At 45.3% G+C, this 288,358-nt stretch overlaps 2 protein-coding genes across 18 annotated transcripts; one reads left to right on the top strand and one right to left on the bottom strand.

Annotated features, from left to right (window-relative positions):
- Positions 1–62,649: 62,649 nt before the first annotated feature.
- Positions 62,650–163,116, bottom strand: NPHP4 (nephrocystin 4). 12 transcript variants are annotated; one of them, XM_050931754.1, is made up of 31 exons: positions 163,047–163,116; positions 160,332–160,414; positions 157,919–158,109; positions 155,452–155,604; positions 148,356–148,528; positions 146,983–147,047; positions 143,482–143,637; positions 131,849–131,985; positions 129,095–129,276; positions 128,125–128,251; positions 118,128–118,310; positions 115,734–115,872; positions 97,430–97,491; positions 95,710–95,838; positions 94,935–95,098; positions 94,486–94,677; positions 93,590–93,777; positions 91,786–91,946; positions 88,210–88,390; positions 81,225–81,353; positions 77,120–77,328; positions 76,706–76,932; positions 75,856–76,044; positions 74,312–74,399; positions 73,036–73,192; positions 72,747–72,832; positions 71,405–71,490; positions 70,309–70,480; positions 66,721–66,900; positions 64,111–64,254; positions 62,650–63,305 (listed from the first exon to the last, which is right to left on the bottom strand). In XM_050931754.1, the coding sequence occupies exons 3-31, from the start codon at positions 158,087–158,089 to the stop codon at positions 63,165–63,167; spliced, it is 4,371 nt and encodes a 1,456-aa protein (XP_050787711.1). In that variant the 5' UTR covers positions 158,090–158,109; positions 160,332–160,414; positions 163,047–163,116; the 3' UTR covers positions 62,650–63,164. The 12 variants fall into 12 exon arrangements, with proteins under 12 accessions (XP_050787711.1, XP_050787716.1, XP_050787715.1 ...); XM_050931759.1 differs by lacking the exon at positions 163,047–163,116 and adding an exon at positions 162,859–163,030 and having other exon boundaries at positions 97,430–97,488; XM_050931758.1 differs by lacking the exon at positions 163,047–163,116 and adding an exon at positions 162,859–163,029 and having other exon boundaries at positions 74,312–74,395; positions 75,855–76,044.
- Positions 163,117–163,236: 120 nt separating this feature from the next.
- On the top strand, positions 163,237–282,184 carry KCNAB2 (potassium voltage-gated channel subfamily A regulatory beta subunit 2). Of its 6 annotated transcripts, none has more exons than XM_050931785.1 (16): positions 163,237–163,371; positions 216,106–216,225; positions 216,901–216,942; positions 253,016–253,059; positions 256,054–256,091; positions 257,554–257,633; positions 263,878–263,922; positions 266,878–266,922; positions 267,008–267,051; positions 267,994–268,080; positions 273,818–273,903; positions 275,182–275,302; positions 277,894–277,988; positions 278,893–279,013; positions 279,780–279,868; positions 280,710–282,184. In XM_050931785.1, exons 2-16 carry the CDS (start codon positions 216,149–216,151, stop codon positions 280,797–280,799), a joined length of 1,104 nt encoding a protein of 367 aa, XP_050787742.1. In that variant the 5' UTR covers positions 163,237–163,371; positions 216,106–216,148; the 3' UTR covers positions 280,800–282,184. The 6 variants fall into 6 exon arrangements, with proteins under 6 accessions (XP_050787742.1, XP_050787740.1, XP_050787743.1 ...); XM_050931783.1 differs by lacking the exon at positions 163,237–163,371 and adding an exon at positions 165,117–165,281; XM_050931784.1 differs by lacking the exon at positions 163,237–163,371 and adding an exon at positions 194,087–194,505.
- Positions 282,185–288,358: the final 6,174 nt, after the last annotated feature.

Raw genomic sequence — 288,358 nt, 5'->3', positions numbered from 1 at the left:
CTAGGACAAAAAGTAAGTTTTCTGAGATCTGAAAAATTCTAAGTCCTATTGAAATTCAATGAGATTTAGGTTCCTGAACTGCTTAGGAACATCCAAAAATGGTACCTCTAGTCTGTTTCCCCATCTCTAATTAAAAAGTTAAATGTTAAGTGTAGCCACTTAGAAAAGATACTAAAGATAAATATGTAGAATAGCAGTGAGCCTAACTTCCAAATGAATGTCCAGGTTCCATTTCCGACTGAGGACTGCACCCCAGTGCCCTTGAGTAGCATATATCCAAGGGCCAAAGAGCAGAGTCTGTGTAACGCAAACACCCATAATTCTTTCTGCCCAGTCGCTTCTCTGTACAGCAGGAACGAGCTAATCAAAGAGCTGTATAACCCCCCAGGGAAGAGCTCTTTCAGTTGACATGGGTTTCTTTGTCATCTTGGTAAATGAGTTTAAACTACTCTTAATTTTTACAGCAGTTAATTGCTTTTTGTAACTTCCACCTGATGACTAGAAGCTGATGTAAACCTATGCAACTCCCTCCATTACACTAACAGGAGCAGATCCTGCCATCGGATCCACACAGGTCGCCCCTTGTACTTGTGTGAGTCACAGATTTCAATGGGACCCTGCACAGCCATAAAGCTCTGACGGCACAGGTAAGATTGCAAGATCTGAGCCCAGGTGAATATCTTGCTGATGCAACAAACAGTTGTTAAACCAATGTGCCAGATGGCATTTGAGATTGCATGTGTCTATACTATCCACCTATCTACCTAGGTACGTGTAAGCCCCATCACTATTGTATCTGAGTGCCACAGATATACTTAGAGGAAACTGTGAATCAGTTAAGAAGTGGCATGAGAGTGGATAGGAAAATTCTCCTTAGAAAATAAAGACAGATGTTCTTGTGAAAATGGAAAATGAAGCCTCTTTAAGAGCTGCTGCCTTCCCATCCCTCAGTGAGCCTGTCTGGCAAAGGAGACACTAGATAATTTTCATCCTTTCTAGCTTCTCTTCTAAGTTTGTACTTTACAGGATCCTGCATTCCCTCTCCATCCAGCTCACCCAGTAGCTATTATTACTATTTGTGGCTGAGATTGGGGATCCATTCTGCTGGGTTTGTGCAGACACATGGCAAGAGACAGCCCCTGCCCCAAAGAGCTTACAATCTAAATACACAAGACAGATCAAGAGTTGGAGAAAGGAAGAGTTATGTTTCCCATTCTTACAGACAGGAAACTGAGGCGCAGAGAGACGAAACCACTTATCCAAGGTCACACATGGAGCTTCTGGCAGGGCTGGGAATAAAACCCAGGGGTCCTGGGTCCCAGTCCCATCTCTTAACCAAAAAGCATCCAGCTTTTCTAATTTGCCAAGGATCTGCAGCACAAACCTTCCTTGTGCTGGTAATTCTCAGCATAGTCAGCAGGAACATCCTGGGGCCCCAGCGCAGGGGATGGTGGGTTCCTCACGTGGACTCAGAATGGCCTCAACACCAAGGTCCTGTTTCACCTCTCACGTTGGCATAAATCAGAAGTAACTGCACAGAGGTCAGTTGAGTGACATTGGGGCAGAACTGGCACAAGTTTCCTCTGAGGGAAAAATCAAACTAGAGACTCGGACGTTGATTCTCAAAGGGCAGTTACTCAACCTGGTCAGACAGTGATTGGAAACTAAAAGAGTTCTTGCAGCTGGCTGTTTGATGGGCCCTATTCAAAAGTGACCTCCAAGTGAATACCCAGAAAGCTCTGATCTATCCCTGGACTGGATGTTGTTAGCCAGTAAGAGAAGGCGGCTCATTGAGAGGATTCTCTCTAACCACCAGACTGACAGAAGAAGCCAGATGCAGTTAGCCATCTTGGCTGTTTCCATGTTTTGCATCGAGAAGAGGTCATTACACCTGTATTGGTTCCTTTTCCTAAAAGTAAAGCCTCTGATACGTCTTTGTTAATCATTGGTGTCTTTGGTACAGCCTGGATCCTGTCCCATGTTAAATACCAGTGCATGGGCTGAATTATTAATGATCATCCTCCCCCTTGGAGAGGGAGTAAGGGATGAAATCTTAGTGCCGTGTATACTATTCCAGATCTGTGTGCAGCTCCCATAGGTCATGTTGGGATCCTGTCATGTGTACCAAGGTCAGCATGCATAAACACTTAGAAATTATTCTCCTATTAGTGTTAATCTGCTGCTCACAGAAATTTTCCAGTTCCAGAAAGACAAGGGAAGTATTATTTTAGAAGCCAAGATAACTGTCACTTTTTGTGTAGGAAGCTAAAATTACAATTCTGTTTTTGTTGTGCTGTTTGAATAGCATAAAATTAACAATAGCTTCATATCCCACACAAGCTTTCCCCTCTCAGGCAGGGTAATTTAAAGAATGTTCAGCCTGAAGCAATACAAGGGTTGGGAAGAGAGCGTGGGGGCATTTTAATGTGATTATTTTTAAGTATTTAAAAATACCTTTGTAAAGTGCATTTAATTCTCATGAAAAGTGTCTGAATGACAGCCCCTGAAAACTGAAGTTTTCTGCATTTTCAGAGAAAATAGGAAACGCACCAGACGCAGCAATGCAAGCAGCGCACGCACATATGGACAGCCTCCTGGCCAGTGTGATTAGACTCTTCCCTGCAGGGCATTTACTAACATTGCTGCACACACCTTCTTTCATTTCTCTGTGCTCCAAAGCTCCATGGCACTGCATTCAAAAGTTGCATTTCCTTAGTTTCCATAAACGACAGTATTTCCTTATCTGAGCAGGAAAGTCTGTGTTTCAATGCTTATGTAAGATAATCATGCTCAGGGCATATTAAACATCTCCATATTAAGAGAGGGGATTGCACAGCCTTATTTAGAAGAGAGGAAGAAATACCTCTGTGAAACCCAAGCAGAATGATTTCAAGGTTAGACCCTCACTCCTTGTCCATGAATAACCTTATAACTCAATTAATGATAGTTCAGGTTAACATTAGCCACAACAGAGTGATTATTCTTAATATTATGTGGGCGGCATGTTCTCACAGCACAGAAAAAACCAAAACCAAAACCGAGAAACCCACACAGCTCACTTCACACAATGCAACACATCACAGAATAACTGGATGAGTCACTGCATGGCCATTGTTGTGTGACTGAGTGAGGAAAAAGAAGATGCCTCAGGAATGTAGAATGAATAAATGAAAAGGGGAGAGAGAGAGAGCTGTAATGCTCGGGCTCTTCTGGAGTTTGGAGATGCTTTTGGTTTATTTATATAGTATCAGAACAGTTTCCACTTCCTCCTAAGTGCTCAGGCTCCAACATGGGCCTTCAGAGGGAAATTGCTCTAATGATTAGTTCATATGATTCAGAAGTTCAGACGTACTGGATTCTGGCTAGATAAGCTCATAAAATTTCAAATGCTTTCCATCCATGACCCTTAGAATTGGAAAATTGGTCTGGAAATGGTGACAGAACAGCATTGTCTTTCAAGATTTTCTCTTCTTCCAGCTTTCAGTCAGGACAGATTATTCCAGACACAGCTTGGCTGATGGTATTTCAGTGCTCTTGCTTTTGGCCTCTGAAGGACCCAAGAGTTATGGAGTTGTTATGAGGAAATTAAAGACAGGGGAAAACTTCTTCAAACCTTGAGTGCAGATCTTCTTGAGGCTGAGTTTAGCATTACGTTGCCCACGTAGGACTCTCACATTAGGCGACATTGAGAGGTGAGATGACATCTTTGCTAGTGAAAGCAGAAGCTCAATGGAAAATAGAATAGTAAAACCTCATTATCAAATGGAATTTCTTCTTTGCAAAAGGGGCCTCTTCAAACATTAAGTAACCAACATACAATAGTTGTTTTCTGTCATGTGTTTCCTTTCTGCTTGATTACAATCACTACCCTCTTGAAATAACATATTTCATTTTCATTGGAACATCAACATTGGTTTGCAAGAGCCAATAAAGCAAGTGGGAAAAGATAAAAGTGAATCAAACACAACATATGGTACCACAATGAAAGTGCCAACAGTGCAGTTTGGAGATCAGCTTTCCTGCATGAAAGTGCTAACATGCTTATTGTTTGCATTGCAGAAAAAGGGGTTCAATACTGTCATTTCCTATCCCACAAAAGTCTATATCTTTTTTTTTTAAAATCACTGAATCTTTTGAAGCATTTATAAGGTGCTATTAGTAACATTTCCTTAGGGTGCCGATGAAGTCTATGTCTCAACAGAGCTTTGCCTTTGTGTCCCAATCCTACCATTCAGCACCTTTTAATGCGACAAGGAACATTTAGTACTAGCTTTCTTTACTTTAAGTCCTATAACAACAGGAAAGACTGCAACAATAAACTTTCTTTATGTGGTGTAGTTCATACAAACTGTGTCACAAAATGCTTTAGTGTTAAAAATTCTAAAGGCGTATGTGATTACAGAATTACAGGCAAACAGCTGTGAAACCATGTCTTCTGGTGAAAAATACAATTAAAGCCTTCACTCAGACAACGAAGAACAGTCGCTGCTCTGAACAGCTTATGGCATAAAAGACAGACTGACAGTCAAAGGGTAGGAGGAAACGGCATGACACAAGGAGGAACCAACATGACACGAGTCAAGTGGTCAAAGGATTTATTGACCTTGTTCTGTTCTGTTCTGTTCAGTTAGGGTTCTTATACAACTCTGCTCACTGCAGTATTTGAATACCTTCCAGAAGTGCATTACTCAATCTGACTTGCATTTGATGTGAGATTCTTTAGCATTTTATTTCCAAGGGCAAAATTAGGTGTTTGCTGTGCAAAAAAAATAAATAAAAAAAAAAGTGCTTTGTACTTGGAACAAAACGTGGGGAGGTTTGAAGTGGTTCTTAGATTTTGTGGGAGTTCGTTCCACAGCCTTGAACCAGACCCAGTGAAAGCTCTGTCTCCTGCTGTAGCACATAGGGGCAGGGGAGTATCGCTTTAAATAGCTGTGAGCCTTCTAGTGGTGCTCCCCAGGCCCTATGCTATAGAAGGTAGTAAAGGGACCTCTACATAGCAGCTGAACAACTGCAGCTGGCCTGGGCCAGCTGACTCAGGCTCATGGGATTCAGGTTGTGGGGTTGGAAAATTGCTGTGTAGACATTAAGTATCAGAGGGGTAGCCATGTTAGTCTGGATCTGTAAAAAGTGACGGAGAGTCCTGTGCCACCTTATAGACTAACAGATGTATTGAAGCATAAGCTTTCATAGGTGAATACCCATTTAGTGGAAGTTTCCAGAGGCAGGTATAAATATGCAGGCAACAATCAGTCTAGAGATAACTCTTTGTCGCTTTGTGTCGACATTGGGACTCTGCCAGCGGGGAGGCTCCCAGAGCCCAGGCTCCAGTCCGAGCCCACGCTTCTATACAGCAATTTTTAGCCCCACAAGCCCAAGTCAGCTGACTTGGGCCAGCTGTGGCCTTGTCGCAAGTCTTTTATTCCAATATAGACACACCCTAAGGCACCACAAACCAATCAGAGAAGCATGTGTAAGAAGCTAGGCCTGATGTTCTATGTACAGTTAGTAAACACAATTATTTGGGACCCAGCTGTATGTGTGGTTTCTTCCTATTCTTGTCATTGTCTATAGATCAAAAGACACAACAGCTGCAACAATGAGCTTTAACTTTGTTGATGTTCTAATTAGACCCAGTTAAAAATAAGGGGAGAAATCATAGCAATTTCATCAAACTTTTTCCTGTTACATTTTCTTGGGTTTTTGTTTTGGATAAAATTTGAAATCTCAATTAAAAAATTCATCAAAATTTTGAAAAATGGTGATCAACGCTAAAGGCTACGTGACTTGCCTGGTTTCCCAAAATAATTCACTGACAGAGATTGGAATTACCAAAAAGCAATGGAGAGAATGTTCTGCTTGTCTGGGAACACTGCTCTTACCCACTATCGCAAGGTCCTGAATATGAAATGTATCCAAAATTCTCTATTATTATCATCATAGCAGTGGGCTGCAAATAAACATCTGAACACCCTAACATTTGGGAGAGTTTGGATTGGGGTCTGATCTTTGGGGAACTGACTCTCATTACACTTCACTTTGCACTTCTCAGGCAGTGTAAATTGCATGTGACATGCAGCATGGGTGTAAATGACATTTTTACCTCCTTTAAGCTGTCAGGTCTTAGTGTAAACGAGAATCGGCCACCATAACTTCAGACCATCTCGTTATAAAACATTCTGTTGGGGAAAGGACTGCACGTGATGATATTCTAATCCACACTTGGGATCCTCACAAAGGCAGGGATAGGAGCTCTGCTAATCACAACAAAAATAACACTGCATGTATCAGGAACAATCATGGCAGCATCAGTAAATCAGCCTGAATTAACCCTTTGTCTCAGCAGCATCAAATCTATAAGTTAGGGCAGTGGTCCCCAACCTTTTTGTGGCCAGCAGCACATTCATGTTTTCAGAAGAGTGTGGTGGGCGCCAACAATTTTTCAAGGCTTATTTTGTATTTGTACATTAAATAATACGAAAAAACATCACATTTAATATTCTTCCCACTCTGGGTTGAAATAATACGTATGTTGTCTCTTATTTGAACCACTCATTTTGGAGCAAAATGTTAAAAAAACAATAAATTGCAAAGCACAAGAAAACAGCAGTATCAGTGCAGGAAGAATGCTCACATACAGGGCTGTCTCCAGACACCAGTGGAGCAAGCAGGTGCCTGTGTCAGCACACGCTACGGGGCAGCATTCGGTCCATTCTGCAGAGGTGGAGTGGTTTTTTGGTTTTTTTTGGCGGCAGTTCTGGGCAGTGCAGGGAGAAGCCTGAGAGAAGCTGCGCAGCCTGCAAGCCCAGAGTTCTCTGTCCCCAGCAGGCGGGGGGCCCTGGCATCTCTCCCCTGCTGGGCACTAGGCGGGCCCTGTGCCTGCCGGAGACAGAGAACACCGGCGCCTGCAGCCCTGGAGTTCTCTGTGCCCAGCAGGTGGGGGGCCCTGGCATCTCTCCCCTGCTGGGCACTAGGCGGGCCCCGTGCCTGCTGGAGACAGAGAATACCAGCGCCTGTAGCCCTGGGGTTCTCCGTGCCCAGCAGGCACAGGGCCGTGGCTTCTCTGCAGCCCCGGAGTTCTCTGTGCCCGACAGGTGCGGGGTCACGACTTCTCTTCTTGAAGCCAGAGAGAAGCTGCAGCCCCGCACCTGCCGGGAACAGAGAGCACCGGCGCCCGCAGCCCTGGAGTTCTCTGTCCTCGGCAACCGCAGGGGCCGTGGCTTCTTTCCCCTGCTGAGCACTAGGCAGGTGCACATAAATGCCCCGGCGGGCGCCATGGCACCCGCGGGCACCGCGTTGGGGACCACTGAGTTAGGGTGCGAGCAGCTTCCCCACGTAGGAAAAATACCAGGGAGAGGAGGATCTAAGAAGCATCCATTTCAAGGCATGAATAATCCAGTCTGATCCTCCAGATTTTCTCCCAACATCTGTTCCGGTAACAGAAACCAATATAATCAACAGAGACAGTTCTTGCAGGCAGCAAAATCCAAACTGATAAACAGTTCATCTTCCAGCCTTCTCTGGGGTGCAGTAAAGGAGCTGAGAGTTAAACACTTTCATTCAGCAGTAGCAATATTCTTTAAATAAATGCAATCTGAGCAGCATCTCCTGTGGAGATCTCTGGGACTCTGACCAGCACAAGAGCACATTCAGTGGGGTGCTTTCATAGAATCTTCTTTAATTCCAGCCACCCCTTTTTGTCATCATTTGTTGTTTGGGCAAACCCACCATTAACAAAAACGTAACTTCAGTGCAGAGGACATGGAGGTGAAAAGCAAAATTAATACAGTGAAAAGGGAAGGTGTGCATTGGCTCAGTGGACTCATGGTTACAGGTCTGCCTAGCATAAGGAACAGGTGGGGTTCCTGAACCTGTTATCTTAACGTTTTAGCCCACTCCCAGTGTAGACTTGCTGAAGAGGCATAAGAAGAAGCTGTCCTATCAACTCATCATAAACCAGCAGGGGCTGGAAATCTCATGAGAGAACCAAATCTAGTGAGATCTTCAGACTAAACAAGACTGATGAAGCATCTCAAAGTTCTGACCACTACCTAGCGTGAGGCCCTGCTCCTCTTGAGTGTCACTCATTACAGCAGCGGGGGAGCAAACCCATGGAGATGATTGAAAAAGGAGGTGCCACCACTGGCACATCTGGGGTGTTGTCCCAGACCTAACAATTATACTAATCCCAGCTATCTGCACCATGCAGAGCTGCCTACTTAACACCAAAGCGCTTCTGTCTCCCATAAGAATTACTGAGGGAGCAACTGCTCCAAGGATATAAACCATGCAGCACATTTTTTTTTATGAGGGGACTCCTAAGTAACAGCCTAGTTTCAGCTTGATGCTCACAATTCAGTGACTGGCGCAGCAGAAGACTAAGGGTCATTTTCAAAAGGACCGTTCATCATTCAGTACGTATGCAGCTATGGAAGACTTGCAGGTCCCTTGATAACATTAAGACCCAGAACATCAATTGGGACGGCTGTTCAGAAGCAACCACTCAAACAAATCTCTTTGTGGGTTCAGACAACTTTGAAGAATGTTTCTCCACTCTTTTTTTCATTCCTGTGTGTATCTCTGCTAAGACCAGATGCAAAAGAGCCCGAACACTATGGACAAGAATCTCCTCGTGGTATTTCACCCCACACGGCAGAGGCCTGGAGAAGCAGCCATATCTTGGATTGTTTATCCTGACCCTTTTGAGAGGCACATTGTGAGGGCCTCCATCCGGCCTTCTGGCCCCAGCTTAGAGGCATTCACACCCTGACCCTCCCTGCCCAAGGAAAATCGACTCCATCCAGGTGACCACCAAGACAGTCCTCCAGGGGCCTAGAAGGCCCAGGAGGATATACTGACCAATGAAGAAGCAGCAGGCCAGTGAAGAAGGCTTACCTACCTGTTTACGTTCCTTCGGGCTAATGCAGAACCCAGATCCAGTCCAGGGCTTTGTAACTAATCTCTTGCATTTGAAGGGGTTTTTTTGCCTCTTTGTTTAAAGGCACAGACAGCTACATCCTACACTGCTATTTTTCACGCCAAGCTTACGGCACAAGCTACTCTGCCCCAACCTGTCACCTGAGCTTTGCAGACTAAGGTGGGGAGCACCTGCAGAACCATACATGGCCTTGAAGGAGGCACTGCAGAGCAGCCCCGCCCGACACCCACACCCACTGCTAATGAATTATTATCAAAGACTAGGATGAGACTAAAAGATCAATGCGGGGGAGGCACTCGCTTGGAGCAATGTTAAGCATTGCTGCTCAGCTGAATTCAGTGCTGCCAGCAAGCACTGCTCCTCTGCAGACATCCTTGGTCTTTCTTGGCCGCCATCCAGTTGTCACAAAGGAGGTCTGCACATCAGTAAAGCAGCAGCAAGGACTGAGATTCAAATATCTCCACTCAGACAGGTATTAAATTAGATGAAATTCTCCTTCTCTGGGAGAGAAATCTCTTGCCCACTGCTCTCTCTTCCTTTCTGCTGGGAGTAATTACATTTTGTTGTGATTTAATGGAGTAATCCAACAGCACCACCCTCAGCTATCAGGGTGGAAGTGACTTTCCCTATTTCCCCTGGCACACATTGGGTGGCTATAATACAGATGCCTACAGCAGCCCTGTACTGTGTTCTCTCCCAGAAGAGAGGATGATGAAGTTGCAGCTAAGCTGGTGCAATGGTTTCTAGCCCTGAACTGGAGGCGGTTCTGTTGGCTTGCAAGACTCCCCATGGTTCATGCATAAGGGGTTCATGCTGATGCCTACACTTCCATATCATGACTCACCTGCCGCTGTGAGTGCCCGACATGCAGGAGGCAGAGCCTGTAATCTCCGGTGTGGAAGGCGGGCACTGCTTGGAGACGTATTGCTCCTGAACATCAGGTGATCGGCTGGCTGCCACTTGTGTGTATTTATAACCCATTGATCACTGCGTGTTACTCATTCTGTCTGTGCCCAGTCCACAGCAGATGTGAGTCTGTTACTGTCACCAGCTAGATCATTCCAGCTGTAGAGGACTGAGTTTTGCTCTGGAGTCACTAGTGTTGGCCAGGCTGGCATATTCACCTTGTGCCTGTACTGTCTGGAATATGATAGACCTGCTGAAGCGCTTAGCTGGCTGGGCAGCTAACACCTGGGTTGGAATTGCTGCTCAATTTTCTGGTGCCAACTATTCATGTGTGTGTTGAGCATTCAATATTCCAGCACTTTGTTACTTCCAGAGTGAGACCCTGACCTAGATCAGGGGCTTTACAATATGCAGCGGGCGTGGGCAGGGAAGTGCCATATTCAGAGACCTTTCGCTAGCAGGCATTAGGCAAGCAGAGAAGATGTGAGCAAGGAGACAGACCTAGCTGGCTGGCTTCAATAATCAGGCAGTTCAAGGGCATGTCCTGGGTTTACACCTAGGCACAGGTGAAGGTGGCACAGATGAGACAGAACTCAGCCATCAACAACATGTCAGTCTGAACTGGAGCCTTTGGATCTTTGCACCTTAAGTTGAGTCACCCCTCTTCTTAGTTTTGCTGCTCAGTGTTTGGGACACCAGACCAGCATGCTGTGTCCAGCAAATCAGGAAGAAAATTTCCCCAATGGATAAGCATACATTACATGCTCATTAAAGCCACGAGATCATGTACAATAAACCCTATTAATGAGTTCCTGCAGCTACATCATGGACTTTACCAACACTGTCAATATCTTTTTTCCATCATTCTTCTTTGAGAGTGGATAAATGTACGTTAATCCCTTCCCATCCCCTTCTGCCTGCAGCAATTCTCCTGCCTAGTCTCTGCTCTGCAGTATGCTGCTGACTGCCTCTTGAGAGTTCACGTGAAACCTTCCATTCCTCTTCAACCTGTGCGAAAACTCTAAATAATGCAAAGGAGATAACCGCCTGTTTTAATTGGAGCTGCAAGTTCACCATCCATATAGGGCGGCCTGGCTTTTCTCGATATCTCTTTGGTTTCTGTGGCATCAATCACCTTACTATCTAAATACCAACAATACTATCACCCTGCCAAACACATTAACCATCAAGAACAGCACTTGCCTCTAAGTGGCTTGGTTTCTGGGTGCCCAACTTAAGATATGTAGGGCCTTATTTTTCAGAGCTGCTGAGAACCTCCCCCCCGCCCCGCCAGCTTGCTTTTTCACCACCTAAAAAAATTAACAGGCCTCCAGGGGGCTCAAATTACTGCATCTTTGATCATCTTTATACATCAGTGTGGGTTCATGTAATGGTGGCAGCCTGACTTGGAGAGAATTCAGGTGGCTGCATGCCTTCATAGCTACCAATTAATAGCAATTAACCCTCATTCTTCTCGGAATGAGCTGCAACAAGCAAGGAGCCCGGCACATTGAAGACAAGACAGAACTCTTTCGGAGGGGACTCTTCATCGAGGAATGACATCGCCAGATGCAATCACCCAAAGACGGGCTGGTGACACATTATACTAATAGCCTATTCATTACTGTTTTGTCATCATGTTTACTTCATTATAATTTACACAAGTGTGTAAATAGACAATACTGTACATAGAAACAACATCTCTGAATACAGATGAAACAAGATAAACTTAAAATATAAATCAATACAGGTGACTTTAAATTTTATTAAAATATGTAGAATTTGTTTGACCCACACGAGGTTGCGCACCACTGATGTCAAGAATACACTTCCGCATTAGAACACTTCTGTTCCTACCAAAAAACATGGATGGACTGAACACAGCCTCTGTGGGGAAGAAACTCAGCTTTTTGTCACTAAAGTGGCACAGGACAAAGGATGTGCTGGCCGCCCTTCCCGCAGCCCCCATTGTCCTGGAGCGGTGAACCACGGCCAGTGGGAGCCGCGATCGGCTGAACCTGCAGATGCGGCAGGTAAACAAATCGGCCTGGCCCGCCAGGATCTTTCCCTGAACAAGCAGCAGCCCTAGTTTGAGAACCACTGTTCTAGAGGCACTTCCCCATTCTCCTTCCTGGTGTAGAAAATGCATGACACAATATATTTAAATTGAGGGCAGCAGTCCAATCTGAAATCCTTATATACTGCAATGACATCAGCAGAGTTACACAAGGGCTAAATTTGGTGCAGTGTATGACAGATCAATGACTCACATCAGGACAGAATCCTCTTTATTGTAAGGGGCAAATAAATAGACTGATAAACTTCAGATTTTGCAGCCAATGAATTCAATGAATATATTGAGGCAAAATGATTATCTGTGTTTCTCTGAAATATTAATTCTAGCTTCCCTTTGTGCAGGTCTGATTCCAGACAATACTTCCTGTGGACACAGCATATTTGCACTGCATACTCAAGTCCAATTTTAGAAGATTTGTCCAGTTCTCATGCTGACACTCATGATGTGTGTGCCAAGTGAAATGTAAATGCAAGACACCGTTGCTCTTTTCCTCCAGTCCCTGGTGATGTACTAGTCTATGCTAACCCAGATTTATACAAACCTCTTCCATCTGCAAACTCTGGGCTGTAAATCCCATAGGAAATACGCTCGAACCCAGACCCCAGAAATGCAAAGATGCGTGAAAATAGAAAATGGAAATGTTGTGACCTTCCCATAAAGGTTGGCTTGAGCACTGATTAAAGATTCAAAGGGTTTCTTATTTCCTCCCCAGTCAATTTGCCAGCCTGTAGCATGACCCCTTAAAATTAGCATAACTGACAAGTCACTCTGGGGTGTGCAGTTCACAACCCCCAAGCCATGTCAAGGCTAAGAGACTGGGAGAACCACATGGAAGAAAAGGATGAGTTGTCACAAAGCACTGAAATAACAGCAGGAAAAAGAAGTCATTTGCAAAGTTTTTCTGAGCATATATTCTTTACATGCTATGTGGAGAGGTCTCAAAAAATTTCAAGCCATTAGCAGTTTGGTTCACCGTCATAATCACTCATCTGTCATATCATCTATTACAGACTTCTGTGCATCTGCTGCCCTCAGTGTGCAAATTCTGGAGGGGGTGAGTGAATGGCTGGGAAGTAGCACCTGTACATCGTATCCCATTAGAGAAGCCCCCGCTAAGGAAAAGAGGCATTCACCTGCTTGCTCTGTGAGGAATCCACCGTCTGTCCAGCCTCATTGAAAACCGAGCATTATCTAGCTCACACACTCTGATTTAATTCACATGCTCGGTTCCAAATGGATGTAACTATCCAAGGGCAAACAGCCCATTTTGCTCGAAACACAGAGTTGGAGCTGGGTGTTTGCAATGAGGAATGCTAACCAATTTTCAAGCAATTATAAACTAGACCAAATGTAGCCCAGTTTCCCACAAACGACAAAACCCTGATTATTGGCACAGAGTAAGTGAAGCATAAACCTACCAGCTTGCTGCAGTATGGTGGGGCTTCTCTTTTATAGACAGTCTGGGGATTATGGATGAAGATGAGACCTGTGACTTAGCTGGCCTCATATACTTGCCATCATAACACCTACATAGGTTAGCAACCTGGATTTCTTTTGCCTTGTTCCTCTCAACGGGACAGTTCTAATTTCTCCTACTCCCCATGTACCTCTGCCAAAGTCAACCCAGGTATAAGCCAGGGCAGGGTTTGATCCAGTGACCTTAGCTGTACATGCTCCTACTTTATTTAAAGAAAAATTAGAGGATGTTCTATTAAGATGCAATGCATTCATGGATACCAGCTAATAATGTTGCACTTTTCTTTATAACAGGGCACCATGCTCATCCCTTTCCTGTCAGCAAGAAGGAATTTCAACACTGGCTATCTTGAACAGAATGTACACTGCTGCAGTTCCCAAATTGGTCATCTGAAACTTGGGTTTTATACTAGAAAACTGCAGACTCCCGCTATATACCAAAGTCATTAAGTCAGCATCAGATCTATCTGGCAACAGTTCAATGGCTGGTGTGAAATTCTATGGCAAGGGGAAGGCAACCTCTGGCACGCATGCCAAAGGCAGCACGCGAGCTGATTTTCAGTGGCACTTAACAGTGCCCGGGTCCTGGCCACCAGTCCGGGGGGCTCTGCATTTTGATTTAATTTTGAATGAAGCTTCTTAAACATTTTAAAAACCTTATTCACTTTACATACAACAATAGTTTAGTGACCAGTATATATTATAGACCAGGGGAGGCAACCTCTGGCACGCAGTTCACCAGGGTAAGCACCCTAGTGGGCCGGGCCAATTTGTTTACCTGCCACATTGGCAGGTTCAGTGGATCACGGCTCCCACTGGCCACGGATCGCTGCTCCAGGCCAGTGGGGTGGCGGGAAGTGCAGTAGGCTGAGGGATATGTTGGCCGTGGTTTCCTGCCGCCCTCATTGGCCTGGAGCGGTGAACAGCAGCCAGTGGGAGCCTCAGTCCGCTGAACCTGTGGACGCGGCAGGTAAACAAACTGGTCCGGCCCGCCAAGGTGCTTACCCTGGCGAGCCATGTGCCAGAGGTTGCCAACTCCTGTTATAGAAAGAGATCTTCTAAAAATGTTACAATGTATTACTGGTACGTGACACCTTAAATTAGAGTGAATAAATGAAGACTCAGCACACCACTTCTGAAAGGCTGCCGACACCTGTTCTATAGTATTACTAGTCAGTACCTGTGACCGCCTCATAACTAGTATGGAAAAAAAACTAGGAATTCACTCAGCCTCCATGAATTTTATCCACTTTTAGAGCAGAACTTGAGCCTCCATGAAAGTTCTGGAAAATACAGTTAATATTTTACCTCAGTTGTTTGCTTTGTTTCTGCACTTGTGGGTTCCAGCCTGAAATACTAAAGTTGAATGTGAAATCACACAGGATACTTCGTCCTCTTGAGAGTCCCGTCCGACAGTTGCAGGCTCAGATTCTGGAGAATGTGGATTAAGCATCTTGTCTTCTGCCGGTTTATTCAAATGAAACATGCGTGACAGGTTGGAACCCCCACCAGCCGGGATGCCACCTGATGTGCTGGGATCTCCCTGAGCCCACCCATTCCACTAGCCTGGGCTTCTTCACCCTGTTTGTGCTGTGCCAGGCCCTCAAGCCTTCTTTAGCACACACACACACAGATAAGGCCACACCCAGCTGCAGACACAAAGTGAAATCAACTGTGTGTGGGAAGACTTAGCTAGGAGAATGGCCAGCACTCACAGGCACTCCTCCTTTGGGGTATAAATCCAAAATAATATTGTCTTGTGCTGTACAGAAAGATCTGCACAGCGCAAGCTCATAAAAATTTGCCCTCTCCGTCAATGTGGAGAGAGATATGCACAGTTTTCTCACACACACACACACACACATACACACACACACACACACACACACACACACTATGAATTGCATAAACTGGGTTCTGAAATAAACAAGAAATAAGTTTATTAACTACAAAAGGTAAATTTTACGTGATTATAAGGGATAGCAAACAGATCAAAGCAGATTACTGAGCAAATAAAATAAAACACACAAACTAGGCTTAATACACTCAAGAAACAAGTTACAAAATGTTATTTCTCACCCTCAATGTTGTTTTAGGCAAGTTGCAGAGTTTCTGTAGCTTAGAGTTCCAGTGATTTCTCTTTACAGACTGGACCTCATCTCAGCCTGGACTCAACCCTGCCTTTCCCGCCAGGTGTTTTTAGCAGTCTCCCTTCCTGGTACTGGACAATACCTTAACTTGCCAGTACTTCTCCACTATCGGGAGATGGGGATCAAACAAAGGATTCCCTACAGCGGAAAAGTACCAGAAAGTTAAGGTATTGTCCAGTACCAGGTGACACAGTCACCTGACCCTGCTGTGTCAATGCAGCATCTCAGTAAACTTCTCAGGAAGGAGTGAGATTAACATTTTCAAAGTTCTGTTGTTCTCCTTAATGGCTCATCCAGGCTCCCAAGTGAAAACACAGTTGTAATTATTACATAGTTAATATTCCTAACTCCAGATATAGAAATGATACCTGCTTACAATTTGGATAAACACATTCAGCAAATCATAATCTTTCCAATGATATTTCACATGATCAATCTTTCATAAAATGTATCTTAGTTATGCCATATTCATATCATAATATCTCCAAGAAGAATGTGGGGTCTAACATCACAACATGAACTCTGAATCTCTGGAGATTCGCATGTTAATCTTAGTCCAATGTCTCGTGTAATTATCCACATCACAAAATACAGCATCATCTCTGATGGTCTTGTCAGGCTCTCGCAGCAGGCAGCCACACAGTTTGGAGGCTGAAGCTTCCGTGTCAGTGATGATGATATAAGAGGAAGGATGCTCTTGTTAAAGAACTGGTCTGGGACTTGGCTTTAGTTCTTGGATCTGCAGCAAAATTCCTTGTGTTATCTTGGGCAAGTCATCTAATCTCTCCGGGCTTCAATTCCCTACCTATAAAACAATTATAATAGCCTTTCTATTCCCCCATCCTTTGTCTTTTTAGATTGTAAAATCTTCAGGGCATGGGCTGTCCGTTGCTGTGTGAATGTACGATACCTGGCACAACAGGCCTCGATCTAGGTTAAGCCTGTAGGTCCTACTACAATATTGCCTGTCTTTTGCCTGAGCCATTAGCCAGTATTTGAGGCCTTCCCAGGTTGTTTCCATTAGGGGGAGAAATTGATGATACTCAGGTATTTTTGTGGGGAAATCCTGCTTTTTACGGAGAAAGTACAAACTGTCCTGTTCCTGAACATAGTAGAAGCAAATAGGAGGCAAGTTCCTAGGTCACAATTTCCAAGCCAATCTTTCGAGGGAGACCTGTACCCTAAAGAGTTCTATCTCTCTGATTCTTCCCAGGACCATGCTCATAACTGTTTCTCTCACTTATTGGTGTCTTTCTGCATCTCACAAACACAGCAGCAACCAATAAATCCTCATCTCCAAATTTTCCATAATCCCTAGGAAACCCTTCAGCCCACATGGCTTAGCTTGTGATCAACCATGCCATGAAGCCCAGTGCCTTGGATGGTGGCTTCCCATAGTTTCCAGTTATCGCTACATAAATGGGCATTTAAATGCTCCTTCCACTTAGCCAGAACAAAAGTTGGTTAGCACACCCATCAGCTTAAACTAGGTCTGTCATTGTCTATACATCAGAGCTCAATTGGATGGCAGCCAGTAACACCTTCCAGCAGAACAATAATGATAATTATAATGGGGCACAATAGAGGAAGCTTGCACAGCTGCTGTCAATCTGTTTTGAGGCTAAATGAAAGACTTAATATTTAAAAAATGTTTTGAATACAGCACACGTTACTAGCTTATCAGGAATCATTTTATCAGTGACTTAACTTATGCAAAACACAAGACCATTGCTCACCTTGCAGGGAAATTGATACTAGTGACTGAGCTGTAATATCTACCAATGGCAGCAGTCAATATTAGCGAAGAAATGGACATCAGTCAAATACTCTCAGATCCCTAAGGGCACCACTGAACTTGGGCTGAGTTTGAAATCTCTACAGCATGATGCCACCATCCATTCTACTTTCTACCATGCATCAGTGAACAGAATTTTTAAACCTCTTCATTTTTTCCATGACTGCCACAGCATTATACACCACTCAGGAGCAGGCAGAAATTCATGAGCCAATGCAATATTGATAGAACATACCATTTCCATTCCAGTCCAGGCAGGACCAGCACAGTGATATTTCTTGGGAAAGGAAAACTTTTTAAATCAAAACACCTCAAATTTTACATGCATATGAATGTTACACCTCACTCACAGAAGGCACGAGTGACAAAAAAGAAGCCCATAGTTCTGCAGCTGAACATTAATTTCCCACCTACATCTTATTTCCTTTATCGTGGCTGAAGTTTGTGCAGTCACGACCCTGTAGCAGTGCTGTTTCGTAGAAGAAGGTATATATGGGAGCTATTGCTCAAACTGGCAGCAAAACTGTTCTTAGTGATTCCGGACTCTTCCAGAAAGTTGTGCTGCTGCTTCCTCACCTTGATCCCCTCTAACACCCATTTCATCTGAACTCAGCCTGACACCAAAGGTTTTCTAGATGTGGTTTGCAGAACTTCCAGCAGTCAGAAATGAAGACAAAAAAAAACACGACTGAGGAGGGTGGGGAAATTACAGTTTTATTATTTCTCTAAGCAAAACTATCTGGGAGCAAAAAAAGTCAAATAAGATGAGTACTCTTTAGAGGCAAGGGAGAACCAAACATACTATTATATTTATTAAGGCTCAACTGCTAATGTGCTGGAACACAGGGTTCATGCACTGGGCTCCTGGGATTGAGGGTATAGAAGATGCCAGCAGAACATTTATTAGGTGAGTTGAAGAAAGTTTAAGATACTCCCAGTGCTTTTTAACAGCAAAGGAACTACTGCACAGTTCCCCAGAAATGTCTCTGTCCATTTTGATGAGCGTTAATAAAAGGCACAATGGTCAGCAGAATTATTAAAGTCCTGGAAAAAAATTCCAAATCTTCCCTTCTCCAGCACATTTCAGTTATGAGAGGTGAGCTGAGATTTCAGGGTGAATTAATTCTTTCATTACTAAAATCCAATTTTCCTCCTGACACGAATGAAATGGAAAGAGAATAATAAGTTGCATGTTAAGCACAGAGTGATATGACTTTAGTGTCTTTAACAGGGACAACTTCATTAACAAGCCTGAACAAAATAAAGAGTACAATTGTTCCTTCCAAACCATTACCCCAAAGTACATGGAAGTTAATGGCAGATACTGCTCATTCATTTTCTTATCAAGTGCTGCAGGGATCTCCACATTTGAACAGATGTGGCGTTTCCTGGGGTTAGGGCCATGCCACTGTTCAGACTCCAAAGATTTTTAAAGAGGAGGAGAGCGATTATTTAGGCCACGAATGAAAGGCTTTGAACTAGCATCTCAGCTTATGAAAAGCATGTGAAAATGATCTGGTAATGACCTGACGTTTATATACTGCTTGTTAATGTAGGCTCTCATATACCATCATGATGACTGTAGTATAAATGATTGATTTCATCTAGATGGATCCCAGAGCCCTTTACAAAGAGTTTACTAACCATGTACAAACTAGACATTGCCAAACCTGTGTTACGTAGCCACTCCATGAAACAGCAAATGCCAATCACTTCATGGTGCTAGCTCGGCCAAAGATTGGATAACAGCTGGAAACCACTGTTATACTTCAAACTGATCGCTGAAACAAAGCCTTGCCCACTGGAGGTGGTTCTCAATGCACATTTCATTGTAGTATATATTGTAGTCCGTCGCTGATGATGATGATTGGTGCAGTTCTCAGAGTTGTGAGAGAACCTGTGCAGGAAATTTTTGAGCGAGAAAGCCCTTGCACAGGGCAGTGCCACTCTTTCAGCTGTGGAAGCCAAATTCCAGCAGCATGAGGAATCGTTACGGCTGAGGACTTCCTTAGCCTCAGTGGGCGACCAGGACGTCTTCCGTGCCTTGTCGTGCTCTCCATTCCCCACAGCACATTGCTGAACCGCCTTCATGGCCGTTGAATTGCAAATTTGATTTCCTCTACCCAGTCCACTGGAACAGTCCTCGCATGCTAGAGAAAGGCAGTTTCCCTATCTCGCCAAGAGCTCTCGTCACTTGGTTTAGCCCACTCGTCAAAGCGGTTTCATGCTCTGTGGCCACTGTCACATGCAAGCAGCTTCTTGGAGCCACAGGTGAGAGCTGGGTGTGAGGGGGACCAAAGTGGATGAGCTACTCCCAAAGGAGCATGACGTGTTCCTCCAACAGAGGTTCCTCCCTAGTTCCCCATAAACCCCACTTAACTGTATGCAGGAATTAAATGAGGTTGCTTCTATAGTGGGATGCATAGCAACATGCCACAACATTTTAGTGCCATTTGGGGGTCAATTCTATAAGGTGCTGATCACTCTGATCTGCTCCAGCCAAGCACTTAAGTATGTATTGAGAGACTTTGCTGGGTCAGGTCCTAAATCTCTAAAGCAAACACATGCAATTCTTACTATGATTCATCATAAATAATCCTTTGTAGTTTTAACAATGCCTTGCAGTTTTTATAGTGCCTTCCATCCAGGGATCTGAAAAGCACTGAATGCTTCTTGAGCAACTAATGCTGCTCCAACACTTCTTCTATTGAAGCTATTCCATATTCACAACTTTGCCCTGTTGTCTAGCCCTGTTGAGCAGCAAACCCTCCGTTCCCTGCCTCATGCTTCCACAGTGACTTGCTTTTCAAAAATGCTGCTCATTGGTGTCTACAAAATGTTGCTTTTAAACATGATTCTAATTGAACTGCATTTCTGTTTAAGTTCAAAAGAAGTTAATTGTTTAATTAACACTAATGTAGAGAAAACAAAGTAATAGGCACCAACAGGGGATATAAAGGCACCAGTAAAAGTTTATTACATAGGAAGTGTGGCTCTTAGGCTGACTGTGTTCTCAGCTGGAAAAGGTAACTTGGTTTCCTGATACGTTTCCACGGTGCTGAATGACTGTATAGCAAATAGAAAAACGCAAAAGGTCAGCTAGACCTTCTGAGGAGAACTTGGACTTGGCTACACAGTACAATGAGGCCAGACCTCAAGGAGTTTGTCTGGCAATTTATTAATGGAGTTAATGCAGCTGAACATACAACAAGCATCCAAGAGACAATGCACCTTCCTAACTGCAGACTGCCCCAGCCTGGTAGAGAGCAAGGGCAGCCATAATAGGGATTGTCCTTGTCTTGCTAAAAGAAGCAAGAAAATTATCCATATTTTTACCCCGGGTGTTTCTCTGGCTCAGTAACTGCAACAATTTTCTTAATGGTGTAAAGTGCCCATGCAGCTAATGAGAAAAACGCACCAATTTACGATGATGATAGTGACAGTGATGATGGCTATTTGTACTGTGGTAAAGTCTAATCAGGACCCTGTTGCGCTAAGTGCTGTGCAAACACAGAAGAAAATGCTGGTCCCTGCCACCAAATCTTCCTAAATCTCCATATCTTCAGCTAATGTAAAGCAAGGACAGCAAGAGCTGCAGACAGCAATGATGACAAACCAAGAATGTCATGAGATTATTCTCAGGTGAATCAAGTATTCCCTACATACTGCTCACTTGGTGAGGGGAATCAATATCTAGATGGTTATCACGCTCCCCTCTGTCATAGTTTGGCCAGGCTAATAAATATATTGCTCTTTCAGGGTGAACTACATCCTTCTGCAGAGGGCCCGGGAATCACATAAGTCTTCAGAACAGGTATTGTGCCGCCATCTGCTGATAGATGAGTTTTAGCTTCTATTTTTTCAGCCCTTTAACCATTTTCATGGCTCTTCTTTGAGTCAATGTCAGTCTGTTGTAGTCTTTCTGGTATCAATAAGCAGGCTGTTTCAGTACCACTCACCAGCTGCATGGCTTGTTTATGGTTTGGGTCTGGATTTGGTTGCCTTATTATAGGTGCCTGATTTTATTTCAACATACAAGGCTCATTTAACAGGCAAACCAATTCTCAAAATAATTAGAAGATGCCGCCTCATGATCCTGACCTTTGAGCACTTCATGTCTTCCATTTTAATGTTCTGCACATTAGGGACCCAGAAGTAGAGCTGGGTAAAAATTTCCAGACGGTTTATGTGCTGAAAAATGCAGTGTTGGGTTGACTGAGACGATTTGTGAATTTGACACATGACAATTCATACCAGCAGGGGATCTGGCTGCAGCTAAATTTGCATAGCCAGTGTCTGGCATGCCATGGCTGTGGGATACAGAAAGATCCACCACATGGACACTGAAATCAATGCAGAGAGAAGTGCAAACCAGTGAAAAATCAGGATGAAAGAGACTGAAAAGGTGATGGTCACTATGCACGCCAAGTGATTATATACTCAGTAGATACCATTCACATTAATATGTAATAACTTTCCGTTGGTCACATACAATGAAACCTGTCATAGAGACAGACCTGAATTAGGCGATTTCCTGCCAGAAGAGACCACTTCAAAGTATCCCCAAATCTACTGAACACAATTTTGCTCTGCCTTTTTTAAATGAATCCCCCAAGTAACAGTTTTTGGCAGTCCCTTGGGTGCTCATTTAAGATAGATTTCATTATATATATTTAAATTATGAAATTACCTTGTTTTCTGTATTGTCATATGCATGTACAAAGCTTTTTTATACAGCTTTTATAATAAATATACATGGAACATGATACGTCCATGTGATTAGGGACTAAGCTGAGTCCATCATACTCTCGTCTATTTGTCTGGAAACAGATATGAAGCCAAGTCCTTAAAGATGATTTTCCATTTTATTCTATTTCCTCCTCAAACCCTCACACACGTGAATGTACAGACATGAACGCACACATGTGAGCCAACACATCTCTCTCTGCCTTTGACACTGGGAGCTGAAGCACACATACCTGTAGATTTGTAGAGCTGCCAAGTCCTTATCCAAGCACAGCTGAGAACAAGGTGAATGATAAAAGCACAGTTTCATTTTCTCTTTCCCTTGTAGCACTAGATTGTTGGGAACAGCTGGTGCCATTGTGTCTGAGGCAAGTTGCTGTTTTATTTATCTCCTGTGCATGTTGAAATCACAGCACTTCTCATTTAGAGGCTGGAAGGGATATCCCTATCAGGGTTTTCCTTTGTTTAGGGCTGATACAACTGGGAAGATATCCAAGAGTCTGCTTTTGTTCATCCAAAGCCAGTTGGCTTCCTGGAACAGCTGGTGCAGAACCCCTACAAGAATTAAATTAAGAAATGTGTGGAATCTTTTTCTCCCTCTTGCCTCACAGTGTGATTAGATTTTACAGGAAAATGGGAAATGATGATGTGTCAATTAGTGACAAATCCTGAGCAGAGCAACTCAGTGACAGAACGATGACGCTAAACAGAGGAATCCTTGGCTGAGTGATCCATGCCTGTGAATGGAGCATTAGTGGTCATTATCCAGCACAAAGCAATGTGGAAAGATGTTTTTGTCACTACTCATGGCAATTACAAACTCAATATTTTCAATGGAAGACTTTGCAGCACCCAGAAGCATGAAAATTAACTGGCATTAGTGAGATCCTTCCTACATCTTCCTTAAAAAACAAGACAATGGCAACCCTTCTCATTCACTACCGCCTTCTTAAGTACCGCTCTGGTGCCATTGCACCCAGTGGCATTACAGTTTTGGACACACATCCATGGGAATAGCTGTGCTGTTATCCCTGTGTTAATTTCCTTGATGATCAGAATAACCTTGCAGGGACAGGCCAAAGGAAATGCAATTGGGTTGCTCAAGAAATCCATCAGGTTGACAGTGATCTTTAACTAGAAAAAATCTGGTCTCCAAAACTTGGTAATTTCAGTCCTGTACTCTTGATCCTGTACTGCAAACCCTTCATTCCTGTTTCCTACTCCAACATAAGCAAAAGGACAGCGTTCATGTTGGGCCTCATTAGCATCAACACACCTCAGGGTTAATTAGGAAAGGGCTCCAGGCACTGCTTAACAGCTAAAGGAATGAATAGACCAACACGTTAATTGGCAATAATTGCAAGCGTTAATAACTATAGAAAACCCGCTGTTTGGTGCCAGCTCCTCCAGCATACAGAGGTTAAATGGTGAATGAGAAGGCAGACACTCTGCATTCATCTTTGCCAGGAGTGAGGTAACAATCTCTAATCAGACTGGCCAGCCTGTCCTATGGTTTTATCACATGGAACCAGATTCAATTTCCACATAGGCAGAGGAACAAGTCGCAGCTCAGAAGTGGAATTGATAGGTGCCCAGAGCAAGCCCACCCAGGCTCCTTAGCTGCAGAGAGATCTCTGCAATGATGTGTGGTGAGAAAAGGGGGAATTAAACAGAGTCTGCAGCAGAGGAGCTTCGTCATCTCCTCTGTTAGTGCAATGGTGCACACACTTCCTTAGCCAGGACTGCATCGGTGTATCTATTACAAACCCCTGGAGTTGAGCAAAATATTATTCACCATGTTTTCCCTTGAGAATCTTCCCTGTTCTCACAGGTTCATGAAACTTCTGCCAGGTGGCCTAGAAGAGAGTAGCCATGCATGAGAGAGAGAGAGAGAGAGAGAGAGAGAGAGAGACTTTACCCTCACACAATGCTTTACAAACACGATTTACTCAGGTCATTTACATCTCGACCCGTTGGATTACAGGGTGAAAGGAAGCAAGGGGGGATGGCCAGGGAATGTGCACACACGTGTCTGCATGCACAGCACTGTGTTCATGGAAGACGGCTGGCATGTGGCTGTATAGCACATCCTGGGCATTCACTAACAGAACAATTGCCATCTCCACTGCAGCTTGGCAAGCAGAATGGTTACTCTCACACTGAACAGAGATACACAGTCTATTGGCTCAAAAATTCACTGAATTGAATACTTTAATGGCTGAAAGTGGAGGGGGAAATTCCTGGGAATGCCGCAGAGGCAAGTGCTCTTACTTGTGGAGTACCTACTGCAATGTCTTCTCTCCTGGTCTCTTGCTATGCAGAGGGGCCCCACAAGCCTAGACACCACTTAGCCCTAAGGGTTCAAGTGGGACTTTGGTGTTATCTGCTGCCCTGTGCTGTACCAGTGGTGAAGATGGTGAATCCACCCTATGCTAGCCTGCTTTCTCCCACTTATTTAAGGTGAAAGAAATCTTCCATTCCATCTTCTCTGCCTGGTGAGACAGACTAGCCTTTGCCGTCACCTTTGGGCAACTATAAAGCTGGACCTGGTTATCAGCACTTCAGATCTTTAGCCAATAGAAACAGATGTCCTCATCTCTGCTAACAAGGTCATGGACATAGGGCTGGCTTTCCAGCAACAGGGGGGTTGGATTCCGAGGCCTCCTGCTGGCTTCAAGTTCTCACTGCTCTGCCCAGTCCATTGGCCAGCAGGCTCCAGTGCCACAACTCGACACAATCATATCCTCCTGCTTGTCTCTTGCTTTTGGAACACATTTCAATAACAACCCCTTGCAAAAGGCCCTCCTCTCGTGTCCTTCACCAGTAGGTAGCAGAGCTGAGGTGTCTAGCAGTTCCCCAGTCCCAAAGCTCCAGCGTATGCAGTGGCACCACAAATGCACATTAGACTATGTCTCCATTCATGCTAGTGCTGCATTTTAGACCTTTCTATGAAGGACAAAAATCAGCTCGTCCTTATTTCTAGAGATGTCTGTGTAAGTTCCAGAACTATTCTTTTCGGGGGTATTAATCCTTTCAGGAACTACTAGTGGCACCCTAGAGTTGCAAGTAGCAGAACTGGCAAAAAATAAATAAATCTCCAGTTGGTGAATCTCCAAAGCAGACACCCCCAGTGCCCTTTTAGTGCCCTCTCATTGTCAGGCCTTTCTTTGCTCCCCATACTCAGTTTCCCTGGTCTGCTTGAAGTGCTTGGTGGAGGGGTTTTTTGGTAGAGTTTTTGTTTCTTGGTTTGTTTTGTTTTTGTGCATAGAGTTAAATATAAAGGCATATGTAAATAATTCAATAATCTCATTACACCTTCATCTACAACAAAACCATTAGTATTGTAATAACCTTAGTCCCAGTTTTGGACCTTAGCGTCCAAAATATGGGGGTTAGCATGAAAACCTCCAAGCTTAGCCACCAGCCTGGACCTGGTACCTGCTGCCACCACCCAAAAAATTAGAGTGTTTTGGGGCACTCTGGTCCCTCTGAAAAACCTTCCCTGGGGACCCCAAGACCCAAATCCCTTGAGTCTCACAACAAAGGGAAATAATCCTTTTTCCCTTCCCCCCTCCAGGTGCTCCTGGAGAGATACACAGACACAAGTTCTGTGAAACTACACAGAGAGACTCCCCCTCTCTGTTCCCAATCCTGAAAACAAAAAGTACTTTCCTATTCCCCCAGAGGGAATGCAAAGTCAGGCTAGCAATCCAACACACAGATCTCCCCTTGATTTCTTCCTCCCACCAATTCCCTGGTGAGTACAGACTCAATTTCCCTGAAGTAAAGAAAACTCCAACAGGTCTTAAAAGAAAGCTTTATATAAAAAGAAAGAAAAATACATCCAAATGTGCTCTCTGTATTAAGATGATACAACACAGGGTCAATTGCTTAAAAGAATATTGAATAAACAGCCTTATTCAAAAAGAAGAATACAAATCAAAGCACTCCAGCACTTATATTCATGCAAATACCAAAGAAAAGAAACCATATAACTTACTATCTGATCTCTTTGTCCATACACTTAGAAACAGAAGACTAGAAAAAAGAAACTACTTCTCCAAAGCTCAGAGAAAGCAGGCAGCCAGAAAACAAAGACAAAGACACTCAATTCCCTCCACCCAAAGTTGAAAAAATCCGGTTTCCTGATTGGTCCTCTGGTCAGGTGCTTCAGGTGAAAGAGACATTAACCCTTAGCTATCTGTTTATGACAAGTATTAATCTAATTCACAATGGAGGCAGATCAGAACAATTCCATCATTGCAGGAATGCATCTTCCTGCAGAACATTTTGAGACAAAGCTTTATGCCATTAGATGGTGAAGAATTATACTCACTATAAACATAGGCTTTCTTAATTAGAATTGTGAATTATATTTATTATATAATCAGGTGCACTCTCCTGAACTTACTTTCTTAGAGTCTCTGCCGGAGAAAGACTTGGTCTCTCCAGCCCCACTGGGCATTATGGAGGAAAAGTTAAAATGGCATTCCATGCTGTTTGCTGAGGGATTTAAGAGAGAAGAATGGTAGGTTGTCTACAGAAAAGGTCTTAAAGGTAGATCTAAGGGGACAGAGCCACATTCCATTCAGTTTCACCCAAGTGCTGCCAGCTAGAAAAGGGAAAATTGAATGAAGATCAAACACTGATCTCACCCTCAGGACCAACACGGAGTGCCCGAGAATGGAATTCTAAGTTAGCAGGATTAGTACCATGTGCTTGCCAGTGGGTAATGAGAACTGTTGGTCAAGGTGCCATAGAAAAGGTGTGATCCAGTGATCATTGAAGTGACATGCAGTTTAAGACAAGGTGAAAATGGTGCAATATGACAATCCACCATCTCCCTGCATGACGCTAATGAGACTTTTGCCAGAATATTAGCGAAGGGCACAAACACTGATGTGCTCTCTCACATGGATCAGAGAATTTCCCAACATGACCCAGCGGTGAGTATCTGGAAAATCTTCCTGGAACTTTTTGACCCTGCTCCTCATGATGGGATGTTTAGAGAGAAGCTTCATTCAAAGCCTGTTCTAAACTCCTTCCATATGCTAAGTGGAATGTCCCAACTCCCCTTCTGTACCCCAGCTGGGAGCTATTTATCAGGCAGCTTTCCTCCTTCTAGATCCATGTTATTGTTTAACATGGATATTACATCAAATCCAGGGGCCCCATGGTGCTAGGCAATATATGAAGACACAATGACAGCCATGAAGACTTCTTAGCATGGGATGCTCCTAGCATGTTACAAATAAAAAATGTGTCTCTTTACAGGTCAAAACGTTCCTGACAAACCTGCAGCATCATTATCGATTCCTATAATGGAGACCAGGCTATTGTACAGTAAGCTTTTATAAGCAGCAGAATAGACCCACAAGGCCAGTGTAAATGCACCAGGTATATTTTTACAGTAGAATTAAAGGTCTCTTTTCTAGCTAGTTCAGCCAAAGTTCTAAGGGAATCAGCATTCCAACAATAACCTGGTTTTTGGCTGGGTCTCCAAATGGCATTGTTGCCTCGGAAAAGGCTTTGATAAGAATTCCATCACTTTTCTTGAACTGAGGATGCTTTTCTCCCATACACAACATTATGTATAGAGAGATTAGAGTACTTCAAAGCATATTCCCTCCAGAATAACAGCTTAGAAAACTATTACATCAACATTAAAGAGATTTTGCTTTCTCAACAGATTCCTAGAGGACAATGCCACACCAGTCTCAAATGTGTAAGAACTCTTTACATCTGCATAAGCCAGGAGTAGACATTCTGCAATGTTCACGGGGGTTTTCTTGGGGTGAGGAGTGTTAGTTAAAACCATGTGCACACTAGGGCTTTTGGGCATATTCTTTCCATCATTGATAATCCATTGCATCTCCACCACCGGAAACCTCCGAGAGAGAGGGGGAGAGAGAGAGTACACGAGGCTCCTGTGACCGCCAGCATTTTTAACACACTCATTTTTAGAGGAGTATTACAGTTACAGGTGTGCCTAGAGGCCTCAAGCGAGGATCACAGATCTAGTGTGTGAGGTAGTAAGCTAGGCAGTATCAGTTTTCTGCTCTGAAGTGCTTCCAATGCAGGGGTTACTTTACTGATAGCTTAGTGCCCTCCCTCCAGTTAAGGAAAATTAGCATATTTTTGCTAAAAAGCAGAACACTCTGTATAAACCCAATGAGATGTAGAATCCAGTGGAATTTGCTTCTGCAATCACCAGCATGTCGTAGATCCTGATATCATATGTTGGAAATGTCATTCTCGGGACCAGCACAAGAGATGCATTGCCTCAAAATGCAGCTGACGCTGTACCAGCTCCAGGAATGACTGTTCTCCAGTGTGTAGGGTTACATTACTGAACGAAACCACTGCACACACATTCATTCTGCAGTAATGATCCTTTTCAGACAGCAAGATTTATAGCTTGTCGTTGGCTATAAATCTAGATGCTGAGCTTTGTTGCCCATTAATTGGCATATGTATTTATAAAAAATCTAATTAAAGCTGTCACATTATCACATTATGTATCTTGCATTATACACCACTGATGCGCTGCACACATAATAAAGCAAATGACTGTTGTCTGATCATTCAGTCGCTGATTGTGAACAGAAAATGTGAAAAGCTTCAAGAATGTATTAACTTGTTCTCCTCTGGCAGGTTACTCAGCTGAGCCCATACATGGCTTGCGAATCAGTTTGTGCCACACTTCCCTAAAGAAATGGTATCATAAAATGGAAGGGAAATGAGAAGCAGATTGCACCATACTGGGAGTCTTCACACCAGTGACATCCCAAAGAGCATTACCAAGCCCCATGTTCGGTATTGGACATACGGCAAGCCATGTAGGCCAATACCCAGCCACTGCAGCTCAGCCACAGTGCATAGGCTTTACAGAACATTTCATTGAGAGAGGGGGATGTCATGGTAAGAATGACATCATCCCAGAATCCTTACCATGACAACAACATAATGTCATAGCAAGGCCACTGGGTCTCTTTCACCACCATTCCCTTCTTGCTTTGAAAATGCCCCACGGGCTCCCAATCTCTCTGGACAGGCAGGGTAGACGTGAACAAAGGAGCTCAATTTCACATCTCAGCTGGAGTATGGCAGACTTGCCAATGTCTGCAGTGGGTCCGAGCCCAGGGGATGGCTCAGAGCTGGAAGGGATTGCCTCGTGTCCTCACTGTTCACTGAAATGTTACCGCGGTGCCTACATACTTCTTAATTACATGAAGAGGCTGTGGCTAAAAAGACTTGAGTGTTTCAGACAAATTTGCTAAACAGAAATAATCACCTCTCTGCTGTAGCATCACTTCATCTATAAACCTGCGACTCTCCTAATTCAGTGTCAGAGCCCCCCGACCTAAACCCTCAGCACAATTTGTTTCACACGTAACAGTATCTCCATGGCAGAGATGGTCCCTGACTGGAGCCAGCAGCATCTTTTCTGGGGGAGAGACCCGACAGAGGTAATACGCTACTGTCTGTTTAGTGAATGGGAAGGTAAAAGTGTTCATCATAAACCAGCTTAGGCGAGAAACTGGTGAACTGTGGAAACCCCCAATTAAAGAGAGAAAACAATCTGGGCAGCAAGCAAGTCAGGGGACTGCCAAGAGCCACAGCAGACAAATGTGCCACTTCACCCACTTGAATCCATGTTCAGGTTGATTGTTTGTCTCTGTGCCTCAGAGTGCGCTTAGCTACTCTGAACAAATGGGAAAGCATCACTCAAGCAATAGACACTCTGCAAATGGCCAGCTCCCCAATTCAGGCGTGGAAATTGTACCTTTCTAGCTATCATTTACCGATGTGCATCTCCTCCAGGAGACTGGGTGCCCACCAGCCTCTGCAGACAAAACCAACTATCCAAAACGGAGATGTGCCTGTTTAGAAGCCAGCTGGACACTCATGTGAAAAATGTCCTTCTCCATGATGCAAAGTTCGGTGAAGCAAAGCAGAAGGGAGCAGGGCAGCATGTCATGCTGAGGTCTGACCTCTGTGATCCATCTATTTGACAAGGCAGACAAATTCCAGTTCAGCTGCCATCCCTAACTATGATGGAAAGACAATTCCTCAGATGTCATGGCTATGCACTGGCAAGGGAAAAGAGACAGCACTCAATTATCACTTCTTCCATCTAGCCAGACTTGTGCGTTGGCTAGACTGGCTGACGATAGTCCCACAAATACAGTCTCAGTGGCGACAGCAATGACACTTTCCAGGCCAGCTATTTTGGTGGTTCAAATCCAGGAACTCAGGATTTGCCTGATGCAAAGCTTACAGAAATCAATGGAAAGACTGTCACTGTCTTTGCCTTTGACTTCAGTGGGCTTTCGATCAGACCAGAGCCCTTCCCTGGGACTCCAGGTGCTGTTTGCCGACTTGCAATGATAGCCCCGAAAGGGACTTTCTTTTGTGCCCTGAGCAGACCTGTCAGATTGCAGCTTTATCCCCATTTGTGCTTGGTCCACACACACCAGTGTATAATGTGTTGTTAAACGCCATGTGTCAGATCTCTTCACTATATCTGCAAGTGGGCACTTGGAAATTATAGCTCCAGATTGCACTCAATCACAATGCGACTGCTGAGCTACCAGTTTAACTGAAATCCCTAAGTGAGCTTTTACATTCCTACCAGCAAATAATTGACTTACGGCTAGAAAGGTGTGATATCCAATATACCTTTGGAGATTCCTGGCATGGCGTGGCTGTGAATAACGCACCGGCTCATTCATAATCCATAAGCAATATTATATGAAAATATAATGAAAATTATTCAGCAAATCTACTTTAATAGCCCAATTTAGGAGCCTCTCTGTCCTGTAGACGACAGAATAATTTAAAAAATATTAGCTGTCACATCCAATCAGTTTGAGGGAGCAAGAAGAACTCAGCCCTTGACTTACTGAGGGCTACTAATTCATCCAGCTAATATGCCGTAAAAAGCAGTGACTCTGCTTTGATTTGGACATAAATCTTTTGAGGTCAGAGGCTGGTTTTAGGCTGTTTGCAGGGAATTCCACACACTGCTCTCAGATAGCTCCCTTCCCAAGCTTGATCCCAGACAGCAACCTAGTATTACCCCCCTTCTTCATGGGCTTGGAGGGAAGGGGGGCACCATTTATCTTCCCATGCCCCATAACCTCCAACATGTCTGCCTCTCAGCTAGAAGAGCTCCTCTTCCCAAAGCAGCGTCTGTTCCCCAACTTCACAGGCTCCATCTGCTGCAGACAAAGGTGAAAATCTTTCACCTTCAATAACCAGTGTCTGTCTCCATGTGTTTTAACATCGCTGGGCCTGTAAGGAGAGTACAATCAAAAGAGAACCTGCACTGCATGATGGGGCACCTGGTTAGGGGAGGGGTGATCTGGGAAATAGGTTATGAATTCTGGTTGATATTGTGAAGTTATTATGCAATTTCTGTATCATAGACTCATAGAATATCAGAGTTGGAAGGGACCTCAGGAGGTATCTAGTCCAATTCCCTGCTCAAAGCAGGACCAACCCCAACAAAATCATCCCATCCAGGGCTTTGTCAAGCCTGACCTTAAAAACCTCTAAGGAAGGAGATTCCACCACCTCCCTAGGGAACCCATTCCAGTGCTTCACCACCCTTCTAGTGAAAAAGTTTTTCCTAATATCCAACCTAAACCTCCCCCACTGCAACTTGAGACCATTGCTCCTTGTTCTGTCATCTGCCACCACTGAGAACAGTCTAGATCCATCCCCTTTGGAACCCCCTTCCAGGTAGTTGAAAACAGCTATCAAATCCCCCCTCATTCTTCTCTTCTGCAAACTAAACAATCCCAGTTCCCTCAGCCTCTCCTCATAAGTCATATGCTCCAGCCCCCTAATCATTTTTGTTGCCCTCTGCTGAACTCTTTCCAATTTTTTCACATCCTTCTTGTAGTGTGGGGTCCAAAATGGGACACAGCACTCCAGATGAGGCATCACCGATGTTGAATTGAGGGGAATGATCAAGTCCCTCAATCTGCTGGCAATGCCTCTACTTATACAGCCCAAAATGCCATTGGCCTTCTTGGCAACAAGGGCACACTGTTGACTCATATCCAGCTTCTCGTCCACGGTAACCCCTAGATCCTTTTCTGCAGAACTGCTACCTAGCCATTCGGTCCCTAGTCTGTAGCAGTGCATGGGATTCTTTGGTCTTAAGTGCAGGACTCTTCACTTGTCCTTGATGAATCTCATCAGATTTCTTTTGGCCAAGTCCTCTAATTTGTCTAGGTCCCTCTGTATCCTATCCCTACCCTCCAGTGTATCTACCACTCCTCCCATCTCCAGCCGTTGGGGATTTTTGTTGCTGGCAGTCACTGATGGGCCACATACCATCATATGCAGTCCCATCATACCATCCTTTCCATAAACTTAACAAGCTCAGCCTTGAAGCCAGTTAGGTGTTTTGCCCCCACTGCTCCCCTTGGGAGGCTGTTCCAGAACTTCACTCCTCACATGGTTAGAAACTTTTGTCTTATTTCGAGCCTAAACTTATTGATGGCCAGTTTATAGCCATTTGTTCTTGTGTCCACTTTGGTGCTTAACTTAAATAACTCTTCTCTAGCCCCAGTATTTAGCCCTCTGATGTATTTATATAAAACAATCTTATCTCCCTTCAGCCTTCTTTTGGTTTGGCTAAACAAGCCAAGCTCTTTGACTCTCCTCTCCTAAAGTAGGTTTTCCATTCCTCTGATCATCCTAGTAGCCCTTCTCTGCACTTGTTCAAGTTTGAATGCATCTTCCTAAAACATAGGAGACCAGAATTACACACAGTATTCCAGATGAGGTCTGACCAATGCCTTGTATAATGGTACTAACTCTTCCCTGTCTCTGCTTGAAATATCTCACCTGATGCACCCCAGGACCATGTTAGCCTTTTTCAGGGCCACATCACATTGACAGCTCATAGTCATCTTGCGATCAACCAATATGTCCAGGTCTTTCTCCTCCTCTGTCATTCCCAACTGATAAGTCCCAAGCTTATAGCAAAAATTCTTGTTGTTAGTCCCTAAATGCAGGATCTTGCACTTTGCTATTCTATATCATCCCATTTTTCGTACTCCAGTTTACAACGTCAGCTAGATCTTCTTGTCTGATAGTCTGGTCATCCTCCATGTCCCCCAAAGAAGTAAACTGTGAACTCAGAACAGCAGAGTTGTGAGAGAAAGTATGTTTATGCTATAGAAAGTGTCAGCACAGAGTCCAGGGAAGGGGCAGTTGGACCCAAGTGGTTACAGTTCTCAGGAGGGAAAGGTGCGGATCCTCGACCTGGTTGCCTAAAGTTTGGCTAGAGGCCCCAAGATAAGGTACAGTGCATTGGGTTCCAGTCAGACTCAGGGGATTCAGTGGCTAGAGCTCCTCACAGCAGTCCAGTGAGTGACCTGGAGGGTGTACACAAGTGGATCTGTGACAACGGGTTCTTGGGAACACTAGGATGGGCTATGAAGATATTTGTGACATGACCTGGAGTGCTAAACATTGGCCAACATACACACTACAGCCCATGCATGCTGACCTCGGAAAAGCCTGAGGCAAATTGCTGAAGGACTCAGTGAGCCTGCCCTCCCCCAGACAGGCTGCAGGGCACTGGGGAGTCCCCCACTTGGGCCCCAGCTAGCATGGCCAACAGAGATAGTAGCCTCAGGGGGAGGAGTGTGTCTCAACAAGGCCCTGGTCCCAGCTCAACATGCTTGCACGGCTGTGCCGTAAAGAGCATAGGCCTGGGCTCTCGAACAAATGTACTAAGAGGTGCTGCTGAATGCACAGCCCAGGAACCTTGGAGACACTAGGCATTTCAAAGACATACCGTCTTCTGATGCCATTGCTTGGGCATTGCACCTTGTCCCTGTTCTGGACATGGGTCCCTCTCAGAGGAGACATCATCATGGCCCAGGTATGTGAGTTCTCAAGGCACATCAGCTCAAGAGACTGTGTCATAAATGTAAGCAGAGGCAGGCTAAGCTCTACCCTGACATCTGGTGGAAAGAATTTCAGAGAGTGTATTTGCATAGACACGCCTACCCTATCCCAGACTGCTGAGCTGTGGGACTGCTCGGTGACAAATGACTCACCCTCAGTTGGGTGGTACTTGCTAGACAAGGGACATGGGTTCCAAACCCAGTGAATTGAGAGAGGCTGGGGACAGGTATCTGTGCCTGGTGGTGCAGTCTCCTTGTGGAGCCAGAAGCACCAGTTCCACCCCCTCCTCTCTCCACTGTGGAATGTCAGAGTTGACTTTTTTATTCCCTCAAGAATCTAAATACAGGTTACTGAGCTGAATTCACTTTGGGCTAATGGTGCACTAGCACTGGGGCTCCCCTACTAAGAACTGAGATCACTAAGAGTTGAAATCACTAAAGAGATGAAATTACTGAGCTGAGAGCACTGAGTATTGTGCTAACTAGTGGGGGAGCCTGAAGATATGCTGTGGAACAGAGCGGCTGGCGGAGTGGAGCAGTTGTGGGGACGGATGGAGCGGATCACGGGCCAGCTGGTGGCAGTGGAGCGGCGGGCAGAGCGGAGTAGCTGTGGGACGGGTGGAGCGGCCCACAGAGTGAGCAGAGCCGAGCAGTTTGCAGGGAGAACTGGAGCAGCTCATGGAGCAGAGCAGCTGGTGGAGCGGAGCAGTTTCTGAGGACGGCTGGAGGAGCAGAGTGGAGCGGCTGGTGAAGCGGAGCAGTTCATGGAGAAGGCGAAAGCAGAACCCACGGAGAGGCAGGTCAGTTGGCCCTGGACCACGTAAGGTGCCCCTTTCTACCCAGGCTGGGGGGAGGGACCTCTACAGATAAACTCTCGAACTCTGGGGTGGCATTGACCAGAGACTTTTGGGTTGTTGGACTTTGGGGTGATTGGACTTAAAACCCTAAGGGGAAAAAGGACAGTGCCAAACGTACTTGGAGGTGGGTTTTTGTTTACGGTTTGTGTTATAACCCTGTTTGTGGTGTTTCTCCAATGGGATGCCGCATTGATTCCTTCCTTTATTAAAAAGATTTTGCCACACTCAGACTCCGTGCTTGCGAGAGGGGAAGTATTGCCTCCTAGAGGCGCCCAGGGGGGTGTGATATGTGGGTATCCCAGGTCACTGGGTGGGGGCTCGAGCCGGTTATGTATTGTGTTACTGAAACGGAACCCCTGGATACTGAACCCGGCCCTTGTTGCTGCCAACTCAGAGGGGCAGAAGGGTTACATAAAGTTTGTTAATTAAAGCTTTGGCTTCTGGCTCGAGCCAGCTGTGTATTTTCGGAGTGCCATAAAGCTAGCTGGTTGCTGCTGAAAGTTCCGAAGGTCTCAACTGCCCACTAGGACATCACTTGTGGAGCGTTGTTGGACATTTCCTAGTGCTCCTATGTTAGACATTTTCCTAAGGAAAAGAGATGGAGCTCTAGCTAACCATCACAAGAATAAAATCCTAGCGAGGAGTCTGTTGCCAAGGCTGATCCATCCATCTCACTTTAAAGGGAATATAAAGACATACCGTAATACGCCAGCGCCCTACCCAGGAGGCACAGTGTTCTTCCATGCATGTAGGTTTTTGTTTCCCTGAGCATCTGTCTCCGAATGTCCTCGCTGGGCTGGGTTTGTATCCATCTGCCCTGAGATGTTTTGTTCCAGGTAAGGATGGGTAGTGGGCTCCTAACATCTGCCTCATGTTCACGGAAATGATCTGAGATATTGCAGACAGCAGGCAGCAAGATTCTCATGCAGATGGACAGAACCCACAACAGCACACATTTGGCGCTTGGTGTGTCTGCCAAGCTGGGATGGAGAGAATGTCCAATTAGCTTTCTTTGCAGAACCTCCTTGAAAGAAAGCTTCAGACACTGAGAATCAACCTATTTCATGTTCGAATCCATAGTGTGCCATTAACATGAAAAAAAGGCCACACCACCAAAGTCAAATAAGGTATAAAAATAAAGTATTTATGGCTCATATGTTTCTAAAGATTTCTGGTATCATTTTGGGCTGCTTTCCTCATTCAGATCCAGAAAGCTAGCTATTTCTTGACAGGACAGAGACGGAAACTTGTTCCTCATACTGGTGTTAACTGGTAATACTGCGAGGAGAAATTCCTTCTCTCTCCAGCCTGGTGACCACTTTGTGACTAGTAGCATGAGGATTGCTATCCTGTGACAGATTGACTACTCTGAGCTGAGAAATCCCGTTCAAAATTCATGGCTGTAAGAAAATGTGCAGAGACACTGTGAGCCTAAGTGCCCCACAATGCCGGCTGACAAGGGGTTCACTGTTGTGTAACAGCAACTCCTCACAGGCCTGGCACACTCGCTACACCTAGCACATTGCTTTCAGAGTATTTAGCCATATAGACGATCACGTGGAGGCTTAAATGGAAGCCAGCATCACAGCTCTTCCAAATAGTGTTGTAAAACGTATGTACGGATGGTATCTAAAGAGCTGCATATATGTACTAAAATACGTTTGAAAATCTGTCACCAAAGAGGAAAAACAGGTGTCTTCAAGATGTTTAGTGCTGTCAAATGTAAACGAAGCATTGAAAGCCAACACAATGGACTGCTCATTTACCTACAGCATCAGCAGGAGAGGGTAACACCAGAAAAAACAAGCCTTGAAGGTTAGGCTTGACCAAGGGCTCTCAAACTTCATTGCATCACGCCCCCCCTTCTGATAAAAATTACTACCACAGGAGGGGGGACCTGAGCCTGCCCTAACCCTGTCCCCCGGGGGGGGGGAGCCAAAGTCCCTCTGCCCCAGGCGGGGGGGGAGTGAAGGCTAAGGGCTTCAACCCCAGACGGGGCCTATAACCTGAGCCTTACCGCCCAGCCCCTTGGCCCCAGCCCCGCCCCCAGCAAGTCTAATCCAGCCCTAACGACTCCATTAAAACAGGGTGGTGACTCACTTTGGGGTCCTGACTCACAGTTTCAGAACCTCTGGGCTTGACTATGTACTAAGACAATGACCTCTAGGGGGAGGGGTGTGGGGAAGCAAAGAAGACCCCCATTTATTTTGTACCTGAGGCTGTAAATGGACAGCACATTTACATTAATGAAAAAAGGATGCTAAGCAGGCTAGGCTGAAAGGCTGCCAAACACATTTGGAGCGATGTAAGCGTCTTTAGACAGCTGGTTACCCTGGTAAAGCTACGGTAAGTCTCTAGGAATCAAGTCATAGGAGCTGAGCCTGAAGGAAATCAAACAGACTGATATGTATGCCATTCCTCTGGGGCCAGCTGCCCTGGTATTTCTGTGAGTGTTCAGGCTGCAAACTACCAGAGAACACTTCAGAGGGGCTCGAGGACTAGGATGCAACAAACATTAATCTGCAAAGCCAAGAAAGGGCTGGCATAGCCCAGAGGAGCGTAGCAGACTGGCAGTGTCAGGGAGCTGACAACCAGTTAAACACAACCAAGTCTCTCTCTTGCTGGAGGCGGGGGCGTAACAAGAGGTTCACAGTCCTGAGTGCCCTGAAAACTGTCGCGACACCACAATCTGGTGTCAAAAAAATTCTGTCAGAAGCTACTGACTTTGGGAATGGGGATTAGAGAACATTAAACTTGTTTGCAAGGTGGCTGGTGCAGGGAAAGCAGAGAATTACAGATGGTAATTAAAAGGCCTTTTGAAATAACATTCAGTGAGAGACTCAAGAGGGAAACCAAACCTATTTGCTGAGAAAATCTAACACCAGACTGTTGAGTGACACTGAAACCCCCAATGAGTAATGTGGTGGGGCCAAGACGCTTTCCCAAGTATGGAACGTGAGACACTTCAATGTCACTCTGCCAATGGCAAAGATAATCCAGGTCTCTTCAGGACAGCCTGAGGGCATGATTCCAAGGAAGAGAGGGGTTATGGAGAGATGGTGTCAGTTGGATAGCCAAGCTGATGGACAATACATTACAAACTCCTAGATTCTATGGGTCAGAGTTAAGGTGATGGTGTTAGGATGCAATATATATTCCTTTATATGTGGTAAGCATCATCATCTCTTTGTTTGTTACCCAGACACTGTAAGATTTATTATTCCCTTAACTAATCATCTCCAAGGCCAGCTCCAGGCCCCAGCATGCCAAGCACGTGCTTGGGGCTGCATGACGCGGGGGGTGCTCTGCCGGTTGCTGGGAGGGTGGCAGGCGGCTCCGGTGGACCTCCCACAGGCATGCCTGCGGAGAGGTCTGCTGGTCCCCCGGCTCCGGTGGAGCATCCGCAGGCACGCCTGTGGGAGGTCCACCGGAGCCGCGGGACCGACGAGCGGCAGAGCGCCCCCTGCGGCGTGCTGCCGTGCTTGGGGTGGCGAAATGACTAGATCCGGCCCTGCTACCAAGATTGCGGTACATTTGATACCTTGAACTCTGCAGCTCTATTGGTCACTGATGCCTTCAAGTCTCTTCAAAGGAAGACAAAATGCAGACTAACTAAAATGCACCAAAGGCCAGCAAACTGGACAGGTAAAGAGCTGTCATTTCTCCCCATGATGCCATGGGTGAATCAAGTGGGACAAACCCTGCTGCCAATTTAAAATCAAACATTTAAATGAAAGAACGTTTAGTTACTGCAGCTTCTTTGGTGGAGAGAGCTCCCCACTTCTAGATAGCTCATAAATTACACAATCTGGAGACTAACCAGAGACAAGCAGAAAGATGTGACATTGATGCATGAGATGCAGGTTACAGGAATTGATGCTATCTCCCCTTCTTGATTTTGCAAAAGGAAAATCATTAGATGCTATTACTAATGTTGGAAAAACTTCTATCCCTGCAAGGCAAATTGGCCTGTGTACTTGCCATGGTTTCCTTCTCTCTCTCAGGGCCAGAGCAGCCATGCTTAGCAGCCAAACAAGGAAAAGGCAGGGTTTGAGGGATGTTGTTTGAACCAGTTCAAATAAAATCTACCAGCTGGTCACTTGGGCACAGCATTGGGGTGGACTGACCCTGATAGGGGAGAATAAGGGCAGTAATTTCAAACACAAAGTTATTGGTGCTGGGGCTTCCCTGCACGGACTGCATAAGACTGAGCCAATGTCCAGACGTTGCTTTAAAACATAAGGTCAAGCAGAGAGCAAGGGAAGCAGGGAAAGCCCTAAGGTATAAATCTGCAGCTCTGTGGGAGGAGGCAAAAGGGACCCTAAATAATCTACTTTCCTTCCCACTGGGGCATGGCAGGGGCCAAACCTCCTGCCCTGCCCTTCCCCAGCAGACTCATTAATCTCTCTCTAAATGGTCTCAGTGCCACTAGATGGGACAGAGCACCACACCCAGGAGTGTGTGGGTTACACCTGGACCTGTTTCATGTTCCCCTTGCTGTAGCTCTGCAGGCATACCTATGCACCCTTTGCAGTCATGCAAGCCAGCTCCTGCACCCCCAATACCATGGAGCCAACCTGACTTGGGATCTCCCTAGGATTGCAAGTCCTTCAGCTGGACTCTCAAAGCCATGCGTAGGTGCAGGAACGGCAGTGACTCACCATGGAGCGTCTGCAGGGAGACAGTCACTGCAGCTCACACACGCCCCACAGCCCTGTAGAGACTAGTCTGCTGGCATTACTTTGGGAACTGGGCCGCTCGCAGGCAGATAAGCCCTGAGTGCTGCTGCTTGGCTTGTTTCAGCGTCCAGGCTGCCATATTTACTGCAATCCTGGTAATGAGGAATGGCTTTTGAAAAGCCTCTTCAGCTGCCCCAAAGGATCTCTTCTTAACGCCAGCAAGCTGCTTCTGCATCACTGGTACTCCGACAAGCAAGCTGCCCTTCTCCTGCCTGTCCTCCACTTTTCCAGGCCCCGCTGTGCTTTCCATCAGCAGCACTGGCGTGAGACACATGCTTGAGAAGGACTCTCTGCCTGGCACAGAGAGGGACATGATGCCCCAACAAGAAGGCAGTCCAAACTCCCGGAGCAGCACTGTTAACTCCTTCAAACTCCCCACTCCTCAGGAGGGTGCTGTGCAGCCCTGAGTGCCCAGCCTCAGTCATTCAAGAGCAGCCTCTCTGTGGGGCCTCACCTCTCGGACAGTGAGAAGGGGCATCCTGCATTCCCCACGAGGCTGAATGGACCCAGAGTCTCTCTCAGTGAGCCACAAACAAAGTCTTCTCCTGCTGGGTCAGAGGCAAGAGGCCCATCTGCTGTCAGTTCCTCCGTAACCGAAGTGCCAATGGGGAGGGGAGCTCAACACGCTTTTTGCAACTTCTCAAGAACTTTCTATTTACAGAGTCACTGTCAAACGTAAGTAAAATGCTGCCCATTTACAGACAAGCGTTACACTAGGCTGACAAAATGAAACATTCCATGATGACAACGTACAGCTGTCCTTGGACATTCCAGCCACAGGGGTGGTTATCCAAAGCAAGGCTGTGGCCCTGCCACATCTCTGGTTGTCTACTGCAGTCCCACTGACAACATTTTTCCTAGCCCTGCTTTGCCTGTTATTAACGCACACACTGAGACTATTTTCCAAGAAACAAAGTCCTGTGTGACTCTCCGCTAGCACAGAACATGAGAAATACAAATGACTGTGCAGTGGCAAGCAGCAGAACCCAACATTATCCTTCGGCTTAAAGGCACTGTCAGCTTTTCAATGTCAACTGACTCAATCGGAAAGTCAAATCTCAAGCTCCTGGTGAGGAGCAGACTGGAAAATGCTCTTGAAGGACAAAACTCCTCTTACACCTGTCCAACACAGCGTATTTTTTTATGTTATTAAACAGATGTGCATGTGGGACAGATAAGATCCTTGAGGTCTGATGTGGGCTCAAGGGTGGAGAGAGTTGAGTGTCAGGTTGAGGACAAAATCCTGATTAAGAATATCTATATCTATCTATCTATCTATCTATATATATATATATATATAAAATAATATGTGTGAGAGGGACTGACTTAGGTACTACTTTGACACTGAGATGATAAAAGAAATATAACTAGATTTAATTAAAACCTGCAATAGTTACCAGTCAGGAAAGCTTAAATTCCACACCCTCACCAATGCAGCAGAAACATCATTTCTGCAAGGCAAATCTCCTCTAGGCTGCTGTGATGTAACGAGGCCCTCACTCGCTATATTACTGTGGTAAATGGAAAGAGGAAATGGGGACACGGCAGTGTGGTTTGTTTGGGGTATTTTGAAATTAGTTCTGTGATCGTCATCCTTTTCTCTGGCTTTGCCCCAGACGAGAACTCTGCTCCCAGGTGATAGTAGATGTAGTGACAAATGTACTGCTGCTCTAATTAAGATATCAGTCTGCAGTGTTGTGATGATAAGGGTCAGAACTGATAACACCACTTTGAAGGTGAATAAATGATGTTGCTTTCTGATCCTTGTGATTTAAATGCTAAATAATATTGCCTTTTTTTTTTTTTTTTTTTTGCAAAAGTGCCGTTCTAGGTTTAGAGGTTTACACATCCCTGAGATTCTCTTTCACTGTTTTGATCTGCTTAATAAGCAAGCTTATGCTGGAATTAGTTGGACTAACTAATAAACCATCATAAGAACATTAAGAGTGGCTATTCTGGCTCAGACCAAAGGTCCATCTAGCCCAGTATCCGATCTTCCAATGGTGACCAGTGCCAGATGTTTCAGAGGGAATGAACAGAGCAGAGCAATTATTGCATGATCCATCCCATGTCATCCAATCCCAGCTTCTGGTCTCATGCAAGATGATCAGGAAGCAAGGTGTTTAATCAGTACATCATCTTGGCCCCCCCTCTCCATTAATGAAATGGCCCACACATGCTACCAAAACCAACAGGCTGAGATAAATCTAGAGACTTTTTTTATCGTTATAGTGACAGTTATTTGTCATTGCAGGTTAGGTTAATGGCGAATGCAAAGCACAGAAGTCTAGCTGGTTATCAACAGCAGGCAGAGGATTCTATACTTTTGACATAAAACATTTATGATGGGAAGTGACCTCTTAGCTGAAACACAGATGTCAATAAAACATGCTCCCTGAACCAAAAGTCCAACCAAAAAATGCAATATATAAAAAGCACACAGTAATTTGTAATGTTCAGTGCTCACTCAGGCTTCATGTCAAAGGGGATGAAACTAAGCCAAAGAAAATGGCCACTGAGTGTCAGGAGATATGTCTTGGCAGTGACCTAACACTGCAATTAAACACCCACAGCTGGCGCGTCAGCTGACTTGGACTCATAGGGCTTGGGCTATGGGGCTAATTCCCTAGCCTCTGTTAATCAGAGGATGGAGATGGATGGCAGGAGAGAGATCACTTGATCATTGCCTGTTAGCTTCACTCCCTCTGGGGCACCTGGCATTGGCCACTGTCGGTAGACAGGATACTGGGCTGGATGGACCTTTGGTCTGACCCAGTACAGCCATTTCTTATGTTCTTAATTGTGGGGTAGATGTTCAGGCTTGGGCTAGAGCCTGGGCTCCGGGACCCTCCCACCTCATGGGATCCTCTCCTAGTGCTCTGGCAGTAGGGATGAATGCTGACCGTACTCTTGGCAGGCACTGGCTTTCCATCAGGGCCGCATCTAGAGCTGTGAAAGTTTCATGAGGCCTGGGGTAGGGTTTTGGTATGATCCTGGGCTTTGAGAAGCTTGAGGCTAGGCCCAAAATCTGCCACCAAGCAGCAGAACAGGGATTTCCCTTTAATCCAGTGCACTCTGGTCTGAAAAATGGAGAGGCAGCATAAGGGATGAGAGGTCTCCAATTGCATCAGAAGGTTGGGGAAAAGTAGGCCATCTGTCATCATAAGATACCTGACATGGAAGCTGCCCAAAATAATCAGACACCCCTTAATGATATCAGGAGGCTGTCAGCCCACTCTGGAAGACCCCCGTTAATGTCAGGTAAGGTACTCATAGCAGGATGGGGGAAGAGGCCCTGGCTAAATGCAGACTCTAGGTGAGTGGCGTCATAATGAAACAGGTGAAACTTTCCAGATTCCTCTGGTTTGTCCAAGTTTGGGGCTTGATTTTTTTGTTTTGTTCAAATCAAGATGAAACTTGAGACTGAGAAAAGGGCTGCAAAACTGAATAAAAGCTACCAAATATTATCTGGAACCCTGGCAAACATACCCCAACAGGTTTCACACAGGCCTAGTCATTAGCATGATCAACATCCCATGTGCACTTCTCTGTGCATCAAATGGCTTATATAATCCAAGTCCTCGTGATAGCTTTGTCAGTACCCAAGAGAGGCTGGCGCATCAGCTCTTACCCATCTGACCATTTAATTTATACACAAACTTTAATTAAATTAACCTTGGCCTATTAAGGTTTTGCTGAGCAGGCAGGTTCCCAGCCCTTGTTTATTCTATGTTGTTTGTGAAATGAAACAACCGCTTGCTACTCCTACTAGATAAAGCTTAGAGGCCCATTTGAAACAGAGGATTGTGAAAGTTGTAATCCTACCCATCCCCCACATCTTCTCCCTCCTCCCCTAGGAAACAAGGCTGCTTACAGATAAATAATTACTTATCTGTATGTATTTACTGGTCATCCGTATGCACAAAAATGAAGACAGTAATTCACGTTTTATCTCTCACTGTTTGTAAACAGTTGCTGTAAATACAGCAGGCAGCCTTTTTAATCAAGAGTATTTATGCTAAAACAAATATAAGACCACATGTTAAGCAAGTTCACACTTAACCAAAATGTACAGGTAATGTAACTTGCCCAGGTGATCCAGATACTAAAAACTCCAAAAGAGCTGCCAGAAAATCTAATAGCAAGGTATTATCCCACAGAGCCATTGCTGTAAATCTTTACCTAAAACAAAACTGTATGCTGAAATAAATGTTTAAATCAGGTTATTGATGAATTTGAAACAGACTTCTTTTTCCTAGTTAGATCAGTAAAAGCATCTCCGTAAGAACCTGCTGGAATAGTGGGTGTCTTGTGCACGTGTACAGGAGCATTAGCATCTGAGATGTACGCCATCAGCCTCTTTGCATCAATTGCCTTCACTCAGGCACATGTGCATACACGGGTGTTTCTGTCTTTCCAAACAGTGGACTCTGGCTTTTCACCACGGTGCTATCTAACCTGATCAGGCTATGTCCATTGGGGAAAGTATCCCTTTTCTAGCTTCCAGTCTCGCTTCCATGATTAAACTGCTGCATTCCATGGACCTAAACTCTTTCAGAGCAAAGGCTTCACTTGATTAAGGCACTTAAGCAAGTTCCTAACTGTATCATCTTAGCCCTGTTGAACTCAAAGACATGGCTCGCTTGTTTGAAGCATGTGATGGATCAGGGCTGAAATGCTGAACTCTATAGTAATTTCTTCACAAATAAGAACTCCCGCTCATCCAGCTGAGAACAAGTCTCATCATCATAGTGCAGAAAATGCCTGCAGCAGCCAGTGGTCTACCTACACTAAGGCGCCTTGTTCTGCTAACACCAATGCAGCTGAACTTGTGGTAGCAATGGTGGGCACCCCAGAGAAGTGCAGTGTTCTGCTGCTTCCCTTGGATCAGATCTCTGAGGTGAGCATTAGTCCCTGTGCTCTTTGCACTGAGGAAGACGCAGTCTCAGCCAACATTTTACAGACTTGCAAGTGGTTTCAAACCCCCTTAGAAGGACGCTGGGATGGAATGCAGGCTCCAGATGGATAGCAGCACTATCTGCTGACTCTGAATTAACAAGGGTCCAGTGTAATTAAGTGAAAACACAGATCATAAAATACTGGCCTGCACTTAAATATAATAATTAAACTGTTTGGTGTAGGGGATACCATGCATAAAATCATTCTGCTAACTCAAACTTCAGGCAGATTCTCATCACCCAGATAGAGCTAGGAATAGACCAAGGTCCAGTCCATCTAGATTTTTAAATAGCTTTCAAAGCATTGCAGCTAAAACAAAACCCGGTAATGATAATCTTACTGGGGGAAAGCAAAAAAGTATCCATGTCCACTAACGCTATTGCTCTGGACCAACATTCTGGGCTTAACAGACACTTTAGCTGAGGTGAATCACTTTAGTTAAAGATGAAGATGCACCTTTAACTGACCAAGCTGTCCCTTGACCTCTGCTGTCTTTGGTAGAAAGCATTCCTCTTGGACACGAAAGCAAATCTCAATCCATGCCTCTTCCTGACAGATTGAATATAAATTTGCACAATGTCTCATGTTCTTTTAAATTCTTCCATAGAACCATTTAGGTCTAACAGTAACTCTGGGCTACTATGCCCACCTCCTTCCTTGTCCAATTCTTCCCATAGACTGTAGGGACAATGATTTGTGAAAGAAGGCTGAAGTGGTTCGGGCGTATCTGAGAAAACTATGTTCCTACACAAGCCCTTGATTGGCTAGCTCCTGGTGAAGGACAGAAAAGAGGAGGACAGCAGATGACTTATAAGAAAACCACTGAGAAAGATGCCACTGTCATGGAAACAGACTACCACAGTGCATAAACATGCCGTTAGACAGATGGAGGTGGAATGACCGAGTTGCCTCGTGTCACAAGGCAAGAGAGCGTCTACTAAATAGAAATATAATTCTGTGCAATGGCCAGTAGAGCTTGACCAAACACCTAACAGTCATTTAACAAAAAAATTGAAAATTTTGAACATTTTTCTATTTTCAAATGCTCAAAACTGCACCTTTTAAAAAAAAATCACAAAAAGATTGGAAACGTTCTCAAAATGGGTTTTAGGAAACAAACAAAAATACTACAAACTTCTTGAGATCATACTGAATAATATTTTCAATAAACAATTGAAAAATACTGAAAAGCAACATTTTGAGAGGGAGAGAAGTGAAAAAAATTCAACAATGTTGATGATCTTTTTCCCAAAAAATATTTGTTTTTAGAAAGGACCATTTTTGGTGGAAAAAAAGTTTTATTTGACGTATCTTGACCGGTTCCATAGTCCAGTTCCTTAGATAATTCCTTAGACATTACCAGGCATGCTAGAGTACAGAGGAGAGTAGCTGGGGAAAACCATTTTAGTGTTGAATGTTCCATGCCATAATGGAAAGGAAATTTCCATCCAAAACAAGAGAGAAGGAGCATCCCCCTGACTAATGACTCAGGCCAAGCCTGTCTCTCAGATGAGTGGCCCAAACTCATGTGATAATTCCTTCGTTCCCAGCCTTACCCGCAAGGTTAGAGGTTGACAATAACACATCTACAGGCACTTCAGCCTCGATTAGAGGGAGCCTAATGGTACGGCCATTGAACAGTGGTGTTACAAAACTGCTGTACACTATGTGGCCTCTTCTGGGCTTTTAACAGGAGACACAGGAAGTGCTTTTCTCTCGAATGCCATTCCTACCCAAAGCACTGGCCTAAGGAAAGAGTCCGAGAGCACTTTGGGAGGCAGGCTGTGTTTTGTAAAGCAGCATGTGCTTTTCTGGTGTGAATGATGTACTTAGCAGCAGTGATTATAATAATTATTAATCATTATTATTTTACATAATTACAAGTGCGCGGGAGCAGTGATAGTTGTTAATATCAGAGGGGCATGTGAAGCTTAATATGTGTTTATAAAGTTGTTCGAGAGCCTCAGACTGACGATGCCACATCAGTGTACAGTAGTTTTGCAATACCTCTATACAATGGGTATGGAGGCAGATATGGCAGCTGTTCTGACTCAGCAGTGGAGGGCCACTGACTGGCCCCCGTTCTGCTGGTCTCGCTCCTTCCTCCTTTAAAAAAGTGCCTTGGGATGTTTGACCTTCCATGTGGCCACCTGCTGGAGCTAAACAAAAGAGACCTTAGTTTCATGTCTTTTCCGGGAGATGTAACATAATGATAATAATCTCCATTCATCTCTTTTTCTAAGCTATAGTTAAGGAAAATTAGTTCCACTTCCAAGACCTTTAAGAAAGAGAAGATATTCTCCAGTATCACCCTAAACTTATTCAAATCAAGAGCTTCGAGGTGGTTGAGAATATTCCTGCCACTTAAATCACAGGATTATCTTGACCTGCCAGTCTGGGGAAGATATTGAGTGGGAATCTAACCCCAACTACTTTCACAGCAATAACATAAGTCCGATAAAGACTAAAAATGGGAATGCTTCTTAAGTGACAGGCAGGTGTAGAACTCTGCCCCATGGGTGCTATTACCACAAGCATCAAATGTTGGCAGAATTTGTACTTTCATTTGGCTCCCTGATGGGTTCACTGGCTGCGCCTGCAATGCACTTCCTCCTCCTTCCCCCAAACATTATCCACATGACAGACCAGGGTATATGTGAGCACACACTTTAAAGACTGTATCATAATGCGTACTCACAAGGGGGGCAAAGTAAAGTAGACAGGCAGTGTTAATTCTGGCATTTCCTAACTTTTGAGAGCTTGACTTTGTAATCTTAATGTTCTTTTAACAGTTTTGGGTGTGGCTGTGTTATGTATGCAGCTAGTGCAGGCACAGATGATGTCTAAATTACACAGATACACAGGCCTGATTCTCTCTCTCACAGCAGTGAAGTCAGAACTACTTGGGATAGAAATATGAATGGACCTGTACTAATGTAGGTGAGGCCAGGATCAGCATATATATGAACATTTCTAACATAGTGCAACATCTTCAGCAATGCATTGCCCCCTCGGAGGATGAAACAGAAGCTGTGACATCCTTCTCAGCTGCTTGTCTCTCTTTGGTGCATTTATATATGACCCTTCATGTTGCTTTTGCACAGCTTCTGTGCAACTAATTGTGCTGATGTTGGTCTCACATTAATTGGTATTCCAAAGGGGCTCCATAAAATGATTTTACTTGTACCTCCATAAAAATCAGCTTACCTCCAAAGAAAAACATTCTAATTATGAAAAAAATTCATAATCCTGTGTCTAATGGGGAGGCATCTGCTGAAAAAGTCTCTGGATAATTACTGGGAGGTTGTGTGGGAGAGAGAAACAGAGAGAGAGAGAGAGAATTGGCTATGGGAGTAAAATCTGGAAAACATTAGAGAAGGGCTGGTAGAAAGTCTAATGACTGTAATCATCTGACACATTTGGAGAAGGTTTCTGCACTGACAGAACATTAGACGAGTTCCATTAAAACAGTGGTTTATTGCAGCCTCCAAAAACGCTCCCTTTGCAATCCCAATACCAGACTTCAATTAGCTAATGTCGCCAGTGATTCCAATAGCTTTCTATGAAACATTGAAGTTTCTTAACTACTGCGTCAGATTTTGCTGAGGGAATAAGTTCTTTGAAAAGGAGCAAGTTAACTATAAATCTGCCTATATTGGGCCTATATTGTCATACTGAAGCATTACTCGGCAGGAGTGTACTTACCGAATGGAGAGAGAGAGAATATGTATGTGTCTCTCATTTAGGTCCGGTCAACATCTAAAACCTAGGTCAGTCTGATTATGTCAGACTCAGTTTGTTAGTGGCAATACAAGGCAATAGAGGTGAAGGGGCAACGGAATTACAATATACCGCACCAAAAAACAAAACACGCTCTGCGACTTATGGCTTTTGTGTTTGTTACAGCCCCTGCACAGCTGCTGGACGCAAAGTTATCACAATGGAAATGGAGCTAAAACCGAACTACTAATGCCCTGGGGAATCAAAGTGGTGGAACGAGAAGCCATTGAACGTATCATTTCTAGGGAGGATACTCTCTAATGATTGGATTCCAACTCCCCTGGCAGGATGCTTTTGCATCAGCATGCTGAGATTTAGAACAGCAAATGCTTCCCAACATCTACATTCCTCACCAGCTTAATGCAGGCACTCAATGACACCAGTCAGCATTTCTGTACAGGAAATGAGGGGGTATAATGAGTGAAGGCTTCTTCATTATCCAAATTGTTGATTTTGTTGCTACCTGTGCTGGCAGCCCACTGAGATGGAAAATCCATCTCCTGGCCATTGCAGCGGAATAACAGGGGCACCCTTTAAAATGCTGCCTTTTTTGTTCAGTTTTGCAATTACATTTCACTGCTCGTCATTCTCATTGGTTCAGAGAAGCCCTGTGTCCACTCAGGAAATATGGCTATGGAGCATTGGCTAATAGACCAGCCCTGCCCCGGGAGGTCAGCATTTGGCTACAGCCTGCTAAGCACGGAAGGCAGTTTCCAAGTGGAGCTCTGTGATGGATTCTACCCATGCCCCTCTTCTGTCACCCTGCACAGGAAAAACCGAAGAGCATTGTTATCTGAAACATACATTATTCTTGTTCTGAGAAAGAGACCGTGAAACTGTTAATGTGGCTAAACTTATTCCAGAAGTGATCTCTTCCTTGGCCCTCACTCCTCCATTTTTACAGGATACTTTTCCTTTGCCTTGGTTAATCTGCTAGTTAGGCAGTGTGAGTAATAAGAGACTTAGCAGAATAAACTAAGAGTGTTGGTTTTGTAACATAACCCCAGGTGTTTCGCTGTGAGCCCTTCCACTCATTATTCTGAGTTGCTGAGTACACACACCACTTTCTGCCCACTGAACTCTAGATCGAAAGGACAGCTTTCCTTACTGACGCTTCTCCCCTAGCCCCGAAGATCTATGTGCATCCTGTAAACCTACAGTCCTTGCTAGCAAGAGGACCCTCGTCCTCCTACAGAGTGCAACACCACAGCTCCCTGAGTCACCAGGCCTGATCCTGCACCTTAACATTCAATAGGAGTTTTGCCGTTGGCATCAGTCATAGCCCTGAATACAGAGGGGAGTGCAATTCCTGAGGTCATTCCCAAACCTTGGTATCCTCTACAACAGCCCTAGTGAGGTTGGATGGTGGGTGGGCTGGTCTTGTGGCCAGTTTTCCTTCACTTGTTCGCTCACATCTCCAGGCAGAGTTCCTCTAGGTGGTGGCCACTAGCTCTTGGACTCCTTCATGGAGCAGCGGGTGTGTCCGCCTCCAGAATCCTGATTTAAAGACACCCACATCCTGTCTCTGTATCATCAGAACAGATCAGCTAAGTTTAAAATGTCTACCACAGTCTAAGCTCCCAATGAGCTCCTTTGGGTAATTTGGAATGGTCACTATCAGACTTTGCAGGCTTTTATTTTGCTCCCTGCATAAAAACCTTTACTGGACAAACTCCTCCAGGCCTATCGCAGCTTGGCAGTAAGGAGTTATTTTTTTCTGGAAAGTGATTTGAGCAATCCCCAAATGCCAAGAGACTAGACCTGAGCTGAAGGTGTGAAAGCTGGTTGGGCTGGCAAGTTCAGGGCCAGGGCCTGGCTTTTTTGTAGCAGTCTGGCTCACCAATCAGAGAGAGAGAAAATGGAGTCTTTGTTAGAATTTTCAATCACTTTGGGATGGGGGTTTAAAGAATGATAAGGTTGCCCTTCTATAAGAACCTTTCACTGAAGGATCTGAAAGTGCTTTAAATACATGAAAGATTGAAACCACACAGCATCCTTATAAGAGTTAAGCATTATTATATCCATTTTACATATGGTAAACTGAGTCACAGAGTTGGTGTAACTTGCTTAAGATGACAGAGCCAGGGCTAGAACCCAGAAGTCCTGTCTTCCACCCACCTACTGTGATCACTATAGTAATTCTTTCCCTGTCTTCCTTGTCCTCAGGATGTGGCCGGGGCGGTGGGGGGAGGGGTTCCCCCTCAATGAATCTTCCTCTCCAGTAAAACTTGCCTGTGAATTCCCAGTATTTATGTATCAAAGCCAAATGCAAGTTTCTGTTGCAAGAAGAGAATGATAAATCAAAATCCTGCCACACTCTTGCAATCAGCAGAATGGGGTTTCAGCTATTTCCCTCTAAACCATTAGTGCAAATGGTGTGCTCATAAAATTAGGTAGCGCTTGTTGTTTTTGAGTACTAATGACCTGGAATTAACAGAAATAACCACGGTATAAACTGGTAATTAATGTTCTCTTTATTCTTCTGCTAACGAGATGAAAACATATTGAGAAAGGATCGTCATTTCTCAGCCCCAAATATGACACTGTTAGCACCATTGTAATGTTCCTCTAATTACCCAGAACTCAGCCAGACTGATTGGCTCAGAATGAAACAGCATTCCGCCATTTCTGCAGCTTCCTAGCTGGAAAGGAGTGGGACCATTTGGCAAGTTACTGGATTGAGTAGGAATTTGAGGGAATATGAAGTAGAAACATCAGAGTTATTCTACCAGGAAAAAGCGGTGGTCCCTCTAATGCAGATGCAGTAGCTTGTCTCTGGAATTCCAAAATTCCCAATAACGAACTGGGTCAGTTGTGCTATACAATTTTTAACACTATTTGGGCCCAGATAACCCAGCCATGACCGAGGCCCCATTGTGCTGGGGGTGCTGCACAGAGGACTATTCAAGACAGTCCCAGTCCTGAAAGATTTTACAATTGAATATTAAGGACTGGGATGCAGAAGACTGAACATTAGAATTTCTTCCTGACTGTGGTAGGAAAACACTAAGGCCTGGCTTGTGACAGTCACTTGTAGAGCTGCAGATGTTAACAGTTATTAAATCATTGTTACACTGCTGATATCAGTAGTGCCTACGGATCTCAGGACATGCCACTGTATAAACAACTTGGACAGAGCAGAAGAAGAGCTGTGTGTAGCTCAAAAGCTTGTCTCTTTCCCCAAACAGAAGTTGGTCCATTAAAAGATATTACCTCACCCACTTTGTCTCTCAGACTCAGAAATTCTTGTCCTTATAAAGAGCAGATAAAAGGGAACTTCTAACTTCTTTACACTGTGTGAAGCTGCAGCATAAATCCCCACATGCTGATTGTGGTAGCTTTGTTGATTACATACTGTATTATTGTGATGTTTATTTGGAATGCTCTAAAAATCCTTTGGCTGCCCAGACTTTGGAAATCTCATGACATTATTAAGCTCATGGCTCCTGTTAGTTCAATCTGGCCAAATTCCCTTCACCCACTCTCCGAACACAAGCCATCTTTTGGAGGCTGAAGAAATTTTTATTATTTTTTTCCTGACAATTGGCCGTCATGGCAAAGAAGGGGGGAGGTGATTTTGTGCCTGAAAATGTACACGGTCATGGCAATTATGCAAGGCTGCATCTTGGTAATTCAGTGCGGGCCCACTGCACAGTTCATTGACAAGAAGAAACCAGGCCCTGTGAGAGTAGGAATGCCAGCATTGTTATGAGAAAGTTACATACAGTACTGTGAAACCCAGGGACATGCCAGGGGAAGGATCAGAGCAGGAAGGAAGATGTGATTTGCCAGGCCAGTGGGGAAAACATCAATGTTTCTCTCCCTAAAACCTGCCTAGGAACCTAGAACAACAGGTGATTCTATAAACAGGTGGAAGGTAGCAGCCAGGGGTGAGCTGTGTGCCTTGCACATAATGTTACCAGTTGTGGCTCTCTCTCCATTTCATCAGAAACCCAAGCAGTTTATTCTCCTCGTCATGACAATCAAAATATGCACTTCTGTGCATATTTCAAACTTTGCTTCCTCCTGAAACTAAGGACAATGGAAGTATCCACTTCCCAATGTGTGAGACACCTTGCGTGAAGAATCTCAGATTAACTGAGGTTGAAATCCACATCCCCCATGATAAACCTGCAATGCTGGAATTCAGGTTTCAAGATACTGCTACTAAACTCTTACACAGGATCCTGGCCATAATTATACCAAAAGAACCCCACAGGGGGGAAGACAAGAATAGCGGCCTCTTTTCCTATGCAGAGCAGTTCATTGTCTCCTATGACTTAACTGGGGTCCAGGGATATGTTTGAAAATACTAGGAGGTAAACTAGCTAGAAATAACTTGCTGGGTGACCTGCCGAAAGAGAGATGTTCTGTGAATCAAACTTCCTGATATCACAAGAAATCCAGACCAACTAGCTTTCACCCCAGATTAGGAAATGTACACTTCTGTTTTATAAACAGATATGTCTCTCTAAGTGTAGACAATCTGTATCTTTCAAGATAATTTCCTTTGTTCTGTAGTAATCTCTGAAAGTGAAATGAAAGTTATTAGATATAATCAAAGAATGTACACGCTATTCCCACTAAAAGTAAAGGACAAAGACCCCAGTAGTGAACTAACATGACAATTTTAAGAAGGAATTCAATCAAGGAAGAGCTAATGTTAAAGAATTTGGTTTGAAGGACTCTATGAGGACCCTACATCAGAAGCTAAGAAAGGAAATACTGGAAAAGAACTCCCTGTACCAGAGAATGGAGCTGTTTGCATGATGTATCAAGAAACTGAAAACCCACATCTCAATCTTAATCCAAGAGAGGGGTTAATTAAGCAATGGAGTTCAAAAGCTAGAGGCTACAGTTGAAAAGTCAAAAGGAATTGCTAGAAAGCCTAAACTTTCAGCTACAAGCTGAGTGGCAAAAGAGAAGAGCCAATATGGAATGCCAAGAAAAAGAACAAAAAGATCAAATGTAAAGATTCAGACAGGAACCTACAGGGATATTAGGATCCTGGAAGAAAGGGCGAACTAGGATGAAGATCTCTGAAAGTCAACTTCATCGCACAAATGTGGGAAAAGCTCAGAAAATCTGAGATATGAAGGCGACAGACTATGAGAATCAGTAGCCACACGACCTACCCTCTCCGACAGAGTAAGAGACAGAATTGAATAGACTCCAGGACCCATTTAGCTGTCAGCCACTGACACTCTAAGCTCTTCCTCCTTCCAACCTGGCCAGCACTGCCTGGGAACCATGTTGGTACCTGTGACACAGAGGACCCTTGGCAAAGGTCCTCTGTTCTTTGCAAACAACTCTCACCTCACACCTGACAAACTCACTACACCAACCATGTCTTGCAGGATATTTATCCATAAAGAATAATATGTAAGAAAGCTACATGAAAGCTCATAACTTGTTAAGATTCATAATCATTGCAAGATACATGTACCGGTAACATTTAAATAATAGTAAAACTATATTGAAAGTATGTTTTATGGTCTTAATGTAGAAGTTAGCCACAAGGGGATAATAAGGCTTTGTCTACACTATGAGGGTTTTAGCGACATGGCTGTGCTGCTAAAAGGCGCGCAGTGTAGCTGCTGTTTGACAGTGGGAGAGAGCTCCCCTGCCAACAAAAAAACTTCCACCCCCAACGAGAAGCAGCAGCGTTGTCAGCCAGAGAGTGCTCCTGTCGACAAAGCACTGTACACCCTGGCGCTTTTTGTCAGTCAAACTTTTGTCTTTCAGGGGCATGTGTGTTTAACATCCCTGAACGACAAAAGTTTTGCCAACGAAGTTCCCGTGTAGACAATGCCTACGTCTGGGTGATGGCCCGTTCCATCAGGAGGAGTTATTGCCCTGCCCTGGTGCACTGGGGATGGAATGCAAGGCTCCGTCCTCCAGCCTTGCTCCACCCCAAGACTTTCAACAGAAAACCATATGAGACAACTGCAAACAATCAAAACCACTTGGAGGTAAGAAAGGAACGTTACAAGAGGCAGAGAATGGCCCTGCCTATGAATAAAGACAAAAGGACTATTTTAGTATAACACAGAATGGGAAAAGGCACTCCATATCCTGTCACCGAGGAGATGTCTTGGGGAGCAGGAATGCTCTCATGAAATAGTGGTTCCTGGGAAGCCAGCCAGCTCTGCAACAGACTGAACTTTGATGGGGGAGGGAGGGAGGATGAGGAGGAACCTCTTCTAATAGATAAGAAAGGGAACTATTAATAGGAAAACCAGATTTGTGTTTTATCATTTTGTTTTATATTGTAACCATTTATTTCCACTATTTTCTTGTTTCTAGTTAACTCCTATTCTTTCTTAAATAAATCTACTTTGGTTTTAATAGAAGTGCTCACAGGTGCTGTGTGGTTTTAGAGGAGTGGTGGTTTAAGGTACAACTAGTAAAACCGGGGCACATGGCTCCCTAGGTGGCAGAGGATCTGGGATTTCTGTGAGTAGCCAGTGGCAGGGACTGGCTATCATAGGGGAATGTTTCAAAGGGACTTGGGGACTGGGCTGCATCTGTTGATAGCCTGCAAGGCAAAGACAGGGCTGGCATGGCCCAGAGGAGAGTGGCTGATGGGCGGGCAGCATCGGGGCTGGCACCCAGCTACCACAAACAAGCCCCCCACCGCCCTCGCTGGAGACAGGCAGATGACTCAGGTGAGTTGGCTGCCCTGAGAACTGTCCCAGCACCTGCTTGTTCTTTCATATGTCTAGAGCCAGGGGGCAAACCTCAAATACATGGGTGGGTTTGTTTGGTCCCAGCGACTTCCCCCACCCTCCTGAGACTCTGTATTGACTTTCCCCACTGGCCTTTGTACAGTGCAAACTCCTGCTCACAGGCAGGGGACTGAAGCTCCTTTCTAATTCCGTTCCCTTCCGTCTCTGAGCTGAAAGGGGCGCTTGGACAGCATGAAGACACGCAGCTTTTTCCACTAAAAGCTGCCTCTGCCCTTGACTCGGGGCCTTGCACCTTACAGAGAAACACATTACTCCAGAGCACTGTTGTTTCAAGGCTGATTATTCACAATGAACCCCAAGTCACACCTCAGTTAGGGGATGACTGACAAGCAGAGGTTTGCTTTTTTTATCCACAGCCTTCCGCCAGATGTGCTTCCCATCCATCAGCGGTGACAGAGCTGTATGACGCTGTGCGCAATCCCAGGGACCATTCTGAGAGCTGAAAAGCAACAAGTCCCTTTTACCGAACCGAGACAAAGGAAGGGGCACAGCCAGGTTTGTGCCCCTCATCAGTGTCTGCTCTCCTGTGACCTAATGGCATGTGCGTTTCTATGCAGTTGTCAAGGTAGTATAGACAGAAGGTAAATACCCCCGGGCTTGTAGCTCTCTGCAGTCGTACAGTTTAGCACAAATGTTTGCTGTTGTACAGGGTTTTTTCACCCTTTGATTTTCAATGAAACAAGTGCGCCCACTCCAGGATGGAATAATACACAAAATGCAACACACACACACACACGCACGCACGCACACACACACTAGTGAAGTTCTGGAGGACATCAAGCAAATCCACCAGGTACCGCACAAAGTCCATCATAGGGCCTGGTCCTTTGATTCCGAACCAAGAAAGGCCATGGCAAAGTTGCTGACTGCAGGTCACCCTGTAAAGTGCTTTGAAATGAACAGGCCTAAACAAACGGTAAGCAGAGGAAGGACAGTCAGGAGAGTCAGTTTCATTTTCCCCCACGTTACAGATTGGGAGATCAGGACCAGCGGTTTGCCCAAGGCAGCACAGAGGTAGAACTAGCATCCTGGACTCCTGATCCCAAGCCCTTTGCCTTAGCCACAAGGCCATCCTTAACTAGGGAAGGGATTTCAGTGTAGAGAGGATGGAGCTGTTGTAAATGAGAGGAAAACACCATTTAAAATTAAAATATTTTCAAATACCTCTACAATGTCTAAACAGGGGCAACCACAGGACTAATCCTAATCACAGAGACATCAAAGAGTCGGATCCGCTACTTCCCAGCTTTCACTTTGCTCCATTTAGCTAAAAATGGCATTTTATTAAAAGGGAGAGGGGGAAGGCTGATGAAAATGATAACGTTAACTTTGAAAGATGGGCTGCCTTTGTCTGCCGTAAGAATGCCACAGCTTAAAGCATCTTATCTGGGGAAGATTCAAGTGCTGTGTCTGCATTCAGCCTGACATGAATGCAGCGGGAGCTTTCAAATGCAAATTGCAGACTCACTTTAGAGACTACAATGTGAAATGAGGCTCCACACAAAGGAGAGGAGAAACATTTAAAATGTAAAAAAAAAAAAAAAAAAAAAAAAAACAATAATATAGCAAACACTGTGGACCTCATTCCTCTCCACACCTGTGCTCCTTTAACCAGCTCAGCAAAGAGAGGAATTGACTGCGCTTCCTTGAAAGGAGTGAGAGTTCTTGGCTAAAGCATCCCCCAGCAATGGGAGTGACTGTAGCCTGGACTGGCCGAGTGTAGCTACTTCAATGGCATGTGAGGGTCCACTTTTCCCTTCTTCCAAAGGGGAGCCTTTCCCGTGCCTCATTCTGCCATAGCCCCTGAATATTTGACCTGCAGTCCCCACCCCCACTATTCCAATCATAGCTATTGCTCTGTAATTAACTTAGTGTTCATGAAAAGTTCCCAGAGATTTCTCCTATGACAAATGGATATAAGCCCCCAAGAACTGTCCAGGGCCAAAGGAACTATTTCCTTGCCCCTTACTGAACCTGCTGAAGATTGTGCTACACAACAGTGATTAGTGTCAGATTTCTATCCCAATCGGTACACCGCTGCTCTAGAAACACACAGGTAGGATTACTGGGACCCTTCAGGCTACATCCCCTAGGTAGAACCGAGCAATTGTTGTCTTTAAACTGCTGTTCCATAGTTGCTTTTCTTTGGAAGGTCCATGCAGGGTACAGAAGGAGGTTTATTGTGCTCTTAAGAAAGAATGCAGGAGTTTTTCCAGTCACTGGCTTGAATTATGATATATGCTCCAAATTCTGTTCTCACATACAGTGGTGTGACTTTGGAGTTACCCATTGCAGCTAAGGCCCTGTCTTGCTATAACGTAGCTCATTGGGTTGTGATTATGTTGTCTTATGTAAGAGGCAGCTTGCTTTTCTGGGCCAATGGAACAGATCTGAGGAGTTTGCTGCTGTGAACCCTTGAGGTCCAAAACAAAAACTGAAATCACTGTCTATGACACTACAGCCTCAGAAAAGAAAGAGGTGCATAGTTAAGATGTGCTTGGCAATCTGGATTTCTAGCAAGAGGAGCCCAGAAAGTCAACAAGATAAGGGATTTGCTTTTCATGAGGCTAATCAAGGCAGCAAATTAGCACTGTTCAGTACTGTACAGTGAAACATATCAAGGAGCAGGCTTAATCAAATCCATTGTGGATTGTGTGTAACAGGTAGAACTGCCAAAGGGGTTTCTGTCGGGGTGAAAATATAAAAGTTTGAAAATTACAGGCTGACAGGTTTGGAAGCAATTAAGGTAATAGGAGGAAAAGTGCTATCCATGAGGGAGGATTAGGGTGAAAAATGTTGGTGCTGCATACAGAATGTTCCCAAATGCTGCTGTTCCGGTGAGGTATTTCGGGACCAGCTCTGACAGATTTTTAGATATTAGTGTCCTCTGCAGATGTGGCAGGTGTTCAGATCTGTGAAAATTCTCAACTTTCTTATCACACTGTATTGCAGAAAGTACAGAAGCTCTGCACTGCAGAACCATTGTGCCTCAGTTTCCCTGTAAAAATGGAGACAGTAATACTGACCTATAACAGAGTGGATTATAGGGCTGAATGTTTGCAATTCCATATGCCTTGCATTTGAAGATCTAAAAGTGCTTTACAAAGTATTATTGTCCTGGACCAGAAATCTACAAGGAAGAATGTTTGTGGTGTATTTTTAAGCTGTACAAAACCAGAAAGCACAGCAAATCTGGCAAAAAGCTCTTCCTGCATGCTTGAAAATTTATCTAAAACTTCCCAGAAATGAGGATGCTTGTTTGAAGTCTACTCAGTATCACCCATTAACACACAATAATCCACATCTAGAGCTGATTGGGAAAATGCAGGCAAATTTTGCAAAAACTTTTCATAATTTTTCACAGAAATAATCATCAATTATGCCCCCAAATGGAAACAGCAACCAGATTTTCATCCACTGTGGCCTGTACAAATATAATTTGTTTGTTTGTTTTTGTTTAAATCCTGCTAAAAGTAATGTGGAATCTTTTTCACAGGCCTGCTTGGACAGTCCTCCAGAATGAATTAGACCTAATGCAAAGAGAATTCAGATCTTCTGCTCACAATGGGTTGTTGAAAACCTCTGCCTGTGGTTTTTCTATATACTGTCTGTCCTTCACAGTTCTGTATTCCGTTTGTCCTTCATGTTTCCCCCCACTGTGCTGTCTGCATGCAGCATTCACACAGCACGGCCAGTGCAGTATCTCCTGGCAACTAGGCATTCATTCTTAATTAATTTCCATTGACAATAAGAATAGATGATCATATCCGTGCAGGTTTTGTTACAACACCAGCCAGCGCTGCCCTACTGGAAACAGTTAAGAGAGTATTTTGTCTGGTTTCCTACTAAAGATGGCTGATAATGTGAAGAACAGTGACAAGACCTGCAACAGCAGTTTCTTCCATAGATTCACAGAGTTTAATGCCAGAAGAGACTCATTAAATCATCTAGTTTGGCCTCCTGTATATCATGGGATTAAATTTCACCGTTACCCCTGTATTGAACCCAATAATTTGTGTTTGACTAAAGCAAATCTTCCAGAAAGGCACCCAGTCTTTATTTGGAGACATCAAGAGATGTGCCTGTTTATTTACCACTTCTCTTGGTACTTGTCCAATGGCATTAATACACAGTTATCCCATCACCTCTCCATCTTCTTTTTAGATGTTAAACAGATCGAGCTCTTTCAGGGTATGGCTACACTTGAAATTTCAAAGCGCTGCCGTGGCAGCGCTTTGAAGTGTGATTGTAGTCGGAGCACCAGCACTGGGAGAGAGCTCTCCCAGCGCTGCACGTAAACCACATCCCTTACGGGTGTAGCTTGTAGCGCTGGGAGCCGCGCTCCCAGCGCTGCAGAACTGATTACACTGAGGCTTTACAGCGCTGTATCTTGCAGCGCTCAGGGGGGTGTTTTTTCACACCCCTGAGCGCGAAAGTTGCAGCGCTGTAAAGTGCCAGTGTAGCCATGGCCTAAGTCTCTAACAGTAACTATTTTCTCCAACACTCGAATCATTTTTGCAGCTCTTCACTGCACCCTCTCCAATTTCTCAACATCTTTTTCACAATGTGGACACCAGAATAGGGCTCAGCATTCCAGTATCGCCTTCCCGCTCCTGCTCGCTATCCTCCTGTTCATACATCCAAGGATCACGTTAGCCCTTGTGCCACAGCATCGCACTGATAGCTCGTGTTCAGTTGTTTGTCTGCAATGACTTCTAAATCCCTTTTGGAGTAACTGCTTTCCAGGATACAGTCCCCAATCTGTAGGTGTGGCCTGTACTCCTTGTTCTAGATGTGTACCTTTGCACTTGGCTGTATCCAAATCCATTTTAATTGAATGGGCCTAGGTTAGTCTACGTTTTGAAGTCTATCAGTTAGCCAGTTCTTAACCCACTTACTGTGTGCTCTATTAACGTTGTATGTGCTTATTTTATGCCCTGTGTGGTCCCCACCAGGCCCAATGACTTTACCAAGTGCAGGGAAGGTTGTCAGATCCCAAAGCAAAGCTGAGACTTATGCCTTATGGAAAATGCTCCTGTTAGAAGGTAAGAGATTCAGCCAAGCACAAACGGAGAAAACAATCCGTTCTTGCCCTTTGGGTGTCTCTGCTCCTGGATACTCAGTCTTTCCCATGCCTCACTTTGGCTTGGGCATGGGGGGAGGGTTGATCGAAAGTATGGGTGAGACACGCCCTGCATGAATGACTCTTTCGTGCTGCAACGTGGCACCAGTGATTAGGGCAGTGCCACAGGCTCACCTTGCTCCTTGTCGGTCCAAGCAGGATTCGGCACCAGCTCCCAGGCTCCAGCCAGTCAAATGCCCTTTCCCCCCCCCACCCTCCCTCAAGGCAACGCCTTCCTCAGACCCACTTGGGAGCTGAGACTTGCGAGGTTGCCATTTCTGGCCTGGCATCAAGAGAAATGGGATTCGGAGCCTGATCTGCCCAGTCGGCCTTGCCACCCGCCTTTCGATGCAATCTGCTTTGTACTTTCTCTGTTCCCATTTCGGTGCCCTTCGCAGAGCACTAGCTCTGCTGCCGGCTCACTGCTGGCAAGAGTGGACCCTAGAGCCTGATTTACACTTACACTGTGGTTTCTCAGTGCTTGGTTACACAGCTGGTTTCAAATTGAAGACAGAAAACATGGTGGCAGCCTAAAAATATAGAAGAGAACTTTGTTCCTTCCTCTTCCCAGTGGTTTTCCTGAGATTGCAGCACACCCCTCCCCAGACCCTTTGCTCTAGGGTCATACTCCACTATGTTATTATTTGTTGTTATTGGTATTGGGGGAGCCCCCAGGAGCCCCAGTCAATGAAGTGCACCCCACTATGCCCAGCGCTCTACAAACACAGTCCCTGCCCCAAAATTATGTATCTGCATCGGGTATTTACACAGCACTAATCCCCATACCCCACCGAGATATCATCTCCTGCTGTACGTGGCTATGGCCCTATATGGTAGGTAGAATGCAGCAAACAGAGCCCAGCCCAAAGATCTTGTGATTCGTTAGTATGAGGCCCCATAAATGTGCAAGGTGTCCCATCAAAAGGTCAAGAGACAGTCCTTATCAAACAGCATATAATCTAGAGCCTTGAGCCTGCTCTCATGGCGAAGTAACTCCAGTGAGTTCACCAGGGCTACTCCTGATTCACACCGGTATAACTTGAAGCCAGGTCTACACTACAGACCTAAATTGGTATAACGACGTTGCTCAGAGATATGAAAAATCCACATCCGTGAGCGATGTAGTTAAACCGACCTAAGCCCCCATGTAGACATTGCTATGGCGACAGACCTTCTTCCACAGCGATAGCTACCGCCTCTCGTGGAGGTGGATTAACTGTGCTGATGGGGGAAGCTCTCCTATCAGCATAGGAGCATATTCACGCAGCATACCTGCACCGGAGGAGCTGCGCTATTGTAGCGCTGTACATGAAGACAAGCCCTAAGATGAGAATAAGGCCTAGGTTAGGTATGTATATGGCGGGGAGATATGGCCTTCGGCAAGGTGTGGCACCTGCCTGATGCTATGTTGACCAATGGGGATGAGGGAGCATGAATCGTTGGCATAGACTCCAGAGGCAAAAGGCAACACAATACTGGAGAGTAGCAGCCTATAACATGGAGGGGCGCATGGTCTTCACAATCTCCCCAGATACTGCCCCGTCACATGCCTGAGTGTTCTGATGGGACAATCTCAGCAGGTGAAAAGGCAGTTCCTCCTCATGGCCTCCCTGCTGAGACTGCCAGCAAGGGGTCTACCTGTGAGGCTGGCATATGTGCACTGGGAAATGCACTGAGACTACCTACTCGTTTCACATAAGCCACTGCAAATTCATCACTCACTTGTCTACCACTTCCTCGCCTGCGGCTGAGCCAGTGCCCTAGAGGCAATCTTCTCCATTTTCAACCCTCTCAGTTAACTCCCTTTGACTTGATTTTTAATATGAAACAGAGTTAGCCCAATTCGATCCCTTGACCTGTGTCCATAATTAATCTCTTTATTCCTACGTGTACTGTATCGCCTGATTCATGCTTTCCAGCTCCCATCTTTGCCTTAGATCTGCAAGGGTCCCCTACCCTGAAACCAATACCAGATTTGGATGCTGCGTGCTCAGAGATTAAATGAAATTCCAGTGTCAGACAATTTTGACATCTCTAGTACTCACCTTTAGAAGAGATTATCTTCTGTCAATTCAAACAATGCATGAGCTCTGAGCTGACTGAGTGATTTGAAATCACGCAGAACCTGCTGAGCCTTTCTAGTCTCCGGGACAGTTCATAGAAATGCAGGTGATGGGCTGGATTGTGGAGAGCTTCTGATCTCTCATTTAAAAGGATTAGCAAGAGGAAGGACAACCCAGATGCTTGCACCAGCATGCAATGGGGAGCTACTGGCAAACAGAAGCCTTGTAACAGAAAACTCTATGCTGCACTCCGTGGATTCTGTACAACAATTTAGATGAACTGGAATGAGTAAAGTACCATCAAATTGTCATCTTTGAGTACAAAATTCAGTTAAAACAAAATACTTTAAACACACATATTCTGGAAATGCAGCTTTTTAAGATCTGTTAAAAAAGAATTAAAAAAATAAAAATCCAAACAAGCTCACGGCCCAGCAAAGCATAACAGAAGTAGTGACAATCGTCTGGACCATGGTATATGGTATAAATATATAGGGATTAATTTACCATTTTAAGTAGAACAAATATGGCTATGTTACATCATTGGAGGTCATGTCAGTGTGCCAAGAATTCAGTCAGACAATAAATCATAGTGACTTGGCCATGGCTTGATTAGATAGTGGCAAACTGCAAAGAGGAAGGAAACACATCCTGCCAGCATGTGGGCTAGGTTCACAGAGCAGCTCAATCGGTTTTCTGTCTACAAATAAACCTGGTCAAGGAAATTCAGAAACAGACAATCTATGGAGGGAAAAGTCTCTAAAGCTGATAATAACAACAGGACTACGTCTCATGGTAGGTGGAGTAAGATGAAAGCTTCGACAGATGCTCCAGGAACACGTCGCTCTACTGGCCCTTAGGCAAACCCTCCTCTTTATTGATAGGCAACCTTCACACAGAAGGTTTCTTCATTCTTGTCTTCATGGTCATTGATATAAATCAGAATCTCCTCCTCCCCGGTGCTCTGGCTTGGTGCAAACCGCAAGCCAATTGTGTACATCTCCCCTCCTCCAATCTGCAAAAAGTGAAATGACAGTGCTAAACATCTCCATTCTCCCTACACCAGCATGGCTCGCATTAGCACACACATATGCATTCGGTACCAAGTTGCAAGAGGGGTCTGTTGGCTGACAAAACAGGCAAGGGAGGTGTGCTCGACAGTAACACATAACATGTGATTTCTACCTGGTCCCGGTGTCAGACATCCCAACCCACTGAGTTCAGACAGCACCACCCTTCCCTAGCAAACTCTTACAGAGCACAAAAGAAGTCTAAAGTTTTCAAACTGCATGAAGCTTATTCATAGACTCATAGACTTTAAGGTCAGAAGGGACCATTATGATTATCTAGTCCGACCTCCTGCACAACGCAGGCCACAGAATCTCACCCACCCCCTCCTGTAACAACTCCCTAACCTATGTCTGAGTTACTGAAGTCCTCAAATTGTGGTTTGAAGACCTCAAGCTGCAGAGAATCCTCCAGCAAGTGACTCATCTATTTCCAGTCTCCCTGAGCAAATGGTGCCATTTCGCTGTGAGTGGAACATGCATTCTAGGATTCATGGTAAAAACCAAATGATGGACCCCACAACAGACCACGACATGCAGAAAAACATTCTTGGAGTGATTTTCAAATGTGTTTACCTCCCAGAATTCCTACTGAAGTCAATAGGTGCAACGTCTCTGAAAGTTAAGTTAGCCACTGGGCACTGGAGAAAATCATTAACTTTGGAAAACCTTTGAGGATTGAAAACCAGAAAGACAAGCAGGCCTACTGCAAGGGTTTCTGAGCTTCTCCCACCACTCTGTTTGGTTTGCTACCTCAAAGGAATCCTCCTTGAACTGCAGCAGGTCAGCTCGGTTGGTATGCAGGAAGTACATCCTCCTGGAGGGATATGGGTTCGTGTATGTGATCCGCTTGTTGGAGCCTTTCCCTCCGCCAGCAGGGAGTGTTATTTCAAATGCCTGCGGTTACATATAAGAAATCACAGCATTGTCATTTCAGTTCTGACATAGGCCAAGTCTGCAGTAAAAGCACAACTGTTTCCCATATAGTGTAGTAAACACCCACAGGAAGATTCCCTTTATTCTGGAGTCACTACCAAAATGTTCAGTAAATTTGCAGAGGGTCAGAACCCAGCACTGAGTTATTAGAACATGGAAACGAAGTGATTATGACCCAATCATAGACCCTGTTCAGGCCATTTATGGAAGGAATAACAGAGATGTCTTCTGTTCTTGCTGCCAGGCGTAGGGACTAGAAGATCCGAAAGGAGCTATCCAGTCCCCACTATCTATCGTTCTAAGGCTAACCGTGGATTCAAATCTCCTAGGACCATGTTCAAAGGAACACGGGGCAAGTGGGTCCAAAGTACTCAAGACTGGCCCGAATCTTCTCCCTCCAAAGCCAATGGTCGAACCCTTATTAGGCCAAGGCTCAGTGTTTTTGAAAATCCCTTTCAAAATGTTTTGACCAGAAACTTTTAGGGGTGTCTTCAGGCTATCATGATCAGCCCCTTCTCTCCTCACTACACACTCCATGGTTACGGTGTCAGTGCTGGTTGCAATGCCTCATGTCTACTCATTAGTGCTGGTCAGAGGAACCTTTCTTCCTCACTGGAGCCTTTGTAGGCTATTCCCAACGGGTGTGCTGGAGAGGGCCCACTTAAATCTAACCTGAAACCCTTTATTGATGGCTAAAGTGCTGCAGAGGCCTTGCACAGGGGAACCTTCCATTCACTGTGAATACATTAGCTCCCTCACATCCCCCTGCTTCCCTCTCAGCTCCCAGGCAGTGCCCCCAGCCTGAATTCTGCAGCGAGTCTTTTGTATATACAGGCTTGTTAGCCTGAATGTCAAAGGGACTCAGCTGGGATCACGGTCAGGCTCCTTCGCCAGCTAGCTAATTTATTTCCATTAGGACAACCACGGTGCTAATTCCCATCACACGGCATACAGGAGTGGTTCTGTCGTTAGGAGGGAAGTGTAGCAGTGCTGTAATGTTGTGCTTAACTTCTCCCAATATGGAGTATTTCAGGGAAACATTTAAAACTGAACAATAGTTAAATGGGAAATCCAATTTACCACTTTGGCCCGAAATCCCAGAGCAGACTGGAGTCAGTGCTAATAGGAAATACCCCTGCTGTGACTGACTTTCAGAACGGGGGCTCTACGGGTGGAGCTACCCTCAAAACAGAGGCCGAACATGATTTTCTGATGGTATTCAGTGGGATTGTTCACAGGCTGAAAGTTAAGCACATGCATAAGTGCATCCTAGATCCAGGTCACAGTGCGTAGCACAATGTAACCCATAGCATGCACCAGGTTCCATCAAAATCTTCTATGATCTATTCCGAATACAAGAGCTACTCACATCTGTTACCACAGACACACATGCCACTAAAGCCCTGATTCTGGAAAGCACTTGAAGGCGTGCATAAAGTCCTGCTGACTTCAGTGGCAGTTAAGCACGTGCTTTCCTGAATAGGCATGGATTTCTGCTTCGGTGCTTTCCTGACCTGGGGCCTGTATACATAAAATTGGGAGAAGGAGTAGTATTTATGTACAAAGGGAAAAACCACTAGTGCTTCCTCTGGTTATACCCAGGACCATATCTAAAGCAGCTGTCCAGATATAGTAATACAAAGTTATTATTATAGTTCCTATGGCAATCTGAGTGTATACGGCATGTGAAGGCAATTACTTTGGGGCTAGTTGCTGTTAAAATATTACTAATTTAAGGTGATTAACTCAAAGAATAAAGTGGTTTTGTCACTATCTGTTCCAGATGTTTAGGAATCAGTTTTATGATCCTATAATCTATTCCTGGTGAAGGGAAGAGTTTTTGAAGGTTGAAGAGACTGCAAAGAAAGAAGAACATTGTCCAGAGAAGAAGAATAAAAATCAAAATGTTCTGCACACATTCTGCAGTTCTAACGACACGGGACAATAGTCTTGCCCGTTCTTGTACAATGAATGATTTAGAAGTTTTTCATACGCAATGCAAGGGACTGATTTCTGACAAGAAGTGGTGGCTAAAGGCTATGGTGAAGGGTGACAGAGATAGACAGCCGCAGTAAATAGATAGCTATGGACAGTAGTGGCTGTTCCAATATAACTAGTCAGCTCGCTTTGCACTCGGGGAAGTTTCATCTTTGGCAAGTAAGATTTAACTAGCAGCTAACAGCCCATGCTGTCGCACAGGGTAATTTGTAGAGTCAACATGGCTGAGAACTTAAAAATTTGATGGTAACAGACCACGAATCCCAGTGATGACTGAACCAGGCAACATTCTAAACCAAAAGAGCTCTCAGCCAGGCTTGTAGCTGTTTCCATCACTTCACACTGACTCAACAGACATTCTAGGCTTACGAGTGACACACAGACAGAGTGACCTGCCTGGAATGTTGTTACATGGGTGCACCCAGGTACCTTAGAAATGACAGGCTGTCGGCAGGAAACACACACCAGCCAGGACGAAACAAGCTGGTGGTACTCCACATCCACCAGATTGAGGTAAACAAATCTGTTGCCAGCTTTCTGAGGCCTCACACCGATATGTAGGTCCTGCATCCCGTTCGGAGGAAGAATAAACACGCCTTTGGGATCCACCTGCAGGAAGCGAGTAAAATGGAAACAGGCAGGAATGCCCACCACTTAGTGCAGCAACCAAGCCGTAGGAACACAAATTCTACACATGCCGATAGGGTCTCTCTGCCTCTCAGGAAAGACAATGAAAAGGTTTAATTAAAAGCAGCAAAGAATCCTGTGGCACCTTATAGACTAACAGACGTTTTGGAGCATGAGCTTTCGTGGGTGAATACCCACTTCCTCAGATGCATGTATTCACCCACGAAAGCTCATGCTCCAAAACGTCTGTTAGTCTATAAGGTGCCACAGGATTCTTTGCTGCTTTTACAGATCCAGACTAACACGGCTATCCCTCTGATACTTGACAAGGTTTAATTAGAATCCCCAAATGATGCATCTCTCTGGTCGTGGAAATTAGGTCTCAGTCTGGTACATTCCAGCTCAAAATGTTTTATATTAAAAATGCAAGAAAATCAGAATTGTCTAAATGAAAATGAAAGATGGTATCAGTGATGGTCGAAGTTATCAGCACTGTTAATATAACATGTTATTGGGATAGTCTCAGCATAAGAGACAGTGAAGGAGAAATTAACCCAAACTTTTACATGTGCTATAAAAGATCTTTTTAGAGGCACCAACCTGGTGTCCATTGATCAAGTCAGAAGGGAAGCTATCTACTGTACCTTCTAGATTCCAGTTTGGAATATAAATTAGCCACTGATCAAATGTTGAGAAATGTGTGTTTCTGAGAAGGAAATTAAAGCTGGCTGCATTAATAAACTAGGCTCTAACTTCATTGTAAAATCTCTGTCTGTGTTGCACATTCAGAGTCTGTCTGCAGAGGAACTTTGCTTAGCAGAATGAATTTCAATAACAAAAATGTAGTTAGCAACATCTAGAGTGCTCATCTCTGCTAGAAATGTTAACCCTGTTACTGCCCTGTGGATGCCTGATGCAGGATCAAAAAAATGCTACCAATAGAGTGCTATACATTGAAGGTATGCTTGAGGCATGAGATGTATTTGGTTTTGTTGAGTTATGTACTTTAATGTTACAGCCATCATTTTTATTTTACACATACACGGCAAAGACAGTTCTGGCAATTTGTGTTTTACTTACAAATTCTTTTCTGAGAGCTCTATCAATATAATATCGACCACCAGAATACCATCTGATTAGCTAGAAGGAAAGGGCAGGTTATTTGTATAGCTGGAACTTTCTGCTTGAGGTGGAAAAGATGCTTTGAAATATCAGAGTAACAGATACTTTCATTTTAGGTGCCAAACAAATTTATGAATCAGATAAACGACCCATGTGACATCACACAGCAAACAAGGAGAGGAGGGGAGTTAATCTCCTGAGAGAGGCCCCAGAGCCTTATCTGGCAGGGTCTAATGCTTTCCTCAACTGCTGACAAGCTCAGCTTCTCCACATTAGCATGGTATTCACACTCCGAAAAGGAAGATGCTTATCAACCTGCTCTAGGAAGGCGAGTCTGGAGCTTGTCCTTAGAGTTCAATGAAAACCATTTGCTAAATCTGCTTCACTTAGCACAGGCACAAGTCGTGAGATCGAGGCCCACATTTTCAAAATTCTGTGTGCCTCTGTCACTTGGTTGGTCAGTTTTTTATACTCACAGAGCCTGATTTTCTGAGCTGGCAAGCACCCCAATTTCCAGCTGACAGCAGGGCAAGTTACGGGTGTTCAACACCTCTTAAAATCAGGTTGTAGGGGTTTCCAGCTGGCTAGCTAAAAGTTGGAACAGTCACAATTAGTGGACGCTTTGATAATTTGGTCCTTAACTAATAACATTGATGGAGCAAAGCTCAAAGAGTGTCAAGAAGGTTTGGAAGAGGCCAGTCTAAAGGCAAAGCGGCATCTATGTAAAATCTGAACAGAGTTTGATGTGCATGGTCACAGCGTGGCTGGCCCCTGTGCAGAAGGCCTAGCTCCCCTCTGCCGGGGCAGGAGTCCCCATCTGTCTGATGAAGAGGGCAGGAGGCCAGCACGTGGGTGCTAATAAAGGTCAGGAAGAGGCCCAGTGAGTCAGAGCAGACTGGTTCAGTCAGGGGCAGGTTACACCAGAGGAGTGCCTAGAAGGAAGCAGAAGGTGATTCCTAAAAACGGCAGGAGAACAGCAAGTGGTGTTTGCTGGCTCGTGTGTCCCCAAGCCAGAAAGCCAGGGCTGGACGGCTACGGAGGGCTGAAAGCACCAGGAGGAGCAGCAGGAGATAGCTGCAGACTCTAAGCTGAAGAGCTGGAGCCAGGTGCCACAGAGCACTGAAGGCAAAGGAGCAGCAAAAGGGCTTACCCACTGACATCTCCAGGGCCAGAACTGGACCCAGAGCAACCATGAGATGATCAGGGGGAATGAGGGGAGCTCCCCTGACAAGAATGTTCCCAGGAGAGAGGCTGTGGGGGTTCCCACTGGGAGAAGAGGGTTTGCACTCTAGGTGGATGGGTGGCTGTCCTGGTACAAGGACAGGAGAGGGCTGCCCAGGAGATCTGGGATGTGGTGAGGGACACCGGGGCTGTATGTTACATTTACTGGTTGGACTATGTTGAGGGAAATCTGGACTATGGCTGTGGAACTTTTGTAATGATTTATGTACATGGGACTTTTGTAATAAATGAACCCAACAAGAGCTATATTTACGGTAAGAAAGACTGTTTGGATTGTTTTGGAGGACTCTGAAAAGGGAAACTGAGGCAGACCAGGCCATGGTCTGCCACAGGAGGATGCTCCAGGCAGGGGCTACCTTCTCACACATGCTTCCCTGCAATGTATTACAGTTTTAATTACCAATTCGGCCAACTACAGCCCAGCCCCTACGTCACAAGAAGCTAATACAGAATTCAAGATGTACAACTCCCAACCATAATTCAGGTCACTGCAGTGAAAGCCGCCCATTGTGGTGACTGAGCTCGCTCTGGATGCCGCCAAGGAGATTTATCTCCACGTTCTGCCTCAGTGAGGACAACATTTAAACACGGATTTCTTTATTTCCTAATTTATGGAGTGGCAATGGAGTTTGTGTGTCTTTTATTATTTACATTTATAATTATGACTAAATGAATTCTAAAGAAATTATTAGTCTTCAGATAGTCTCATTAATTCAGATAATTTGGCCTCTGGGGTTCTGTACCAATGGTCCTACACATGACGCCTTTAATCAAAAGATAATTATAATGAAGACTTTATGGCAGTAAATTGTTCATAATTCCTAATGGGATGGGTTTAATATTGGAGGGTTATTTTCACTGGGACTGTCAATGTAAGTCCATTCATAATTATAATTGTGAAGGATTTCACTAATTTTCAACTCACCCCTAACTACAGTCTCTTCCAAATGAAAAGTTTCTCTTTGTGGTGGGGAAGGAAGAGAGGAATTGGCAGCAAGCACTGCTGAGTCCAATGGCAGAGCCTACCTTCAGCTCCTGTGTATGCGAGGTGTAAGCTCTCACTTTCCTGATCGTTTGGGTGCCCCGGAGAACCAAGGAAAGGCGGGTCAGCTGGCCAGTTATGCAGCTAACGTCCACACGTTGCAGCGAGTGAAGGTAAAATTGCCAGATCTGAATGGGAGCAGCAAGCCAGGCGTCCCTGGAGCAGAAAGAAGAGGTGCCTGTCATGACTGTGCCAAAGGAAAAGGTGACACTGGCTCAGGAGGCATTTCCAAAATGAATGAAAACATACAACTGCAGATGGGAAGGAGGAAATTGTGCTTCCAGTTCCGAAGCATGTGCACATGCACTCACATACACCTTGGAAAAGGCACAGGAATTCCAGAGAAGACATGTTTGGCTGAGATATGTGAATCGACTTCATTCCCAGGCAACCTTATGCAGGGTGAAATTTTCGAAAGCACCTGGCTGTTTCTGGAGTTTAAGTCCAGTTGAAAGTCAAGCTGAGCTGCTGCCCCAAGGCTCAGACAGGCCCAGAGGATACGCAGGGTGCACACCCCGCAGTGATCAGAGGGGGGATGGAGTGAGTCTTCTCCCCACCTGGATGCTCACTCCTCCAACCTGTACAAGGCAACACCACAGAGCTCAACTGGGGGAAATAATTCATTAAGTGAGACAAGATGAATTTGTCTAAAGCAACTAAATAAAAAGCAGACAGCCAGAGGGAGCTGCTGTTATTTCATCTCACCTCAGCCCTCATTCAGAGCTCAAGGGGACATCAGCTGCCAAAGACACAGATCATTGTAATGAACAGTTTCTCAGAAAGTGGGCTTTCTCGCTCGGGGTATGCATTCAGTCCTCATTACATGTGCGTGTGTTTTATATTGTCTCTTGTACAAAAATCTTCAGAACCCTCTTAACATTTTCCACCCTAGTCCGGGTTTTGCAAGCAGACATATCTCTAGAGAATCATACGGATCTTCTTGTAGATCTTTGCTTGTCAGAAAAATAAGTCATGCACTGGAACCAGTGTCCTAGGAATGTTCCATGTGCATTTCCTCATCTGCTTTGACAAGGTTTCTGGAGAATTCTCACTCTTCTACTTTTGGATTCTCCTACTTACGTGTAAATAGCAACAAAGAATGTTTTGATCTGTGGGCTTGGTCCTCCAGCTACTTTTAAGAACACATCCTGTGGCTCCCCAGGACCCTGAGTACAGAAATCAGAAGGCAGCATTAGAATAGTTAATCGAGAGATCAAACCAGCTAATGAGGACCCTAGGGGTTCCTTTTCCCTTTATTTTAACCCCCTACCACTTCACGTCCACAAGCAGAGGGTTCCAGAACCTAGCTAAACTACCCTATTCAATTATTATACAGTTTGGCTTCTTCCAACATTTTTAATTACAAACGAGGATACAAATGGCTCTTGCATTCCAGGTCTGTTTCAGTAATTAGATTTTGCAGAATTTTCCCCAAGTTTTCTAAAAAGCCATAATCCAATTACCATGCTAGCAGATTTCTGCAATGGCAATTAACAAGCACCTTCATTATCATCCGCATTTATGTGTGAGTTTGTTTTTCATTTAAATCCTAACCGGCTGAAAATAAAACCCAGGAAACTTGGAATCAGAGCTAAAAATTCCAACACAGAGCACATCATGAGCTGCTTTTCTATGCAGCTCCCTCTGATGGCCTGATCCAAAGCCCATTGACAGTCAGTGACAGCCTGTCATTAACCTCTGTGGGCTTTGGATCAGGCCCTGAAAGCATCTCAGTTATGAAGTAGATACACTGACTATCAATGGGCTTTGGATCAGGCCATCACAGGGAGATGCAGGAGATCAAGCAACACTTGTATGATGGAGAAATATCATCGCCTGAAAAGAAAGGGATCAGAAGTTCGATCGATCTGTTTATTTATTGATTAATTGATCGTGTGGCCCTCCTCCTTGCAGTATCCGAGTCTTGGGTACTTGGATGCTATCTTGGAATGTGACACAAAGAGCAGCACCACAATCCAGTTGAGGTTTTGCGGTCTATTCAGTCAGGACACATTTTTATCTCTTTCCTTATTGGTCGTTTCAGAACCTCTGATTTCTGAAGAATTTATCTGTGGCACCTAGCTGGAGAGATGGTGTTTGCATAAGTGGCAGTTTCCACCAGCATTTCAAATCTGGCCTTTCTTCACATGAGCAATGCAGGGCAACATGACGAATTATGGTATAAACTGTGGTATTAAACACAAGCTGCAAATATGATGAGAGCAAGCTAGAGAAGTTCTGTTCCTTTTTAACAGGGGAGTGAGGCAGTCACAACCTAGTAACACCCAATAGTCTATCATTACAGATCAATGACCATTGGTGCACAGTATCTCTGCTTTAGATAAAGCGATCAATAGAATAGAGATGGTGAATGTAAAGGATATACTCCATTGGATTTCCGCTTGATTTTTGTAAGTAGTACCATTTTTTTTGTTTCGCAAATGATGTTGGGATCACTGCAGCGGACATACATCTCCGGTTCCCCACCTGGCATTCCTGCTGGGGCACCTGGGGGAAAGAGCATACGATGACCATTCTCCCTGTTGTTAGGCATGGGCCCATCTCCTGCCCTTGTTAGCAGGAAGGCCTTCAAGCTGGCAAATCTCTAAGCATGTATCTCTTTAAAACCTACAACCCTGCAAAACAAAACATGGAAACACAAGCAGACACAGTATTTGCATGCCAGTTCTCAGCTGGATGCAGACAGTTACCTGGCAGGGTGTACCATGGAGGTAACCGTATGGACTTCTTCAAGAAGGTGAGCTCCGGGTGATAGAATCGGAATGTCTGATCCACCACATGGGGCTGGGGCTCCACATTAACACTGAGAATTGCAATGGGTTTGTCACCATTTGCCTTAAAGGAGATCTGTGCAAAACAAAAAAGAACAATGAATTCGTCGAGAGAGAAAGAAAAAAGAGACCATCAACAGATGTTACAGCAGAGGTCGGCAACCTTCCGCATGCAGCCCATCGGGGTAATCCGCTGGCAGGCCACGAGACATTTTGTTTACGCTGACCATCCACAGGCACGGCCCCCCACAGCTCCCAGTGGCCGTGGTTTGCCATTCCCGGCCAATCGGAGCTGCGGGAAGTGGTGGCCAGCACATCCCTGCAGCCCGCGCCACTTCCCATGTTGCCCGCCAATGGTCAATGTAAACTAAATCTTTTGCAGCCCACCAGAGGATTACCCTGATGGGCCGTGTGCCGACGGCTGCCAACCCCTGTGCTACAGCAAGAGAAAATACCATCTCTGGCTTTCACTCTGATCAATAATGGGAACAAAATCAACTCAATCTGTTTACAGCTCTGAAGCAGTTACCACCGAATGACAGGGGACCTAGGATGCTATTAGGAAAATTCAATTTAAATAAATATATGATGGTAAAATCTAAAACTGTGAATGGAATCTCCAGGGCACTGAAACCATGTATTTTCAGGGAAGTAGCTTTAAACCAATACCTGATAGAGGAATTAAAAACCAAGCACAGGATGCTGACATAGAGGTCAATAGATACGTTTGCAAACAAAATCCTTTTTAAAACAATGCTTGCCATGGCTGTAAAGTCATTGTCTTTTGCTCTTTTCATAACAAAAACTGTATGAGAAGCCACACAGACAGGACTGGGTCCTAAATAGCCACGTTCACTAAATACATACAAACACACAAAGCCTAGTTACCTATACCCTGCCGTGCTGGTTTGTGGTGGCATTTACAACAGAGAACACAGTGAACATCAGCAGAGGGCTCACAACGCATTAAAAGGGACACTACCCTATTTCTATACACTACAATAGACATCCAATGAAATTCATAAACATTTATTTCCTTATCATGAAAAGCCTTATGGCCTGTCATAAATGGCCAGTTAAAAGGAATTATATATGTGTAGGCTCAATCTTTGTCACAGGGTTTTGATCACTGTAACAGGTTGTAAAACTCATTGCAGTCCACCCAAATGATAGCACTCCTTTTTGCCTCTGTTACCTTGATGCGTTTTGTCAGCATGGCACTGGACTTCCAGGGGGGTGCAGCTTCTGGGTCTTTATTGAATCTCAGCTCAGCAGGGCCCTGCGAGAAATAAAGAAGCAATAATCATGCAAAGAAGCAGTGTACCTCACGTTATGAATGCATTCTTTGGAATTTTCACCACTGTTTTGATCTAAATCGATAAGGTTTAAGAAACCGTATTACAATGAAAACCAGTAAAGGTAAAATTCTCCTCCCAGACCCTCCAGCTGTCCCTCTGCTCTTGATCAGCTGCTCTTTACAAACACAGATCAATGAAAGTTCCCTGCACACTGGGAAAGCAGAGATCTGCTATACAGATCTGAAAGATAATGTCCTGTAAAACACAAACAGCTCTCCTTTGCACCTGGGAATTCAGGTACTAACTTTAAAACACCGTGAATTGCAAATTCCTTGCTGTCACTGGCCTCTTCGCAGTGTTGTTGAGGAAGTGAGAGTTGCTTTTCTAGATTTCTGCATGTTCTCATCATTGGTGGCTTTACTAAAAACTGAGAACATCAATAAAATAGTGCAATGCATTGCAGACAGCATCAAGAGACTGAGAGGAGGACTGTTATCATTTGAACCCTCTCTTTTGTCCCATTGCTGAGAGTTAAAGGAGCACTGTAGGATTACATGTTGGCTTGTACCTCTGGCCTAACCACTCTGAATTCTACAAGCACCCAGTAGCTTTGCCTCGCCTGTTCAGTTATTCTGTGGCATTGAGCTAAAAAGGGAATAAAAGGGAACAATTTGAATACAATCTCATTTTAAAAGACAGTTTTGTGCTTCTAAAGAGCAGACTACGGGTCGCATTCATCCCACTGATGGAGTTACACCAATGAATTTGGCCCTAAATCTTAACACATCAAGAACTGGGAAGCACAGGCGGACGTGAGCCAGTTGCAGTGGCAGAGGGGACTGTTCCCCCTGAAGCGAGTGCCCTGTCTTTAAAATTCAAGCCCTCTATTTTCTCATCTCCATGTGAGCCTCACACCACCGTGCATGTGTTTGCTATTATTCAATCACAACAGATAGACAAGCCACTTTGGCCTTGAAGGTTGAGTCCCTTCTTATTTTTTCCAAGTTTGTGTGTTCTTTGTGTCCTAGTTCTGGCTGGGGCCAGAAGAGAAAATATTACAGAAGACCTCTTCAAGATATTTCTGACATCTCCCAAAGACGTTCAGCCATTTATCCTCTGCAATAAAGACCTGATATTTTTAGGCCTCCCCTTATGAGCTAAGTCACATTTCTGTAAATTTCTTGGTGTGATACCAGACAGCAGGAACAGAAAAATAGAAATGCTATAGAAAGCAATATAAAGAACAGCTGATGTTAAGCGATGTGGCATACTACCCATCACCTGCTACAAATAGCACTGGTTATAAAATGGGCATAGACATTTATACACTTAGCATCAAGTTTAATTCTAGATAATGATGGTAGGCAAATGGACCCTTTCCTCGTTGTTTTATTTGTCCTGTGTCATAATATAGTAGAAGAAAGAGGTTGATATGTGTACCTGCATCATGACAGCGTGGTCTACAGAGAAGGTCTGGTATTTAAATGGAATGTGAATGGTCTCTCTGGGACGCAGGTAGACCTGAGGCATGAGGTTGTCCTGAAGATGGAACATGTCCTCTTCTACTGGAGTAGTCAACGTTTGGGTCAGCTCTTTGAAGTGTCTCCACTCCCTACTGTCCATAATAACACTGTGGAAAAAAAATCATGGACAGAAACCCAGGAGCTGGGGTTCCCCCCGATCCCAAAATGTGAGGCTGTGAGTTATACCTAAACCCCAGTGTGCATGCGCGGGGGGGTGGGTGGGAAATGAGGAGTTGGAACAAAGACCGTGGCTGGAATGTGCACACACATTAAATGGAAAGAAAACTCCAAAATCCACCACACCTTTGATCTGGGAAATGAAGACCTCTCTTCTCCCCCAGTACACCCCCCACCCCACCTCGAACACTGCACAGTGAAGCACATGAATTACAGATGGTGGTTGCATTGGTCACTGCTAGCGGCAGGATAACTAGGATAGTTTTGACCTAGTGTGGCAAATCCTCTGTGCTTAGCTTCTCGGTAACTTGCATTCTCCCATCCCTTTGGACAGTGATAAGGAACGTGGGAAGAAAACAAAGAAAAGTGAAATCTCTGGAGGGGGGAAGCTGGTCATTGGTATATGATGGAGCCCTCACTATATACTGACCCCCTTTTCCAATAAAGCCTCAAACGCTAGACGGAAAAGCAACAAGCTTGATCCCAAAGACACCTCTTGTTTTGCACTTCCATGAGTGCCTCTCTGCTCTGGGCTGGCTTTCCAAGTGTAACGTGCAGTATTTTGGAGGGGAGAATGTCTCTGGCTCCTACCTCAGCTCCGGGTGGTTGATCTCGATCGTCACCGTGTGCTGGATGTTGTATGGGTTTCTCAGGGCAAACTCAAAGAACTCTGCTGTGCCCAGCGTGGCATAGAGAGTGTAGCTGGAGGTGATGGCCTGAATCAGCATGCTGGAGATGCTCTCGGCCTTGATGCGCTCCCGGTAGGCATCTATAATCTGCAGGTCCCTGGAGTGCTGCACGCGCTCCTCACGCCGGCCCTATCAAAGAAGAGATGCCTATGACCAACACACTGATGTGGGCCCCTCTCGTACGCGTCTGAGGATTCATCCGAAGGAACCCAACCCGAGCCCTGACACGAGAGATGCTACAGGTTGTTTTGTCAGGCCTGGCTCCTGTTTGCTCTCTGGTCCCAAGATCGTTCCGACAGCGCTCTGTGCTGCTCACCATGAGGCTTGCTCTCCTCCCACTGACATCCTCCTGGGCTTCGAGTTGTCGCACCATCATCATCCTCTCCAGCTTCCGCCTGCGGATGGCACTGGCCTCGCGGCTGGCATGCTGGAAGACTGTGCTCACTTCCTGCAGGCGGCTGAACAGCATGGCAGCCAGCTCGCTGTCCACGTCCGCCAGCTTCTGGGCTTGGGACACGTTCTTAGCTGGGTGCAAAGGAAAAAAGCGTCAGAGCCTGGGGCTGAGGGAGTCGGGGTGTGGACCCCACGGGGAGCAGTGCAGTAGCCAGCTGAGACAGAGAGATGGATGGATGACATGGGCAAACAGACGGATATGCTGACTTGAGTTGCCTCAAACATGCAGGTGTTTGAAGCCTTCTAGACGGGCAAGCTAAGTGAAGTGGTGACCACCAGGAAGGGGAGCTGAGGAACAGCCACTTTGCAGTACATGCTGTTCTTTCCTTGACCAAGCCTTAGTCTGTCTTTGGGGCCAGTTCAAGCTGAGTAGCCCCAGTAGAAGCCTGGGTAGTAGGTGGAATTATACCAAGGTCCCTCTCCCAGAATTTGGCACTGAAACTGGCAGTGAAAGCAACACGTCCAGGGCTGTCAGGCAGTTTTTTATATTATGCAGTTTCTGAAGCTTTCCACAGGCAGCCGATAAATCACATCTCTCCTGAAGTGTGGCCATCATGCCAGATCTGAGTAAGAATGAAAGCCAAGCAACACATTGCGCTATATTAATTCTCTCTGGCCTGTGGATCCCAACTGTGGCCAACAGAAGTTCCTCTCAGTAGTGACAACATAACTGCTAGGCCTGGATTAAATACGGAATAAATAATAAGCATCTGGGATTTATGGGATTCTGGGTTCATCTGGATATTCTGGGGATTGTATAAATCAAAACAATCTCAAGCCACCAAATGTTCCAAAAGAGAATTCTGTTCCTCTCCCTTAATTCAAAACCTGCCTGTTTCCTGCTGTACGCTATACACACGTCTACATTTTTATTAAAATGTTCTTTCGCTCCCCTCCCTCTCATTTCTCCACAAAATTGCCACTGGAGCAGCTCCCAATTGAAGTGCCAGCCAAATATTTAATATGTGAAATACAATCCACTATCAAGCACGTGATGCATGGGATTAAACTCTCGACATGACATGAAACTCCACACATAGGCTGTTTGAGTCCTGCTGCACTACCTTTTCTTTAATAATTGGTAAACAAGGGTTATTTGCAAATTACCCACCTAAATTTAATTTTAAATCCATTTAACTGCTTCCCAGACATGGCAAATTAGGTTAGACATCTTGAGCCAAAATGCTCGTATTTTAGCAATAGTCATATTTCAGCAAGTGTCCACAATGTTTAACCTTATGGGACATGTCAAAAAGTTAATGGGACAGGAAAATGCCTGGCTGGAAAAGCCTGTCTCAGTAGGGGAGATTCTGCAATTTAAAAGCAGAATGTTCTGTTATCAAAACCATTCCATGGAGAGTGCATTCATCCAATTCACTCTGCCATATGAGGCCAGTGCGCACAGCTCAGCACATGGAGCACTCCACCTGGAGTCAGGCACCCAGGCAGGAATTTAAATTCCCCATATCTCTGTGCTTCCTAACTCCTGCTGAATTAGAAGAAGGTATGCTGTGGGAGAGAGGATTCAGACCGGATTTCTGAACCAGCAGGGAGGAGTGGAAATCTTGTGAGGGAGCATGTTTTTGAGGGATTTCCAGGTCAGAGAATTTGCTTCAATATTTAAACCTTTGACTTTTCTCTGAATTGAACCTTATGAGGTTCTCTGGTGAACAGACACACACACACACTTGCATGCGTCCAGACACACATGTACACACATGCTCTCTGAGACAGTCAACTGCCTCGGAGTCATAGCATCAAAATGTGCTCCAGCTCCACCACAAGGTGTGGGCTTGATGCGAGAATTTCTGTGCTTTGCAGATTAGATTAGGAGATCATAATGGTCCTTTCTGGCCTTAAAATCTCTGATTCTTCTTCTTCCTGCATTACGTTCTTTAACACTTTGTGCAAAATGTCTAATTATTTCAATACTTCACATGCCTCGTCACAGAATCATTAGAAATGTAGGACTTGGATAGGTCGTTTAGTCCAGTCCCCTGCACTGAGGCAGGACTGAGTATCATCTAGACCATCCCTGGTAGGTGTTTCTCTAACCTGTCTTGAAAAACCTCCCGTGACGGAGATGCCATAACCTCCCTAGGTAATTTGTTCCAGTGCTTAACTTCCATTACAGTTGAAAAGATTTTCCCGAAAGTCTCTGTTGCTGTTACTTCATGTCCTGTCCTCAGTGGTTAAGGAGAACAATTTATCATTCACACTTTATAACAACATTTCATGTACTTGAAAACTGTTATGTCCCCCCTTAGTATCTCCTTCCCCAGACTAAATAAACCCATTGTTTTCAGTCTTCCCTCATTGGCCAGGCTTTCTAGACCTTTAATCATTTCCATTGCTCTCCTCTAGACTTTCTCCAATTTGTCCACATCTTTCCCGAAGTGTGGTACCCCAGAAGACTGCCCAGGTTTTTCATTGGGAATACAGCTGTTGTATAAATCGCTCACACACAACAGGGCACAATGGGACAACCTGTCTTATTGACACTCATCAGAAAGTCCATTAAAAGTATGCATAGATGCATAATAGTATTTCTGTACCCCCATCTCCCCTGGGAATTCTGCTTATGGGCAGCTCTCTTTCATTTCACACACCATCTGGATCTCCTTCGAGAACAGGTGCTTACTTTGGTAAAACATTTCAATGACTTTTACTCAAGAAATATACCCAATTCCAGCTGCACATGGATAGCACAGGGCAGAGACTGCATATGTATGTGTTTGTCTGTGCTCTCGTGCACTTGCATTTCAGCACAGACGTGCGTTCGGTGAGCTGAAGAGCAGAATGTGGAAGATTAATTTCTCTCTCTAAGAGCCTGATTCTCATTTGCACGGTGGCGCAGACTCACTGATGCTGCGAAAGCAGTGTCAAGGAGCCTAAATGTAAATGACAATCAGGCCCGAAGTGTCTGAAAAACCTTACATGCCAGACAGTGACCATTGTTAAAGGCAGGGCTGGGTGAACTGTACATTAAGCTCGTCTGAACCAGGACATAATAAGGGGTTCCCATGTCCTGAATGCAACATCACCCCCCTTCACAAAAAGGAGTTAAAATTGGGCCCAAGACTCTTTGTCCAGGCCTAGGTAAAGGCAAGCAGGCCTCAAAACTTCAATAATTTCTTAAAGGAATATAATTTTCAGCTTGAGCCCTCCCATCTCTAAATATATGGGCTGTTGCTGCTCTCTGATATAAGGGAGTTTAAATCACTGCTAGGCTGAAAATCAACAGCCATCTCTCATCCCCAGCAATTGCAGACTAACAGGAATGTAAATTCCACGTATAGGAGCTCAGTTATGCAGGCACAGAGCTGCAGAGTAAAACTTGATTTTCACAGCACCAACCTCAGCAAACACTTTGTCTGATTAAAGAGATGAGACAATAGGGCCTATGAATCATAGACTCAGCAGATGGAGGCTCATACAAGTGTTTTTCTGACAACAGCTTCATTTCCAGCAGACAAGCAAGAGGATGGGCTTCTCCATTTACTAAAGGATGGACTCCGCGCCTCAGTGCCTTAACAGCTAAGGATTTACCTCCTGGACCCGACCATATCTGGGGACTGGAACAAGTCTGGAGAAAAGCATCACCTAAGATTGGCTGATAAGAGAGTTCAGCAGAATCCGATCTCTCTGTACGTTTGTCAGCACCCACTGAGCAAACATCAGGTTCTGAACATTCACAGCACAGGGGAGTGAATCCAGCAGCAGCCGTGGGGGTAGATAATTTGGGGAACAAAATCCCCAATAACCCAGCAGCAGATGGACCACTTCACACTGATAGAACCTATGTTTGTAACGTGATATTGTGGGAGAAAAGGAAAAACACCAAATCCAGCGACCCAGTGCACACAGTACTTGTGTCTTTGAGCAACTGTGACCTTCGGTATTTTTAATAGTGCTCAGGAGAAAAACTATTGCCAGGCTACAATGAGCTAGGAGCCAATGGGACTTACCCCCAGGCGTATTGAGGGAGAACAAGCTGCCTCCATGGAAGTTGCTGGTCCCATCATGCGAGGAGACAATGCGAGAACGGGAGGGTGGCAAGGAGTTTGATTTCTTTAGCCTCTGCTCACACGGGTGACCTGCAACAGAAGCAAAGAGCTGGTGAAGACGGGCAGGCGGGCTCCAGCCAAGCCCAGAAAAAACGCCCTTTGCTAAAGGGATCTGCCTTGCTAGTGAGGAGTCAGAATGACTCTGGCCCAGCAATGATCCCCATCCACCACAGGAGAGAGGCGCTGCTTAAGTTGGACCCTGAGGGTGGGATTTTCTGAAGTGCTCCGTTAGCCTAACTTTGCTTCCATTAAAGCCAATGGGAGTGTTAACAATGACTGCAATATTAACAACAATACCTAGCACTTATATAGAACGCACCCTCAGTAGATCTGAAAGCACTTCACAGAGGAGGCCAGGATCATTATCTCCATTCTACAGATGGGGAAACTGAGGCACAGAACGGTTACAGTGACTTGCTGACGGTCATCCAGCATGCGCCCGAGGTGAAGAGTTGGGAATAGAACCCCAGTCTCTCCATCCTGTGCCCTGGCCACTGAGCACCCACAAAAATACCTTTGTTTTTAATAACAGTTCAGTGCTCAAGAAGTGCCAGATGGACATCCCTGGATCCCAATGCCTTCTGTTCATCTCCAGCAGAGACAGCAGCATTGCAAGGTTCACCCACACACAGGGCTAACATGCTTCAGCCCCACCTGGTGGGACCAGCTCTTGGAGCCAGGAGAGTTTTGTCTGCACACAGTCCACACTCAGTATTGCTAGCAAGGGACAATGGAGCCTGAGTGAGACCACTGTTTCATTTCATAATCCACCTATAGATGACATTTATTCTAATACAGCACACTGCTCCTCCCATGGGTACCTGTTGCCAGTTGCTTCATGTCAGTGCAGGACACAGATACTAGATCACAACATGCAGTAAAAAAAATTCCCTGCTGCTATAAATTGACAAAATTCCAGTGAAATCAAGAATTTGGCCCAATGTATCTAACTTCTATCACAACCATAGCCCAAAACTAACCAGTTCTCTGGCAAGAGACTAAGAGCAACCATTTTTAAACAAATTTGTTTTAGCTAATTCCATTTCTCAAAGTACTGTGTTTAAAGTTTACTTTCCCTTCTCGGGCTATGTAATTTTCTCTCCCCTTTCTCAGCTCTTGACAAACTTCAGGCTGGTTCCTTTCACAGACCCAGAACAAATAAGCATATGAAACAAATCAACATACCCCAGAGCAATCTTAATAAAATATCCGTCTGCACCCACGCGTGTGCCTGAGCAGAGAGAGCGCTGTGTTTACAGCACGGTGTAGGACAGTTATGGGGTAAGAATGTTACACATATTGATCCAGCACCCATACCTGAACAGTTAGCCCATGTAATTTAAATATAGACGTATCAGGGCTTCCCTTTGTCAGAGCAAAGAGTGTTCCTATTACCCTATTTGTATTCATTTTTCATTGATATCTGAGCAGAACACAGCGTGTGCATTGTGACCTTGAAACATAACAGTGGATTTCTGCAGTCACTTAAGCAGACTCCAGTTCATTTATTACTATCAGTCATGTTGATTACGATAGTGCCTAATGACCAACAAAGAGTAGGGCTGATTGTGTTAGGTGCTGTACAGAAACAGAGCAGCCAACAGTCCTGCCTGGAACCGCCAACAATCGAAATAAAGCAGACAGATGCAGGGTCGGGGAGGGGGAGACCAGAACAGCAGGGTGAACTATGGTATGGCTGCAGACAGCCTGGGGTGCCCCAGCTGAGTTAGGTAAGTAGGAAGTGATCAGCTGAATGGTAAGGACAGGGAAGGGGGCTGGGACATTAAAAGGAAGTGGGGTGAGTTGGGCAGGTGTGGGGAGAAGAGAGTGGGAGAGGCAGGTGTGGAGTGGAAGCGACACTGGGGGAGGGGAATGGGGAAGGTTGGAGCAAACAGCCAATCAACACAGGGCACGGCAGGTCCGACAGAGCTGTAGGAAGTCCCCTGAATGGCTCTGGCTGCTTCTGCAGCTGCTCTGACCAGCTGGAGCCTCGCTCTGCACCTCAGGTGCTTCCTTTTGCATCAGGCTGCGAACTGGACTATCCAAAGCATCTTCCTTCTGACCCAGGGAAGGGCATCCAAGGAGGTTCCGTTAGGCTTTTTATAGATGGATGTCCTTGATTCTTGGTCCACAGGAGTCCTCGCGGAACCTCACTACAGCCACTGCAAAACCTGCACTCTCTACTGGTGCAATGAAGTTCAGATTTAAGGAGTTGAGGCATCATGTATCTACAGAAAGAGATTTGCTTCCCCAAACACACACACTGTTGCATTTTAAAGTCAATTTGCCCAGGGCTGAAGTAGACAGACATATTTCTTCTGATTTTGTAACAACCTCTCATGAACTTTGCCAAGTTTTTCAGGTTTCAAAAGCACCACTGAAAAGTGAACGTCTTCTCCTGCTACAGCTTTTATCACTCCAGCTTGCTTCTCAGATGAAGTAAATGCAGTTTGGAATTTGTGGATGTTGTTATGAGGAATAGAAATTACCAGTTGAACTGATTGGCTGACGAGACTCGTACTGGATAGGCCCAAAACAATACCAAACGTTTTGGGAAGACAAGGTCAAGTTTGGGAGACTTAAAAGGTGTTCTTGCTTTCTGAGTGAAATGTGCACTCCCCACTGGTTGCCACTTTAGAAAAGACACACTGTGGCCAACATGGCCACAAGAAAATGTGCCCATTATAGAAAAGTTCTGTAGATTTTAATAGCAAATGATAACTTTTCTACAAGTCTTTTGGACCTTGCTATGAATTTAACAGAAAATTATATCCCTGCTATAGAATTCTGCAGGATGGTTTAAAAACAAAAGTCAGCAGTAACCACAGAGTCATGTCTCTGTTACATTTTCCAGATTTTAGGGTGACTGTTGGATAACCCCATTAGTTTCATCACTGTTACATTTTATAGGACTTTTCCCATAAGGGACAGGATAACTGTTCCCATTAACCAACGATTTAGACACTGTTGGATTTTTACTATGTGTCTTTGCAGTATGTAAGTGACATTTTCTTTATGGCTACCACAGAAAATACATATCTTTAAAGAGCCAACAGCTGTCCAGAGTCCCTGGAGCTAGGGTGAGGGGCTTTCATTACCTGCAAGAGACCCAAATACTCCCTGGAATTTGCTTGTATCACTGGCAAAGTTTGTTATTCCAATGTCTCTTCCTCCCACATACTAGCTCATATATCAAGTGAAGAAAAACTGGCCCTAACACTGATCCATTTACTGTCCTGTCACCTCTCTGTGATGCTGTAATTACATCCATATATAGGCTATCCCAGCTTGTACAGGATGAAGCTATAAAGCTGTCTGCGGATTCACCTTACCTACAAATGTACTCTGTCCTTCAGATGAAAGCTCCATAAATGTGGAGAATTGGAGACATTTGGCTGCAGCCCCTGAAATTGTTTGTCAGTGTTTAGGGCTGGATTCCCGTAGGCCCTGTACAAGTGTCTAGGGGAGGGCCCGAAGTGCATTCTCCTCCCCATACCCCTGAGCCTGGGCACACCCTCTCTGAGAAGCAGAGGAATTGCACCCAACTGGGGCCGCTCCAAAGAGATGGGATGAAGACAGGACCATGCCAGCTCCCTCAACATGCAGAGAAGAGTGCACCCTGCATGCTTGCAAGAGATGGCAGAGCTGCTGATTCAAGGCATGCCTCCCCACAGCAAGCTAGGAAGGATTCTGGCACAACAAAGAGCCAAGTGTTAAAACTGCACAACCCTTAAAATCTGAGCTGTGATGTCATCTGTGATGAGACCATCCACTTTACAGCTTGTAGGATTGTCTTCTGTAAACACAGGCAGTGACGTATTGTTGCAGTGTGTGATGAACTGTCAGAAGACAGAATACCGGCAAGATGGACCATTGGTCTGACCCAGTATGGCTGTTCTTATGTCTTAGGACCTACAAAATATAGGTACTAAGGTGACTGGCACTATGCAAAATACAACAGCTAGATACAGCTTTTGAATTTAAGGACACTCTAGCAGTTATACATGCATACTTTTTTCATGTGTACAACTCCGGCAAATGCGTCATTAGCAGAAACAGCTCAAGCTGTTTAGGCATCTGAGAATATAAATACCGACAGCGAGAACATTAACATTATCCACCAGGGCATGTGCCTCGAAGCTCTCACCATGTTAAGCACTGTGTCAGTGCAACTCTGATCTAGAGTCTGCCTCTACCAGCTCTGCTGAGAACACTGCTCCTGGGCTTACAGGAGTTCACACGTTCTCCCACTGGAAACCTGCAACCCTACAGAGCTCATCTCTGAGAGATATGAACTTTGTTATTTAAAATTACCTTGTTGATCATTTCTAAAGCACCAAAAATCAGAAAAATATCATGCTATAAAGATGCCATTTAACTCCATTTACAGCTAATCCCTCCCAGCGCTTCAGCGTGAATGGCAATAGAAGGATTAGCCACTCTGAGTAGCAGAAGCTTCTTTTTCTGCAGCTCAGTTTAAAGGGTTAAGGTCAATTTAAAAAAAAAATCACTTTGATGGAGAACGTTGTGAGTAACAGCCAAGATTACTGGAACTGAAGGAGATTTAAGACATCTTTTCCAGTTTGTTTCCTGTGCATACGACAGCACTTTGTGTTTAGTCAGAATTGCTGCTGCTCCCGGATGGTCAGTTTCCCTTTATTGTTTGTGTGGGTCTTTCACGGGGCAACCAGGAGGAAGAGCATTTAAAACAAACACAGGAAAATGAGGTTGCACAACCATGCAAATGAGCAGTGGGACCCAGGGGAGGGGCAGTATCTGAAATTGCTTTGAACTCGCTTTCTGAAACTGCCTAGATTCAAACTGATGATGTAGAACGAAGCAGAAATGGGTGTAGCAGGCAAAGACTGGAATACAAATGCTCTTATTTGGCTATGTTTAGCCCCATTTCTGTCTCTCTCAACACCATCCAGTTTACAGAATAGGCCTGCTGTTCAATGCTTCTAGCCCCAGTGTTACGAGGGATTTGTAAAAACATACTAATATTCTTTTGAAATCAAACAAACTTTTCCAGAGAAATCAGAGTGGCAGCTGTATTGATACAGTATGATGGGTGGGTTTTTGTTGTTGTTTTGCTAGCGTTTGTCCTTTGTTAATCGGTTTCCTTTCCTGGGTTTGCATTGAACTGTTCTCTGGGTTATGAATCTCAGACTCTCCTTCCTAGGAGCTTATCACACTCTTGCAGGCAAAGTATGAAAATGACAATTCAAGATATCATATAATGGAGCTAATCTTTCTTTTGAAGATAAGATTTTAAAACCTGGAGTCACTGCATTTATAAGATGGTGAATTAAATATATATAAAAAGTACCTAATAAATTCCAGGAAGCATAATGTTCTTACAAGTTTGGTTTTCTTATATGTACAGCTTTGTGCATCTTGTCTGTTTCTCTCATGTTTCTGAGTTATTTTGCTAGCACCTAATTGAGTGTCGCTGTTTCCATATTGTCTGTTTCAAATCTGCCTCAGCTTGTACATTTGTAAACAAGCAGGCAGAAAACTCAAAACAGAAGTAATGAGCTGTGCATTTCCTCCTCTTTCTGTAGCCTGGTGTTATTACTTATTGTAGGTGGAGGCTGGGTACAGGACAATAGGAGACTGGCATTTAAAACCTGTTGATTTTTTTTCAAGCAACTGAAAACTCTCTAAACAGCCCAAGCCCAGAGCTCTGCTGAATCTCAAAAAAGCATTTTCTTTCCTCAGATGCACAGGAACCTGTAGGGCCAGATCCCTTGCTCCAATGGCATCATGAGGGTGCTTTTCACTTTGCCAGAATAAAACAATTTTGGGAATACTGTAAAGAGTTACCACCATTTTTAGTGCAGAATCCTTTGGTGGCAGTGGGCACAGGCAGTTCTGACCCAGCATAACCTTGCTGTGATTCTCACAGGCTTCCAAAGAAAGACGAGAGCAGTCTGCCCTCGGGTCCGGAAGCAGGTGTAGAGGGATGGCTGCTTGAGGCGTTATAAAAGAAGTGTTTAACGGAAGCTACAGAGGCACTTGCAGAAGCATTGAAATTAGACAAATTTCTAGCACCACCATCAAATTATCCCCAGCTCCCATTTCATGGCTGATGAACAAACACAACACAACTCAAAAATGCTGATAGTCGGCTAATGGAAACTCTGGGTTAGCCAGACACCCAATATGTCCCTTGAGATGCAATGTCAGGATCCTCCCTTGTGCGTGAGGCTCCTAAGCTCTGCCAGCTTCCAAACAAGCTCATGAACACCATAAGAGCGTAGATTCAGCCCTGAAGGCCAGTGGGGCAACACTTCTCATGGCTACTAGCACTGAGATCACATTTCAATAGACCTTTAACTAACACACTGCTGTGCCGAGCAATCGTATTGCTGGAAAAGAAGCATGGAGCAGAAAGCTGGCCACTGAAAGGGCTCTGCTCCTGGTTGACCCACCTTGCGCAAATCTGATTTTTAGAGGTGCTTGTCACCTGTAAGTCCTATTGACTCTCACTCAACACCTCTAAAAACTCAGCACCTTAGTAGCCCCAGCTGAACAGTGGGGACAGCATGGTTTTCCTATCTTCGCACCTGCATACCACTTTTCAACTGAACCAAATCAGTGTGCAAAGTATTATTGCATCCTGGGGCAGGTAAAAGCATCTCTGTTTTGGGAGGTGATCACTATGTGAAAATGGAGGGGGGAAGGTAACAGATCAGCCACCAAAGAGATTCCCAGCTATGCCCCAGAATGGTGCTAGAACTGCAATGATGAAGATAACCAGCAGAGTTAAGTGTCTAATGAGCATGCTGAAATACATGAGAAATCTTGAGTTACTCACTTTCTGAAAGAAACGAATTTTCACCAGAAAACATGGTGAACCAGCCAAAATAACTGGGATTCTTACCAACATTGCCCAAACTCAGGTGAAGTCGGCCTTTCACAACAGCGTAGACTCCTATGGGCTTCACAGTGCCATGTCTGAGAACGTCCCCACTCATCACTGTTGTGTCCTGCTCGTATTCGGTTGTCATCACCTCCAGCTCATGATGGACCTGAACTGCTGTCCGACCCTGGCGAAGCAAGTGCTGTGGGGCAAGAGGAACATATCCTGAAGCCAAAAAACATGTGCAGCTGTTACTGCCAGGAGGCATTGTCCAAAGTGGTACATGCCCAGGAGAGACCATTGTTTTTATCTTGCAAATGGTTTGTTACATCCATGCAATTCTTTAGGGGAGCTGAGAAAGGGGGTTCCAAACAAATGCTTTATCCAAAGCCAGCAGCCCCAGCGCTCAAGATCAAAGTGTCTCAGTGAACCGGTGTGTGCATGTGACACAGGAGAGATGGGAAAGGGGGCAGGTTTCATTTCCAATCTCCCATCAAGCAGTGAGATAAAAGGAAATCTGGTAAATTATGAACATTCTCATGACCACCTCTCCTTCCTCAAATCAGATCTCACCTTTTCCTGGCTTATGCAAGAGCCCCCTGACAGTCTTTCCTGGGTTCCTACAAGTGTTACCCTTTGCTCTTGTAGATCATGCTGAGCTCCCGGGTTGCAAACATTAACCACATTTACAAACTTTTTGCTGTTACTATTTTTGTTTTGGTTTTAGGTTCCAAGAAACTCTTGTTTCACTTTTCCCCTCACTTGACTAGCACATCCACATTGTGAAGTGTAATGCACTCCCACAGTACAGTGGGTAATGGCATGGTAACTACCCCAAATCAATTAAAGCACCTTTTTGCTTGTGTACATTTGTGATATCTTCGGGCTTTTGTGAAGCTCAAAGGAGCTTTTCTGGGAGGTTATTGTTCTGAGATGGGACAAATCAGCTGGGAGAAAGAACTTAAGAGAAAAATGTGAATGGTAATTGAGAACTGTCTGAGAATAGAGGCCCAAAATCATGGGGTCACGCTGGTGTGGCCAGCCGCGTGGGTTAATGGTTAAAGTCTGGTTAACAGTAAGCCTAATGCTTACCAGTTAACCTTTTACATCCCTAGTACCAGTATTTAAAAAGGTAAACAAAATGACCCAGGTAATTATAGGCCTGTCACCTTGACATAACAGTGTTGATGTTAGCCTTGGTACTACACAACATTTTGATTAAGAAACTAAAATGATACAAAATCAGCATGACACATATTGAAAACTCGCTAGCTGATAGATCTCAACATGTAATTGTAACTGGGGAATCATCATCAAGAATGTGTTTCTAGTCGGGTCCCTCAAGGATCAGGTTTTGTCCCTTGGTAATTAACATTTATATCAATGGCTTGAAATAAAACAAAATCATCACTAATAAAGTTTGCAGATGATAAAAAGATTGGAACAGTGGTAAACAATAAAGAGGACAGATAAATGATGTGGATTGCTTAGTAAGCTGGGCACAAGTAAACAATATGCATTTCAGTGTGGGCAAATGCAAAGTCATATATCTTGGAACAAAGAACACAGGCCATATTTATAAGATGGGAGGACTCTATCTGGGAAGCAGAGATACTGAAAAGTACTTGGGGTCACAATGGATCATCAGCTGGACATGAGCTAGCAATAGGACATTGTGGCTAATGCAGTATTTGGACGTAAACAGGATAATATCGAGTAGGGAGTAGTGAAATTATATTATTTCTATATATGGCATTGGTGCGACCAGTACTGGAATATTGTGTCCAGTTCTGATGTGCACAATTCAAGAAAGATGTTGAAAGGTTGGAGAGGGTTCAGAGAACGGTCATGAGAATGACAAAGAATTGGAAAATATGCTTTATAGTGGAAGACTCAAAGAGCTCAATCTATTCAGCTTGTCAAAAGAAGGGTGAGAGGAGAGTTGATCATAGCGTATGTCTAGATAAGGTACAAATATGTGACAATGGAGAGCTCTTCAATCTAGCAGAAAAGGTGTCACACTTTCCAATGCCTAGAAGATGAAGCTAGATGAATTCAGACTCTAAATACGGTGCATTCTTTTCACAATGAGGATATGTCTAGATGAGGTACAAATATGTGACAATGGAGAGCTCTTCAATCTAGCAGAAAAGGTGTCACACTTTCCAATGCCTAGAAGATGAAGCTAGACGAATTCAGACTCTAAATACGGTGCATTCTTTTCACAATGAGGATATGTCTAGATGAGGTACAAATATGTGACAATGGAGAGCTCTTCAATCTAGCAGAAAAGGTGTCACACTTTCCAATGCCTAGAAGATGAAGCTAGACGAATTCAGACTCTAAATACGGTGCATTCTTTTCGCAATGAGGATAATTAATCATTGGAACAACTTACCCTGGGTTGTGGTAGATTCTCCAGCAATGGAAATCTTTAAATCAGGATGGGCTGTTTTTCTATAAGATTTGCTCTAGTTCAGATAAGATTTAACTCAGGGCAGGTCTCTGGCCTGTGCTATCCAGGAGGTCAGACTAGATGGTCACAATGGTCCCTTCTAGCCGGAGAATCTCTGACTCAGGCAAGAATCAGAGAAACTTCCACATGAGAGATAAATTACTGTACAATTAAACCTGACAATGACACCCCTCATTCCCACCACACACACAAGGGAGTCATATTTTCTGGCTGTAGCACAACTGTTGCCTATTTAACATAGTGTAATAGTAAAAAGAAGCTCTAGAAATGGAGACAATTGTTCTGGCCATTTGGACAGAAGGCCATTAGCACTAGTCACTGCATTCAGGAGTGAGGGGAGGGAAGTGGCACCTGATGGACTGGATGCTTTAGGCGATTCAGAGCAGGATACAAACCTTTCACCACTAGGTCACTGCGCTGAATCCAGACAGCTTAGCAGTAAATAGAAATTCCCACTCCCTCAGGGCTGTTTGGTGGCCTGTTCGCAGGGAATTAGGGGGTCTGAGACCATTTCCCAGGGGACAAGGGTCTACACCACAAACCATTTCCTGCCATTTGGCACTGGTTTTCCCCCTTTATTGGCAACCTCAGTGGAGAAGCAGAGGAGTCAAGGGGCACAGAGACTGGCCCAACCTTGCAGTGCAGGCGACGGTTCTCCAGAACAAGAATAAGGCACCCTGGCGGGGCCAAAGTAACGTGCTGCTGCTGCGAGAGTGAGCCTCTCCTGTGAATCAGCGGAGAATGTTCATTCACTAGTTCTGCCCATGCAGGCCCTCGAGCAGCACCAGGAACCTCACAGCACTCTCTTTCTTCTACACATTTTACACACTGTGGCAAATTGTTCAAATTTTAACACCAAAGAAATTCATGCACATTTGTAAGAAACTTCCTGAACGTACCCTATCCAGTAGCCATCCCTGCCAGCTACAGCATCGTTACTATTTTAATATTTATTTGTAGAGCAACAAAGCCTAGAGCTCTTCCACACTGTGCTTCGTGCTGTACAAACACAACCTAAGAAGGTTCCTTCGCCAGAGTTCTTATACTTTGTAAACAGAGATTCTGGCCTTTTTTTCTCCACTAGCAGCAGCTATGAATTTAGTCCGGGAAAAGTTTCATACCTTCAGCTTAACTGCAGCAGATCCAATGAGGAGCAAAGAATCTCCATCCCAAATATCAATCTGTAGATTATGGTCAGCTATATAACGTATAAACCAGCGTTGTTCTCCTGGCTTCAGAAAACCAGGATCCACCATATACTTTAGCTGCAACCCTGGAGATTCTGCAGGAAAAAGAATGTATTCCTGACAAAGTAAATTAATCCTCCATGGCTTCTCAGGAGACTCATTGCTATCGAAGGGACCCCTGTGACTCCCAGTACCACTGTCTGTGAGAACCTCACAATCTTTACTGTATTTATCCCCACTACATCCTTGTGAGGCAGAGCAGGACAGGGCCATTATCCCCATTTTATAGATGGGGAACTGAGGCACAGAGTGACTGTGCCCAAGGTCACACAGGAAGTCTATGGCAGAGCAGGAATTGAACCTATGTCTGTCAAGTCACATGAGCACCCTCGCCACTGGGCCAGCTTTCCTCTTTATAGCTGTAATTTCATTCTCATAAACCTATGGATGAAACCATTTATGAACTCCCTGAATCAGTCACTCTTAAGTTCATGTTGGGATTGACATCCACCCACAAAAAATTAAATTAATGTGAATCTTCCTTATTAATTTTCATTAACTATTCCAAATGGCGAAGGAACTTTACAAACTAAAAACGCTCTGTAGGAGGTGAGAGATTAGTTTTGCATCTCTTGGGACAAGAATTTAATAAGACATTAAAAAAGCCATTTTGCTAAGAGAATCTGATTGCATTACTACAGGTTGGTTGCTTCGATATGCTGTCTCTCTCTGTACATCTACTTAGCTATCGCTGGAGTCAGCAGTCTACATTTCTGAATCGTGTCACTGACACTTATAGATGTTTTGCCTTATGGCTTGAGATTTTGCACACTTTTAATTATATGGTGTATAAACTAATGGAAACTTGATATTATAGCAGATACTAGTCCAGTACCTTGACTTGGAGCTAAGCCTAAACCTGATTGACAAAAATCCCATTTGAACTATTCAAAAACGTAATTTAACTCTCCCAGTGGATTTTCCTCTTACCAAAACATACTAGCCTAGCAAGAAAGAAACAATTTTGCTGATAAACTGCAAGAAAGGCTTAAAGCATTGACACATTTCAGCATTCATTTCTAAACCCTAGAGCAAGGCCCAGGTGATTGGAAGAATTTACCCTCCAAAGAATAGAGCTAGAAGGCTTGTGGTCCATCTGATCCAGTCTCCCATCTCCAGCCGGCAGACACTTCAGAGGAAGGTACAAGAAACCCCATAGTAAGGAACTGAAAAATGATCAGGTCATAGGGAGGTTTTCTTCCTAGCCCCAATCAGTTAGCATGGAGATTTATATCCCTTATAAATCTGTATCCTCTCTGCTGTAACTCTGGTTTTCCATATACTTGTCTAGTCTAGTTTTGAATCCGATTAAACTCTTGGATTAAATGATTTATTGTGGCAATTTGTTCCACAAGTTAGTTACACATGGTATATTAAAAGGTTTCCTTGTATCTGTTTTAAATTTGCTGTCTTTTAATTTCATTGAGTAGTGCCTTGACCCAGGATGATGACAAAGGGTAAATTAGAATGTCTTATGTACCATCTCTACCCTGTTCATTATTTCAGATAGCTCTGCTATGTCTCCCTTCAAACTTCATAGACCCTGGAGTATTTGGACATCTCATGTAACTCCCAGACAACTGGCTACAGCCTCCAGGACTTCCTCAGAGGACATACCATCTGGCAAGTGCTGTAACATCCCTCCTTTTTCAAACACTCTTCCACCACTAGAACTTACCACTCTTAAGGGTTCCATCTTTGTTGATCCGGAATAAGATATGGGAAGATGCAGCTGAACTGTCTGTCTCAGACTGGTCCATCTTCACCAGCTGCAATCGTGGTGTTGTGACAGGTGGGAAACGGTAAAACTGGAATGTGAAATACATAGTCTTTGGCCAAGTTGTCCCCATGCCATCCTGTGGAATCCTTGACCAAAAAAAATATCTCTGGATTAACTCCTCTTGTTACAGACTCAGCAATTTGTATGTGCTTTGCAAGTGCTTGTGAACCATTTGAGAAGCAGAAGAAGTGGGAAAGATCCATGATATTAAGTGTATTCAAACTGGTTTGGGAGGCTTCCTTTGAAGCCATCATGACAGGAAGGACAAGGGTTTTTTTTGCTTTCAATGAACTCATAGTACATGTGACTTCTGCTCTTTGGTACAGAGTTCCCAGCTTCAAGACCAGGTGGGAATGGTATTTTACTTTCAGAATTACAGTGCACTGTAGTCAGTGGTAAATACACAAATGGTGCATAATCAAGATAAAACCACCATCACAGAGAAGCCTTTCCAAGTGAAGCTTTCCTGTCTGTAAATAAGGAGTTACTCAGTAATTAGTTTTACATTACAATCTGGCTAATGTGAACAAAAAATTAATTTGGAACTGGCTCAATGCATAAAACATCTAAAATGGAACATTCATTGTCTCACAGGCACTTCTGGTGCTTTTGTTACCATGGCAGTTGCTCAGACATGCCTCAGCCAAGCAAGGTGAAAGTCCTCAGGAAGGGGCATAGGAAATGGATACAAGGACCTGTCAGAACCATCAAGCCAAAGAGCAGCACGCAGATCAGAATGGAAATTGATGCTATTGCAAGAAGAGACTTGGGGCAGTGGGATTTCAGGGCATTACCTGGTGAAGGCGAGGAACTGCAAAATGATTTCATTACTTTGCAAGAAGTCAGCTTCTTCCCTTTGAGGGTTGAAGTTCACAGGGTCTGTGGGGTCCACAACTTCTGCTGGCTCCTTGTTACAATCCAGGATTTCTGGAAAGCCAGCGGCATGCAAGCGAGACAGAGAGGCCCGAGTGAGGACAGAGCTAGAGCTGAAAGAGAAATGGCTTTGAGTTTCCTGGGACCCAGACGCCACTGGAATCCTGACCCTTTCTGCCAGGTCCCTCCTGCTATCCCAGCATCTTCCAGATGGGGTTCTGTGAGAGGCAGAAGCACTTAGGGACACTTTCAGTAAGAGGCAAGATGACATGTGCGGGACCCTTGAAGATGACTGAACTCCACCCCCACGTGCTTGCATCGCTCAGGCAGCAATTCCCATGTTCCCATTCGCCCTGCCTTAGAGCCTCACCTTCCAGTCTGTGTTCCCATGGCAACAATAGGTGCGTGCACGGGCGTGAACAGCAGCTCCTGCAGCTGGTCACTTGCAGAGGAATCCAGGACCAAGGAGCTGGGGCTGAGGTCAGCCTCCAAGTGAGTTATGCCACCGCTGCTGCCTCCACCTGGGAGCTCCTGCTGACAAAGAAGGGCGCCCCCATGAAACGGACCATCCCCAGCTGGGCGGCGAGGGGCAGGGCTCTGCAGGGCGCTTTGAAGGAGCTGCCCAGCCCAGGCTGCTCCACTCACACAAACTGCTCCTTGTCTCCCTCGCAGGGAAGTATGGGGGTAACAGATGCAATTCCCCCTCTGTTCTCAGCAGAAGTGTTGTCATCACAGCCCTGCTCAGCTGAGCAGAAGATGAGCATCACCTTTCCTGTCTCATATATGTTCTACTGCACAGATCACCGGGCAGGGCACAAGCAATGGGGGATGGGCAGAACCCAGGAGTTCTCATTCCCACAGTACCCGATACAGCCTCTCCATAAAGGAATGTGCTCCTGAGCAGGCAGAGTTCATGCATTCTCACATAAATGACTTTTCTACATTTTGAAGTCAGATTTCCCACATACACACCCCACACTTATTTTTGGCTGCAATGACCATAGGAATGATTGAACCTGGCCTAGCATGTACTTATAGCTCTGTGGGAAGGGACACACTCCAAACACACACAGGTAGGAATATCCCTCTCTGCAAGGGCTAGCCAATGCAGGGGCCACCACATAAACCCAACTAGGAACTCTTACTGCACGTTCACGTCGGCGCATCCCACGGGAGCGGGGTACTGGAGAGCCAGTTTGCTGTTGCAAAGGGGGTTTGGACGAATGGCTTACAGGAGGAGAGCGAAGTGATGCTGACAACTGAGATATTGACAACTGAAAAAAAATTATTATAATTAAGATGATGATATTAACTCTACTAATGAGGCTGCTGAAGGAGGAACTGCCAAGGTGCAATCTGGACTGCGGAAAATCTTGATGGATTAGGAGGGCCAGAAACTCCAAAATATGCTGGCAGTTTATTGTAAATGGTCTGTGCAAATTTAAATGGTCAGGAATGACCTAACTCAGCTACCTCTCTGCTGTTTAGATACACAGCACAGCTCAGACACTTACGGGTTCCAGACACGCCTGAACTACGTGTTCTAATTCAGCTGTTGATGCTGCAGTGTGCTGTATGTTGTTTTGCAGAAAAACCCACAAATGTTTGTCAAGATCAAACAGTCTAATAACGCATGCTCATGAAGGACTAAATTTCACCAAAAATATTACTGTGTAACGATCTCTGTAACAGGAAGGAAAAACAACAAATAGGCTTTCAATGTTTGTATGTGGCCTTAAATCTTGAGAACTATCCCTGCAAAAATTATACATCACTGTCAATACACTTCCACTGTGCTATAAAACAAAGCCTGCAAACCTGGTCTGCTGCAAATGACTCCCTTAAAAAATAAAAAGTCCAAGGCCTGAGAATAGCTCAGAGATTTCTACCCAGCAAATTGTATGTAGATTCTGGTTTGCTGCTTCTGGGGATATGGATTATAGCAGGAAATTGTTGTAGTTTGGCCACAAAGACCTTAGAAAGTGATACCCAGTGGGATATCTGCATAACTCAGTGAGCTGAATGGCACTATATGAAAATAGCTATTTTCAAGGAAATGCTGCTGCATGCGCTAAACACTAATCATGTTTGTGTGTGGACATTTCACACTTTACTACCAAATTAGGCAGGTTCTCTACAACAGTATTTTTCAGGGCCTTATTGATGGGAAAAAATCAACCTGAAACAAACAAACAAACAAACAAACAAACAAACAAACAAACAAACCCACAGAAGAATTATTTTTATTAGTCTTATAACTTAATGGTAATTGAGAATACGGTAAATATATGATCAAAGAGAGATGAGCAGCCAAACTGGCTATTTCATAGCCTGCCTTTCATACACTATTATGTACAAATATCATTTATGAAATATTGACTTTTCATCTAGTGGTCCTCCAGGGCAGATTACAGTAGCCTAAACCTTGGTCATCTCTCACTGAAGACAACTATAAATGTCTCCTCTCTGCCTTCTCCTGGGCTACACAAATGACCACTGCTGACGTCCTCTCCTGGCACTCTAACCAAGTCATCCCTCCTGAGCCCCCTTCTTTGCTTTCTGTCTCTTTTCTATTAGATTCAAACTCCTTTATTTATCAGTAGTGACTGGGCCACGCTTCTCCGTGGTGTCACTCCATTAACTAACTAGAACTACACCAGAGGGAAACTGCACCTTTAGAATCTTCACATTTAACCTGTTATTAATTTGAAAACATAAACTTAAAAAAAAAATTTGCCACAACATTTTCCTTCCTGGCCCCTTTCCAAGGGAGAAAGACTCATCAAACTAAAATAATTGATGCTTAAATCTAATGTCCCAGTAAGGCAACTGCAGAGGGCACATGTTGCACCATCAGGCACTTACCCCAGGTCCTTGAGGATAGTCTTGAGTGGAAACCAACATTTGGGGTGAAGATGGTGCACCTACTGGGAAGCAGAGACAAGAGAGGGTGCAGTGAGCCTCCAGAACAGCCAGAGATCTAGCTGTCGGATTGATCAAATGCCAAATTTTGTTTCCATTAAAGCCAATTAAAGTTTTCCTACATTCCAAGGCCGGAAGGGACCATTGTGATCATTTAGTCTGAGTTCCTGTATCAGACAGGTCAGAGAACATCTCTCACAGAATTTCTAGAGCAAATCTTTTAGAAAACCATCCAATCTTGATTTACAAATATTCAGTGATGCAGAATCCACCATGACCCTTGGTAAATTGTTTCAGTGATTAATAACATTCACTTTTAAAAATGTACACCGTACTTCCAGTCTGAATTGTCTAGCTCCAACTTCCAGCCACGAGATTGTGTTATATCTTTCTCTGCTAGATTGAAGAGTCCATTATTCAATATTTGTTCCCCACATAGGTACTTACAGATCAAGTGATCCCTCAACTTCCCTTTGTTACACTACATAGACTGAACTCTTTGAGTCTGTCACTACAAAGCAGGTCTTCTAATTCTTTAATCATTCTTGTGTCTCTTCTCTGGACCCTCACCAATTTATCAACATCCTTCTTGAACTGTGGGCGTCGGAACTGGATGCAGGATTCCAGCAAGGAATGCATCAGTGCCAAACATGGAGGTAAAATAACTTCTCTCCTCCTATTTGAGATTTCCCTGTTTCTGCATCCCAGTATCACATTAGCTCTTTGGGACACAGCATCACACTGGGAGCACAAGTTTAGCTGATTATCCTCCATGACCTCAAATCTTTTTCAGTCACTGCTTCCTGGGATAGAGTCCTGCACCCTGTAAGTGTGATCAACATTCTTTGTTCCTAGATGCATATATTTACATTGACTCATATACAAACGCATATTGTTTGCTTGTATCTGTTTATCAAGTGATCCAGATCGCTCTGAACCAGTGAACTGACCTCTTCATTATTTACCACTCCCCCACTTTTTGTGTCATCTGCAAACTTTATCAGTGATGATTTTATGATTTCTTCCAGGTCAGTCATAAAAATATTAAATAGCGTAGAGCCAAGAATCAGTCTCTGAGGGACCTTGCTGGAAACATACCCATTGGATGACGATTCCCCATTTACAATTACATTTTGAGACCAACCATTTAGCCAGTTTTTAATCCATTTAATGTGCTCTTTGAAAACTCTTGGATGCAAATTATCTGGACCTGCTGATTTTAAAATGTCGAACATTAGCTGCTTCTGTTTTAACATCCTTCAGAGCCTCTAGTGGAATGGAAAGAGTGCTATCATCACCATGTGATGATACTATATCATCTGTTTTCCCTCCAAATACAGGACAGAAATATTTATTGAACACTTCTGCCTTTTCTGCATTACTATTGATCATTCTACCACTTCCATCTAATTATGGACCAATACCATTGTCAGGGTTCTTTTGTTCTAATATATTTCTAAAAATCCTTCTTATTGTCCTTAATGATGTTGGCCACAGACTTCTTCTTGTGTCCCTTGGCTTCCCTTATCAATTGTCTACAATTTCTAACTTCTGATTTATATTCATTACTATCTACTTCCCATTCTTATATATTATTTTTTGTAGTTTCTCTGTAAACCAGGTCAGTTTTTTAACCAGCATTGCCTTCTTCCTCATTCGTGGGATTGTGGCTTTTTGTGCATCTAGTAAGTTGTTCTTAAATGATTCCTAATTATCATTCATATTTTTCTGATTAAATAATTCCTCCGAGCCAATCTGATGAAGACACTTAACTATGGGGATGAGAGATGCTGTTTTTCAGCCATTTGGCTGACTTACTTTTGCAATAGAATTGTCACCTGGAAAAAAAAATGTGTAGCAGTTCTCCAGATTCACAGGGTTTTTTTTTTTTTTAAGGGAATTAGGCTAAATCTGCTATTTAGTACTTTCCTGCTGTAAAACATAGACCGTCTATCGCTAGACAGTACTGCATTTTCCCTTGAAGACACGTGGTACTGGCTAAGTGGATTGCTTAATGAGATGTGAACATTTTGGGATACTTAAGTTTTCATGGCTCTTCTATTATTTCTCGTCACTATTTCATCTCTTTGTACATTCATTGCCTGGGTTTTGTTGTGTTTATCTTTGGCTGGTCTACTTCTTCTCTGGCACTAGATGAACTTGCTCTTCTACTAAGTGAGAAATCGTTTCGCACAGACTCCAAGCACAGATGTTTTCTGGCAATGCTGAGATGTAGTTTTGCTTTCTCTAATTCACACAGTCCAGATATCTAATTGGGAACATTTCCCAAGGAAACTAGTGAGTTTCCCTTAGGCCTAAATTACTGTGTTCTTTCTATTACAATGGATTTGTCCATTAAAGAGGGTCATTATTAGAATGCACAAGGCTCAGCAGTTGTCAGCACAGGAAAGGAGCAGAAGAGGTTTCTTGCTAATCAGTTCATAGGCCACTAGATCAGTGACGTAGATACATGCAAGAGCGGAGTTATGGAGAATATTTTAACAGATATTAACCTCGCATTGCCTACATGGGAGGAGACAAGTATGATTAATAGTAAAGAAAGGCCGAGTCTGCCCAGCAGTACTGTGATTACTGGTAGTGGGTCACTTTCAAATGGTTTAGTAAAGCTAGGATGACCACATTCCCTATGCTGAATATGGGACAACTGGTAAAATTACTTATATTCAAGCAAATTCAATGGTAATTGTACAAACATTCAAATTAGCATCAAGCTGACTGAACCCGTTAAAAAGTAATACTGTGGAGTTGGATTTTTTTTATTTACCTTCTTACCTTTAAGGCTTTAGGGTTACATGGGGAAGGGGTGACACACACACATTCCCGTACACCTCTCTCACACCACGAGGGTGACCACCTGACCCGACCCTCCCTGCTTGGCGCTCTCTGCCCTCCATGCCTGGTTGGGCCCCCAGGATGAACCCGCCTCCCCTGGTACCTGGCACCATGTCTTCCTGAGACAACACGTGAGGAGGGAAGCACACTGGGTCACATGGCCTCCTTCCCCAGATTTCTGCCAGAATGTGGCCAGCAGCAGTTTTTCGGCACTGTGCGGGAGGGAAGGGACAGGAGATGCTTCCAGCTGCAGAGGAGGAGGAGGGGCGGGAAGGGATGACTTGGCCTGTGTCTCTGCAGAGCTCACTTCCCACCCCCTCAGCCCGGCTGGAAGCAGCTTGTCCCTTCCTACCCGCACAGTGTCAAAAGGCAGCTAACATACCCAGGCTGCTGCTGGCCACCGACATAACCCAGCCGCCTCCTGTCCTCTGGCTACAGTGCAGGCAGTAAGGGGTTAAGCCCTCAGGCTGCATTGTGTCTCAGAGCCCAGGGACCCTGACTGCAGGGGCTTCAGGGAACCAGCCAGAAAGGTGGCTCAGCAGGGGAGGGTGCCTAGGGGACAGAGCAGCCCCACCCTCCCTGGGGGCAGGACCCAGTGCGGTTGAGGGTGGGTGAAGAGGGTGCTAAGCCCCTGCCCTGGGGGTTACTGTACAATCTGCAAGTTCGGGGCGTGAACAGGCTGGAAATCACTCCCACCCCCGCCCCCGAGTTTAACTGAGCGGTGAAGAGGCTGCCCCGTGCCAGCGCTGTGCGGGGCTTTGGCACATGCAGGGCTCAGCTACTCCCAGCCAGCACCCCGGGCCAGAGGGTCTTGGGCTTTCCCAGGGCACTGGCCCAGCCAGAGGCAGCGTGGCAAGGAAAGCTCCTGCTGCCCAGGCTGCTGCTGAGCTGAGCACTTTGACCAGGGGCTGGTTCTCTGCACGGCGCTGGAAGCTAGACACGCCCCACTGGAGGGGATATGCAGGAGCAGTGGGGCTTGAGGGGTGAAGGGGCAAAGCAGGGAGAGGACAGTGAGAGGGGAAGCACATAAAGGGCCAACACGTAACTGCTGCCACTTGCCTGCACTCACCAGTGCTGGTTGCTAATGGGATGGTGGGGCAGAGTCCTGCTGGCCGAGAGCCAACAAGCAGCAGGGGCTGTGCTGAAGGACCAGCAGCGGGAGCGGCTGGCCCCACGCGTGGTACCTTCGCCCCACCACCAGCCTTTCACGCACACCCCATTGTCGGCCACTGGACCCCCCCTCACCCACTCACCACTGGTGGGGGAGTGGCTGGAGAGCAGGGATCCGGCCAGCAGCAGAACCTGCCAGTACTGATTGGGGAAGGGGGAGACCGAAAAGACAGGACCATTTACCCACTTTTAAGAAAAAGTCAGAACATCTGAAGGATGGCTTAAATATGGGACTGTCCTTTCAAAACCAGGACGTAACCATCCAAACATTCCGCTGCTGTTCCAGATCCTATCTGAAGTATCCCATCCTGTTAGGTTTGTCAAACTGCCTTGTAAATCTCAGGAGAACAGGTCTCGCTGAGGGATTTCTACTCTTTCTGCTCTCGGATGCCTTGTATATGCCACAGGAAGAGCCCATCTGTAGCATTTTGCAACTTCTACCACACACTGGTATCAGGAGGGGCAGAAACACACACAAAATGGAAAGAATGTCAACCACCCAGTGCAAGTGAGAGAGCCTCGTGTCAGTTCTCCATTCCCACAACCCTGTTTGCCAGCCTCTACCAATGGCAAAGGCGAGATTTCAGTTTGAGTTCAGAATTCTGACTGCTGCTGCCCAGAACAGCAGGGTTTGTGTTGTCTATAGGAACTAGGTATCATCCCTTTAAACCAGTGGTTCCCAACCTTTTCTGGGTGGCAAGTGCGGACGACAAGCCACCGAGAACCGTGGCTGGTGGACAAGCATTCACTGAAATGCCACCGAAAATCAGTGGCATTTCGGCGGCGGCGCCTCTTGGTGACGCCGCTTTTCAGCAGCATTTCAGCGGATGCTTGTCCGCCGGACAGTACGCAGGCGCACAGAGTGGCACCGCGTTGAGGACCACTGCTTTAAACAGTTTGTGAACCCTCTAGTGGCTCTCATTGTGTTCTATGTTTTAGAAACCACCAGGACCCAACCAGAGCAGCAGGTGTTTAGCTAGGCCCTGCAATGTTGTGTACATGTAGCACTCGTATTTGGACCCCCTCAACATCCCCATGTAGTTTCTTCATATTACGTCTATTGTGTAAGGAGCAAACGACGACAGTTTGTGGCACAACAAGCAATCGGACTGATGGGACGTCTATCCAAACTTCTTTGGCCATGAAGTCCTCATGCGAGTCTCAGAGGGAGAGAAAACCTCCAATGAGGTAAAAAAGACAAGAATAAAATGGTCTTTGCATCAGTTTGGGATGCAGAATTATCTTTTGCATACAGCCTCTTTCACAACTACTCACTTTAATCTGTTTCATGTAAAATCACAGTATTTTTTGAGTGCTTCAAAGCTTATGTGCAACATCCGCTCAGTCCTTCTCCAGGAGTAGCTAGAAAAAAAGTTATTCACGCTGTAAGAGAAGTACATGCTGCATGAGTGATTATCTTTAACACGGATCTGACCTAACAGATTGTACCAAGTCCTGCTGTGCACTTATAATTACGATCAACTTCTAAATAGGTAAAACAAACATCAATTCTGATTACAGTGAATGAGCAGGGTCTACAGCCATGAGACACCTAGCAGGAACTGCTGGAGAATTAATCCATTGGATGCATCCCAGAACAGAATTAATTCTTATGTCCCTTTTAATAAATGGGATGATATAGCAGCCGTCCTATTAGCCAAAATAGGCAACACCATTGCTCTAGCAGTGCACAGCACTAGCTCTTTCAGGTGAAGATGTCCCCTTTATCCATTCAAAACGGAAAGGCAGGTAACTCCAGTGGCAGGAATCAGCATCTAAGAGCGCTTCAGTCTGGAGCGTTTGAATGACTGGGTAGCCCTTTAGGTAGCACATCAGCTCACACAGTGTCCGTTTTACTTATGCAATAATTCCCACTGCGGGGGGCTCCACTACACAATGCCCCGTGACAATAAGAGTTCTGTCTTTTAAGCCCAAAACAAGGAGGCACCTTAAGGATGTCTCTGTTGGTTATTCTACCGCAGAGTTTAGGGAGAAAGGGGATTGCTGCTATCAGAAGATGTTACTTTTTTTAAGGAATAATGTGGGATTAAAAAAAAAAACTCCACTAAAAGCTTCCATATGCCTTTGGGCTTCTGGCAGGGGTTGGAGACTGATAGGAGCTGATTGGTGGATTCTGTTCAGAAGTCTGTTTGTGTAACATAGTCTCCCAGCTGCCTGCTGCTTTACAATGTGATCCGTTGCTACGGCGCTTACATCAGAAAAATAGCTACAGGTGCTGCCCCAAATAATCGCCATCATTGCACTAACTTCCAGCTTCCGTCCAACATGAACACTTAAAAATGAAGGCAAGGGGGTAGGCCTTTTACAAATAACCCTAAAAGGCCCCTAGATTTGTTCAAGCAGGTCTGTGCACTCTCTGGATGCTCAGTACGTCCCCTCACATGCAGTTAGCTTTTCGTGAAGGGGCAGAAGCACTCAGGACGTATGTTCAGCCAGAACCACTGTTGTCTCCCTGCACTTGGTCGCTCTGGGCAGCATTACAGAGCACAGCATCACTCCTCGACAGCTCAAACACTCCTCCTCCTCACAACAACCTGAAAACTGAAACAATAAGCAGGGAAGGGAGGGAGCATGTGCTATGTTCTGTTCCACCTGCGTCCAACATCCCAACACAATGAGGCCAGACTTTTCAAAGGAATCTAGCACCCAACTCCCACAGAAGCATTGTTAAGGGCTAACTAATTGTGACTCTCCACATGCCTGTGAAGTGAGTAAACTTCACACGAGAGGAAGATGAGGTGGCACAAGGTTAAGAGACCAGGGGAATCAGCAGCAGATCCTGGACAAGAATTCAGATCTCCTGATTTCCACTCCCCTCTTCCACCATAGGAAAACACCATTTCTGTACACACAACATAACAAATCCCAAGTCATTCTTATCGGCTATGTTCCCCCTCATACACGCCCCTTTGAAGCCTGTAAGGTGCCAATTCCCACACCAGCTGAGGAAAGGTTCTGTCAGTTTCTGTTGCACTCTTGGTCAATAAATCAACTCAGTTTAAAGCAGCTTGACTGAGTGAGCTCTCCCATCACTGAACACAGGGTTCAGTGCCATTTTAGAAATTAGTAGGCTTTGCACTGATCTTTCAGTTTAAAACCACTACAAAACATTGACAATGTCAGATATATTTCTACTCAAGATTAATTGATGTTAACACCTCCCAAAAAGCACTGAAAAACTTTATACTGGGACAAAAATTAAAATATAAAGTCCAGATTTCTATTGCCCTACACTAATTCTGTTTCCATGTAAATGTGCCGTGTTATAAAATCCAAAGAAGTCTAAAAAGTCTAGGCTACAAGCAAGCAGAATTGTTTTTAAACAGATTTTTTTCCCAAAGTTCTCCAGGAGGCATTAGTTGCTTTTTAGGAAAAATATCTCAGAAGAATTTACCATAAGATAGTTTCCAGCTGTTTATTAAATATAACACAGAAGTCGAAGGTGGAATCAGAGGCTGGAGTACACTATTACCTTCCGACTGATACTAAAAACTAGTGTCCATCTGGAAAGATTGCTTGAGACAAAGGTAAAATTAGATTGCCAACTGCGCAAATGTCCAGGCCTGTCCAGAGATTAATTTTTCCTGACATTCTATTACTCCACAGCCAGTCTCCATTCACTGAGTGCAGTTGTCAGCAAAATAATTAAGATTTTTCATTCAGCTTTTCTAATACTTGGTCACATACCAAACCAGACAGCTTTGAAGCCAGCATGCCCTGGGCAGAGAAATCAGGAGCCAAAAGGGTTAATTATGAAGTTGCAAATGGACTTAGTTCTTTGAATTTCCTGTGGGTGCACCCGTGTGTGTGTATGAGATCCATATTTCTCCAATGTTCCTCATTTCATTTTAGTCCCAAAGTTATCTTAGGCCACACAAAGATGGTGTCCTCTTAATGTGATTGTTGAAAATTAATGAATGATATCAGCAATTGGATCTCATGAGACTGAAAGCACCATCAGCACCAACACTGAAGGCAGGAATCTCACAGTATTTTGAGTTTCCTTCATGAATGATTTCGGGGTCCCACCTTTTGGATTGTCACAGCACACTGCATTCTGCATCTGGGTTGGGTGGAGAGGGATGGTGTGTCTGCCATTAACCACCTTGGGCAGGTAAAGGAACACTGCTTTTCAGCTGAGACTCAGCTGAGTTCTCCTGTCTGGATTCCCCTCCTGAAACTGGACTAAGGTTTACAAAGAAACAAAACTGAGCTCTGCTTGTGCAATGTGCCAGAGTGGCAGCTCTTGGGCATTGAATCCGTTCCTTCCTGCAAGGCAGGTACAGCATGTAGCTGTGCACATACAACAGCAGTGCAAGCTCCCTATGCTTGCCTGCCACCAGTGTGCATCTCCACTACAGCCTGCAGGAAAGTTCTAATAATTGTGTCCCACTGAGTCCTTGCTTCTCTGCTGAGATGGCTAACAAAGGCACCCGGCGGTTCTGGATTCTGTACCTGGAAATCTGTTCCTCCTCCTGCCTGGAACAGTTCTCACTACTTTTTAGGAAGCCCTCTTGAGCAAGGGAAGTGACTGTGTCACTCTGACTTTCATTCTAAGCCTATTAAGGGAGCTGTGCTGCGGGAACAGAGCCCCCAGCATGCAAGTCTGGACCGGACGAGCACAACTACAAAGGTATTTTTGCATAAATCACCCTAAGAGGAGACAGCAAGACCAGCTCTAGCGTTAGAACAAACCCTTTACCGGACTGGGCACACGACATGAGGACACTGCGGAGACCCACACAGGCAGCTCAGTACAGACAAGCAGGGAGGTGCAGCACAGTCCTGATGATGGGCTGGAGCCGGCTCCCACTGAACATAAACCATGCTCTAGGCCGGGACGCAGGCTGAGCAGTGGTGGGGTGGGACATGCTTCCTGAGGCGGTTCACATCAAAGGAGGAGAACGGCCTGTCGCAATTGCCAGTAAACAAACAAACAAAAGGGTTTCTGTCAGAGTGAACAAAAAAAATAGTCAATGTGTTTGAAGCCTTTTTTTGACGACCCTGAGGAATGAAGTCTTAGATCCCTAGAACAGGGACAGCTTAGATTGCAACAGTGTAAGCTCCCCCGTCATAACCCATAACCGGTGTGTCCTGCTCCTGTCCTGCAGAGACCGGCACTCCAGGCTCAATCTTTCTGGCTCTACAAACATTTGTCCTCTATGGTCACATAGCCAACAAGCACAGCAGTCATTGCTAATTTGGTGGAGGTCTGAACTAGGGATTGGACAAGAGCACCAGGAAGTAGACAGAGACCATTAACTTATTTCAGAGGCCACCGTGAGCTTTCATTAATGGCTTATGATCTCGACGACGTCATGTCCTACACGGAAAGTTAGTTTTAGTGGTCCCAGGAATTCACAGGGTAGCATTTCTGTCGTGCTACGCAATAAGAAAGCAGAATGTTGCAGACATAGGAAGCCTATCCAATCAAAGACACCCAGGAGTGGCAGGCAGGGTTTGAATCTTGCAGCTCTTTCTACAATGCACATGTGCTGGTCAGTCACTGATGTGCCAACAATACGTGGCACAATTCTGGGCCATTACTGAAGTCTCACACCTTCCAATGACATAAAGGGACACAAAGGTGGGATTGCAATGTTGTACTAGGACCAGTGACAGGAATACTAATAAACTGGGTGTTGACGCAAGCCTGCTGAGCTGCAATCCCTCCCCTCTGTACACTGAGGAGACAGGTGTTGTATGGACGGGATAGTCGTGCTGCCACAGAGACTTGGGTCTTTTGGAGTAAAGCTACCTCCATTTCAATAAATGCTAATAGGAATTTAATGTTAACTGTGCAAACTGGGGGAGTTTGCTCAAGGATGGAAAAGCCAATGTGCATAATGTATTTAATGAGAGCCACTAACATGAGATATGCACAGTGAGTTTGCTGAATTTATGGGATGCAGAAGCAGACCTGCCTATATTTAACCAAACGAATCTGTTATTAACCTGAAAAGTAGTGAGCGAAGAAGGATGAAGGGCCAACGTGATGAGGCTGTTGCTTAGCAACCTGCTGCTGTTCATGCAGAGAAATGTGTTGGGATTGTTTTTGGATTGCACAATGAGGGTGAGATATGACGATATAGAAATGGAGCTCGAGCAGTTGGTCATGCAGGATGAGGATGGGGTGGAGAGAGCAGAGACACAGGCCAAAGATGGTCACTTTTTTGAAAGAACCAGTGTGGGAAGGATCTAGTCTCTCCTGGGTACCCAAAGTATCACTTGAATGAAATTCTGGAGGAATGTGCTCTGTAGCACCTGGTGGTTGGGAGACTGTGGTCCAAAACTGAACCTGCCTGGAAGGAAAGGTGGTCCAGCATTGTGACATTAAACGGGTAGTGAACACACGGCTTCCACATGACCCAGCATGACAGCTCCCTCGTGACCCCACAGCACACAGAGTTTCTAAGATGGCAGAAGTGCCTTTGTGTGAAAACTCTGATCAGTTCAGACGACTGGTTTTTAACTAGAGTGACTTCACATAGGTGTAGGAATTTTTCAAACAAGTCTCAGAAGTTGCTATGGGAGCAACAGTCTCATCGTATTGGCCCTTTATCCTTCTTCGCTCCCCATACCAGAAATGTCTTTCTTTATACTAAAACCATAAGCCCAAATGTATCTGGCCATTGGCAAGAGGGAATGGGAATCTGTGTAATAGCAGCAGGCAGAACAGAAACTGCTGCAGCCATTTTCAAGGCAGGTTCTTTCCTGTGGCTGCAGAATCTAGAGACTAATGGTGAGCCCCAACAAAGAGACATCCTGGGTCAGATTCTAATAGCAGCTGTGAAGCCACAAGTGATAAATAGCAGAAATTAGAATCTGGTTGCAGACATACATGTGAAACAGAGGAAGAGTCTGCCCCTTATGTAAATACACCTAACCAGCAACTACATCTCATCACACAACCTGTGTGTTGCTCCATATTAGATTTTGAAACAGTTTGTTGGTCAGAAAGTTCTCCAGGGGCACTCTGGTTATGTGACTGGCACTAAATAACTTTTCCTGACTGAATGAGGGCTGTGCAGATATCGCTCCTGAGCTGGTGAAGGTGAGCACTTCGAAGCCCCAAATCAAAGCAGGCAGGCTCTAACAAGTCACATCCAAGGCAAGAGTATAGGAATGGGGGAATGCACTACTAGAAAGGCAACAGAATAACCCTCTGGGCTCTGTATGGATACGAGTATCAATCAGCGTCTACAGGGATGGGTACGGTATAAGAACCTGAATGTAAATCGGACAGATGGAATGAGATCAGCTTTAGTTAAGGTCCTTTTGCAACAATCTCCTATTCAATTCTCTGAGGTGTGCACATGACACCAAAGAAAGGAACCAGGTATTAGTGATGGTAACTATTTTAGAGGCAGCCAGATGTGTGTCTTGAAACAACTTATCAGTAATTGTGACCCATAACCACCATGCAATAGAACCAGCTTCCTGTGTTGAATTTTAGGAGGTAGCATTTTCCCAGACTAGGAGGGAGGGACAGCTAAGTGGTTTGAGCATTGGCCTGCTAAACCCAGGGTTGTGAGTTCAATCCTTGAGCGGGCCACTTAGGGATCTGGGGCAAAAATCAGTATTTGGTCCTGCTAGTGAAGGCAGGGGGCTGGACTCAATGACCTTTCAAGGTCCCTTCCAGCTCTAGGAGCTTGGTATATCTCCAATTGTAATTATTATTATATAATCAAGATCTCACAGCTGTCCATGAATAGACATATTCAGCAAGCAATTAAGTAGAGATCAGGAGACCAAATAAAAAAGTTCTCAGCAAATTATACTGAAAAGCACAGTGGGACAAGGTTTCTTAACACACAGCTAAGGCAGGGAGAGGAGAAGGGCTGACAAGCCTTGTGATGCTGCCTGAAGCACAGAAGTCTCTAAGCCAGAAACCCCCTTCCATCAAATGACACACTTAATCTTAACAAGCAGTGAGCTGGAGGAGAAAGGCAGGAGGAGTGTAAGGATGTGAACAGTCCTTGCAGAGATTCAGACTGGATCTGGTGTCTCTTCATGATATATCCCTGAGGCAGCAATTTGGGTTACAAGTCTATCTCCATCTCCAAGACACAGTCCCACAAGTTATGCAGACTGACATATATTTCAAGCTGTCCCTTTTCAGTTAGATAATGGATGCTTCTTCATTTGCCATCCCAGGCTGTCATGTTGTAATGCTATGTGCTGTTAGATTTCACACTCGACCCCAGAAGTGGCTGCATTTCCATGACAGGTGAAAGATTTCTTACATACATCTTAATTTTGGAAATTGCTTGGGGGATACTCAGAGGTGAAAGGAAGAATATAAAATGTAAGGGCCAAATTTCTGTAATCAAGCAAAACTCCCAATGGGAGTTTAAGGACTGTAGAATTAAGTCATAAGGTTTTTTTTATTATTACTGCTACTTTTAGGGCAATAGCTTTTGCTGAATGAGCAGAAACTAGAGCCTCTATTGACATTATCAAAAACTAGCCGTGAAAGACACAAAGCAATAACTATGTTGACAGTGTTCCTCAGAGTAAATGTCATTGTCAAAGGAAGCATAACCTGCCAATGCTTTCCAAAGGTCTGCACTAGTCTCCTTTAAAAGTCAAGCAATCTCTCAAGGTGCGTAAGTAGAAAGGATAGAGACTGGGGAGTATATTCTGGTGAACTGACTGAAACTGTGGAATTCTGACAAGCAGAAGAAGAAGGGACTCTGGATAAATGCCCATTATGCTCATAGTCTAAATGCACAGACTCTGGATAAACGCACATGCCCGGAGACTGCCCGACACTCGTCTCTGGTGTATGTGGAACAAGATCTATCACTCTACCCAGGCACTAGGTTTGCTCAGAGCTCAAATGGCGGGCAAAACCAAGAATAGTGGACAGGTGCATTTTTAGGGCTGTGGGACCATAAACCAGTGTCTGATAAAATGCTAATAGTGTTTGTATTCAAGTAATTTGAAAGAAACAGGCAGGAGGATTCATGTTCTTCTTGAGACACCAGAAGTTAGAATTGTTTTTATTAAAGACTCTTGGCAGGTTTTCAAACCTAAGCTTACTTGCCAGGCATTGTGTCTACAAGCTTTTCATATCCATGTTCAGTGTGTCAGACAGACGGATACACCCAGCAGAGACAAATTACACCTGGTCTTTCCCAGTCCCATGGGGAAGTCAATGGAATCTGCAAGAGATTGGGAATGTTATTTATCTGGGATAAAAGTCTGCCAGCAGGATTTCCGAACACTTGTCTCAAAATGATGGGAAAGAAGGGAGAGATGAGCCGCTGGCTTCAGTGCAGAGACCAGAGCACTGCACACACAGACTGCTTGCTGTCCTGGTGTGTGGTATGCTAACTCAGGTTCTCTAACTAGGATAGAATTCTCACTAACTTTTCCTGGTTCCCCAACTAATTGTGAGGGTCTGTCAGGGTGGGGAGGGGGGCTTAGTCTGTCAGCCACAAAGGGAAAGTCTTGTGAAATAACCCGCACCAAACTATGGTCACCCCAAAGGGAGGCAGCACGACCAATGCATGAGATCTACTGCGTAAACCCCAAGCAGATGCATGTAGAAACTGCTTGTGAATACCTCATCTTTCCTAATGGACCATCCCTTTACTTAGACTGTAAGATCTCTGAGGCAAGGGCTGTCTTGTTCTGTGTCTGTGCAGCGCCTAGCGCAGGGAGGTTCATGACAGGGGCTCCTGGGCACTCCCACAGCACAAATAAATAACACCAATAATGCCGACTAGATGAGATTTAATCCACTGGCAGTCGTTATAACATTTTTCTAGGCAAGAGGAAATCTGGCTTATGCCACCTCTGCTCAGCCAGCAAATATTACCTACAGCAGCACCGGTGAAGACTTTACAAGCTCACTGCACCACAGAGAGAGAGAGGCAGCTGTTCCAGGATCTGCACTTTGGGTTTCTCACTCGGTTACACATTGTGCTATTATTGTGGCACTGAGATCACCCAAATGTGCTGGGTGTTTTGTTTGGTTTTGTTTTTTCACAGACTATTAGCTACAGCATGTTCCTGCTCAAAACTGTAGCCCAGTGTCGTTTCACATTCTGCACGATGGCTCAGGTTCCTTGCTCCCTATAGATATGGCACTGGAAGTACATGTTCAGATTAATTTACCTCTCCTTTTTCCACATTGTAATCCATTTAATTATATTGATTAATGCCAACTCAATTGCCTTTATGAAAAGACACTTCAAGCAAAGTCCTTCAATTATGTCCAGGAGATCCTAACTCAATAGACCCAAGGAAACGCCACTATTAAAAAGCTTCAACTGGCCCTTTCAAGATTTCTGATTTAAAACCTATTAAACAAACCAACCAACCCGACTGTGACAAGCCAGAAAGTTGGAAGGCAGAGTATGAGTCAGTACATATTTACAAGGCAAAATCCATGGCCCGACTGCCCTCTAGTGGATTTCATGATGCATAACGTGGCCTACATTTAGCCTGCTTTAATACTTCAAAATATGGTGCATTATTCATATCTATAAGTCAAAGTGCATCACTAAAGCTGACAGCTACAATATCATTAGGTTACCAAAGGACCCATAGCAGTTTGCAAAATATTCAAACAGAAAAGGTTTCAGTCATAACTTAAAAGCTGTTATGCATTTAAAAGTCTCTTACTGAGTCTTGGGAGAGAATGCGCAGAAAGATTTTAACTGAAAGCTCTAGAGGGAGCATGACAAAATCAGCTCAAATTAAATGCATTCAGCAGAGTCAAGCTCTGTAGGTACGGTCTGTGTATTTCTATGAGGTATAAACAGATGAATCTGCTAGACTATATTCTCATGATCTTTTGGCCTCCATTTCAAGTAGCAGACTCCTGTATTGTGATGCGTGAAAGAGCAATGATTTGACATCCCCTCTCCCACACCTAGTGGGACAGTGGAAATGCTGCAGGTGTGGCTGTGCTGTTCCCAAGCAGAGATTAACCTCTAGCGTTAGTTCAATGGGAGACAGTGTTTCAAAGTATACGTGCTACAAACACTCTTGGATCCCCAATCAAAGTTCAACAGGAGGCCGCTCTGAACCCCTGCTCACATCAACAGGTTCCAAAGCATGAAAATGTCTTTCTGTTTTGAACAGAACCTCCAGAAGATAGAGAAGAAAAACAACTCTCCAGGAGGTCTCCACTCCATAGGCCTAGGAGAGATTCTCAAATACAGGCATGTTCCTACTTTACTCAGCAGCTGTGTAATAAACTGCACAGTCTCCTCTGCATCCACCTGGAGACTTGAAATGGGCTCCCTATTACGTACTCCACATGCCTCTGTTTCTAGGGGTGGCTGGCCACCATCTCTGACAAGAACTGGCCACCCTACAGGCACTAACTAGTTAAAGATGAGACTATGCAGCAAAACATTTACTAACAGATTACGTTTTCTGGCAGTTCCTCAAACACAGAGAGTCCTATAGACTTCAGTAACACCACCACATTAATAAGGTAATAAACTCACACACTGATGTTTAAACAGGCAGTTAAGTTGAGAGAAATCTGGTTAGCACAACCATAGATAAATTGAAAAAGATTAAAAAGAGCAGAGGGGGGAATGACTTTCAATGAGTCGTTCATTTTTTACAGTACCTCCCACGGTGAAACTATCCATTACATCATTCCAAATAAAGAGATGCTGCATAAATGAGCACACTCATTTTGCCTCATTTTGAACCCAGTCCAGTTCAACTCAGACTCTAGCATATTGGGTTTGTTTCCTGCTGAGGAAACAAAGAGCAGTGGGAGAAAAAAATATCTTGGAGCGGCCAGGGTTCAAAAGCTTAGACCTAACTCTCAGTGCAGTCAAAGGCCATTTTACCACCATCTTCAATGGGAGCAGCTGGGCTGAATGATGTGGAAAATATCACCCTACAGTATATTTTAGCTGCACACATGAACACACAGTCTACATAGAGTACCACTTCTGCCAGACTAACTTCTGTTCCCAATGCACAGCAAAGCCTTCCCTTTACCTAGGAAAAGGTTAGATTTCTTTCCTTCTTTTTTAAATTGAATCATGCTTGTGGGAAAACTACTGTGTTTAAATGACAGGAAAAGAGGGTTTACAGACCTGACCTAGTTTTGCAAACGTACGTGACGAAAAATATAGTCAGAGAGGTTTTCCAAAGTTTTGAGTTCCACAAGTTTCCTCCGACCCGACTAAAAGACACGTTTTTCTCAGCTAGACCCTAGAACAAAATACACTGGCAGCACAGGTACATGCTGATTAAATAAGTGGTGTTTTCACATTTTATAAAGGACAATTAAATGAGGTTATTTATTCAGCCTATATCAATGACTCAAACCATTCGGAGGGTCTAAGGGTTAAAGAAATAAACCACAGTGTTACACAGGAATGGTACATTTCAGGTGGTTGTTGGAGGCCATTCCATGAGGCTGTAGGGGTTCACATCTCCAAAGCCCATGCCGGTGTGAAGATACTGGGGATGAAAACTTTATTGCAGAGACTTCCTGCCTTAAAAATACCTTCTCCCAGGTTCAACAGGAAACTGTCCCTAGTAGCCCACGTTCACAAAAACCTCATGCTATTGACCGGCTGGTTATTCCCCTGGGACTGACAGGTCACAGTGCATGAGCCCATGCATAGATGCTTAGTGGGAGATCTTAGTACTTTGCATAATAAAAGCACCTCTCATTGAAGGCTCTCCAATCACTTTACAAACATCAACGAATTAGCCACATAATTCCCCTGGAAGGAAGGATGGAATCATTATCCCAGATTTTAAGATGGAGAATTGAGGTACCGAGAGGAAGTGATTTACCCAAAGGTAGTGTCCCAGCTGGGACCAGAACTTGGGAACGGTCAACACATGCTCAGGTCCTTTGCACAGTTGTGGTCAGGCCTCGTGCTTGTTGATCTAGTACAGAGGCTTCGCTCAAACTTCTCATCACCAGGAAGGATCTAGGCCAGGGGTTCTCAAACTGGGGGTCAGGACCCCTCAGGGGGTCACGAGGTTATTACATGGGGGGTCGCAAGCTATCAGCCTCCACCCCAAACCCTGCTTTGCCTCCAGCATTTAAAATGGTGTTAAATACATTTAAAAGTATTTTTAATTTATATGGGGGGGGGTCGCACTCAGAGGCTTGCTATGTGGAAGGGTCACCAGTACAACAGTTTGAGAACCACTGATCTAGGCAGGAAAGATTTGGTCCTTTGTTTCTGTACCTCACCCCTTTTGACACAAAATAGGAATGTGCCATACCAGATGATCCCAATGGCCCACCTGGTCCAGTATCCTGCCTTGACAGTAGCCAGATCAGATACTTCAGAGAAAGGGGTCAGAGATCCAGGTGACACATCCTGGAACAATCTGCCCATTGGAGTTGTTCCCCAATCCCCATCAGGCAGTGGTTGTTTTATAGCTTGACACATGCGGGATTATACCCTGTCTATATATTTTATTCTACTGTGGATGTTCATATTGTCCATTAAAATGTCTAGCCCAGGGGTCGGCAGCCTTTCAGAAGTGGTGTGCCGAGACTTCATTTATTCACCCTAATTTAAGGTTTCGCGTGCCAGTGATACATTTTAATGTTTTTAGAAGGTCTCTTTCTATAAGTCTATAACATATAACTAAACTATTGTTGTATGTAAAGTAAATAAGGTTTTTAAAATGTTTAAGAAGCTTCATTTCAAATTAAATTAAAATGCAAAGCCCCCTAGACCGGTGGCCAGGACTCGGGCAGTGTGAGTGCCACTGAAAATCAGCTCACGTGCCGCCTTCGGCACCTGTGCCATATGTTGCCTACCCCTGATCTAGTCTTTTTTTAAATCCTCCAAAGCTTTTGGCCTCAATTATATCTTGTAGCAATGAGTTCCACAAGCCAGTTATGTGTTAAGTAAAAAGTGTTTCCTTTTCTCTCCATCCCAGGGCCTCGCACAGCTCTTGTTCCAGGTAATGGGTAGCAGTGAAACAACTCCTACACTGTACTGGGATCTCACAGACAATATGTTGCCAAGTTCTCTACTGTCACAGTTGAATTTTGCAAGCTTAAAAGCAGCACAGGAAGCGAGAATCCCAAGAGCCAATTCAAATTAAAATAAACTTCAGTCACTACTGTAGCTGGTGCATTCAATGCCTTCTGTATTGTGTGTTCAGTGTTTTTTTTTTCTTTTGAGCAGAGACTGAAGACAAGCAATGTGCTTTACAAGTTACCAATCTGGAAAATACTCACTCAGAGATGGTGTGGATGGCTTCGCTGAGCGGAGCAGCTCTCCTCTGTTGTTACTTAAGGAATTTGCAGAAGTCCCGAGATGTTCCTCTGAATCAGTGGAAAACTGGAACTGGACTGTGCCAGACTCAACCTGCTTCACCTGAAATTTAAACAGATGTAGAAGAAAATGTGATCTGTCCATATCCTTTCCACCCACTCTCTGGAACAAAGAGAGTTCTACTGCCAGTTCTACAAAGTTAGAATAAGAAACTGTAACGCAAGGAATATGGAGGCAGAACTATCAAGAGATTATTTTTTTAAAATGGGGTTCCCAGAAAGCTTTGGTTCCATCCGGAAGTTATTTTCCTTGAGGCACGAGGGTTGTGGAATGACACTAAACTCCAAAATTATCAGCAAATTTTCCTCCAAATCTCAGGTAGGATGGATTAATTACCAGAACTGTAACTCTGATTCTGCAAACTGGGGTTATTGGAAGAAAGAAAATTATCTTATATTTAAAGAGCTTTATGTTACAGTTTGTTAGTTCAGTTTCTGGTCATGTTACAGCATCACAGTGTGGTTTGTGTGCTTTTTCGCACACATTGGTCTGTTCATAAACCTGTCCACCAGATCAAGAGTGAACTTTGGCTTTCCACTAGCAGACAGCACTGGGAGAGACCTCTAGCAAATAGATTTGGATAAAAACAGAAGGAAGCAACATCCTGGCAAGTGTTTTGGGGGAACAAATTAATCAATCTACAGCATGATTCCCCAAACAGTCCTTGACATCAGTGCAGTCGCCAAAAAGGGACAGCAGTTCCCCATTACTGCATTAGATGGAAAACCCTTTGGACCCCAAGAAGGCTGCACATTTCTGTCTGATTCTGCAAACTAGACTGTACTACTGCTATGTTCTTGAATTAAAAGCAGATCAAAATCTTCTCTTGCTAAAACTCCCTTTTAGAGAAACCCTTTCTAAATGTAAAATAGCCTTCAAAAATCCTTTTCAGCAATTAGAATGAGTCTCTTCTAGCTCAGGAGACAAAAGGAAGGGGAGATTGCTCTCTTTCGTGAATCTTTCCACCAGCCAATAATGAAATACACTCAACCCCCCCGTAAGAGATTCATTTTTATCAGGAACTAGGCACCTAATTCCTGAAGCACACAATCCCATTCCAGGCATTTCCTTCCAAGGCCCCACTGTGTTTCTATTATTTCTCCATTTCTATTTTGCCTGAATGGTTCTGCCTGTGTTGCACAGCATACAGCATTCATTCTTTATTCATTTTATTTTGTTAAACTGGAGCAGACTCTACTATGGATTTACATGCTGTAATTGAGATCAGAATCTGGTTCCTAATCTCTCAAACTGCCAAAGCTCAAATGCAGGAGAAAGACTTGAAATGAGAGTCATGAGGGGGGATAAAAAAGCTGACCCATAGGACTAACTAATTTCTTTAGCACCTTCTGCCTTCTCAATTAAGTTCATATCTCAAGAGTCACCGCCAGATTACGATTAAAACTATAAAATCATCTAGGAACAGAATATTTGTCAAAATCTTGCATCCTTTCCCAATACATATGAAATGCAGGTTAACAAATTTTCATTGAGGCTTCCCAGTTAGAGCCAGAAAAAGTCTTGGGAAAAGACTGTACGTGCAACAGAATGGATGAGCAAAACCACTCAACAATGTCTGAAAACTCTTATTGCCCCCACACTGTGTGTGAAGTTTAACAAAGTTTAAGCAACATGCATATATCTTCACTCTCTACGCTATCGACAGTTAGGATAGAGTATAGATGCCAGTGTCGTGGCTTTTCCCCAATAGTGTGTGAATGTGAAGGACCCAGTTTAGTGTGAAAATGGAATTCTGTACAGAAAGCATCTTTCTCCAAGATGGGTGCTCGTTCTGCATCACTAATCACAGCCTCTCACTAAGCCACTCAAACACTGGTGGTTTCCCTTTGGCCTCTCTAATATTAAATGGCAGCTCCTAGGGAAGTGAAGGTTCATATAGAGCAAACTGTCTTTGCTTTGAAGAGCTTACAGTTACGTGCTATTTTTACATACATCACCTAGCACAAAAATGGCCCCAATCAGGATTGGGGCCTCCAGACACTGTCAAAATAAATAATTTTACAGTGCATTTGGCATGAATGTCATAGAAATAATAAACACCAAACAGCTGATAAAATAAATGCACAATGTGTATTTTCTGATGCGTTATCCTTCCTTCTTTTCTCATGTGTGTTCACTCAATGGCTGGTTTGCATTGGGTTTGGGCTACTTAGCAAGATTATTGAACGAAGCATTTAAAATAACAAGAAAGCTCTGTGCCATGTGTGTACTGAAAACCTGCACAGTGGTTTTGATGTACCTTTGCTAAAGGAGAGCTCAGAGAAGCTTCTTTTTACCTCTTCGGAGCTCATGCTGGTGGGCGGCATCTTGTAAACTAACACATGGCTGGGATTATGCTGGGCGCCTCCTTGAAGTGGTAAGATCACTTCCATGGAACACGAGTCCAGCAAAGGATTCCAAACAGTCCATCGGATGGAATGCATATAGGCTGCTTTAGTCAAAGAGGAAATGGACAATGCCTAGGATTAAAAATATATATGAGACTAAATAACCAGAGATGAAGAACATTTGGTATTTGCCATGACTATCTCTGTGTCACTCTAGACTGCTGTCATCCAACCCAGAATCAAATAGGAATTGGCCATTAGCCATTTTCTGCCTACTGAATGGTAACAATCGTCTATCTTTAGCCATCTTTTGTTGGAATCTCATCACCTCTAGGCAGAGTGACAGGCAAGTTCTCTGCAGCATTTTTCTTATAAAAGAAAGATCAGTTTTCTGTTTGTTTGGCTTTCAACCATCATCAATGTTCAGGATGAACAGTGCATCACATCATAAGCTATGACCTAGAATGAACACAGACGCATAAACACTTCTGCACAACCCATGAACATTAGAAAAGAAATTAGCCTCTCATCCCACTGCAGTTGCAAATATTTGCAAATACTCCAGATGATTAGGTCTATATTGGTTATTAATTTACACACACAATTATTGTTATTGAAGAGACTGCTATTGCATATCTGAAAAATCCAAAATCTCTGCATGTGAGGGCTGGGTGTTCCTAGGACACAGGAGGGAAGCTATATTTACTGAGAGGTGAGATAACCATATTCTCCCATCTACCAACACAAACAGGTAATTTTTCCAGCTGAACAACAATAAATAGGAGGGACACAATAAAGGACTGTGAACAGCAGTGCTCCAATATTAGTGCACTACCCCAGGATTCTTCCCTTCAGTTACGTATTTCCTCTTGTGACCTCAATATTGTAGTCATAACTTCCATTGTTTCAACACAATTTGGAGGTGTGCTATTTTGAAGCACGTTATCTGTTTTTCCAGGCCCACATTTTGCTCATAACGTAAAAAATTCTCTTCAAATCCCTGAATTTGCAGGTTCTTAAAAAAGTCCCAATATTATCTTTCTGTGTTAAAAGGAGCTGTTGAGCCTTCCTGGAGAACTTGGACTAGCTTGCTACCTGCTAGTCAGAGACAACTGTGCTTAGATTTAGTACAAGTTTTTGGTTGTCTCGTCTTCATACTTTGTCACTGGGAACATCTGCATGAACAGGATCAGCTGTCTGAGGTCACATATCATCTCAGAGGCATGGCTGGACACAGTCCTGGCTCCTAGTTCCCTGCTTTAATCATTGGACCACATCTATCTCTAGAACGTTTTATTTTACAAGTGCACATCCAGTTTATCCACAATGTAAGTGTAACAAATCTCTGCCATGTGTGCTACTGATACAACAGTACCTGGCAATCAGGCTATGTGATAACTGCACTTCATACCTTTGTGACATAACCAAACAGCCTTTCCTCCTCTATTTTTTGGATTAACAGCATGCAATATTTTCCATACCTAGTGCTCAAAAATGGCAGCCCCATTTCTCCTGCACCAAGCCTATCTGGCCAAATTTCAACCCAGAGCCAACATAAACTTTGCCTAGCAGGGTTTACAACGTGAGTGCTGCTGAGGGATTATCATCATTGCCATAACCACTGGTACTGTGCTCCCCATGATGACATATTGCCTCTATGGATACGGTGATTTGTTTTGTGCCGCAAGGACCAGTGAGACCATTAAAAATCATTTTAATTCCCACATTGAAAGAGCAGCATAAATAGTATACTTCTGGACCAGGTCCCCCAAGATGGGAAATGTATTCTAAAAAGAAGCTAAAGGGTTCCACTCAGACAATCACTTTAAAAGCCTCCTCTTAAAATCAGGCATTACAGAAGGGTATGTATAAAAACAAGCTTACAGGTCTGTCAGTGATTGAAATCCCTCTTGTAGCTCCCTGCAAAGTGCTGATCGTGGCACAGAGGATGCTGTGATTAGTGTGGCAATCAGCTTTGGGATTAACCACTTTGCATAAAGGGAGTGCAGAGGTTAATTGGGTTCACTCTGAAGCCATTGATGGCCTGGCTTGACGGTTCCCATCAGTGCAGTTTACGGCACACCAGCATGTCAGATGGATGCTAATCCCGTCACAGGCTCAGTAACCCTTTAGGAATGTGAAAGTCACAGGCAAATGCTCTGAAGGCGGCTGAGGATACAGGATTGCCCAGGTAGCACTTGTGTGCTAAATGAGTTGACACTCCAGGCTGAATTATGTGTGTCACGTTCATAGGCAAGGACAGCGACGTGGTCAGCATCCCGGCACATCACGCAGAAGAGAAGGAGAGAGATGTAGGCAGAAGAGAAGGAGAGAGATGTAGGCAGAAGAGGATATAAGGCAGAAGAGAAGGAGAGAGATGTAGGCCAGCATCCCGGTGCATCACGCAGAAGAGAAGGAGAGAGAGAGATGTAGGCAGGGAAGCAGCCTCTTTGGTACAGAATTTGCTGCAGTGGTAGCTGAAAGGAGGGGACATTGGCACGGGCATGCCAAAGGGATTCTGAATCGTTTAAAAGCACCCACGTTGGCCCAACTTTTCACCTATGGGAGTTTTACCCATTCTTAGGCTAGCACTAAAATCCCACCCTTCTTTTCTTTTTTGATTTGAAGCACATGCAGCAATGCCCACTTCCCATCAGCCTCGTTCTGAATGTAATACATCCATTGGAGGCATGCAGCTTGAACATCTCCCTTTCGTGTCCCCAGTGCTGCCAGATAACTATGTAGGGAAGGGTTTCCTCATTCTGTGCCTAGTTTAGAGTCCAGGACAATGTCAGCACTTACATAATGACAACAAGGACAGAGAGACTTCAAAGAAGTTTACAGAGACTCCATTTTTCAACTGGGTTTATTCTGCCAGCAACAAAAATCTATGAACTGGGCAGGAAGTTGCAATGAATGACCCTTCTCGAACAGTCACAGGAGAGTGGAGTCTGTGGCTGAAGACCTGTTATTTACCAGCAGCCTCAAAGACTGCAATCTTCAGGCATGATACAGAGCAGCATCTGTAGGTGTGTTCATAACTCTCTGTTGGTTGCACAAGGCAACAGGGAATGGAACTAGCAGCATTTCACCTCAAAGTCTGCTCAGATCAGGAGTGAGCAGTCAGCCAACATTGGGTGGGTAAGGAGACAAAGTTTTCTCAGCAGCCAGAAGACATCATAACCACACTCCTCGGGGCCCTCAGGACTAGATCTGAGACCAGCTTCCTTGAGCCACCCATTCTGGCCAAAATATTTAAAGGCTAAATTAAAAAATCTCCATTTGAGAGGTGGAAAGAGAAGTGCAGAGATTCTGAGCTCTCAGAGAGTATCAGTTTGGAATTGAGGTAGGTGCTGAGTTCCTGGGGATGAGCCTGGTGAATGTCTCTGGATGGAGAGACGCAGCTATGACTGAGGCCCAGATCCTATTGTACAAGGGACCATACCACTATACCACTAAAACTACCGTAACCGCTAGCAGCCTCAGATGAGGGCACAGACTGACTGAGCCCTGGAGGCTAAACTGATCTCCTAGCGATGCTCCTTCCAGGGCAGCTTCAAAGCACATTGGTAAGGAGACAATGTGGGACGGAGCTATACCTGTTCCATCGCTAAGCAGACGACTTCAGCCTACCGAGCTCTCAGTCTGGGACCTTCTTCCAGAATTAAATACACTTTGATTCTTTTTTTTTTTTAAACTACACCTAGAACTGGACTTTTGCTCCAACACATTTAAGTTTCTTATCACTGTACAAAAATTAATAAATAAAAATCTGCATTCCGATACCCAGACCTCTGCAGGTTCTTGGGTTTTAACTTTTTTAATTTGTTGAAGCCAATATCTAATTTTCCAATTGTATGGTTCCCTTCAGCTTGTCTTCTTCCAATCAATACAAATCCCATCTGCCAGTAGGGCATATGTCACTTATATAAATATCCATTTCCCTCCAGTTTTCCTTTGGACAGTTCTAATGAGAGACGACATTTACTGCATTATCAATGACCCTCTCACAGTCCTCTTAGCAGGACAATTAAGGACTCATAACAAATCAATTGCTATTGATTAAGCTGCACATTCTTACTATAAACTAATGGCTGAAATAGTAAAGGATCTTTGTAGGTGACAGCCTGCAGAACACGCGCTAGAAAAATCCCCAGCCCTAGAGAGAGAGACGGGCAAGCCATGTACATGGACCAGAGAAAGAGGACCAATTTATCAGTCCCACCAGGATGAGACTCCCCTGCGGTTTGCCTCAGGCAGTGCATGCAAAACAGACCATTTTAAAATCCCTTGTCTCCTTGATCATCTTTATCCAAGTCATTAGGGTCTCAATTTACTAAAATAACGCAAAAATGCCTCATCCAGCCAGTGCTGGCTCACACGGCTGAATAATTTTAATGCAGATCTATGTGTTCTCACTCTAACTATGAGCTAGCCATGCAAAGCACTGGATGATTCTGGCCATTTTAGCAATACTGTGTGCATTAGGTGCAATTGTTACAGGAGGCTGCACTTGTAACAGAGAATCTTGCATTAATGAGCTTTTCTGTATGGAAAAAATACCAAAGCTACACTCTGCACCAAAGAAGAGAAAATGTTCTGATTTTGGATTTAGATACTATAAATATAACCTACTGTAAGCCAAACCTATGCCCTTTTTGTGATAAAAGCATTAGATGGATCTTTTTTAATTCCAAAGATTGACTCATTTATTATTTTACATATTTACATGTATTAAATATGAACTCATCATGGGTCCTAATTACATACACACAATATTATTAAAATCTGTTCACACTGAACCAATGTCCAAAACCTAAATGCTTCCTGAGCCCTCTTCCACTCTCCATGAATCTCAAATTGTCCCACCACAGCCTGAGTCCCAACTACTCAAACCCTCTAGGTTCAAGACCACTGGGATAAAATGGAAGACTGCAGTAAACAAACCTACCCCAGTGTCCATACCTTGCTGAGAGCTCTCACAGTGTTACCCTAGACCTTTATTCCAAAGTGTGGCTGCTAAGAGACAGAATCCAGCACAGCAACCAACACAGGTGATGAAGACAAAGCTGAAGGCATTCCTAAGGGAGATTCCTATCGTTAACGGAGGATACATTTATATAGCATTACCTGGACTTATCCTACCTGGTATTTTAAGGAGCAAAAACTACCATCTTATGCAGGGAAGAACATAGTTGCAACATTGCATCAGATCACTGACGCATTTTGCTCAATGTCCTACTGCTGGAAATGGCCTATGCTCAATACTCAGGATATAGGTGGAGAAGCTCATGTCCATTCTCATCCCTCCCACTACAATATAATGTGAAGTTTTATCCCATTGAAATCAACTCAGTGCATGAGTTTGGTGTTATGCCTAGGGACCAGGCAATCACATCTCATGGTCAGGTGTACGAGATGGTCACGCGTGGGGTTGGTGCGGGGAGGGATTTATTGCATGATCCCCATTTACAACACAGATTCCATGGAATTCAACAGGGTTAAAGACAATAACAGTAATGAATAGCTTTCTGTCTGCTTACCACAATTTTGCATTGGTCCAGAATTTGGACTGAAAAACTGGATGAAATAATTCAAATGTGTGCACTAGTCCCAATAAATGTATGCTGGCATGCATAATATTGGCACAGAGGATTAAAGTAGTAGAATTCTTATGATTCTGAAATCCTCAGAACAATAAAAGATTTAAACTCACACATGGAGTTAAGGATTTAAAAGAAAGGATGAATTATTTTTATAGTGCAAAAATTCAATTTTGTGCTAAAACCTAAAGAAGAATTCGCTTTTTAAAAACTGAAATTCTCCAAATGAGCTTGCCAGAGCACTCCAGGACTGCTGCAGGCTAGGTTTCTCCATCTATAGTGGAAAAAATTAACATATAATTAGAAAGATTTCATAAGCCCATTTGTGCCACATTACATGTGGGACCGTTGAAAAGCACTTTGTCATTTTGATGGGCGATATTTGCCTTTCTATCCTACAGACTGAAATAGTTCTTTAGAAGCAATATGTGAGCTACAAAAGGAGCTATTGTTTGATTCTGAAAGATACTTTTAGTCAAGTACAATTTTTGCTCAAGTTTTTATAATGTTCCAACATAACATTAAATATTTAGATCAACACAAGATGGGAGTCAGATTCTCAATTAGCTACGATTTTAGCACAAAGGGATCCACATTAAGAGCCTGATCTAACTCCTGCTGAAGACTTCCATGGGTGTTGGATCAAGCACTAAGAAACAACCACCACTTTCTAAAGAGAGGGATGAATCCTGAAAAGTTGTGTTTATGCACACGTGGTCGAATTCTGTAGTGCTCCTCAGTTCTGCCATGTTCCTGATACCTTACTATTGGCTCCTTTAAAAGACTGACCCGAACAGGTTTTGTTCACATGAGTGTTTGGGGAACGGCTGATCCTCACAAACATACTTCTATGTGCCTGAAAGGTAATTTGCTATTCTCCTTTCTAAGAAGGTTCAGTGGCCCAGACATGGAGAACAAGCAACGTCATGCGATTTGGGTGACCAATATAATGAATGGTGAATAGATTAACTGAACCAAACAACCCACAGGTGAAAACTGTTTGTCCAAACTTCCTGGAGAATATTTAAGAATGGATTCATGCACAGATGTCGAGCATGAATCATTCAAGGACAGAACAAGCAACTAAATTCCCAGCTAATATGATTCGCAGCTCTTAATTTGACCAGCTCTACTTTCTAGCTTGCAAATCAAAGGGGGTACAGAACGGTATAGAGCTGCGGTGCCCAATGATATTAACAGGCAAATAAGCCCAAGGAGCTTTTAACATTTAGCCTCACTCAGCACTCCCTTCAGCAATAGCAAAGAAAGGGTCAAATTGGCCTGAGAGCCAATGATGGCTGGCATCAAAGATTAACATGTGGGTAGCTTCTTTCTATGGGATGGAACATTTTAGACAAGCCTCTGACATCCATGAGTGATTGAGCTATTGACCCAGCTCCTTTGCTCATCTTTCCGGGTTCTTTCCTGAACGCTTACCAAGAGTCAGAACAACAGTGACTATTTCTCTCTTCCTCCTCTGCAGAGCCAGTGTGGTTTTTCTCCAATCTACACTGTAGCCACACCAGGTTGCGAGTTCTAGTCTCGACGCCTCGTGCACTCTATCTGATTAGCAGACAACGGTCTGCACGACACCTCCGACCACTACAAATCCTCTGAGAAAACACGTATTCACAGGATGCCTCACCTGACAATTTTCATTACATCTGTATTGACCTAGGGAGAAGGGACAGCTGCACTTTTATTTGCAATGGTGAGATCTTGTGAGGGAAGTGAAGGCCGATTGGGCACGAGAGGGGAGGTAGCTGTTGTTAGTGACTCTTACCGATAATATGAGTGTTTCCGTGTTTCACTAGCAACCAAAGGATTCTGTTACAGATCCCGCAGCCCAGACATTCCTGAGGCAGCTTGAGATGCTGGGGGGCCAGCTGAGCACTACGTTCAAGCCACTGTCCATGTGAAGAATAGGACAATGGGTAAATAGACAACAGCAATCTCCAGGTAGTGAATTAAGTGACATGCGACACAAGCAACTCAGCTGTCAAGGCCCAACCAGTTTCTCAACTGTACTTGTTCCTAAAAGCACCTAAAATAAAATGGAATAGAAAGCCACTTCCAGATTTAACTGAGGGCCTGTAAAGTCAACAGAAGAGAATGAACTGAAGACTAGGAAACCAAAGCTCTTATCTTCTGGGACTCTTTTAGAGAGTAAAGGAGAAGCCATTGCCTGAGGGGCTAGGGGACTGAAGGAGAAGGATATGCAATGCTAAGCAGGAGCGTGAAGGTGCTGCTGCTCTCACAAAGCAAAGTGACCTTTTGGTTAACAAATAAAGACGTTTCAATAGTTACCCCGTGAGACAATCAGAGCTGCTAAGTGCAGAACATTGTAGGCTATCATGACAAATATAATCAGAATTTCCAATTTGCAAAACCAGAGACATACAGGGATTAAGACAGATAATTTAATTAATAAAAGCAGAGGAATCTATAATGAGCAATAACAATTTCATTTGGAATTTTCACCAAAAGAAATACGCTAAGTCTGCTGTACAGTCTTTGAAGGATCACTTTGTTTAGGGTGCCTTTCTTCGGGTCTGTATTCAATATCTGTTATGTTGCAAATCTGAGATTTTTAGTCAATGGTCACTTTTAAAGAACAAATTTTTGTTTTTCTTTCATCAATGCGCTTACTGGGTAGGTAGATTGCTACTCAAGAGTGATGTATTGTGAGAAAAAGCAACAGGGAGGAAAACCAAGGCATTACCAAGTACATTTTCAAGAGCTAAGACCCAGTGATCATTTGTATTAATGAAAAGGATTAAATGTGCTAGAAATAATTATCAATAGGGAGCAATACGTTACAGTAAGTAAAACTTCTAATTCATCTGACAAACGAAAGCACAAAACACTGAACCACTGCTGAAAAAGGAGTGTGTGAGATGAGAACTCCTAAGCCTATATACCCTAGGTGCCCAAATCAAGAGCACCTTATGAAATAATAAATGTTTTAAGAAGAAAGAGCCTGGGTCTGCACACATTGAGGTCAATGGGAGTTTTCGGTGCCAGGGGCTCAACATTTTTTTGTTCTACAATGTCAGCAATTTCTGGGAAAACCCACATCTTCCTTGACTTCCACTCTGTACTGAAGAAAGAACTTTGTTTGGCTATTAGCTGGAATCCAGTACTCTGTTACAATAAAACTATTCCATCAGAGAGAATTTATGAAGTATCATACAGCCTCAAAAGCAAGCCAAGCGGAGCATATGTGCCAAAACAGCCTACCATGGCTTAAATATTTCAGAGAAGACTTAAAAGCAACCAAATTTAACATATAATTCACAGTGTGTGACACTCAGAAACAGCTGTAGATCATCACAAATACTCTTGGGGACCTCAGCTTAGTGTTTATAAGTTTACCATGGGGGTTGGAAAACCTTAAACTTGTGACACAGCTCTGAGTCATAAGGCTCCAAAAATGTTTCTTTCAAGATTCTTGAAAACAGGTTTCCCCTGGTATAAATTCTCATTGCCTCTCCTGTATATCAAAGGTTGCACTGTAATGCAGTATTAAAGTTGTCTTTATTATAGATGTTGCACAATGTATATTTTTTATTCGAATCATTTTGTTCACTTTACCAGAAGGTCAAGCTTTCAACAAACAGTCTATCATTTCCAAACCTTTTTTACATTGAAAACTTTCCACACACCTGTTTCTGAGCTTAATTTTAAGTTGTTCTGGTGATAAAACAAAATATCAATGCAGTTCTGAGAAGAATGGCTTCATTACAATAAATGAAACCAATAATTTTGAGTTGCAAGTATATGTCTCTTCAATTTTTCTCTCTGAGAATACTAGTTTAGTCGGCTGAAGGAGCTAAAATTATCATCCAGCTAGATGACACGCAGTACAATTCAGCATTTCAAAAATTAGAAAGCCAGGCATTAGCAAGAAACTACTCAATTTTTCTTTACAGGGCTTAGCATCTTAACCTTTTCATAAGGAGTTGTTCAATAGATGGCACCTGTCTTAAATATCTGCACTAATTATACAGCAGCCACGAATTGCTCAGAAGGTGCCATTTGTCTATTGTCTCGGTAACAGAGGATTGTAAAACTTGGTCAGAATATATAGTTACACAACAGCATTCTGGTCTATCAGGTACAGATTTATGTTCTTTAATAATTAATCACAGAAAGGCTAAAAATGTCACCGATGAACCAGAATAGCATCAAGAAGCTATTGTGGTCTTTTGGGAAAATATGATGTATGACTAGTTAAGGAATGTCAGCGACACTGTATATGCATAGTTTGTAAGCACTTTGGATCCTTCAGGACAAAATGGGTAGTAGTAACAATTATTCATAAGTGTTACGTTCATTCTTACCTTCCTGTCAGCTCCACTTGGTGCACAGAAAACATACTCCAGCTGGAAGACAACTGCGAACGCTGGGTGACGGACCATCTCGGTCAAACGAATGCGGCTTCTCAAAACCAGAGCTTGACCTACCATGCTGCGTTGGAATGTAACAAAACGAATGATTAAATGGGGGCTGTTTATTATAGTCCTGCAGAAATTAGCTTCCAGCTGATCCCAGCTGCACTGCATTCCTTGCTCGTGATCTGTGGCTATTGCGTGGCATTGAGCACAGTTCTAGAAATCACTGTAAGTTGTTATTTGTATTGTACATGCATCTAGGAGCCCGGGCCTTGGACCAGGACTCCATGGTGCTAGGTGCTGTACAAACACACAACAAAATGATGGCCCCTCCCCCCAAAGATCTTACAATCTAAGAGCAAACCTGATACAGACCTTGGAAAACTGCTTCTAGAGTCACTCCTACAAGTTCAATTAATTCACTGACATTTGAACAGTAAAGACTTAGTACAGCCCGAAGAACATGGCTGAACTGTAGTAGGCCAACCACCACCAGCCCCTGAGAAACATTCTTCTCTCGAACACCCAGACTTCTTGTTGGGGGTTGCTCCACCTCAAAAACACCATGGCCTTTTTTAAGAAAAGGACGAGTCATTCAGAGCCCCACTGACCCATAGCAGCATGGGCTGGACAGGACCTGAATCTGCAAACTCCTCGGCTCCCTCTGGAGATGGAAAGAAGCTCAGAGCCAGGCAGGATGGGTAATGAGCTTGCTCCCTCAGCCCTGCCCATTTTCCAATTCTGATTTCTGAGAACTGAAGTCCAGGGAGGGCAGGCAGGGAAGCCGTCTGCTGCTCTAGCCCTGCGGACTGCAGCCCATCTGCCCCTGACAAGAGGAGTGACATGGAGCACCGTAGTGCAGCCAAAAGCAGAAGAAACCAGCTACTATTCAGCAGTTACTGGTCCTTTCACCTCGTACCTTGGTTTGGCGCTGAGGCCTTGTTTCCTGTGGAAGCTGGCCGAGCGCCCCCGAGCCACCTCGCCCTCTGGCACCAACACCACCACCTGAGGCGTCTGAACGAAGCATAAGCCATTGTGGACCCCGATGTGCAGCCGTCGTTCCTGAATGAGAACTTCACTCCCATCCACTGAGGAGCTATCCTGGGAAACAGGCCCATTTCACCAAGGTTACCTCACAGGCTGAAATAATCAACCCCACAGGAAACACACAGCAATGGGCTGAGAGCTGGGCTTCCTCCCCTTCCTTCCCCCAGCCAAGAAACGGCAGCAGAACAATACTGCAGAAGCTGCTTCATTGTCACGGCTGCAGCAGCCCTGAGCATCCATGGCCCCAGCCTCATCTCCATCTCCGCTGGCAGGAACTGGGAAGACCATTGCATTGACATTGTGACCACGCCTAGGGACGGGCTACACACTTCATAGGTGGTGCTCAGCTCCTGCCTCCGCCTCCCAAATCTGGCCAGCCGGGACTCCCCATAGTGGCCTTGGAGATGTGTCCTTTTCCTTTTTAACATGGTTAAGCATGCAAGTAGTGCTATTCACATCCATGGGACTACTCCTGTGCTTAAATTTAAGCACATGCGTAAGTATTTTGATGGGTCAGGGCTGAAGCGCTTGGCGCCTGGTGAGATTAAAGCCCTCACATGGGACATTTGCACAAGACAACATGGAGCAGAGCCCTGCAAATCCATTTTCATCTGTGAGTTATGTTTGCTCTTTGCCTGGTTCTCATGCCTCTAGCCAATGAAGTGGCATTTGGAAGATTAGGAAGGAAAATTTGGGCAATTAATCATCAAGTCATAAAAATGGAACCTGCCCCAGAGTGATTGCTAGATATTAAAGTGTTTTATCTTAACAGAAAATCCACAGCAAATATGACAAACAAACAAGGATTTTTTCTCCCGATCATTATTGCTTACTAAATTATATGATATTTGAAAATGAACATTAAACCTTAAAGTTCCTTTATCTTCCCATTAATCAAAACAAGTTGACCAAACTGCAACCTATTAGTGTTAGAATATTCAAAACATAAACCACGGAGAACGGCTTTCTGATGATCAAAAAGAAAACCAAGAAGTAAAATGCTAAAACATAATAAAATTACTTTCATGGTGGAAAATTAGCACACTATCCCTAAAGCAATCTTGTGCTAGTGCCATTTGTATAAATGTTTCTGTTCTATACAAAAACAAAGCAATAGCGTTAATGTACTTTCTCCTTGTTTGCTCCTTAAAACTGAAATAATCGCCTGTTTTTTGTCTCTCTCATTTTAGAAGTTTCCAAAATAATTGTGTGGAAAAAAACAAAAGTATTGTAACTGTTGCAAATACCCAACCAAAAAAACCCCCAGGCCCACTGCTAATTTTAAACCGTTCACATTCCTCCAGCTAGGACAGGGTAAGTGGTAAATCACTGTCATGTAAGATGAACAGCATTGTCCTCTGTCTCAGTCCATCGTGCAAACATGCAATTTTTTTGCTTCTCTGGTTTTTAGGGATTTTTTTTTCAATCCTGGGGGAAACAACAGTACCAAGAATGGAGGCACTGCAGAAATAGCTCCTCTTTTGGCCAGTGGTATTTCTATATTTCAAGGAAAACGGCTGTGCTTTAAGACCCTGAATCATTATTTTAAATACTGAATCAGAAGCTTGTACCTAATCCCTCCTTTTTCACTACCTGGGGCTTTAATACCAGGATTGTGACTGCAGAGATTTATAACACAAATGATGTGTGATAACATCAGCAGTAGGCAATGCCAAAACCACACTCAGTGAACTGCTGACTTAGTCAGAAATAAAACTTATCCCCAAACTGGCAGCTACGCATGCATATCTTCACCTGGGTTACCTCCAAATACCGCAGGGCTTAGGCATTTGCACAAACCCCACACTGATTGAGCTGTTCAGGGCAAAGGCTTCTTCGGTACAAGTCCTGCCCATTGTCTGGCTCCAGAGTCTGAGACCAGTCGTATCAAGACTAGCCATTGCAGACAGGTGAAGTGGCACCTGCTCACCTTAACAAATGGGAGAAGTATGCCAGAGAAGGATATGCCACTGCTCACTAACTACAATTTATTGCCAATGCATCTGACGGAGAATCTCCATCTTGTAGCTGAAGATTCCTGGGCCAGACACCATGACTGAAGCAAGGCTGGGGCAGATCATTACAGGGTTGGGAGTCTGAGAGAGAGCCCAGGAGGCTTTAGAAAATTGTGGTGGCCATTCACTAGGCAGTGCTTCTTGCCCTTGGCCAGTACTGAGCCAGTGCCTCGCCATTGGGCTAAAGGGAGATAGGTGCAGTCTTTGGGAAAAGATGGAAGACCCAGGTCTTGCTGTCTGTGGTCGTTACATTTCCTAAGGTGCTTCTCACAAGTATAGGGAAGTTACTCTCTGAATCCTGGCCAGGTTCTCACTTGGCCAATCACATTGCACCTCCCTACACAACCCTTCAGTTAGATGAGGTATTCTGCACACCTTGCTCTGAACTGTTGTGTAGTGTTGCTGTGCAGCTAGACAGCTACCACGTTTCATCCCAGAGCTTGCACTTCAATGGTAGGCAAAGTAATTCATAGATACGGTTTATTCAATTCCTAGCAAAGCTATTAACATGCATCTAGATGAAAACCTCCTTATCAATGTCAGTTTATTAGCATGATAAAAATACTGAGATGATAAAGGAGTTACTAATGTTGCCACGATAATTACAGTACCTTAAGTAAACGCTCACTGTTGAGTAAATCCAGCAGCTCTTCCTCAAATTTTTCTAATGAAGGGTACAAATTAATGGACAGTTTATCCAAGTACCACGTGACTGATTTCATGAGGTGGGGTTTTCGAAAGAAATCATCTGAAAAGACATCCAGTCATATGTTACACTGCAGTCACCCAAAGAACGTAAAAATATCACAAAATATGGCCTTGATATTCAATCCCATTCTCTGACCAAAGCAGACAATACAGCTGAAAGACGTGGTACTCACATGGCACTCACAATAATGAGCCCATCTTTCCACAGCTAAAATTAATAAACAAAGGCTAACTTCAAGAGAAGTCTAGTTTCTCCTTCAAAATGCCTCCAGAAACAATTCTACAATCTAGTCATTAAAAGATGTAGATTATAAAGGCAAAGGAACGTCTGTTACCTCCTCAGCTTAGTTTCTTTTCAGGTCTTATACTCTTCTCCAGCTAGAAAGAAAGCCAGCTGTACCCCTCCACCTCCTATTACATCTGCTGTGAACCATCCTGAGTCTAACACACAGAGAAGCCAACAAGTCAGCCCGATAATTTAACTGGTACCAAGGCGGGGAGCCCCAAGTCCACACCAGTTATCCCCATGCACCTGCTTGAGAGAGAGCTAGAGGGCCACACAGCAATCTGAGGAGAATGCATATTCAAGCACCAGCATGAGCTGCAATGGGCGGAATGCACTTGCAGTTGCATATTCAAGGAAAGGACAATGGGGGAATATGTGACAGCCAAAAATATTGGGGGTGGAATAAGCCCTTCTTGTTCCCTGACTAGTCCCTTCCTGGGTTATTTACTTCCCCACCCAGCTGCATCACCACTTTTTATATGCACGAGGACACTACTTCCAAAAATGAAATCTACGTTCCGATCCAGAGCAGCCAACGAGCAAGGACAGGATAAGGATGACATAAACTGAATACAGCCGTCCATTGCTCATCTCTCTCCCGACTCCTGTTGTTCTAGCAGGTCACGGTATCACTAGAGAGTCTTCTTTAGCTCAAGATACCCATTCATCTAGATCAATGATTCTCAAACTGGGGGTCAGGATCCCTCAAGGGGTCGGGAGGTTATTACATGGGGGAGGGGGGTCACAAGCTGTCAGCTTCCACCCCAAGCTCTGCTTTGCCTCCAGCATTTATAATGGTGTTAAATATATAAACAAGTGTTTTTAATTTATAAGGGGGGTCCCACTCAGAGGCTTGCTATGTGAAAGAGGTCACCAGTACAAAAGTTTGAGAACCACTGATCTAGATTAAGAGGGGCTGGAATCAAATGGCTCAACCTGCTCCATGAATCCAGACTGACTTTGAGCAGAGTGTTTATTAAACTTGCAGCAGCAAGCAAAGAGATTTGAGATAGAGAGCAGGGAAGTAGTGGATGTTTAAGAGAACCTGGGAGAATTATTTTGACTGATCCCCTCAACTTTTCTGGCAGTAGCAGAAGGAGGGATCACACTGGAGTCCTTTAGATAGGAAGGCAAACACATGCTTCAGATAACCCAGACCTGCAGCTACTCTGTTGTACAGAGTTACATTTCACTTACCAAGACTGCCTGTGGGGAAATACCAGAAAGGATAAACCCAACTCTAAGCTGTGCAAATTCTCTGAGTGCCAAGTGGTAAAGTGACAACAGCAGATTTAGAAAGTTCTGCATGGCAAGGCTTGGAAGGAAAACTGAAATTGAGTGACCCCATATTCCACTCTGTTTTGGCTGCACTTTGCTAATTGGCAGAGAGCTGAGCTAGGCTCGGTGATGATGAAAGACAGGTTGAACTGAGGGTCACAGGAAAGGCATGAAATATGAAGCTATATCGAAGAAACTGTTAAAAATGAAACAGCCAGTTTCTAGCACTGACAATTGCAATCATGACCTTTCCAAGCACCTAAGCAAACAGACCAAGGTTTCATGCAAATTTAGAAATTCAGAGATCATTGCTAGATTAATATGCAAATAGATAAATAATGAACCATTTATTTATGCATAAGTATTTCCATGGATCTTGGTACTGCAGGGTCCCACCAACTCCACCATTTCCCCATTATTAAAATAGTACCAGTAATTAACATATAAATATCCCTTTGTCACCCCCAGAGAGGTGGACTGTACAACTCTTACTCTCCTGAGTGAGCATTTATTCACAAGAGTAGTTCTTCTGACTTCCCATACCCACAAGTTTTAGGGAGAGATTTGTATAGTTTAGTCTATGGTGAATATCACCCATATATTTCCCACCAGACAAGCCTATGGAAAGTATTCTGAACTCCAGCTGTTTTATTTTAATCACATTTTAATTTATTTCCTCTTGCCCTAAAAATACAAGGCTAAGCAAGTTACAATGCTGGTCACTGCCGACATGCCACCTTGCAGGAACTGGAGGGGGCTGCAAGTTTTGGGAAGTGTAAGCAAAAATTAAGGGGCAGGAACACATTCCTTAAAAGCTTTTTCCACAGAAAGGCACCTGAATAAGATTTTATCCTCCTCCACATGACTCACAGGTAAGCATTAACAAACCTACACTACATACTGAAAAGGAAAACCTGAAGTCTCTAAAGGGGCTGACGATAGAATTCAATAGCACAATGTCTCAGGGATAGTCAGAGCTGCAGGAGCTGTGAGGAATGAGGGAGTTCATAACAAATTAGTGCCAGTGAAGCGAGAATCTGCCTTAATTTGATTTTAGAAACCAAGTATATCGTCCCGATTTCATCTACTCTGTTATCTGAAGAGTCAGTCTATCAAATTACAGGGGACGTTTTGTTTAAACTGCCTATTTTAAACCAATTTCAAGCACCCTGTTCCTTTATGCCCAGGTTCCAAGCAGTATTCATTGCTTAGTTCTTTTGCTTAAGGCAGGGGAGGGGAGAAGAGCAGAAAGAAGTGGAACTTGTTAACTTTTCCGGATAAAGCTTTTCCTGACAACCAAACAGCAAGAAATCACTAGCCTTGTTCTAGCAACGTTGTTAGGCTTTTAAAAGCAAATTAACTAACTGAAAGCAAAGAGGTGCCAGGGAATAGGCAGGATGAACAGCTCCATGCTTGTGTACTGCTGGGCCATTTGGTAATAACACAGCTACATTTATACTGAAGTCAGATGTTTACAAATATCCCTGACTAAGCTTATTCAGGGCCCCAGTTCAGCCAGGAACTTAAGCACATGCCTAACTCTAAGCCTGTGAGTAGCCTCACTGAATGAAGGACTGAATTAAACTCATTGAAAGTCGAGATGTTAAAGGCAATAGACAGGATTTCCGAGGGATTGCTCACAGGTTCAAAGTTAGGCATGTGCTTAAGTACCTTGCTGACTTGGAGTCAGAGAGAGATTGTGTCTCTCGTCATTGTCTTCCATCTGCAAACTGCTTCACGTTCCACGGCTAGTCAAATTCAGAGGCCACTCCAGCAGGCTGCAGCTGATCGAACTCTGGTTTATGCAGGCTGACAACTGTGTGAGTGTGACTACAAGAGGCTGCGTATTGCTAACTGTGTGGCTATGGTCTTGGGGAGAGTATATGGAACTCAGCTGGACTTTACCTTATAGCAAATCTTCTTGAGGCACCTTTAGCACAGCTGAGCTGTATGTAGGCGAGCAGTGGAGATGCACAGCGCCAGGTGATCAGCTGGTGTCTGGAAGGAGAATGCTGAGTGCACTTCCTTACCACCAAGCAAAGAACCATTCTTCCTCTGCATGACGGTTAGTGTCTATCTCCCCGCCACACTGTACCTACCCTTGCGTCTGACGAAGCGGGTATTCACCCACGAAAGCTCATGCTCCAATACATCTGTCAGTGTATACAGTGCCACAGGACTCTTTGTTGCTTTGTACCTACCCGGTACACCTGAGCAGCTGATTTAGGGTTACAGGGGAAAACAAAGAGGAGCAGGAAGCAGCAAGCTAAATTTTCCCTGCAAGGTACCTTTCACACTATCAATGTAGTGGTTCGATTGATTGTTCTGCCAATCGTTTGACTGGTAGCTGAATTTGCAAGTAAAACCCAGCAGGCAGATTGGTAAGGCTTTGTGTGACTATAATGCCTAAAACACAGTTCTCCTTGTCTGCCACAAGATGGGTCTGATGCTCTGCAGCTAGAGGCAGATCTCAGTGGATGTATAAGGATACTGGGCTATACACTGAGGAAATCATCTAAAGACGCAGGGAAATGATGTCTCCCTCCTGCTGGCAAGAGCAAGGAGCTCCGAAGTCTGGAGCAATGGGAGAGAATGGAAAAGAAAATCCTTTGGAGACATGCATTATGAAGAGTGGCACTACTCCAGCTTTTCAGTTTACTGGCTATTTACTAGCCACAGTTAATGCACTCACAAGGCAACCTGGCATCTCCAGAGCTGTATTATTGCAACCATGTCATTGTGAAGTTCTGCATGTGGGAGCTGTGGTATTCTTAAAACTACAATACCCACCCTGGGGAAGTGAGGAAACAGATTGACAGAGCAAGACGGGTACCCAGAAATCACCTACTACAGGACAGGCCCAACAGGGAAAATAACAGAACACCACTGGCCATCACATATAGCCCCCAGCTAAAACCTCTCCAGTGCATCATCAACATCTACAACCCATCCTGGAAAATGATCCCTCACTCTCACAGACCTTGGGAGACAGCCCAGTCCTCGTTTACAGACAGCCCCCGAATCTGAAGCAAATACTCACCAGCAACTACACACCACAGAAACACCAACCCAGGAACCAGTCCCTGTAGCAAACCTCATTACCTATTCTGCCCCCATATCTACTCTGGCAACACCATGAGAGGACCCAACCACATCAGCCACACTGTCAAGGGCTCATTCACCTGCACATCTACCAATGTTATATATGTCATCATGTGCCAGCAATGCCCCTCTGCCATGTACATTGGCCAAACCGGACAGCCTCTACGCAAAAGAATAAATGGACACAAATCGGACATCAGGAATGGTAACATACAAAAGCCAGTAGGAGAACACTTCCAGGGCCGGCTCCAGGCCACAGCACGCCAAGCGCGTGCTTGGGACGGCATGCCGCGGGGGGGGGGCGCTCTGCCATTGCCAGGAGGGTGGCAGGCAGCTCCGGTGGACCTCCCGCAGGCGTCCCTGCGGAGGGTCCGCTGGTCCTGCGGCTCCGGTGCAGCATCCGCAGACACGCCTGCGGGAGGTCCTCCAGAGCCGCTGGACCAGCAGACCCTCCGTAGGGAAGTCTGCAGGAGGTCCACCGGAGCCGCAGGACCGGCGAGCGGCAGAGCGCCCCCCGCGGCGTGCCGCCATGCTTGGGGCGGCGAAATTGCTAGAGCCGGCCCTGAACACTTCAATCTTTCTGGACATTCTATAACAGATTTAAAAGCAGCCATACTTGAACAAAAAAACTTCAGAAACAGACTTCAAAGAGAAACTGCAGAACTAAAATTCATGTGCAAATTTAACACCATTAATTTGGGATTGAATAGGACTGGGAGTGGCTGGCTCACTACAAAAGCAACTTTACCTCTCCTGGAATTGACACCTCCTCATCTATTATTGAGAGTGAACTACATCCACCCCGATTGTATTGGCCCTGTCAGTGCTGGTTCTCCACTTGTGAGGTAACTTCCTTCTCTTCATGTGTCAGTATAATAATACCCGCATCTGTAACTTTCACTCCATGCACCTGAAAAAGTGAGGTTTTTTACTCATGAAATCTTATGCCCAAATAAATCTTCTCTTTAAAGTGCCACTGGACTCCTTGTTGTTTTTGTGGATACAAACTAATCCGGCTACCCACTGATACTAAGCAGAGGGAGTCACCTCTGAAGAACTGATGATCTTGTCTTTATCCCTTAGCTTTTCCAAATCACATGAATTTAGCCACCATCAAGCCGCCATTGAATGCAGAGCTCTGATATTTCATGGGTAAAGATTAGTAAGGCTTTGGTGTACCAGAATCATATCCCACTGCCCTTGCCAAATCTCCACTTATCCGGAACAATGCCGTGAACAAGGAGAACTTTGAAACAAGCTATAAAGACCTCTTCTAAGACTCCACTACCTGACTGACTACTTAAAGCGTCCATCCTTCATCTATAGCCATTTCCCAGGAAGAGAAGCAATTAGCAAAAAGGGGGACTAGATTGAAATGATTCTGTGTCTCCTTTATGGATTAAAGATACAAACTGTTGTTATTACATTTGTATAAAAGACAAAAATTCCAAAGAATGTACAAAATACTTCCAAGATATTTAACCTCAAGAAAACAGTATAACTAGACAGATGCAACTGGAGTCTGAAACTAGAGAGTTACAGTTTAAGTTAGACATTAGGAACCCTTTTATTTTCCCAATAAGAGCAAGTAGCCAGTGGAGTCGATTCCACAAGCACCATTCATAGATGTTAAGGCCCACAGCGAACTTTATGATCATGTAGACTGACTTCCTTCACAACACAAGCCAAAGAACCTCACCCACTATTTCTGCATCAAACCCATAATTTCTGGTGAAGCTAGAGTAGCTCTTTTGGGAAGATAACCAGTCTTGGTTTAAAGACTGCAAGTGATGGAAAATCCAACACATCCCCAAGAATCCAAGCTGGTCCAATGGTTAATTACAACTGTTAACATTCCATCAACTGGATTGATCAGACACTTGGAAGAAACTGTCCTTTGAAATCCCAGATTCAGAGGGAGTCCCCAGCCCTGCAATAGTTCTGGTCCTTTTAGTCAGGTATCTGTAAAAGCAAAGCCCGGCATGCTGCCTGGGAACAAGGATCTTATTTCAAATAAGCGAAGCCGTTGCTTCCATTGACGTCATTTTGCTGGGTTGCTGTACGTTCCCCTGAGAGTTCAGATTAGCACAGATTGATATGCCTGAGATTTTGGGAGCTCAGGGTGAGTTTACATTACCAGATCATTTTTTTTTCTTTTTTTCCCCCCAAAGAACAATTCATTCTCTTTAAAGCTTCACAGTGGAGTTTCCCTTAAATTACAAATACTTTTAAGCTACATATTTCATTGCTAGTGTAAACATTTGAGTGTTATATAGTCCTGCTTCCAAGCACTGGAGAGCTGGGTTGGGCTCATTGTTAAATGGTCAAGCTTATTCAGCTCCCAGTGGATGTATAAGGTTTTAAGAAATGAGATAATTTAAGAAAAGGGGATGAATGGCTGGCTACCTCTGCTAGCCCTTTATTTTCTCTCACCTTAATTCCCTTTGGCACTTTTTTCACCAAACCATTTAATCCCCTCCTCCTCCAGAACAACTTGAGGTATGTCTCCAACAATTTACATTCTTTGCTTCAGTCTGCTCTCAGGGCAATTTATTCCATGTATTCAATACCCTTTGCATGAAGCAATTTAAACCAAATTCCTCATTCACTCCTACGTGCCTTCTCTTCATGATTATTATTGATGTGCAGTGTCGTAGCACCAAGGGGCCTCAAACACTGCGCTAAGTGCTGTCTCTGTAAAAGACATGTGTTGACCAGACTCCAGCCTTCCCAAAACCATAAGATGGGGGGAAGGAGGGTGAGAATTTCTCTACTACATTGATGAAGGATGGAATACGTCTAGCGGTGAAAGCAGGGGACTGTGAACAGGAAATACTGGGTTCTAATTCTTCCTCTGCCACTATCACTTCACCTCTCTAATGCCTCAGTTTACCCTGCTGAAAATAAGGATGATATTTACCTATTTCATAGAGAGATTGTGAGTCTCAGCTAATGAATATCTGTAAAGAGCTTTGAATCCTCTGATGAAAGGTGTGATGTACATTCAAGGAAACATTATTTCTCGTCACATCCACAATTGCACTTGCTTTCCCTTTCCCTGTAGATCCGTTTAGAAGTCTCTGTGCTATCATTTAAAACACACTAGGACAAACTCATCCCTAGTCTCGTTCCCATCACTTCAGAGCTGATTCACCAGGGATAAGATTAGCCCAGATTAGGTCATTTATCCAGCACGCCCCCGTGCTTTTGTTCCCTCTGTGGAGGAGACAGATGCTAGCAGATGATTCATTCCCAGAAGTGGCACCTGATGCCTTGTCAGGCTGCACAAGCAGTTGTGAGGATGTTTCGTATGGGGCTGCGACATGTTAGGCAGTTGATGGGCTTTTTTCAGCTTCTGAACAGTATATTCTGTTAACTATCTTTATACCTCTTTGATTCTGCTGTATTAATGGGCTGTAATAATGATGATATCAAGCCACGTGACTGATCCACATGGACTCCTGAGCTTTTGCCTCTCCTGATCTTATCCTCTTATTATTATTCTATCTTCCCTTCCCCCCAGCTCCCCATTCAAAGAACAGGCAGAGCAGTTTGCTTATTTTCTTTTGTGCCATTCTCAGTGGCTTTTCAGGAAAGCTAATGCCAAAGAGGTGGGTCTTAAATCTTTCCCTGAAAGCCATCAGACTTTCATCCTCAGCTCCTGGGGCAGCCAGTCCTCAGCACACTGGCTGGCTGCTGAAAGGTTCTGTTCCAGTCCTACTACGATCAGCCTCTCCAGTGAGAGTTCTTGTATACCCAAAGAGATCTCATCCGGGACAAATTTCTTTCAGTGGAATGCCTGTTCCAGTTTCCATCCTATAGCAATTGATCTCTGTGCTGCATCATTCCCTGCCTCCTTGCCCATCTCTGCTCCGTAATTGTGTTTGTCAGTTCAGATCCACAAAAGCAAGATGCACAGACTGAGAACTAAAAAGAAAAAAGAAAACTAAACATCTATGGACATTAATATCTAAGGTGTCTTTTACCTACACGCCTATTCTGCAGTCCTCACGCACCTAAACAGGCCCACTAGTTAACACAACTATTACCATGATGAAGGGATGCACGACAACCTCTCATGTGTATTTAGTCACAATCAGCGCTATCTTCACTCCCAACACTTGGATCATCAGTCCAGGTAAAGGGCCCTAATTAAAAGAGGCCAGGTAATAAAGGACACAGCTTTAATATGTAGCAATAAACATGAGATCTGGTTGTAAAATCATGAAGAGCTCAGGTACACTGTAACCCATTAGATCTTATTTTTTTGCCAATGATTTCCCCATATAATTCATAATAAAATAACATAACTTGGTCTAATAAAACCAGCACAGACTCTGCCTTGCTCCGACAGGCATCAGCAACTCAAGCAGATGTTGGTTCGTAAAAACTGGCTGAGCAGTTCCAATGTTCAATCAGCAAACTATAAAATATTATTGCGGGGTGTCTATTTACAAGCAAGGGATACGCTGCAGCAGTGAGACATGAATAATTGATTGTGCTGCTCGTTAGCAGGCTCTGCTACCACAGTCAAAGCAGAGCTAATGTTCCCTGAAGCCAGAGGGAAGTCGCATGAAAACGATTCTGGCAGGAACACGTGCTGCAGGTCTGGCATGGGGTTATGGCTCCAGGTCACAATCACTCCCTTCTCGGCTGAGATTCCAGAGGCACTAACAGAAGGAGAAGCTAGGTTTGTGACCCTTATTGATGGTGCGTTAGCCTCTGTCCTGACAATTGGCAGGTCAAGGGACTGAAACTGGCCTGTATTATCTCCCCCAGACATATTAATGTGGATCTCCATCCACAACCCCCTTCCTACATGGAAGGAAGCGAGCTCAGCTGCTTATATGGCACCATCTCCTGGGCCACATGAAGGCTGGTCTGCACAGGGGAAGGTGGGTAGGGGAGAGTGGGCAGAGCAGAGATAGGGCTGCACGCAGTCCAACTCTCTCACCCAATGGAGTCTAGGTGAAAAATTAGAGGTCAGGGTTGTATTAGCTTTTCTGTCAAGCCCCAGCATGTGGGGCCCAGGCACTGGAGTGGCAAGGAGAGTCCAAAAGGGCCATGGTGATGGGGGTGCAAGCAAGGGATACTGAGCCAGACCTGGTACAGAGACGCAAGACTCTGAGCAGATGGCTCTGACCTCCCAATCTACCTGGGGGCATTCATGAAGTTTGGCTGCATTCCTTGGCCTATCCATGGGAAGGGTGGCAAACTTCACTCCCACCCCCAGCAGAATAAGAGGCACACTGGGAAGGGATCCCACAGAGATTTATCCAGGGCTGGTCCAGGCTTTCATTATCACGTGTTAGTGAAAATAAACGCTTCCCAACCACTCGTAGTTTAGCATTTTACAAGGGAACACTCCCTAGCCTCCTTGGAAAGGGGCTACCAGTGATGAAAATGTAGAACAATGTGTACACAAAGCTGCTGCCTTTCAGAACAGCAAAACATCACGTGTCCATAAAAACCCACCTTCAGTTTAAAACCCATAAGAAACCCAAGGAAATGTCCATCGGGAGGTGAACAGGCTGCAGAAGAGCAGGCACAACAGACTCGTCTGCAAGTTGTTTTATTAGCCATCGACAAGGTTGGCTGCACCTCAGCAAAGAGCTCAGTCAAAGTGATTCTTGCCCAGATGGCCACTGAGAGAGAGTTTATGTGAAAATCCTGCTTCTCTTGTTTATTTCTCAGAGGAGCTGTCGCTGTGGCTCTTTCGTGGGTGAGCACAACATTTTCACGGTTAGATTTCTCATTTATAATCCCTAACTATGGGCACTTACAACAACAGCACACGCTGTGCATCACACACTCCTTGTTGCAGGCACTGTTTGCATCTATTCAACGCCTTGGCAACTGATGTGCTGCGTTAGTAGAGGAAAGCAAACGCATGTGTAATAAGGCCACATTCACCTTGAAATCCCTTTCCCAGTGAAAACACCCAGATGAGCACAATACATGCCATGCACAGGATCCCCCTGGAAAACACTCCTCTTTATTTAACAGCAGCAACTCGACTTTTCTAGCTGGCCTAAGCTTCCCCTTCAAAGTAACAGTACTGGGGTGGAGAAAACTGTAACATTTCCCTGATGGTCTCCCTTATGCCTTCTGCACTGCTACTGTTCCTCTGGGTGCCAAGGAAATGTATGTTTTTGTCTGCTAGGCTGCGGCAGGCTTTTCTTGGGCCCCACATCTGGTACCTGGTGTATTTAGCAGGAGCACACTAGTTGTGTTGTAACGAGAAGCAGCTGGTGCATTTGGCATCTCAGGTTTGACCACAAACCAGCAACAGAAGATGTGCGTAAAGTTAAAATGGGTGGGTCTGGATCACCTCCGGCTCACATCAGCATGAGCCCATTGACTCTCATTTTTGTGATGGTGCAGTGGCTGGGAGAATCAGGCCCTATAAATAAATACATTTGTGCCATGCAGTGCTTTCTGGGCACCAGATATTCTGCAATAATCCCTCCCCTAACCCTTCAGCATTCTCTTCCCTTCTCTCCATTCCCACAGCCCCTCGCCCACTCCCTGATTGGGGGACCAGAGGTCGGCTCGTCTCTTCCCATCCCACAATGGTCACACTGGCTGGTGTGTGTTCGAGATCTCCCTCTGGTGATAACTGATGGGTGGAGAAGGCCTGTGGCTTATCTCAGAGAGCTCACAGGGCTTTTTTCTGCCAGTAAGATAAAGTACAGCTGAATCCCCAGATCTGGCAGGCCATGGCCATAATAATACAAATGGCCACAAATCTATAAGTTGGCAGAGTACAGAGTAACTCATGAGCACTATAGCTTGGTGTGTGCTAAGCCAACCTTACTGTCCTATGGTCTGATTTACACATGCAGGAATCAGAATGAAAGGATCCCTTACTTGTTTCTCCATGTGTTAGCAGCAAGCCAGGAATTTTCTGCAGCCCAGACACCAGCATATTCTCAGGGAGGAGGTGATATATGGTCTCGAGGGGCGGGTGTGGCCTTAAGGTATACTGAAGATGAGTGTTCTCTATCACCGTCATGTATTTATTCTCTAAAGAGGGGAAAGCGTTATGCAATATCTGAAAACACAGAGAGAAAGACTTCCAATGGTGCTGCCCATTGGAGAAGCTGATCGAATGGTGCTTTCAATACATGCCCACTTTATCAGCAATGTAAAACCTGTTTTTTAAAAGTCTGTTTTCTTCATTAATGAATACACAGCCTTTTCAGGCTTAGCTTTGTTAAGAGTTCTGGGCTTACAAATCCAGGGTAAGTGAAAACAATGCACAGGCCCTGGAAGATTATGATTAAGCAACTTAAAATTACTTGGCTCTACTCTCACTCAGCCGTGAAGTAAGAAGAAAATCCATCCCTTCTTCAATAGCACTGCAACAAACTGCTCCTGTTTAGGTTGCTCCTTAATCATGTGTGTTCTATTCAGGTCCCCATCTAGACATATCTTCAAAAGACCAGCATCTGAGTCCCATTCAGAAAAGAACAGGGCCTGCACACAGCTGAGCTGGGGTGTATTATGATATTTCTGTGTCATCTTAGTTCACAGTGAAAGGCAAAATCTTAATTCCTAACGGCTGGCAAAGGCTCCCTGGGACACTTGTTTTAAACTGAACTTCCCAGAACTTCTTGTGCCAACTTTGCTCCCTCTTCGTGGTAAAGCATGAGATGGGACTAGTGAAACTGGCTGCATCTCCTGCCGTTTCACTGCATGGGCGACCCTTTTATCTTTCTGCTGCACATCTTTGTGTCATGAGTGATTCATTCTGATGGGAACACATTGTGGTGGAGGATCGGTTTCCCCTCTGGAGCTGAAATGCCGGAATCAGCAGTACACACTCTGATACCCAGCATCTCCCAAGTGCTTTCAGCATTCTAACAATGGTCTCTGCTCTCAAGCTGCGGAGAGGTATTTGTTACTCATGGGCTTCTCTCACTGAACATTACAGCAGCCCCTACGCAAACTGGAAAAACTAGAGCGCTCTCTTTAAAAAATAAACTAACTCCTTCCTAGGTGATACATTATAACTGCCTCTAGTGGCTGGGATCCTGAGCACTTGGAAAAAACATTACTCACATACAGGTTATTCCTGTTACTCGAAAGTTGCTAAAACTGCTCAGTCTATTTCTCTGAATGGTCAGTTTTAGAGATGGGCCACAACCAGAGCCGTGTATTCAAATCCACATTCACTCCCCACATTTTGACAGCCTGGGTAAGTTCAGTTAAATGGAACCGAGAACCAAACACCTCCTAGGTGTGAATCTGCAAAATAAAAACCTACCAAACAAGGTTTTGCAAAATTCAAATTAGCCCTGGTTTAACCTGTTCTATGTGTATACGTTTTCCCCAGTTTCTAGCAGCAGATATTGGAGTCATGCTGTCATCATTAATATCCTAGTACTGAAAACCCCCATGCGTCCCTGATATTTGAGAAAAGGAAAACATGTGTCTGACTAGCACACTAGGAGGTGGAAATACAATGCAAATTCTTTGACTGTCTCTAATGGGCACTGGATTGGACCCTTCATCTCTGCAAACAGGAAAACAGCCTAGTGGTAGGATGCAGGGCGCTGGAGCGCTTCTTAAAGTCTTTAAAACCAAAACTGATGAAAGTGCAACTGAGCCTCCCTCCTGCTTCCTCTTCTGGGACAACCCAAAGGGCTCTCAGGGCATTTGACTGCCGCCCAGCTTTGCTACAGTTCATCTAGCAAATTCAGCACCGACCTTCAGGAAAACAGTGCACAAAGGGACAAGAGGTAGACCTGTTCAGAAAGACAAGGTCCTTGTTACATGCTTTGTACAGCAGCTTGCTTTTATATTTAATATTTTATAATGCACTATTCCTGCTCCGTCGGCCGTGTTCAATCAATATATATATATAAATAATTGAAGCCAATTTGTGTTTAAACTGCTGTGTCAGGTTTTCTTGCCAGTATCCACAGAGGAACCTTTTCCCATACATTGCCCATCTTTCTCCTCTCCCTGCCTGTACAAAATATCCAGTCTGGGCCTGACTGAGCAGTCAGCTGAGTGCTGAGCTCTGTTAGAGTCATCTAGCCCTCTCTCTTACAGAGCTGGGAATTAGATATACCCCCATGGTACACAGAACTATCTGCACCACTGACACAAGGTCTTCCTCCAGCTCAGGCAGGACATTTGGCAACTGAAAAGACAGATTGTGAGCCCATTTCCCAGGCAAAGGAAAAAGAATCCCTCCTTCTTCCTTCACAACAGCTTTCTGCTTAGCTTTAGCTATCCATGTTTTCAGTCTGGTTCTTTCCAACTTAAATCCTGAGGTGGCTCACCCCAATGTCTCTGTAGTGGGCCGCCCACTGCCAGGTGAGAGAGGGAGATTCAACTCCTGGGCTCATCACTCATTCCCCTGGATGTGGTGCTCTCAGAGAACTCCTCCTGCCCTATATCTCACACGTGGGTGACCTAGGAGCTCTGTAGGTCAGCTCACCTGACCAGCCTTCATTGGAGCCGCTATGGTGCAGGATTAAGTGTGAGAGGGAGACATGGTCGGGGAATCCTCCATTGCAGACTAGAAAATACAAACTTGCAGACTAGAGGTGAATCTGCGTGACAGAGGCACGCACCAAGCTAGATTCAGACTCACTGCCATGCAAAATACCTAGAAACCTATTAAAGGCTGGGTGGGGGTTTGGTGGACAGATTGTTTTAGACACCATGCTCTGGGCTCATTCTGCCTTCCACAGCAAATGCATTAAGAATATTATTTACTTGTTGAGAACTGACAATGGTCTTGGTGCTGTACAAGACCCTAAATGCAGACTCCAGGCCCCAAAGAGTTTACAAATCCTGCAGTGACTCACATCCACAGTTAACTTTATTCATGTCAAGCAGAGCCAACAGGACGACTCATGTATGCTAAATTGAGTCCGTGTGGAAGTCTCTGCAGGATTAGGGCTTAGCCAGTAGACATGCTGTCATGGGATGGGATTTGATCGATGCAGCAGAAATTAAGCCCCTTTTCTCCTTATGCCCCAGCAACTGGCCCTTATATGAATGACGGACTTTGACAATGTTTAGAGCACACTGTCATAGCTGTGGCTCCTGGCAGCCTCAGCAAAGAGCCTTAGGGTGCTGTCAACCCCACTGCCCAGGAGCAATAACTGGCCCTGGCCTCGAACAGCCTGGCACACAGCACAGGGGCATTTCACAGCAACCATCTGGCACCCTTGTCTTCTGGGCTTTTCTTCTGATGCATTTTGGGTGGCTAACCCCGAACCTGAGCAGCCAAAAGCTTGACACACTAACACAGAAAACAGCCTATGCTACACTGAGCAAACAAATCAGCAGACATGTTACTGACCAGCCCAGGAAGGAAGTAAAATATGAAGTAGTTCTATATGCTCTTACGTTCTATCGGGTCCTGGAGGAGGGGATGCAGAAGCGCTCGAGGTGTCCCGTGATACAGCTGGAGCCTAGAAATACAGAGCACAAACCAAACATGGCGGGTTAGGTGGCTACATTCAAAATGAATTTCCCACAATGGTTCTCTTGATCAATACACAGAAAACCCCTATTCCAGTCCCGTGAACTCTCCACCAGCAGACTCATTTCCTTAGAGCCCTGAGTAGGAAAGGAGGGCAGGTGACCGAGATGCCAGGTCCTTTGCTTCAGGTTGATTCCCCAGGGAGTGGACCTAGATATTCCTTGAAAACCACCCTGGTTTGAGAAGCTTCCCCAGTGGCGATGGCTGGTGAGTAGGTAGGATCCCAGGGTACAACAGGCGTCACACTGGGTATTCACAGTGAGCCTGACAATGTCAGCCTGACAAAGTGAAGCAGCCATCTAGAAAGGGTTCAGAGAGCCTGGCCAATCACATGGTGGGGGGATACGAAAGGAAAAGGAAGCAGGCTGGGCGGGAGAGTGTCTCCTCTTTCCCCTGACTCAGCTGCTTTTGTTTTTTTTTAAAGCAGCAAAGAGTCCTGTGGCACCTTATAGACTAACAGACGTTTTGGAGCATGAGCTTTCGTGGGTGCATACCCACTTCACCCACGAAAGCTCACGCTCCAAAACATCTGTTAGTCTATAAGGTGCCACAGGACTCTTTGCTGCTTTTACAGATCCAGACTAACACGGCTACCCCTCTAATACTTTTTTTTTTTAGTTATTTGTCTTTCATGCCCCAAATGCTGGGTGTGGTGGTGGTGTTCCCCTTCCCAGGTGTGAACTCAGTTTACAATCAGCCGGGCTTCAAGAGCTTAGAGGCCCTGGAAATGGGGGCTTGGCTGGGTCAAGGCTGTGAACTCTGCACACAAGCAGGACTGCACATGGGCATGGCTTGCCAGGTTACAAATCCAGCAGTTGCCCTCACCCAGCCTGTCAGCTGAGGTGAATAAAGGCCCAGCCATAAGCAGCCAGGGCAGCTGTAGTCCATGCAATCTTCATACATGCAGCCAAGAGTGGAAAAGGCTCAACCATAAACATGTTTAAAGTATGTATATATGACCCCCATGACTGGTGTATCCTCATATTCTCTAGTTATCCCCATTTTAGTCATGGGGAAACGGAGCCACAGAGAGACAAAATGACTTGGCCAAGTTCACACAGGGAGTCTATAGTGAAGCAGGTTTTCCAGGTCCCAGGCTAATGGCCTAACCACGGCACCATCCTTCCTCTCTAAATTGAGACAATAATTCCTCATTGCCATAGAAATCTGATTCCACGTTATGAAATGCTATAGCGACTCACAAGTCCCACTGTCCCTTGCAGCCAGCAACACCTACCCTCTGTCCTTGGTGGCCACATCTGTTGGTTCTGACTTGCTGTTGAACAGGTGCAGAATTCCAAACCCACAAGACAGATCCTGGTGAGCCCCCTCTCGCTTCTTGGCTGCAGCCACCACTTCCACCACTGTGACGATGCTGGGATGGTTTAAAGATGTGTGAAAATAAATGGTCTGGGGGAAGAGAAAGAACATGGCAGATTTTAGCCCTGGGTGGAGTAGCTATTAGCAGCTTAACGTATATTATACTTGGAGAGTAAGGTCCAGGTATATTCAAAATAAATATCCAGAAAAATATCCAGATAGTGAAATGTAGCACTCTGCAGAATAATCTCCAGCGGCAACTGATGGAAGCTCCATTTCAAACGATCACTGGGGGCTGAGAGGATAACTAACAGTAATCTTTCATCTCCCACACACTGTCACTAAAGAATATTTTTAAAGGGATCCTACTAGAAAGTGTAGAGTTTTGGGGGCCCGTTTACCAATGGGACTTTGCCTTCTTATGTCTGCGCAATGCCTAGAATATTTTGGGTACCAATGTAATAAAAAAAAAAATCTAACCTTCAGGTCAGGTCAATTCCCTCCTATGAAGAATTAGCATAAGAGCTAGGACTGCGAGAGAAATCTGTGCTGTGTTAGTGTCTATTATCACCCACTCATTTAACTGGATAGTCGGCCTGTGCCTCTGAATGCCCTCACCTCTCCGGTGTAGATCCACCTGGCCACCTTGAGGCTGGACTATTGCAAATATGCTCTGTCTAGAAAACGACCCTGCAGGTCATCCAGAAACTACAGTTGGTTCAACAGACAGGGATCACATCATACCATACACCACCCACACGCTGCACTGGCTGATAAGACCAGTACTGGTCTCTACTTTTAAAAGCTCTACACAGTCCTGTATTTAGCTTCTCATTACACTCCTCCTTTACCACCTTGGAGGGGCTCTTAGGGCTGCTGGAAGCCAGGTCTCATGCTCAGCAGGGAGAGGGGAGGACATTCCAGAGGAGGGTACCTTCAGGTGTAGAATTCCTAGCTGTCAAAGATCCAACAGAGATCAAATTTCCCCCCGGAGGTCAGCACTCCCCTAAACTGGAGGAATGGCCCTGCTTGCAGGTTCCAAGAATGGCGTCGCCAACTCCTCACAACCCAGCACTAATACGTTCCAGGGAAAAAGTGATTTGTGCACTTCTGTCTTACAGAATTCAGCTAATATGTGTGCAGTGCCACATGGGAATGGCACCTAGGAACAACTCTGCCTCTGTCCTGTTACAGGTAAAGTTTCCCCAACTTAAATTGAGACATTTAGGACTCAAGCTAGTAAATGTCACAAATCCTGAGAATGAACAGCATTGTTAAAGTAGCTCAGTTTCCCAGACAATAAGGATCAGTTATTCTTAAGCTGCAAAGTCCATAAAAGTATGGTTCAAAGGTTTCAATTGACCTGAAGATACCATTGTGAGCTTTAGGCTAGAAACGCAAAGTGGCTGGAAAAATTTAAGGCCTATCATGACCTTCACCTATGCTGATGGGAAAGAGAGTTGTCCATGAGGATCAACGGTATGATATGGACCTAAGAGTACAGGGGTGAGGGGGAAGTGGGCTGTCTGCCAGTGACATGACTGAAAGCCAGGCTAATCCTTCTATTAAACAGTCATTATCATGGTATAACCGAGAAAACAGCTACAGTAATCACAGACTGTCAGGAAGGGATAACAGAGAAAGGCATTAAAACATCATCCCAGAAAAATAAATCATTATTCTATTAACTTTTATTGCAAAATGATGAAATAATGACCACTAACTGCTGACAGGTGGCTGGACCAAGAGAGAATTATGCCTTGGCTTGCAAAGAATGAGGAAGCTGTTTAAGTGGATGGTTATAAAACTAAGTTTACCACTGTCTCCTTAAATGCTAATAAAAGTTTTACAAACATACTCTTCTCCCTTAAACTCTGCTATAAAGTAACAATAATCTTCCCAATTAGGGGTCACCTTGAGATCATCACACTTTAGCTCTCTGGAGTGCTTTATTTTTCCCTTTGCATTTTCTTGTAGAGAACTAAGCTATGTCCAGTTCTTTGGCTAATAAATTGCCAGAGGGCAATCTGTGCCAGAGAAAAAGCTTGGGAGACATTATCTCATGTAGCCAAGAGTTCAGAATTTATTGGGTAAGAACTGAGGACCTGATTCTCCTCTTGTTTACTCCAGTGTAAATCAGGAATCACTCCACTGTAAGCAAAAGTACTACCTAGGAGAATCAGGCCCTGAATCCCTAAAGGAGAGAAAAAACGAGTACAATTCACAAATATGCGCACAGTGGGTCTGATACAATGGAAGTCAACTGAACTTCCCTGGGCTGTGGATCAGGTCCCCTGCTATTCCTCTAGACACAAATTAAACATTACTTGTATTTGTTCATTTCAGCAGGTATTTTGTACCTCATTCCTTTTGTAATTGTTTACTGAGACAACTTAGCAATAGTTATAAACAAGGGCTGATGAGTTCTCCTAGGGGGAAATTATTAAATAAACTCAGAAATATGAAATTTGTATTCATCAGTAGAATTACGTGATTAGAAAATTCAAATCAGGCTCAGCAAATTATCTGTAAAGGATTCATTCTTGTCAGAGAATAGATGATATTTTAATTCACCTTACCATCATTGCTTATCTATATTTGACTGTTTCATTCCATAACGGGGTAAACAGATTTATAAATTATTTAAACACACTCTAATGCTTTCATCTTACACACACACAGGTCATTTAGCACTCGTACCATGCTTTCAGTTTTCATCAGGACTAGCATAATCTAAAGTATGCACCAGATGACATGCTTTCTCTGAGACATTCAGAAATCTTTAGCTAACTTCTTTGTAGATGTTTATGGTCTCTTGAATGCCAGGTATTAGCTCACCTCACTTTGTATGAATCATTAGCCCTGCTCCTGTTTGTGAATAAAGATGCAATTTAAGAAGCAAATCACTTCTTTTCAAGGCAAACAGTATCAAAATAACCTAGTGACATAGTGACCCCTGTGTCCACAGCACGGCAGCCTTTCTCTTTCCTAGTGTTTGTTTTGCAACACTCCTTTGTGCCTACGTCTCAGCCCTGCTCTTTCTCCCATGCATCCACTTCAGTACAGCTTACAAAAAACCCCAACACACACTGAATCTGCCACTGATGGCAGTGAAATGCACCATGGAGATTTCTCTTCAGCAGGAGACCAGACCAATATCCAGAGTGCTACACAAGAGCAAAGTCCTAGCGGCTGCTAAAGGCAATGAGCAACTTGTTCAGGTTCCCAAACAACCTCCATTTCCTTCCCCTCCTTTGTAATACCCTGTTCCCGGGGGTCAGGGGGATTAGTGTGCGTTGAACTAGGACTCTCCTCAGCCTGCAGATTCACAGCTGTTAAAGGCAGCACGGAGAGGGGCCAAAGGGGAGCCCAAGACTGATGGTCTCAGGATGAGAGAGCTGGGTTCAAGGATGGACCCTCTATTCTTCAGCTGGACTAAAGCCACACATTGGAATTCACAGGAGGATACTGACCCTGAGACCCCTCTAATTCTCTGTTTCTCCTCCTGCCTCAATAGTCACTGCTTCAGCATCTCCAACAACTCCTCCTGCCTCAATAGTCACTGCTTTAGCATCTCCAACAACTCCTCCTCTCCCTGGGTTCCTCTCCTGGGCTCCCTCCTTCTATCCCCCTGCACTTGCCCCTTTGGTGCCCTCATCTGCTATCATGGTGTCAGCTACCACTTTTATGTGATGACAGATAGATCTACTGATGTGCCCCCAGCTTCCCCGCTTCCAGCCAATCCAGGCTCTCCGCTGGTGTGGATCCCACTGCTATCTTAAGAACCTGGTACTGGAGAGAGAGCAGCATAAGGTGGCCCCTACACTCACCCACAGTTCTCTTGAGGTCACTGGGACTGTATGGAAGTTAACTCTGAGGGTAAATCCCTGCAGCCAGTGGAGTTACCCTAGGATGAAGTCACACCATTATGTCACTGGAACTCCTTGAGGTAGATCCTTGGCTTGTGTAAATTGTCAGAGCTCCATCGTCGTCACTGGAGTTCTGACAATTTACTCTAGGTGAGGACCTGCTCCATCTTTCCTCTAAAACGCACTCCTCTTTTCCTGCCTTTATCACCACTGACAGCTCCACTAACCCTCAGGCCCATAACTTCAATGCTACTGTCAGCGACCTTCTAGCCTTCTTCCCCAAATCCAGATGCACATAAAAGTATGTAAACCATGGGAAGGAGAATAGCCCTAGGCCAGATTTGTCCCTTTTTCCCTGCTTAAAAACCTGGGAAATTAAATGCAATATTAACTAAATCGATGAGGCATTAACGCAAGACTGAAATTGTGAAATCAAGCACTTAAAAGTCAGGTAATTCAGAAATGTAAGGTGTTAGCCATGATGTCAACTAGGTCACATGGCATCTATGTAGTATTTCCTACTGTGGTTTAATGTAGGTTATTCCTAACAATGTAAGAACATTATAAGAACATACTGTAAAGTATATAGGATGTGTAATATAGTTACTTAATGCTTTGGGGAAAACTTAAATGCAAAATAATAATTTTAATGCAACTTTATGGTTGTGAAATCCAGCACTCTAATATAAAGGCGGCCCTAAAATTTAATTCATTAATTGTACAAAGCGCACACACCTACCAACCTAGAATTCATAAATGCAACTTTGTTTACCACTTTCAGGTGTTTACAAAGAGAAAATGTGCCCGACTCTGCTAGTGCATGAAATGCTGGTGTTTATCTCTACACGTCAAATTATGTTTGCCTTACTGGTCCATTTTTAAATTTAAAAAAAAATCAAGACATTAAGCTGATTCATTATTCAAACAGCCTCAGAAGTAACATATATGCCATAACACAACTAAATCGAATGCTGCTTGAAACACTCATTTAAATAAAGGAAATTAAAGTATTTAATCTATGCGAAATTGCACCCTGGGCAATATTTACCATTAGAACTGGAAAACAAACATAATTAGCCACATAAGAGAAAAGGATGCCTAAACTCATCTCAGATCAGTGCCTGTAACAGACAGGTGTATCTTCTCCTTGGCTTTCAGATTTGTACAAGCACAACAATTACTCCGAATCAGACACTCAGGTTGTTATGCCAGTTGTGTCTCTAAAAGTCTGCCCTAAGGAATTTTCCAAGCTTTTATCTAATATATAAGTGAGGAAAAATTCTCTTTAGTTGATTAAACTTGTAAAAAAAAAAACCACCTGGTTTTATGAATTACAAATGTCAAAATAATGAGAGAAAACTGCTAGGTTTGAAGGATGTTGTTAACGTACTTTCCAATTCATTTTCATTCCTAGAGTAGCACTGCCCTCTGCTGCCTGATCTTTACCACAACACAAGACGAAACTGGAAATTATTAACTATGCAGTAGCGTTGTTGTAGCCCTGTTGATCCCAGGCTATAGAAACAAAAGGTAGGCGAGGTAATATCTTTTATTGGACCAACTTTTGAAGATGGTCCAATAAAGATATTACCTGACCCACTTTGTCTCTCTAATCATTAACTATGCCCATTACATAACACCCGGATTAACAAAAAGCCTGGATTTTGCATTGAAATTCAAATTGATTTGACATAATAGAGACATAATTGTATCCTAATGAGACATCTGAGACAAATCACAGCCATATCCAATACTCATTTGTAAGAATTATTATTGTTCTAGATGTATAAAAGATAGGAGTGAGCACATATTTAGGAGAAGAATGAAAGGCATCCAAACGGTGAAAAATGAACAGCCCCTCAGAAGCTTGAACAGGGAAAATATGCATGACAGAAGACACCAGAATCTGCAAACAATTAGTGCCTGGTTTTCTGAAGAGCTGAGCAACCAGTGCTCCCACTGCCTTTGCAGCTACAGCTGTGTGAGATCACTACCTCTGAAAGCAAATGCCCAGCATAACAAACACTTGGTTTCAGCGGGGTTGCATCAGATACTACATGTGCATGATTGAGTCACAGAAATTAGCAGCAAGAAAATTGATTACGTCCCATCTAAAATCAAGGGAAGGATTTTGCCATATATTTTCTAATGTTCTCCCCACTTTTATTTAAAAATAATCTGACCCAACCCATCTTTATCCACCCTATATGTATGTACCCTACACTGTGGAGAGGTGCCTCCTTGTAGGATATTGTCCCTGGAGCAAGAAAATTACCAGAAACAGTCATATTTCATAACAGACAATACAAAATAGTCACACTATTAAAATATGTCAATCAAAACAGTCACATTGTTATATGACTAACTAGTAATCTTACTTTTATGTTATTTTAGCAAATGTCTCCACAAAAACAGCTGCTCTGCTGCTCTGAACTGTACTGTTCCAGGAAAGCATTCATTTGGTCAGTAACCTCAGGACACCATGGAGGATGGAAGCACTTTTGCATCAACTGAGGCTAGATATAATCTCTCTTGATTAGAAATTAGCTTATGCTTGTTAAAAAAATCCTTCTTTGTTTATTTAAAGTGAGGTTTGGATCAAGAACCTTGCATTGAAGCTCTCTGGTCTATGCAAACAGCAGCACGTGCCGCTTTTAGGATTAACTGTGTGAGCAGATAAAATTCAACCAAGTTGTCTCATTTCAAAAGAAACACAGAAAAAAATAGAAAAGATCCAGACAGGGGAAAGAAAAATTATTAGAAGCAGCTTGGACTGAAGATTGCTGGAGCTATGCTGAGTGAGTCACTCTTTGCTGGCCTTATGGCTGAACAGGACTGGCTCTAGGCACCAGAAAACCAACCATGTGCTTGGAGCTGCACAGTTTCAGGGGTGGCATTCCAGGCGCTCTAGGAGGATTGGGGGTTTTTTGCTTCAGCAGTTGTGCTCTCTGAGGTTGTTTTTTTTTTTTTTTTTTTTTTTTTTTTTTTTTGCTTGGGCCAGCAAAAAACCTAGAGCCAGCCCTGTGGCTGAAAGATTGTGCATCTCGTATAGCAAAATACCTATGTTCACCCAGGAAAATATCCCTGTCCACTCAATGGGTGTTGGCATTCTGAGATGAACTGTGTTCTCTGCTCTTGTCCTACCTCATTGAAAACCACTTTGGGTGGTTGTCCTGGCACAGCTTTGAGAGGTCTTGTGGTACTTTTCCATGTTCTCCCAAAGAAATGACGATAGGTGATGTCAAAGAGGGACAGACAGAGCTGGTATTCAACCTCTGACAAGCCTTCTAGAACTCTCTGGAATATAAGAATAAACAACCTAAATAGGAGATTTAAGAGTTTCTGATCGCAGCAGCACTGAAATGTGTCTGGGAGATTAAAAACTTTGGCCTTATAAACATGGTTCTAAACAATAGTTAGTAGATAGCTCTGAGTGACATGCCCTGATGTTCAGACAAGCAGGTCTTTTCTATGCCAGGTAGTCTCACTCTGCAATATGCTGTGTACTGATACACCAAGGAATATCTAGCTATGAACTCAGATGCTGAAGTCATCCTGCAACAGAAGGTGACTCTTTTCCCAGCAGTGAGAAATCCCAAGGCTGGCAAGCAAACCTTTATGCATGTAAATGTTAAGCATCCACTTGTTTTAACATATGTGAGTAGTGGGTAAATTATGTAAAACATTTTCCAGAGACACTTGATTGAAGCACTCATTTAAAAAAATTCAGACCATTCATGTCTCTTCTGCATGTCCTTTCTGATTATTGTTATGATTTATTATTTGTAATGTGGTAGCCTCTAGGAAACCAAATCAAGGACAAGGGTCCCATTGTGCTGGGCACAGTACAGATGCATAATAACAACTGATCCTTCCCCAGATTACTTCCAATCTACATGGCAGGCAGACAAGTGCAGTGCGGATGAACAGGAGGCCAAGGTAAGAAAATTAACAGAGTTGAGCAGGAGTCACAGCTGATCGTTTGCCTAATCAATGCCAGATGGGGTGATCTGGGGGCATCACAGCAGAAATACGTTCTAAGCAGAGATTTTAAAAAGGAGAAGATGTGATCCAGTTTTACTGGCACAAAATTTTACAGAATACAAATCTCAAAATTGGATTTGTGAGTATTCATGTCAGAAGTGTTTGGATGCTCATCCAGTCATGGAATAGAAACAATACCATAAGGTTTTTCTGGTTAATTACAACTAACCAAGAAAGTTTATACAGCAAGTGAATCAAGTAATCACAGAAAACTTTGCAAATGAGCCACAGAGTTAAATAAAATCATACAAAAAATTGTTGCATGATTTCAAACTCCCATCTCCTCATCCCCAAAAAACACAAATTATATTGTGTACCTATCACACTTAACCAGTAACCATTTCATTTGGGATAGTTCCACAATTTTTTGGCTCACTAGTATTTTGTCCATTCTCCAAAACTCTGGTAGTCCTTTATATTCATAAGAACATATGAATGGCCAGACTGGATCAGACCAATGGTCAATCTAGCTCAGTGTCCCATTTTCTGACAGTGGCCTGTGCTAGATGGCTCAGAGGGAACGAAGCGATTTTTCAAGTGCTCCATCCCTTATCGCACAGTGGAGAACAGACCACAAGTGACGTTTTCCCAAGGGGATGTTTTTGGGAAGCAGGAGGGAATATCTGCTTTTGAAATTGCTCCCTCCAAGACCAATTCTGTGAACTGGAACCTCTTTCAGAGTTGAATTTTGAAAGTGAATTTTACTTAAAGGGGCTTTTTCTGAGAATTCCCGAGATCAGTGTTTGATTATTTTACTGTCATTGATCATGAACAAATAACTGTAGCATGCTTCACAACTGAAGAGTAATGATACATTCTTTTCCTGTTACCAAGACAGTGGCTGTAGTGCTGAAAAGGCCTGCACTGGAGAATCTCTTTAAAACCAGAGAAATTTAATATATATATTTGGAACTTGATAATTGTGTAAATGTATAATAATTTAATAAAAACAGTGATGGAGTTAAACAAATGTTAAAACAATTAATGTGCCACAGTTTGGGAACAATTAATGTTCCCAAACTGTGGCACATGTACCATTGGTGGTTATGGTATACGAGTTTAGTGTCCCATCCATTCACTTCACAGCAGTTTTTTAAGAAATGTGGTACATGAACCAATAAAATAGAGTTTGGAAACCGCTAGTCCACAGACATGTCTCCTAGAGATACAGACATTCTCATCAGAGTTCAAAATTAGCGTGTGAAACTGGGCTGAGATTTTCAGCTCAAAACCAAAGGGACACAACTCCCATTAATGTTACTAGAAGTGTGGCTACTTCCCTTAGTTGGTTTTGGAAATCTGACCATGTGGTACCTTGGACCTGGAATCAAAACAGCTGTTCTTCACAGTAACACAATGTGAAAATGCCACAGAATGCACCTGGAAAATTGTGCCAGTCTGCAGAAGATAGGGTGAAAGGTCCTTCCGCATACCTCTTGGGTCCGGCCTAAACCTCAGTAGCCACTGTGAGATTTTAAAAATTAGAACTCTACTCAAAGCAGAGAATGTCAAAAAGAGAAGGGTACGAGAGCTACACTCCCACAAGGCAGATGGAATATTTCTTTACCTGCTTAATTAAATTCCCCTCAACATACTTCAGGACACACTGAAATGCTATTGATTCCCTCGGGAGATGTCGTCTCCTTTGGGAGTGTGGAGGAACAGTCAGATTTTGCACAAAAATCCTTTGCCATTCACTCATCTTGCTGCTTAGAAGGTCACCTCTTCCTCTAGGCATCTGCTACAGCGAATGTTCATCTAGAAAATAAAACTCATTTCAGAAAAATGTATGCTCAGAACCTGTTATCTTAAAACTGGCATGAGAACACTCCAAAGCCTTAAAAAAAAGCACAGATATACTATTCAAATTATAAGCTGATTTTAAAAAATGTTTTATTGGAATCTCCTCCACCCTCAAAGGCTCTGTGTTAATGCAACCCTCTTTCCCTTCCAGATGCAGAGAGCTGGACATGACTCTCTGGAGCCAGGCAGCACAGCTCTGAGCATCTGCCAGAGCTCACTCAAGTGCACTGCGTGATGCTCTGTTCCTTATGGGTTGAGCACTGATGGTTGAGGAATTGAGGGATGAGCTCAGTACACACCCATGAGAGAATGCCGTTGGAGGGTACAGAACAGGGAGCGGTAGGAAAGGTTGCTCACTAGTCTAGCATCAGAACCGATAGTTGAGATTCTGTGCTGCACCTCCTGGAGGCACGTTATAGAAGGTGCAACATGGGGCTGGGAGAACAAGCGTTGTAAAATACCCCTGGGATTCTGGGTTCCTCCAGAGATCAAAACAGCCAGTGGAGTAAACGAGCAGCCACAGGATGCTTTACTTTATGGGAGGATCCACAGTCCAGAATCTCCACAGCAGCATGTGCTACAGAGACTTCCCAGCATGCTCTCTGTGCTGGGGCTTGTGAGGAGAGCCAGCTGGGGCTACTTACAGTAGCCCTACACCATGTCAGTGATGGAGGAAGACAGACTTTTCTAAGTCCTTTAGGACAGGCAGTTTATCTTCCTTTGTGTTTGCATATCACCCAGCACAGTGTCAGCTGGGGTGGGCATTACCACCATATAAACAATAAACAACAAAACACTGCCTGAGATCAGAAAAACAACATGCTCACACAGTTTAAAGCAAAGGATTCTCCTGAATGTTTCATAGGCTAATAACATCCTCTACTTTGAATGAAGAGTTTCTGAAGAGGGAAGACAAGCAATACCATAAGAGATGATCCTACAGTTATGGCAAAGAACTGGAACTCCAGCAGCTGGAGTTCAACTCCCAGTTCTACCACAGACTCCCTGCATGGCCCCATTGGGGAAGTCACTCAATTTCTCTGAGCCTCCGTTTCCTATCTGGAAACAGGAATGAAAATATTTCCCAACATCACAGGGGGATTGTGAGAATAAATGAATTAATGCCTGATAGGCTGAGAGGTTACGGAAATGGGGGCAATATAATTAGACAAATGACAGATCACTTGGTGCAATTCCCTTGCACAAGACATGGTTCCTCTGGTGGTAGCGCACTGGAGCGGAGCAATAAGCAGTTAGGGCACGTCTACACTTGGAGCTAGGGGTGTGATTCTGGAGGAGACAGACTCGCGCCAGCTCTCATCAACCTAGTGCGCTGAAAACAGAATGTAGCTTTGACAGCACAAACTGCAGAACAAGCCCAGAGCATGTACCTAGGGTCTCTGATGGGCACAGCCTTGTGATGGCTAGCCTGTCCCATGGATCGTACTGCTGCATTCTACATTTCAGCGTGCTAGCTCAATGCGAGCTAGCGCGAGTATGTCTCCTTCAGCTGGGAATCACACCTCTCGCTCCAAGTGTAGATGTACTCTAACTTAGCTATCAGAAGGCAACATCCAGTGTTGCTGCTGGATGGAAACTCACCTTATTACTAGAAATTCTGGGCAAAATTCTCTTCTGCTATCTGCACTGTTCTCCCTGCCCGTGACATAAATGGGAGACCTAGGTAGGTCGGAAAGATTGCTGTCCAAGGGCACATCTACACTTACCAGGGATTGATACTGCGGCGATCAATGCACTGGGGGCTGATTTAACGGGTCCAGTGAAGACCCACTAAATTGACCGCAGATCACGCTCCCATCAACTCTAGTACTCCACCGGAATGAGATGAGTAAGGGAAGTCAACGGGAGAGCGTCTCCCATCAATGCAGCAGGGTGTAGACATGACAGTAAGTCAACCTAAGCCACATCAACTCCAGCTACATTCCATAACCTAGGTCAACTTACCTCCATAGTGTAGACAAGGCCCAAGAGAATTTTTGCCAGCTATATACACCTGAGAAGAGAATTGTGCTTTCAGGAAAATCTCCATTCCAAACTTCCCAACTTCCTCTTCTGGAAACTCTTTTGTGAAATGTAGATTTCTGGGACTAGTTTTGGTTAATTTAACAAGAAATATTGTGAAGTTAGGCAGCTTTAAATAAATTAAAAGAACGTACCTTACAAGTGCTTTGAAAGTCATCTGATTATCATGTGTTCAGGTGGGAACGGCATTACTGGTATCCTAGTCTAGAAGATTAGACTGTCAAAAATAATAATAAGTACATTTTATTTTTAAATTGATTACCCCCACTGAGGGACTCGGAGCCCTGTACAACATAAAATAAAATGTCCAAAGTGGCAGCTTCCTGCAGGATTAAACATAATTTTAAAAGAATAATTAAGAGACTTTTCCGGGTGACTTACTCTTCCTGGAGACTGAGTTTTCTAAAAGTGTAATTAGAGTATGTCAACTTTAGATGTCAACAAGTCCCGACTGAGCCCACAGAAACTGGACTGCTAAGATTTTGACTGCTATCATAGACATGAGCAGTCCATGTTTAACACCCTTGGCAGAAGTTGTGCTCTAGGTGCTTCACTCCATATAAGCCTTGCTTCCATGAACAACTGTATTCAAATTTCCAAATCCCACCCATTTAGCTTGGGTAACAATGGTGAAAGCACTAGGGTAGACAGGCTTCTAGTGACCACGGACATTTTAGTGACTGTATTGTAGTATTGCCAACCTCAAGAATTTTTAAACCTCTGGAGTTTTCGAAAATAATAAATGTGGTGTGGGGGTGAGGAAAGGGGATATTAAGCTTTCAGGGTTCAAATTTTCAAGTTTTTCTCCACTACCATCAGGGCTAGAAACCTACAGTACTTTATGTGATTACATGAAAATCTTACCTTTAATTTTTATTTAATCTAGGATCAAAGGCTTTCAAAAAAACATCAAATATTGCAAGGCTTGTGAAAAATTATAGGAGTTGGCAACCCATCTGGCTGTGTCATCTTTCCTTGAATATGGCTGGATGACACAGATGTTAACATGACAGCAATTGGTCTGTCCTCATCCTCCTACCACCACTGGAGCCACACCAGAGATAAACTAACAGTAGGAACACACAAGAAAATTGCCTGTGCAGATGCAGCTAACAGATCTGTCACAACTTCTGTAACGAGTGCTGGAAACAGTTTGAGGCTATCTATATTAACAGCTGAACTGTTTTCGGCCTCAGATAAGGAGGACTCACTGTTGACCTCCATTGACATCTATGGCACCACTCTCCTGTTTAAAGTGAAGCACAGCTTGGTTTATCAATGCTGAATGATTTGTGCAATCCTGTGAGGTGCAACTCTCACACTCTCATTTTAGTATTAAAGAGCCACCATGAACCTAACAGAGAAAGAAAAAGCCCCACTTACTGGTGGGAAAATCAGAGATGTGAGTCACAGGAGGTTCACTAAAGTATTGTCCTCATTTTAGTTCTCACTGCTTTGCACCACAGAATCACAGAAACAGAGACTGGAAGGGACCCCAGCCCACTGTGCTGAGACAGGACCAAGTATTCGTAGACCATCCCTGACAGATCTAACCTGTTCTTAAAAACACTCAGTGATGGGGATTCCACAACCTACCTTGGAAGCCTGTTCCAGAGCTTAACTACCCTGAGAGTTACAAAAAGTTTATCCTAATATCTAACCTAAATCTCGCTGCAGATTTCACTGCTTACTTCTTGTCCTAACTTCAGCAGACATGAAGAAAAATTGACCACACTCCTCTTTATTAACAGTCCTTAATGTATCTGAAGACTATTTATCAGGTTCCTCCCCACTCAGTTTTTTTTCTCAAGACTAATCATACCCATTTTTTAAACCTTTTCTGATAGGTCAGATTTTCTAAACCTTTGATCATTTTTGTTGTTCTCCTTTGGACTCTCTCAAATTTGTCCACATCTTTCTTAAAGTCTAGTGCCCAATACTGGACACACTACTTCAGCTGAGGCCTCACCAGTGCTGAGCAGAAAAGGACAATTACCGCTCATCTTACAGACAACACACCTGTCAAATGCACCACAACATTAAATTAGCCTTTTTTGCAACTGCATCACATTGTTGGCTCATTTTCAATCTGTGATCCATTATAGCCACCCAGATCCTTTTCTGCAGTAATACTGCCTAGCCAGTTATTCTCCATTTTGTGTTTGATTTTTCCTTCCTAAGTGAAATACTTTGCCCTTCTTTACTGATTTTCACCTGGTCAATTTCAGGCCAATTCTCCCCTGAAAGTCCAACTTTAACAAAGACAAAACAACCCCAGCGTTTCACATTTGCCACCCAAATCCCTAATCTCACCCAGTTTACCCCGAATCTTACTCTAGTTTCAATGAGAAGTTTTCTGAAGCTCAGCAAGCTGGGCACAAATTTTGGACCCACCCCTGAGGTCCTTTCCAACCCTGAAATTCTATGATTCTATGATCTAGCTAGCGCTCTAGGTAGCTATACCTCAGCCATCACTCCCCAGGGTATCTGGACGAGGGGCGCTGCGGTCTCTTAGGGAATGTGAAACCAGCTGAGCTTGGGGTGTGTTTAGGAAAGTTTTCCCCAGCTCCTGCTCTGCCCTGGCCGGGTTGCTGCTGAGCCCCGATGTCTTTAGTCTGGTGATGGATCGAGTAACCCCCAAGCCTGCTGCTCTTCAGTTACACTGGCTTCAATCCGGAGTAGGAAGGAGGCGAATCTGGCCCACAGGGCAGAGGTTGCAGCCCCTAGGGCCTGCCAGTGCGGCCTGTGCTCGCGGGAAGCAGGGAGCCGCTAGTTAAAGCAGCCCCGAGCTGGCGCCGGGGGGAGCCGAGCAGGCACCGGACGGAAACAAGAGAAACTGACACATTTACCTGCCACAATGTATCCAGCTGCCATCTTCCCGGACTGCACCAACTGCGCCGGCCGGCGGGGGGACTCCCATCCACGTCGCCTTCCCCTCTCGCCTCCGCCAAGCACGGGCCTAGGGACCGGGTCCCGCGGGACAGGGACGCGTCTCCCACCGCAGCCTCGGCCCCGTGCCGGAGCCCGGCCCGGGGGCTCCCTGAAGCCCGAATGGGTCGGCCCTGAGCTTGGCATCAGGTTACCAGGGCGATGGGACTCCGCCGGGGGGCGGGGGTGAAGGGCGGCTCAGTGTCTGCTCCTGCTGCAGCCGGGAGGGAGCCGGGCAGCGCCGGGGTGAGCGGAGCACGGTGCAGCCGGCAGGGGGCGGACTCTGGGGCAGGGCTGGGGGGGTCACAGTGCCTGGGGGGAGGATGACTGGGTAATGGCTGGGCTCTGGGTACCCACGCAGGGAAGATGCTGATGGGGGGTCTGCGTACCCAGGCAGGGAGGATGCTGGGGGGCGCTGGGCACCAGCCGGGAGTAGGCTGAGGGGGGCGCTGGGTCCCCAGTTGGGAACAGGCTGGAGGAGGGGGCTCTGGGTACCCAGGCATGGAGGATACTGATGGGGGGGCGCTGGGTCCCTAGTTGGGAGGATGCTGGTGGGGGGCTCTGGGTACCCAGGCATGGAGGATATGGGGGGGCGCTGGGTCCCTAGTTGGGAGGATGCTGGTGGGGGGCTCTGGGTACCCAGGCAGGGAGGATACTGATGGGGGGGCGCTGGGTCCCTAGTTGGGAGGATGCTGGTGGGGGGCTCTGGGTACCCAGGCAAGGAGGATACTAATGGGGGGGGCGCTGGGTCCCTAGTTAGGAGGATGCTGGTGGGGAGCTCTGGGTACCCAGGCAGGGAGGATACTGATGGGAGGGCGCTGGGTCCCGAGTTAGGAGGATGCTGGGGAGGTGGGGGGAGCTCTGGGTACCCAGGCAGGGAGGATACAGATGGGGGGGTGCTGGGTCCCGAGTTAGGAGGATGCTGGGGAGGTGGGGGGAGCTCTGGGTACCCAGGCAGGGAGGATACAGATGGGGGGGTGCTGGGTCCCGAGTTAGGAGGATGCTGGGGAGGTGGGGGGAGCTCTGGGTACCCAGGCAGGGTCGATGCTGATGGGGGGGTGCTGGGTCCCTAGTTGGGAGGATGCTGGTGGGGGGCTCTGGGTACCCAGGCAGGGAGGATACTGACGGGGGGGCGCTGGGTCCCGAGTTAGGAGGATGCTGGTGGGGGGCTCTGGGTACCCAGGCAGGGAGGATACTGCTGGGGGGGGCGCTGGGTCCCTAGTTGGGAGGATGCTGGTGGGGGGCTCTGGGTACCCAGGCAGGGAGGATACTGATGGGGGGCCGCTGGGTCCCTAGTTGGGAGGATGCTGGTGGGGGGGCTCTGGGTACCCAGGCAGGGAGGATACTGATGGGGGGCGCTGGGTCCCGAGTTAGGAGGATGCTGGGGAGGTGGGGGGAGCTCTGGGTACCCAGGCAGGGAGGATACTGATGGGGGGGCGCTGGGTCCCGAGTTGGGAGGATGCTGGGGAGGTAGGGGGAGCTCTGGGTACCCAGGCAGGGAGGATACTGATGGGAGGGCGCTGGGTCCCGAGTTAGGAGGATGCTGGGGAGGTGGGGGGAGCTCTGGGTACCCAGGCAGGGAGGATACTGATGGGAGGGCGCTGGGTCCCGAGTTAGGAGGATGCTGGGGAGGTGGGGGGAGCTCTGGGTACCCAGGCAGGGAGGATACAGATGGGGGGGTGCTGGGTCCCGAGTTAGGAGGATGCTGGGGAGGTGGGGGGAGCTCTGGGTACCCAGGCAGGGAGGATACTGATGGGGGGGTGCTGGGTCCCAGTTAGGAGGATGCTGGGGAGGTGGGGGGAGCTCTGGGTACCCAGTTGGGAGCAGGCTGGGGGGCGGGATCTGGGTCCCCAGGCAGGGAGGCTGCTGGGAGGGGGGCGCTGCCCACCAGCCGGGAGCAGGGGGGTTGCAATGCCGGACAGTGCGGGACTGGCCGTAGGGGGCGCTGACAGCCTGCGGGACCGGGGCCCTCCTTGGTCCGCTCTGTCGTAATCAGGAGGCAGCTCTCTCGGCACCCAATCAGCGCCGGCCTGGTCGCTAGTAATTTGCATGACGTGAGCGGCGGGGCTAAGAGGCCAATGGGCAGCTTGTGGGCGGAGCTTCTTCCCCACGAGGGTTAAGATGGTCTGAGCTGGAGGGAGCGGAGCAGCTGCCAGGTGCCGGGGCTGGGGGGGTGTAGCAGCAGCGCGGGGCCGGAGCACGGGGCACCGGGACGGGGGCAGTGTGGGGCCCGGGGCGGCCGGGACCCCGAGATGGGGGTAGCAGCTTGGGGCCAGTACCGGAATGGGGTGCGTGGAGCATGGGGGGGACGGTTCCCGGGGGGGGCTGGAGCACGGGGGGGCCGGTGTCGGGATGGGGGGGGCGGTTCCCGGGGGGGGCTGGAGCACGGGATGGTGGTATCGGGATGGGGGGGGCTGGAGCACGGGGGGGCTGTTCCGGGGGGGGGCTGGAGCACGGGATGGTGGTATTGGGATGGGGGGGGCTGGAGCACGGGGGGGCCGGTATCGGGATGGGGGGGCTGGAGCACGGGGGGGCGGTATCGGGATGGGGTGCGCGGAGCACGGGGGGGCCGGTATCGGGATGGGGTGCGCGGAGCATGGGGGGGTGTTCCGGGGGGGGCTGGAGCACGGGGGGGCCGGTATCGGGATGGGGTGCGCGGAGCATGGGGGGGCTGTTCCGGGGGGGGGCTGGAGCACGGGGGGGGCCGGTATCGGGATGGGGTGCGCGGAGCATGGGGGGCTGTTCCGGGGGGGGTTGGAGCACGGGGGGGCCGGTATCGGGATGGAGGGGGCTGGAGCACGGGGGGACGGTTCCCGGGGGGGGGGCTGGAGCACGGGGGGGCCGGTATCGGGATGGGGTGCGCGGAGCATGGGGGGGCTGTTCCGGGGGGGGGGGCTGGAGCACGGGGGGGCCGGTATCGGGATGGGGTGCGCGGAGCATGGGGGGGCGGTTCCCGGGGGGGCTGGAGCATGGGGGACCGGTATCGGGATGGGGTGCACGGAGCATGGGGGGGCTGTTCCGGGGGGGCTGGAGCACGGGAGGGCCGGTATCGGGATGGGGGGGCTGGAGCACGGGGGGGCGGTATCGGGATGGGGTGCGCGGAGCACAGGGGGGCTGGTATCGGGATGGGGTCCGCAGAGCATGGGGGGGAGGGTTCGCAGAGCATGGTGTGATTTCGCCCCCCCCCCCACAGAGGCCGTGGGGTGGGCAGGGGCTGTAGGGAGGGTGCGAGTGGGGCTGGCCCCCCAGACATGGCAGTAGCCCCCCTCTCCCCACCAGTGCACTTTGCCCGGGGCTGAGCGAGGGACGGGAGCGGGTCGGTGTGCGCACCCGGGGGCCTGGGGAATCCGCCTGAGATGCTGTGCGAGCTGCCAGCTCAGCCTGGCAAGGCGCCGTGCCCGAGCTGGGAGCTGTTCCTGCTCAGAGCCCAGCCTGGTCGGGTGCTCCAGGGCCCTCCACCGGTGCCTCGTCTCCCCGATTGGTGTCAGGGCTCCAGTTTTCCCGTTACTGCCATTGTAGGAGTTGGAGGTGATTTCTGATAGAGGGACACATTCATCTTCCCTTCTGAGGCTCCCTGGCACAGGGGCTGGACTTGATGGCTTCCTGAGGTCCCTTCCAGGCCTGCATTTCTATGACCTCTCTACCCCACCCACCCTCCAAAGCAGCACTGCTTCCCACACCTCTTTCAGTATCTCATGGCTTTGATAGTCTCCAGGAATGTGAGGCCAGATCTGTTCAGCCTCAGTTGCTCATAGCTCTCAGATGTGTGTAAGGCATGAGGTGACACAGCAGTGTTGCCGTTTATGTCAGTGACTATCCGTTTAGTTGCCTTTTTTTTGCTCAGTGCTAGGTGGGATTTTTATGATAAACCTTATTGTAACTCGGGCAATACCTGCACAATCGATACCTGCACAAGGGGGCAAAGTTAAGGTTGCAGTCAAAATTCTAACTCATTTTTATGGCTGTTTGTGGAATTAAACTTATATCCATAATGCTGTGTTAATTTAAGTCTCTGTGTTTAAATAATACAGATTTCAGATAGAATGACATTTGTTAATTAAGTTCACAAGTTTGCCCAAGGTCTTAGGAATGGGTGATGTGTAAGCCAAAAAATGTCTCTGTGAATGGAGGGAAAATGTATGTATGAACATTTTTTAAAGCTGTTTCTAGTGTGTGAGGCAGTTATTTCTCTTACAAGACAAAGGAAGGCTCTCAGGAAATTAAAGGACTGTGGGCCCTTTACCTGTTGGGGGAACACTTTGCCAGTACAACCGTAACAGTGAATGTTATGACTCTTGTTATTAAGTATTTGGATTACAGTGGCCCATCCAGGATCAAGGCCCTATTGTGCTGGGCTCTGTTCAAACATGTAAAGACAAGATCCCTTCCCTAAACAGCTTGCAGTATCAACTCTAGGGTTATCAGGAGTAATCTGTAATTTAGTCTTAAAAATGTCAGAGAATGCCTTGAGCAAAGAATAGTTGTGGTGAACAAGTGTATACATCAAAATATGTAAATAAAAACTTGGGGGTGTGTGAAAGCAATCAAATAGAAACAAAGTCTATTTATTTTTTGTCTGTTTATAATTTTATACATTTCAGTGTAAGATGTTGCTCCTGCTCTTTGCAGTCTGTTCTACAGGAGCGAGAGGAGCAGCAAAGGATTCTGATTTCGATGTGGAACCTGTTGCATTCAGGCCTGACTAGCAGGATTGACTCAGTTTACTTGAGGCTTCTTACTCTGGTTAAAATGATTCCAGGTTCTTTGCCGCGCTGCCCCAGGCAGCTCACCCAGACACGTTTATTTAACACCTAGTCAGCACTGAGAAGTGACTAGGAACCAGAAAGGTGCTCAGAATTCAACAAGACTGACTGGAAAAGGCTTCAATGAAAAAATTGCTATTTTGTCTCCTAGATCCATAGATTCCAAGGCTGGGGAGTGGCACTATATGTGAAAGAAAATGTAGAGTCAAATGAAGTAAAATCTTAAATGAATCCACATGTTTCATAGAATCTCTATGGACAGGAATTCTATGCTCTAATAAGAATATAACAGTAGGGATCTGACTGGGACAGTGATAGTGACAGTGAAATGCTAAGGGAGATTAGAGAGGCTATCAAAATAAAGAACTCCGTAATAGTGGGGGATTTCAGTTATCCCCATATTGACTAGGTACATGTCACCTCAGGACAAAATGTGGAGACAAAATTTCTCGATACTTCGGGAACCCACAAGGGGAGAGGCAATTCTTAATTTAGTCCTGAGTGGAGCACAGGGTCTGGTCCAAGAGATAACTATAACAGGACCACTTGGAAATAGTGACCATAATATAACAACATTTAACATTCCTGTGGGGGGAAGAACACCTGAACAGCCCAACACTGTGGCATTTAATTTCAGAAAGGGGAGCTATGCAAAAATGAGGAGGTTTAGTTATTCAGAAAGTAAAAGGTACTGTGACTAGAATGAAATCCCTGCAAGTTGCATGGACACTTTTCAAAGACACCGTAATAGAGGCCCAACTTAAATGTATACCGCAAATTAAAAAACACAGTAAAAGAACTGAAAAAGAGCCACTGTGGCTTAACAACCATGTAAAAGAAACAGTGAGAGATAAAAAGGCATCTTTTTAAATAGTGGAAGTCAAATCCTAGTGAGGTAAATAGAAAGGAACATAAACACTGCCAAATTAAATATAAAAATGTAATAAGAAAAGCCAAAAAGCAGTTTGAAGAACAGCAGCCAAAAACTCAGAAGGTAATAACAAAATGTTTCTTAAGTACATCAGAAGCAGGAAGCCTGCTAAACAACCAGCCATAGACCTGAACCCCCAAGCTCTCCTCTCTCCCTCAAAATACTTTGATGATTGATGCTTCTCTGTATTTTGGCTTTCAGTTGAGAGCTAAGCTATGAGACATTATTCTTCCGGAAAAAAGAACAGGAGTACTTGAGGCACCTTGGAGACTAACAAATGCTCAAAGAAATGTGTTAGTCTCAAAGGTGCCACAAGTACTCCTGTTCTTTTTGCAGATACAGACTAACACGGCTGCTACTCTGAAACCTATTCTTCCAGAGACACTTTAGTTTTGTTTATTTGTTTGAAGGAAAAGAAATACCTTTATTTTCTCTTTTTTTTTTTTTTTGACTGGTTAGCCAGACTTTGCTGCAGTCACACCTATGATAGGTCTACACTGCACATGCCTTACAGCGATATGTATAGTACATAAACTGCATGTCCCCTAGGCCGGGTATAAATTCCTCCTGTGGCAGAGAATGCTACACTGCTAAACATAGCAGTGTAGATGGTGAAGTGCTGCTTAGGGAATAAAAACACGCCCGTACGGGTCTCTACTTGCCCAAGCATTGCCTCCGCCAGCTGCACTGCTATTTTCAGCAGCGTAGTGTCCCGCTGCCTTCCTGCCGCTGGTGCCTTTCTCTGCTTCAAGGAGATGCTGGAGCCCTTCCCCACCATGAGGAAAGGCTCTGGCAGGGGGAAGGCAGTGGGGAAAGGCTCCTGCAGCTCCCTCCACTGGAACCTTTCACTAATGAACCACAGCTTGCTTTTCATTATGACTTGTAGCTACACATACCCTACATGCTGCCACCCGATGTGTGCCATAGCCCTGATGTAAGGAATATCACAGTGTTGGAATTAATTGAAATAAGGCTGCTCTTCTCTTGCCCTGTTTCTTGTTTCGCAAGGCAGTTCACCTGCCCCCTTGTTTTCTGGATCATTGTGCTTCCACTTTGAAATTGGCAAGCGCATGGGTGGCTAGTGACCTGGCCGTTGGGGGAGGCTAGCCCCCATGCCCATCCCTTCTGCCTGAGCCCCTCCCCTCTCCATCTGTCCCCCTCCCTCCAGGAGCCTGGAGCACCCACACTGTGGTGACTGGGCAGCAGCAGCCCCGGAGCTCTGAGTGGTATAGTCCAAGTGCTGAGCAGCCATCTCATTCCTAGCGCCAGCCGCCCTGAGTCCCTGCGAGAGGCTGGCCAGCTCAAGCCCCAGCCAGCATAGGCTGGGGCAGAGCACCGGGAACTGCAGGAGGGGACTAGAAGCGGAGGGTGGGTAGGGCCACACCAGGCTGTTTGTAGAGGCACAGCCTCCCCCAGCCTATGATATCCACTGCCCATGAGTTTGGGACATGACTCCATCGGTAGTGGAGGGTCCTGAGCAAGCACAGCTTTGCTTGGCTGAGTGATTTTTAGTGACTGCACTGGAGAGGTGACATCTTTAATCCACAGAAGTGCAACCTAAGTAATGGCACTGCCCATCTTCCCCCATGCTGCCCTGACAGTCTGTCTCAGCCCTGATGGATCAGGATTGCCTCTAAGGGGAGAGAACTTAATTCACCATGCCCAGGAGCTGATTCCCTTTTTAGTGGAAGAAATGCTAGTTCGAACTAGAGTGAACAATAATCTTTGTTTTCTCCCTGTAAAGTGCAAGGTTGCTCTGCCAGGCATGGTTTCTGAATAAAGCAGCTCTTCCTTCTGGGGCTGTGGCACCACTGACAGGATGTGGGCTGGCATGAACCCGCTGATCTCACAGAGGATGTGTGAGATCTTTTGATATCCTAGATATGGAGCTTGTCAGTCTTATTTTATTCAGCTGCTAAACTGTTGTCACCACATGTACTAAAGCTGAGACAATACAGAATTGGTTCAGTATGGTTCTGCATAAAGGGTTCTGAATTGTGAACAAGAATCCTGTTTTTTCATGATATATTCTCCAATCAGGGCTGGATTTGACCCAGTAAACTACAGGTGAAAGTCTTTATATCCTGTTTAATCAATCCCTGGAATTAACCCCTCCTAGACTGTAATTATCTGTGGTAGTGAAAACATATTAATTAGTGAAACATTTTAAATACAGATGTAGAAAATATCAGGCAAACTTCATCCTTTTATCTTACTAAAAATATGAGGAAGAGTGACTCCAAGCTAATATAGCTGCAGGCAGACTGTGGTCTCACATTTCTGTAGCCACATCTTGTTCAGGGCTAGCAATCATTCATCAAGCTCCCACTGTTAACGATGTATGGAGTGAGAAGAAGTAGAATATATTAGCTTTATTAAAATAATAAAGAAATAAACCAATGTTTGGGAATTGCTCCATGTGGTTAGAGGAATGTATTTATTGCTGTAAGCATTATTCCTTCTGTTGCACAATTTGATTAAATATACTGACTCTTCTAGAAGTTTATACACTAGTCTGTGTCTTTATGCCATGTATTTGATTGCATATGTTTGTAGTGACATTGTGTCCGTATTAGATCACCAGGAACAGTAATTCACATTAACTTTGTGGCTGATACAGTAATTGGATTTAATTTTTAAGAAATACATTATGCCAACTGCTTGCCTTTAACTTCCGGCCCTAAGATCTTTGCTACGACTCACCTCTTGGCTATAAACCTTCTTGCCAAACCATAGTGGCTACTTATTTTTCTGTAAGTAGATTAAAAAGCAATCTCTAGTACTGTATTTAAAAAGCTGATTGTGTCTTGAGTGCATTTGTCAAAGATGAATGTTGGATTTTTCTAATCCTAAAACCCACTTTCTTATGAGTAATGAGCAACAGAGTTTAAAGGGACCCCATCAACTTGAAGTCTGCTAGGCTGAAAAAAATAAGCAGGGTGGCAGAAATTAAAATAATTTGCAGATGAACACCATATGTGCAAATATATACACCACCTCAGAGCACAGCTGTGCAGATTTATAGACTATTTTACCATTTTAGTGTGTCAGAAAAAAGAAGCATCTCTTGCTTCATTTTGTCAGTTATATTCATAATGCTTTGCATCATTTTATGGCAATACATTTTATATTAAAAAGAGAAGACATTTGAAGAATTACATCTTCCCCTGAGTCCACCTATTTAATTTTTATTTTCTTTTAAATCTTTTTCTCCCTTTTTACTGTATCAAAGGTCTATATAAACAAAAGGAAGACAGACTGACTAATTATACACTAGAACTAATTAGGCACAAATTGCTGTCTCATGTACGGAGCAAACAAATGTGGGGGAAATTGTGTGTATGTATATGTATATTTTTTTCTCTAAACTCTTTTGCTTGTGTTGCTTTTAGCAATAGGAGGGGAAAAATTCAGATGCAGGTAATTTTTCTGAGTTGATGGTATCCTCTCAAATTATATTGTCCTGTGTGAGGTTTCAATCCACTGTTCAGAAATATGCTTCAGACCTCAGATGTACCCTTGAATCTAGTCTCATCTTCCTCTCCTCCGCTATTGATAGCAGAGTGGATCGATTTAGCAATTAGAATGAGTATCCAATTAGCTCTGGTTTATTAAAGCATGTCATGTATGTTTCATGATGCAGTTACCCTGTATGATATGACTGCCTTGTTGTGTCACTCAGTGCTCTTTACTGTTAAACAAGGAGCTTCATTTCAACAACTACGAAATAAAATCCTCACATAAATACACCTCTACCCCAATATAATGCAACTCGATACAACACAAATTCTGATATAATGCGGTAAAGCTGTGCTGGGGTGGGGGAGGGGTGCGGGCCTGCGCACTCCGGTGAATCAAAGCAAGTTCGATACACAAAAACAGGCAGTGTCCTTCAAGGAAAGTAAGTCCCATGCAGCATGCCAGTGGAATAGTTCTAAGATTAGTAATGTCTTTAAAAGTATACCGTGTGAGTCCTCCTCAAATGTAACACACAAGAAGTGTGTGTGTGTGTGTGTGTTAGGGAGGCAGGGAGACCTTGCCAGACTGATGGGTTTCCTCCTCTTGTAATAAAAATATTTGGTCCTTGTAGTAGACTATATCTCTCTAGCACCCTTGGGGAGAGGGTGGGCACTGCTCCTGTGTCAGCATCCGGGGCACAGTGTTCCAGCTTTGCTGTCAAGGCATCACCACTCCCCCTTGCTGAGGGAGGCAGAGTTTAAAGTAGTCCAAACAGAAAGTCCATATGCTTCCACAGCCACAGAAGCAGAGCCCTAGACCTTGGGAAAGCCATAAAGGAAAGCCATTGAGCAAAGATCCTCCCTTTTAAGGACCCACCCATCTCCAGGCAGGAGAAGCCTCACAGGGGTGTAGGGTTGAGGCTAAGTGTTTCCAGAGGAATTCTTTAACCTTTTCCTGACTGGGTTGGGAATCTGCCCCATCACACTCACTTCATCTTTTTGGGTAATGATCAAAGGAGCAAGGGGATTCTTAGGAAGCACGAGAACCGATGCCTTTGTGTGATGTCTGCCTGTGCTCCTGGCTGTCCCCTCACTTCCAAGCATAAACTGACTTCTCCGTTGTTCCCTACCCTAGTGGCTACTCACTGTATGCTTCATTGTTGATTATTTGCATTCGATAGCACCTAGGAGCTCCATTCGGGGATCATGGCCTCATTGTGCCAGGCCCTGTACAGACATGTAACAAGGAAGACAGCTCCTGTCCCAAAGAGCTCACCGCCTCTGTAGTTCTTCTTAAACATTCATGATTGTGTTTGTATTTTTAAAAGAATTAAGTGAGCATTTCATACTGTCCTCTTCTTGGATGATAGGAGTTGTCTTAGTTCCAAGGAAAAGGAAGGCAGTTGTTCAGGAATGTGATCGTTCCATTTTCTCTTGTTACTGACAGAACATGGGCCAGAGAAACCACTAATACATCGGCTTATTCCTTTGCTAACTGATCCAGAAGCCTAGATAGTTGTTTTTGCAATTTAATGTATATGTACGAAAGAAACTCCTAAACTTTACTATTTGGTATGAAGATTTCTGATGTTGCTACCTTATTAGTTTTTGTATATACATATAAATATATGGACAGACTTTACTAGCTTTTTCCGTCAGCTGATAGTGATTACTCAGCCACCTGAAGTACAGATACATAGATTCTGTGAAAACCTCTACTGGGAGCTGGATCTCTTGAAAGTTCCAGATATTCTGTCCACCATGGTTATGTTTTCTGTGTCCACAGCACTCGTTCTCATAAGGTGTTTTTCTCACAGTGGTTGTCTCTTGTCATTCTAAAGAAGGCAGGTTAAATTTTCAAAAATGCCTGAGTCTCTTTGAAACTCAATAAGACTTAGACTCTTTAGTCACCTAGTTGCTCTTGAAAATGTTACTGTCCATGACATAAAACCTTTGTGTTCTATGGACTGGAAAGGTGTGGAAGGCCGCAGAAAATTTCTTCCTGTGACATCCCTTTCCCATGACAGATTATTTCCCATCAGAGCGCAGGAAAAGGAACAGCTGTTTGACACATTCAGCTTGATCTGAGGGCAAACTTTGAAAAAATATAATGTCTTCCAGCTTCCATAAAGAATCCTCATCCATTCTGCATGTAATCAGATTACTGAGAACACTTCCTGAAGACTTAAAAATATGTTGTTTTTTTTTAAACTTTGGCCACCTGGGTGTCCCTTTCAAATGTGTAAGTCTTGGAAAATGTCTGTTTTCTTAGACTGGGCAAACTTGCTACGTGGCTGTATATTTCCTGTATATTGGTAATTGCCAATATCTTTTTTAGTGTTGTATATTATCCTATAGCAGACAGTTTGTAAGACCATGTTAAAAATACTGGGTGCACTGGGTCTCTTAAAATCATGATCCAGGTGACAACTTGTGCATCCGACATTATAGGTTAATTTTAAAATTGTTGCTCTAACTGGCTCTCCATCATTACTGATCAAGTCAGTAGCAAAGGCTGTTTTAGAACCCTGGAGTTCCATGCCCCATGTTTAGCTCAATAGACCACGATGCCACTGCGTGGCTTTTTTTTTAAGGTTGAAATAGTTTTTGCCTCATAAGTTTTACTAGTTACTCTAATATTTGAAAATATTCCTATCTGAAATGAAGTGATTAACTTCTGACAGGGTTCTTATTCTGGTAAAAAGCAAACTGTGCAAAACTCCCAAACCTTGCTGTTTGTTTAATGGAATGTAACAGATGAAATGAAGTAAATTGCTGGTGGAAAATGGTACTACCTTATGGAAAATCAGTACATGTTGTGCCATATTTTGGAGGGGGAATGGATAATTCCTAGTTTCTGACATATTCCTTTATGTAGGTTAGAACTGCTTTGAAAAGATGGGGTCCCTGTTCAATTCAGCAGGCAGCTACCAGCATTTAAAACACATTAAAAACAATCCAGAAAGATAAACTGACAAATTAAGTCTGTTTAATTCTACATCTCTTACTAGAGAAGGTGCTTTCAGTACAAGTTGGCTTAAGGAGGAAAACTTTATTTCCCAGAGAGAGAAATCTTACAGCTTACAGTGAGAGAGAATTGGAATACTGTAAAAGAGTTTGATGTCTGAGGATGTGAGCATTTTGGATGGATGTTGTCCCAAAGCGACAGGAGTCTGGTAACTGAATAAAGAAATACTTGAGTCTCTGGGTACGTCTACACTACAAGATTATTCCGATTTTACATAAACCGCTTTTGTAAAACAGATGGTATAAAGTCGAGTGCACGCAGCCACACAAAGCACAATAATTCGGCAGCGTGCGTCCGTGTACCGAGGCTAGCATCGATTTCTGGAGCGTTGCACTCTGGGTAGCTATCCTGTAGCTATCCCATAGTTCCCGCAATCTCCCCAGCCCATTGGAATTCTGGACTGAGATCCCAATGCATGATGGTGCAAAAACAGTGTTGCGGGTGATTCTGGGTAAATGTCGTCACTCATTCCTTCCTCCGTGAAAGCAACGGCAGACAACCATTTTGCGCCCTTTTTCCCTGGATTGCCCTGGCAGACGCCATAGCATGGCAACCATGGAGCCCGTTTTGCCTTTTGTCACTCTCACCGTATATGTACTGGATGCTGCTGACAGAGGCAGTACTGCAGTGCTACACAGCAGCATTCATTTGCCTTTGCAAGGTAGCAGAGACGGTTACTAGTCGTTCTGTACCGTCTGCTGTGCCATTGTAAATTGGCGATGAGATAACAGTTATCAGTCTGCTGCGGTCATGGGTGCTCCTGGCTGGCCTTCGCTGAGGTCGGCCGGGAGCGCAAAGACAAAAATGGGAATGACTCCCTGAGTCAATCCCTCCTTTATGGTTTATCTAAAAATAGTCAGTCCTGTCTAGAATATGGGGCAAGTATACTAGAGAACCAGTGTATCAGAGAACCAGAGAGCACAGCTGCTCCATGAAAAGATCCCGCAGAAATGATGAGCTGCATGCCATTCTAGGGAGTGTCCCTGCAACAACCCCACCCGTTGCTTCCCTCCTCCCCAACCTTCCTGGGCTACTGTGGCAGTGTCCCACCATCTGTGTGATGAAGTAATAAAGAATGCAGCAATAAGAAACACTGAGTTTTTAGTGAGATAAAATGAGGGGGAGGCAGCCACCAGCTGCTATGATAGTCCAGGCAGGACATTAAACGGTGCGGGAGAGAGGAGCCCATCATACCACTGCTATGATAGTCCAGGCAGTACAGAATCTTTTCTTTAGACATGAAGGGGTGAAGGGGGGGGGCTGATGGAACTCAGCCCCCAGTTGCTATGATGAGGACAGTTACCCGCCGTTCTGTACCATCTACCGGGAATGACCAGGAGTCATTCCTGTTTTTACCCAGGTGCCCCCAGCCGACCTCCCCTGAGGCCAGCCAGGAGCGCTCACAGTATGATGAGGACAGCTATCAGTCCTTTTGTACAGTACCATCTGCCACCGGGGAGGGGAGAGGATGCTGCAATTTGGTGCCGCAGCACCGCATCTACCAGCAGCATGCAGTAGACATAGGGTGACATATAAAAAAGTCAAGAAATGAGTTTTTTCCCTTTTCTTTCATTGGGGGGAGGGTGGTAAATTGACAACATATACCCTGAAACACCCCGGACAATGTGTTTGACCCTACAGGCATTGGGAGCTCAGCCAAGAGTGCAGATGCTTTTCGGAGACTGCGGGGACTGGGGGATAGCTGGAGTCCTCAATACCCCCTCCCTCCCTCCATGAGTGTCCATTTGATTCTTTGGCTTTCCGTTACGCTTGTCACACAGCACTGTGCTGTGGACTCTGTGTCATAGTCTGAAGATTTTTTCAAATGCTTTCTCATTTCGTCTTCTGTAACGGAGCTCTGATAGAACAGATTTGTCTCCCCATACAGCGATCAGATCCAGTATCTCCCGTACGGTCCATGCTGAAGCTCATTTTGGATTTAGGACTGCATTGCCACCCTTGCTGATCAGAGCTCCACGCTGGGCAAACAGGAAATGAAATTCAAAAGTTTGTGGGGCTTTTCCTGTCTACCTGGCCAGTGCATCCGAGTTCAGATTGCTGTCCAGAGCGGTCACAATGGTGCACTGTGGAATACCGCCCGGAGGCCAATACCGTCGATTTGCGGCCACACTAACCCTAATCCGATATGGTAATACCGATTTCAGCGCTACTCCTCTCGTCGGGGAGGAGTACAGAAACCGGTTTAAAGAGCCCTTTATATCGATATAAAGGGCCTCGTTGTGTGGACGGGTGCAGCGTTAAATTGGTTTAACGCTGCTAATATCGGTTTAAACACGTAGTGTAGACCAGGCCTCTGTGAACCAAGTGAAAGATGTGTAGCCAGGACAGGACCCTGTCTTCAGTAGAACAAATTGAAGGAGAATAATTCCACTAATTTTAAACATGTTCAAAGAAATGAACATTCAAAGAGGCTGGTATTGATTAGTAGTATAGCCAGTTGATTTGACTACACTTGTGGTTCATCATTAAGTATGTTTTAAGAGACCAACTTACCGAGCTTAGCCAAATTTATTTGCTAAAGACATAAAAGTACAATACAAAAAAACCAGACATACTCTCCTTCCAAGAAGCAATTCTTACCTCGCAGCATGTGCACCTTCCACAGAAGATGTGCATCAAAGGTGTGCCCTCAAACCCACTTCTATTTCTGTTGTCATTGTTTACAACCTAAAAGTCCTTATACGTCTCTCTTAAAATTTAAGTTTAACCCACTAGTTTGTGCCATCTTTGTCCTTGGTGCCTCCCTATAGTTTTCCATATTTTGTTTTGTCGGGTGGATTCCAAGTGCTGATGCTCCACAAAAGTATTCCTTAACTGTACTGTACAAAGTAGTCATACATCTTTGCTTTGACAAGTTTCTTCGGCCAAAGCTGGCTTTAGCTTTGCAGAGTGTTGTGGGATACTTGATGTGGGTGAACAGAATTGTGGGAAGACCATAATATATTCCGTTAACATAACTTCCCAACATCTATATGTGTAATGTGTTTTATATTAATACCATGCAAGTAAAAGCCATTCATGCGCTGCCTAACGTATATCTGCTAACACTGGTATGGTATCTTGCTGTAAGGCAGTATAAGGATGACTGTGTGTGATGCAGTAGGGACTGTCTGTGTGGGGAGTGGGAGAGCAGGGGAGGACTTTAAGGGATGGACGATGCCAGGGCCTGTAACCTGAGCTAGGTAAGGGAGGGGAAAGGTCAAACACCTTGGCCCGGGAAGGGGAACAAAGGAAGGGAGCGGCAGGAGGGAAGCAGTTGGAGTTTGGGCTTGGGGCTGGATGGGCGGAATTCAGGGTATCCTAGCTAGGATCCAAGCACCCTGAAAGCCCAGAAGGACTCGGTGGAGGGGTCCTGACTGTGCCTACAAGCTCTGCTGTAACCGGTGTTCCTGTTGTCCAATAAACCTTCTGTTTTACCGGCTGGCTGAGAGTCACTGTGGGTCCCAGGAAGAGGGGTGCAGGACCGGACTCCCCACACTCCGTGACAACTGGTGGCAGCGGCGGGAGATACTGCACCCCGTGGACGGCACTTCCTGCAGTAAGTGACTGGGGAGCAGTAAAACGAAGGGGTGGTTAACCCCTGGGAGTGTGTGCCCAGTGAGAAGGACTTTGCAGTAACAGGGTCCCCCGGGGGATTGCAGCGAGCGGTCCCGGGGCGGAGGAGTCTGCAGCTCGACCCTGGCAGAGAGTTGGTGACCTCAAGAAGGGCTGGTGCACTAGGGGTCCCCTGGAAACCGTGGGGAGCGGCGAGCACCCCGGCCTGTGAGTGGCCAGCAGGAAGATGTATGCCAAGCGGCGCAAGTGTGACCTGCTGGAGCTGTGTAAGCAGAGGGGGCTGCACCCAGGGAGACGCACCAAGGACCAGCTGATTGCCCAGCTGGAGCAGGGAGACCGCATGAATGAACGGAGCCCTGTCTCTGAGGGAAGCAGCCGAGCAGATGCAGCGCAGGCACCAGTGACTGTCCCTGCTGGGAGTGGTCAGCCGGCAGACGAGGGCTTCCCGAGACCCCCCCTTCCTAGGCGTAGAGGAAGGGCGGGGAGGAGCCCAGTGTATACCGAGGGCACCGTGACCCCCCCGGCCAGCAGGGGATCCTCCCGGCAACACTCGGCATCCGTGGAGCGGATGCGGCTGGAATATGAAAGGGAGCTGAGACGGGAAGAGCTCGAGTTAAAGAGGCGAGAGCTGGAGGAGAAGGCGAAACAGCGTGAACATGAGGAGAACCAGCGTACACATGAGGAGAACCAGCGTACACATGAGGAGAACCAGCGTAAACATGAGGAGAACCAGCGCCAGCGAGAGTGGGAGGAGAAGGAGAAACAGCGTAAACATGAGCTGGACCTGGCCCGGCTGAGGAGCAGTGAGGCTCCGGCTGCAGTGAGTGAGGGGGGACCCAAGCCTACAAAGAGCTTTGATAAGCACTTGCTGCCCCGGCGTAAGGAGGGGGAGGACATAGATACCTTCCTGACGGCCTTTGAGAATGCCTGCGAGCTGCACAGGGTTGACCCTGCAGACAGGATCGCAGTTCTCACCCCCTTACTGGACTCCACAGCCGTGGAGGTGTACAGCCGACTGAAAGGGGCGGAGGCAGGGGACTACGAACTGTTCAAACAGGCCCTGCTCCGCGAGTTTGGGCTGACTCCTGAGATGTACCGGAAAAAGTTCCGGAGCCAGCGTAAAACCCGTGAGGTCACATACCTACAACTGGTCAACCGGGCGCAGGGGTATGCCCGCAAGTGGACAGCTGGGGCCCAAACTAAAGAGGACCTGCTTGACCTATTCATACTGGAGCACCTGTACGAGCAGTGCCCGTCCGACCTGAGGCTGTGGTTGATGGACCAGAAGCCGGAGAACCCGCAGCACGCAGGCCAGCTGGCCGACCAATTTGTGGACAGTCGGGCAGGGGATGGCAGGGAGGAGTCTCGAAGGAGCAGGCCTGCCTCAACGCAGAGAGAGAGTCATCATGGGACCTCCCAAAGGGGGCCTATGGAGAACCCCCCCAAAAGGGGAACATCCAGCGGCAGGTCCCTCCGACCCACTCAAGGGGACCCACGAGATATGGGCTGCTATCGCTGTGGCCAACGAGGTCACATACGGGCCCAGTGCCCCAAGCTCAGGGACAGACCAAGCAGACCCAACCCGCAGAGGGTGGACTGGGTAAAAACCCAATCGGAGGAGGGGCTACATTCCCAGGAAAGGGGGGCTGGCAACATACCACCTGTGGATGCTCCCGGTTCCGGGTTTTTGGTTTACCGGGTGGGCGCGGGGCTACCCCTCCGGAAGGAGTGCATTGTTTCCCTGGAAGTGGATGGGAGGAAGGTCACTGGGTACTGGGACACGGGCGCAGAGGTGACGCTGGCCCGGCCCGAGGTGGTGGCCTCAGATCGGATGGTGCCCGACACCTACCTGACCCTGATGGGCGTGGGCGGGACCCCATTCAAGGTACCCGTGGCAAGGGTACACCTGAAATGGGGGGCCAAGGAGGGCCCCAAGGATGTGGGGGTACACCAATATTTGCCCACTGACGTGTTAATGGGAGGGGACCTTGAGGACTGGCCTAGTAACACCCAGAGTGCCCTGGTCGTGACTCGTAGTCAGAGTCGGCAAATGGCACTGCTCCCCGACAACGGGGAAGGTACTCGACCTGAGGTGCAGGACCCTAACTCAGGGAGCGGGGAACGCCCAGGGGCACGGTGCAGAGAGGCTGCGGCCTCAGACCCAGCCAGCAAGAGAGAGCCGGTCCCCATTCCTGTCCCAGCTGCTGAGTTCCAGGCCGAGTTGCAGAAAGATCCCTCCTTGCGGAAGCACAGGGACCGGGCTGACCTTAGTGCGGTACAGACCATGAGGAGAGGTTGCAAGGAGAGGTTCCTGTGGGAGAAGGGGTTCCTGTACCGAGAATGGGCTCCCCCAGGGGAAGTAGAGTCATGGGGGATCAGGAGGCAGCTGGTGGTTCCCCAGAAGTTCCGTCACAAGCTGTTGTACCTGGCCCATGACATCCCTCTCGCAGGGCACCAGGGAATCCGGCGCACCAGGCAGAGGCTGCTACAGAACTTTTACTGGCCTGGGGTCTTTACCCATGTCCGACAGTACTGCCAATCCTGTGACCCCTGCCAGAGGGTGGGGAAGGCCCGGGACAAGGGGAAAGCGGCTTTGAGGCCTTTACCCATCATAGAAGAACCTTTCCAGAAGGTGGCCATGGACATAGTGGGACCCCTCAGTAAGACGACCCGGTCAGGGAAGAAATACATCCTGGTGGTGGTGGATTTTGCCACTCGCTACCCCGAGGCGGTGGCCTTGTCCTCTATCGAAGCAGACACAGTGGCAGATGCGCTGCTGACAATTTTCAGCCGGGTGGGGTTCCCCAAGGAGGTCTTAACGGACCAGGGGTCCAACTTCATGTCGGCCCTGCTCCGGTCCTTATGGCAGAAATGTGGGGTCCAGCACAACTGGGCCTCAGCGTATCACCCCCAGTCCAACGGGCTGGTAGAAAGGTTCAACGGGACGCTGAAGATGATGCTAAAAACATTTATGAACCAGCATCCGCAAGATTGGGACAAGTACTTACCTCACCTGCTGTTTGCGTACAGGGAGGTACCCCAGGAATCTACCGGGTTTTCACCTTTCGAACTGTTGTATGGAAGGCGGGTGAGGGGGCCCCTGGACCTGATGAGGGATGAATGGGAGGGGAAGGCCGCTCCCGAGGGAGAGTCAGTGGTGGAGTATGTCCTGACCTTCCGGGAAAGACTGGCCGAGCTCATGGGCCTGGCCAGGGAGAATCTGGCCCGAGCCCAGAGGAGGCAGAAGGTCTGGTATGACCGCACAGCACGAGCCCGTGCCTTCGCCACAGGGGATCAGGTGATGGTTCTCATCCCCGTGAGGAGAAACAAACTCCAGGCCGCCTGGGAAGGGCCCTTCAAGGTTATCAAGCAACTGAATGAGGTAAACTATGTGGTGGAGCTGTCAAACCGGGCACATCACCGTCGGGTGTACCATGTGAACATGATGAAACCATACTATGACAGGGGGAATGTGGTGTTGGCCGTGTGTGGACATTGGGAGGGGCAGGGAGATGACCCCTTAGTGGATCTATTCCCTGGGACAAAAACTGGTTCCCCCCTGGAGGCGATTCCCCTCTCTGAGCAACTGACCCCGGGCCAGCACGCTGAGATCAGAGGGGTGCTGCATCTGTACAGACAGCTGTTTTCCAACCAGCCTGGACGCACTAATTTGACTGTCCACCGGGTGGAGACCGGGTCACACCCCCCTATAAGATGCTCCCCTTTTCGGGTCACTGGTAAAACTGCCCAGGATCTTGAAAGAGAGGTCAGGGACATGCTGGCTTTGGGGGTGATCCAGCCGTCTTCCAGCCCTTGGGCCTCGCCAGTAGTGCTGGTTCCCAAGAAGGATGGGTCAATCCGGTTCTGTGTGGACTATCGAAAGCTCAATGCCATCACCGTATCTGATGCCTACCCTATGCCCAGGCCTGATGAGCTCCTAGACAAGCTGGGAGGTGCTCGGTACCTCACCACTATGGATCTTACCAAAGGCTACTGGCAAGTGCCGCTGGACGCAGATGCCAGGCTGAAATCGGCCTTTATCACCCCTCTGGGGCTCTATGAGTTTTTGACCCTGCCCTTCGGCCTCAAGGGAGCGCCGGCCACCTTCCAGCGCCTGGTGGATCAGTTACTGAGGGGGATGGAGAGTTTTGCCGTGGCGTATATTGACGACATCTGCGTCTTCAGCCAGACCTGGGAGGACCACGTGTCCCAGGTTAAACAAGTCCTGGACCGACTCCGAAAGGCTGGGTTAACAGTAAAGGCTGAGAAGTGCAAGGTGGGGATGGCTGAAGTATCTTACCTGGGCCATCGGGTGGGGAGCGGCTGCCTGAAGCCGGAACCAGCCAAGGTGGAGGTGATCAGAGACTGGCCTGCTCCCCAAACCAAAAAGCAGGTCCAGGCCTTTATTGGGATGGCGGGGTACTATCGAAGGTTCGTGCCCCACTTTAGTGCCATAGCCGGCCCCATCACTGAGCTGTGCAAAAAGGGGAAGCCAGACAAGGTGATCTGGACTGAGCAGTGCCAGGAGGCTTTCCGGGCGCTGAAGGAGGCTCTGGTTAGTGGCCCAGTTCTAGCAAACCCAAATTTTGACAAACCCTTTATGGTGTTCACTGATGCCTCAGATACGGGACTGGGGGCAGTGTTAATGCAGGAGGATGAAAAGGGGGAGAGACACCCCATCGTGTACCTGAGTAAGAAGCTGCTACCCCGGGAACAAAGCTACGCGGCCATCGAGAAGGAATGCCTGGCCATGGTGTGGACCCTTAAGAAGCTAGAGCCATATCTCTTTGGGCGACACTTCACCGTGTACACCGACCACTCTCCCCTGACCTGGCTGCACCAGATGAAAGGAGCCAACGCCAAGCTCCTGAGGTGGAGCCTGCTCCTGCAGGACTATGACATGGACGTGGTCCATGTGAAGGGAAGTGCCAACCTGACAGCAGATGCGTTGTCCCGGAGAGGGGACCCTGAACTTCCCCAGGTCACTGGGCAGAGTGACCCCGCTCAGTTCAGTCTCGAAGGGGGGAGAGATGTGATGCAGTAGGGACTGTCTGTGTGGGGAGTGGGAGAGCAGGGGAGGACTTTAAGGGATGGACGATGCCAGGGCCTGTAACCTGAGCTAGGTAAGGGAGGGGAAAGGTCAAACACCTTGGCCCGGGAAGGGGAACAAAGGAAGGGAGCGGCAGGAGGGAAGCAGTTGGAGTTTGGGCTTGGGGCTGGATGGGCGGAATTCAGGGTATCCTAGCTAGGATCCAAGCACCCTGAAAGCCCAGAAGGACTCGGTGGAGGGGTCCTGACTGTGCCTACAAGCTCTGCTGTAACCGGTGTTCCTGTTGTCCAATAAACCTTCTGTTTTACCGGCTGGCTGAGAGTCACTGTGGGTCCCAGGAAGAGGGGTGCAGGACCGGACTCCCCACACTCCGTGACACTGTGTTAAGCATTTCTATGCTGCACCTTACCAGACATTAGCACAGGATATTGCCAGTCTGTTCAAACCAGCTGGCTGAGGTATTGGGAAAGAAAATGCAGCCAGTGCAGATAAGGACTGTGGGCTGGGGATGGAAATGGAGCCCTTTCTGCTGCTCTTCCAGTTCTGTTGCCTACACAATCTCAGGATCCCAGTAAGAATTCCTCATGCTGAGCAAATGCAGAATCCCAGTAGTGGGACCTGTATCCCTGAAATGAGGATTTAATAGGTAAGGTAATAATATAGGTAATAATTGGAGATATACCAATCTCCTAGAACTGGAAGGGACCTTGAAAGGTCATCGAGTCCAGTCCCCTGCCTTCACTAGCAGGACCAATTTTTGCCCCAGATCCCTAAGTGGCCCCCTCAAGGATTGAACTCACAACCCTGGGTTTAACAGGCCAATGCTCAAACCACTGAGCTATCCCTCCCCCCACTGTCTACACGTACAGTGAGTCTCATGGAGCTATACCAAGTGCCACCGGGGAGATGTGTTGGTTCTTTACTGCCTGGAGGATCACCCAAGCGGAAGGGCAGCTGTGTATCTAACTGACCGGAGCAGGGTAATAGGGTGGCAGATGATAGGACCCTGCAGAAATTGTCTGTTGTCAGGTGCTTGGACCCTGCACAGAGAGAAAGAGGGAGGAATTTTGGTAAGTCATGTTAGCCCGTGGCCCTTCACAGAGTATGACGTTTGTCTCGGGCAGAGGGAAGTGTGGGCTGGGATGCTGGAAGATTCTGCAGCAAATGCTACAGACAGGCAAGATGGAGAAGGAAGCATAGGCTGGTCTTGCCTTGTTACCAATAAAGACTGACCAGAGGAGGAGGTATGTGGTGTTTTTTTAATTACCTCCTCTGGCTTTTTGGTGCTTTGGCTAGGCTGGATCTGATGGTTGGCTAATACTCTATGTATACAGTGCAAGTGTAAATGGAGTCTGGCCATCTTCTTCCACCGAGTGTTTGAATGGCTTTTGTAGAGCCTGCTGCTGCTGTTCATTCACACAAGTGGCTCATTATCTGCCACAGAGCAAACTGAGGGTGAGGTTTCTGGATGCAGGTTATTCCTTCGCATGCTCATATCGTACTTTGAAAAATACTGTCTCAAGAAAAAAACTGACCACCTCTGCTACCTCTTCCATTAAGGCTTCTTCTCTTGGGGCCAACCTTGAGCTTGCTGTTTAAGAGGAATATGATCGATATTCTTTTGCCCTAGACACTGCATGAATCAGCATCCTCAGGCATGAGCCTTGGATAGAGCAGGTGTCAGGAGTTTTAACTTCTTGGCAAGCTGTGACTCCTCACTGGTTAACAAGAAATGCCTCCGCTGTGCAGCACTAACAGAATCTGCATACAGAGCTTCAGTGGGGCAGAGAGAAAAGAGAAATGTTTGAGCAGCATTCAATGGAAGGTGGCTCGGGCGTGTGCAGGGGGGCGGCGCAGCAGCAGCAATGCATGAGAACTTGGGACAAGGAGTGAAGGAGGGCACTGTCCAAATGAAACAGAGCGGAACTTAAGCCAGTTGGAATTTGTCCCAGACAATGCAGTTAGTAATGGGAAGTGCTGTGTGATCATTAATAATTACAAGAGGAAAGGACCTCATCTTTACTATTTCTCCAAAAGTTAAGTTCAGTCTGATTTTTTTTTTTAAGACTTATATTTTGTAGGAAACAAAATATAATGTGATTGACTGTATTGAGCTAAGAACATGCTTACCCTGGAAAACATGTGGCAGCTACGGGAATATTTGGGATCTGAAATGCTAGGGTGCTGATTTTGAAAGATGACTGGTGGCACGTGGGTAGGAAAATTGGCAGAACAATACTGAAACACATCAGATCTGATGAATCAATTTGATGCTTGTGCAAGTTTACTGAAGAAACAAAGCTGTATTGCTGATGGTAGCAAAACAGTCCTTAAAATTATTGTTTTTTTTTGTTACTTCGATTCTCCCTCCTGTCTCATATTCCCTGTAATCTAAAACTTCTGCTGTTGAGGGGGAAAGCTAGTATACTCGGCAGTTGAATGATCTCTTGATATTTATAGTTCCTTAAGTTAAAATGAATTTAGCAAAATATTAAATAAAAATGGGAAATGGGGCTCTTTTAGAGTAAGGACATGTCCAAAACTGGAGGCCTTTAAAACAGTAAAGAAATCAGAGCGTTGTAGAGTGAAATGGGAAGCTGCAAAGGGGCCTGAAGCAAATGCAGAGATTTTTATGTTATGGGCAGAGCTTCTTATAACTTGTGCATCCTTTCTCCATCTGCTGTTGAGTCTCTTCTCACAGCTGAGCATTCGGTAATTGGTAACCAGTCTATAACAGAGGGGCAGAAGGATGCCAGGGGATAAAGCTCACGTGTCCCTCATTTTAAGGATCATTAGTCCTTTTAGTCCAAAAGTTACTGCTGTTCCACACACGCTCAGCAGGCATGCACTTGTATTGTGGATTTGTGGTGGTGGTTGTTGGTTTGTTACATCAGAAATAAAGACTCTTGAGACTGAGGTCACAGAGTTGTTTACGCTGAAGGGGTGAATCACACAACATTTTAAGTTGCTTTTGTGTCCCTCATTTTGGGTCTGTGTCACACATGGTGTTCTGTGTTGGGCCTTGGCTAGTTGAGATGTGTGATGCTAGAGTTCTCCGTTCTGGACTCGGAGCTGCTGTTGAATTGTAGCAGCAGGAAGGCCCTAGTGACAACCAAACTTTGGGGGGGGAAGCTTAGAGTTCTTAAAAGACTTGCTAAATGGTGACCCTAAAGCATTTTATTCCCAAGGGCGGGATGCTGGCTGGGAAGATCCATCTGACAATGGCAAGGGAATGTTCCAGGTCCTTTCTCTTTTATCTTGTAATATTTTTTTCTATAAGGTAAATCCCAATTAAACCTCGAGCAGAATCGTATGTGCATGCTGCTGCAGTCAGCAAATCGAGAGCTCTGACGCTGCTCTAGGAATTGACTCTAGGACGATGTACTTTACTCAGATTTCTAGAGCTGCAAACTAAAATTCATCTGTCCTTGGTAAGCTGTAAGGGAGATTTTGCTAGATCTGGGGTGGTCAAAGCAGGGCCCCTGAGGTTCTGCAATGCAGCCTCCAGTTGCCCTCCTCTCTGATACAAAGCTGGAGCTTGCCGAGTCTGCAGGGCCGAAGGTTCCATCTTGAGTTGGGAGGATGCTGCCGAGATCATGGTTCAGGATTGCATACGGGGACCTGTTGTCCCAGTAACAATTCAGTTCTCTCTGTTCCATTTAATGTGCCCCTTGCCAAGGCCACCCTCAACTGGACAAAGTTTGGTTGCCCCTGAGCTAGACAAACCCACGGTAGGAAATTCACATTGGAAGATTACCCCATCGAGGCCAGTGATACATAGGTCGGTTCAATGTGACTCTGCAGCTCACGTGCCTTCTCTATTGGAAGTTTAATCCCTTCCTGACTGTCCCAGTTTGCTCAACACATTGTCCTGGGCTCTCACATTACAGGGGCTGAGGAGAGCTAGATTAGACAATGGTATAGTTCGGTGGTTCTCAGCCAGAGGTATGTGTACCCCTGGGGGCACACAGAGGTCTTCCGGGGGGGTACATCATCTCTTCTAGATATTTGTCTATGGAATATTAGTTGGTATTGACTTTGCTAGTGCTTTTTATGTAGCCTGTTGTAAAACTATTTGTTTATTTGTTTATACTGCTCTGTATACTAAACACTAAAATGTAAGTACAATATTTATATTCCAAGTGATTTAGTTTATAATTCTATGGTAAAAATGAGAAAGCCAGCAATATTTCAGTAACAGTGTGGCTGTGACACTTCTGTATTTTTATGTCTGATGTAGTAAGCAAGTAGTTTTTAAGTGAGGTGAAACTTGAGGGCACACAAGACAAATCAGACTCCTGGAAGGGATAGAGTAGTCTTGAAAGGTTGAGAGAGCCACTGGTATAGTTTACTCAAATCTGCGGTGGGCCACCATGTTGTTGAAAGTGGCCTTCCTTGTGATACAGGCAGTGACTGGGAGCAAACCTCCAGCATCCCAAATGAGATTTGAGCCTGGTTCAGCAGCCGGTAGGATAACAGGAGGCATGTTGCTGTTTTGTTTAAATGTTACACACTGAAGTTCATTTCATCTGCAGTAATGAATCTTCAGGATCAAATTTTTGAAATGTAGCTATCTTCTGTGGTTTGGGGCCTTAGTTGCCTGATATTGAAAACTTGGCCCTTACTGCAGTGGTATGTTATCCTCTTCTAACCTCCAGGGGTTTTGATCTTAAAAGAGAAGCTGCTTATAAATCCAGGAATCCTCAGATAATCATAAAAATGTAGGGCTGGAAGGGACTTTGACAGGTCATTTAGTCCATCCCCTTGCTCTGATGTAGGACCAGGTAAACCTAGACATTCCTGACAGGTGTCTGTCCAACTTGTTTTTTAAAAACCTCCAGTGATGGGAATTCCACAACCTCCTTAAGTAACTTGTTTCAGTTCTTAACCGTTTTTACAGTTAGAGAGATTTTCCTGACATCTAACCTGAATCTCCCTTGATGGACAACTCCAATGAAAACCTGGAACAATGTGCAGCAGCAAACAAGATGGCAGGTTATATTAACGAAGGAGGAAGAATATAATTCTGAAAATATTACAGTGCCTTTACATAAGTTGATAGTATGCCCTGACTTTGAGTACTCTGCTTATTCTGTTCACCCCACATCAACAGTGAGAGGAAATTTTAAAAAAAGGTTCGGAGAAGGACAGTGAGAATAATTAGAAGCATGGAAAGACTTCCTTATGAGAAGAGATTAAAAGATTAGGACCACAAAAAGTAGCGAGGAGGCAAATAAGAGGGGACACGACAGAGGTGGGTCTATGTATTTAAAAATAAAAATGAGCAGAGGAGGTGAATCAGGAGTTTCTATTTACCCTTTTTTTATAATGATGGAACAAGGAGGTACCCAATAAAATATCAGTTTTATAAATGTTGCCCTTTAATTTAAAGGGTTTTTTACATGTATAATTAACCCGTGGAACTCAATGTCACAATATATTGTGGAAGCCAGGATAGTTTAGCAGGATTCAAAAAAGTTTGAGGTCTGGTCTACACTTAAGTTTTGCCAGTATAGCTGTGTTGGTTAGGAATGTGGGGGGAAAAAACCACACCCCTACCTAACATAGGCACGCTGGCAGAAGCTTTAATGTACATGCAGTTATACCAGCAAAAAAGGTGTTTAGGCAAGTATAGCGTTCTGTGTTCATGGAACTGGTATAATAAACCATACTGGCAAAATCTGCCAGCACAAGCTGCATTTCCACTAGGAGGGTTTTCCACTAGAGCTGTACTGGCAAATCCTTTCTAGAGTAGACAAAGCCTTAGACAGTTACATGGGTAATAATTACAGAAACATTAGATGGGATAAAACAATATGATTGATATAAACCGTCATGCTTCACAGCACAAGACAGCCACTAACGACCTGCGGTTAGGAGGAAACTTCCCAGAGGCAGATTGTTCCTTAAGCATCTGTCTTGGAGTTCCTTGCGTTTTCCTCTGATATACTTTGGAGAAACCAGATGAGCTGTCACTCAGACCTGATGGGGAGATTCTCCATTCATGTATATCTGTTGTACAAAAATAATCTGAATTCAGTGACCCCTGAAGCCAGGAACAGAGAGGACTTGGGCTTTTTCTAACGGAGTACAGGTTTTCAGCCCAATTGGAATTAAATTTGTGTATTTATCATAGCAGCACCTGGCAGTGCAATTGCAGTTGAGCAGCTGCCGGAGGGGGGGTGTGTGTGTGTGTGTGTGTGTGTGTGTCCATCCCTAGGATTCTAACATGTTGCTGAGCAGCAGGTGCCCACCGAGAATCACAAGGAGGTCTACAGTGTATTCTAGCTGGCTGTGTTCCAGCGACAGTTACCTAGGCAGTGCTGAGGATGGGCAGAACTGTGAGGCTGCCAGGCCCTGGAATATAGGGCTGCAAGCTCTTCACTGACCATATCTCCTTGAAACATAATTTTTTTAAAAAGAATTCAGTACTTTGGGGTACCAAACTCATCTGTGAGTCAGTCCTTTGCAGCTTTTTGTGGCTTTACAGCTTTCCCCCCGCGCGCCATATGGATTTCTTTCTGTTGTTGCCAGATGAAATACCACCCAAATTGGAGGAACAGATTCCAAGGGCAGCAGTGAAACTCCATGTACACCAAGTACCATCAGATGCTCAAAGGAAAGAGACTGTGTTTCTCTCTGCTTTTCAATCTCCTTAGTAGTTCTTGTACAGGTGATGGCAGATTTCTGCTGGGTTTGTATTTTTATTTCTTTTTGCAGGAGTGGCTTCAAAATACGTCCCCCGCCCCAGTATCAACAGTTACGCGTCATCTCTCGGTGGTGGTTTAACACTAGGATGCAAAGTACATTCGGAAAGGAGAGTGCTTGACAAGTTGTTTGTATTACTGTAGTGCCCGCAGACCTTACTGTGCAGTACAAACACGTAGTGAGCAAGAGTTCCTTCCCCAGAGATTGACACAAACAAGACAACGGATGGGAGGGGAAACAAAGGCATACAGACTGGAAGTGACTTGCCCAAGGTCACTGAGTAGGTCTGTGGGAGGGCTGAGAACAGAACCAGGTCTCCTGACTGCCCCGTCTTCCAGATCCCACCACCTCTCTGCAGTACTGCATACATTAAGAAGTTTTAATCAGCCCCTGCAATCAGATTTTGAGAGGTGCCCAGAACTCGCTTGAGAAGGGCAGAAGCTGATGGGTTTGAGCACATCAGACGTTCTAGCCTTTTTTGTTTGTGCCGGCCACTGGTTTTAATGTTAAATCAGATTTCCAGCCATATCGGTTTTATTATCGCTATACTGTTACAATAATACAGCACAGCTGTCTGTCTGAGGGCAAGTGCGGTTTAATTATAGGGACGTCTTTCCATTCTCTTCCAAACCACATGTCTCAGAGAAGAGCATTCCAAGATGGCAAGAAAGCAAAAGCCAATTAACAGTTAGCATGTGCCGCGAGCCAGGATCTTTATTAAATGTCTCCCTCTAAAGAGAAAGGCCCATGAGGCAATCTCGTCACCTGCTTGGCGAGCCGAACAACACAGAGGGAATCTATTCTTACAAGAAAAGGATAGTTCCTACCCAATGCAACGCTACCGTCTGACTTCTGACGAAATGGAGAAATTAACCCATTTATTATCTGCAATATGGTAGTGTGTAGAGAACCTAGCTGAGATCAGGGCCCATTGTTCTACATGCTGTACAAACACATAGCAAGAGACTCTGTCTGCCCTCGAGAGCCTGCAATCCGAATAGGCAAGACAGACAAACTGTGGGTAGGAAGGGAATATTATCCCCATTTTACAGATGGCAAAGTCAGAAATTGAATCCAGATGCCCTGAGTCCCAGTGCAGTGCCCTAACCACCCTACTGGGTTAGCCAATGACCCTCCACCTCCCCAGCGATCCACCATCAGAAGGACTTGCTGTGTTTGCACCTTTAATTATAGAGGTGATCTCAGTTCTTTAAAACACAGGGCCTGGGCATCTTTTCCCTTGTTCTCCCTGTAGTGCTGGAAATGTTGCAGCCTGCACACGCAATCACTCCCAAGACAAATCTGGCCTCTCACAGCTGGAGGGGTGTTTTCTGCAATGGGGAGTTCCTGGAGGGACTAGCAAACATGTAGTTTGGAAACACTGGGCCAAGGTAAAACCAAGGGTTGCCTGAACCTCACTGTACAGTATCTACAGCTGCTTTAGCTAGAATAGGAGGTGCTTTTCTTAGAGTATTTGAGAAAGCAGCTGCAGTATTGGGCACTTTGGGGCTGGTTTCCTGCTGGTGTGTAGGCACCTCATGGTGTAGACAGGTGCTAGTGGGATTTCTCTGCAGGATACTTCTAAAAGTCTGGCCCCTAGCACTTACTGAGTGGACAAGTTTGCTCACTGACATACAGACCTGGAGGTGGCTTCAGAATGTCAGCAACAGCATTATTCTCATTGGACCTAAGCAAGTCAGTCTGAGGACAATGTGTACGTTGCCTTGTTTTCACTTTTCTTCAGAGCACAAGGAGCTGATTTTTGGGTGGGGATTGGGGGTTGTTCTTCTGTTAAAATCGGAAAAGATAGCCCAGACCAGAACAAAGTGGACATTTCTGATTCGGATCAAGTTTTGCTTGCTGGCTTATGCAGAGAGCTCTTTGACAATATTCATAGAGTCCTAGATTTTCAGGCCAGAAAGGACTGCTATGATCATCTAGTCTGGCCTCCTGCATCGCACAAGCCAGAGAGCTCCACCCCGCAGCTCCTGCATCAATCCCATAACTTCTGTTTTGTGCTAGAGCAGATCTTTTAGAAAGACTTCCAGTGATGGAGAATCCCCTTCCGTCCATAGCACTGCACTCCACGCAAGCTACAGCGTTCTGGCATTCTTACGGCTCTCGAGTGTGAACTAGGTCCAGTGATGAAGATCAACTCAGTCTGAGGCCGTGTCGTGCGTTCGTTATGCACACCTGTGTTCAGCCTTTGGGTGAATATGATCAGTTCATCAGGGGTTTTGGAAGGTTTAGGTAGGTTTAGGGGCTGTGGTATGATCTCTCAACCTTTTGAGCCTGGTGCTTTTCTTACTTATACAGGATAAGTCAGGAGCAATTCCACAGAACGCTCCTGGGACCAGGAGAGTCTTAACAGGAGGATTTCCTCCCCACCTCTCAGCCTGCAGACTCCGGCTCACAACCTTCCTTTTCAGCTGAGATTGTCGCTCTCCTTGCTGAACTGGCCAGAGGGATAACTGCAGATATTTTCATGCAGATACCTTTTTGGCTCTTGCACTGTTAAAAAATAGTATTAGATTCTTTATCCATGTGACCTTCTCCGATCTTCCTATACTCAACTTTTGTTAACTGTGGTGACCCAGGTGTTCTGGTTTCTTTTCCTCTAGTGGGCATACTAACGGTAGTGATCTTAACAAAGGTTTTGTTTGTTTGTGATAACCCCAGGATGAACCCTATGATACATACAGCGCGGTCTAGTGGGTAAAGCAGGGGACAGGAAACTGGGACTCCTGGGTTATTCCTGACCCTGCTAGTGTAGGGATTGCCTTGGGCAAGTTGTGCGTCTTCTCAGTGTCTCCACCTGAAAGTTGGAGTTAGAACCTCCCAGTGCAGGATGAGAGGCTTAACTAATAGTTGTGAATAGCTTTGAGATGCTGGGTTGAAAGGCTCTGCAAAAGTACAGCGTCTGCAATTGTTCCATCCTTCATTAACATTTCCACAAATAACATCATTTCACCCCTGGAGTGTAGCATTGAAACTCCTAAATTGCTTTTGAATTGGGGAGTAAATTGTGTCTGTGTTTTTCTTTCTCTTCCTCTGGTGCTGTGCACTTGTTAATAGGTCCAGTTTGCTGAGAAACCTTCTCAAGGCACTATCCTAGCCTGGCTGCTGGACTTGCTGTGATTTAGCATTAAATTAGGTAATCATAAATGTACTGTGCATATCACCCACTTTGTCAGCTCTGCAGATCCCAATGTTAGAACTGCATTGTACTGTGCATAACAACACAGTGTAGACAGTATATAAAATCAGCTTGTGTGACATCTAGAAGCGGAACAATATTCTTGTGAATCATTGGCGTTGCTCTGCTGCAGCACTTCCACAGTTAAAAACAATTCCTTCTCGTGCCAAACAGCCCAGCCTTGGTGCATTAACAGTGGACAAATGAAGCAGTGTTATGTTCTGAGCCATAGTCTGAAGCACATGTCAGTACAGTTAGTGTATATTGGCTGGCAGAGTGAAACTTGCCGAGTCAGGATTTGAGACCCGCATAAGATATTTTTGCTGCAGTAATAGCAAAGGGTTTTATTTACTTCTGCCTGTACTCCGTTGAATGGATTTCAGCCTGGCCGTGAGACTAGACTAATTGGCTTTTTTCAGAGAGTGAAAGGGAATGGGGTAAAAATAACGAAATAAAATACCTCCTGTATTTGTATCCAGCTGTCTTGGTTGCTCATGGTCCCAGTGGATTGGTACTTCACACTGTCTGTCTTCTAGGTTCTTTAGAACCTCCTTCTCTGCCAGTTTGTTTTTTAGTTGATTTTTTTTTTCCAATTGCACATCTTCATTCCTGGAAAAAAATCCATTCAAAATTTGAGTTGAATTTTTGTGTCCTCTGATCGTAAGGCAAGGTAGGTGCATTGCTTTGAGGTGATCCATGCTTTGAAAGGTCTAAAAGGCTTTTGTATACAACATCATTGTGCATTTTCATTTGTACTTCTCTAGCAGATGCATTCCAGCAGGGAGCCTAACTGAGAGATTAAAAAAATAAAAAAGTGACATGTATTTCCACAGCTGCACAGCAAGGAATTGTCTGTGCTCTGTTGCATAATGGGCAGTGTTGCTTTTGTGCTCAAATACTTGTTACTTTTAAATGTTACTATAAAAAACCCTTCTTTGAAATGTCATATCCGATCGTGGGATTTGGTAGTAGTTCGTGGAGGTTAGCAGTGAAAATTGCCTAAGCTTTAGAACGAACAAAAAAATAAAGTGGCAAGTTGCCACAGTTGTGTTGTAAATGAAATACCTAAATAAAGAAGGTGCAGTTCTGCACTAGTTTATTTTTTGGAATGGGCATAGACATTTCCACAGCAGCTCATAAATTCATCCAAACCAAGAGTCCAGTGTAATAGAAGATTTTAAGCTGGCTAATGCATAGCAAGATATTTTACCTAGTCCTGTAACAAAGAACTGCTCAGGTATAAAGGAGGAGCATGGTAAACAAATCATGACCTGGGTTTGAGGGGTCTGATAGGAGGTGAGAGAGCTTGGAATGGCCAAGGTTGGTAGGTTGCTCATGTGAAGGAGTGTGTGGAATGAAGCTCTCTGTAGCTAACCTGCATTGCATGAGGAAGGATGGTATAGTAACACTGGCTGTTATGTCTAACATCACGATATCAGATGCAATTATTGACCAGTATCTTTAATTGTCTGAAGATGCATTTGTGGCGATGTTCCTCTTCATTTTGGCTATATCTAGAGCTGTTTGTTGTTAGATTCTGTAGAGCATGTGAACAAGGGGTGTATTGTATTGAATATGGGAGCTGTATTGTTGAATGCCTTGTGAAGCACCATTTGAGTGACCCATTGCAAATGAGGCTGGCTCTTGGCACTATGCAATGTACTGTGGGGCCTGGAGGATAACGTGGCTGGCACGGGCATGGCGGAGTTCAAAGAGGAGTTGCAGTGTTACCACAGTAGGACTCCTGGAGCCCAGGTCTGGGAGTTAACCCCACACGGCACAGCACGGCTCTGCCACAGACGGCTTTGTACTTCAGTGACATGCGTCATTTTTGGCTTCTGGCTCTGAAAGAGGGTTTGTTAAAAAGAACCTAAGTTCCATGCTGAAACTTGGAGCAAGAAAGGGTCACGCTCCAACTGGACTTTACGCGCTGCATTCATGGGCAAGCTGATGAAAATCTGCTCCTGGATGTACTGACGCACAGCAGGGGTTGTAGGTGGGGAGGGAGCTTTCCCTTGTCCTCTCATCCCCACCCCCACCAGGGAGTGTAATCATGTATGTCCTGTGTCTGTAGGGGTCCTCCTCATGTCACACTGTACAGACTCTTCTCTTGCTGCCGTCAAGCCTCTGCATTTTGCTCTTGGTTTGTCTTCCTAACTCTTCTTTCCCCAAATCTCTCCACTTTCTCTGGCAGTCACCACTGCAGCATTAGTGGTACCTCATCCTGCCATTCTCGGACCAGCCCATGGTATGGCTGTGGGGGGGGCCATACTCGTGTCGTGGGTGCTTGGTCTAGGGTGTGTGTTCACTGCCAGCACAGGTTGGCCGTTTGGTTCAGTCTCTCCATGTTTGTGGCTAGCAGGCAGCAGGGACTGTGTTTACGGAGGCATCAGCTTGGTTCCTGCACCTTGCCCATGGTGGCAGCCTGCAAACACCAGATCATAGTGATAGAAGCTGGCAGGGAATTGTGCCATGCAGCATTCGGATTGCCTGCTTTAGACAGGGAGTGGATAGATTTATTTTCCACCACCATCTCCCCACACACTACATCCCTGGTTCCTGTGAAGCCCACCTCCAAAAGGGAGCTTTTAAAAGGGGTTCTGGGGTCTGGTTCTCACTCTTTATCCATATGAAGTTGTATGTAGCTATCTGATAAGTGACTTGTATATTGTGGGATTCCAGAAGCAAGAACCTGAGACATCCTCAATATTGACGTCCACTTTAGCAACTTCAGCTTTTCTCCCTGGTGCAATCACTTTAACCTGACTGCTTGTGAATGCTGTCTTTTGGAGCAGGGGCTTGCTGTCCTGCTCTTTTGGTGTTGCGTCGTGTAGTATGAATGTGTGGCTTTTTCAGAGGTCGGATTCCATGAATGCAGGAGCTTGCTTGGGCTGTCTTTCCTCCACCTTCCCCAGGTGTGTGTCATCTTTGATATCTGTCCAAGGGTAGAAATTTAAGGAGCTGGCTGCCCCCGAAAGGACACCAAACCAAAAGACAAAGTGGTCCTACAGAAGGGATGCCACTGCAAGGTGTTCCCCATGTTCCTGTTCTGGCTCCAGCTACCAAATGTAATAGTTAGAACTTTAGGACAAATTTCCTACGTGTGCCGGTACTGTCAAAGAGCAGAAGATCTGCCCTCAGTGTTGAGCCTTTTCTCCTCTTCCTTCCTTCCTCTCCCTGCTCCCCCTAGAAGGGGGAAGAGAGGTTTGGGGGCTCTAAGCACACTGTTTGTTTTTGGCATCAGGGAAGCCTCTCAGGGTTTTACGGAATGGGAATATGGCAACTTGCAGAAGTAATGCTTTTAGCAATAGGTCATCTGCAGCCCTGGGCGGTTGAATGGCTTCTGTCAGTAGGAGGCACGTTGGCTGGGATCCTGAGGTTACCCTGCACTCCTGGAAAGTGCAGCGAGGCCGTTAACTCCACCTGAAGTGAGGCATGCTCAAGAGACGGGCCCACTGAGTGCAGCACCTCCTGGTACTGCACTGCAGTGCCGGCATTTGGAGCAAGCCCAAGTCTGAGCAAATTCCAAAGGATGGGGGTCTTGATGGAAGACACCCTGTTGGCAGCTCCCTCTGGCTGTGGTGTGAGTGCCTCTCATGATGGCTCAGCCAGTGAGATGATCCAGCTTCCAGGCCATTTAGAGTTTCATAGATGAACCTTTTAAGCTCGCCCAGAGAGTCCCTGTGTAACAAGCAGGGCACTGGGTGCTGCACCAGCGTCCATTTCAGAATAGATTTCAGGTGGCACTCCATGTAGAACGTGTTACAGTCATGACGTATATGACAAAGTGGGTCTGTTCTTAATGTTTCCTCTGAATACTGTGTGGGTGCCTCAGTTTCTGGCCGACACTCTGTCTCCTGGCAACTAGTGGCCCGGGCCTTCCCCCCTGCTAGGGGATACTAAAGATGTGGGAGAACAAAGAGGTCAGGTGACCTCCTGGCCCGGGAAAGGAACTCAGCAGAGAAGGAGGGGCTGGAGGGAGTTTCAGTTTGGGGCTGGCTGGGGATGGGAAGTGAGGGCAGACAGGATTGTCTGGCTCGCTGGGCCCCAGAATGGACCCGGCTGAGGGGTCCTGTTCTCTGTACCTACAAGCTCTGTTTTAGATCATGTTCCTGTCATCGAATAAACCTCTGTTTTACTGGCTGGCTGAGAGTCACGTCTGACTGTGAAGTGGGGGTGCAGGACCCTCTGGCTTCCCCAGGACCCCTCCTGGGCAGACTCGCTGTGGGAAGCGCACGGAGGGGCAGAGGATGCTGAATGCTCCAAGGTCAGACTCAGGAAGGTGAAGCCATGTGAGCTTCTTGCCCTGAAGACAGTCTGCTCCAAGGGAGAGGAGGCTCCCCAAAGTCCTGACTAGCTTTGTAAGGAACAGTTCCAGAGCATCGCCCGGGGACTCCGTGACAACTGATGCTAGTGGTGGGATGTATTGCACCCCGTGGATGGTGCTTCTTGCAGTAAAACAAAGGGGGGATAATGAGGACCAGGCGTGCTGAAGGCTCAGAGAGGGACAGTTTCAGGGGCGATTAACCCCTGGGAATGTGTGGCCTGCGAGAAGGACTGACAATTTTTCTCTCTGCTTCTGCTTTTCTTGGCGTGTGAGGTGCATCCTGACAGCACAACTGCATCCCCCTGAATTCTGCTTTTAGAATCCAGAGCCTCGAAGAACAGAGTGAACGCTGGGGGAGGAGGACAGGTGGAACACCGAAGGGCATCAGGGCAGGAGCTCTCCAAGTTGAGCTGCCAGGTGTTCCCGGCTTTCAGACTTTTCCAGTGAACCCTGTTATGCTTCAGAAAAGCTATCAAGGCAAGGTGCTTGAACCTGTGATGTTTCTACCTTGATATTTATTATTGATTCTCTCCATTTCAATAATAAGGAATACTTTTAAAATCCAGTTGGCAAAGGCAGGAGGAGTGGGAATGGTGGCGAAGCTCTGGACTGTGTGAGGATGCACTGTCCTGCCAGGAATAGCTGATAGAGCTTCCATTTCTCTTTATTTCCCCGAAAGATGATTGTCCTAGCCTCTTGGTGCAGTTCAGGAGTGGCATGCAGACCAGGGGTTGCCCGGGATTGCTTGGCTAATTGAATATCTGCATCGGGTACCTTTCCCCATTTCTCAGCAAGACAGGTCAGTCATGTCATCCAGTCTCCCACACATTTGAGTGGTGACATATGGGTTAACACAAGCAGCGTGTGTGATCCAAGTGCATTGTGAGACATGGAGTCCCTTCAGCCTCAAGAGAAACAAACCGGACTTTCTGCTCCTCAAGAGAGTATGCATTTTAGTGTGTGACACTGATAAAGCGATCGTCTTGGGAAAAGAGAATGGATGATACAGACTTGATTTCATGAATTCTGTGTGTAGTTTCAAATTCTTGTGTTGTAAGTTTCTGCTGTAGGGCCCTGTTTTGTCAAGTTTTCACACTGGAACTGAGTTTTAAAACTTCTCTTAAGTTAGTTTTTTATACGAGATCAACTTTCTCTGTTCTCCCGTAGCTCCCCCTCCCAGTCCTTTCTGAAGCCCCAGAGCTGTCCCTGCTGAGCCGTAGTGTCACTTTCAGAGCATGCTGATGCAGGCAGAGCTACTGCGATTCAGAGGTCAGCTGCAGGCTTCACAGCTGGGAGCTTCCTAATGTCTCAGTTTTTGACCACATTGGGTAACAGATTAAATTCTTTTAAATGTCAGGTGTTTGGACTCTTTCCCCTTTTGTCTTCTTCCTGCCTTTTCATGCGGTTCTGATGGGATGTGCAGAAGCAGGGTGAACTGAGCTGGAGACATTCCCCTATCAGGAGACCCAGAGAAACTTGCCTACCTCAGCCAACCAGTTTGCTCACTTCTCCTGTGTAGCTGCCTCTGCATCTTGAGTTCTATCTTTGGAACGTTGAACTTTGAAAACGTTGAATTCTGTGTGAAGATCTTGGATGTGTCTGTATCTTTTCCTCAGTTACCTAGGGATGCTCAGAGACCTGCATGGTAGAGTACATGAACGAAGCAGCTCTGCCCTGCTGTGCTGTGAAACCATCCTGTTACTATTCTCTAACTTTTTAATCCACACGCGTAGCCCTGCTGTCCATGTACCTTTAGGACTGGGGTGGTTCCCTGAGCTGCTCAAAAAGAGAGGCAGGGCAGGTTTCTTCCCACCTGTTAAGTCATGCTTTTGTAAATCCCACCCAGACGCTGCAAAACATTTTTGGATTTCTTGACATCGCACCATTCGTCAGTCTGCCTAAATTGTGTAACCGCAAAGATCTGTGGACTCAGACAGATTTTGTTAGTGACACTCAGCTTATATGGTTAGCCAGAGATATAGAAAAATGGTTGTTAGCTAGCAATGCATAAATAGCAGTGGTCGCATCATTTAAAAATGCAAAAATTTGTCAAGTATAAAAAATGAAAACAAAGTATAAACTACCCAGTAAGCCTAATGAGTTTTTAATATAGTTTTAAATAAATGGAGTTAAATGTGGGGGAAAGAGGGATTATGGATTCGTCACTAAGTCACGTGCTGATGCTGCTAGGCTTAGTGAGGCGTGGCTATAAATCTCCGTTACCAGGAAACTACCGGACTACTTTGTGGTGTCTGTTTGCGAGAAGGTGGTATGAAAGGATTAGACTTAAAGCCTCCAATGGCTGCAGATCTTCCCTGTCTCAGTTATTTAAATCGCTATTCAACCTGCACGGCTCCCCTCTGCCCTCAAGTTCAGATTCTTTTAATTGATGTAAACCACTGAAAAAAGCATCGTTTCTCTATCTAAAAAGGGTTGATTTCTGAAACGCCATTTAAAGAATGACAGACTTGGACTCCTGGTTTGATATTATAACATCATAGCCTGCTCAGGGGGCTGACTTTTAATGCATAAGCTTCCAGGTGACCCTCTATGCCGTGGCAGCTGAGCTCCCCTTCAATGAATTCACCACTGCCACAGATGGAGAAGCTAACTCAGCAGAGGCTGCTTAAGGCAGTCTAGCACCCAATGCAAAACTTCTGTGTGCCACCCCTCTCCTACCCCACTACTGAAACCACCCCTCCCTCGGGTGTGCCAGATCATAATGCCACCCACTCGAATTTGGCCTGGCTGCTCCCAGAAATCTGCCTTTCCAGGCACTGTCTAGTTTGTCTGTAGGTAGAGCGGACTCTGCAGTTCAGGCAGAGAGAGAGAGAGGCTTAGTGCCCAGTAGCTCCCGTTAATGCCTCGTCCTAGACTAGGATAAATGATGTGGTGTTAGCTAACATGTTCTCAACCTAATGCATTTGAAAAGCCTACAAGGCCGTGTGTACTGGAACTCCTGCTAAGCTGCCCCTGTTCGAGTTTGGCTCCCCAGCGCCTTGTCTAAAATAGACTTTTCACACGTCTTCACTACCACATTCTATTACCTTTTGTCCTAGTCGAAACAAGGCTGAAATAGGAGCTGAGGTCGCTTGAAAATCTGAACAGAATTAATTTTTCCGAGGACTCACAGGGCATCTATTAAAGTATCAGGAATTGGGATCTCCCAAGTCCCAGTCCAGCACCTTACCCACAAGACCATCCTTTTTCCTCAGTGGAATCCTGTCCCCGCTTCCTTGGAATTTCAGTGCTTCTTTTTAGGTTAGAGGCCGAAATGTGCCTTGTATCCGAATGGGAGAGAGGCTACAGCTGTCCCGGTACAGTAGAACCTCAGAGTTATAAACATCTCGGGAATGGAAGTTGTTTGTAACTTGGAACAAAACATTATGGTGGTTCTTTCAAAAGTTCACAACTGATCGTTGACTTAATACAGCTTTGAAACTTTACTATGCAGAAGAAAAATGCAGCTTTCCATTTATTTTTAGTAGTTTAACACCGCACTGTACTGTGTTTGCCATTTATTGATTGATTGATTGATTTTTGTCTCTGCTGCTGCCTGATTGCCTACCTCCAGTTCCTAATGAGGTGTGTGGTTGACTAGTCAGTTTGTAACTCTGGTGTTTGTAACTTTGAGGTTCTACTGTATTTTTGTCTCCAGAAAAATGTGACGGACCTGTTAGCTTTTTGTAAAGCAAAGGTGTGTGAAAGATTCCCTCACCTCATTTTCACAAGGGCTTTTAGATACATCACTCTGCATATAAACAGCTTTCCCTGTATTTCCATGCGTTAGCCCAGAGCAGTTAATACAGTAACTCTAACTCTAATGGATTTTCAGCTAAGCCTTTAAGACTGATGAAACTGAAACTGGTTATAATGGTTTTAAGCAGGCTGAAGAGAAATATAAAATGACTGGGTCAGAAAAGACGAGCAATTTTTGTCAGTCATTTTGATCTACAGAGAACCTTGAGTCACATATAAAAATAAAGGAAGAAAATAATTTGTCTTTAAGAGAGCAGAGACCCCAGCATGCCAGACTGATGGGAGCAGGTGGGAGCATTATTCACAGAAAATACCTTTTAGGGAAGATAATTGAAATAACACACACTGTTATTTTTGGATGGAAAGCTGTGTGTGTGAAAGAACATGGGACTGAACTTTATATACTGTCTGCTTCCACATGTGTGCAGTGATGATGATTTAAATGGTGGCCAACCCTCCTTTGAGGTTTTCGAGACTGACTGGTGGATGGAGGGATCTGAAAGGCAAGGTGCAAGGGCACAGGTCCGAACCCTGGCTAGAAAACAAGTTTCCTAAAGCCAAAAAGGTTACATTTTGTGTCTGCTCATCCTCTGATGTCGGGGGAGTCTTTTAGTTGACTCCATTGGGCTTTGCATCAGGCCCCAAGTTCAAGACCAAGGACAAAGGGCTACAATTTTAAAAAGATGTTCTGAAAGTTGCAGTTTTCCTTCCACAGCTGGTGGATTGGGGGTGGAGGAGTGGAGAGAGGGAGATTGCCCATCGTGTGCCTGCGGTATGAGGGATAGATAGGGACCTGTCTGGAGACTCATTGAGCAGCAAGGTACTTAATTACTGTGAAGCTAGATATCTGTACAGTCTGTTTGTCATAGTGCTGCAGTTCCTATATCGAAGAAGTGGAAATAATTACAGTTAAGCAATGGAAATCAATCGGCACTCACTGTCAGTAAATGTAGAGGTTAAAAGGAATATAAAATAGGTGCATAACAGACCTATTGACTCTTACCTCCTTTAAAGCAGCAGGCAGCGAACGGAGATTGCAAGGTAACCAACCATACTGACTCTTGAATGCATAAAAGAACACCATCAGCTTGCAAACTGCACTTCTGCCTGTAAACTCTTTCCCAGTTACTGGTAGGAACATGGACCCTGCGTTTGATCTCATCCAGCAATTTCTGTCTAGCTCAGTATCCTGTCTCTGACAGTGTCCAGTACCAGATGTTCCAGAAGAAAGTATAAGAGCCCCTCCCCCACTCAGCATATATGGGATAATGTGTGCCCCCCATGTTGCCTCACCCAAGTCTCTGATAGTTAAAAATGGACCTGAAGCATGAGGTTTAATGTCCCTTCTGAAATTTTTGTTAACAAGTAACTATTGATGCTCTGGGTATTCTTGTTATCCTATAAGGGCCCCTTGAATCTCCCAAAGTTTTTGGCTTCAGTGACATCCTGTGTTGGTGAGTTCCGTGGGCTAATTTTGCATTGTGCGAAAAACTGTTTTCTTTTATCAGTTTCAGATTTGCCATGTTTAATTTCCTGGAGTATCCCTGTGATCCTGTGCTATGAGACAGGAGGAACTGAAGCTTCTGATCTACTTCCTCTATAACTTTCATTATTTATATATTTTTATAATGGCCCCTCTTATTCATTTCCTTTCCAAGGTAAACAATCCCAATCTTTTCCATTTAGCTTCATTATGTAAGTTTTTTTCATGGTCCTCATCATCATCATTGCCCTTCTCTAAGCCACCACCCCGCCAAGTCCATTTTGGGATGGGGTGACCAGTAGTTCATGTGCTATTTCAGATATTCTTGTGAACGCTAAGATTCCAGTAACTGCAAGAGACCAGAGAGAAAAATTATTTTTCTTCAGTCTGCTTGCTTTGTGCATTTGACAGCACTTTGTATAGTCATTTTCCCCATTATCATGCAGTATTTCCTGTCATGTGAGCCAAATTCTTCTCTCGTTTATACAAGTGTGAGTCTCCTGTTACTTCACTGGCCTCATTGGGATGACTCTGGATTTACGCAAGTGTTTCTGTGGGAGAATTGGGCCCATTATGTGGGTCTGGGAGAAGAAAACATTTACAGATAGGACTGTGCCATAAAACCACAACGCTTGGCAGGGCGCTGAAAGATGCGAGCAGCATCGGGAACTACTTTGAACTCAGCTGTTGACATTGTTCGTTTTTCATTTGCCAGCCTGATCCCAGCAAGGCACTTTACAGACACCTTGTTGCACACTGCATTTGTTGTGAAAATAACAAAACTCACCCTGAATTTTAATCATTTCTGTAACTATCGGAGGTCGAAGAGAACTGGTGTGTTCATTTGCACTCTCAACAGTGTTTAATTGGAGGGAGTGTTGCCCTGGAGCAAACTATACAGTTTCTGCAGAAATTGTTTCTCTCCCTCCTCTCCTCCCCCCGCTCCTTTCCCTCTGCTGGATCAGATGTTTGGTCTGAGCCATCACTCTATGACGAAGTCTTTGTTCTCTTCTGGTGACAATGCTCTTTCTGCCACACTGCTCAGCGTTCTGTGAGAGACCTCATTTAAAATATTCTCATATTTTAATCTGTGTGGCATAAAAGCAATGGGGAACAAGAGAAGTCCAAGGATAATCAGGATTGTGTTGAGGCCTGATTAAACTGGAGGTTTCCCTCTTCCTCAGCCTGAGAGTCTCTAAGTGACATTGAGAGCGTTGTCAAGGTTTTGTGCTAAAAATTGGAACAGGAAGTAAGCCGTCCATCTCTCTCATCTTTTAATTATAAGCAGTGTCTCTCGCTGAGGCACTGCCAGTGGGTTTGCTTTACGTTTTACATCACTGTAGCTCTCCCCAGAAATCTCCTTGAAATTGCACCTTGGCTGAGCCTGTGTTAATCTTTTTGTGCAGCAAATAACTTTGTTTAATCTGTATGGGATAGAAACAAATTGCCTTGGCTTGCATAATGTCAGGCAAGATTTAAACCCAAGTGGTTTCTATTAAATGGGAAGAGCCGAATCTTTCCCTCCTACCTATTCTTACCCCCAGCTTAGCAACAAAATAGCAGCTACTCAGCTTCTTTTGAAGTGCTGTGTTGAAAATTAGAGGCATTTCTGTGCAGTGTTACTTGGCTGTGGGTTGCTTGGTAATAGGACATGATGGTGCATTTCCTGACTTCTAGTAATACTAAGTCAAACCAGAGAGATGTTTCAGTGAATTGCTAGTTCCTTTTTTAATATTAAGGCTGATGTTCATGGAAAATATTAAGTAACGGCGCATCCTGTTGTTTTGCTAGCTTTCTGTCTTGGTTATGGCAGCTGTATAATTCAGGAGGGCTCTCTCGGCTAGCCTAACTGAAAAATTGTAATTCACTAGTCGTTTGGGAATGGGTTGCCATAAAAACAAAGGTGATCCCAATGAAACTAAGATCACATTGAAAACCAAAGCCTGCATCACCTGTTAAATTACACAGTAGCTAGAGCATAGCTGAAAAGAACCAGCCACAAACTATATAATAATTGTAACCCTCTCGTTTGCGGATGTGCAAATCAAAGTAACATTGCTGCCTCAACTAAAACTCAAAGAAATGGAAGACCTCTTCCTGAAGGGTCCCCAGACATTCCTTGCCGGTCATTCCAGCATCGCAGTCCCTTCTTCTACGTTTGTCTAAGTCTCCTTGACCGAAGTCGTCCAACAGAAGGGCCAGCACCAATCTGGTACCACCCTATCTCAGCAGTCAGCAGCTTAATCCTCTGTTGTTTATACCCTTTGTGCATGGGGGAGGTTAACTGGGATTTTTGCTTGATGGACGAAAACAGTCGTTCTATTGTTCTCCAATGGAAGAGCAGAATTCTAAGCCCAGAAGTTCCAGGCAGGATTTCACCTTCCTCCAGAACTTCATAGCCAAGAGGCCATCGATAGTCTTGCCCCCACTACCCAAGGTTTGCGTAGGCTTGGCCTGCTGGGTCGAAACCTCTCTACGTTGGGTCCATCTGGTATTTCTCCCATAGCTGCCTTAATGGTTGGAGCCAGCACAGCTCTGCCTTTCTCTTTCGGGACAGGAAAGTGGGATGAACAACACGGTTTGGATCGGGGACAAATGAGCAGCATTCCCCTCAGGGTGCTCTCCTGTGAAATAGTTCCCTTCTGTCACTACATTGTCCAGTGGCACCTTGTGTTCCCAGTAGAGTTAAACTCACCATGCATCTCTCACTGCAGTCAGCAGTCTGTGCCAGCTCGCTGGGAACAGTCACATCAGTGCCTTGCCTTAAGACACGGGGAGACCCACAGCCTGCTGCAGATCAGCCTGCACCAGATTACTGACCTCTTCAGAAATTGCAGGGAATCACAGTGGTGTACAGGACTCAGCCTGAAAGACATTCCTGCTCTCCTGTATGTGGCACTTCTTGGTCTTTATCCCTTGGGGGAAAAGTCCTGGCATGTCTGTTAGGAGCACTCAGCAGTGTCCACCCTACCCATTTCACCATCCTGGAGAGGTCAGTCATGGGTGGTAAGTGTGTGACTTTCTGACACTCACACTTACTGTATGGCTTGGTTTATGTGGCTTGGTACATGTACTTGGTTCTCCAGGCAGAGCCTGAGTTAAACATTCTTTGCTGTGCCTCTCCAATGGCAGCGCTGGGAATTCTTTCTGTCTGAGGTATCTATCCAGCTCCCATCACCATTGTATTTGAACACCTCACAGTCTGTAATGCATTTATCTTCACAACGTCCCCTGGAGGCAGGGAAATGCCATTATCCCACTCTATCAATTAGGAACTCAGGCACAGAAAGATGAAGTGACTTGCCCAAGGTCAGACAGGAAGTCTGTAGCAGGACAGGGACTTGAATCCTGGTCTCCCAAGTTGCAGGAGGATGCCGTCGTCTCTGAAAGCAAAATGTGCATGAAGCTTTCCCATTAATCATTTATTCCTCCAGACTCCTGCGACATCCTGCCCTCTGTAGCATCCAGAGCTTGTGTCAATTGCTAGCTTTGTGGTTGTGATTGTTAAGCTGAAAAGCCTGAGTCCCTAACACGTTTCTGTGGGTTTGGGAAAAGGAGAATGTTATGAAAGGAGTGAGCCACTCAGCATGGATGTCACCTTGAGGTTCAGTTTGGTTTTGGCATGATCACTTGGCATGACTAGGGAGTGTCTCAGGTTGCCACTGAGCACTGTTCTTCCATTTCTGTTTTCTTTTGTCAGCTTCCTGTGTCTTGTTTTTAGAGGCTATGGCTCCCCCAGGTCTCGCTGAGAAACAGCTCATTTGGAAAGTTCATTTCACCCTCAGAACACTAGACACTTAACAGTGTAGGGGACCAAACACACCACTGGGTCAGAAACAGCTGATGGGTTTGGACATGAGCTTTTAAAATGTTGTAAGTATGAAATTAAGGGACTTTTGGAGTGGCCAACAGAGAGGATAGTGATTGACCGTATGCTGTTGATACTGAAGGAAGGAGGAATTGGTTTGGTTGCTGTGTGCCTCAGCACAGAGGATGTTTGAGGTTGCAGTTGTGAAATCATGCACTCTGGAACGGAAGAAAGAAACTGCCGTTGCCTTTTTGTAGGGTGCAAGCTGCTTTCTGTAACTGGTTTTCTTTTAACAAAGAGTAAGTGAAATTGCTCAGGATCGATGGGCCTGACCTAGCTGTAAGGGAGGGACATCTCTCCGTGTCCGCCTGCGCAGTGTGAATCCCAGCTCCGTGCAGTGCAGGGCAGCAGTCTAGGAAGGTTAGATTATCTAAATATCAAAACTCTAGGTAGATTGCTAGCGTGTGGCCTTCCAGCTTCTTCTCCTCTTGGACGGTGCGGATAGAGCTATTGGTGCATTGCTCACAACGATTCCAGGGCTCGTGCCACTCGTGGTTCAGTGTCAGCATCTGACTAACGTTCCCCTGTCTTCCCCCCCACTCCTCATACAGTATCTTGATAAGATGAAGACCCTCACATATGCCATTTTAACTTTCCTTCTAAGAGGAGTGTGTGCTTGCGTGCCTGCTTGCCTTTAGATGAGGTTAGGAGGATTTTCCTCTCATTAAGCTATAGTGTAGTTTTATAATAACCAGCGATGGACAAACTCTCTGGCTGCAAGTTTGATAATGGCCAGAGGAAATGAGGCACCCAATTCCCATAGATATTTCAATGAGAACTGGGTGCCTAACTCTCATTGGCTATTTTGAAATTCCCAGTTCTGGCTGCTTCAAACACCCTCAAACTGGACCCCTCACTTATGAAACGTGGAACACACTTTTGGACCCTGTAGAAACGATTCACTTGATTCCCATTTTGTTTAGGAGTGAGATGGGGGGAGATTTTTCTGGTGGAAAGTCAGTGCTGCACTGGTACTATATGTGGGAGCTCTTCTGTTCCTTTCAGCTAGGAAGAAAAGCATGTGGTTCATTGGGGTGGATTAGTTTACACTGCAGAGGGGAAAGGGTTTGTGAATTCAGAGGAGCTTTAGCAAACTTGCAGAACAGAGTTTGAGATTTGCAAAGCTTCAGCCTTGTCAGGGTTCACTCCTTTCCTGATAGTAACCGGAGAACGTTGCTGCTGAGAAGTGGCCTAACGAAGCGAACAATAGCTCATACTCTCCTGTTTGCCCTTCTGCAAGTACAGTGGCCGTGGTTTTCTTAACTGCAGCATGTGTGGATATTTGTGGAGCCATACATTGGTTCATGCAAAATCGGCTGTTGACTGGGGAGGGAGGGGGGGCGGAAGGAGGGCGTTGAGGTTGAATCACTTCCTTTATTTATTTTTTTTAATGAGCCAAGTGAGTCTATTTTTAGATAGCAGCTATCCATGAGCTCTAGACACATGTAGAATAAAACACACGCAATTTACAACACTAACTTAGTCTCTGGGCTAACCAGTTAGCTCAGGAGTCTCATTGTCTGACTAGGATAATGCTGACTACTTCCGATGTTATTTGCTGTCACATCTTGAAGTCTGGGTTCTTCTCCCGTCCCCCACGCACACACCCATGCGTCTTAGGCCGTGTTTCATTGTAACATCCTCCTGGCACCCTCCATGTGTCCCACCAGTTATGAGCAGCTCTGATTGCAGCCCTTGTTCTGTCTGCTCCGGTACTGTGTGCAAATGCTGCCACATGGGGTGCTTAAGAGAGAAACAGCCACCCCGTTTCCCATCCCTTCCCCCCTCCAAAGTCTCCAGATTCCACAAGCTCTCCAGTCCCCATTAAGTCTCTCCGCTGTTTTTATGCAACAGTTAATTTGGGTGGGCTGTGCAGTGTTGCAGGGGGCTGCTGTTATTTCCCTGACTTGCTTCTGTTCGGAGTCCTGCAGGTTTGGTGCAGGGGCTGTAACTTGAACTACGTTATTATTTTCAGCATCGTGTCTCTGGAGGGATTGGTTACTTGACTGATGCAGTTGATTTCTATTGGGTAGCGCTGGCTGCAGAGCAGCTGAAAGTCTATTCAGCATTCCAGTCAGGTCGGAGGGGTGTGTGTCTGGAATTCAGAGTTACTGAAGAAAGCTAGACCAGGATTGTGGAAATATTTCATTTCACTTCATTTCATTTCCTATGTGGGATGAAATTGGCTAGTTGATTCCAGTGTAAAGGAATTGTTGTGGGAAGAAAACACTGCTTACCTTAAAAACAAAATTTAAAAAAATTAATGTGTATAAAAAAGCATTGAATTTTGCTATAATCCTGACCAAAGCTAGGAGAAGAGACTTGACAGCAGATGGCACTGGCTGGATACAGAATTAAAAGGTGACATGGAGTTCTCTCCCAAAAAAGTATGAAATGCAACAAAATTGTGCTTCCCTCTTATGAGCCCAGTGGAGGGATTTGAAGCAAGTGGGATAATGCAGGATAAACATATCAGCAGATGTGATTTCCTTAGTGCATTTTATTAAATTTCATTTCCAGTTATTTGAAGGGCAGGTTGAAGGGTGACTTATATGGTCTGGCTCTGCGCTTGCTGCCTAGAAACCTATGAAGGAGAAGGTATTTGTTTCATGCCTTCAACCCCGCATAAATTGTGGATGTTTCATCGTTTTCACATGTGGCTTCCTCTCCTCATTTTCTACCCCTGCTGTACTGATGCAATGGGCCTGCTTGCCCAGCCTTAAGGAGCCTCTATCTCCACTCTTTGCTGTGTGGCTTCCCTCCAGAGCAAGCGATTGTTGGTGAGGTGTTGCTGTTTCTTTGCATGGGGTAGAGGATATTGGTCTGAGCGCTCTGGTTTCACTGGCAGGGAGGGGGAATGATGGTGAACTTCTCAGGTTGTCTGTTGACTAGTTGTAGCTGGATTCTCATTGCACTGTGTGCATTGGTTTGTGGTATTCTCTTTCACTGACCCACCTGTCCCACCTGGAGAGGGAGAGCAGGGACACGGAGGGAGGAGGTAATGGACCAAGCAACATCTCCTTACTCTGTTCTTCCCCCCGGCACTCTAGGGGGTAGAGCGTAGTTTGTTCTTCAGTGACCTATTTTACAACATGCTCATTTGAGTAGAGAATGTGTTTTACTACCTTCCTGCCCACCATGCTTTGGGTAGAACTTGCTTGGCAGTTCTCCGGTGGTATTTTTGTTGTTCTGTTTTTAATGCTAATTTTGTGTAGTTGGAGAAAGCCATAATGGTATGAAGGACTCGTTGCAAGAGAAGTGGACTAGAATCACGGAGCAACCAGACTACACGTACACATATGCGCTCTTGCTACCGACCATCGCGTCTGAGGGTTTATCTTTACATACAGGATTGCTCTTGTTGGCATATTTAATCCACCTCCTCCAGAGGCAGTAGCTGTGTCAATGGGAGAAGCCCTTTGTCTGTGCAAGGGGTTAGGTCAGTATCAGAGGTGAAAGTAAGCTGGTACGCCCTGGTACGGCGTATTGGCAAGAGCCGGTGCGCCGTACTGAGGCGGATCGGCTTCCCCTGGCAGCAATTTAAAGAGCCAGGGGCTCCCAGCAGTGGCAGTGGGGATCCAGTGGCAATTTAAAGGATCTGGGGCTGCGGCAGCCGCTACCGCCCTGGGCCCTTCAAATCATCCCCAGAGCCTGCCGGAGCCCTGGGGTAGCGGTGGCGGGGCTCAGGCAGTGATTTAAAGGGCCAGGGGCTCGGCCGCTGCTACCACCCTGGCCCTTAAAATAGCTGCTGGAGAACCAGAAGCAGTGCAGGTGAGGGATGTGCTGGCTGTGGCTTCCCGCCACCCCCGTTAGCCTGGGACAGTGAACTGTGGCCAGTGGGAGCCGTGGTCGGCCAAATCTGCTGATGCGGCAGGTAAACAAACTGGCCTGAACCCGCCAGGGTGTTTACCCTGGCAAGCCGCGTGCCAGAGGTTGCCGACCCCTCTGTACAGATACAGGGCTGTGCGATGGACCTTGCCTCAGGCTGCTCTAGCTGTAGCCAAAGGAAATAAGTTTTAAAAGACAAAGGCAAAAGAAACCAAATACCATGTTTTTCTGCCCCCCAAAATTGCTCATGACCAAGACATCCATTGTACAGGCTGGGGGTGGGAGGTGGGTAATGGCACATGGTTACAAGGGCAGAGAGGACCCAAAGCCTTTGACCTGGCAGATATTTACATATGTGCCTATAGCGTTGTCTGCATACACACTTGTCCCAGTGTAATTAAACCGATTTATTTAAACCATTGCAAACCGCCCTGTGGATACTCCCAATTTCAGTGTGAGTGGCTTATTCTAGTTTATCTTGAACTTCTTCCTGATCAACTTAAAATAGTTTAAACCATGCTTATTTAAGCATCCACACAGCCTTTCGCACTGGTTTCATTAAACCAGTTTAAAATTACACCTTAAATTACAATGGTGCAACTCAGTGTGTGGGGAAAATCTAGTAGATGAGTCTTTGCAGGGCCACAAAATGCCTTTTCTTTAAAAACCTCAGGTTTTCCTCTTCACATTTAGTGGGCTGACAAATCAGGTTAGCAGTTTGCAGATAAGCACAGTTCCTGCTAATGCTTTTAGAATCCCATTTCTCCAATCACACAGAGTTTGCAGGAAAATCTGAAGTATTTTCTCTTTCGTCTAGCACGGAAACCCACGCACTCAAATCTCTTGCTAGAAAAATGTTTTTCATGTTTCAGGCATCAAACTTCATAGACCTTAGTAAAGGGAAAGTGTGAAGAAACCTCCGACGCAGGGCAGAGCTTTGCTAGCTCAACCTTCGCAGTAATCAGGACCCCAGTTGTCTCTTCTCTCTCTCTCTCTCTCTCTCTGCCTACCTCCACGTGTGTGAGGGGTTGGGAATTTGAAGTGGGAGAGGGTGAATTTTTCAAGCACTAGCCCAGGGGTCAGCAGCCTTTCAGAAGTGGTGTGCCGAGTCTTCATTTATTCACTCTTGATTTAAGGTTTCGCGTGCCAATCATACATTTTAACGTTTTTAGAAGGTCTCTTTCTATAAGTCTATAATTAAACTTTGTATGTAAAGTAAATAAGGTTTTTAAAATGTTTAAGAAGCTTCATTTAAAATTAAATTTAAATGCAGAGCCCCCCGGACCGGTGGCCAGGACCCGTGCAGTGTGAGTGTGCTGAAGGCTGATTTTCAGTGGCAGGTGCCATGGGTTGCCTACCCCTGCACTAGCCCAACTCCTTGTAGAACTGCTCTTTCTGTTTCATCTGCTGCCCTCTGGCTGTCGCACTGTTTCAGTGCAGCTGTTGAGCATCCAGGGTACCATCTCCATTCTGTAGGAGCTATTCTACAGGCCCCATCTGTATTCTTCCCACGGCCCCGGCACGTTGTCTTAACTTCCCCTCTGTGAGATGTAGAGATGGCCCGTTTATCATTTGTTTGTATGGTTGACTTTTGAAGAGCCATTTCTGTGTTTATGGTGGAGTCTGGCATCTGTTGATTTGAACTGGCATTTAACGACTTTGAAACTATGCGGGAACAGAGCAGTACAGTGCAATGCTCAGTTACTCGTACGTAGAGACCTCCACACAAGGACAGCGTATTAGGCTGTTTCCTTGACTGTAAACTAACCACACAACTGAGAACTTAGCCTTTGAATGGTGTCATTCTGCAGTTCAGTTTCTTTGAGTTTGGCGTTGGCATTCTTGTGTGTGGCAGGGTGATTACCCCACTTCTGCCTGAAGGGCTTAAAACAGCCCTGGGAGAAGGTTGTGGCTGGGAGCTGCTAAGCTGGGCTGATTGGGAAGTGGCTGCAGCTGGACCACGCCCCAATCAGGCCACAGCTGGCCTGTATAAAGAGGCTGGGAGCCAGGAGCCTCTCTCTCTGTTTGTAGAGAGAGATGGGCCTGGCTGCAAGGAACTAGAGACGGGGTACCTGAGTGGAACAGGGCTGGGGAAAGGCTGAGAAGCTGGGGAGCTCCAGCCTGGAAAGCCCCAGGCTGTGGCCTAGCAGAAGGCCAACAGGTACTGGGGGTTGCAGAGGGCAGCCCAGGGGTAGGCCAAGGCAGCAGGTCCAAACCCAACCTTGCCAGTGATGAGTGGCTGACACTGCAGTCTGCCCCAGGGCGTGGGGGCTAGACACTGACTGGCAGTAGCTGTATGCTGAGGGGAGGTGAGGATAGTGGGTGAGGATTCCCCAGAGAGGGGAGACCCTAAGACTGGGGAGGTTACTGCCAGGGGGCAGCACCCCAGACAACAGGACACTGGGGTCCGGGGCCAGAGGACAGGTGGATCACCTGCCTGCAGATGGCGCTCCGGAGTCTGAACAAGCTAATTCCCGGAAGTCACCTGCAGGAGGCACCACAGGGGTGAGTCTGCTCCTCTGCATTGGGTATCTTGTGAAATTCTGACTGGTTAAAAAACAGGGAACCATAAGGGTGGAGCTTCAGACTCCACCATTGTAGCTCCGATTATCCTTTGGAAGCAGGCTGTTATTTTTCATCCACAGATTTGCACTTGTCCTGATTCATGGAGATGCATGACGCTGTTGTCTGGGTTGCCTGATAGCGTGAAGTGTCTGCTCCAGGTGTGAGTTACAGGTCACAGATGATGATGAACTGCTTCGAGATGATTCCTGAGTTATGAACTCAGAGCCAGAGACTTCAAGAATCATATGGAGTGTGTTGCGGGAGGGGTTGAGATGGAGTTTGCTGCTCTAGTTTTGCTCACTTTCTGTGTTCTGTTCTGTTCTATATGTATTCTTATACCGTGCCCATCACCAAGGTATCTGAGAACCTCCAGCAGTGCAGTAAGCAGCGTGATCACACATCCATTCATGTGGTTTGTCTCTCATCCTCTCATGAGGGAGAGCTTGTGCACAGTCTGTGCCGTTTGAGATGGGGCAGTTCTTACTGTACTGTGTGTGTTAGGTGCTCAGCATGGCTTTGGGTGCTAGATAATTAACAAGAAAACATCTCGATTTAGCTTGTTCCACAGCTGCAGATGACCTAATGACAAAGCCACCAAGTTCCAGCAGCTTCTTCAGTTGTCACTTGGTTGTGCTTATTTTTTGTGCAACTAATAATGCACAGTCCTGCTAAAGACGAAAGAAATGTGCATGTCCATAGGTGTGCTTCAAGCAAGGTATAAGATCCAAAGTCAGTAACAGAGCGTCCAGGCAAATTTAGGCTGTGATTTTTTTTGAAAGCTGCCTGAAGGAATGAGCAACCACCTCCCCCTGACTTTCAGTAGGAGTTGGGCTATAGAAGTTAAGCACCTTTTGAAAACCCCAGCATTAAACTATAAAACAAACCTGTTCTTCCTTTATCAATATTCTAGTGTCTTGGGCACTTGGACATTTACGTAGTTTGACCTTGACATATCTAAAGCATCCGTGTTTATATATCATTTCCTGAGTTCTGGCATAGTTCTGAAGAGAAGGGATCTACCTAGACTTTCTTGAGATCTGTCTACACAAGGAAAACTTGACAACATTTTCCCACTGTTGCTGATGTCTGTTCTCTCTGCCAGTGACAACATCAGGGCAGTCCTAGTGCAGATGGGATCATAGCTGCCGTTGGCATGTCATCTAACTGTTAAGTGCAATTTCAACCCATGTACACCTCTACTTCGATATAACGCTGTCCTCGGGAGCCAAAAAATCTTACCACGTTATAGGTGAAACTGCGTTATATCGAACTTGCTTTGATCCGCCAGAGCACGCAGCCGTCTCTTTCCCCCGCCCCCCGGAGCACTGCTTTAGCATTATTTCTGAATTCTTGTTATATCAGATGACGTTCTATCGAGGTAGAGGTGTAATTAAAATGCTTCTGCCACTTGAAATAGTGGTCACCCTGTCTCAAAAAGGATATAGAAGAAATAGGAGGCACTGACAGTTAATGAGAGTGATGAGCGGGTGGAAAGGTTTCCATATGAAGAGAGATCAATACAGTTGAGATTCATCAGTTTAGAGAGGAGATAAGCAAGGGGGGAAATGACAAGATAGGGATATACAAATGAAACTTGGATACCTCTAATTAGCCTTTCTTGTAATGGAGAACAAGGGGACATTCAGTGAAATCGAGCAGCAGAAAATTTAAAACCAATAAAAGGAAATACTCCTCTTCACAATTCATAATTAACCTGTGGATCTCATTGCCACAATATGTCATTGACGTGTTTGCTGAGTAGCATTCAGAAGAAGTTTGACGTGTACGTGCATAATGAGAACAAACTCAGCAGGATTTTTAAAATAATGCAATTTATGTGAAAAGGATGTAACCTCTCCTGACTCATGACATAACCCCACCCCTCGGCTGAGTGGGGCTCAGGATGAGATGTTCACATTGGGAAGTTATTCCTTAATTGTCTTCCATTCTGCAGCATCTGGTACTGGCAATGCAAACCACTGCCATAGGTCCAAACTTTTTTGTACTGGTGACCCCTTTCACATAGTAAGTCTCTGAGTGCGACCCCCCCCTTATAAATTAAAAAACAATTTCTTATATATTTAACACCATTATAAATGCTGGAGGCAAAGCAAGGTTTGGGGTGGAGGTTGGCAACTCCCAACCCCCTCATGTAACTTTGCAGCCCCCCAAGGGGTCCCAATTCCCAGTTTGAGAACCCTTGACCTATGGTCTCGTGACCATCCGTATTATTCCCAGAGGTTGTGATCTGCCCGATAGCTCATGGTGAATTAGTGGTAGAGGCAGGATTAGAACCCAGGGTCCTGAACCGCATATCAGCTCCAACCAGTGGGAATATTCCCTGCTCACTAAGAGAAAGTAATGAGAGGAAACACAAAAATCTTGTACTTTAAAAATTCAATTTATTCTGGTTGTAACTTTTTATTCTATATCTTTTTAGAAGGTAAAAGAGAAAACTGATCTTGAAGACTGAGGCTGGCTCAATGTATCCAGAATCTACCACTGACTCCCCTGCTCGACTCTCGCTACGACAGACTGGCTCTCCAGGGATGATTTACAGGTGAGCCTTTCAACCGGGTGTATAGCTTCCCTGACTACCCTCTACACAGAAGCTGTTTTTGTTACCGGGAACTCGCTTTTTGCAGTTTTTGAAAATAGGGTAAACCAGTTGTCATGACCTCTGAGGCAGCCACTGTTCTATCCTAGAATCCAAACCTTGATTTTTTTGAAGGTACGTACAGCAGTTACTTCCATAATGGTGCAGACACTTAATAGCATAAACAATATTCAAGCTTCCTTCTGAGCTTTGGTGCCTGTTATTTTAAGGAATGGGTCACTCTTCAATTTCTTTTCAAATCTATTCCATTTAAGGGCTTAACAGTATGTTTCCTGTATTTCACTGTATTTGTTTTAACATTGAATGACATTCTGTTGAATCAGGTGAGCCAGAATCCGCTTGTATGGGCCTTGAACAGATTTTGTGCCCATGATTTTTACTCCCACTTGGTGGCATTGTTGTCAAGCTTTCACAGAGCTTTTCAGCTCCTCCTAGTGAAGAGAAACTGTGGCGCCCTTTAAAACCTGATAGAGACTTTGGTGGAGATGAATTGTACAGGGTCGCTAGAGCACAAAGATCATTGCAAGATGAACTGAGACTGAGCTTTGTTCCTGGCACTTCCTAGTTGTTAATGTGATTTGTGGAATATTTCTTCTTTCTTTCCCTTGCTGTCGGAAGTGCTCGATATGGGAGTCCCAAACGACAGCTCCAGTTCTACAGGTAACAGTCTGTTATTTTTGATAAAAAATGGAACTGAAAAGTAGTGACAGGTGTAATTAGGGAAGGGCGCGTTTCAGAAGGGGTCTAAACCTGTCAGACATGGGTATAATGTTATGTATCATCAAACTCAGCAAGTGTTGGCTCTGGCAGCCTGAAGGGAATTGTTACCTGCACAAAATTCTCTATCACTTGTGCACTGTAGGGCACCCACCTCTACCTAGTTCCTAGGGCTGAATAATAGACAATCAGGATTGGAAGGGACCTCGGGAGGTCATCTAGTCCAACCCCCTGCTCAAAGCAGGACTAATCCCCAACTCAATCCCCAAATGGCCCCCTCAAGGTTTGAACTCACAACCCTGAGTTTAGCAGGCCAATGCTCAAATCACTGAGCTCTCCCTCCCTCAAGGCAAAACCCTCTTGATTTAGGCATCCTTACTCTGTTCCTCGGGCTCAGGTGTAACCCTCTTAATTAAATACTCTAGCTTTACCCCTCCACGAGTTCTGCTCCTCTGGACTCAGAGCAAACTCCCATTCCCTCTGAACTCAGAGCTTAATCTTTTGTGGGTTTACAGGGTCTTTTACCAGTGAAAGAGCCTTACACAGTAATATCCTACTTAACCTCTATTTATTAACAATCACCCAAACAGAATGCACGTGCTACACATACAATGCTCACGACTCCCAATAAAACAGATGAACTCTTCTTGATGGCCCGTCAGGAACGGGTCATCTGGGGGACTCCAGTTTCTGCAGAGTGTCATTGGCAGGGTGTTGAGGTCTGGCACCTCTGTCCTGAAGTTGGTTCCCAGTTTATATAGTGAAACTTGACTCCTGCTTAGCTGTACCTTAGCCAATCATTTTACTAAAATTTTACTAACCAATCCTAACATATTGTAACACAATTCTCTAACCAATCATCTCCCACCGCCTGAATTTACACCTAGCAAAATTAATTGTGTAACAGACAGAAACAATCGAAGAACCAGACAGAGATCATACAGACAAACAATAGGGAAGTGGGGACCATAAAGATAAAACCGTAAAAAAATGAGGATTTCAGAACCACAACTAGTGATAAGTGATTTCTTGCCAGACAGATGCTGTCAAACTAAGTTTTCTTTAGCCATCTTAAGATCTGTTTGTTTATCTGGTGATAGTGGGTGCCATTAGGATGGGTCTCCTTCTTAACAGGCTGATGTTACGTTGTTTTAATGCAATTTAGATGGAATGTGAGGATGTGATTTCCTGCTTCTTAGCTAATGGCTGCTGCTCTCTTAATGAGGCGGCAGACAAAGGCCTTAGGCCTGACCATATGGCTATAAGAAAAAGCCTTATCCTTACAGAATGGAAGAGTATAGAAGATCGGCTCTGCAATTCAAATTCAGCCAGCTCCTCGCCTGGCCCTAGTTTTCATGCTTATGCTGCAGAAGTAGCAAAGAATCCTGTGGCACCTTATAGACTAACAGACGTTTTGGAGCATGAGCTTTCGTGGGTGAATACCCACTTCGTCAGATGCATGTAGTGGAAATTTCCAGGGGTAGGTGTGTGTGTGTGTGTGTGTGTGTGTATATGTGTGTGTGTGTGTGTGTGTGTGTGTGTGTGTGTGTGTATATATAATATGCAAACAAGCTAGAGATAATGAGGATATGTAATATACGCCATCATATGCCAGCAATACCCCTCTGCTATGTACGTTGGCCAAACTGGACAGTCTCTACGGAAAAGGATAAATGGACACAAATTAGATATTAGGAATGGCAATATACAAAAACCTGTAGGAGAACACTTCAACCTCCCTGGCCACACTATAGCAGACCTTAAGGTGGCCATCCTGCAGCAAAAAAACTTCAGGACCAGACTTCAAAGAGAAACTGCTGAGCTTCAGTACATCTGCAAATTTGACACCATCGGGTCAGGATTAAACAAAGACTGTGAATGGCTTGCCAACTACAAAACCAGTTTCTCCTCCCTTGGTTTTCACACCTCAACTGCTAGAACAGGGCCTCACTCTCCCTGACTGAACTAACCTCGTTATCACTAGCTTGCTTGCATATATATACCTGCCCCTGGAAATTTCCACTACATACATCTGACGAAGTGGGTATTCACCCACGAAAGCTCATGCTCCAAAACGTCTGTTAGTCTATAAGGTGCCACAGGATTCTTTGCTGCTTTTACAGATCCAGACTAACATGGCTACCCCTCTGATGCGGAAGTAGGTGTTCTGTTCAACTTGTGAAAATTAATCTGTACAGATTAGCTGAACTATCATCTAAATTACTGAGATGGCTTCATTTAATTTAATCATAGGCAAAATAAGTGTGTGTGTGTGTGTGTGTGTGTGTATATGTATGTACAATTTGTATACAATAATTTAGCAAAGTGTGAAGTGTTTTCGATGGCAGTTTGTTGGAAGTCCAGAGAATTGCCAGATCAGAAATGGCAATGCTCAAAATAAAAAACCCAGGACAGTCTAATGTGCAAACTCGGTTACAACTCCATCCCGTCCTTGTCGAGAGAGAGAGAGAGATTTACCCTGTTACACTGGCCAGAAGGGACAGTACCATCTTACATTTATTGGCTAAGATTAGTGATTTGTGGTGCCTCCGGTTTTGGGTGCCCAGCCTGAGACCCCTTAAAGGGGCCCAATTCTCTGACATGGGAGCTCAGCTCTTTCTGCAAATCAAGCTCCTTTACAGTATTACTACTTGGATATGTAAAAATGGAGTTGTCCAAATTGGTGAGTCACTTCTGAAAACCTTGGCCTGCAGAGCCAGAGGTAGAACGAAAGGCTGCAAGCCTGTGGCACATAAAGAATTTGTCACTTCTCTGAGATGTGAGAAGAGGGTTGGGGATAATTAGGAGCCTGGTGGGGAGCTCTGTAGCCAAAATGTTAGTCTGTGCTGTGTTGATCGTGCAATGAAATGTATGTTGACATTGACTCAGCTGTTCAAGGGAGCCTGGAATCTGGGTGTAGCGGAGTGCAGCAGTGACTCTTTCAGCTAAGATAATGGGGCAGTCTCCATTCTGGCACTCAGCACCCATCTACTGCATACTAAGGAGACCATACTTTCAAAATCAGAAATGGGGTTACTTGTATTCTGACATCTTCGGGTCAAAAACAGTCGTACAGAATACAAGAGTGTGGTAGTGTCAATATTCCTGTCTTTTGACTCAACTACAACACACGCATATTTCTCAGGGTGAGGCTGCTATGCAACTGTGAGAATGTGTTGGCAAAACCCAGACCTATTTGTTTTTCCCCAGAGTTCCACTGGGCTCTTGTTCAGGCTCTGTTAATATGGGTATGTGCATTAAGAGAAACACCATTACCTTGGGTCTAAGACGAAATAATTTTTCTTCATCCTTTTACTGTCTAAAATTGAAGGAACCACTTACCCCTTACAAACACCGTGTTAATGGAGTGCTGGAAACGATTTGAACATTGCTGGAGGCTTAAGTTAATGATGTAACAATACAGCAAATACCCAAACCAATCACTGATCCAGACACAAGTGTGGATGATAAGGAAGTATGAAGCGGCTTTTGGCACACTAGCGCAAATCTGCACACTTCTTTGTTCATTGATGTTCTCTGCTCATACCTACATAAAGCCACACGAATGAAACAGAATAAGTATTGAAAGAGAAGGGGATGGGGCAAGAGAGGGGTCTGGTAAGTTTGTAAAAGAGGGAGAAGTGTCTTAAACCACTGGTGGAGTAATAGTTTTCATGATGTTCCTGTTTTTGCAGCATTAACACTGTCATAACATTTTGTCCTCATGCATTCCTAGATATGTAGCTAGTGATCACTCAGCTACACTGACTCTACAACAATATGCAAAGCAATGATTAAATAGCTAATTCAAACAAAACCTCTAATCACTAATGCTGCACAAATAATGCAAATACTTTTCTGTGAATATATATTACCTTGAGCAATCAACAGATGGTTTGTGGAAATCTGGGGAATTCTAGGCATGGAAGAAATTGAAAGAATAATTCAGATGAGTTGTTTGGCACGTGGCCAACATTAGTAATGGCCACTTATTAGTACCACTGAAAAGAGAGGATGGATTAAAAAGTTAAAACCCCTCATGCGCTTTTCTCCTTAATAGGCTCTCATGGACGTCCACTTGTTTTGCTTGTCGTGTTCTCTCTTTTTGGCTGTGATTCTGCACCACAGACTTCAAAGGATGATTTACCATCGACGTCGGAGGGAGCAAGATCAGTTCTATTGCCCCTTCCCCCCCGATCCTGCAAATGCTTCCTAACCTGTTTAAGTATGGGACCAGACCCTTAAGGATCAGTGGGACTGTGCCTGGCCTTGAAGCTAGATGTGAGCATGTTTGCGGAGTCAAAGCTTTATAAATGTTCTTTCTCTTTATTTTAATAGTGTGTTTGGTGACTTTATGTTCGCCATTTAGCAGTGACTCGTGTTCCTGAACATACTGTAATGTAAGGCTATGCTCAAACGCTCAAAGCAGGCAATTCCAAAGACAAGGTAATGCCTCTTGGTAACTTGGTAGAAATCTATTATTATTTTCACTTTCTAGTAACCTATAAGCACTGAGCAGACCTGGGCCCAGCGTAGGTTACTTTTGGCCATGTAACTAGCCATTCACAGTGCTCCATGAGAGCACCACAGGCCTGATCCATGGCCCAGTTCAAGTCCTTTTATGCCACCACAGCAGTCCAAAAGGGCTGGGAAGTGTAACTGGCCAGCTAACGGTTCCCCTGGTGAGGTAGGATCTCTGGATTTCACAGGCCTGGTGTAGAGTGCCCTATGTCATGCTGTACAGCTGTGGGTAGCAAGTGCATTGAGGGGCGCTGGCATCCCTCTGGCAATCCGCAGCTACTCTAATGGCTGCTTGGGGATGACTGTGGCAGGTGGGAGTCAGTTGGAACAGCCACAGGATCAAGGTTGTCCAAGTGCCCCCTCAAACCCCAAACTCTGGTGCTGAGCTGAGCACGGTTTAGTTAAACTTCAGTATTGGGCCCCATAACGTCTGCATTTCCTCCTGACTTTTAAGTCTATAAAAGGTGACCCTAATGTTGAGATTTTTGTGTGATTCCCTCTTCTTCCCGCCCCCCCCCCCCAAATCTCTCTCCTGAGTTCACTGTGCACTTCTACAACCACTTGGTCAGAAAAAAAAAGTAGTCAGCTCCACAGTGCAAATAACAGTTCAGAAACCTCACCTGCATAGCTCAGGGCTGTTGTGTATTTGTGATTCCATGGCCCCATTAAACAGTGTTGGAATTCTGAACTTAGCAGAAATGTCACTCTGCCGTGTGCAGAACTGATTCTCCCACCAGTTCGCTCTTTCTCTAGTAATCTCGGAGGACTACTAACCTAGGGAGTCTCAATTTGTAGATTTTAGTTGTCTTTTTTTGGTTTACATCCAAACAGTCTTGTTCTTTCTTCTGTAAGAAGAGTGGGTTTTTTGGTTTTTCTCATTTTTCCTAGGTGTGATTTAAAAGTGAGTACATAAATTTGGCTGTGGCTTTCCTGACAAACTTGCATCTGGGCTTAGACCAAGCATGGAAAACTTCTACCAATTAAGAACTTTTTTGGACATTATGAGAATATTAGAGGGTTATAAGGAAAGTCTCCATGGAACCTTTGCTTTCACAAATAGATATTAAAAGCTCTTGCTATCTGTGTATAATGTAACTGTTCTTAGTGCTTGTTTTCAAACCATACGTACTAGAGAAAAGTTTTTACTTTGAACTGTTTGTCATGCTGTCAGGAGTGGTCCATGACTGTGAGTTTCCCTGAAGTTGGCATTATCAAAAATAATTAGATTTCACCAACCCAGAAACAAATAGGAACGCCTGAAACACTGTGCCAGTCTTACCATGGTATCACAGACAGTCCGCTTGGGCATTCCAGTCTATCTTGCTACCCAGGCAAGCTGGACGTAGTGGTAAGTCCCTGAGTGCAGGGGACTGGACTAGATGACCTCTTGAGGTCCCTTCCAGTCTTGATTCTATAAATGGTCACTTACACCAAAAATCACAAAAGATTCTGGTTGCTCCCAGTCCCAAGAGACCAGTCACTTCCCCCAAGTCAATTTGTACCTGAGATCTCATGCCAAAGACAAGGCTTGTAGCCAATCCTGGAGTAAACTAACAAAAGGATTTTTTTAACGAGGAAAAAGAAATGAGAGAGTTATTCACAGGTTAAAACAGGCAACATATATATACACAAAAATAAGTTAGTCTGTGGTTCCAAAAGGTGACAGCGACGTTGTAATCTGTCCACTGAATGTCTTTAGTTGACCCTGGGGATCTCTGCTTTTTAGCTTCTCACAAGGGCTGGAGCTAAGAAACAAGCAAAGAGACCAGTTTCTCCTTGTCAGCAATTTTTATTCCCCCTCCGAGCCCAGAATCCAAGCTGATGGGATGAGTTCATGCGCAGGTCTCTCCTTCCTGGATGGAGTTAGCAATGCAGTCAACAAAGTCTGTCCTTTGCTTGCACTGTAAACCTCTGTAAATTGTGTAACTCGCCAAACAGGAAAAGAAGCATTGATTAAGGTAAAGTGCTCCTCCGGTACACAAGATGTGTAGCAAACAATATACTTTTATACCCTGGGCTGTAGAGATTATAACTGAAATCAATACATGCAGCATCCTACCAGCGTTTCATAAAGTCTAAACACATTCTTATCATTTACTATCTGTTTGGATAGTGCTAACGCGCAGGTGAGCCAGACTGGTTTCCAGCTCTGCATTTGTCAATGTTCAGTGAGGCCCGGGGCCTTGGCATGCGCTGACAGCTGGTCTGTCAGTGTCGTGCTGTTTAGCTGTGGATCCTGATTCCCTGTTGCATTGGTTTGATACCAGTGTAACTCCACTAGCTGCAAGGGAGTTACTCCAGCATGGCAGAGGGAACTGCACTTCGAGTTTATTTATAGGCATTTCTATAGCACGTACCACCACAATAGCTCATCATTGTAACTATGGCTTGTTAGAGGTGGAACCTGTCATTGGGATGTGCCTGTCCACAGCATCTGACAAGTATCTGCTTTATAAAAGAGTAAATGATGCCAATATTCATAAAGCAGCTGCACATCCACATGCTTTTAGAGAGGGAGAAGGGCATGAATAATTTAGCTTCTGTTTGCTAAGAGGAAAATACCCTAATAGAGCTAATGGAGCTCCTGCTAAAAAACTTGGCTTTGGAGTGGCTGTCTTAGTCACCAATTGCTTTTGACATTTAGTTTTGACACTCCCATGATGGAAAAAAAACCCAGCAGTACTTTCTTTTATAGCTATCTGAGGAAACCCTAATAAGCTAGAACTTTTCTTTTAATGAGCAGGATTCCAAGAAACAGGGTGAGTTTGTGTTTTTCCTGAAGCTATCGGAACAGACAGGCAGAGTCCTTTTTCTATTATGAAAGATAGATAGATAGATAGATAGATAGATAGATATAATCTGTGCTCTCTTAACATAGGAAGTGGGCTAGGAAATACTTTTTAAGATCTTGTATTTTTTGTTTTAAAGCAAGATGCCTGCTCCGTTGGTGGAGGCAGGAACTGTTTGTAGTTCAGTTGCTTTCTGTCTGTAGGAGAATGAGAAATAAATAAATCTCTTACAAGAGAAATAGATGCCAAAGCTACTGTGTGTCAGGCTGAAACTAGTCCCGTTTGTAAACTGGCTGTTCATTCCTTATAATTGGTGCTGCTGGCTCTTGAATGTTAGGGTTTTTTCCATTTTCAGGGATGTTACAATAGATTTTAGCATCTCTTCAGAGCTGGATATCTTGAAATATTCTCAGTTAGTGCAACTGTGCAAGTGAATTCCGTGTTTGTATGATGTGTTTATATTTTAGAGAAGGCAGTTCAGTTACCTCCAAACTGTTGACTCAAGCAAGTTCTTTGCTTATATTTTAAAGAGTAAAACTGTTGTTATCAGAAACCAGCTGCTAATTTGCTCACTTTAGACCATTGCTTTCTCAATATAGCTTCCACTCGTTCCGCCTTGCAAATGCATGATGCATTTTGGAACTTGTTTTCTAATTGCTGTTCGTGTTCTAGAAAATACCATTATTTTTTGTTTGCTGAAATTCTAGAGTTATGTTCTTTTGTTTTTGTGATGCATAAAAAACAGACTGGAAGCAGATCATTCAACAGCCACTCATGCATTTTTATATTTTTAGTTCAGACTTCTGCAGGTTTTTATAATCCCAAACTGAGATTTTGTTCACATCCATATTATATTAAATATTGTTTTTATAAATGACTCTGGCCATGTACTGGTGATTAAAATGGCCTTTACTCTGCTTTCCACGCTTGAGGCTAAGTAATGTTAACCAAAAGGGTCAATACATAAAGGTTGATATGCCACGTTCAAGCCGTGACTCTGTTCAGCTAGCCCGGCGCTCCTCAACCCAGGTCAGGTCCAACTCCCGCTGATCTCAGTCTGTCTGTTTAATTGCAACTGGATAGGACCCTAAAAAACTAATGTGCAATATATTAGGTTTGCCTCTAATTTTTATTAAGTCATCAATCAGCAAACAGTACAAGAAATGGAGCCGGGAGAGCTGCCTGCATATGGGGTACAGCGTGCTCCTTTCTTTTCACAGATCTAAACTTAGTTCTAGCTCCTAAAAAGCACTACTTTGGGTTCTAGCAGAAGAATTAATGACTGAAAATATAGAGCACTGAAGTTTCCAAAAAGGTGCCAAACAAATGATCAAGGGCACGTTTTTGCCTGGTAAGAGCTACTAGCATTTGTCAAGATTAAAATTGTTAGCCCTGAAAAAGTTGTGTTGTTCTCCAGTTGTTTATGTTCAGCTTTGTTTGTTGTCCATGTTTAACCCTGTAAACCTTTCATTCTTTGTCCCTGGAGGAAATGGGCTCTAAAAACAGCATAATTTTTTGCTGCCTCTAGAATTACTATCCAGGAGAACTGTAGGGTTTTGAGACCTTTTGTCTTTTGTTGTAGGTAGTAGCATGTCAGTCCAAAGAATTCTTGTGAAGCTAGGTACACAGGTATATATGCTAGCAGGCTTACTAATTTCTGCTTTTACTCTTTAAATACAGTCCTCCATTCTTCGTGTAGTCCAGCCCTTCCCTCCATACTTGGGTGAAATTCTCATTGATTGGATCAAACCCTTAGACACAGGATTGGTAGAACTTCTTGGGTGCTGCAGTGAAGCAGGAAATGGGAAAATCCTCATATCTGATGTGAAAAGAGTGGAAAATATGACTATCAAATGCAGAATATCCTAACCAGCACTTTTACTGGAAGACATGAGTGTTGCAAATGGCCAAAGCACTGCAAAACATAGTCCTGATAAGTGATCCTGTATTGCCAAGAGGATGGATTACTTTTTTCCGTTTCTAGCTGCAATGATTTTATGAAGCTCTTTCTAAAAAGTGAGTCCAGCTCTTTAACTCCCCAAGTCACTGTGTGAAAGTGTGGATTTTGATCACTACATTATTTTTCTAAAGATGAGGATTTTAAAAAGATTTCTTGAAATAATGTTTGTTACAGGAATTCTTGGGGTTTTTCACATTAATTTCTTGCATGCTAATGGTTATTGATCCTTTTGAGGTTACATTTGGTTGGAAAAGCAATGCATCTTCTGTGCTCTTTGAGAGAAAATACCGCAAAATTTAGCTTGCATCTGACGCTTATGAGTTTGTCTCAGAAAAAGCAATTACATAGTCATTATTGTTATCCTTATATCTTGTGTTTTACTGAGAACTAAACTATATCACTGCATCTAATGTACAACTGTGGTGTCAACGTGCTGGTGCCGCACAGGAAGAGTAAGTGCTGGCTGTCTATTCGCTGGAAGAATTGTTGATGCTTCTACTGCTGTTAATGCTACCCATCTAACACCTCTTCGGAGACCTAGTACAGCTAGATTTCTGAACATGTCCTAACTTTGCATTTTCTGGTTCAACCCACAGACTCCAGGTTTGCACTAAGTCCAGAAGTGAGCAGCAGCCCTGACCCCTGAAACAGAATCAGAGTTTTCCCCAGTACCTGTAGTGCAAAATTCTGGAGCTGTTGATTGGGACCTCTGACACCAAAATAAAAACTTGATCTGGGTCGAGATCACCTCAATTTTCATTCTTTAAAAACAATGAGAAACTGGAATTCCTCCTGCTAGGGTGAAAACTGGAAGGGCCCTAAAAGCAGATTGCATCAGTGTCCGTGTGCAGTTGTGGTTAAGCATTATGTGCTTCCAAACTTACCTATGCTGCTATCGGCTTCCTTTGGTCAGGTATGAATGTCACCATCTTGTCCAGCACACAAACTATGACCCACAGGCACTGATAGAATTCTAGGGCCAACATTTTCATGGGGGGAGCATCTTAGGATCTGAACACCTGGCCTGACTTCCAGTGGCCCTGAGCATTGACTTCAACTGGCACCGTAGACTCCCTGCTTCTCTGAAAATCAAGGCACGTATTTATGTGCCTACTTATAGCCATAGAACTTAACTTCAGGCACCTGAAACGCCGAATACAAAAAGCCCTGGGGAAACGTAATAAGCTCTCTCCCATCCTCAGTCTGCTTAGGAGCGCCCTGCACCCTGGTGTGGCGGAGGGGTTTGTGTGCTGTCTGTTGCTCTGCTGCGCATTCAGCAGGTTATTTTCAGCAGCCTGCATCGAATGGAAATTCGATGACATGGTCCTGTGCCGTGTATGCTGCTGCAGATAAAAATATTGGCTTGATGCATGGATTGCAGCAGCCTGCTGCATAGACATTGCATTTTCCTCTGAAGAGTGCAGCCAGCCAAGGGTCCTGGAATAGTTAGCTGAATCAAGAGGTGGGTATGCAAGCCATTGTCGCTGTGTTCCCCTCTTGGGGCAGGGGTCTAGCTGAGAGAGGGTGCTGTGTCCACTTTGAAGTGCAACTTTTATTGCCTAATAAGAGTGCTAACTTTTTCTGCATTCTAGGCGGTACAGACATGCATTTTGGCCTGACTATGACAGCCAGATCCTTATCCAGCATCAATCAGCGTGCTCCACTCATGGAGTTATGCCGATTGACACCAGATTAAACTTCTGTTCTTTTGTTGCTCACTCAAATCCATGCAATGCCCAAAAAAATGTCTTTTGTGGCATTTTCTGTGGAGTGTGTATTTAACCAGATATGAAGTGGCAAACCATATGTGACCAAGCGCTCACAAACCAGCAACCAGCTAAAAAACCCAGGATCAATGATATAATCCAGAGGAGCCAAGGGAAATCTGAAGAACCACAAACTGCCAGATTTTGATCTACAAACTGGCACAAACTCTTAATGCAGGGAGTGCTTTGCTGTTTGATACATTTCTAGTTTACCTGCCAGATTACTTTGGAATAACTATCCATAATATCCATGTTATTGTTCTGCAACGAGAAAAGAGGCATCCAGTATGAAAACATCTGTAACATCAATCTGACACATCCGTGCTACAAGGTTTTTGTGAAAGTGACATCGTACCAACTCCAAACATACACTGAAGTTTAAGCAGTTGAAGAAATCTTTTTTTGTGATGAGAGAAATAAATGTGATAATCTACAACTTGTTTGCAAAAGTTTTAAGACAAATTAGGTAATGGTGAATCATCCAGCAAAGCTAAAAATGCTCTTGCTAAAGACTTCTGAGACCTCTGAACTTTCCAGCACATTTGGAAAAATCCTTATATGAATGTAAAGACTATGCCTAGACAGTTATTAATTACACCTTCCACAGTGTGCGTGCATGCCCTGGCCAGTGTGCAAAAGAATGCAGTCTTTTTTACTGTCTGCCACAGCTGTCATGACATCTTTCATTCTAATTAAGTTTTCAAAGTAACTGTTTTAAGGGAAAGTTTGTAGCTGTCCATGGCTTTTCTTCTGAAACATTTTGCAAATAATGCCCTGCAGCTTTTCTGTAGGCTCTGTCAGTGGAAATCCTAAATCTTCATTCTTAACCAGGAGACAGTTTAGGTGATTTCAAATACATGAGGAAGCACCTAATGCAGATAAAGCTGACATCCCTTAGATTACAGATTGCAGGTCTTTTTTTGGCTTCAAATGAAGCATCTTGGTTTGATCTTCATTGTGTTCACACAGAATATCTGTCTCATGTACAGTACTGAGTAAGGAATTGATGTAACTTTTCCTAACTTACCACAGAGCGAAGGCCTCAGTGCCCAAGCCTGAAGGATTCATTACCTGACCCTGCTTCTGTTGATGTCAAAGGAAAGACTCTCGCTGAGTTCAGTGGAGGCTGATCACACCCCAGAAGAGCAACTCATTCTGTTTTTTAAAAAAAACAAAAACCCAGTTGTTGCTTAGATAAAACCCCAAAGATTTCTAAATGCTGCCCCTATAATCCTTCAGAATCCATCGCAATGAGGGTTTCCTAAAGAGGCATCGCTTCAGTGCATGCTGTCACAAACCCATATCTAGTATTAATGCTTAACGTGCATTCAGCCAGTTTGTCACTGTGTGGCCAAAAGCCGCGTCAAGCCTTGCAACTGAACATTCCACCTCACTCTGCTTTTATTTCATGCTGCAGTCTCTGTGTGGCTTGGTATTTATGTGGAAACCTTTTGTTTTGATTGATTTAAATTATTTTGGCAGTTTAAAAGTAACTCAGGCTTCTTTTTGACTTGCTAGTGATTTCAGTTTGCTCAGGTATGTGGATTAGCTCTACGGATGAACTTCCTTCCAGCAAGCAGAACCTGACTTCTGTAAACATGTGCAAGTGTAGTGTCTATTGTGTGAGTGTAGGAGCATTTACTAGAGGTGCTGACGTATTTTACTGGTTGTCTGGCTGAGCTGGAGAGGAAGAGTTTTGGTTTTGTGAGTTTGTGCCCTATACCGTCATTACTAGCTGATTGAGAGGGAATGATAGACACCTGCCTCCAGAAGGACACAGATCTTGTGTGTAGATTCAGTTAAGCATTTAACATCTGGAAAAATTTGCAGATTTCCAAATCAGGCAGCAGAATGCTGTCCATGACATACAGCGAAAGCCTGAGAAGCGTGGCCAGCCGGTACCACTCGGACTGGGGTCTCCACCAGGTTCGCCATACGGATGTGGTGGAGCTGCAGCGGCTGCGAGATGTCCGAGTGGCAGCACAGGCCAAAACCATGGAAGAGTTTCTCAAAATGCACGGGCTTTCGCTGGAGGATTGCACGGCTCACAAGACAGGCATGAGATATAGGTAAGAAATGAACTTCCTTCCTATCTTCTACGTGGGTTTTAACGGACATGGAAAAAGCTACAGTTGGTGCATATTTCACTTCATTTGGGATGTAAACATACAGCAGCATGTCAAATCTGCACACAGGCTATGGAAGTAGTTTCTAGGATATTGCGTATAAAACCCAATGTTTTCTTTAGCCCCTTGTGGCAAAGAAATTCCAACGAGGAGTTCACTGAAGCAGCTGCTGCTGTTTTAACTAAACCTAAATAAGCATCAGAGCCTTGTTATGACACTTTCTGGGAAATCTTTGTTTGGATAAAACAGGGACTGGCAAAGCCAGGGGTGCAAATAAGCCGTTAAAACGTGTGTATGTGTATGTGTACTTCACTGCTGGTAGAATATCATCTTCTATTTTTTTAAGCTTGATACATGAAAACTCTGTTCACAGGTTTGTCCAAAATAGCAGTCATGCAGGCTGGGGCAGCTAATGAATTTGTGCGTCTGGTGTTTACACCCAGATGAGAAACTCAACGCACCACATGTACCAACAGAGCGTTTGGCCCACATTGTATAACTTTAATTTAAGCCACTTTTTGAGACCAAAATATGTGTTTTCTTGGAATGGGATAGACTCTTATACGCTGTTACATCTCCTGTCTGCCCTTTGGGATAGACCTAGGTCATCGTCGTCTTCATGCGAGAAGAGCCCATTACTCAATTTCCATATTGGCGTGTAGAATTCATAGATGTACAGAAACAGATTTCCATCTTAATCCATTTCCCATGGCAGGTGCAGGCTGTTCAGCAAGCATGTCCCCCTCCCTGTTCTGAGTCAGAGTATTTATCTCCCTCCTAAATCCACTAGTGGTCTTGCTGTCTCGCATGACGTAGCAGACTGTCCCAGGTGCCTCTCCAAGAGAAAGCAGCCTGTCCTAATAGCCACTCTAAACTTTTTCTCACGGCATCTTTCAGTTTAGGCCATGTGCAGTGTGCCCCTTTTAAGTGGAGCAGGTTATGTCCTTAACCTTTGATTCCTTGTATTAGGAATCACAGTGAGATTCTCCTTTTCTGCAGCCCTTCCATGCCATGAATCTACTGGCTGTTGATTCTCTGTATTCTCACTTCATTTTGACATGTGGTGATGCTCATTCTACGATTGACAAATAATACCATTTCTCTGGCGATTCCAGCAGATGGCAGACGTTCACCAAGGGAAGCCTGGAAATGGGCTTGTGGGAGGTGTTGCTAATCAAAGGGGGTATGGGTCAGATACGAAGTTCAGAGTGTCCTATGCATGGACCTTGGTGTTCCCAGCCAGCCTAGCGGGGTTGTGGTTCTCACACTAGCGCTCTAAATGTAGCTGTGTAGACAGTGCTTTGACGTTGCAGGCTGGGCTGTAACTCAGGCTCTGAAGCCAGGTCTGTCAACTGGGCTGTGTAGACAAACCCATCGTCACAACTCCGCTATTCCGCTAGAACCATTCTACTGGCAGGCAACAATCGTGGTGTGCTCCCCTCCCAGCTCACTCCCCACCCTGGCTGAGCTCCATCTTCAGCCTTCTTCATGCAGTGCTGATAAAGGACGTTTACTGCTGAGCTCAGAAGGATTCACAGTGTGAATTCTAGGGAAAAGAGATGGACACAACTAGCGGCCAAAATCTTAATAACTGGTTCCCTACCAGGTCTTTGGCGGCACTTCAGCGGCGGGTCCTGCAGTGCCGCTGATGACCTAGCGTGAGTGAAGGACCCGCCGCCAAAAACGGTGAGTACAAGCCCCATGTGGTGTTTTTGTTTTTGTTTTTGTTTTTTAAGTCATCCCTGCCGGGCCCCGTCGAAACTGTTCGAATTGGGCCCCGCACTTCCTAAAGCCGGCCCTGCTCATTGGGGTTGCAGAATTGTATCGAGGGCCGGGTAGGGAAGGCTGTGCCTCCCAAAACAGCCTGTCGTCCCGCCCCATCCAACCCCCACCCATGTCATGCCCCCAACTACCCCCCCCCAGAACCCACAAGGGCTGCTAGCAACCCATCAACCCCCTCTGCTCCTTGTCCCCTGACCACCCCCTCCCGAGACCCCCCCCAACTGCCCCCCAGGACTTGTCCCCACCCCCTACCCAACTCGCCACGCTCCCTGACTCCCCCGACCCCATCCACCACCACCCTGACAGACCCCTGGAACTCATGCCTACCTGAACCCCCCCGTCCTCTGACTGTCCCCCAAGAACCTCTGCCCCCTCCAACCACTCCCTGCCCAACCCCCCCCCCTTACCATGCCGCTCAAAGCAGCAGGAGCTGCAGAGCTGCCCAGAGCGCTGGCGCTGGCGGCTCGTCACGCTGCGGCTCTGCAAGTGAGGGGGAAGCAGGGGAGGGGCCGGAGGAGCCTCCTCAGTTCAGAGCTCAGGCGGGCCGGAGACAGGACGGTCCCGCGGGCCGGATGTGGCCCGCGGACCAGAGTTGTTTGCCCACCCACTCGCCCCTTTTAACAGCTGGTTTTACACTGGCTTCTAAAGTTAGCAACCGGTTCTTGCGAACCATTGGGAACCGGCTCCAGCTCACCACAGGACACAACTACATGTTGTTAGCTGGCCGTGACGGAGCATTTTTATAGAGGCTACTGCCAGCATGTAACATCAGGTGACCACGTTTTTTGCTTTGTGGAGTCAAAGCCTAATGCAGTAAACATTGAAAGGGGCAATGCAGCAGAGACAGCTCTAGATGTTAGACCATATCCTATTTCTGTCTAGCTCTTTTTCTTTTTAAATAACTTGGCTGCACTGTATATCTGAAGTGTCTGTCTGTATCCCGGAATCTGTTCTCTTCTAGATGAGTGGGGAAATGATGATGAGGAAACCCTTCTCAAGCTGTCCTAGAGAGAAGGTCTCTTCAGGTGCATGTTTAAATGTCTAGAGAAGATTAGCACCTTTACATCCTTCTGTCCTCCCCTCCGTAAATTAAAAAAAAACAACGTTTCTATATCATCTCCTCATTCACTATTATTTTTTTCTACAGTATTATTAGTATGCTTCTAAGTGCAAACCACCTAGAATCTTAACTTCCTCTTTTAGGACAAATGAATTATTGAACAAAATCTCAAAAAATTAAAAGCCACAAAAATATTTTATCCAGCCAGTAACCAGGGAAGTCAGAGCAGTTGAGTGTAATGTAAACTGTTGAATAAGTCGGTTGTGCACATATGTAAAATATCGCAGTTTTATAGCCCATGCTCTCTTGTGTGCCTGAAGCTCTAATAAAACTGGACAGCTTGGATTGATTTATGCGGTTTGAGAGCTGAGCAAGATTTGCTTTTTGAAAAGTAAACGTAGATCAAGATTTCTGCCTTGGCATCAGACGCATTAATGGTTTACATCTTCCAGACTGGCTTTTATCAAATAAATTTCATTTAACTTCTCACAGATTGTTTAATAGAATCTTGAAATGGAAACCAGTCATGACACTGCTGTAGTTATTAAAGATCCAAGATGGACACAATTCCTCCCTATCAAAACTCTTTTTCCAAGGATTGAAATTAGAACTCATGTTAACTTTAGTCCTAAATATTCATAAGAAAAATTCAGATCTGGTGTGGAACATGCTGGAGGGAGGGGAGTTATCCTAGCTTTACATGCAGATTGAATTTGTTCTTTTCTATTAAGGCAAATGCTGCCTAGTGAGGAAAGAGAAGCCAGCTCGCCAAGAAGGAATGGCACCTTATCTGCCTACTTTCTGTCAGGAAATGGAGCTTTCTGGGTTGGAACGTACTTCGTCATAAATCCTCAGCAATTTGCTTTGAAATAATTAAGCGAAAAACATGTTGGAATAACAGCATGATGTACAGCAGATTTCAGCAACTTTGTCTTAACCCAGATCTCACAGCTAGACAGTGATGCAAATGTCAGGGCGGTATGACTCTTGCAACCGAGGCCGCCATGTCAGTGAATAAAATGATCCCTGCACAAATAATCTTCAGTCTTGTGAGCTCCAGAGCTCACCCTGTACCCACCAGCTCTGCTTCTGCAAATGTTTCCTTGTAACATATTCCCAACAAATCTGTTTGAATGACATACCAGTTGACGCTGGCAACCACTCTGTTTTGTAAAGCTGTGCCAGATCACTACAGGCATCATGTGAAAATTAAAGGTAGAATTTTAACCTATTAGATTCCAATGCCTCTCCGTGGATATGAGAGGCTGTAGAGGAATGGCTCAGCTGCTAACATTCAGGGGTGTTTGCAGCCTCGTCTCCGGCCAGGCCTACGCTGCAGACATATGCAGGCATGGCTCTCTCGGTCAGGTGCAGGAATAGACGTGATCCCTGACTGACGGAGCTGTTTCATGCATGGCGGGGTGGTTTTGCTGTACTGGTACAGAGCGCAGCTTTGACGGCATCACTGGCCACACCAGGATAGTGTACTGGTGTTCCTTTCCTGGTAGGGCACTCCTAGTGTAGACTTGGCCTGAGTATGGCTGGGTACCGATCTAGGAACACCCACAGAGAGCCAGCCAAACCCCTACAACGATTGGACTGAGCGCTAGGAAAGGGTATCTGTGTGCAACCACTGGAGAAGAGCCAGATTTTGCAAAGCAATATCTGGAGATCAGTTGACATAAAGCATGAATGATGCCAGTGGCCCAGCAGTGATCCTGGTGATCATTCACTGGCTGGGAGGAAGCTAGTTTCTGACCTGAGCATCAAGACCTTTGGGCAAGTTGCCTTCTCCCTCTCAGGGGCTAGTCCTGCACCATGACCCAGAAATGCTGAACTTGGCTGTCTGGTGCGTTAAAGGAGACGGCTGTGTATTTGGACAAGCTAATCACTGCCGTATTGTGCTCATGCTAGGACCACAGTAATCCCTGCGCAGACCAGGGCCAGATGTACCTGCAAATCCCTGCAATCCAGTCTGATTGTGATCATGAAACCTTAGACCCTAAAAGGGGAAGTGGCAGCTCTACCCATTGTATCAGCAACAACTGGTAACAGACAAATCTCGCTTCGTCCATCCATCAAGATGCTGTCACTGCTCACTTCTCTCTGGAGTGCCCAGAGCAGAACCCTGAGACCTTCGATGGCCTGGAACACCCTCACGAAATACTGTTTGACTGAGGTGTCCAGTGGAACCTTGCTCAGCTGCTCCAGGTAGCTTTCCTCATAGTCCCTGCCTCAGCCAAGGGGGTGTTGGAGCGTCGAGTGCAGCCCGTGGATCCATAGTGTTGCACCTTTACAAAGCACATGTCATGCTCACGACTAATTCAGCATTCAGGCTGTCGCACTGTCCCACAGGTCATGTTACCTGGATCCATTTGGCATCCAGTGGCCAAAGGCAGGAAAGCCTCCAAAGCTCAGATCCCGAGATGAGACTGATGGAGCAAATTGGGGAAGCACAGAGAGCAAGGAGTCTGATCCCGTACTGCAGAGGACAGCAGCGACCCGGGTGGGAAGATCGCATGCTCTGTGTGCAGCAATGGAGAAGGCATCCGTGTGGCCCTACCCTTTTACCAGGTTTCCGTGATAGGAGCGTCCGAAGCAAGGGGTGGCGTGCTGCAGTGCTCGCAATGTGGGAAGTGATCAGTCCCCTCTTGGTGGAGGAGAGCACGTGCTCTGCAAACCGTTAGTTCTCGAACAGCAGTTGTGGAAGGGCTCAAGCTGCTGGGCTGGTCACTCCCGCTTTGCCACTGACTGCCAGGGCTAGCTCTGGCCTGTCACTGCCAGCTGGCGAGCCAAATCCCCTTTGGAAAGAGCCTGTGGACCTTCCTACTGACAGAAGAGAAGCTTTCAGGTGAACCTGGAGACAAGTTCCTGTTCTGTGAGGTGTTTCTATTCTTCTTTTCATTCATTTAATGTAACCCAGTTTTTCTTGACTGATCGCATCCATCCCAATGTCATTAAGACTTGTTTAGTTTTGTCTGGCGTTTGTTGGGTTTGGGAGGTATTTTTGTATAGATGCAGTGGAATCCCTTTGAGAACTGCAACATGGTGTTTACTAGGACATGATTGGAGCACCTGAATTGATTAGGCTGTAACTCCTTGGTGCAACCACTGATACCCTGATCACATATATCATTATGGCTCCCGCCCCGCTATCCCTCATTCCTAGAGAACAAGCACAGCCTCTCGAAGCCTAGGACTTGGGCTTTAGAAACCAAACTTCTTTGTTTTCTGTGAAGTTTTTTGGGGGTCTTGTCCAAAGCCTAGTGGAGTCCATGGAAGGCTTTCCTTTGATTTAATAGGGTTTGGACCAGAACCAGAATGCCTGTGTTTGAGTGATCCGTGCCGCTGGGATTGTCAGTCCAATGTCCCAGCTCAGCATGAGTCTGTTCCTGAGTGGGACAAGTTTGTTTATTTGCACTGCATTCACTCCCAAAGGGCCAGTTCAGGATCTGTGCCACGTACTGTCCAAGCACATGGCATCTCAGCCAGGATTTGGGACTGAGGCAGTTCCCGCTCCTTAAAGATTAATGAGAATGAGGCATCCTAAAGAGAGCTGCACTGCTCTGGCCTGAGTACTTTTGAACACCTTCCATAGGCCATGCCTGGTACCCCGGTCTAGGCAGAATTGTTGTTTGTGCTTAAACCAACTGAAGAAATGTGACAGGTTTCGGAGTAGCAGCCATGTTAGTCTGTATCAGCAAAAAGAACAGGAGTCCTTGTGGCACCTTAGAGACTAACCAATTGATTTGAAGAAATGTGGCAGGTTTAAAAAAAAAATCTCTCCCATAAAAGGCATAACAGGACCCATCAGACAAGAGAACTAAAGATAGAAGAGGGGTTTGTACAGCACCTAGCACATTGGGGTCTTGATCCACAACTGGGGCTCCCAGCCCCTACCGTGGTGCTAAAATGTAGAACTATTCACAAAAGGCTTTCCACGGCCTAGTGCTGGACCTTCTCTCACTTCAGAAAGCCTATTCATGAACTGCAGGTCTCCAGACATCCAACACCCCCCTATACAAGCATCTTTTCCTTCAACCTCACAACAGAACTCCCAACACTCCCTGGGAATCTAAACTCCACTGCTTAGCTCCGACCTCGCACGTATATGGCGCTCGGGGGCAGTTCCCGGAGAGAATATTGCCCTGTGCTTTAGGTACTCAGGTTTCTTGACTTGTCTCTGCAGCTTTGCAGTCAACTTGGAATAATAAACATCAGCCCATGTTAGAGAAATAAAATGGAGAAAGTATCATGTGGAGCCGGAAAACCAACTCCAAGCACAAAGGCAGCCAATGCTCCATTAATTTTTCATGTTCCTCCAGAACCTGGGGTAGTGAGAGCATAAATATTTCAAACCATTTTTGTTTTTTTAACGACTGTATTGTATTTTTGATAGACCGAAAGCTGTTTTCGAAGGCTTGGGTTATGGGCTGCTAGCGTGAAGTGATGCTATTGAAATGTTCTCACTCTGATCAGAGATGGAACAATTATTTCACTCGGTGTCTGAAATGGTCATGATACTGAAAGTAGAAACAGCAGACATTTTAGACACTCTCGAGTGTGGGACGGTTACTGCTGAACTCTTCCCTGGAAGGGGGAGTCTTTAGACGCTCATTTTAAGTGGGTTGGGAAGGAAGTTATCTTTATTATTCCTTTGTTTTTGTCACCATTCCTGCTAATCTGAGTCTGTGGTGTTTCTATCTGGTAACTGGACCAACTTCTGACTTACATGGCATAAGACCTTGACTGCACTGGGATTGTAACCACCGGCATCAAGCCCTGTTGTAGAAGTGACTTACACCAGCTCAGCTCACTCCAGTTTCAAGGTATGCTGCCCTGGTATAAATCATGTCCATACAAGGGGATTGCACTGGCACAGCTACAGAAGCGGCCAAAGCCCAGTGTAGACAAGACCAAAGTGAGAGCAGAATTTGGACCTTCTCGTCTGTCAAACTCTCACATCAAAGGCAGTGAATGGGGAGCAGATGGTCATGACCAGGTGTGAACTGAATAGCTGATGCATCCCTGGTGAAAATTTGCACTGCTGCATTTTCATATCAGAAGCAAAGCTATGTTGGGGCACCTGCTGTTCTGCACACTTGCTTGTTAACACATGGTCTGTCCAAATATTGCAGTTTTTCTTTCTCATAGGTATTAGAGCCAACTCTACAAACAAGCACAGAGACTGTACGTTTTACAAAAAATCCCTTCTGCAGTTACGCCATCTCCTGAGTCCTGAGGCAGCAAATTGGTCCATGTGGACCACCCTGTGCCCACATGAATCCTGTTTCTTTGGGCTCTGCCTGCAGAGAGCTGCCTGCAGGATTGTGGCATGTCATTGAATTGATAGCTTTGCAACAGGGCTCCCTTGCATTTTCTTCTGTAAGAATGAAGGGAGGTAACGCTTGCACAGTTTAAAAAAAAAAAAAGCCCATTTAATATCCGTATGACCGTTATTTACGGATGAAGTGAAGCTTGTGTGTACACGATCAGAGAAATTATTTAGGATAAAACATTTAGTTCAATAAAGCACTTTAAAAGTTCAGATGCAGCGGTTTGGAGGTAGAGGGGCCATGGTGACCTACTTTAAGCCTGAGCCTTTTTTGCAATCAAGAGTGATTAACACTAGCTGGAAGAAACTTAGAAACCTCTGGAAGTTGCTTTATAATAACTTAGCCTACTTCTGAACAATTTCCCTTTCAGTTTAGCATGGAAATGTATCGCTTGTATCATAGCAAGTGCTCAGCCGCTCCACTCATGTAGCTTTTCAACTGGTGAGTTTAAACATTTGTGGCTTAGAAGCAGAAACCCTTTGGAGGAGAGGGGTTGTTTTGGGGATCAGAATTGCATAAAGAGAAACGGTTCAGTTTTTAGTGAATTTCCTCTGAGTAATTTATTGACTGAAAGTCACCAGCTGAAATTTTATTTCCTTCTCTAATAAATCTCTATAAATTAAGAGGATTTATTTCTAATGACAATAAATAATTCTGGAGGTCAACCAATAAAAACCTTTTAAGTGATTGTGTAACAAATCAACAAATGATTTTTCATGATCACCCTGAAACTCATTTTAAATAAACCAGTAAAATTAGGGAACCAAAAAACACACTTTGAGTGTCACACTGAGGTCGCTGCTAGAAATTAGAGATGCAAGGGTCATAGTGCAGTGGCTCTCAACCTTTCCAGACCACTGCACCCCTTTCAGGAGTCTGATTTGTCTTGCGTGCCCCCAAGTTTCACCTCACTTAGAAAGTACTTGCTTACAAAATTGGGCAAGAATACAAAGGTTTCACAGCACACTAGTACTGAAAAATTGCTTACGTTTTCATTTTTACCATGTCACTATAAAATAAATGAATTGGAATATAAATATTGTGCTTACATTTCAGTGTATAGCATATAGAGCAGTATAAACAAGTCATTGTCTGTATGACATTTTAGTTTGTACTGACTTCGCTAGTGCTTTTTATGTAGCCTGTTGTAAACCTAAGCAAATCTCTAGATGAGATGATGGGCCCCCTGGCAGACCTCTGTGTACCCCCAGGAGTATGAGCACCCTTGGTTGAGAACCACTAAACTCTGCGACTTGCACATAGTCCAAGTTTCTCAAAATGCTTTGTGCCCTCATGGTGCCCTGTAAATGTTTGTTAAATTCTTGTATCTGCAGTTGGAAACTCTGGGTTTCCTAGCATGTAATAAATATTCAGAGACGTTCTAGGTTCGGCATGTTAATATCGAGAGGATGCGATATTAACACCTACAGCACATTTGCTGTCCCAGCCAACGGGTAGTAATTTTACCTGTTGCTGTGGTATGGTTGTGCATGACACACGGTGCTTTCTGTGGGGCTGGGATCCCAGGGCCTAACGAAATGGAGCAATTTCTGAAAGATGCCAGATTGGGGAGGGGGATACCGTGGCAGCATCAGCAATAAACTGCCATTCAAATTCCAGGATCCAGGAGCCCCCGGTGCAGGACAATGGCTGGAGTGACCTCTGGCAATTGCTGCTGTAGTACAGTGAATTTTTTTTTAATAACCAACGTGGATGAAGGGTTTAGAGCTGAACACGTAGCTTCTGTGTGCATCCCACACACTGGGCTGGCTTCTTCTCTGAGCTCCTGGGGTTTCACGACAGCATCACACCACCGACTTCAGCAGCGTTGCTCCGGATTGACGCTGCTGTGGCCCGGAGAAGAATGTGACCCACTGAATCCATTGGTGGGAAACTGCATTTTGCTGGCTTTTGCTTGAGTCGGGGGCTTTGGCCTACGCCTCCTTCAAGGAACTTTTAATCTGGGATTGAGGTTTTCCTGCTTCACCTCTGGAGGCCCTAAAAGGTCATATGCAGATTAGTTCTGATTCACTGTGTCTGTCTGTGGTGCAGGAACTGCTCCTTGTCGGATGGGTGCCCGTGTGTCAGTGACCTAGTCTGCCAGGATGTTAGAACTAATCTGCAAGGACACTCTCTTTTCCCATCCCTCCTCAGAGCTGCTTTCTGCCATGGTGCCTACAACAGATGATGGGCTAGCGGGCCAGGAAGAGGGGGTACCTAGAAGTTTATATTTGAATATTTCCCTCTTCTGGCCCCTCTGTGTTGTTCATCATCTTAGGCTGCAAACCCTTTGGTACAGGCTGTGTCTGCTTGTGTGTTTGTATAAGACCTATTCTAATGGTGCTATCATATAAGTAGTAATTAATAAAATCACTAGCAATCTTGGCAGGAATTTTAGCTCTTTTTGGTAAATACTTTGGATCTCAAGTTTATTTAAACTACCACACAATAAAAGCAATGGGCCTGATTCTCCATCACCATGCACCTCACATGGCCATTCACACCAGTGCAAGTGTGGTGTGAAGTGCTGCCAGACCAGGGTGGCTGCGTTTCATGCTCGCTTTGCACTGGTGTAAATAATTGCACAGGGTGATGCAATATCAGACCCTGTGCATCCAGATCAGTTACCTCTTACTGCAAGGGATTATTGCAATGAGAACCTGTAGGATTGCACTAGCCTTTTGGGAGACTTGCCGTTCAAGATGCAGTCTGTGTTGTAGCCGTGTGGGTCCCAGGATATTAGAGACAAGGTGAATGAGATAATCTCTTTCTATTGGTGAGGAGCAGGTCCCATTCAGGATGCAGTCACTGTAACAGTGAAGTGGTAACATAGTGTGTACCTGGCTGTACAGAACTAAAAATAGCCTGAGCAAAAATTAAAGTAAGTAATTTTGAATATTCAACTGCAACTTTACCACCAGTTTTGAGTCCTAGTAGGAGCTGATCCCACGGGGAGCTTTTTGCTGGAGGTTCTGATTCCCAGGAGTTTTCGGACAATGTTTGTTTTTTTGTTAGGGCAGGGGAAGGCCTGACTGGGTTGGATGGTTTTGTTCAGGAGAATTATTTTTGGTAAATGTGTGTGGTGTTGGGTTTGCATCGCAGGGGGTTGTGTTTGTTTAATTTGTGCATACCAGGGGGACCTCCAGTACTGCAAAGACTTTGGGTGAAGTCAGTAGCAAAACTATCATTAACTTCAGCAGGGGCAAGAATGCAACCTTTGTCATCAGGAATTTCTGAACTGGTTGCAAAAGAATTGGAAACTGCAATCAAGGTCTGGAGGGAGCTAAGTAGGATTATGCTGGCTCAATTGTACGGATTAAGGATTTTTGAGGCAGAAGAAAACACCACTGGATTACAGGTTTTGGGAGGCTTTTAATCTGAGTTCAAATTTATGTAACTTTTATTCCTGTCAGACGCCCACACACCGAGACAATTTTCTTTGTGTAAAAGTGCTCTAGAAATCAATTCACATCATTATATTGATAATCCAGTTTGTTACTTCAGTGTTGTTTTTCTGGACCATGTGACTGATTGATCAATTATTTCCTGGTCACTGAAGCATTCTCCTATTCCTACTGAAAGAGACGCTTCCAAATATGTCGGTTAAAAGGACAGCACAGGAGAGGCTGCTGCAGGCAGAAGATCTGCGTCTGAAGGTCTAATATTGCATTCGGAAGACTTGAGAGTGTTTAATAGAAGGCTCTCATTTTATTTCTGAAATCACAAAATAGTTTAAAAATGAGATGTGATTGTGTAGCTCTGAGTGGTTGAAATTTTGCTTCCCATTGATCAATTTGCCCCGTGTTTGGAGAGCCTTCAGGCTGGGGTCACACGAGCAATAACACTGAGTGGTGTATTGAATTAAATTAAAAACCAAGAGTACATTACAGGGAAGGAAATTTCCCCACACTGGAGTGCTCTTAGCATTTCTCTAGGGTTTTACTCCGGCTATAGAAATGTTTTTAAAGAGTGAGCAATGTGACATTCTTGCTGGGAGATTTTATTTTAGACTTTGATCCGATTTTAAGAAAATTCCATAAGAGCCATCTTGTGATTACCCACAGCTGTCAGCAAGAGAATACATAAGCCCCATTTCTGATCATAGCTCGGGCCTCCGTGGAGTCAGTATCCAAATCTGGGCCCTGCACCCTTTCTAGATTGAGAATCTAAAGATACTTTGTTTTGCAGTGTTAGCCTGTTTCTAAAGATAAATCAGAGAGACACAAAGGCTCTGTCTGTGCGTGAGAGAGAGAGAGAGAATTTTTCATGGAGTTAAAAGGTCCCTAGGAAGACATAGCACAATCTGAGCAGTGTAGGTTGCTGGGCCAGCGCTCTGACAGCGCTGTGCAAGGGGTCAGTGTTCCGGTGCTGAGCTCTGCAGGCAAACAGATGCTTAGGAGCGCTGTGGAAGCAGCACGTTGAACCCTGCAAGGAGAAAGCGTTTTCCCTCACAACTAAAGTGTCTTTTTTCTGCCTGAGGAGCGGTGGGCCTGGGATGAGGTTCTCTCTCCTGTGGTGGGGAGATTTCCTGCAGGACTCCCCTGCAAGAGGCTGTGGATCAGCATTTCACACGCTGCTGGGTTTAGATTAAAAGGATTTTTAATCTGGAGCTGAACTAGGAGAATACCTGATTTCATTACGCGATTACTTCCATGGGTGTTGTTTGAAGTGGCCCAAGCAAATCAGAGAGAGGGGATTCCAGTAACCTGGTCCCACAAAAGCTCCACCTGCCAACCCTCCTTAGCAGGGAATTGCATCATGACAGCGAAGTCTCCTTGGCACAGTGTGTGCAGGAGCAGAACAGTTTGGAAGTAGCAGCCTTTTAGTGCAAGGGCTGCTGGGAGGAGCTCTCTTTCATGGGTATCTGATAGACAGTGGGATGCCAGGGTAAAATCCGAAGTAGCCCATGGAAGCTTATGCTCAAATAAATGTTAGTCTCTAAGGTGCCACAAGTACTCCTGTCCCTTTTTAAGGGTAAAATAGAGAGCTCTGCGTCAAAGCAAGCTCCATACTATTTTCATTTCTGTCCCTCCAGCCAATCTGAAGTCCTTGTTTAAATTGCTACTTTAGTATTCCCAGAACAGTTACGTCGCACAGCCCTGCTGTCCTGTTTGGCTCTCAGATGGGTCCTCACATGTTCACCCAAGAGCAGCAGGATCTGCTCCAGGCATGGCAGCGTGCAACGTCCCATCTGCTCAAGGCAAAGCCAGCGCTGATTAATTCTTCTCTTGCTACTTCCATGGTCTTCCCCCTTTGAATTAGCTCGAGGGGAAGGGATCCATTTCCGTGGCCGAAGTCCTTGGAACCTGACCCGAAACCTTTGTTGTGGCTGTTGGAATTTGGGAGCTCCAGCACATCCCGTGCTGCTGGAATGTGCAGCCTTGTGTCCTGTAATGGCCTCCCTTTTCTCATGTCATGTCTATTGGGGGGAGAGGCTTTGTGTGTTTTATTAGCAAATCCCTCTGTACTAGCCTGTAGATGCAAAGCCACCAGTACCTCTCTTTAAATGGTCATGGATTTTTACCTTCAAAGGTAAAGAATAGAAATAGATTTTAGAACAACCGCCAGGGAAAAAGCCAATCCAACACATTCTTATGAAAACATAGCAAAGTGCGTAGGTCCCAGTCTGTGAAACTGTTGGCTCTTGTATCTGAAACTGTTACATTTCTGCTTTAAAGCTTAATAGGATGTTTGTTTGTTTTTTCAAGATGTAGCGAATACAAGCTGGGTCTCTTCATTCTAGCACTCTAGTAGTAATATTTAAATGCTGTTTTACAGACATACAGGAGGGAAGTCTCTGCTTCACCCAATTTACTATCTAAATTTAGCAGTTGTCACTATTCATTGCAATATTGGGAGGTGGAGGGGTAGAGATGAGAGGGAGCAGAAAGTGCGGGGAAAGGGAACCCCGCCCCTTGAGAAACCATTAGCGACCCACAGAGCAGCTGCGTGCAGCACATGTACTAACACCAACAGCTGTCTCTCTATTTATTCTTCCATGGGAGAAGTAGCAACGTACCCTCTTTTGTTGTTAATGAATTGCTGAATGTTTCCTGCTCAGCTCACTGGCTACCTAATTGACTTAGCCAAGCCTGGGAATCCAGCAGGATCAGTGGCAGCAAGTCCCGCTGCCCTCTTCGCGTCAGAAATTCAGCCCTGGATCTGGCAAGGAAGCTGCTATTGCAGGGATCAGAGAGCGAGAGAGAGACAGGAATTCCTCTGCAAGGCTCAAGAAGCAGAAGAATTTGGGGGCTTGGCTATCCTTTTACCTTAAATGAAGGACCGATGGATGTTTGCTTTGCTTGTAACCAGCGGGATCTGAATGGCCTGGCTCCTGTGTGTGTGGAAACCTGCAGAAGATATTTTACCTAACAGAGTTGAAAGTCTGACATTAAAAATAACAACAATACAGCCTCAATATTTATTTATTTCCACTGTGTTTAACTTAGTGGCAAACAGCATCCATTAAACTTTGAAAAGCGGCTTCAGAGAAACACCAAGCTGCACCCTCAAGTGTGGGAGCAGGGAAAGCATTGAGTGGCAGAAGGATGCAAGCTGGAAATTAAATGGATTTGACTCTATTTCTTAACTCTACCAGTTCATTTTGTTGTGTTTTTTCCCCGGCAGACTTTTCTCCTATAGCAGAAGGTTGAAATTGTAAGAGCTGCATCTTTGTTGTGTGGTGCTTTTTTGTTTTGGTTGGGTTTTGGGGAGTTTCTGAAAATTCTATATTCCTGGGGAAAACACTTCCAACCCGTTTCCTCCTCCAGCCCTCGCAGGGAGAAGGGGCAGCACGCTGTGGAACAGAACACTCTGAGAGCTGAACAGGGGGAGGGGATTTCTGCACCCCAAAGAAAGCGAGGACACTATGCAGGTTTCTTTTGTATGCTCAGAGCACAGCATAAAGAGCCGAAGTGCAGACGATCGACTGAGCAGACAAAATGCCAGCAGTCCCAACCTTGGCACACGTAGCAAATTCCGAGCAGTGGCCGTGGTTGCCCGGAGTCTGGGGCAGCTGTCTGTGCAAAACGCCCCATCCTCAAGTGAATCCAGCGTGAAACAGCCAGGAATGAAATATAGGTATGGAGAAGACAGTGCTTTCCATTCTGCGGAAAGAGAGTTTCTTGGCCTCTTGTTTAGATGTGTTTGTAATTTCACTATCTACTATACATGTTGGAAGGGGGGCATGCGAGTGTGTGTTGTGTTGTGTTGCCTGACTGCGTCTATACATTTTCAATGGTACAAATGCTGAACTCGGTGTACACTGTCCTACTTCTCTCTCTTTCTACTAGTTTGCTGTTTTTCTCCTTTAGGTACAACCTTGTGAAGGGTCGTCATCTGCTCTCACTTACGCTGCTGTAAAACCAGAGCATCACCACTGAATTCATTGGAATTATTTCCATTTTGCACTAGCCTAAATGAGAGCAGAATGTGACCCTGAGATTGGGTTTAGGGTTCGGCAGAATTCCTGCTAGTGTTGTTGTTGCTAATGCTCAGACATTCCCGGGGGTCAGCAGCGCACCGATTCCTCATTTGATAGCAGACCTTTGTATTCTGTAACGTCACCAAACATTTTCTGATGCTTCCACCTTTTTCTTTGGAGCTGTGGAATAAGAGGGGACTGTCGGTCATACACTCTACCACTGTCGATCTGTTTAGTGATCTGAAAACTAAACAAGACGACATAACGTGCTCCAGACAGCCATGCACCAAGGGGTTAGTGTGTTAAACTGGCATGGCGTTTCAATAGGGAGATGCCAAGAAGTTTTGTGAAAGAACAAGAATAACACATATGTTGTACTTTGGCTAATATTGGCGTGTGTGACACTTCATACAAGATGTGAATAACCATGCCAAATATGTCAGGCAGAGGCACATCACTTGCCTCAGATTATCTTTACCAGATTATCTTTTCATGTTCAATAACAAGCTATTTTCACGCTGGTCCTCTGTAGTCCTCTAAGCCGTGTGTGTGAGTGAGCTAGAGACAAAGAATGAATACATGGGAGAGGTACCGCCTTAGATTGCAAGGGATCTATTAGCTGAGAACCTCAGGGTCTCCTCTTGGTGCTGTACGTACCTCTCAATTGAGACCTCTGAATGCCAGATCTGTATTCGCATTAAGTAAAAAATTGTAACTGACAATTTTATCTGGAACCCATTCAATACATGCTTTGAAAAGTTCAGCTGAACATTTCTTAAATGCCTGACTTGGAAATTTGCTGTCTTAGATGGAAAGGTTGAAGAACTGTAGGGTGTAAGTTTGTAAGCATCTTCCAAAGGCAAGTTAGATCATAAAGACCAAAGTAATTCCAATGCTAAGAGCACTAGTTAAACTTCCTGGATTGCAGAAGATTAGGTCAACCATAGCATTGCTGGTTGGTTGGGTTTGTCAGTGTATTAGTGGTGGATAAAAATATGCTGTGCAATATACTTGCAAGCAAAAGCAGCCTTTCTCCTCTCCCATCCTTCCCCCACTACCCCAAAGAGATTACCTCTTCCTGTGTAAAGATCTTAAAATGCTGAGTGAAAAATAAACAGTGTAAATGTTATTTGGCAAAGATTTTCAGGAGTGACCAACAATTTTTTGGTTGCTTTGAAATCTCAGAGGGACCTAGCATCAGTGGGTGGATTTCAGCTCTTTCTGAAAATCAGTCCCCAGAAATGCAAGCCACTTTGAAAATCTCAGCCTTGCAACATTTGAATGTTTCTTACTCAGTATTTATCCCCTTTGCCACATGCCAGAGAGAGAGACGCTGCCTCCCACGTAGTCCGGAAGCTAGAGACATATGCTATGTTGGGTCCTATTTCTCTCTAGATTGTAATTTGAATAGCCAGTTATTTGAGACAGAGTTCTGCTGAGGTGAACGCAGACTGGTGGTACTGTGGGGTGACTCCCAGAACAGGGAGAATTTGGGCTTCAAAAAAAATCCACTATCCTTCTGAAGACTGGTCCCCATCAAACATGTGAATCAGAAATGCTGATTCATTATGTAGCTTATTCGCTCCCTGGGAGGCAAGCATGGTTTTTAAAAAAACGAGCAAAGTACTGAAGGATTGGGCAGTGTAATCTGCTGGTACATGTTTAATATTTTGAAAAACACTAGCAAAATCTGTTACTGTTCTCTTCCAGTGCTTAGGAAGGGAAAAGGTCTGTCAGCTTCCTCATGGACGTGTCCCTTCACTGTTTGCAGCTCCCTGGCAATACTGAATGAATAGTCCCTTGCTGTGTGGTGCCTCTTTTTGCTAGGGCTGTGTTTAATAACCTGTGTTATCAGTGGTTTAAGGGAGCACGGGTGCCAACCTGTTTAAGAAAGTGTGTGTGTGTGTGTTTTGTCTTTTAAACTAAATTGTACATACATATAGCTTTAATACAAGCCTTAACTTCTACACCGGTGCTCCCTGAACTTTTTACCTTGTTCCCCCTGCTCTCCCAGGCCAGGAGCAGGGCCGTGACTCAGGGGACAGGGGATGCAGACAGGAGTAAGGAGGTCGAGGCTAGGCCCACAGCTAGGGGCGGGAGTGGAGCCTCAGCTGGGGACCAAGACCAGTGGCAAGGGCCCCAGCAACCAGGAATGGAGCTGGGTGGCACTCCCTTCCCACCACCATGGGGGCTGGCCTGGGCCCCAGCCGTGCCCTCCCCCTGCCCCCAACATTTCTCCATGTCCTCCTAAGGGGCCATGCCCCATAGTTTGGGAACCTCTGTTCTACACAGAGGATCAGACTAGTATAACAGGACCTGAGGAATATTAACCATCATCTATAATTAATAACTATTATTACTGTTTAGATTTGCTCTGTTCCCAAATCCTAGCTCCCTTGATCAAATTGCTGCTTGCCTGAGGCTTCAATCCAGAGATCACTTACTTTTCAATCCCAATCACCTGAAAGAACAATCCTGTATCTGGGCTAGTTTCATAAATAGAGGATTTTTTACTGTATTTCATCATAGATAGTTAGCTAAGAAAAGCTGTGGTTCGCTGACTGGCAGTTCGTCCACTGGGCCCAACTCAACTGTGTTCCCCTCAGCGGAGCCGTCCGCCACACAACCGGCACAAGCACTGTGAGACCCTGCCCCACATCCTGTGTGGATGCAAACAGCACTCTGGAGCCCCAACGCCATCCAGAACCGGCTGTTGAAAGCCATCCCGCCGTCCTGGTGAAGATCACCATCGACTCTGCCACCCCCAGAACAGACAGCCGACTGTGACCTGACATCGTGACGGACACAGAAAAGAAGGTTCTCATGTTAGACATCATGGTGCCATTCGAAACAGGTCACCAGCCTTCCACGAGGGCCAAGCACGGAAGACATTGAAGTACACCCCGCTGGCCGACGCCCTGAAAGCCCAGGGCTACGAGGTCCAGATCCACGCCCTGATTGTGGGAGCCCGGGGCGCATGGGATCCCCACAACGAACCGGTACTGAGAGCGTGCGGAGTCGGTCGATGCTACGCCCGACTCATGAAACAGCTCATGGTGTCCGACACTATCAGGTGGTCCATAGACATCTACACGGAACACATCACAGGACACTGCCAGTACCAGGTTGAGTAACCGAGACCACCGACCAGGGAAATAATCCACTTCCTTCTCTGACGAATCAAGGGACGCATCCCACCCATGTACTTATTCTCTACACCAGTACTGACTTGGACTGTTAATATAGTGCATGGGTGGCGTACCCGAGCCCACTTATCCACTGACGTGCTAAAAACTCCTGCACCCCAATCTGGATCTGTGCTGATTATGTGATCTGTATGTACCTCGTGAACCTTGTAACTGATACTTGCAATCCCCCATAACCCAAGCCCGACCCCAGATGTACAGTACCTTCCCTCCTAACTTCTGTAAATTTGATTTTGAACATTAGCTTATACTCAAATATTTTATTAACAATCATTAGGAGCTCCCGACACAAATACAGTATTGCCAAAGCTAAGTGAGAACATCTTTTCAATAGGAGCCACATCACTCTATGGTAGTTAGCTGTGGAGCGCCAGCCATGGGGGTGTCTGGCCACATGGCCCAACCTTGCTTAACATTTTTATTTTGAAGTAGGTGTAGATCTTGCAGCTGAGACAAATTAAACGAGTTCCACTTGAAAAGCAGAAGTGTAGATCAACGTGTGAAGCTACATGAGTTAAATTCGACTCTCTCACCAGTTCAGCCTCTGATTTCATCAGGGTTGCATCCGTGCATGCGATAGCAGCATTAGGTACTTCTCATTGCTAGTTCACACAGCTCCTACATGGCTTGTCGCAAAGCTGCCATGAGGGCGCTGGACCCGAAACTGAAATACAGAGTAAAGACACCACCACCACCACCCCCCGAAGGAACTCTTCTGGTTCTCCCCATCTTAGGGCACATCTACACCGATACTGCTGTAGCGTGTCGGGTGAAGAAGGCACTTTATGCCCACAGGAGAGCACTCTCCCGTCTTCATAATTACTCCACCTTGGAGTTGTTGGAGTTGGTGAGACCATAAGCTATGTCAGCAGAAGCCGGCGCCAGTGTGTGGATAGCACAAAACTTGCGTCTCGGGTAGGGGGCTTTTTCACACCCCTGAGCGACAAAAGTTAGATCGACTTAAGCAGTAGTGTAGACCTGCCCTTAGAGACCAGCTCTACTCTGAAACAGCAGCAATGCAGAGAACAACCTGGGGACCTAAAGGCAAGTGAGCATCTCAAGCCAGTTTGTTTTACTAAGCACATTTTCTTATCTTTTCCTTTTCCTTTTTATTTTTTAAACAGGGTTCCTAATGTGACACAGGAATTGAAACACCACCCGGGCCTAACATGCAATATTCAGTAGCAATGAAATATGCAGGGGCTAAATGAATGGCACTAGTGCTTTCTGATGGCTCACACTAACCATTATTCCAATAGACTTCCATTAGTGTTTTCCATGCAGTGGAGCAGACCTGAGCCAGAGCTAATGAACCATTCACTTGGCATGCTTTTTCTAGACACCACTTATTCACAATGGTATGCTTTGGTGCCACTAAAAAATATCTGTGCAAATCAGTTTTTTTAATAATGCTTTAAAGATTTTAAGCCCCAAATTGAACTAGTTTATTGAGAGAGGGAACAGCATGCGTTCTGGACACACAACCAAGAGTCAGGAACTCCTGGGATCGAAATCCCAGCTGTGATATTGGTTTCTTCTGTAGATGTGGGTGAGTCATAGACTCTCCTCATGAGTGTTCCTTTCTTAAAGCTGGGGTTAAGTTAGCGATCTCATATTAATTCATATTTTAAAGCCATTTGAAAACTGAAAGAGTCAAATGTGCCGTAACATTGTAGAGTTCATATCTGCTCACCAAATTATATACTCGTTATAGATGTAATTTGTTTCCAGCTATTAAATTTTTACTCTATCTACTCTGAATTTTCAGTTTGCATTCTCTCTGTGTGTGTGTTAAAAACACTGTTGTAAAATTACTGTCAGAAAATAGTTGGATGCCATAATGATTCTGGCCTAATCATATAAATCAGACTGAATGAGGTCACTGCTACCGCCACTTTAAATTATTGTGCAAATGTAGCGTGCAGAGTTTCAGCAACCGTCTGTTATCTAATAAGTGAATTTTGTATCTGAGAACCTTGCAATTGCTGTTTTATTTTCCACTAAAATGTCTGGTTTTCCATGTTTAATTGTCATAGTTTCAATTTTATATTCATTTTTTGAGCTCTAATAATTGCCCAGGAAAAGAGTCTTATGTGATACAGATACATTTCTTGAAATGCCCTTTTCTTGATTTTATTCTGTCATGTGGTTAATTTGCAAGTAGGAAAAGCTGATTAATATTAAAAATATCTAAGAGATTTCCCATGCTTTCGCTTTTGTTTTATCCCTGCAGATGCGCTGTATGCAAAATTACACATTTTCTGTTGATACTCTCAAGTTGCAGAGTGCTTTTGTTTTTCAGTTGCCAATATCTAAATGTCTAGTGTCTAAGAACCAGCATCCTTCCCATTCCTACGATCTCTGTGTTTGTTGTCTCTTTACATATGTATCTCCTGCTTTGGTTGCAAAAATAGGAAGTAATAATGTTACTTGACATTATCAATTGATATCTAACACCTCATTTGAGTCAGGGAAAAATCATTCTCTGTCTTCTCTTCCTTCTTTAACTAAATCGTTTCTCAAGTCATGGCCTTAATTTTGTAGCCATCAATTTGGGTTTAGAAGGGGTGACGCCTTCTAACATTCGTTTAATTGATTTTGTATCAAGGATGGTCTAAATAATACTAGTCCTGCCCCAGTGCAGGAGACTGGACTAGCTGACCTCTCGAGGTCCCTTCTGGTTCTACATTTCTGATTCCATCTTTGTGCTGCTGATTTCATTCTTTCATTTCTATCACAGTTTACTTATAAACCCAAGGTAAAATTACGAATAAACTGGATTTTCTCTCTCTTCCTCATGGTTATTTCATTCCTTATCATGTTCTCGTTACCTTCTTGCTTTTCTTTTGTTTTGTTCTGTCTCTTTTTACTAGGCTAGAATATGGCCACCCTAAGCTCTTTAGAGCCCTGCGACCCAGGTTGGTAGGTTGGGGGGGGGGGGTCCGAACCACCGGGTCACTTCGGAACAGTTACACTAGCTGTTTATTCCAGCTGTTTATTCCAGGTAATTTTGCAACATGTGTCCTCACTCAGTGTCTGTCTGTCTCTACTATGTGCATCTTCCATCCATGCTAACTCAACTCTTGTAACTCACAGATCTGCCCCAGGCTCTTCAATCCATATTATTTTGGGGGTTAAATGTGCTCTTGTAAAGGGACTAATGTAATCATACCAGCCTGTGATTTTGTACCTGTTCGATAACCGACGTGAGGTTGGTTGGTTGTGAGGGGTTTGTTAAGTGTCATGCCAATAACCGCGACTTACTGGTTGAGTTTGCATGTTCTTTACAATACACTTGGTGCACTATAGGGTGTGCCCTTCATAACAGTCTTACAGTAATAATGCAGTCTGCTTTTCAGCATTTCACTTTATCAACTCAGTACAAAGACCAACTAGTCACATAGGCAAAACTAGAAAATCCAGACAACCACCACCATAAAAACGTGTGTGTGTGTCTAAGTAATTAGAAAGAACAGAATCAAAAAAGTCATCATTAAAATTGTACTGAAATTATCTTCCACGAACAGCTTTTACAGATCCAGACTAACACGGCTACCCCTCTGATACTTGGCTTCCATGAACAGTGAATGCATAGGATAAAAGTTATTTTTAATGCCTTTTACTTAAAATGGCTTCACTAGCATTGCCTTTTTGACAGTATGGAGGTCTCTCTTCCTCTAACCATCTATACATGCATACATATGTAGTGATATCAGTAATTTCATTTGATCTGCAGTTTAGGAGAAGTGTTATCAACTGCTGCTCCACAATGGTGCCTGGGAAATACGTTGTACTTATGGTTCATTCAAAGACAAGAGCTTAGCTAAACACTTCCCTAACATAGCACTTTGTGTTGATTGTAGTGCCTCTGAAGGGCACCGAAACCCCTGTCCTTTCTGTTTATAGTTTTGGAAACTGATGTTCCTGTGATGTTTGCTGAAGGGATGGGGATCGGGGACACCACACGTAGCATCTGTCCCATGTAGCTATGGCACATCCTATTTCTGACATTTCCAGTGGTTATTAAGAGGTGTTTCTCTTTTTCAGAAATCTTGGGAAATCGGGGTTGCGAGTGTCCTGCCTTGGCTTAGGTAAGTGAGTTCATCATCAGGTGCACTCTCTCATATCTCTCCAGTGTCCATTGGTGAGCAATCCTCTTCACAATGATTTCTCCCTCGGTTATTTAAGTAAGAGACAGGCCCCCAAGGTGGAGGTGGCAGCTGCACCTTCTGCATCCATCAGGGCGATGTTTCTCTGATGCCATGTTGCATTAAAAATGGATGACCTGAAACCAGATCCAGCTACCAGTGCAGCATTTCCCTGCATAGTTGTTGCTAATTGCTGGTTACCGAGTAACCAGATCTAACCACAGATTTTTGTTCTGTCCTAAACCTCGGCATCTCCCCCAGTGAATCAGCCTGGATCATGGCCACGCAGACCAGCATGGTTATCAGACTCTGAAATCCTCCTGTGCGCTTACTGCATGTTGTATCCCCGATTGGTTTTCTGTATTAAAATATGTGGCAGTTACAGGTTTACTTGGGGTGCTGTCATGGATGGGTTCACAAACAGGCATCTACTCCTCAAGAGACCCATGTACTCACGCCATTTAAAAGTATATCAGAAGAAACGTTTGTGCCATTTGCTGCTTCTGGTTGTTAGAGCACTTCAGCATGGCACACGTCACACTAGAATTTGGTTTGCAAAGACACCAGCCCTCAGTGAGGGCTAAGTCCACGCTCAGTTTAAAGCTCAGCGGTGACCTGCTGAGGACACTGGGGCTCTTTGGCTTCTTTGTGATGTATGACACAAGTTGGCCAGGTTGGGGAGTGGAGTTCTCCTTGTTTGGTGCTTTTTATAGAAATAGCAAAAACATCAACTGTAGTTGCCGTTGTTTTGCCGGAGTAGCTGCTGTGTGCGTCTTGGACAATGTCTGAGCGACAAGGGACTGACACAGCTACAACTACGCTGCTTGCCACAACTGGACAATGTTGGCTTAGTTTAAGCTCTCACACCTTCATTGCAAGGTGAGCAGTTAAATCTTTTGACAGAAGCATCCTGTATCCAAAACATTAATGAGCCCTACAAGTTAAATAAGTTTGAACAAAAAGAAACCAGAGAATTAAACAATCTGAGTAAAAATCCCATCTCTTCCCAACTGATCAACTTTCACTGTCTTGACTTTTACCTGTCCAGTCCCCAGAGACTCTCACCTTGACACTGTAATGTAAACGACAAACAGAAAACTAAAATGATGCTTGTTGCGGGGAAGAGAAACATATAGGCCTTTTTTTATCCGTCATAAAGGAGGCAAAAGAACATGCCTAAGTTTTTTCCATTGTAGGTCACTTTTAAAAGAAGAGCAGTTTGAGTCACTGTCATGAAAATGAAGCATCTGAAAAATGTAAACAGTGAAAATCTGTTTCTCTTGTCTGAATGAAATTTTATCAGACTTTCATAAAAAACATTTTCCCCTGGGCTGATAACAAGCCTGAGAAATCTCAGCCCAAAAGGTCATTTAGTTTTCAGGTTTATCAATATCTGAAAAGGGGGGCATAAAACAGAAGTGTTTTATCAGCCCTCACGATAGCATTGGTAGTACAGCACTTTATCTGTTAAAAGACCCCAACTCCTCAAGACAGCTGCTGCCCCATCTCAGCTTAGTGACTGCAGAAACAAATGTCTGACTCTTCGATTGCTGTCATTCAGCTGGACTGCAATGAACAACGTCACCTCTGTGTCTTTATATAAAACAAGCTCCAAGGCCTTGTTCTCACTTCCTCGTGAACACTCGTGTTCAGCGCTTCCAAGTTAAGATACTTCAAGAATGATCCACCTGAGCTGTAGTTCGCAGAGAGTTTGTGCAGATTTCAGAATCTGCTGTAATTGATTATATCCAGACAAAGAGTCATGTAGCCTGAACTGAAAACTGCGTGCCCTGTTCACCTGTGACAAGTTGGAAGTGCCGTGGACTTCTGCAGAATCTAATCTAGGTTTTCATTTTAACAGACTGACTTTCTAGACATTTGGTTGCTCTGATAACGTTCCAAATGTGGCATGAGTGCAACCAACGCACCCTTGTCTTCCTAAGGGCTTGTCTACATGGGAAAGTTTTATAGTGGTATAAGGAAAGGTGTGAATTTAAACTGCTATAGTTATACCAGTAGAACTCCCCATGTGGACCCTCTTATTCTGGTAGAGGGGTCTTTTTCCAGCTTAGTCTGTCATTTTGGCTTAAAAAGCCATTCTTATTCCAAGATAGGTATGTCCACATTGCGGGAGCTGTACCTGTTTAACTGTTCTGTATAACTGGAAAAATGTCTTGCGCAGGCCAGCACTAGTCTGCGGAGAAGCTGCCCCAGTACCTATGTGGCTCCTCGTGCCTTTGCCAAACTGCAACAGAGAAAGCTCTGGGTATCCACTATCCAGAATAGAATAGGGAAGGCAACAGCTCTGAGAGGAAATGGCAAACGGATGAACTATTACAGGTTCCTGGTATGGTGATTCATGCTGTAATGTCAGGCAGTGGGGTCGTTACAGGCAGACGGGTCTCCACTAGCCAATCGGAAGTGGTTTAGTTAACTGTTCCCTGCAGGTTTTTGGCTGGGAAGGGCAAGTAGGTGTTGCAAATGACTGGCAAGGGCAGAATTACAATGCTCCATCCCAGTTTGGTGAGAGGGCTTGACCTGGCGGGAAGGCGTTGGAGAACCCGAGCAGTTGGTATCCTTGAGCATCCACTCGGATGACAAAAGTCTTCTGCCCAAGTCAGGCAAACGCAATGAGAGAGACAGACAGTCTAAGTGTAACAGCAAGAGATAGGGAGGCCCTGAGATCCTGGTTCACTCACCTACCCACAGGCTTTGGACAGGGATATTTCACAGTGGGACCAGCTTGGTATTGACAGGCTAGCATAGGACTGACCTGCGTTTGGATTGTTCCCGTGTTTCTCTGCTAGTGACCTACAGATGAATTCAGTCTGGAACTCCCTTTTCCCCGTTTATTGTGTCTTTCAGAGCAGAGTTAAGTTGTATGTATTTTGTACTTGTGTTTTCAGAATGAGTGTTTTCCCTTCTTTCCCTTAATAGGAACATGGGTGACGTTTGGAGGGCAGATTACAGATGAGGTAAGAATTGTTGCCTGTTTTGCGCTGCCTACTCCATAGGTCAAAGATACAGTTCTTGTTTGTCTCCTTTCATTGTACTGAAAATCAGCTTCAGGAGACTCCGTAATCTAGTTCCTTTTATTGTTTTAAGTGACCAAGCCTCAGTGTTGCCAATGCCGTTTTTCATGGGAAATCTTCAGAATGAATAAAAGTTCTGTCATATTTACCACTTTTCTCTATAGAGATGCATAAATATTCATGTTCGTCTGACATATTTCAACTTTATTTTTCAAATTAGCTAGATTCATTTTTATGATTATGGCCAAAAGAAACTAAAATTATCCTCTCTTTGGCTAATTGTTATCCACTAAGACTACTACTTACTGCTGAGCAAATAATTTGTAGCGCAAATTGGAAAATAATTTCCAAGAACAGACTAAATTCAAACCAAATACTTTTCACGATTGTTCCAGGAGCAGTTTGCTCATGAGCTGTTTGTTCCAACTATCTAATATTCAAATTTTGAGATGCAATGGTTAGTTTAATTGGACACACAAGTCACATGGTAGTCTTTGTGATCCCTGACTTGGTGAGCATGAGTCTTAGAACCAGTTTTTCATTGCTAATTACTTGTGTTTAAGAGTTCAAAATTCGGAGTTAGCACATCATCTCAAATGACTTTCTACAAACACCCTGATCTAGAAGGTGACTTTTCTGTAATATTTGTGGGAAATGAACACAAAAGGGGGCACAAACATAGCTGAATTTAACAGAAGTTTTTGTTCAAGCAGATATTCCCAGAAAACATGTACAGCTGTCAAATTGTACATGGATGTTGGAACATGCATCTCATGGAGATAATGAAGTTTTTAAGTTAGTGTTTCTGTGAAGCCAGACTTTCCTAAGATATATTCAGTTTACCAGTAACATTTGTGAAACGTGTGCTGCAGCTGTATCTTTCCCTGGTAATACAGACTAGGAGGCAACCATTCAGGACACCTTCTCCATTCTGTGTAGTAAATGTATACAATGCAATCCCGGTTTTTCTGAGCCAGTAGATGCCAGCAGTAGTCTGAGATAATACCACATAAATCAATTTTCTGAACACTGGATTATAAAACTGGGAGGAGGAAAATCATATTGCAGTGTGTGCTTGGGATTCCCTGTTCTATATCCATAAGCTACTGAGTGCATCCTGATAATGGGCAAATACACTGGACTGAAAAATACATAGCGTGCAATTTGCATGATATTGCTGTGCAGTGAGACCAACTGTGGCTGCCTAAAGTTAAGCATCTAAATAATCAGATCACCTCATTAGGTGCCCAAATTTAGGCTGCTTAGTTTGTAATGTTTGGCCTAATCACGTTACCGTGTGCTGTTACAGGTGTGTGTTGTTGATACAGCGCTCATGCCGAGGGGTTTCTGGGCTCCTGCTTTCTACGATGGGCTCTCTGTAAACATTACAAATGTTTCTTTGCAGATGGCAGAACAGTTGATGACTTTAGCATATGACAATGGCATTAACCTGTTTGACACAGCAGAAGTCTATGCTGCTGGGAAGTAGGTACCTTCTATGTTTATGTAGCACGGGGGAGACACAAGTAGATGTGTTTAAATAAATGGGTGATTGCTGTAAACATCCAGAATGACTGACACTTTCCCTGGCTACCTGACATTCCCTGATCGAAATGCTTTTACTATGTTATATTTTCTCCAGTATTTTTTCTTTTGTTCCAGAGTTCTCTAAAACGCACAAACACACCCCGGCCCAACCGCAAAACTTTGTGTTCTGGATTCCCTGCGAAGGCTCTTTGCTTTGCCCCTTGCTCTGCTAGAGGGGTCACATGGCACCTGCTCAGTTCTGCTCTGACTCCCTGCTCTTACGGAGAGCAAAAGTGCAGAGTAGGAATGAAATCTGGGTCTCACCTCAGTGGGTGGCCGGTGCGTACGCTCTAGTATTTAACCAGCTTTATCACAGCAGAGACTCCTGCCCCAGAAAGTTTTTCCCCCGGAATGATGATGTCCCTTCTTGCATTTCTTTGCCAGAGAAAATCCAGGTGTTGTTTTAGCTTCTAATTAAGTGCTCTTCACTATGGCGCACACAGGCTGCGTCTTCACTGCAAAAAAGGTGTGTGTTTCCATTGAGATGGCTATTGCCAGATAAAATCCCAGTGGGAACACGGCATGGGAGTTTTTACCTCATCTCGCTACATCGAGGTAAACCCCATATTGGCAGGGAGAGGGGTACTGTAGATAGATAGCGGCTCAAACTGCCATTTTTCACTGGCCTGGTACAGTCTGTGAATGACTGTATTTTATTTCTATTGGTTTCAGTGCGTTTGAAGCACTTATCTCTGACTCCAGGTGCTTTGATAGCCTTGAAACAGAGAAAATCAGAGAGAAACTCAGAAAAAGTTTGTGCACAAATGTCTCATGGAGAACCCAGTTCTCCTTCAGAGAATGAGCTGCCTCCATCCCCTGGTCTGCACAGAGTGAACTGCTAAGGACTCTGGGGCAGTCTGGACTAAGAAGTAGAGGCACCTGCTCACTAGAGATGGAGATTTGGAAGGCAGAGGTTGTCAAGGGATTAGGATTGTACAAATTGGTATGAAATGGTGCTTGAGCAGCTATAGCTAGTCTAATATACAGTGACTTTGACCAGCGTTTACAGGTGTGCACAGGGACCAGGAAAACGAGGTTCTGCTGTGAACCAGAGAGGGGTGTATGGGCAACAATGGATTTGGAGGGACAATCAATAAATTACAAGCACCAAAGCCTGTCTCAATTGTTAGAAAAATGTCACAGCCTGATGCTGATGAAAAACTAAATAGAAAAAGTAGACGCCATGAGGTGCAGTGTGTTTGTTCCGGCTCTCGCTAGGTTTCTGTGGCATTTGCTTGCATATTACTAGCAGGTGGTCTGAATCCCTCTGTGTGTAACTGGGCCTGGTTTTTAGACGGGCTGGCAGATCTTTTGCCTTTGTGTACGATATCCTGGTTCAACAGGTCAGACTGCGAGTAGCAGGGGAGCTGGGGATTGGGCAGCCCCATCCTTTCTGCATCTAAAAATATTTTTCTTCCGAAGTTTTTATTAAAGAAAAAATGAATACAAAAAAGGAGTGAGGGGGCGAGTTTGCTGTGCAGTGTCTAAGGGGAGTTGACGGGTGTTCAATGCAGGGGGACACACGGATGACAGCCTACCAGGGGGAGCAGTGCAGTGTGCATTTGGTCTGGAGGCAAAACCCTACTGTGAGGAAAGAACCTCAAATGTCCTAATTCTTTCCTAGCTCAGGACAAGCTCTACTGGTCATAACTACAGCCCTGGCTTGCTGAGAGCCCGGATAGTGAGGCTACCAGCACGGACACGGTGCCAGTGCAGGGTTTTTCCCCTACCAGAATTAATGAACTGAGCTCCTGGGGCAAGATTTTCCCCTCCCCCTTTACAGAAGACCCATGCACAAGTCCTGTGCGCCACTCAACTGCCTCTTCAGGCCTATGGGCCAGGAGGCTAAGTGTCACCCAGAACGATTAAAACTTGCTCGGAAGCAGAAATGAACACACACCCCTCCAGATGTGTTTGAATGAATGCACTCATCTAGAGCCAGATCCGAAGAGTCTGGTTCAAACTCCTGTTGAACTCAAGGGTCTTCGAACCTGATCCCTAGGTGTTATCAAAGAGTAGCCTCCTTTTAATTCTCCGAGGCCAGAAAAGTTACATCTGGGAGTTAGCATCGCCTCTGAGATTTAACAGATGCTTGTTCCTGTTTCAGTAGAGGTGGGTGAAAGAGTTTGAGATTGGTGCACTCCGTTTTTTGGTTAGAACAGGCTGTGGTCAGCTATCTTCCTGTCTCACTGATTTGGTTATGCTGCCAGGTATAGCACTTCCTGACTAGGTCAGCTTATCTTCCAGGCCATCATGAGCAGAGCAGGATGGAGTTATTTTAACTCTTCTTGAACAACTACCAAGAAGTAAATTACAGCCACAAATTCAGAAACTTTTCAAAAAAGAATTAGATAAGTTCATTAATGATCTGGAGGATGGCGTGGACTGCACCCTCAGCAAGTTTGCAGATGACACTAAACTGGGAGGAGTGGTAGATACGCTGGAGGGTAGGGATAGGATACAGAGGGACCTAGACAAGTTAGAGGATTGGGCCTAAAGAAATGTGATGAGGTTCAACAAGGACAAGTGCAGAGTCGCACTTAGGATGGAAGAATCCCATGCACTGCTACAGACTAGGGACTGAATGGCTAGGCCGCAGTTCTGCAGAAAAGGACTTAGGGGTTACAGTGGACGAGAAGCTGGATATGAGTCAACAGGCTAGTGGCGCGGGCCGAGGTATATAGTGGCCGCTGCTTTGAGCAGCTCCCATTGGCTTGGAGCAGTGAACAGTGACCAGTGGGAGCCATGATTGGCTGAACCTGTGGACATGGCAGGTAAACAAACCGGCCTGCCCCTCCAGAGGCTTTCCCTGCACAAGCAGCGAAACAAATTTGGGAACCACTGATCTAGACTGTTCTCAGTGGTAGCAGATGACACAACAAGGAGCAGTGATCTCAAGTTGCAGTGGGAGAGGTTTAGGTTGGATATTAGGAAAAACTTTTTCACTAGGAGGGTGGTGAAGCACGGGAATGGGTTACATAGGGAGGTGGTGGAATCTCCTTCCTTGGAGGTTTTTAAGGTCAGGCTTGACAACCCTGGCTGGGATGATTTAGTTGGGGATTGGTCCGGCTTTGAGCAGAGGGTTGAACTAGATGACCTCCTGAGGACCCTTCCAACCCTGAGATTCTGATTCATAGAGGACAGGTCCATCAATGGCTTCTAGCCAGGATGGGCAGGGATGGTGTCCCTAGCCTCTGTCTGCCAGAAGCTGAGAACGGGCGACAGGATAGATCACTTGATGATTCCCTGTTCTGTTCGTTCCCTCTGAAGCACCTGGCATTGGCCGTTGTCACAAGACAGGATACTGGGCTAGGTAGATCTATGGTCTGACCCAGTATGGCCATTCTTATGTGTCACAGAACAGGTAGGCCCACTCTCTCAGCACTTTTCTCACCCTATAACCACAAAGGAGTCCTATAATTCTTTTGTTTCCCTATAAATATAGATCTTAGCATCTATTTAAAAGCCCTTTGTGACACTAATTCACTTGCAATGCTTCTTCATAGGAAAAGGCAGCACGTTCTGTGAAACGTTTGTATGTTCATGACTTCATAGAATCATAGGGTTGGAAGGGATCTCAGGAGGTCATCTAGTCCAACCCCCTGCTCAAAGCAGGATCAAACCCAACTAAATCATCCCAGCCAGGGATTTGTCAAGCCTGACCTTAAAAACCTCCAAGGAAGGAGATTCCACCACCTCCCTAGGGAACCCATTCCAGGGCTTCACCACCCTCCTAGTGAAAAAGTTTTTCCTAATATCCAACCTAAACCTCCCCCATTGCAACTTGAGACCATTACTCCTTGTTCTGTCATCTGCTACCACTGAGAGCAGTCGAGTTCCATCCTCTTTGGAACCCCCCTTTCAGGTAGTTGAAAGCAGCTATCAAATCCCCTCTCATTCTTCAATTCTGCAGACTAAACAATCTCAGTTCCCTCAGACTTGTGTGAATGGGCTGCATTAGGAAAAGACAGGAGATATGGAGAGCTGATCTTATTTATTTATTTTTTTTCTTATGAACTTTTCTGACAGCTAGAATCTGCTGTGCTGTGCTGCAGCTAACCCATGTCAGCACAGTGACTTTCTCCTTGTTAACCTTTCCATTCCTCTCCCTCCATCCATTTGTGCCTGGGCTCAGATGAAATATCGTACTTCTTCAGGGTGGTGACACATCTGCCTGTGTGTCCCTACAGCACCTAGCAGAGTCTGGCCTGATCTTATTCCTGTTGCAGTCCAAGCAATAACAAGGGGTACAGTGTGAGGAGCCGAGTGATGAGAATGTGGCAGGCAACAAAAGGAAGGCCTGGTGCAGGATACTCGTAGGTAGAAATTGCAGTCATTCCAGAAGGGTCGTGAACAGACGCTGGGCATCGTGACTGCCTTGCCATTTCCATGTTGCTGAGAGAGAGGTTGTGTCCTAGCTAGAAGGCAGGAAGGTCCAAGTATGGAAAACATGGAGAACCACTGTCCTGTAGCTCCAAGGGAACATCTTTTGGTGATCATGTGTACTTGGGAGCATTGGGGAGAGTCTCAACATGTCGTGTGCTGTGTATTAAACCCTAGCGACAGCAAATTAATTGGGATTTCTGAAAGTGTCCATCTGTGTCTTAACTGTACGAAATGAAGGCACTGGCAGTCTGACCTGCTCAGCATCTCATCTTTGGTTTTAGATGCTTGCACGACACAGAACAAATCCGATGAAGCATCACACACGTCTCTTTGTTTAAGTTAATGACTAAGGGTTGATTTTTTTCCTGTCTCCTCCCGAAGGAAGAGAGTGACTTTGTCACTGGAAAGGATGGAGGCTGCAGAATGTAGTGTCTGAGAGGTTTCACTAATAATTGCCCAGGAACAGAATATGCCTGACATGGCCAGGAGCGAAGATCAGTTCAGTCATGTGGGCTGTTCCTAGCAGTGCGTGTCTGGGCATTCCACACAGTCCAAGCACAGATATCCACATGGCTCAGTTGGTAGCATCCTCGTCTCTGGGCCACACTGGAACTTGAGCGCCTACCCAGAGCTGGCACAGCAGTGCCACATCGGAATGAGCCACACAAATTATTCCCACTGTGACGATCAAGCCCATGTATTTATTTCAGAATAGAAATGTTGGAGGAGCCAGTCCTGCAGCAGCATCTTCAGGGGCAAAGCAACCTGCCAAAGTCAAAGAGCAGTGGGTTTGAGCAAAGGCTATGGAATTGACTGCTGTTGGATGGCAATGGAGAGCTGGGGTGGGTGAGAGAGGCGTTACATATGATGGAAGAATGTATCTCTCTTACCTGCGGCTTTGGTCTTCCTTTGGTTCCACTCCAGCACACCCCAGCCGGAGATCCCCCAGCAAACAACCTGAATATCTCTGACCTGTTTTCTCACTCTAAAGAAGAGAGGCCAGAGTGGATCTGACTTGTAGGGAGTCATTTGTGTCATGACAGGTCTGAATAGCCAAGTCCTGCAATTATCAGCAATGAGCCACAGTACAGTTAGTGGGCTGAGCTCCGGTAACCTGAACGCCTGCCATGTTTTGTCCGGCCACGCCCTCTCTTTGCCACTGAGGGACTCCGCTTGTCAATACAAAAGAGGCTGAGAAGATGGGTGCCATAATATTCAGCCTTCACGGTCTGTGCCTGCCATGAGTCCTGTGGGAAGTAGGGTTTGGTTCAGTTAGTGAAGGGACGCAAGGGCCCAAGTGAGTGTAAATGTAATACACATTGCGTTCTTGTCCCATCTCTGTTGCTAAGATGTATAACAAGCAATTACAGAGAGCAGTTCTTCATACACTGCAGAACAGTGCAAAGGAAGGAGGAAATTACATTGCCTGTGGCCAGGATATTTTTATCTTTGACCCTGACAAATGCCAAGAAAATTCCAACTGTCACTTGAACCTGTACTGCAGTGTAAACAACATGCAGGATTCCTCCTTGTTCAGAGAGCCCATTAATAGCCACTGGAGTGGGTGGGGCCTGGGGTAGTCTCCTTAGCCTCAAATTGTCTTGTTCTCCTGAGTACCATATAACATTTTAACACCAGGGATTTGAAATACATGAGATCCCTCCATCGAGAGCCGATTGTCACGATTGAAATGGTTTGGACCTAATTTGTATACCAATCTGATGAAGTCATCATTTGTGTTTCTCTCTCGTTGCAGGGCTGAAGTTGTGTTGGGAAATATTATTAAGAAGAAGGGTTGGAGGTAATTTTATTCTTCCTTAGGCCAAGTGCCACATTAGAGCCACAGTGATTCATTTTTATGCCTTGGGCAGTTTCCTTGATAACCACTGTGTTTGATACAGAAGGAGGGAAATTAACGGTAGGTAGCCAGGTGAAGAGTCAAATAACTGTACTGGGATTTGCAGGGAGTGGTGCATCAGTGAGCACTACATTTGGGGGACACAGTCTGAAATCCCCTGTCTGGTCCCTTCGCATGGATTGCTCCAGGGCAGGAGTGGGGCAGGGTAGGGGAATCTTTTACTGCTGCTGCCTGTCCTGAGCTTGTTCCTGTGAATGAAGAGAGTTTCTGCCTTCTAGGTTGTTGTATTGGCATGAAATAATAACACCGTTCCTTATAGCTGGCGTTGAGTATTCTAGTAGCTCTGGGGCCCAAGGTGCATGCCAGATTCAAGCAAGACAAAGGTCTCTTAATCTCCATGTTCCCTCTGGTAAATCTCCATTCCTTTTCCTAAAGGAGATGGCCAGGGCTCGTCAGTCCGTCACAGCCTGGCACCTCTGCCCTGTCCTGGCTGGGTCAGAGCAGAGTGGCGTTTCTTCAGGGAAGTGTTCGAAATGATCTCAAATTGTAAAAGCCACAAGGAAGAGCAGTTTCAAATACCAGCTCATTGCAGTTGGGCATGAATCATAGTAGGATTGTCAGAGAGTCTGTAAATCCTTCCTCCAGAATGCCACAATTACCATCCCAGTCAGTGATTATTGGGTACATTTTTCCCACTCAATTATTTATATTTGCCATTTTGTTCCACCGAGATTGTTTCTTTGCATTAATTACCATGCGAGTGCAGCTCCCAGTAATTAAAGGTAATTGACTTATTAGCAATCCCATGAGGAGCTCGCCTGTCAGCACTGGGAGGCGAACTTTGGCACATCAGCCTTTTCTTTTTCCAGCACCCAGGTCCTGAGCAAACTGGTCCACATCTGCTTTGAGATGCCATTTGAGCCTGTTGGGGTGTTGCCTGCATAGTTTTGTATGCCCTGTTATGCTACTTTCTTCGGGACCATTCCTGGCCTCTCTCACCATGCACTCTGCCCTAAAGAACAGTCTCAGACAGTCATATTAGCAACATGGCCAACCCATTGTGGCTGCAGCCTTTTGATGGTTGCAGTCACACACTGCTGTCATAAACAGATAGCTAAGGGTTAATGTTCTTTTACCTGTAAAGGAGTAACAACAGTAACCTGAAACACCTGACCAGAGGACCAATCAGGAAACAAGACTTTTTCAAATCTGGGTGGAGGGAAGTTTGGGGTGTGAGTTTTTTGTCTTGGGTCTGACCCTCTCGCCTCTGAGAGTGATTTTTCTATCTCCTGGCTTTCTAATCTTCTGTTTCCAAGTTGTAAGTACAAGGATAGTAAGACAATAGGTTTATATTGTTTTCTTTTGTATTTACATGTGTGTAGTTGCTGGAATGTTTTAAATTGTATTCTTTTTGGATAAGGCTGTTTGTTCATTTTTCTTTTAAGCAATTGACCCTGTATATTGTCATCTTATTACAGAGCCTATTTTTAATGTCCTTTTTTCTTTCTTTTTATATAAAGCTTTCTTTTTAAGACCTGTTGGAGTTTTTCTTTAGTGGGGACTCCAGGGAATTGAGTCTGCAGCTCACCAGGGAATTGGTGGGAGGAAGAAGTCAAGGGGAAAATCTCTTTGTGTTAGATTTACTAAGCCTGACTTTGCATACCCTCTGGGTGAGGGGGAGAGATTAGATCTCTCAGTACTTGTGTTTCCAGGACTGGAAGCAGGGAATCTCCTAGGGTCGTCCAGGGAGGGGAGCCTGGGAGGAAGTAACAAGGAAACAAATTTCCCTTTGTTGTAAGACTCAAGGCATCTGAGTCTGGGGGTCCCCCAGGGAAGGTTTTGGGGAGATCACAGTGAGCTAGGTACTGTATAATTCTTAGCTGGTGGCAGCGGTACCAGGTCCAAGCTGGTAACTAAGCTTGGAGGTTTTCATGCTAACACCCATATTTTGGACGCTAAGGTCCAGATCTGGGAAGAAATGTTATGACAACTGCACTTTCAGTCCTCTACAGATGGCGCCATTTCTTTGTCTGTCCAGCCTTGTCATGCCTAGGATGTGGCACAGACGCCTCACTTCCAGTGTTGGCAGCTTTGGTTCTGGATGTTTGTCAGTACCCATCTTTCACAACCGTAGCGTAACGGGGGCACAATGAGTGTTGTGTATACAGTCTGGTTTAGCAGGCATGGACACTGCTGAAAAGGCATTATTTGCGTGCCTGAACAAAAATGTTTGGACTCTTAAATCAAACAGCCCTCTTAAATCTGGAGTAGGCGCCGGGACCATAGCAGCTGTTTCAGTAAGTTCACAGTAGTTGGAGCTGGTAGCAGTTTCTCCTAGCAGTCGCCATGCTATAGCCTGCTGGATGGCGTTGAAGCAAAGTGACTTTGGGCTACAGGGCCAGACCCAAGGCTGAGACTTTCCCAAGTGCCTCAGTGATTTTCTGAGCGATTTGTGCTCCTACACAGTGATCACACTCTTGACAATCTCACCCTTAACCCCAGAATCTTAACTCCAGAATCATCCAAGGTGAGGTGGGTCCTAGAGATAACACCTCTGATCTGTTCTAGTAAAGGCTCCTGATCAAACAGCCGAGCAGTTCACTAAGGGCCTGACTCTAACCTTACTTACACTGGGGTAAATCAGCAGTAATGCCACTGTGAAGTCAATAGAATTATTCTGGCTGTGCCCCAGCAGTGCTTGGTGCTAAATCGCTTGCATATCACAGACCAGTGAGTTGGGAAGTGCCCTGGGTGTTTGCGTAACTGGAAGCTGTGGGCAAGCCTCACCTCAGGGTGGTAAGTGTTGGGATGGGCACCCAGAAGAGCACAGAGGGTGGAAGGGAACACGTGTACCTTGACTTGGTACATTTTATGCAACGACTTTGTTTCTCTTCGCAGGCGCTCTAGCCTGGTCATAACAACCAAAATCTTCTGGGGAGGAAAGTAAGTAATACTGGCTAATTTCACCCACCACCGTAATTGTCCTAGTTGTACTGTACACTGCTAACCTGGGCCTGTTGTTTTTCAGAGCAGAGACTGAGAGGGGACTCTCCAGAAAACACATCATAGAAGGTGAGAGAGAGCACATCTGCTTTAATGCTGTATATGATCCTGACCCTTCAAGGCACTTGAGCATGTGCGTAACTTTAAGCACATGGGTATCCCCATTTAACTGAATGGAACTACTCACATGCTTAACCATGTGCTTTGCTGGACCGGGGCCTATCTGCTGCTCCTGTATATGAAGGTGGGAGAGTCTGAGGGAATTGGGGCCTGGGGTATTCCCATTCAGGAGAAGGAACAAACGCTCTTTGGCAGGGCTACAGCTGAGCCCATCCCTTGGGATGCATCAGTGGCTGCTTTGCCGTGTCCCAGCACCTGTCATACACCTGCCCAGGAACCTGGTGGGTGCGCTGTCCTGCCGAGATGGTGTTAATGGCACTGCAGAGTGTCTTGCGGACGCCAGCAGCTGACATCATGACTTCCTGGCTTGGCAGAAGGAGCAGGGTGGGGCCGAGGCATGTGCTGGTGGTTATTGTTGATAACAATGAGCTGAATATTTCCCTGAGAGTTGTTATAAGTGTCATTCAAATTGCCAGGCCACTGGCCCCCGATGGTCAGTGGTTGGATACATTTTAGTGTCACCAGTGCTGCAGCTCTCCCCGGGATGGTTTTCCTTCTGTTCATTACTCCGAGCAGAAATCCAGTGAGTGGCCAGCCCTTGTGAAGGCTGGGGCTGGGGCTGCAGCGAGCTGGGGCTCTCCACAGAGCATGGGGCATGGCACAGCCATCCCCTTTAGTGCACATGTGGGTTGCGGTGCTCTTAACGCTCTGGGATAGCCTCAGCAAAGCTGTGATCCCCAGGCCTCAAGGCACCATCTCAAGAGCGTTGGTGCAGCTCTTCCGAACCTGTGTTTGAAGAGTGCTCGGAGGTTCTCTTTAGTGCTAACGAAGCAGGGTGGTCAGAGGGGAAATGTGCTTGATGACCTTTGGTCCTTGTTTGCTCATCACCAGGTCTGAAGGCTTCCTTAGAACGGCTGCAGTTAGAGTACGTGGATGTCGTGTTTGCTAACAGACCAGATCCCAACACACCCATGGAAGGTAGGTTCTCCCTAAGAGCCTGTTTCTGTTCCAGGTACTGGTCAGCAGGCAGCTGAGATTGATGGATTAGCCGCGGTCTCGCCATTCACGTCTGGAAGTAGGGGGCGACTTCTAAAGAGTATAGCGTTGGGGAGTAGGAACACTGGCCGTGGGCCAGCAAATCATTTTCAGAATAGCCTCTTTCTCCCCCCCAGCAAAGTGTAATGGAAGGGCACCAGTCACAGGGCTTCTCAGGACGTTCCCCCTTGCTCAATGTCATGGGGAAACTCTTATGCTTAGGCTCCCCAGGCCTGAATGAGATGCTGTCCTTGTCCCTTTGGGGTTTGTGCTGCAGGCTGAACTGGGACTCTTGGGAACACATGCTTCTCTCTGTGTTATCCCCCTTTTAGTTCAGTGTTTGCCAAGCACAACAGAGCCCAAGTCCATGACTGGCGCTCCTAGGGTCTAGGATAATACAGTTCATAAACAGGGTTACAATCATTATCATAATGTTCTCGAGTTGTGCTAGCAGTTTGTACCTCTGCAACAGATCTAACTTTTTTCATTTCATGGCCTGTCCCATTTCTGGATTACATACTCACCCATTCTAAGAAGGAACTATTAATTCCTTGTTAGTTTAACATCTTATTAGTCAAATTAGGTCTGAATTTTTCATTGCATTTTATTTTTGATGTTTTGAATGTTTTAATCATGATTTTGGTGATGGGGTTTTAGTTGCAGTGTGTTTTCCATTATGTAGCAATTGTTTCATGTGTTAATACGTTCAGCATATGTAAACAAACCAACCAAAAATCTTTTGCAACCTCAATCCCGCTCCATCCCCATGTGAACGGGCCTTCTCGGGATGCGCTCTGCTTCTGGAACAGACTGTGTTAATGGTGCTTTGATAGCGGGTTATTCTTCCTCCAGACCCAGACCCTTTTGTCATGCCATTCATTGTAATATGCCAGCAGTTGTAAACTCTGGTCTCTTTAAATCTTTCTTTTATCACCAGGGGACCCATTTAGTTCTTCCAAGTCAAGAACATTCATCATAGAAGGTACTTCGTACCCACAGTCCGAATATTGACTTCTGTGTCCAAACAGCATTTTATGGGACAGACTCTGTATTTTTATTTACACGACTTCCTTTCCCCCGTGGCAAACTTCTCCATAAAATGCACAAAGGAAACCAAACAAAAAACCCCACTTGCCTTTGAGAACATCTTGCAAGTGAAAAAGAAAAAAGCAACATAGTGATTAGTTCTTCTCTTCCCTCGATTCATGTCACTTCATTGTTTTGTTCCTTTCCTTTGTTCGGTGCATGACATGCCATTTTCTGCTACGCTTGTCTGTATGACAGGCAGTCCCCTCAGTTGGAAATTCTGCCTTGAAGCCTAATTTGTTGGTTCATTACAATAACATGGTACCTGTACCTTACATGCTTGTGATCTTGGAGGAGAGCAGTTCGGGGATCAGGGTGAACAAATCAGTAGTCCAGGGGAGAACAAGCAGGTTGTGGTGTTCCTCACCCAGAAGTTTTAAAGTCCACAAGACTGTACACTTATCAGCACTCAACCCACACCATGGGCTTTAAAGTTTACATTAGCATCAGAAAATACAGTTGTCTGGTAAGTTGAACGAATTGGCTACCAAAGTTGTTAGTCTAGTCAGTTACTGAAATATGTTATGCTGATTTCTTCACCCCTTTTAATGTGCCTGGTCTTGCATAAGGAATGTGGTTGGATATTTTTTTTCTTTTTAAATGAGTATGTACTAGGGTTGGGCAAAATTCTGTGTAACTATGCTCCCTGTGGTGGCAAATATTCACTCCATTCAAATAACAGGGCAGAGTTTTCAGCCCTGTTTAGAGTCAGATTCCCACAGGGAGCTACTACCACTGGGGTGCATCCCTTTACCAGCACTAAGTTGGGACCAAAAGGCTAATAGTTGGCTGGTTATATGTCTAGCCAGTCTAACGTTTTACAGCTATGAATATGTACAGTAGGTACATTCTGTCGTCTTACTCCTGTTCGTTATTGAACTGAACGCCTATTGCAGTTTACTTGTGGTACATTTTTAATATGGTTATTCAAGCATTAGTGTCTGGAACTTGGGAAAATAAGGCTCCAGTCTCCATGCCAGTTGGATTTTTTAAATTAAAGGGGCAAGTGGAATACAGCTAATGACCAAATATGACACTAGCTGGATGCCAGCTGCTGAGCCTATTCCAGTGATGTAAGAAATGCCCATTTTGCCCAGCTCTGACAATCGTTGCTCTCTCTGCTTATGATAGGCTGGTCTTCCTCCTTGTCATGGTTTGTGATCTTGTGCAAGATGTACCACCGACCTGCCAGATTTTATTTCTAGGAAAACTTTCGTTTGCACAAGCCCAGCACTTAGCTGAACTGTCACACTCTGTCAGTGCATGTGATGGACATGTGAAGCCTGGTGTGACTTTTTCTTTTTGCTTCTTTCCTTGGCATGAGTTTATGCCTTGGCTTCAAACTCAGCCTGCATGGTTCAGACTTGGCTGGAGAGCCTGAACAAGGGCTCCCGACAGTGTTTCTAAAAAAGGAAAAGAAAAGGCAGTGACAGGACGGGGCAGCAGCAGTTTGACTGACACCTAGAAGTTAAGCATTAAATTCCCATGTTAACTGGCAGATTGAGTCTCAAACTCTCTGGCACCTCTTTCCTGGGTTTAATGTAAGCAAAGAGAAACAAAATTAGGGGGATGGCAGTTTTTGCTAATGCAGTACCATGAATAGCATAGCAACTTAGACTGGGGCAGAGACCTCATCTTCTATTTGCCTACATTCAGACAGGAGACCAAGGGGAAGGTTGTGGAGAAAGGAGAACAAGGGTTAAAGAAGTTTGGAAGTTACTCTGCATCGCATGTGTGTGTGTCTGTCAGTCAGTCAGAGACTGGGTGAAATCCTGGCCCCATCAAAGTTAATGGCAAAACTCCCCTTGACTTCAAATAAGGTCAAGTTTTCATCCTCTGTGTCTTGGCATAGGAGGATTCCTCTGCCTGTGCCCTGATGGAGACTCCGGCTATGTGGACTGGGTGGCAGGAGCAGGGTTTGCCCCAGACCGCTAGAAGGCTGACCCGATGCCTAGCACACTCCTGATAGATCAAGGCGTTTACATGGCCTTTCCAGGAATTGTTTGCTTCCGGTTGCTAATCCGAGTCTCCCTTCATGAAAGTCCAAGCTATAGAGCTCTTGACATCTGGATTTTCCTCATCGTCCTGCTTCTGTACGCTGAGAATTTCCTAACAATCCCTTCCCCAGAGCTGAAACCTTCCACGTAGGGTCTCAGCCCAGAAATGAGGTTTTCTGAGACTGAATTTAGAGAGAATATTTTTCAGTATTTTAAAACTGTTCAGCAGCGCTTCCTAAAGCAGCTGTGAGGAAACAAGAGAAACATTTAAACCAGCACAGGGCTGACTCTGTGTAAGGGCTAGTTGGGTGTTAAAAGGAACAGAGAACTCACTGCTGAGCACTCTTGGGCGGCAGCTACTAACATAGCTTAATGAAGCCACCACCTAATGGAGCTGTGCCCCTTTTGTGACTTTGCAAACATAATTAGCGTCTTTGGAAGGATTGTGTCTTGTCCAAGAAGAAGTTTGCAATCTGCAGGCTGCAGCCCATGGGGGTCGTGGAGACCAGGCCAGGGAACTGCACACTCCAACTCTCCGCTGCTTTCTCAACCCTTTTTTTTACACTACCAGATGCTGAGGGTCAGTGTCAGCAATGGGGCGGTTGAACCTGTGCTGAACAGTGCGACTCCAAGTCTAATAAAGGACAAAGCATCTTCACACCAGTTCAGAAACTGCCAGTTGAGTTTTTGGTTATCCTAGCTGGAGATACCAGTGCTGATTATCCCAGGAGCTGAATATGGGCAGCTGCCGGCACTCTGTGCCTCTGAAAATCAGGCCCTAACTGCCTCAAAGCACCCAAAATCAGTAGCTGTTTAAAACATTTGGGCTAGTGTCAACCGAGGAGCCACAGGTTTTGCATTCTTGGTCTTTTTTACGTTCCAGCATGTTCAACATTGCACATAGACAAACACATAGCATTGTCTGCTTCCCACCTTGAAACGGACAGAAGACTGGGATACATACACACTTGTCTTTTGTCTGAGTGAGTGTGTGTGCATGTGTATAATCACATTGAATTCGATATTCTATTGGGTTTATTTTTTCAGGCCGTCAATAGATTGTTTTTAGAAACACTTGTTTGCAATCTTTCCTTTACACTGCAACATTTGCAACCAACCTTGCAAGCAATGTATTCTTATAGCTGCCTTTTCTAGACATCCCCTGCTGGATCCACTATATACATTCAGCACCTTTGGAAAAGACAGGGACGGCCCACCAAACATCACAGTGACAACTCTCAAAAAAGAAAAATTTGAACCTTAGCTGTTTTTAGATGCAATATTAACCATGAGGCCAAACTAACTTAATGGGTTCCTACAATCAGCTGCAATATTTGCTTTGCATAAGTCTTTATAAAGACAGAATTTGCCCTCTAGGTTTTTCATAGCTAATGAATGTTTTCTAATGATTAATTTTTCTTAGTAGTAGTAATCTCTGAAATTCACAGCAGCTAAACTATAAGGACAAAGCTGGAGATGAGGGTTTTTTAACCATCCTTAACATCCAGCAGTCCCAGCTCGTCCTGTATTCCTCAGTCTCTGAAATCTGCTGTTTCCAGATGCTCAGGGGTAGCGTTTGAGCTCGTCTGTCACTGCACAGGGAGTTCAGAGTGGACCTGGGAGTTGGGTTCATAACTCGCAGTGCAGCAGAGCAGTGATGCCCAGAAGCAAAACTGGAAGGTGCTGGGAACTGCACAACATTGGGCTGTTTCCAGATCCCTCTTCCAAACTATACCCAACCCCCCGTCTCCCACACACAAGGAATCTAGCCCTGCTCCACAAAGAAGTTGGTCTCTCAGAAACATTCCTGCTGTTTTTGTTGTGGTTTTTTTAATGTCTCCCCTCCTGTGACAGCTCTTCCATCCTGTTGGACTTGATCTGGTTTTCCTCTGTTTAGATGGAAAACCCAGGCTTCCGGTCTGTTTTTTGTAGGACCTTGAAGATGTTGTTTTTCCCCCACACATGGGTGCAATATATCCTGTGGCTCTTGTCCATCCCCATCTCCCAGGAGAGTGTGAACATCTGTGAAGTTGGACATTGTTTTCCACCACTCTGTGTACTGCATTTCACCTGTTTGATTGTGACCTCATTACGTTTCGTTGGTCCATTGCAAATGGTTATTTTTCTCTAGGCTAATCCTATTATTCTCCAAAAAGCAACTAACTAAATAAAACTCAATTCTTATGGCATCATAATTTACATTCCTCTGTTTCTTCTCACCCTCATTTTAGCACAAGCGGCCATAAAAAAGGTCACTTTCCAACCCAGTCTCTGGCGGTTGTTGGTTTTTGTTTTTTTTTTGCATTTGATTATTCTTTACAGATTTGGACACGTAATAAACCTGGGGAAATGATTTCACGACTAATCTCTTTTGTGGGTTGGCTTTTTGGTTTTTGTTCGTTCGTTTTTGATTTTTAATTTCCTTGTAAAACTCCTGTCTCCAAGTTTGAAGTCTGGAAGTACACTGCTTGCAAGATGTCTGTGCAGTCAAAGCCCTCCTTTCCTTTTGGTGTCATAGCCTTTATTTACTGTATAGCTCCAGCCCTGCGTGCCAGGCTGACGTGTCTCTCTCCTTGCCTTCCCTTCCTTTTTAACAGAGACGGTGAGAGCAATGACCCATGTTATCAACCAGGGAATGGCCATGTACTGGGGAACGTCGCGCTGGAGCTCCATGGAGATCATGGTACTGTGTGTGTGTGTGTGTGTGTCTGTGTGTGTGGCCTGCGTGTGGGCGCATGCATGCTCGTGCATTCCCATTGCTGAAATGCAAGCCCCAGAAGACACGCCATAAATAAATGATCTGTGCGCTGCTGATGCTGAGCAGAGGCTGAGCAGACGGCAGTCGCCAGTGCAGAGTGCCTCTCTGCAGTGTTTTGGGGGGAAGTTCTGCGTTGATGGTGATTTAATTAGATGGGAGCTGTCAGGAGCTGACTGCTTGCAGATGTATTTTAGCTGCAATTATTTTTAGATCTGATAGGACGACTCATCAGAGTGTGTCAGGCTCATGCCGTGGGGGGAAAGGGTTCCCTGGCCGGGAAAGGAGGTAAACTCGGAGGCACCACGGTAACGGCTTCTGTGGGTGCAGATATTGGGGTCAGCGAGGAGGACACTGAGCGAGGTATCCCTGTCGTTGCTGTCACAGGAGTCCCCAGCTTTTCTCTCTTTTCCACCCCCTCCGCGCCCTTTTCTCTCCTCACTGCTTGAGCCGCTTCAGTGAGAGATGTCCCCCTCTGGCACTTCCCTGCTCCGCGTGGTCTGCTGGCTCAATCTGCTCCAACTTTTGGGTGAATTAACATGATTTCTAGCTAAATCCTTTCACTTGTGATTCTCCAGCCAGTCGCCTTTTCCTCTCAATGTGACCGTCTCCCTGGTAACATACAGTTGCAGACATGGGGGCTGACGCAAAGTTCTGTCTCCAAGGCAGCATCTCAGGGGCAAAGCTGGGCCTTTCTGAGCCCCTTCCAGCTGAATTTTGACAGGTAGTGCGGTGGCTACGCTGGCATTAAAGCACATGTCATTCACGTGTCAGTGCACGCCCAGCAGCAGAGCGCCGGAACGCTCCACACACACAGACCTCTCAGGCTCAGTGTGGGAACCACATTTTGGAGTCAGAGAGCCCAGAGCCTGGCTCATGCCCTTTAAAGGAAAAGACCCCACTAGGGCCTGTCAGTGGGCGAATCTCCCATAGGACTGGGCCCTCCAGTCCCTGCTTGTTCGGCAAGGCCCTGGGTCCCTATCAGCCGCAGCAACAAATTAGTTCTGTTTCTGCAGTGGCCACTCTCTCCATATCCCTGGGTTACTCCCTTTCACCAGCCAGGTGGTGTCGCCGGAAGTCCCAGCCCCAGTGCCGTGGGGACGACCTGAAGGCCTCACCCTGCTCCAGGAGGAGAGCATGGGACAGCCCTGCCTGATAGGAAGCGGGAGGATGATGCTGATTTGCATTTATCTTTTGTGCTTGCAGGAAGCTTACTCAGTGGCACGGCAGTTTAACCTAATCCCGCCGATTTGTGAGCAAGCCGAGTACCACATGTTCCAGAGGGAGAAGGTGGAGGTGCAACTCCCTGAGCTCTTTCACAAGATCGGTATAAATCCCTCCCCCCACTCCCCAAGCCATACGCGTTCTCTGAGGTTGGCTGGGGGCACAGCTGGGCACTCCCAGGGAAGGGAGCACGAGTCGAGAGGCTTGATCCTGTGATAAAGGGTCTATGGATATTCAGCTCAGCTGCCTGGAATGCCCAGCCCCAGGCTTTTGTGTCTAGAATTGCCTTTCCCAATGGAACAATAATCTGGCAACAGGCCCCTGCTTTCCATTGAGGAGAGTTGGAGTTGGCCCGGGGGCATTGCACACATGGGCCAAGTATAAAAATTGCAATCTAGAGAGAGGCCCAAGCCACACGGCTCCAATCCAGGCCTGGGACTGAACTTCACAAGGGTTGGGCATGTGCATTACTCAGCCTTCATGTTTTCCACCACACTTATTCCCCTGCTCAAACACACAGCTGTCTGTGAAGATTAGTAAGTCCTTCTCTGGTCGTGTTCACTTCCTCCTAGGGTCTGTAGAGAGGCGAGAATTAGAGATGAACAAATAGGTGATTTTTTTTTTTTTTTTAAGTTTGGTGGCTAAACCAAAAACATCCAGAAAAAATTCAAAGCTAAACCCTGATTGCTTTTTTTAATAATTTTCTTTTCTTGTCGAAATGAAAAACAGAAAAGATTTCATTGGGGTCAAACAAATGCTTTTTTCTAAACAAAATGTTGAAACAGTTTGTGTTGGAAATGTTGAAACAATCAGTTTTGACCAGATAAAAAGGGAGGACAAATTCTGGAAAGAAGTCTGAACAATTTGCTGAATTCACCCCAACTTCGCAAATGCTTTTCGTTGCCTCAAAACTGCCTCTTTTTGGCAAATTAGAAAAACCCTGCCCAGCTGTAGTCAGAGTGCTGCGTCGAGGGCCCTGCTGCTGTTTCCCTGACAGCAGAATGGGGGTACTGGCCCAGCACTCGGCTCCGGGGAGCATTCTTCTGAGTCCCCAGAGCTGACCGTGTCCCTTCGGCATGTTCAACGTGCCATGTCAGCACAAGGCCCCGTATTCATGGGGCGCTGGGGGGGTTGCTGTTTAAAATGTACAAAAATAGTTTTTAAAAAACTGAATAAATGTGCTAATATATGGGGGAAATAGTCACAATTTTAGTGAAAATAAATGTCGGCAGCCATGTCAGACCAGTCTGTCGCCCCAAAGCCATGCTTGTCCCAGCCTCTGCCACAGCAAAGGGCGATCATGCTCCAGGATCTAGCCCCATCTGAATATCAAAGCTCTGGCCAGGCCGAGCTGCTGCTGAGTTGGTGTCATGGCCCTTTAGCTGGGGTCTCCTTCACACTGCTAGCCCAGTGCGTGATCATCATGCCGAGTTGGAGCTGCTGGCTTTGGTAATTGTTTAACTTCTGAGTGCCCTGGAGTGACTGTTGCACACCCTAACCTGGCATTATTTGGCCTTGCCAAGTCACTCGATGTCTCTGCTCTAGCTGAAATCCTCTTGCAGGATTATGTGTTTATATCGGAATCAGAAAAAGCAGCTTGGAATTAGGAAAGAAATTCTAAGTGCTGAGGCCCAGAGCACAAACTCTTGATGCACCTGGACAAACTGTGTGTGTGTGTGTGTGTGTGTGTGTGTGTGTGTGTGTCACAGAGACACACACGTTACCTCTGAAGAGTATAAAACAGCCAGAGAGAACAAGAGAGAGGATGCATCTTCCTCTTAGAAGTCAAAGCTGAGTCATTTACAGACTTGACAACTCTTCTCTCGAGTTTCACTCTTCGCTTTACTTGAAGGTTTCCCAAGCTGCCTTGGCCAAGCCTGTGCTGTGCTTCGCTGGCATGCGGCCCATTTGTAAAGTAGGAGAGGTTTGGTCTGTCTAGCTCTTTACACAAAGATGTCTCTCCTGTTCAAACTGCTTCACTAAATAAACCAAACAAAGGAGACCATAGTTACTGTATCCATGGAAACATCTGTGTTGTCTTAGCAGGGAGGGGCTTTAATGACATATAATATTGATAGGCCGGGAAGGATTCGATTTTTGTCAGTAAATGTTGATTTCATCACACACACCCAACCCGTGATTTTCATCAATAACAATCAAAATGTACAGCTGGGAAAAGCTGGGCCAAGCACACAGTAAAACGCTCTCAGAGCTATTCACCATGTTCAATAATCAACAGCTCTTCTTCTGTACCTTAAATAACCACTTGTGCCGTTAGCCCAGAAATCCTGCCTAGCGTTAGATTGTAGAACATTTCCCCAGCCTCTTTTTAAAAAAGAATATCTCCCCCTTGTCTTAAGTATTTCATCTCTAGCAGGGGCCCCCTCCTTTTTCTCCTCCCACACTGCGTGCTGCTTCCAAATCACCTCCTCCCAACAGCACTGATAGCCGCACCCCTGTTTTTCTCTGCCCTGTGTTCCCACTTTTAGGGGCAGGATTTTGGAGCAGGGCTCACAGCTGGCAGCTGTCCCCAGACCAACATGACACAAAGGAGAACGTCTAGTTATCTACCAAGAGATGCTAAAAATAGGAACAAAACTGGCAGATAGCAGTGTGTGCAATTGATTCCACTCCGCGCCCCGGCTGTCAGCCGGAACCTGCAGTGCCATTAGTAAATATTCTCTCTCTTCTCAGGGGTTGGTGCCATGACCTGGTCCCCGCTGGCCTGTGGAATTGTTTCTGGAAAATATGATGGCGGAATCCCTCCTTACTCTAGAGCATCGCTGAAGGTGAGGAAGAGGCTGCAGCACAATTTGTGGGTTGGAGCTGAAGTGCGAGAGATACTGGGTGGGTGGAATGGTGTCTCTTTATCACCCCTTGCAGCTGAGCTTTGATCTTGCAGCCAGTATGGGGGGGTTTTATCCTCTTGCCTCCCAGTACATAGTCTCCTTGGTTGAGGCTAGTTTGGTTTTACGATCATAGGAGGGCAGCTGAGAGTGTTGATTCTGGTGAACTGCGCTACCCCACTGTAGGCAAAACACAACATTTCCCCCCTTGTATATTTTTTGTTTCCTATTTCAATGAATTCTGCACCTGCATTAAGTAATATAGTGTCAGAGGGGATCTACCTTTAATGAGCCGCCTGCTGCAAAGGTGTGTTTAATTTTGCTGCAGTGTCACACCTGGGAGACCTCACACATTCTGGTTCTTGTGCTAAGCATTCCTGTGTGAGGGTCACCCCATTACCGAGATCTCTGTGCTAGAACTCCGCTTCACTTCATGTTCCTTGTGCACAAGCCACGGGTTTGGGGGACTGTTCAGAATCCTTGATATCTTTTGTATTATAGCCTCAGAGATGTATGGGAAGTCCCTTGACCGTATGCTGCAGTGATGGAACACACACAGAATAAACCTCATTTCCATTTGGATTGTTCCCTCCGTGTCGCCAGCTCCAAACGTGTCTGTGACACTAGTTCAAGTGGAAGAACCCCCTGCTCTGGCCTCTGGGCCAACTCCCTTGACTCCCAGAAGCACCTTTCCATTGCTTTCAGTGGGAGCTGGCCTGGGTCCCAAGCGAGTGCTGCCATCAGTCTGTGTCCCCAGCCAGTTACGCACCCTCTCTAGAAGCAGGCTGGGGAGGAGGCAGACGCTAAGGACTCTTTCCCCCATCCATCAATGTGCCTCTTTTCAAAGGGATACCAGTGGCTAAAAGACAAGATCCTGAGCGAAGAGGGAAGGAGACAGCAAGCAAAGCTGAAGGAGCTGCAAGCCATTGCAGAGCGCCTGGGATGCACCCTGCCACAGCTCGCCATCGGTAAGTGGACTGCAAGCCACACAGCGTGAGAGAGATCGTCGCCTTGTCCGTTGTCGCTAGAATGCAGCAGAGGGGCATCATTCCCTGGCACTGGTACCGAATTCCAGACTATCCGACTCAACTGCTTGCTTCCCTTGTGCCTGCTCGAATGAAAAGCGGCTCTGAGGAGACAGGAATTTCGCTTCCTCTCTTCAATACCCACCATCGCCCTGAGACAGTCATTGCCTGAGGCAGGTGGAGTCTGTGGCTCAGTTGCTTCAGAGCAGGGAAATACCAGCCTGCTTGGCCAGAGAAAGCCTAACCACGGTGCCTTCCCTACCTGGGCACATCTCCCCCACCTAGCCCGCCTCTCCTGGCTGCATAAACATGCTGTGGGTTGTACGCACACCTTGCAGTGAGTTCTTCCACTCTCCGGACACTTTGGCTAGCTGTGGCCAGAGAATGAAGAGCTGCTTCTGCAGCTCTGCACTCAGGGCCGGCACCAGCAGAGGGAGCAGGTGCTTGGGGTGGCCAATGGGAAGGGGCGGCACGTCCAGGTCTTCGGAGGCAATTCGGCGGCGGGTCACTCAATCCCTCTCAGAGGGAAGGACCTGCCGCCTAATTGCCACCGAAGAACGAAGCGAAGTGCTGCCAATTGTGCGGGGGGCAACAAAAACACTGGAGCCAGCCCTGTCCGTACTGCATTGTTTTATGAATGTAAAGAATGCCGTGTGCTCTGTGCTGAACCCCCTGGACTTAGCTCCCCTAACCCTTTCTGTCACTCCAGCCTGGTGTCTGAGGAATGAAGGAGTCAGCTCCGTTTTGCTAGGCGCTTCCAGTGCAGACCAATTAATGGAGAATATCGGAGCAATACAGGTCAGTTCCCACAGACAGCCTGGCAAATGTAGGTGTGATCTTTGGCTTGCTCAGAGTTTGAGAATAACTAACTCCTTATAGCATTTATACTGTTAAAAATAAATTAACCATATTGCAACTGTTGTAATAGAGCAGTGCAAGGTAGGATGTGTCTTGCAGCGGCACAAGTGTTGCAGATATTAACAAGGGCTACTACATTGGGCTAATTTAGTAAGAGGGGGCTTATGAGCCATGACACCAAGTTGAAGTCTGAGTCTTTGGATCAGCTTTCATGAGAGCTGTCAGTTGAGCTTTGGATTGGGCCCTTAACAAATTACATGTTTTCCCATAAAAGTTATTCTGAAAACTTGAAGGGTTGATGGGTTGTTTAACCCATCAACCCTTATAGTTAGCAAATAGTGTACGATACTGAAGGAATCAATAATGCCTTGAATTCACATCCATGTTTTATTTCTTTAATCATGTATTTCAGCCATCGATTTTGAGTGATTTGCTTTCCCGTTTACCTTTGTTTTCCAAAGCGGTCACACCATGTTATAGTATTTTTTCCGTGCTATAACTTGTGATTGCAGGGAAGCTCGTGACCATCACTAGGTCAATCAGCCCCTGCTGGTGCCTGTCAGGTGGTTTTAGTGTTGTCTGTTGGTCAATACAGTTTATTAGTGAGCATCTTGTGCATCTTGATAATATGTGCTGTCATTAATACCTGCTTAAACTTCACCAGTGACCATTTTCCTCTGCTGGCTTTGGGGTATGTTGACAGCTCAAATCTGCAGGTTGTTAGGTACCTTGAAACAACTTTCTCGTTGACTTACATTCTGATTTTGTTTGTTGTGTACAGGTTCTTCCAAAATTGTCCTCTTCCATTATACATGAGATTGATAGTATTTTGGGCAATAAACCATACAGCAAAAAGGACTACAGATCCTAACTGTGCCTACTGGCCCCCTGGACTCACTCTCAACTCCTAGCCTTCTGTTTGCTTGCTTAAGCTTTACTAAAGCCAATTGAAGAGTGTGATTGGCATCAAAAGAATACAACATGGCAAGATGTGTTAGAGAAATTGTGTAAAATGTTGCTGCAAGATGACATATGCTTATTATGTAACATTTATTTTGAATGCAAGAAGAGTCACAGATTGGGAAGGGTATGTCAGAGCTGTGATTTTACCCTCGATGATTGGCCTCTGTGCTTCCTTTTTTAAAAGAAGAAACTACTTTTTTCACAAACACACACAGAATATCACTGCTTTTTGTTAATTCCAGCTCCTATACAATGTGCTTGACTATTCAGATCTGACACATACACCATTTAACTGGAAGAATTAGAGTCTCCGTTTCAAAAGCAATGCTGGCTTTACAAGGATCTGGCTAATGTGAGTGTGGAGGACTGTCTGTGGTAACATCTAGGCTGTTTTGAGAAACAGCTGTTTCGAGAGTACTGCTTGCATCTCCTAACTGGTTCTGTTCTTTAGTTCACTCTGTATTTGTTTCTGTTGGAGAAGATTGTATTTTTTGAAGTATTCAAAGTGAATCAGCCAAGTTCTTGGCAAGCAGCTGTAAGAGTTCATGCTCCACGATTCAGTAGCCTCCCCAAGGCCTGCACTGGGGTTGGGCGTGTTTGTCTCAATGCTTTTTTTTATTTTTCTGGTGCCTCATGTTGACCTTCCAAGGTGGCGTTGCTAATCACACAAGGCCTGAGCCCGCTCAGTTCCAGTCAGGGGGCTTTCTCTCCCTATGAACAGGCTATGTCCTCAGCCCAAGCACCTGTTGGCCTCAGTCGGCTTCCTGGCGTTTTGCTGAGGACAGAGTGCAGGATGCAGTTTGTGGCTTTGAAGAGAAGTGGCGTGTTGGCGTTGAAGGCATTCCAGTAAGAATCCCTCACCGTGCTAGTGCTTTTCTCTCTAGCAGGCAGTGCTATTTTAACATGAGCATCTTGCAGGTTTCATTATTTCCTCCATAATTCACTCAGGTCTAGGTTCTCATTGTAAACTTCAGATTAGTTGTAAATGTTTAGTATAAACATTGTACATGTGAAACAGTGTAACTGCTTAGTATGAAAGAGAGCAGAGACCTTCAATTAATCTGTCCAGGAAACATTCCACTTGAATTTTAGATGCTTGATTTCCTTAACACCCAGAATCGAATGAGAGATTTCGTAAGCAACCTCTCGACCTGCCTGAACCTGTCATTGCTTTAAAAGGAGCAGGGCAGACAGGGATTTAGTTTACATGTGTTCCGAGGACAATCATAGAGAATCGTTACCAGCTGCACACAATAAATGATGGTAATGAGCTATTTAATCCTAGTACCAAGAGGATGTTGGACTGAGGAGCTCAAACCACCAGACTTGCGGCTGTGTCAGGTCTGTGGCCGGGTGCTGCTCAGTAATGTGGATACTGCACACTGGACTGAACAGCTGTAGTGCATATTTTTGAGAATCTTTTGACTTTGCAAACAAAAAAAATATTTTTTGTATGTTACAAAATCATTATTCTTGTTTCAGATGCCTGACTTGTGTAGGCCGCCACCTAATATGGTACCAACTTTCCCCTAAAATTTCAGACTGCATTTGTAGATTCTTGCTTCACTGATGACATATGTGCACAGCTCTCACTGAGGGAAATACTCATTTGAGCAGCAGATAGCTTGATCTCGCTTGCCAGATGAATTACTTCGGTAGACTGCTAGCTTCCCCAGTTCCATTAAAGATTAAGCTCATCTTAAAAAGGAGGAGACTTTTTCAGGAATTTAGACTAATTGTAACAATGTTGTGGAACCACTGAGTCAACTTAATATAACAGTCAACAAATACATACTCATTTCCTGTCGTAAACTCAGGTAACATTGCTGGTGTTGTTAAACAGATGCCACTTTCCACCCTAGAGGTGGCTGCATTTCATTGTTGGCTCGATGGATCCCTTTGGGATGCTTTGGAAAATCAGATGCTATAGGATAAGCCATTTCACACTCGGTGGTCTTAGATGTAAAAGCCACAGAAGTTTGCATTACTGTAGTAATCGCATACTTCAATTTTTGGTATAATGTTGGCAGTATTTTCTCGTAACTATTGCATCGATAATAAGAGGATAGCTCCTGGAAGCTTAGAACAGAATCTTATCTGTAGTCTACCATGTGGTTAGGTTTCTGCTAACCTTAAGGTGCAGAATTACTCCAGCACTTATCTAATATGGATTGTCCACAGAGAAGGCAGAGTAATACTTATGAACTATGACAAAGCAACAATGGTGAGGAATCATTGTTCCCTGGCAGGAGTTAACATTTTCCAGGACTCTGACTGCATTGATTTAGGTTTTACAAAGATTAGTGCTGCTTTTCCGTTTTTTCTCTTTCCAGGGGCAGCTGTTCCAAGCACAGAGCACTCCCCAGGCAGCACTTTAGGAGCTGAGAACTTGCTCTGAAAATGCCCTTGCCTCTGTTTGGTGTTTGTGCAGAGATTGTGTGTGTGTGTGTGTGTGTGTACGTGGGTCACACAAACCTCTCTAGCACAGCAGGATCAGAGCACAGACTTAACCCACAAAAAAATCTCACACATCTAGTGGCAGGGCTTGATCTGGTTCCATTAAGGCATTTTAAAACAGCCCTTAGCTGTGTCCTCCCAACACCTTAGGTTACGGCAGTGGGAGTCTTGCTCCTTTTAAAAAGGCATCTCTGCACCCCCTACGGGACTGGTCTCTTTGCAGCCAGGCGTGTGGGCTCAGGCTGTGTCAACTTAGTTCCCAGCCCAGGGGGTAGAGGCCTTGGCTCAATCCCCAGTGCAGACAGCCAAGTTGTGATTTGCACCCATGCAGTTTATTCCTGATTGACTCTGCAAATTAGAATAGAAATGACACTTGCTCCTGCCCCTGCTGGGCTGCAGCACGGGTCTCTCCTGACCCTGGCTGTAACCTCACTGGTGCCCAGATCCAGTGTAACGAAAAGACCAATGTGCGCAATGCTGTCTTGCCCAGCCACTGCTGTTCCTGCTCCCCCATCACTATTCAGTCCCAGCCCCTGCCCTATTGTAATCAATCAGTCCCTGGTTATGGCCACAAAATGCTGCTCTGAGGACTGTGCATGTGGCTGCCCAGTTTTTCAGGCCTGATGCTTGTTGCTACTGAATTTAAATTTCCTAGTAGAGTCTGTACAACTTTTAATCCAGCCTCAATTTGTAAGCTGCTGTAAAAATGCAGTGGGCCAGTTGCATAGGGTAATAGCTCCCTGCAGCACTGCATGTGCATTGGGGTGGGCTTTTCCAGCAGGCACGATGGACGAGAGCCTGTCTCAATGCTCTCTGTTCATTGTGCTTGGCTGTGCACCCAGGTAGGCGGCCACGGCACCATCCTGCCAAAGTTCCAGCCTGGCCTTCTCACTCCAGCTCTGCAGGCTGGGGTGGAGGGTCTGGGGCCATAACCTCCCCCCCTCCCCCGTGCTGCACACCCACCCGGCTGAATCGCAGTGGAACTCTTGAGCCTGTCTATCCCAAGCACCTAGGGGGGCAAGGGAAGGAGGCACAGCTGAGCAAATTGGTTACTTACTTCTTTCTTAGGCCCCCGGGCGTTTGCAGAACATTCTCCCCAGTTTAAAGATAGGAATCTGTAATATAAGTGCCTGAGAGGGTCCCTTTTACCTGAACGCACACAGTAGGTGTGTACAGGAGCACCCGGTGCAGAGTGTTCTCCAGTGACTCCACCCCAGTGTGAGCAGCAACAAGGGCAGTGGATCAGCATCTGCTCTACCTGCCGGTCGTATGTTCCATAAAGCAGGTCAGGCATCAGGCCTGCTCTCCTGCTAGAAACACAGAAGCTGTTCACTGCACTGGCTGTGCACTAGCACAGAGGGCTGGGACCATCATGAGACTTTGGGAGGGGGAGGGTTGTTTGTAAAGACCCCATTATTTACTTCTTGGTAATAACTTAAACCCAGTGTGGAGCAGCCTCAGGCCCCTGTGTGGAGTGGCTGAGTCTGATACCATTAGCGCCTTGCTTCTTGTCTGTTACAAAAGTGTTTGTCAGGGCCATTTCTTCCTCAGCCTGCACACCTGGTACAGAGACTGGCTGCATGCCATGGACGGCAGTCCTGCACAGCTCTGACCAGCCCCTTGGATTCCAGGCCTCAAGGTGAACTCAAGAGGCCAGGCAGGGTCCTTCGGGCCTGGGTGTGAGTGAATTGCAGTCACGCGGGTTTTACCAAATGCCCAAAGTCATCGTTGCCTGCTGACAGTGCTGGGCCAGCGTGTCCGTCAGTGACGCTAAGCTCAGCACTTGAATTTCAAGAACTGACTCAAGAATTTGGAAGGACTGATGACTGCAACCCTTCACCCCGACCCCCCGCTCCTTCTGCTCCCTGGGGCATAGCGTGCCTGTTCCTAACCCAGTGTAAATATATATTTACATGGAATGTGATCGCCCACTGTTGTGAGCAGGCGGATAAATGTCTAGCTTGTGGGCCCTGCGAAAGGGCCCGCTGCTTGGGTAGCGGCTGCCCTTGGCGCGATGAGTAGGCTAGTCAGTGAGTAATTGCCTTTAGTGGTGGTGGTGGTAATCCCAAACGGAAATGCCCCAAAAAAGCGCAGGATGTTGGGTTTGCTCCCCAGTGGAAGGCAGGGGTTCAAGTCTCCCCCGCGTGAGGAATAATCAGAGAAAGTTCCCCACAGGGACGGGAGAGTGTGAGGTGCTGACTCAGCCATGCCTGCGATTGCACGTTAGTGGTTGTTATTTGTCTGGCTCGTCTAATGTTACCTGCAGCCCCAGCGTCCCTAGGGGGCACTGTGTGGTGCTGCACTTGTTGAAATGAAAGGGGGAGGGACCACCCCCAGACACCAACGCCTGCTCCTATGGCCCTCGAGTGTCCCATCCCAGAGCTGTTGGAGGGTCAGACCAGAAAACCCCTCGGTGTTCTAGCCCCGGGGATTCTCTCTGGTTCCTGTGTACGAGGAGTGTACTGTGGGTGAGCAGGTGCGATCTGGCTGGTGTGTGTGCTCCTGTGCTTTTGCCGCCATTCAGCGAGCCCTGCTATTTACCATGGAAAATTCCGCTGCACCCAGTAGCTGTGAATACCCAACACCAGTTATTGTCCTGTCTTATGGTCAATCCTTGTATGTAAATAAAGCACTTTCTTTTTAGAGAGAGAGAGAGATGTCTCTAGGACTGTGATTATGCTAGCTCTAACTGCATAAACGATCGATAGGCAAAGCCAGCTGGCTGCATTGTGCTGCTGAATGATGATTGCGACTGATATCCAGCTACTGTATTTATGGAATGACAAAATAAAAGACCAGCCTAATATGTCTGTAGGGGAGCCTGGGCTGCATTAATCCCAGGGGGTGGGATCCTGCACCATCCCATACCAGCGCCTCCCCATGTCCGTTGGGTCCCTGCCATGGCATTACTGGAGCAATTCATGTGGCTTCCCCTGCTCTCCAATCCCAGCCTAGTGCCACAGGTCGCCATGTGGTTCCTGTGGCTGCAGGTTTTGAGCAAGACTTGATGTCCCCGAAGGGGAAGCAGCCATAACCCCTCTCAGCACTGCGGCTGCAGAAAGAGCTCAGCTCGCATGCCCCTCTGCACCCAGCTACTGTCCAGGACCAGCCAATAATTCAGCTCCTTCAGCCTGCAACCAGGTGATCCATTGTCTCAGAGCTGACCGTAGGGTGCCTGTAGTTCTGCTAACGCGCTTTTCAGAAACCACCTGTGTGCTGAGCCTTTGGCAGAAGGGAATGTCAGCAACTCTCAGCCTTTCACGTTCTCACGAAGGGCAGGGAAAGCCTGAGCCTGTGCATGGACCCACCCAGAGCACGCTGGCTGTCTCCTGGAGGCGGAAACTCCTCCTGCCGTACTGACAGAGATGAAAGGGCGGGTGGAACATTGTCCTTTGGTGTTCAGCAGCCCTGCTCTTACTGTACTGAGTGTGTCAGACCTACCTGAATATGCGTTCATGGCACTGCTTGGTAACCTACTGCCGTTTCAAGTGACTCATGGGGGCTGAAGACCACCCCCCGAGCTGCCTACAGCCCTTCCTTGCCCATTTCCACTCTGCTGCAGAGGCTGTAAGAATAAAAATAATGGGGAAACGTTTTTGTTGACTCCTTTTTTTTAAAGGATTTATTAAAACACAGAAAACAAAAACAAATACACACAGAGTACAAAGTAAATGTGATTTGTGTTGGCTACAGCTGCCAGAAACGCTCCTACAAAAGGTCAGCACAGTTCATTGAGTATCACAAAATAACAAACCAAGAATCATGAAGTAGCTTTAAATGCTTCTGGTTTCCCCTAATCTATTTCCCCAAATCTTCACTGCCTTAGTCTGTATGTCATTGGAGCTTTCGCAACTTGCTCAGAATTGTTGCCTAATCATGTCTGTGGCAGACAGTGTTGTTGGGAGGAGTTAATACTGGCCCCAGTGTCCAGGCATCAGCACCGTTCCCTGGTACAGTTACTGGGAGGAGTCTACTTCCTAGTAGCAAAAAGCAGGCTAAAAAGCTTAGTGGCGTGAGTAGGTTGGGGAGGAGGGGATTTTTAGCTAGTTTAGCATAACCAGCTGTGAGAGCCTTTTAAAACTCTAATCTCATTTGGACTTGGGGAGCAGGGAGGTGATGGGCAGTCGGGGGTGGGGGGTGAATGGAAATGGTTCAAACACAGCTTAGTGCCAAGTAATCTTACCCCAAACAAAACCAAACCAAACACTGCTACAGGAACTCTAGCCATTCAGGAGGGAACCATCACAAACAAACTTTGGACAGAAGAACACACTGGTAGCTCTGTAAACATCAGAGATACGAACTATGAGAGTTGCTAATTTCCCCTCTATTAGAAGCCTTTGCACTCATTAAAAACTTCTTGCCACAAAACAGAGTGGCAGGTCACAGTTGTGACGAACTGGGAAAGTTCTTAATGTTTTCTCTGAATACTGTGTTGGTGCCTCAGTGTCCCCATGGCAGTTCTTAAGTATCTGGCAGAGCAAAGGGTCAGTGCACCTAAATGCCTGACACTGTCTACTAGCGACTGATGGCCTGGGCCCCCCCTCTGCAAAGGTGCCAGCCGAAGGTGTTGAAAACAAAAGGATCAGGTGACCTCCTGGCCTGGGAAAGGGGCTGAGCAGAAAGAAGTGGGGGGGTTGTTAGTCTGGAGCTGTCTGGGGTCAAGGGTGGAGGGCAGACCTGGGGGTCTGGCTCACTGACCCCCAGAATGGACCCAGCCGAGGGGTCCGGTTCGCTGTATCTACAAGCTCTGTTTTAGACCCTGTTCCTGTCATCGAATAAACCTCTGTGTTACTGGCTGGCTAAGAGTCACGTCTGACTGCAAAGTGGGGGTGCAGGACCCGGTGGCTTCCCCAGGACCCCGCTGGGGTGGACTCGCTGTGGGAAGCGCACGGAGGGGCAGAGGATGCTGAATGCTCCAAGGAGAGACCCAGGAGGTGAAGCCGTGTGAGCTTCTTGCCCTGAACAAGTCTGCTCCAAGGGAGAGGAGGCTCCCCAAAGTCCTGACTG

This window comes from Gopherus flavomarginatus, chromosome 21 (assembly GCF_025201925.1).
Source record: "Gopherus flavomarginatus isolate rGopFla2 chromosome 21, rGopFla2.mat.asm, whole genome shotgun sequence".
Lineage (NCBI taxonomy): Eukaryota > Metazoa > Chordata > Testudines > Testudinidae > Gopherus > Gopherus flavomarginatus.
This window is presented reverse-complemented; position numbering and strand designations above follow the sequence as displayed.

Coding starts and splice junctions, on each gene's coding strand:
- NPHP4 (XM_050931754.1), bottom strand. CDS start 158,089: ATGCCTAGAGGAAGAGGTGACCTTCTAAGCAGCAAGATGAGTGAATGG. Junction 148,529..155,451: donor CCAAAGTGGTTTTCAATGAG/GTAGGACAAGAG, acceptor CTCTTCCCCCAG/ACCATTTATTTTCACACATC. Junction 88,391..91,785: donor CTGCTGCAGTTAAGCTGAAG/GTATGAAACTTT, acceptor CTTGCCCCACAG/CACTTGCTTCGCCAGGGTCG.
- KCNAB2 (XM_050931780.1), top strand. CDS start 229,887: ATGCTGTCCATGACATACAGCGAAAGCCTGAGAAGCGTGGCCAGCCGG. Junction 273,904..275,181: donor GGAGCTCCATGGAGATCATG/GTACTGTGTGTG, acceptor TTGTGCTTGCAG/GAAGCTTACTCAGTGGCACG. Junction 279,014..279,779: donor CCTGCCACAGCTCGCCATCG/GTAAGTGGACTG, acceptor CTGTCACTCCAG/CCTGGTGTCTGAGGAATGAA.